Source organism: Polypterus senegalus, chromosome 15, assembly GCF_016835505.1.
Source record: "Polypterus senegalus isolate Bchr_013 chromosome 15, ASM1683550v1, whole genome shotgun sequence".
In the NCBI taxonomy this organism is placed as follows: domain Eukaryota; kingdom Metazoa; phylum Chordata; class Cladistia; order Polypteriformes; family Polypteridae; genus Polypterus; species Polypterus senegalus.
In genome coordinates this window covers 115,329,704-115,618,061 of record NC_053168.1, presented here as the reverse complement: position 1 = coordinate 115,618,061, position 288,358 = coordinate 115,329,704, and the positions used below count along the sequence as shown (strand labels likewise).

The 288,358-nt window shown below is 38.4% G+C and overlaps 12 protein-coding genes, 1 long non-coding RNA gene and 2 pseudogenes across 14 annotated transcripts in view; 8 read left to right on the top strand and 7 right to left on the bottom strand.

The window, feature by feature from the left end:
* Nucleotides 1–18,196, bottom strand: part of LOC120515522 — a 30,845-nt gene extending 12,649 nt beyond the window's left edge. Inside the window, exons 1-2 of the mRNA XM_039736582.1 lie at nt 17,712–18,196; nt 16,528–16,824 (exon numbers count right to left, since the gene is read on the bottom strand). Coding sequence (XP_039592516.1) covers nt 16,528–16,824; nt 17,712–18,120 — 706 coding nt within the window. The 5' untranslated portion in view covers nt 18,121–18,196. The remainder of the gene's footprint in view (nt 1–16,527; nt 16,825–17,711) is intronic.
* LOC120515831 (histone H4) lies at nt 3,429–3,805 on the top strand. Its single transcript, XM_039737156.1, has one exon. It carries the CDS (start codon nt 3,440–3,442, stop codon nt 3,749–3,751), a length of 312 nt encoding a protein of 103 aa, XP_039593090.1. The 5' UTR covers nt 3,429–3,439; the 3' UTR covers nt 3,752–3,805.
* LOC120515822 (histone H2A-like) lies at nt 5,195–5,751 on the top strand. Its single transcript, XM_039737149.1, has one exon. It carries the CDS (start codon nt 5,315–5,317, stop codon nt 5,699–5,701), a length of 387 nt encoding a protein of 128 aa, XP_039593083.1. The 5' UTR covers nt 5,195–5,314; the 3' UTR covers nt 5,702–5,751.
* On the top strand, nt 16,232–17,694 carry LOC120515814 (annotated as a pseudogene).
* A 4,171-nt stretch (nt 18,197–22,367) lies between the features above and the next one.
* LOC120515827 (histone H2B 5-like) lies at nt 22,368–22,791 on the bottom strand. Its single transcript, XM_039737153.1, has one exon. It carries the CDS (start codon nt 22,789–22,791, stop codon nt 22,414–22,416), a length of 378 nt encoding a protein of 125 aa, XP_039593087.1. The 3' UTR covers nt 22,368–22,413.
* A 1,373-nt stretch (nt 22,792–24,164) lies between these two features.
* On the top strand, nt 24,165–26,137 carry LOC120515807. The gene is made up of 2 exons (XM_039737126.1): nt 24,165–25,325; nt 25,528–26,137. The coding sequence occupies exons 1-2, from the start codon at nt 24,168–24,170 to the stop codon at nt 26,083–26,085; spliced, it is 1,716 nt and encodes a 571-aa protein (XP_039593060.1). The 5' UTR covers nt 24,165–24,167; the 3' UTR covers nt 26,086–26,137.
* Nucleotides 26,138–26,565: 428 nt separating this feature from the next.
* On the top strand, nt 26,566–120,041 carry LOC120515820 (histone H2A-like). Of its 2 annotated transcripts, none has more exons than XM_039737145.1 (3): nt 26,566–27,294; nt 111,461–111,550; nt 112,082–113,411. In XM_039737145.1, exons 1-2 carry the CDS (start codon nt 26,912–26,914, stop codon nt 111,507–111,509), a joined length of 432 nt encoding a protein of 143 aa, XP_039593079.1. In that variant the 5' UTR covers nt 26,566–26,911; the 3' UTR covers nt 111,510–111,550; nt 112,082–113,411. The 2 variants fall into 2 exon arrangements, with proteins under 2 accessions (XP_039593079.1, XP_039593080.1); XM_039737146.1 differs by lacking the exon at nt 111,461–111,550 and adding an exon at nt 118,496–120,041 and having other exon boundaries at nt 26,570–27,294; nt 112,082–112,279.
* On the bottom strand, nt 52,793–96,000 carry LOC120515832. Its single transcript, XR_005630709.1, has 7 exons — nt 95,607–96,000; nt 91,470–91,658; nt 88,689–88,754; nt 70,211–70,845; nt 69,151–69,252; nt 62,600–62,657; nt 52,793–55,723 (listed from the first exon to the last, which is right to left on the bottom strand). It is a non-coding gene; the product is annotated as an uncharacterized LOC120515832 (long non-coding RNA).
* Nucleotides 120,042–146,420: 26,379 nt separating the features above from the next.
* On the bottom strand, nt 146,421–146,894 carry LOC120515825 (annotated as a pseudogene).
* A 947-nt stretch (nt 146,895–147,841) lies between these two features.
* LOC120515816 (histone H2A-like) lies at nt 147,842–162,991 on the top strand. The gene is made up of 2 exons (XM_039737142.1): nt 147,842–148,303; nt 162,884–162,991. Exon 1 carries the CDS (start codon nt 147,895–147,897, stop codon nt 148,279–148,281), a length of 387 nt encoding a protein of 128 aa, XP_039593076.1. The 5' UTR covers nt 147,842–147,894; the 3' UTR covers nt 148,282–148,303; nt 162,884–162,991.
* On the top strand, nt 155,227–155,912 carry LOC120515812 (histone H1-like). The gene has a single exon (XM_039737136.1). It carries the CDS (start codon nt 155,258–155,260, stop codon nt 155,858–155,860), a length of 603 nt encoding a protein of 200 aa, XP_039593070.1. The 5' UTR covers nt 155,227–155,257; the 3' UTR covers nt 155,861–155,912.
* LOC120515821 (histone H3) lies at nt 156,720–157,240 on the bottom strand. The gene has a single exon (XM_039737148.1). It carries the CDS (start codon nt 157,176–157,178, stop codon nt 156,768–156,770), a length of 411 nt encoding a protein of 136 aa, XP_039593082.1. The 5' UTR covers nt 157,179–157,240; the 3' UTR covers nt 156,720–156,767.
* Nucleotides 160,971–161,441, bottom strand: LOC120515826 (histone H2B 5-like). Its single transcript, XM_039737152.1, has one exon. It carries the CDS (start codon nt 161,387–161,389, stop codon nt 161,012–161,014), a length of 378 nt encoding a protein of 125 aa, XP_039593086.1. The 5' UTR covers nt 161,390–161,441; the 3' UTR covers nt 160,971–161,011.
* Nucleotides 162,354–164,043, top strand: LOC120515815 (histone H2A-like). Its single transcript, XM_039737141.1, has 3 exons — nt 162,354–162,857; nt 163,517–163,595; nt 163,714–164,043. Exons 1-3 carry the CDS (start codon nt 162,475–162,477, stop codon nt 163,837–163,839), a joined length of 588 nt encoding a protein of 195 aa, XP_039593075.1. The 5' UTR covers nt 162,354–162,474; the 3' UTR covers nt 163,840–164,043.
* A 25,660-nt stretch (nt 164,044–189,703) lies between these two features.
* fam83hb (family with sequence similarity 83 member Hb) lies at nt 189,704–277,765 on the bottom strand. The gene is made up of 5 exons (XM_039737119.1): nt 277,609–277,765; nt 224,116–224,612; nt 206,430–206,594; nt 201,687–201,811; nt 189,704–199,174 (listed from the first exon to the last, which is right to left on the bottom strand). The coding sequence occupies exons 2-5, from the start codon at nt 224,566–224,568 to the stop codon at nt 195,943–195,945; spliced, it is 3,975 nt and encodes a 1,324-aa protein (XP_039593053.1). The 5' UTR covers nt 224,569–224,612; nt 277,609–277,765; the 3' UTR covers nt 189,704–195,942.
* Between the last annotated feature and the right edge of the window lie 10,593 nt (nt 277,766–288,358).

Genomic DNA, 288,358 nt, shown 5'->3' with positions numbered 1-288,358 from the left:
GACCACCTTACGGCCACAGCTCCAGTCAGCCGCCTCAACAATAGAGGCACGGAACATGGCCCATTCGGACTCAATGTCCCCCCACCTCCCTCGGGACGTGGTCGAAGTTCTGCCGAAGGTGGGAGTTGAAGCTACTTCTGACAGGGGACTCTGCCAGCCGTTCCCAGCAGACCCTCACAACACGTTTGGGCCTACCAGGTCTGACCGGCATCTTCCCCCACCATCGAAGCCAACTCACCACCAGGTGGTGATCAGTTGACAGCTCCGCCCCTCTCTTCACCCGAGTGTCCAAGACATATGGCCGCAAGTCCGGCGACACAACCACAAAGTTGATCATCGACCTGAGGCCTAGGGTGTCCTGGTGCCAAGTGCACATATGAACACCCTTATGCTTGAACATGGTGTTCGTTATGGACAATCCGTGGCGAGCACAGAAGTCCAATAACAAAACACCGCTCGGGTTCAGATCGGGGGGGCCATTCCTCCCAATCACGCCCTTCCAGGTCTCACTGTCATTGCCCACGTGAGCATTGAAGTCTCCCAGCAAAGAGGGAATCCCAGAAGGTATGCCCTCTAGCACCCCTCCAGAGACTCCAAAAGGGTGGATACTCCAAACTGCTGTTGGCGATACGCACAAACAACAGTCAGGACCCTTCCCCCCACCCGAAGGTTGAGGAATGCCACCCTCTTGTCCACCGGGGTAAACCCCAATGCACAGGCTCCAAGTCGGGGGGCAATAAGTATGCCCACACCTGCTCGGCGCTCACGGGGCAACTCCAGAGTGGTAGAGAGTCCAGCCCCTCTCAAGGAGATTGGTTCCAGAGTCCAAGCTGTGCGTCGAGGTGAGTCCGACTATATCTAGCCGGAACCTCTCAACCTCGCGCACTAGCTCAGGCTCATTCTCCTTCAGAGAGGTGACATTCCACGTCCCAAGAGCCAGTTTCTGTAGCCGAGGATCCCCGCCTCCGGCCACCACCCAACTCACACTGCACCCGACCTCCTTGGCCCCTCCCATAGGTGGTGAGCCCATGGGAAGAAGAGTCTTGGGGTTTAAAATCCAAATCCAAAGGAGTTTCATTGACACCCAGTGTCAACGTCACAGAAGCTTCTAGCAATTAGAACTGTGCCAATTGGAATACTGTGCTTAAACTTTATTTGATGCTGATCAGTAGACATGATCTCTCCAGTGCATTGCTAAATATTTATTAGTATGCAGCAAGTAGTTTACTGAATTATCTCTCTTAATTGTAATTTACTCAGTGGCGTAGCTCGAGTTCGTGCCACTCGGGGCGGGGTGGGGCGGTGCTTCAATTTGCCGCCCTCCAACATATCTGAATATGTTGTTAAACTATTTAAAAAGAAAATTAAAATGACGTATAGAGAAACATTTTATATACATTTATAAGCATCAACTAGATAAGAATATTGTATAGACGCACTGATAAGCCGTGTTCTAATTATTAGTTTAATATAATTACGCTACGAAAACCACAACCAAAGTAGGGTACAAGCGATAGGTGGGGATGTTTTCTGCGCAGAGCAAGAACGCATTCGGATTAATAAAGAAATTATAAATTGTAAATTAGTTGTTTATCTTCCTAGAAATTATTATCGGTGTAATGTTTATGTTTTTTTTTGTCATTGCCTCATACATTTCAACTGCTGTGTCTGATGCAGAAGGACAGTCTGAACATTAATTTTCAAGCATTTGTGGTTAAAAAATCAGAGAATTTGACTTTTTTTCATACATGAGTGATACTTTTCCGAACCCTGCTGCTTACACACAAATTGTACTAAGTCTTGTGGCCAATAATGCGCCCCCAAAAATGTGCCGCCCGGGGTGGACCGCCCCCTCCACCCCCCAGCTACGCCACTGAATTTACTCACACATACACATATTCTCAGCAAAAAAAGAAACGTTCCTTTTTCCAGGACTGTGTATTTCAACAATAATGTTTTAAAAATCCAAATAACTTTACAGATCTTCATTGTAAAGGGTTTAAACAATGTTTTCCATGCATGTTCAATTAACCATAATCAATTAATTAACATACACCTGTGGAATGGTCGTTAAGACCTTAACAGCTTACAGAAAGTAGGCATTTAAGGTCACAGTTCTAAAAACGCAGGACACTAAAGAGACTTGTCTACCGACTGTGAAAAACACCCAAAGAAAGATGCCCAGGGTCCCTGCTCATCTGCGTGAACGTGCATTAGGCATGCTGCAGGGAGGCATGAGGACTGCTGATGTGGCTAGGGCAATAAATTGCCATGTCCGCACTGTGAGACGCCTAAGACAGTGCTACAGGGAGACAGGAAGGACAGCTGATCATCCTCGCAGTGGAAGAGCCCGGATCTCAATCCCATTGAGCACGTCTGGGACCTGTTGGATCGCAGGGTGAGGGCTAGGGCCATTCCCCCCAGAAATGTCCAGGAACTTGCAGGTGCCTTGGTGGAAGAGTGGGGTAACATCTCGCACTTCTGGTCCAGTCCATGAGGAGGAGATGCACTGCAGTACTTCAAGCAGCTGGTGGCCACACCACATACTGACTGGTACTTTTGATTTTGAGCCTCCCTTCATTCAGGGACACATTGTGAAACATTTTTAGTTTATGTCTTATGGTGTTGACTCTTTTAGTGTTCATACAAATATTTACACATTAAGTTTACTGAAAGTAAAAACAGTTGAAAGTCAGAGGACGTTTCTTTTTTTGCTGAGTATATAAGCAGCTGGCATATTTTAAATTGTCACTCACTTACTCAAAAAGTGATGAGCAGCATATGTTCCATATCCATTTACATCTACAAATCAATGCAGGTAAAATATAAACTTTCATAGAACAGAAAAATTTTGCAAAATTGTATCTCAGGACATTAGTCCCAATAGTCTTTGACATCAGGCATTAGATAAACAATATATTATTGTCTCTGATTTTCATGATTTACCTAACCTTTCTAAAACTATGATCAGGACATTAAAAAATTAAGTAATGATAATAAAAGCGAGACTTGTTTGTATAATCAAAAAACCTTCATTTTCGTAATTTTAAAGGGCAAGAGGGTATTTTTGTCATTGAAAACAAACGGACATTACAAAAGTGCACAGTTTAAATCAATCCGAACGTACTGTTTACACGAACAGATGAAATTGTAAGGAAGGAGATGACGAAAAAACAGGTACTATTCAAAAAAGTGTGAATGAATAAATTATTTAGTAGCTTCCAGAAGGCCCGTTGATGTAAAAATACCCGTGACGGATTGGTTTCTTCGTACAAGGGACTTGAGCACGGAAGTTGATAAGCGAATTCAAAACTCGGTTTGCGAAAAGCCCGCGCAGACGTTTGCTTTGCTGTTTTCGAGCAGGTCGTCTTAGTGCTCTTATCAGGCGATGGACTGCTCATGAAAGAAACAGTTACTTAATTGTAAAAATAACTTGAGGATGTCTGGAAGAGGCAAAGGAGGGAAAGGACTCGGTAAGGGTGGTGCAAAGCGTCATCGTAAAGTGCTCCGTGACAACATCCAAGGCATTACAAAGCCTGCTATCCGTCGTCTAGCCCGACGTGGTGGTGTTAAGCGAATTTCTGGTTTGATCTATGAAGAGACTCGCGGTGTGCTTAAAGTGTTTCTGGAAAATGTTATCCGGGATGCCGTCACTTACACAGAGCACGCCAAGAGAAAGACTGTAACTGCCATGGATGTAGTGTATGCTTTGAAGAGACAGGGTCGCACTCTGTATGGTTTTGGAGGTTAAGCGACAATTGAGACGTTGTAAATTAAATACCACAAAGGCTCTTTTCAGAGCCGCCCACATTTTTACTGTGAGAGCTTTTCTTGCATTGTATTTTGAATACAAAACGGTACAAAGTGGCTTACAAAGGAACAATACGTGAATGCGTTGTGCTTTTGCACGAAACAAACCTTTAATGCGTCTTTGCAACCATCGGGCGGGGCAGAAAGGATGGCCGACATGTCTATTAAAGCAAACCTTTGAGTCCGCAATTGCCATGTATTAATACTTTATGCAACTGTTGAACTAGTGAGACTAAAACATGTACAGTGAGACCAGGGCCGCCTGTACGTTAGGGAAGAGATTAAAGAGTGATTAGGAGAGGCACTTAAGGACCCAATAATGCGAGGGGCAGGGCACAAATGTATATGGGGGAAAAAAGCCATCCACACACAGCACGTTAGGTAAACGGAGCTCTTTTTAGATGAGGCAAGTTGCTCTGAAAAGAGCCGTTGGTTTTGAAGTCATGCTTTTTATTTCGAGCTGGTATACTTGGTAACTGCCTTGGTGCCCTCGGACACGGCATGCTTTGCAAGCTCGCCCGGCAGTTTGAATTTCCCGGGAAGAAATGGTTGAGCGCTTGTTGTAGTGCGCAAGGCGAGAGGACTCATCGGTGATTCGCTCAAAGATATCATTTACGAATGAATTCATAATTCTCATCGCCTTAGAGGGGATGCCAGTGTCGGGGTGAACTTGTTTCAACACCTTGTACACGTAGATGAAGTAACTTTCCTTCCTGGACTTTCTACGCTTTTTCCCACCCTTCGCCTGGCTCTTAGAAACGGCTTTCTTGGAGCTCTTCGTCGGGGCAGGCACTGCTTTCGGCTCAGGTATTGTGACTCAAAATACGGGCAGTTTAATGGCGCAACTCCCTGGGTGTCTCTCTTTATGGCGAGACATGCAAATTGGACGCGCCACAGGGATACACGTAGACACCAATGACAGGCACGCAGCTGTTTCCCTCCTTTCAGGAACAACCGTTGCATTACCGAATAGGAGAAAATTCCGGCGTGCACTTTTGCATTATGTTTTCTGTTTCTGAAAGTGCATTTCATTGTCTTGTTTTTTCTGTAATACAATACGATGTCCTCAGACCGATGACCGCGCAGTTGCAATCAGTATCAGTTCGCAAAGAGACAATACAAAGTAACTTGCACATAATCGCAAGAGATATCATTCTCATAGTGTAGAGATATCGTATAAAAATGAAGAATTCGTAAGAGAAAAGGGAATTCAGGAAGAGAGGCACACTGTTTAAATGCACAGAAATGTTAATGCACACACAGACAGTCATAAACAAAAACAAGTACGATGTACATTTTTTCTGAGCTGTAGATTTGAATTTGAGGCGTTGTGCAGATGGGCGCTAAGTGCTTCGGATTCGCTGCTATCTGAGTGACGTAAAAACACAAACAAATCAACAGGCAGTTAGTTCAGCTCGTCGCGCCTAAAGGACGCCTATATAAACGCGCAACGCTAACGTCTTGGATCATTTTAAAGAAGAGAGCTGAAGATAATTTTTTTAATATGTCTGGAAGAGGAAAGACTGGTGGTAAGACACGTGCCAAGGCTAAGACTCGGTCTTCCCGAGCTGGTTTACAGTTCCCAGTTGGCCGTGTTCACAGGCTCTTGAGGAAAGGCAATTATGCCCAACGTGTTGGCGCTGGTGCTCCTGTTTACTTGGCTGCCGTGCTCGAGTACCTGACCGCTGAAATTCTCGAGTTGGCCGGAAATGCTGCCCGCGACAACAAGAAAACCAGAATCATTCCTCGCCACTTGCAATTAGCAGTGCGTAATGATGAAGAGCTCAATAAGTTGCTGGGTGGTGTGACCATCGCACAGGGTGGTGTGCTGCCTAACATTCAGGCTGTGCTTCTGCCGAAGAAGGCCGAGAAACCAGCTAAGAACAAGTAAGCTACGGCGATACGTTCATTAACACCAACGGCTCTTTTCAGAGCCACCAATCCTTTCACATTGGAGCCTTTATCCATTGAGATATTCCTCCCGATTTGAACGACTGCTTTTTCATAGGCTTAATATCTTGGTATTTTATCTAAAAGGTATGTTCCGTGAAACATTTTGTGCTTACGTTTCCTCTTTTTTTGTCGCAATTTCTCGGTAACATTTCCTCCATTTTTGTGTGTCCGTAACCTGGCTCGAAATAATGCTTGTCGATTAGCTGGCATACCAAGGTGTCAATAATACACTGCGCGCTGCTTATGTGCGCCTCACCTGGATAAACACTTAAAATGATTTAAGTATTAAAAATATAGGTGCTCAGAAAAATTGGTTGCGAATTAACGCTAACCCTTCATTGGACTCTGACATACAGTATATGAATATACACCAGATACCATATAATGATTATCTAAGGTGCAATGTTGCCACACAACATTGTTTTGGTCAGTTTATTTGGAAAAACTGATATCAAATATATCTTTGGGCAAGAATGAGATTTAAGTTGTTTTTTTAAATATGTATGTATGAAAGACAATTCTGCAGTCCTATCTTTCTTCATGCAGTCCTGGGGCAGCCATTGTAGGTGTAAATTTCTTGATTGTCTATGAAAACTGAGTTTATCTGGTACATAGCCATATTTCAAGCATGGTGCTTAAATAGATAGATAACAACCTCTCCCAGACACACATGAATTACATAAAAAGAAGACATCTTATAAGTTGTCTAAAGATAAAAGAGGAGTCACAATGATGCAATCAAAATATGGACTGTTACAGATAAGAAGAAGCCCCACTAGTGTTTCTTGACAAAATTCTTAATGATTTCCTGGTTGAAGGCATTTAATAATAGTGTGTTATAAAGAGGATGTGCAGAATTGTTCAAAATGGCCATTGCGTCTTTGTTCATACTCTTCTCTGTTACAGCCTCTAGCAGGTTGTTAGTGTGTCGCATTAACTGAATCAGCCTGCCTTATTAATCAGTATGTTGATTCAGTTGGCTTTTTTTTTTTTTTGCCCAGAACAGCATAGAATATCACAGTGGCAATTAATTCATCCATCCATGTATTTTCCTAACCTGCTTACTCATGGCAGCTTGAAGCCTTAGCTCAGCAGCCTTTGGGATCAAGACAGGAACATCTGGGGCCTCATGTATAATGCCGTGCATAGAATTTACACTAAAACATGGCGTACGGACAAAAGTGGACATAAAAAATCCAGGTGCATAAATCTGTGTTCACCAGCTTCCACGTTCTTCCGCTACATACTGTAAATCCCAGTCAGTGTGAAAAGTAAAGCATGTGCACGCGCCTGCTGCCACTCCCAAACTCCTCTCAGAATTATCCAACCCGCTGAATCCGAACACAGGGTCATGGGGGTCTGCTGGAGCCAATCCCAGCCAACACAGGGCACAAGGCAGGAGCTAATCCCGGGCAGGGTGCCAACCCACCGCAGGACACGCACAAACACACCAAGCACACACTAGGGCCAATTTAGAATCGCCAATCCACCTAATCTGCATGTCTTTGGACTGTGGGAGGAAACCCACGTAGACACGGGGAGAATATGCAAACTCCACGCAGGGAGGACCCGGGAAGCGAACCCAGGTCTCCTAACTGCGAGGCAGCAGCGCTACCACTGTGCCGCCCCTCTCAGAATTATGCCTCTTTGAATATGCAGATAAATATAAATAGCCCTTATGTTCAGAGTTCTGTGCAAAGGCTATGGCAAAATCATGGGGTGAAAATACAAAAATTTCAGCGAATACCAAGTGGAGGCAAGGAAATATGTATTATTTGTTGGTTTTAACACTGGTATAAACAACAAAAGGAAGTTGATCAAGTGACATAGAGTGTTGGAGAAACTTGAAAGCTCAAGCTCACAAAGTCTCATAGTACCCAAAATAAAAAAGAATTTGTCAGATATCAAAGTCGTCGTGAAAAGGCGAGTCGTAGAGCACTGTCTGAGTGTCATACGAAACCTTATTAGGGTACAAAAATAGGCACACAATGGGAAAAAAGCTCGAAATATCAACTTTATTCATATCATCATAAACTTCATCTTTAATTTACTACTTTCTCAAATACTATCGTAACTAAAGTAGCATGTTAAATGCTTTGTTTTATATGTGTTCTTCTATGTGCTCTATGTGTGTGAATCTAAATGGGCTTTCTCTTCCTTTGACAGTACACAGAATCCATTACATTTGTGATATTACTGATCTCTGAATAATTTAAATACTGGGATGTATACTTGATATCATTTTCATGATGCTTGTTTAATTATTCCATCCATCTATTCATCCAGGGTCACGCCAGTCCCAACAAGCATATAGCGCAAGGCAGGAACAATCTCTGAATGGGGCACCAGATCGTCACTAGTGCTGCGCCCTCTTGTCCTCACGTGTTTAATTATTAACAATATAGATTATTTAAATGATGTTAACATTTTATCTGTATAATGTAATAAACATATTTTGCTGCATTTCATCTTAAAAATTATATTGTCATCATATGTAAATACGCTCTTCATATAGTGGCTCAGGTTGTGCAATATTATAACTGTGATATATTGCCTAGTATTAGTTCATGCCAGTAGATGGTGCTGTTTGTTTCATCTATAATTCCAATAGGCTTTGTTTCTCTTGATTTATGTTCTTGTTGATTATTGTACGTTTGGCGCAATTTATAATATACAGAGTTCAGAAAAATAAAACGATTATTTTCCAGGATATTTATCAGAGTGGAACTCGCTTCAATACATACTAGTGGCGACATAGAGCGGATCTCAGTGAGTAATCTGGCGTGCTACTGCAAAAGAATCATAACTTAAATTTGGAGAAAAAAAAAATATATATATATATATATATATATATATATATATATATATATATATATATATATATGGACTGGCATTATTAGGCTACGTTGAGGAGTTTGACATTTCAAATTTGGCCTCATGGGATTTGTATGCAGAGAGACTGAACTTTTTTCTAGAAGCTAACAAAGTAACAGGCGCTGACCCGAAGAGTGCAGTGCTGCTAAGTGTGATTGGAAGTAAAACATCTGAAATTGTTAGGTCGCTTATCTCCCCTGCTAAACCCAGTGACAGGTCATATCAGGAAATTGTAACATTGTTAAAAAATCATTTTGCACCCACCCCTTCAGAAACAGTTCAGCGATTTCATTTTAACAGGAGGAACTAAAAACCAGATGAAAGTATCGCAGCTTACATTGCAGAACTTCAAAGGTTGTTTGAAAACTGCAATTTTGGTAACAGTTTGGATTCCTTGCTGAGAGACAGACTTGTATGCAGGGTCAGAGATGAGGCAGAGGCGGCTCTTAGCAATATCCAATTTAACCTTTTCCTTAGCTCAGGAAGAAGCACTTGCATATGAGGCTGCATCAGTACACTCAAAAGAAATACAGGAATCATCTATTAAATTGTGCACATCAGACACCCATCAGCTGCAAAATAAAAACCCAAAAGCAAAGTCTTATTACTTACACTCAGACATTTTGGACCCCGTTCAAGGAAATTGCAATAGTTGTGGGGGGAATCACAGACGTGACGTTTGTCATTTCAGAGAAGCTGTGTGTCATAAATGTAAGCGCCGTGGGCATCTACAGAGAGTATTTTGTCAGGGGGCTTATCCAATGAAAGGTAAGCCAGCAAGTATAAGTTCATCTCAAAAAGTAGAACAAAGAGGGAGCGCAGCTGCAGAGAGTTTTGAAGATGGACATGATACATGTCTATTCTGCAGAAATCATCAACAGTGTGGGAGCTTGTACAACCAGACACAAGACATATACTCTTGTCACATTACAAGGAGTGCCATGCAGGATGGAAGTGGACTCAGGATGTGAGTATTCCTTAATCTCAGAGGAGATCTACCACACATTATGACCAATGAATGCTCCTCCTATTGTACCCTGTGATATTCAACTTGTGGATTATAACAAACAAAATGTTACCGTGTTGGGTGCCTGCTCAGTCAAGGTACATTACAAGAAGGACAGGGGTTATTTATGCCTTATTATTGCTAAGGGACAAAAGGCCAGTCTACTTGGTGGAGAGTGGTTTAAACCCTTAGGTATTCAGTTAACAGGAATATACAACCTTGCCACAGACCCAATACACTCAATCCTGAAAGATTGTAGTTGTGTTTTTGAAGAGGGTTTGGGCAAATTTAAGGGTGCACCAGTTGTTTTTCAGTTGGACTCCAATGTAGCACCCACACATTTAAAACCAAGACCTGTTACTTTTGCTCTCTGCCCCAAAATAGAAATAGAGCTTGACCGTCTAGTGAAGCAGGGTGCACTAGGTTCAGTAACTCATCCCATTTGGGCCACTCCTATTGTTCCTGTATTAAAACCAAATGGTGAAGTTCAAATATGTGCTGACTACAAATCCACAATAAATAAAGCATTACAGGAGCACCCATACCAGACTCCATCCATCAATCAAATACTTACTACATTAGCAAAAGGAAGAGTTTTTGCAAAACTAGACCTGGCACAAGCATATCAACAATTGCCAATGGATGATGCAGCTACAGATTCACAGACCATAATTACTCACAAAGGTGCAATCAGAGTTACTCGCCTGCAGTATGGGGTTTGTATTGCTCCTGGGATTTTTCAGAAATTGATGGATGACCTCATTTCAGGCTTCCCGGGAGTAGTTCCTTATTTTGATGATATTTTAATTGGAGCAGAGACTATGCAAGCCTTAGTTAAAAAGTTGTATTTAGTACTACAACGATTTGCAGATGTAGGCTTTAGGCTAAAAAAAGACAAATGTGTGTTTGGTGTACCAAGTGTAGAGTTCCTAGGATTCAGAGTTGATGCTGAAGGAATTAATCCAACTACCACAAAAGTTAAAGCGATCCATGAGGCTCCATCACCAAGTACTAAACAGGAGCTGCAAGCATTTCTGGGACTGCTAAATTTTTATCATTCATTTCTGAAAGATAAGGCAACTGTGGCAGAGCCACTTCACAGCCTGATGGATACAAATGCCGTTTGGAAATGGTCCGACACCCATTAGAGAGCTTTCAATGAAGTAATAAAGTTGCTATCATCAGATAGTTTTTTATTGCATTATGACTTGGAGAAACCATTTACTCTCACCTGTGATGCTTCCTCCTATGGAGTAGGAGTTGTTCTGAGTCACACAGTAAGTGATGGTCGTGAAGCTCTAATTGCATATTACTCAAGGACTATGACCAATACAGAAAGAAATTATTCACAAATTGATAAAGAAGCACTGGTATCATTGTAGAAGTTAAAAAATTTCATAAGTACCTATATGGTAGGAGTTTTACAATCATCACAGATCACAAACCACTATTGGGGCTGTTTAAAGGAAATGGGCTTTCGCCACAAATAATTTCACCTCACATGCTCAGGTGGTCATTACTGTTAAATGCATATGACTATGAAGTTCAGTATCGCTCAGGAAAAGAAATTACTAATGCAGATGCATTAAGCCGTTTACCCCCCAGGATGAGTTCCAGGCATTCTTGTGGGGTAATCTCATAAATCATATCAAGACAGTTCCATCTCATCCATCGTCAAACGGCCAAGCTGAACGAATGGTGCAAACTACTAAAGACGCACTTTAAAGAATTGTGGTCAGAGACTGGCATCTTAGACTGTCAAAGTTCCTGCTGCAACAGCATGTAACTCCTTGTTCCAGTACAGGATACAGTCCAGCAGGACTATTGATGAACAGGAAACTTAAAACATGCTTAGATCGTCTCTACTCAGATCTAGCATCAGATTTGCAAGGAAAGAAGGAGTTGCAGTTTTGTAAACTTACACACAGTCCAACAAGGCAGTTTAAAGCAGGGGATAGTGTGTATGCAAGAAATTATACAACAGGGCCTCGGTGGACCCAAGCAATGGTAGTGAGAGCTATGGGGTCAGTATCTTACAAGGTTAAAACAGATGATGGCTGAATAATTATGAGACACATCGACCAATTTAGAGGGTGAGTAACTAACTCAATGCCTCAGGAGACTGAGAGCCACATGGAAAATTATGAGGAGCACAATAACACACAGCCAGCTACGCCCCAACAATCAGCTGATGATAATTCCATGACACCTGATCAGATTCAGGAGGAGCCCACTGAAGTTGCTCCAAATGAGGGTCTGTCAGATGTTGAACTGGATTGTACTAAAAGAATAACTCACCAGCCAGCCTGTCCAAAGGATTATGTTATCTAGGGGGGAGGAATGTGCTATATTGCCTAGTATTAGTTCATGCCAGTAAATGGTGCTGTTTGTTTCATGAATAATTCCAATAGACTTTGTTTCTCTTGATTTATGTTCTTGTTGATTATTGTACGTTTGGTGCAATTTATAATATACAGAGTTCAGAAAAATAAACCGATGATTTTCCAGGATATTTATCAGACTGGAACTCACTTCAATACATAATAATAACTGTATCGCAAGTTTACAGTGAGGTGATTGTACTAAGTACAAACAGTTCTACAAAGAGCACTTGATGGACTGATTGAGTGCGTATATAGTTCTTGGGATAAAACTGTTTCTGAACCGTGAGGTCCATACAGGAAAGGCTCTGAAGCGTTTGCCATTTGAGAGCAGTTCAATAGACTGTGTGCATGGCTGAGGCAGCGTCTGCTTGGTGCTGTATACCGATAATTCTCTTTCTGATCAGCTGCTGTAGAGCTGTGATTCCACACTCAGATACAGTGTGATAAACACTATGAGTGGCGCATTGAGAGAAACAACGCTAAAGCAGCTATGGTATTTGGAATAGTTTGGCCATTCTGTGGACCATTATGTTGTTACAGGTTAATTACAATCGGATGCCAAAAACTAATAAATAACATGCGGTTAATTTCAGTGTATTTGATAAAGCCTCATCAGGAATGTGGATCTAAAAAAGAAAGGGAAACCACACTTGAACAAAAGCACTGCTTTGATGCTGGGTGTCATCAGTTTGCAAAACCAATTGGAGAACTTGCATATGCCAAGCATTTAGTTGCCGTGAAAATGTGCATGGCTTTTCGGCAAGTTTAGGTTTTATACATCACGATGTGAGTGTGGAAACAGGCTTACACAACATTTTTGTGTGCACGCACCTTTTATACATGAGGCCCCTGGGCTGGTGCCATTCCAATACACAACAAATACACACACGCATTCGCTCATGAGGGCCAGTTTAACCCATTGTATCACTGTGTCCATTACAGAAATCAAGAATATGTAAAGGATGTCACTACCCACATTAAAAGAGTGCAGTCTACTTGACAAAGTGTGTCTACTCTGTCTTATCTCATATAGTTCCTCTCTGTTACTAGACCAGTCCGGCCTTTCACTGATCTGGACTCCCAGGTCCTTGTAGCGGTACACTGCCTCCACATCCACTGCTTGAATAGTAACCAGACTGCAGAGGCTCTTTACTGAAGCAATAACTGTTAACCAATTTCTTGGTTTTGCTGATGTTGCGTCGGAAACAATTCTCATTACACCAAGAGTGATGACAAGGCGTTACATTTATAGCCGAGGTGTATGGTGTACGACAGAGTGGCATTATCCAATTTGTCAGGCTGGAACTCGAGTCCTGGTTTAGCAAACTGCTACAAGAAACTCTTATATCTAGCTAAAACTCTCAGTTTGCCTGGATGGGCCTACCTTTGGAAAGCAGCATCTGCAGTATTTTCTGATCACAAGGTCAATACTGGACCATGTAACAGCCAATGACATCTCTCTCTGGGGAGCAAAATGGACTCAAGTTCTGAACAAAGGACCATAAATCAAGGATGAGTAACATTGATGGACAGAACTTTGCACCAGTGGTCAACCAAGGGGATAGACATACGTGCACCCAAGAAGATAATGGCAAAATCCCTATTCCTCCCAAAAAAAAAACCCCTAGTGCCACCCTAACTAACTGCTCTTCTCTGTGCGCTATAGCTTGACCTGGTCCTAGGGTGTGGCGGAAACTATGCTGAAATGAAATGGTGGAGAACTTGTTTATGTTGAGTTTGGATGAGGTTACCATTAGTCCAAACCTTCTGAGGGACAGCGAGGACAGGAGGGAGAGACAATCATGCATTCATCTTCTTATTGCGAGTCATTGACTTAGCAGGCATAAATTTGCTAGCATCCAAGGTCACTTTGTGTAAAACCCTCAAAGTAAACATGTCAGTAGTGCCCACAACCAGAAGGCACAACCAATGGTGAAGAAGGAGACCTCCTGAACAAAAAAAAGTAAGCACGCTGAAAATCCTTTCATGTGTCTGGAGAAAGCCGACCAGGAAAGGAACCAAGCAGTGCTCACCTCAAACCATACACTTTGATTCTGACAACTTATCAACAGCAATTTAATAGAAAAAACAAAGACAGCTAATGTACTATGGTATTGGTGTTAACTGTAACTAAAGATAATAATCCTGAGAAGAATAATTTCTGGCTATTATGAGTTTATTACCCTAAATCAAGAAGGAAAGGGTATGGTAGTACATCACACAAACACACTCATGCACAATCTGAGATAGAGAACTTGGTGTGGTGGGAATTGGTCTATGAGCCAGGGTAAATGCTAGCTGCTGGGAACAACTGGATGCCAATTTCTAGGAATAGAAACTTCATAACCAGCCAGAGGATGTATCCATCCTAACCTCATGAATGAAAAAATCAGAATTCATAAGTTGTTTGCCTTTTTCTATAAGAGAGGAAAGTTATGTCTAAGCCAAGAGATAGAACTCAAAAGTTATGTGCCTTTTTAAAAAGGAGAGAAAAATGTTAAACTAAGCTTTCATTATTTTACATTGTTTGTTCTTTGTTCATGTCTTTTGTCTAAATATCTTGAGGCATATATATATCTATACATTTGCATATATCCATCTTCTATTATCTCTGTGTTATAAATAAATTGAATTATTTTGCAGATTTCAACAAGCGTGCCTTGCAGATTTTCGCTACGGTTTGAATCATAACAAGGAAAGTGAAAGTGTTAAGACTTTTGATAATTTATTAACCTTGTTCATAAATTGTACAGATCTCTTCTGGTGTCCCAGATGGAATATGAAACAGAGGTCCTACACCCCATACCTGCATCAATTTGCCATCCTGGTGTGGGTTTCTTATTGATTATTAATCATAAAAACATCGTAGTCCAACAAACATAGGCTGGTCTTCCACATGTAAAATTGAAACAAATGTTATTTTCACATTATAGGTACTTCAGAATGTACAATGTAGAGTATTAAACATTCTTCAAATGAAAAACAACAATGTGATTATTCCCAAACTTCACATATACCCAGAACCTTTAGTCTAAATTAAGCCACACTGAAGTGCAGGACTGTGGGGTGGTACACTGCCACAATTTTAGGAAACTGAGTTCAAATTTTACTCTAACTGCTACCTGTCCAGATCTCACATAATTTCTTTTGTGTCTTAATGATATTTTTGATTCAGCTCTTCAGATGATCTTTTGAGTTGGTCAATCTATTACCCAAAATGGACCCAGGATAAGAGTAAAAGCATGGCTTGCAATTCAGTCGTTTCAGGTGAAGGTTCGATTCCTGCTTTACACTTGAAGCCACTGGATAAAGCTTCTATTATAATGTTCTCACGGGCTCTCAAATTGGACTAAAGATGTTCTGAAAACTGATGTACAGATAATAATTGGTAACTGGAATGTGTGACTGTTTTCATGCCATTGTTTTTACATGGTTATTTAATCTTAAAAGTATACACAGACAGAACTAAAAGGGATCTATCTATCTATCTGAAAAACTGAAAATTGAAACAAGGTTTAATATACAGTAAGTCACTGGGCATTTTGAGATTTATTCTATTGGTAAAGATGTATTTTGATGTGCAAAAATCAAACCTCCATTTAAAGCTTGTAACGTTAACAACTTGTTATTGGCAAGTTTCATTTCATGAAGCATAATAAAGTTTTACGCACAGGATTTCTGACTGAAAGTTGTTTACTTCACTAGTTTCTTTCAATCACATTTAAAGACGTTTGGTGTGTTAATCTGAACATGACGAGAGCACGGATTTTCTGTGTATTATTGCAAAAAAGATATAAACACTTCTCGGCATCAATTGCGGACCTCTCTATTATTAGTCCACCATGCTTCCAATGTAAAAGAAAAGTACAGTGACTGCGTATTTGTAGTGAAATTCGCGTTCGTCTTGTAACGAGTGACAGCCAGTCGTTTATGCGGTGCCATTCCCTTTCCTGGCCGTTCAGCGGCACATTCTCTCCCAGCGATGGCGAATGCCCTGCTAACAACATGTTTCCTTCGATATGTCCCGGGTTCGCGGTGTCGATTTTTCCCAGTTTTTCTTTTAAAAAAAGTGGATTTTGTGAACGCAGAAAACACACTTGTCAGTCCTCTTGGAATGTACAGTGGGCTGATTGAGTCGGCACGGTTCTCATCACTCTAATATGAGCGGCCGAGTCGCTGTAAGTGACTGAAACCTACACTGAAATCGAGGTGTGTGTAACTGATCAATATGGCAGAAACCGCTCCAGTAGTCCCCGCTGCCGCTCCGGCTAAGGCGCCAAAGAAGAAAACGACCTCGAAGCCTAAGAAGACCGGTCCAAGCGTTTCAGATTTGATTGTGGAGGCTGTGTCGGCTTCCAAGGAGCGTCACGGGCTCTCTTTAGCAGGGCTTAAGAAGGCTCTTATTGCTGGCGGCTACGATGTGGAGAAGAACAACGCTCGTGTTAAATTGGCTGTCAAAAGCCTTGTGAGTAAAGGATCTCTCTTACAGACAAAAGGTACCGGTGCCTCCGGATCTTTTAAAATCAACAAAACAGGCAGAGGCCAAGGACAAAGCCACGAAGAAAAAGGTGCCTCCGAAGAAGCCAGTAGCGAAAAAGCCCGCTGCCGCCAAGAAAGTGAAGAAGCCAGCAGCAAAGAAACCAGCAGCCAAGAAGGCGGCTAAGAAGCCTGACGTAGCCAAGAAAGCCACTAAAAGTCCCAAAAAAGTGAAGCCAGCTGCAAAGCCCAAAAAGGCAGCAAAGAGTCCAAAGAAGCCCAAGGTATCCAAGTCTAAAGTGGCCAAGACCGTGAAGAAGGCTGCACCCAAGAAGAAGTAATCCGTTTACGTGGATTGATAAATGTACATCCGAACGGCTCTTTTCAGAGCCCCCATATTGTCTAAAAGGGCATGTCTATATTTTGGCCTACTGGCCCAAGAGTGAGTGGTCGTGGTGGGTTGTGTCTGTTGAACCGATTGCCTTCTACCACTTGGGGTATCTTTTTAATTGATGTAGTGGCAATGGCAGTCAAAATACTTATTACAGTGCACGCAGTTCATTCCTTGGCTATTTGTTTGTTACAAAGCGATAGACGTAAACGTGGTTCTGTACAATCGATTCAAAGCCTACCAGGTCGGAACAAAGGCAAAACAACCCCACAAATATACGAACGTTTTTTTTTAGTACAGGGTTGGCCCATTGTGGGAAGTGAGATATTGTCGGTTTCAAAATGAGGACATTGTCTTCGAAGAGAGAATGTGGTGGCTATGCGAAAGTCTACCTTTTTTTGGGGTGATCTGGGACTAAGGTGCGGGCCCTTCGAATTCGGCCGGTCTAGCGAGCTAAGAAATGCATTTTCTGAACTACTACAGTGGTCTAAGGGAGAGCGAGCGTGTGATCGAATTCACTTAGATGTTTTTCGAATCGCTACTATGAAGACAGTCCCGGCAAAGTTTCTGCGTCAGAGAGCAAGCCTTTCGCCCTCTAGGTATTAGTTTAGTATTAATAGGGCTATTGCTACACAAACGTGGTTCTATAAAACCAATCCTCACTGGCAGGTTTTTAAAACACGTTCTACATTCAGTACAGGATGCACACAACAATGTGTTAACACGTTTGATTACACATAGGGAATTTATCTCTTCGAATAGAGCTTGTGGTGGCTCTGAAAAGAGCCTTTTGTTCCCCTCTCTCGTCTGCGTCCTTAGGCGCGTTCCCCTCGAATGCGGCGAGCCAGCTGGATATCTTTAGGCATTATTGTTACTCTCTTGGCGTGGATGGCACACAGGTTGGTGTCTTCGAACAGACCGACCAAATAAGCCTCACTGGCCTCCTGCAAAGCCATGACAGCCGAGCTCTGGAATCGGAGATCGGTCTTGAAATCCTGGGCGATTTCTCTGACCAGTCTCTGGAAAGGCAACTTGCGGATAAGCAGTTCAGTGGACTTCTGGTAGCGACGAATCTCTCGCAGAGCCACAGTGCCGGGCCTGTAACGGTGAGGCTTCTTTACCCCACCGGTAGCAGGAGCGCTCTTACGAGCAGCTTTAGTAGCAAGCTGCTTTCGGGGAGCTTTACCGCCCGTAGACTTGCGAGCGGTCTGCTTAGTTCTTGCCATTTTTCCGTTCTTACAACTGCAACTTCAATGAATACAATCAAAGAACTAAATGAGGAAACAGCTAGACGAGGCGCATTATATCAAGATATCCGTGCTTTCTGATTGGGTGACAGAAAAGGGGCCGGCACTGTTTTTAGCCTTGTCCTAAAAGTCTCCTGTCGATTGCTTATTTTCAAAGCTCGGCGCGAAATTTAAATGTTTCTCTGCTTTCGCGCCCTTAGCCTCTAACGGCTGCTGCCGTCAACTGTTTACAGAAAGACAGCGTGTTCAACGCCCTTTACACTCCTTTACAATTGTGTTGGTTTCCCCACAACCCCCAAATCAGTAAGGGCGACGGAGGTTTCCGTAAAATGTTTGTTACAGAATAAGGCACTTGGAAATCGCTGTAGAGAGATAAACAGAACACAACTGGATACGGCTGTTAGACGATCAGTGATTTCCTAGTTTGAATTTAGGAAAAGGCTACTGGAAGGAACGTGGAAACGACTGTGAAACGCATACGGCACATAACGTGTTTTGCCCTGTAATGCCATAGCCAAGAAAATATGACCTGATGGTCAGATCAATCGAGTGGACTGTTTACATCACAAGTTGTTTCCAAAGCTTTTACTCTCTGATGAATGCTTCATAACAAGCTAATGATTGCATTAAACAATTTAATTGAATGAGTGCTAGAAACCATTTCCAACGTAAATCTCTGTAAGGCGCAGGTGTCGGACTCCAGTCCTGAAGAGTCGCAGTGACTGCAGGATTTCATTCTAACCATCTTCTTAATTAGTGACCTGTTTTTGCTGCTAATTAACTTCTTTTGCTTTATTTAATTATCCTGACTCGGGCCCCCTAGTTGTCTCTTTTTGGTCTTAGTAAGGTTGATCTCTCAGGTCACCAAAACATCTTGACAGTGTTCTTAGAAAAGACAGAAAAATTAACAGCTTTGGAAGTGTCTGCTATGGCAGAATGAGAGCAGCAATGAGCCATGGAATTAAGCAATTGGTTTAATTAACAGCAAGAATTGGCTTCTCATTAAAGAACTGGTTGGAGTTAGAAATCCCAGTTTAGCTGGTTATCTGTTGGCTCATTTCACGTCTCATTTCTGTTTGGCTGTCATTTAATGAAGAAAGGAATAAATTCAGAGGACTGAATCCTTAAAAACAACGCTATTAAAATGAAGGGAAGGGGAGTTAATTAGCAGTGAAAACTGGTCACTGATTAGGAAAAGGGTCAGAATGAAAACCTGTAGCCACTGTGGCCCCCATGACTGGAGTTTGACTCCCCTGCTGTAAGGGGAAGAACATCTATCTATTTTTGTGACCCGTTTAGCCAGGGCAAGGTTTCAAGGCACCTGGAGCCAATCCCAGCAGTCCATCACCAGGCAACACACGTATGGGCAATATCACTTTTCTCAGGTTGTAGGCTCCTGTCTCTAGGTGATAGTTTAACTGCTATCCTTAGAGGAAGAGGAGGTCAAGGATGACAGGGCAATCAGTGAGAAGGTTAGTTGGAAGCCTGGAGTTGGAAGTTTCGACCATGATATTGTGTGATGGTAATGGATGTTGTGAACTGTCAGTTTACTGGGCAGTCTATGCCCTCTTCGTCACTTATAATCATAAACTGTATGCACAATTCAGTGATAAGCTTGTGGCAGAAGGAAGTCACCCACCCCATGTTTGCCGGCATTACTCTCTAAATCATGTGTAATATTACATGACTTGTAGTTGTCAGGTATGTCAAATTTCATGACCGTTTGCTTCTTTCCTCACCTGAGGATGTCAGATTACACTGCCACAAATTGTAGCACCTACCAAATTACCTGATTCTGTGATGACTCATCTCTGTTTCTGAGAGCCAATAACATACTGCCTGAAAGACTCAGTGCTTTGAAAAAAAGACCTACAAGTTAGGTTTGCAGTGGTGTGTGTCTGTAGTCCTTATTTTTTGGAGACTGAGGTTAGAGGATCAATTGAGCTTTAAACACCTGGGAAACAGAAGCCTGTGTTGATACCTTTAAATATTTTTTTTTTTATTGTATCTGCTGTTCATTAAATATTGATGTCCTTTCCCGGGGTTTCAACAATACTCACAAGAGCTATGTTTAACTTTATTATTTGACATAGTCCAGGGAGACAGCCAACTCTTGTATTGGGTAAGGGTCCATGTGATTGGTCTCTCGCTGTTCTTCCATTGAACTGACCTCCCGGGTGGGGTAAGAAACCTTGAACCATCCCTGCCAAGATGCCAGTCCATGAATGGTGTCCATGACACATCCCATATACACACTTTCATCTATTATGATGGCACAGAGCAAACTTGTGAAAACGAAGTGCCCTACCTCTTTGCTCATTTAAAATTTAGGAAAGGATTGCTTAGTGAAATGAAGTTCGTGTTGGCCATTTCCTCTGTGCTGACTAGAAAACCCACAGCAGATCTATTCAGCTGCAATTGACAACTATATGTCTGTCATTCGTCAGGTATATATTGCACTGTACATTTCTTCACCAGAAAATATTCTTCTTCAGATAATCAAAGCTACTATGAGCGAGTTCCTAATGCTGTCATTTATGACCTTGCATTAATTACCCTTAGGGTGAGATGGTCAGAATGGATTTTGTGTCTTCATGATTGTGCGGCCAACCAAACTGAAATGTTTCCGTCTTACTGCTTGTTTACTCTAATCTGACTACATATGTGAACATGGTGCCTGGTTTCACAATGTATGGTCCATGCATTAAAGTGTTAAAGGTGTGCCTGCTCTCTGATTTGTACTTGGTCAGGAGCACTTTGTAAAAAGAAATTGTGCTCACTTAACAAGCAAAATCAATTGTTTTCTAAGATTTCGGCCTCAAAGCTTATTCAAGAGTGATTTTTTTGTTTCTTTCTTTTCTTCTTTTTTCCCTATTGCAACTTCTTTTGTTCTCTTTTTAAGTAAAGACCATTTAGCAATCTGTTGTTAGTGGAACCAGAAACATTTTGTGCAGGATTAAGTGGGCAGGTATTTATGTCTACAGCCTTAGGAGCAAGGCAGGAAGAAATATTTTATTGATGGATGGATGTTTTGGCTTTTGTCTTTTTGACTGGAGGCTAAATTGTCTGAGGGCAGCAATGTGAACTGTGTCAAAATTGATATACAGTGGATAAAAAGATTTTTTTCTAATATGGCCAGGAGCAGGCAACCAAAAAAATAATACTCATTGTTGTAAAGAGGACATAGTAAATAGAAAATGTATTTGTTATAATTATGACAGAAAGATATCATAACCAAGGAAATCACTTTCATTGTTTGTATTGCCATGAATTCATCCAGACTTAGCACAACAAAAGCAAAACAAATTTTTATTGTGAATAAACCTGCAATTTGGTAATTTAAAAGGGCACGATGCCATTTTGGTCACTAAAAACAAATGGGTATTTAAATAGGTGCACACTTTAAACAAAACCGAACGCAGTGTTTGCCCAAATTGCTGGTAAGTGAATTCAAAACGAGGTTTGCGAAAAGTAGGTCGTCTAGAATTTATGTAAGGCGAGGAAGTTGCAATTCGACTATATTATAGTAGATGTCTGGACGGGGTAAAGGGCTTGGCAAGGGTGGCGCAAAGCGTCATCGTAAAGTGCTGCGAGATAATATCCAGGGCATTAACAAATCCGCGATCCGTCGTTTAGCTCGACGAGGTGGCGTGAAGAGAATCTCTGGTTTGATATATGAATAGACTCGTGGCGGGCTTAAAGTGTTCCTGGAGAATGTTATCCGAGATGCTGTCACTTACACAGAGCACGCTAGGAGAAAGACCGTAACTGCTATGGACGTAGTATGCGCATTGAAGAGACAGGGTCGTACTCTGTATGGTTTCGGAGGCTAAGAGTTTAAAAAACAAATCCTCAAAGGCTCTTTTTAGAGCCGCCCACATTTTCTACTTTAAAAGAGTTTCTTTGCATTTCCTGAAAGATGGTATAAAGCGGCTTGTATTTACGCCAGCGGTAAGGAGAGGTGTGCGAGTGTTACGCATAGATCTCCGACTACTCGTAATGCGCAAATCAAAATGTCTGCAGTTCTCTGGGCCAGTATGAAGACGTGTAGGTTCGAAGAGCCTGCCTAATTTAGACAACAGGGCAGTTTTAGAGCGTTGAGCTCATCTGTGAACTGGAGCGGGAGCTTCTGGTAGGGAATAGGAAAACCACAGAATGCAGGCAAAACACGTGAAAACATTTGGCAATAATGTCACATTAGGTGGAGCTCTTTTCTGAGTATGTGGGTGGCTCTGAAAAGAGCCGTTCGCTTTTAAATAAGTATTATGCCGCTTACTTCGAGCTGGTGTACTTTGTAACTGCCTTAGTACCCTCGGACACGGCGTGCTTAGCAAGTTCGCCCGGTAGCAGGAGTCTCACGGCAGTCTGGATTTCCCGGGAAGAAATGGTCGACCGCTTGTTGTAATGTGCTAAGCGAGAAGCCTCACCTGCGATTCGCTCAAAGATATCATTCACAAATGAATTCATTATTCCCATCGCCTTGGAAGAAATGCCAGTGTCAGGGTGAACTTGCTTCAGCACCTTGTACACGTAGATAGAATAACTTTCCTTCCTGGACTTTCTACGCTTCTTCCCACCTTTTACTTGGCTCTTAGAAACGGCTTTCTTGGAGCCCTTCTTCGGGGCAGGGGCTGTTTTCGGCTCAGGCATTATTACTCACACTACAGATCAGCAGTTGATTAGCACAACTCCTTGGGTTTCTCTCTTTATAGCGAGACATGCAAATTGAAAGCGCCACAGGGATACACGTAGCCACCAATGACAGGAACACAGCTGTTTCCCTCCTTTCAGGAGCAACCGTTGCATTACCGAATAGGAGGAAATTCGGGCGCACACTTTTGCATTAAGTTTTCTGTTTCCGAAAGTGCATTTCAATGTATTGTTTTGTTCTTTAACACGATGCAATGTCCCCTTACCAGTTAGACCGAAGACCGCGTGTGGTGGATGAAATTAGTATCAGCTCACAAAAAGAGACAACACAAAGAAACTTGCACATAATCGCAAGAGATATTCTCATAAATGAAGTAAAGACCTGGGCAACAGTATGAGAAGGCAGCGCCAGTCATTCGGAGCAACACATTAGTGAAATCACAATACTTCTACTTTGCCGGTTCGTATTGTATTTTGTAAAAGAGACGGGAGCTTTTTCTCAGGAGCTGAATTCGTATAGAGTCCTACAATGAGGTCAGAAAATCGCTCACGAGGGAGCTACAAAGGAGAATAGGGAGCAGTGTGTTCTCAATGAATTTATCTTTTTTACCCCACACATCGCTTTGAATAGGAAAGCTTTTTAACACTAGAACTCCCAGGTTTTCCTGACCCCCTCAGCCCTACCAGAGGTAGGCCAAATGGCCCCTTGGTTTGAAACTAAAAACTCAATCACCGACAATTGGCTCCCATTCATTTGTAAATGGGTGGCCCATTGGAATGTGTCACTTCCCTTCCCCCCAAGAACTGCAAACCACCCATCACCTGTGAGGCCTGGCACATTTGCATTTGCTTACTCAGAGTAAGACACACATTCACAATATATGGAAACACAAGTCAAAATTGAGTGAAAACAGAATGAAGAGTTGGTAATAGAATAAAATGAATAGAATGAAAACATTCAGTCTCCAATGTATATTTGTATAAAAATGTCATAAGATGAGTAAAGTTGTGGTCCATGGTTTTTGACATGCTCATACACATACAGAATAAAATGTAAAAAAAAGTGATCTGTCCCTCAGTTCCAGGTTCATCTCTTCATCATCTTTCTGCCTTTTGTCTCAGTGGCTACTTTCTCACACAGTCTGTCTGTCTGTATCAAAGTCTAAGTTTGCAGCATTTGCAGACCCAGTGACCATCGTTCCTGCATTTGGCAATGGAGTTCCTTGGCTAGTAGTATCACAATCTTCTTTTTTCCTTTCCACCCTGTACATGCAAATCTAGTGTTAACATCCTGTGGTATGTGGTATGGGTGACTGTGGGCGGGGCTGTGAACTGATGACAAGCTAAACTTGGGAATAAAAGGGATAGTTTACTACATGCATTCACAATCTTCTTCAAGAACCTACGGGTACGAACAAGCCACAAAGATGCCAAGAGGTTACACTCCTGCCGAGGCTTTGGTTCTGCTGCAGAACATGGACCCTTGTGACTCGGATGGCGGGGAAGTATCCATTCACTTGCAAGAGTGTTCAGACTCTGACATGTCTTCAGGTGATGAGATGTGTTCCGGGTTAGACAGTATAACTCCTCCAAAGAAGAAAGGTCGGCTGGAGACACAGACCACACAGAAAGGTTCCAAGTATGAGACAGCAAAAGATGGCACAGTGTGGGCTGAAGAAGAAGTGGGGAGGCCACTCCCTCATGGCCAACCAGAAACATATACATGTGATGGAGATCCAACAGAAGAAGTCAGAAGAACTGTCAAGAATCGCTTGCAGAGCTTCTTGTTTTTGGTGAATTGGGGCATCCTTCACACTATAAGAAAATGTACAGTTCAGCATGGCCGCAGGATGGAAGCAGATTGGGACATGTCTGTCTATGAACTGATGGCATTCATCTCCATCCTTCTCTGGAGAGGGGTGATCAGAATTCCATCACTGGCTGATGCATGGTCGGAAACATTGGGGATCTCGCACGTCAAGAGCACGATGGCCCGAAACCGCTTCCAGGACATCATGAGACATCTACGCTTTGATGACAAGGACACACGCACTCAGCGGTTAGCAACGGACAAGTTCGCAGCAGTTTCAAACGTTTGGCAGATGTTTGTTACTAACTGCATCAAGTCTTACAACCCGGGCCAGCACATCACTGTCGACGAGCAACTTTTTCCAACCAAGTCTCGCTGTCCTTTCCAGCAGTACATTGCCTCAAAACCTGACAAGTTTGGGATCAAGTTCTGGGTTGCATGTGACTTGAAATCAAAATACATGTGCAATGCTATCCCTTATCTTGGAAAGGACCACAGTCGTCCCTCTGGGGAGAGACTGTCCGAGAATGTGGTAATGAAGCTGATGGAGCCTTTCATGGACAAGGGAAGAACTGTTACCACTGACAATTACTTTACATCATTGTCACTCGCTGGACGACTGCTCAGCCGGAAAACTACTCTTGTTGGCACCATAAACAAGATTCGTCGCGAGCTTCCACAATCAGCAAAAGAATCTTCGGACCGCAACAAATTCACCACACAGGTATGTTGTCGTTATTTTTATCTATTTTTATATATATTTTATCTATTTTGATTAATAATTACTATATTTATATAAAGTGCTGTGTTATTTTTCCTTTTCTTTTTTGCACCTAGAGCAAGAGCTCCAATTTCATTGTGTTATTATACTGTATATAAAAGTGCAATGACAATAACGTTTTATCTTTTCTTATCTTACTTATCAGGTGTTTTCAACCACTGGCACCACACTCACAGTTTATGCGCCCAAGAGGAAGAAGACCGTCTGTATCCTCAGCACCATGCACAACATAGTTGAGATTGGGGATAACCGAAAGAGGAAGCCAAACACAGTCACTGATTACATGAAGTGCGGCGTGGACATTATGGACCAGAAGGTTCGACAGTACACCGTAAGCGCAGGAACACGGCGATGGCCAGTCGCCGTGTTTTACAACATGATCGACATGGCAGTGATGAATGCTCACGTGCTGTATCAGGCATGCACCGGAGTGAAGGAGAGAAGGGTGGACTTCATGGCGCAGCTTGCAACTGAGCTTGCTAAGCGGTTTATGCAAGAAAGGATGGTGGACAAGGAGCAGCTGCTTTTGCAACAACCTGCCACACCACACCCAGGGAAAAGGGCCAAGTGTCAGGTGACCGTCCAGTGCAAGAAAAATAATGCAACCTTGCGCTGTGTGGACTGCTACAAGTACACCTGTGGGAAATGCAAGAAGGAGACTGACTGGCAGTGCCAGATATGTGCCAACAGATCACATCAATGAACTGATAAAATACTGGTCACTCCCACACACACACACACACACACACACATACACAAATACCAGATGTTGCACATTTATGTAAATGTATATTTTTCTATTAGTGGTTGTAGTTTTTATTTTGTATTTTTTTGTTTAAGAAAATAAACGCTTTGAACTTTGGAATCTTTGAATCAATTTTTTCTAGACCAGTTGTACCCTTGGTATGGCCCCTTACATATTGCTCCTAGATGACTGTGATCCCTGATTGTATAGTCAGTAGCACCTTGTAAGTCGCTCTGGATAAGAGTGTCAAGTAATTGCCACATTTACAGAACAATGGCAACCGTTCACACGTGATTAAGGATATTAGGTAAAAACAACCGGGCCGAATGGCCCCTCTCTGGTAGAGCTAGGGGGATAGGGCCAAATGGCCCCTCTCTGGGAATTCTAGGGCCAATGTTTTTTTCAACATAGAATTTAAACGTCAAACTAGTTCGTGCAGTGCAATCATGCGTAAAATGAAGTACATTATAAGGGACATGAAATAAAGAAAGGGAATTCAGGAAGAGAGACAGAATGTACAAAAACGAACAAATTGCTGGTGTATCATGATCAAGAACAATAAGCACGCTCCACGCTGTACCCTTTCTCGAATCTGTAGATTTGAATTTAATGCATTGCAAGGTCGGACATGCTTCGGATTCGCTGCCAGCTGAGTGACGTAAAAGCACAAGCAAATCACCAGTCTGTTAATTCAGTCCGTCGCGCACAAAGGGCGCCTTTATAAAAATGCAACACCGGATCCTTGGGTCATTTTGTTACAGAGAGTTGTTTTGTATATCTGAAGATGTCTGGAAGGGGAAAGACCGGTGGTAAGACTCGTGCCAAAGCTAAGACTCGCTCTTCACGAGCTGGTTTGCAGTTCCCAGTCGGCCGTGTTCACAGGCTTTTGAGGAAAGGCAACTATGCCGAGCGTGTGGGCGCCGGTGCTCCCGTTTATTTAGCTGCTGTACTGGAGTACCTGACCGCTGAAATTCTTGAGTTGGCTGGGAATGCGGCCCGCGACAACAAGAAAACCAGAATTATTCCTCGCCATCTGCAGCTAGCAGTGCGTAACGACGAAGAGCTCAATAAGTTGCTGGGTGGCGTGACCATCGCCCAGGGTGGTGTGCTGCCTAACATTCAGGCCGTCCTTCTGCCCAAGAAGACTGAGAAGCCAGCTAAGAGCAAGTAAGCTACGGCGATACGTTTATCATCAACAACGGCTCTTTTTAGAGCCACCCATGTTTTTACACTGGAGCCTTTATCCATTGAGCTACACAATTCTACTATAAGGGCTGTTTTTCATAGGTTTTTAACAAGTATAAATGTGCCTTTTTATACATTGCGCGCTGCTTGTGTGCCTCTCGGGAATTGTGATGGTAAAAATAAAGCCACGTGAAGTTTTGAGGCTTTCTTTCTAATCGTGCCGAAAAAGATTCGAAGCTTTGAAGCCTCAGCCCATTATGAACAGCGACATCTGGTGAATGGTGATTAACGGAGGTCAAGGCAAGCTCAAGAGCGCAAGTGAAGCAGCACTCACTGTTTGTCTTATGTCACCAATGAAAGGTCAGAAAAGTCTGTGCTCATTTAATTCTAAGTTTCTTATCCATTTATGCTATTTATCTTTTAAAAACCATGTCCACTGTTAGTCGCCATCTGTCACCAAAACTCTCCAAATCTTTCCTCACAACCCAATATTTGTTGGACTGGAATCTATCTTCTCTCATGGAGGACCGAGGCAATGCCTCTCGCACTCCTTCATCTGTGTTTTTTTTTTTAATCTGTGAGATTCATGTTAACTTATCTCATAGCAATCAGTTTTGGCTGTTTGGTTAGGGGTTGTGCGAGTTCCTATTGCTGAATTTTAGGATGGTTTAGGTGTTTAGTCATCCAGTATTGCCCTTGGTCTTTTGTGTTTCTTGTATTGACATTTATCATATTGGAGAATCCCTTGAAGAGTTTTGTTTGGGTGAGTTTCTAGTTGGGTAAATAGTTTGATAGAATTCTTCTGAATGGACTGTTGAATCAACAGGGATTTGGTGTCTTGATGAATCAAGTCGTTGGATACATACCATGTTGCGTTGAGTGCCATTCTTAGAGCTTTGTTTTGGAGGCACTGAATCTGACGGATGAGTACATTGGAAGCGTATCCCCATACTGGTGCTGCGTACAGTAACTGAGCTCTGATGATGCTTCTGTACAGAAGTATTTTGTTTGTAGTGTTCAGGTTACTTTTTCTATTCATCAGTGGGTACAGTTGGCCGAGTGATCTTCTTGCTTTTGATATACTTTTAGTGATGTGGTTTCTCCAAGTTAGGCGGTTGTCTAATATAACTCCCAGGTATTTTGCCATGAAATGGGACGACCAAACATTGTTATTGTACCAGGTGGTGGTTTGTGCCTTCTGCTACAAAGGATTGCAGTGCTTTTTTTCCGGGTTGATGCTGATTCTCTATGTTTGAAACCATTGCTCCAGGGTTACGACTGCCTCTTGTAGTCTTTTTGTGACAACCCAGGTTTGGGTGGATTTGTAAAGTACTGCAGTATCATCTGCATATTGAGTCAGTGTTGTGCTACTTGTCTTTGGCATATCACTTACAAAGATGTTGAAGAGGATTGGTGAAAGTAGTGAGCCTTGAGGGACACCGGCAGTTATTTTCTTGAGTGATGACCTGATGCCATTTAACTTTATCTGGAATTTTCTTCCTTTAAGAAAAGAGGCTGTGAGGTGAACTATGTAATTTGGAATACCTGCTTTAATCATTTTGTAGAGAAGGCCTTTGTGCCACACTTTATCAAATGCTTTGGATACATCAAGGAAGATCACCCCGGTGGATCTATTAAGCCTTCAGTGATGTATTCCACTACTCTCAGGAGTTGATGAGTGGTCCAGTTCTGAAGCCAAGTTGTCCTTCATTGATTATTTGTAGCTGTTCTGTATATTTTTGAAGTCTTTTCAGTATTGCTTTCTCAATGGTTTTAGCAAGAGTACTAAGTAAACTGATTGGTCTGTAGTTCTGTGGGAAAGATCTGTTTGTTCCTGGCTTAGGCAAAACTATGACATCAGCAATTTTCCAGCATTCAGGGAAATGTCCTAGTCTCATTACCGTGTTGGTAATGTTGGTTATTGCGACGATTGCTTTGTGAGATAGTGCTCTGAGAGTAGCATTTGGGATGCCATCTGACCCCGGAGCCTTCTTAGTATTAAGATGGTCAGTGATGTTTCTGATTTCTGCTGGAGTAGCAAAATCAATGACTTCTGGTGGGTTTGTTGATAAAAAACTGGTTAGTTTCTTTATTTACTCTTTCAATGTGTTGGATATCTGCATTTTCAAAGTTTGGTGAGCACTGGAGTTCCTAGCTGTTGGCAATAACTTCTGCTTTGTCTTGGGTGGTATATACAAGTCCGTTTGGACCATGCAGGTAAGGTATAGGAGATTGTTTGTTGCGGAGTGCACAGGCGATTTTCCATTTGGTACCTGCTTGATGTTCCATTTCAGATAAGGTTTGTGACCATTTTTGATTCCTGATATCATTTAGTGCTTCTCTGATTTCATTTGTGAGTGTATTCATTTTTTGGCGGTCTTCTGGGTTACAATGTTTTTGCCACTTTCTTCGAATTCTATTCTTTTCTTTGATTTTCTCAAGTAGCCAGTTGGGAATAGAGGACAGATTATTATTGTTTGTATTATGGGCTTTGTATGAAGCATTTATCATTGCTTGCTTGATGCAATGAGTAAGGCCTTTTGCTGCATTTTCTAGCTGTTTTGGAGTGCTGATTGTTGGTAAAGGGCCCAAGGATGATTCAAGTTTTCTTGTGAAAGCAGGCCAGGGTATTCTTTCTTTTGTTATGTCATTGTGGTTTTTGGTGAAACTGTTTGATCCATGTAACTCCAGAAGTACAGGGTTGTGGTCAGAGCTCAGTTCTGCAATGGAGCTGATGAGTGGAGAGTGCGTTATATTTTGGAGGTTCGCAATATCTATTACATCAGGTCTGTAACCATTGGGGAGGAACAGCGTTGGTTCTTCTGGTCCTATCACTATTAGATGGTTTCTGTCAGTAAAATTGATGAGAGACCTCCCTCGTTTATTAGTAGTTTTGCTGTTCCAGGCTGGATGTTTTGCATTTAGGTAACCTGCTAAGATCGTTGGAGTATTTGATTGGGAAAGTAAATCCAGTTCTTGGACAGGTAGGTCGTTCTTGGGACTGTTGTATGCTGCAATTATTCTCAAAGGGCCATCTTTAGTATTTAGCATCATCGCGTTTGCTTCTAATGTGTTTAATTGTGGTGTGGGTGATTCAGAATGATCTATTCCTTTTTTGACAAGAATGGCTGTGCCTCCTCCTTTTCCTTTAATTCTGTCGCATCTGTATACAAAGTGTCTTCTTGTTCTGAATTCTGAACTTGGACGTAAATGGGTTTCACTTATTAGCATTACATCAATTAAATGCCGATCCAAAAATTCTTGAAGTTCTTCTTTTTTGTTTTGTACTCCATTGGCGTTCCAGATGGTTAATATTAAATTATTTGGTGTGTGTAGTAATTTAGGGGCCATCAGAGAAAATTTTTACAACAGAAGGAATTGAGGACAGGATTATATTTAGAATATCTGTGCCAGTTCTTGCTGCACATAATTTATTAATAAGGGACTTTGCAAAATTTAGTAATCTTCTGGCTTTGGGACTGGAAAAAAGATCTGTTAGGTTTAAGAGAGCAGAAACGTCATATTCCTCAGAGGGACCGGCAGGGGTAGCCCCAGGCCTGTTTATCTGAGAAGTGAAGTTCCTTTCTAAGAGCTTAGTGGATGCAATTCGCTCGGCCTTCTGCCCGTCTGTTTTGTTTACTTTATTGTGACGCGATCCGTTTGAAGTAGGAGGTGATGGATTTGCAGACTCTATTAGGCAGGTGTCTTTTCTTACAGCGTCAGCGTAGCTGATTCCTACGGAGACTGCTCTGGAAGGTACTGATGTGGGTTGTGGCTGCTTCTTAAGAGGATTGTACATACATCCCCTGTAGTTTGCTGGGTGATCCTGACGGCAGGTTGCCTTTTCTTCTCTTGGTTTGTTGCAATCACGTGACCAGTGGCTGTTGGCATAGCGCACACATCTGGGTTTATTATAACACATATTGGCAGCATAGTCAAATCTTTGGCAACGATGGCATTGACCAATCTTGGGTTTATTAATTACATTTTCCACTTTAACACGTAAGAAAATTAAATCACTAATTTGAAATATGCGCTTACCTTCTTCGTTTCTTGTTAAGTTTACGAGCATCAGTGGGCAGGGAAGACGCTGAGGGCCTGCCTTCATTCTGCACACTTTAATAACAGGGAAGCCTCTTTCTTTAAGAGCCGTTTCTATGTCTTCTTCACTTACAGATGTGGGTATACCACGTATGAATACTTTCAGTGTTTTTTCCGATTCCAACATCCAGGAGTGGAATTCAACGTTACTGTCTTTTAGTAAGTGAGAGAGCGCCCTGTAGTCATCAGCGGATTGTGGTTGAAGACGAATGCCGTCTTTAGTAGTAACTGCTTTAGAGACTGTAATGTTTCGTCTTTTCAGTTCGTTGTTGAATTGCAACCAGCTTTCCGAGGAACGGAGAATAATTGGCGTGACTTTGTTCATGCGGCGCTCAGTGCGGTCTTGTTGTGGCCTTTGCTAATTGTCGGCATGTGAGAGTGGGTTTGAATCTTCATACAAAGCTTCCATTTCCGATGTTAAATCGGTCAGTGTGCTGAAACGATTTCTGAGCGGAATATCTTGCTGAGGGGAATTTAGTAATGTCGGTTTTAGCTTCTTCCTATCGAGAAAGTGTTTGGAAGGAGAGATCTTGTGTTTTCCTTTCAAGGATGTTACAGGCAAGAAGGAATTTTCGGTCTCACTGCTGTTATCGTCTAAGTAGGCATTATCGTCCATTTCTGATTCGCCTTCAGAGCTGAGATCAGACAGGGTTTCGGGGCGACCGGAGTACACCTTTGGAAGGTGTGCCCTAAAGTCATTATTTGGTACGTGTTAAGACTTTGAGACGTCTTGTCTTCTCCGGGTGAAGAGTCAACGGCGTATGTGTCGTGAATCTTGGCGACACATTCGCTGATTTCTTCCTCGAAGTCTCCCATTCACCTGGGAACTGAGACTTTTGAAAAGGTGATAAGCACCAGGGTCGAAAGCAAGCTTGAAAATTCTGCTGAATCTTCCGCTTTCAAGTGTCAATTTTCGAATCGAATGACTTAGAATCAATTTGAATCGAACACCACTACTATGAATGATTGAGTCTTTTCTTGAATGAATGAATGAACCGGAATGTCACTACTTCCCGGCTTTCTGCTTTTAAAGGCAGTCATGCAAAATACACTTCTGTTTGAGTGAATCAGTCTCAATATTTGTTGAATGAGAATGATGCATTTTATATGCTTGTTAATTTAGCGCCAAAGCTGTCAAACCAATAGCTGTGAAACACTGATGGCGTTTGAAGCGTCCAAAGGACCATATGACAGTAGTGTTTTGACACTAGCTCCGACACAGTGATTTGACTCACTATGCTTCAAATTGACTGACACAAGCTTCCACACTTTGGTATCATTTTCCCATCTCTAGAGAGCAGCCACTTCACATGATTCAAAATCACCCAGGGAAGAATGCTTTTAATGTATGTTCTCAGAGGAATTTGATGTGTATTAACACTTACCTTTCCTCAAGCTCTGACATACAGTATATGAACATAAGATTGTTTTTGAAATATCTATGTATGAAACAACTCTCTAATCACACCCCTAACCCCCTTGCTAGGGACAGCCCATGGTGGTGAATGGCTGGCTGAAAGTTAACAGGAGCAGGAAAGATAGACACCTTTTACATGTTTGATGTGCAAGTAATTTTCTCTACATGTTTTCTTCTGCATAAAAGATGAAGTGCCAAAGTGAAAGTCCTTTTCTGCTCTCAATCATGGATTGCTGTCACCCTGGACATAAGGTTTGTTTTCTCATCAGAATTCAGGAAAGCAGAGCAAGAATATAGAGATCACTGGGCCTTCCAAGCCTAATATAAATTTGTTGTAGATTTCTTGATTTTCTATGAAAACTGAGTTTATCTTATATACAGCATATGAGGACGAGGAACCATCAGGTGACTCGTGGGATGGAATCTTTGTGTGAGCTCAACTATTGGAGGGGAGTGTGGTAATATCTCAGCTGTGGGATGCAATGACCTCCTTCTCCTACGCTGTGTACCTTGTCTCTTTGGTCAAGCGGTTTCTGGCTAAGGTACATCATGGGGTGATCAACACCACTGAAGATTTGGATTAATGTGGCACCTAGGCCATCGTCCATGAGATTAGTCAAAGGCAAAGCCCACACAGAGAAACAAGGCACAAACCTCCAATAGTACCCCACCAGACCTTGGAAGGCTTGCACATGCCTTTTTGTTTGCTGCTTGGGACAGTCACAAATGGCAGCAAATTTGGACCATTGCAGATTCACCTGCCCTACACCTGTCATATAGTATAGGAATTTAGTCTCAGTCATATCGGAGTGACATTTTTTGGGATTGATTCTGAGGCTAGGTGTTCCTCCCAGGTGCTGGAACAGATGACTGTGTCATCAAGGTAGACAGGACTGTAGGTTTCGTGGGGCAGTAGCAGTCAATCTACCAAATGTTGGAAGGTCACTGAGGCTCCATGCAGCCCAAAATGTTGGACTCAATACTGCAAATGACTGGTAGGGCTGCTAAATGCCATCTTTTCCTTTGTTGAATCTGGCAGTGGGATCTGTCACCAACCCTTTGTAATACTGAGAGTGGACAGGTGATCCTATGGAGTCAACCACCCTAGTAACAGTATACAAAGAACCTATAAAATGGTGGCACACATGAGAAAACAATATGATTAGAAAGGACAGGACAACTTTGCTATTATAACACAAAATCAATTTCAGAAATTAAATCAGTTAACCCCCTCCCCCAAAAAAAATCCAATGGGAAAAATATTTTGAATAAAGTCCAGAAGAATATGAAAAAAAACAATCATAATAATACCAGTTCTTTAAGACAGTTAACTAAGATTGCATGATCAACTGTGTCAAAAGATAAGCTCAGGTCTAGAAGGAAAACAATACAGTACAGTATTTCAATCTATCATTTCTTAATCTTACTTAATGTGTTTTTTTCTTAATTTTCTACGCATGGTAATTTAGTGGTCTTAACTTTCTTTTTATTATATCATTTCATTTTTTTTTGCTAAAATTTGGCAAATATTTCTGCTTTGTGTATCACCATATTTTAGAATGTTTTTGGCTTTGATAGCCATTTTGTGGGTAGCAATGTATTTCCATTGCCATCATGTGCTGCCAGGAAGTTGCACATTGTTTAATTTCCAGAATGTATGTAAGGAGACTGTGTAATTCTCCTGGTCTCCAAGTGAACCATACAACTGTTCTGTTCTACTTCAGCCAGGGTTCCATCCCTGGCTAAAGTTCCTATCTTTATATCATATCTTTGCTTCTTTTTGCTTCATTTGTTTGTATTAATCTTGTTTATGTTGGTTTATTTTTGATTATGTTCATATATCCATGCCTTGGTTATGTTCCATGTGTTTTGTGGGTGGTTCCCCAAGAGGTGAGGTCATTTACCAGTCACCACCAGGAACTGTTTGTCTCCCTATAAATCCAAAGGATCTCCAATAGTTGAGTGTTACAGTAAACCTTCGTTTATCGCGGTTAATTCGTTCCAGACTCTACCACGATAAATGAATTTACGCGAAGTAGGATTCTTTATTTATAAATCTAATATTTTCACAGTTAGAGCATAGAAAACCTGTTTACACCCTTCTAAATACGTTTTTTTAACATTATTAGAGCCCTGTAGACATGAAATAACACCCTTTAGTCAAAAGTTTAAACTGTGCTCCATGACAAGACAGAGATGATAGTTTTTTCTCACAATTAAAAGAATGTAAATATATCTTCCTCTTCGAAAGAGTGCGCGTCAGGAGCAGAGAATGTCAGAGAGAGAGAGAAAAGTAAACAATCAAAAATCAATAGGGCTGTTGGGCTTTTAAGTATGTGTAGCACTGCGATAAAGCGGCCGCAATGAAGGGATCAATGTGAAGGTAGTCTTTCAGCATTTTTTAGAGAATCGTCCGTATCTTCTAAGCAAACAGCCCCTTTGCTCACACCCCCTCTGTCAGGAGCAGAAAATGTCAGAGAGAGTGAGTGAGACAGAGAAAAGCAAACAATCAAAAATCAATACGGCTGTTAGAGCTTTTAAGTGTGCGAAGCACCGCGCGGGAAGCATATGGTATATCATTGAGGAGTTTTATTTAATCCGTAATACGTGCTCTGATTGGGTAGCTTCTCAGCCATCCGCCAATAGCATCCCTTGTATGAAATCAACTGGGCAAACAAACTGAGGAAGCATGTACCATAAATTAAAAGACCCATTGTCCGCAGAAATCCACGAACCAGCGAAAAATCTGTGATATATATTTAGATATGCTTACATTTAAAATCTGCAATGGAGTGAAGCTGCAAAAGTCGAAGCATGATATAGCGAGGGATCACTGTATAGTGATTTTTCTATGTCTTGTGCTTTTTGTGATCTGTCACATTTTCACACTGTATATCAACTTTTCTTGGTATTTCATTTTGGGATTTGTTTGCTTGGGTTGCCTTGTATTTCAGGTAAATCAGTTACGTCTTTTGAGCTTCACTGCAGGACACACCATTTTGTGTTTTTTTTTTTTAAGAGTTTCTGCTTGTCCTTTTATCTAGCTGGAGTTTGGAAGTATATCACCCTCTAGTGGGCAGTTTTGGATGTACATTTTTGAGCTTGCATACCATGAGGCTCCTAGTAATAACCTATTTGTGGTGATAGGGTTTAATGTTCTAAAAGTGTTTCCAGGGCAAAAGACTGTTCAGGTGTAAGTTTTTACATTAGTTTTTGGATTTACTGTACATATTAGGGTTAGTTCATTTTCGATTTTGTTTTGACATCTATTCCTCTGATTTATTTTTGACCTCTTCATATTCCTGAAGGACACCAAATATTTTTTAATTCTTTGTAACTTAATGACAAAAGTTAGAAAGGGACTTTTTAAACAGTTAATTCAAATTCAAAGATCTGATAAACTAATCAGATACAACTTTCTACAGTTTAAAAGACTAAATAAAAATGAATCAGGCAATCAAGTTCTAAATTATGCTTTATTATTTTGGTTGTATTGCATCAGTGTTAAAATAAGTCCTGTTAATAATAGGTGTGGCAGACTGCTGGGACCCATGCCCTGCTGGGACGCCCCTTTGTGACTAGATCTGGGGGAGCAGCCATAGGAGCCATGTTACCTCCCTCGGTACCTTTGTTGGCAGCCCCCCGGGTTGTGTCGAGGCCACTTTCATGGAACACAAGAGCACATCTTGGTTGGGCTCTGTGGCCTCTGTTACAGGTTTCTGGCCAAAAAAAAACAGACAAATTGTAATTTCCAATGATCAAACAACATCAAAACAGGAATACCTAAATGGAGAGGACATTTTAGACCTTAACATTGTCTGGAGGTTTTTGTTTAAAACATATACAGCATACACAATGTTAAAAACCTCACGCTGTTCAGTTTCATTCGAACTGGTGTGGTGCTGAGGTGTTACCCGTTGCACGGCTGCTCTCAGGTCCTAATTTGGAATATTCAGGTGGTTCGCTGTGTGGTGGCATTTGGCAACGCACTAGCAGTGCATGCTCCCAACTTCTTCCTCCTGATTAGGTCTGAAACCAAGCATAAAAAACTAAAAGTTTCTTGCAAGGCTCATTCTTGCACACACTCCACAATTAATCACATAAGGCAATTTTAAAACTGCCAATTAACATTGCATTGCTGTTCAGTGTCTTAACTTCTTCTGTTCTGCACATATACCCCAGGAGTGCTTGTAGCAGAAGAATACAGATCAATTCATCATCTGACCTGGTAAAGCTAATCTAAAGTGTGGTGTAGTCATCCAGTCCACAGGGGTCTTATAAATGTTTGCCTGTCACTAAAGGCACCATTTGCCTTTTTTCTGGGGCTAATAAAACTAACTGCTGAAATGAAGATGCTTATGTAACGTTTAGTACTGTCAGCAGGAAGTTTCCTTCTTTTAAGCATCCAAATTCACTAATTTTTCAAAGACATTGCATACACGCATTTTACACAGATATCAGATGATACAAATATACAAATGACAGTTCATTGAAGCAATAATAATATTAAAGTCCATTGTTTCAGTGATATGTTTCAACAAATAAAATGTGTTTTGTACAGTCCTTAACTGAGTTCATTTATATTAGATTAATTTCTGAGTGTAATTCTAGTTCCCAATACGCTGGTCTCCACTTAATAAGCACTTGAATCTGTGATGAAAGATAAAAAACAACAAAAAAAAAAAAAATCAAAATTATAATTATAATCATAACACAAACAAGCAAATAAATGAATAAAAACCAAAGCTGCATTTATCAAATAAAGCATAATATCATAAATGAATGAGTGTGTGATTTCAATAAGAAATTATACATTTTTACATTTGTAGACACAGAAGGGTGTTAAACTAGAGGTCTAGGGTCCATTGGGATGTAATTGATTACCCATAGCAGATAGAGTTCTTTATTGTAACAGGCTTCCCTATTAGCCTTTTCACAAAGCTCATCAGTTTCTTAACAGAGACCTCATTGTTTATTATTTAATCCTTCTTTGGCTTCAGGTTGCTCCAGAAAGCAGGATCGCAGTTTACAGCCTTGACACAGCATATGTAATTTTACACTATTCAATATCTCTGAATGAGATTGTTCCGATTTTCACTGGCATTGGTATGCACTTTGTAGGTGTGCCTATCAACAAGGTGAGGCATTTCAGTAATAAAATATATTGTATTATATAACCATATAACATTTATACTCAGAGTTATTGTTATTAAGTGTGTGAAAATTTTAATACTATACTCTTAGAACAGGACACCTTAAATTTCCCTTGGGATCAATAAAGTATCTATCTATCTGAAAAATTAAAACAATAAAATATTATACTATAAAGTATAAAAAATTAATAAAAAATACTTTATTATTCTTTAAAATAAATAGATGTTCAATCACAAAAGGAGAGTCCTTCCTTGCATCTAGAATATTCTATTAAGCCATATATAATTGTAAGTGGGGATTGATGTCTGCAGGACCAGCATCTGCTCTATGACTTATTGTGAAACTATGTGACAGCTCTTGATGACCCCAGTTTAAGGTTTGAAGTTGTATATTGAGTGGCCAACATGATGACACAAGGGTTAGATTTGTTGTCCCACATTGTTAGAACACTGAATTGTCTTCCATGATATTACCCCAATGAGGTTTCCCTCTCTGTGATCCCCACTCATCTTCTGCAAGTCTCTATTTATCCAATGCTCTAGGAGTATCCACCTGCCTACTTGAACTTTTCCAGGCTTAGGTGCAACACAAATGTTCCAAGGGGGTCATGGAATATAGAGCTTGGTGTACCTGTGTGACATTTTATTGTCAATCACCCATCCTGTCCCACCTGTCTTCAGGATAATATGTTAGCTGCTACAATACAGATTGCACCCATGACCAACTGTGTGTTGGTATTGTGATAATGCTTGGGATTCACATATATATGCACATCCACACTTGGGGCAAAGATCTTAATGTGAATGCTGATTTTCATGAATGCAGCATTGCTGTAATGTTACCTTATCTGTGATGGTGGAGAAATGTGTAAATAATGTAACCTGCAGGGGGCACTCCCTCTTCCCAAACCTGACACAAACAGACGCCAGGCACAAGTCCAACACCCATAAAGGCCTTAATCAGTGGGAAACACTTCCCAAATTGTTTCCCACCAATGCACAGTACAAAGGCACCAACCAGCAGAGCCAACAAAGCAGACAGCCCTCTTCTTCTCTTCTTTCTTTCTTTTTCTCTCTCTCTCTCTCTGGCGGCACCCACAGAACTCAACAGGGCCGGGCCGAACTCCAAGTCTCATGGAGCATTGTGGGATTTCAAACCATTGCTGCATCCCAGGGGGCTGCCATTTAGCACTCTGGAGGAGGTAATGCCTTGTGCAAACTCTCTCTCCCCTGGTATTTCCAGCATATGGACATCCCAGCCAGGAAAGGGTTCTGGCTGTCTTCCACAACAGGCATATTCCCTCATGCATTGTAAGGCTATTCAAAATTTGGTGCAAAATTCAAGAAATGGTTGGATGTGATAAACACAAATAATAACTATTACAAAGCTACTTTATCCCTGTGGTCAAAAAAATAGTATTACCAACACATAGCTTCTCCACATTAATAAATCAATCACATGACATACAACATTTATTACAAATATTATTTCATCTTTGTTAGTTCAATATCTTCTTGCAAGTTCATTGTAGTCCAGCATTTCCAAAACATTAAGCCTTTCTTGGGATGGTGTTTTGATCTCTGCCTGAATGCCATCTCCTGGCTGCACCTAGCGAGTTAGGAAAGTTCATAAGTTCTCCTAAATTTACATGAAGTTAGGAGTAGTTTCCTAAATTATGAAATCTGATAAAATGTTTTTGCTCCTACTTCTAAGAGTAGGACTAAATGTGACAACTGATATATACAAGCTTTATGTTTACAGTATATAAAGCTAATAAGTCATTTTGTCAGGCTCAATGGATGCTTTAGTGCACTCACCCTGCTAAGAATTGCACGTCCGTCTGCCATTTTTCTTTGGTTTAACCACTGCTCCTGACATAAACTCTGGTCCTAAGCAAGCCTGTTTAAAAAAACAGCTTCATAATTTACCACAGTGTTCTGGTCAGTAACTGACATGTTTTGGTCAAACATAAAGAGGACAAATTGTCCCCACATACAAGATGTGACTGCATATTATATGATTTTAATTTTTGTTGTCTCATTGGCATTGACACATAACAGTTTTCTTTTCAAACTGCACCCAGAGTTTAGTGGCATACAATGAAAGAAAACAAACCAGCATGAAAGTGTTTTCACATTATGCAAAACATAGAAGCTCCATCATTCCATTTTCAGGATACATCTTTCAATTAAAGGATTGTGGCAAGACTGAGACTATCTTGAGATCACTGCGTACAAAACCTGAATTCAATGCCAGTCCATAACAGGCTTCACTTAAACTGAGTCAATTTACAGATGTAGTTACTCTTGGATACAGATTGAAACTAGAGCTCAATAAAAAAAACTTTCAGATAGTAGGAAAATCGGCAGTCTTCTACAAGACTCTGGGCTTTCTGGAAAAGAATGTCTTAGAATAAAAGCATCAGCAGCTAAGCAAATCAATAAACAAGATAGTCTTAATATGAAAGATGCTCTTTGAAGTAGAGATTAATTGAATAATTGATTTGATCATCAGCTCTTGAAGAGATTTACAGTATTCGTGTTTTCTCTTTTCAGAATGATTCTGGTTTCTCTGGTCATTATGGCTGGGTTCCAGTGTCTGACTCAAACGTATATCTATGCAGGTAAAACAAGGAGAATTTTTTATATCATTCATGTTCATAATTGACATTTTATCCTCTAGCTAAAAGAATTCAAAGAGTGATGTTATTAAACTCCCGTACAAACCAGTCATCTGTATTTGTATAGTGCCTTTAATAGTAAGAGTCATAAAAAGTCACATAACAAAGCAATTAATAAGATTACAATAAACTAATGCATATTTTCAGGCCTCTCAAATTTGACAGTATTACAAAGCAATTAATGATTCAATAATTTTATATAGTGGGTAGTTTTGTAGAAATTTGTTATTTGTCATGGTTTATCATATACAGTACACTATATGGTTTAACTATTATGTAGAATGTTAGGATATTAATAACTCTGGTTACACTTTAATTACTACAAAAATGCATCAAATTCTTATTTACTCTTATGTAACAAAACCTTAATAAAAAGCTTCTTTTCGTGCAAATTATGGTCCTAATGCATCATTAAATTAAAATGTTACCATGAGCCTTTTGCTCTCCTATTATATTTTATAGATAGATAGATAGATAGGTTTCTGATTTCACAACTCAAGATTGTTAATTATTTCCTGAAAATGTCAAGAGAGAGATAGTTATTTTAATTGAATAAAATGAATAATTAGTGTTGCTTACAATTGTAGCCATGAGTAAATTATTCTTCAGAAAGGCCTTTGATTCAAGTATTGTCATAAACTATTCTCCTCTCAACAGATCAATAAATAGTTTATTGGTTAGCCTTTAAAGCAGAGTATGGAGTCTGAATTCTCCAACAGTGGGTAGCTTTTCTGAAGCACAAATCTGGGGACCCAAGTTCGATTCCCAGCCCAGTCTTTGTGTGGGGTTTGCATGTTCCTCACTGCAACTTCTTGTTTTTGCCTTCAGATTCGCTACTGTCTTCCCATATCCCACTACATTCTAAGATAATTGATGGCTCTAAACCAGTGGTTCTCAACCTGTGGGGTGGGCCCCCCTAGGGGGGCGCGAAGTAACAAAAAGGGGGGCGGGAAGATGTGAAAAAAAGAAAACAAGAATCAAAAATATGAAAAAAACATCTGTTGAAACCAAAACAAATTAACTTAAACTACATTGTGATACTAGAACAATAAATATAGAGTTAGATAAATGTCGATAAAAGTTAAGTAGGTATAATAAAATATGCATCTACATTTCAAAAAAATGTTAGGGGGGGGGCGCAATTAAAACTGTTATGAAAACTTGGGTCGCAAATACTTAAAGGTTGATAAACGCTGCTCTAAATTGACCCAGTACAAGAAGCATATCCCACGATAATCTTGTGCCCAGTACACAGTTTGTATTATCTAGCACCCAACACCTGTGGCAAAGGAGCAGCCCCATAAATAATAAAGATGATTCAGAAAAAGGATGCATGCATGGGCTTTTCATAGTAAGTGTTATGATAAGGTACTTTTACATAAGCAGTTAAAGTGAATATAATTAATGTTTCTTAACAGCACACTCTCCACTAATAGATAAAAAATGCTGATTACAATGATAAAAGAATGATTTTGTGATTTAATATTTTTTATCATGCTATCAGATTATCTGTGACATGCACTTTGCATGAAAGTTACCGACTAACCTTAAAGCTCCTTTCTTAATGGGCTGCCAACCCAGCTCTGTAACTGTTTTTCTTAACCTCTTCCTTGTATCATTGTCCATTCTGTACCCCACATATTCAAACCTAAAGACCTTTGTGACGTGCTGCTCGCTAACTGGGACTGTCCTTACCTCCTAACCTTTACGTCAACCCAGTTTTTCCACTAAGGGAGGGTCTCACAAGAGCATCTTCTTTGCCCTTATGGGACCACAGCTAGAGAAGTAATGGACAATCTAGCTTCTCAGCTATGCTAGTAATAACAAAATTATATTTGGTTTTCTCTTAAAATTTATATTTATTTGCATCATAACCAGTAGCATAAAATATAAGGAATACAAAGAATTATACAACAGGGGTGGGATCATGCAGTCTTCTTTCAGTCTCTGATGACAATTCCCAGATGGCTTCTTTACTTGAGGTGCAAATTATATATGTTTAATTCAAAATTGAAAGGAAAAAGATTTTTTGCAGTTCCTTAGAAAGTGTCCAGCAGTTGAACAGCAGCAGATAGAAAGATCTATTAAAGTGTTCATGTTATTCCTCCAAACAGCAACTTGCAAAAGTGTCAGAAAACTGTCAAATGATCTAAAAGAAAGCTCAATAGTTCCAACAAAAATAGCATTTTTTCCTTTGAAAATGAAGTCTACAACACAATATCTTCTGCAGAAAGTGAAGGGGTTTGAATACTTTCTGAATCTTGACTAACTATGGACAATACATGAGAGCTGCAAATACTGATTCTGAACATGAGAGTAAAAAATGATTAATTCATATATCAGTTATGTTTTTCACTCATTTTCAAACTTATTCAATTCAATCTATTCCTTATATGAGAAGTTTACTAAGTCTGTAAGAATGTATATCCAGTTCCTACCTCCATATCGGTCAGATACTGCATATGCAGTGAAGTGAATGTCAGCACAAAAAAGCATTTTTACATTAAGTCAACTTAGCTGCTACCAGCAATGAGCAGACCTCATAATTGTCAGTCAACAGGAAGTAGTAATCACACCACAACAAAAAATTCTAGAAGAACCAATAGTTTTACCAAAATAATACCTCCAATACTTTGGATCCACATTTACATTCCCCAGTCCTTTGTAATTTTTTTGGAATTAGTTAACACTTCTGTAATGTATGACTCTAAAATCATCATGCTTTATGCTTGGGTGGGGTATAGCTACTTATACAGTAGCAGGTGCCTGGAACTGGAGTCTGCCACAGCAGCACTGGACAGGAACCAAAACAAGATCGGGTCCCAAATCACCACTGAGTACCATGCCACCTATAAAAGCAACCAACCGGGTATAGAGTCACCAATCAACCAGAAACACTAATCTTGTGAATGGGATGGGGGGAACCTAAGCACCCAGAGAAAGCCCACATACATGTAAAGAAAATGCAGACTCCATACAGGTAGTAATAGCATCTCACTGTGATGCCAGCCCATTGTAGGGAATAACCAAAGAAATTTATACCAGGCTGTTTCTGTGGAATAAAAAGGAAGCATAAAGTAAGGATTTAGTGTTCTCCAACAGTGTCACTCTCAATGTCATGCTTCAATAGCCTTAAGGAAGATGCATATATTCAGTGTGGATTACAATGAAGAATAACAGTGGCAATCAAAGAAATGTAGAGTAGGAATAGTCACAGATTCTTCTAGCAACTTCTAGCAACTAGAGCTGCGCACATCACTATACTGTGCTAGGAGGGTATTTGATGGTAATCACTAGACATGACCTCTCCAGTACATTGTTAATTTTTTTTTCATCTCACTGTTACATTTTTTCATGACAAAGGGCTTTTTCTGTGTTTCTATACCACCCAATCAAGTATGTGCGGTTATTACTGTGCTGGCAACATCATTGATGAAAACTGTAACTCATGTTTGCATTTTGTCATCTCTTTTATCATTTCACTTCAACCCTTTACTTAATTCAGCTGATTACCCAGTGTCAGGTTCCTACCGATTGCTCTAGTTATGGCCCATATCATTGATGAATTCTGATGTCAAGCTGCTGGCAAAGTTACTTGCACATCAGCTGCAGGCAGTGAAAAACTTCCTAAACTGACTTATCCTGATCAAAACTTGCTTTATTCGCCATTAAGTAGAATGGGCTTTGGCCCAGCCATTATAAACATGGTTCAGACACTTTATTTGTCCTCCTCAACTATGTTCTTCCCTACCATGGTAATGCCCCTGCTGATCCTACCCATGTCTTTGATTTCTTTAATGTCTATGAAGCCCTGTCTGGTTCTAAGATTAAATGGTCTAAATCTGTTCTTTACCTGTCATCTCTCTACATTTCCCTCTTTCATTCCTCGGTCAGTGTCTTTCTGATACCTAAGATTGGACGTCTATGCCGGGGTCCCGGAGCTTCCAGCTGCAAAGTTTCACTGTGTTCTGAAGAGTATCAGAGAATCTGTTTCTTCTTGGTCCCACCTTCCTCTCTCATTCCAATCCATGCTGGCAATTATTAAAATGAATTTGCATCCTAAAATTAATGTTGGTAACTCTATGCTTCCTCTCTCTCTGGCACCTAAGTTCTGGCAATCTGTAAAGTCTCTGGTGTCTTCATTCCTTTGAAATCACATTTTGATCTGTGACAGGCCATATGGTGATGTCTCCCTTTCTTATTTCGGCCTGTACCACTTTGCTTTCACTTTAAGGCCAGTCTGGAGATGGGACTACCCTTCCTAACATCCTCCTTCCTGGATGCACATACTATAGAGACCAAATAAATTTCTCCCCATTGTGCAACTTCATTTCCAGTTCAGTCTAATAAAATAAAGTCCCTTTTCCCTACTATTAGCTCCATTGTTTCTTTTGCACTTCAGATGTAGAGAAATGTCGAAAAATTAATGGGTCTGCTGCCAAGATAACACCTCCCCACTCCTTTATTTCTTAATTATGCACTAAATATCAGAAGCTGTCCAATTTCCCTCATACCCTTGGTGTCAGTCTGGTACTGTATGTATATATACATATATATATATATATATATATATATATATATATATATATATATATATATATATATATGCTAGGAGATATATTTAATGAGACAGGGCTGGCCATATTCCCATCTCATCAATCCAGGCATCCTATTCCTTCCACTACATACATTTTCTATTTACAGCCTGTGTTCTGTGCTTAGTATATGTCGAGTTCCCCTCTCTACCCCTCTTCCAATGCATTCCATGTACATATTTGTTTCATCCCTTTCTCATAATTCCAAACCACTATCTGTTCCCTATTATCTTCTCTATAAAGCTTCCTTCAAAACTCTCCCAATCATGTCTAATTGGCCAATAGACGTTTCCCCATCCCCTGCGTTATGCTGGACTACTATGTTTCAAAATATTAAAACATGAAAATCCTAATCACCAGCACAGACAATTTAAATTTGTTCACAGACTGTACCCTACTCCCCCAAGATGCTATCTAATGGGTCTAGAATTATATCCCCTGTTTCACCTCTGTCCTCTTAAAGTCCCTGGCACTTTTCTCCACATGTTCTGGGAATGCCCTCCGGCTGCGGTTTTCTGGTGTTATGTAGCAGGATCAATCTTTTGTGATCTTTCTTTCCCAATTCCTTTGTTCCCTCAAGTTCTTCTCCTCCTAGACCTTTCTTCTCTTCTCTCACTCTCTCTTTTTCTCTCCCAGCAGAGGCTTTTAGTGTCTGTGAACCTTGCAGCTAAATAGCTTTTAGCCTTTTGCTGAAAATCTCCTGCCCTTGCTTCTCCTGCTACCTGAAACTCTTCATTTTACAGTCTTGTCTTTCTTGAACTTTCTGCATCTCAGATCAACAACTCTTATGGCTCTACTATCTGCAACTGGCTTCACACTGTTCAATTAGTAAAGAGCTGTTTGGTAGTTGCTCTGTGATGCAGCTTTTTCCTTTTGTTACTTGTTTTTTTATTTTCCCTCATTTTTTTGTTTATTTTGACTTGTGCTCATGTATTGTGTGTGCCAGTTTATCCCTCAACTCTTTTCCCCTTTTTTTGTGTTTCTGTTGTAGTTGTGTTTGTCCTTCTGTACTGTAGCTCAAAGTCAGTTATTTCTGTTTTTTTATTTTGCTGTATTCCTTTTCATGTTATGAATAAAAATTTGATCACACACACACAAAAAAAAAAACGTTTTGTGGCAGCCAAAGCAGAATGTCACCTAACATCTCAAGTATGTACAGTGTTTTCTTCTAATTTAATTTGGATAACATTTTTCATTGCCTTGCTGCCTTACAGCTTTTCTCTATGAGGACGTGTTTAGCCATGTTGAAGTTGTTACAAAACCATATAAAATCTAATTAGGTAAGTATCCACTAACAAAGAACATTTTGATATATAAATTTTTTAGGGGTAAAACACAAATGAAATTTCCCAAAATCTTAAAAATATATAAACTGATTTGGTGATGTTGTAGAAAAAACAAAATTAACCACCACATTTTTTAATTTGATGATATTTGTCATTAATAATGCACTAGCGAGTGGGACCTTCTAATGCACTGCGTCCCATGTTTTGCCAAAGTGCTGACAGCAATCTTATTGAGAATTGGGGTGTTGCTGTTTCTGCAAATGAAGGTCATCTGTAGATGTGAAGTAAAATAAGCAAAATTTGGCAAAGCTTGAAGAAGATGGGTTTCAGTGCTTGTCAGATGCTGTGGCTGTAAGTGTAGTCAATTTTACACAACTGATCCAGTAAGAACGGTATTTATTATACAGTATATTACCCCTCCACACCTTCATCTGATCTGCAACCTTGTGCAATTGATGGAGGACTACAATTCCCATCAGCCAGTACACTACTCCAGACACTTTCATTACCACTCACAAAGTTTAAATAAGAACATTGATAAAAGAACCATGTCATCAAAAGCAGCAACTGCTGTGTTTTTATTTTTTTAACCTCAGCCACTTTGTCACACTGGATTACAGTGTGCACCTTAGAGCAGTTTTTTTTCTCAGCCTTTATGGCCTTGTTTTACATTTTAATTTCCATTGACGACCCACAGACAGATTTGAAGAGAAGATGGTTACCCCCTTCATGAATTAAGAGCATCCATTGGTGAAATGAGTGAGATTAGAAATTGGAAACAATACCACATAGCATAGTCAATTGCTTTGACAGACTGGAGTTGTGTCCTGTGTGACCACAAATCTGAGATAAACTGATTATACTACATTTTTATTTTATCAGTGAATACCCTTTTCAGAAAAAGCCATCACTGTTGTCCACCTGCATGTTGTCATTAATTTCACAATATCAATCAGCATGAAGTGGTTTTTGAATTAAAAAAACAAAAACAAAAAGGAAATAGGTATAAAATACTGCAAATTAATCAATATAGCCAAGCCATGACTGAACAGAATGAAGCGTGATTTTTTTTCAAAAACTGGTTCAGATGCTGCTTTTCAGAATGTAATAAGAAGAGATCAGGATGCTGCTTTTGAGTGAGCAAGAGTAATTAGCAACTTTTTTTTTTTCATAGACATTTATTCAAACTCGCTGTATACTGAGACAGTAGTAACTTTAAGTATTTATGCTATGGTGAGTGAAAATGTGTTTTCAGACTATAGTGTATGTATATCTATCTATCCTGCCAACTATACTAAAATTAATGTCTATCTATTGCAAAAAGCCAGATTTCTGGGGACAAATAAAGTTCTATGTATCTATTGATTGGATAGTGCTCTTCTAATCTAACTATCACTTGATTGTATTGTGCCCTTCACATCTAACATTTATATAGTGCCTTTCACTATCTATCAGGTGAGAGCATGGACCAAACTTTCAGCCAAATAATATCTTCACGGTTGTAAATTTGTTTTGCCCTTCTCGGCCACCATAGAAATGCTACTGGGGCTCCTTTATACTTTTGGCAACACGCCTTCATAGTATCCCACTAGGACTGGGACTGCTCTTTTATTACTTTAACTCAACCAGAATTTTTCTTTCTTACTTTTAGTAATTCATGTGTATATTTGTCTGTTATAATATTTATGTATTTATTGAACCTCTGTAAAAATACAAATTTCCTCCTTGGGACCAATTAAGTTCTCATCTACTGAGCAGATGACACGCACTACAGGACTCTTAACTGCATGTCTTTTAGCAGCACTAACTACACCATGGCCTGGTATTTAGTGATCAAAGTGAAGCCACCAAACAAATGAATGGGAAAAAAAAACAAAAAAAAACCCATTTTTTTAACATATAAACCTCACTTATTTGACACAAGAGCATTAAACTGCTGGCTTCTATTACATGAAGTGGAATACATTTAACATAGTAGGTAAAACAAGAATGCAGCACAATGTCTTGTGAATTATGATTCCTGATGTTGATCTCTACCATAGTCACTTTTGAGGAAGTAGATAGCACTGGCCATTTCCTACCTCTTTGCTGCCGTGTGACAACTAATCTCGACTGGAAACAGTTCACTATTGAAGTGAAGAAAAAAAAAAAAAACCCTGGATGTTTGTCATTTTAATATGGGCGATGAGTGATCCTAAATTTCCCATAGTGTGTGCTTGGTGTATGTGTGTGTAACCTGCGGTGGGCAGGCGATCTGCTCAGGGTTTGTTCCTGCCTTGCATCCTGTTTTGGCTGGGATTGGCTGCAGCAGACCCCCGTGACCCTGTGTTAGGATATAGCAGGATGGACAAGGACTGACTGACTGACTGACTTCAGCCCCATTACTAAACTCAAAAGTTTAGGTTACACATACATTGTGTACATGTATTCAGGGCTGGCACATGAAATAATGATAAAAGCCCCCAAAAGATACGCATCCTTACAAGACATGATGCGTATCGTGAAACAGACTTCATAATACAAGACTCAAATGATACAGTACTTACTCGGAACAAAAAATGTGAATAGAATAATATATATTAGCCTACAATCAATGTAACACACCAAACACAAATGCAAAAGCTCACTCCTGCATTGACTTTAAATATATATTTGTTTTAAGTATTACATATGCGAAACTCAACATGAAATGAAATGTGTCTGTTCTACTCATGCTGCATACTTGTCTAAGCGCCTTGGTAGTTTCAAACTGTCCTGCAAGCTAAAAAACACCTGCCTTTGTAATGGAACAAACACACTGCAGACTTAAGAGACACTTAACTGAAATTGTACCCATAGACTGAAGCCTTAATACCAGTGTAGAAATTAACACTTACACCCCAACCCCAGGCACAACTCCCAGAATTCAATAAGACTTATATGTGTTTTCCAAAAATATGTTTACAGGTTCCTTCATAACACAGTACCATCACATGCACAATTCTCCTTATCCTCCTTCAGTCTTCACCAGGTGAAGCAGCCTTTTCCATACCAGATAATATTACCCTGAAGTACTTTGTCATGTCACGTTAGACAGAACCTTCTAAGACTGAAGAAGCCCTTTCTTGGCAGTTCCCTCTGGCAGCACTCAAGAAGCCCAGCAGGGATCCCTTTCCCTTTGAAACACATTCCCCTTTCTATGCAACAAAGCTTTTCTTTAATAGACACCCCACCCCACCTCGTACCTTTGCTCTGCCCTGTTCTCTGGAGTACAGCCAGCAACTTTCACCTGTTAGTGTGCCACCAGAGTCTGATGGCTCTATATCACAAGGTGACAAGGATGCTACTTGTGCTCCACCTTCTCGCTGCTACTGAATTCCTCCTCTGTAGCAGGATACCACTCGACTCCCTGACAGTAGTACACCCTACTTCTGGCACTACAAGCTTGAACCCTTTTCTACTTTGATCAAGTGACCCAACACATCACAGGGGACATCTCCCTACAAACACTCCTCACCTGGGGCCTCATGTATAACGCTGTGCGTAGAACTCACACTATAACATGGCATAAGCACAAAAGCGAAGATGTGCTAACACACAGAAAAACCCAGATGCATAAATCTGTGCGTTCGACAACTTCCACGTTCTTCCGCTACATAAATCGAGAGAAAGAGAGAGAGAGAAAAAAAAAGGCACACAGTGGGGGAAAAAAGCACAAAATGTCAACTTTAATCTCGAAATTTCCACTTTAATCACATAGTTTATTTTGTCATTAAAGTAGAACATCATAAACTTCATCTTAAAATTGTTTAATTTACTAGTTTCTCAAGTTGTTGCCCAGAGGGGACTTGGCGGTCTCTTGGTCTGGAATCCCTACAGATTTTTTTTTTTTTTCTCTCCAGCTTTTGGAGTTTTTTTTTTTTGTTTTTTCTGTCCACCCTGGCCATCGGACCTTACTTATTCTATGTTAATTAATTTTGACTTATGTTTATTTTTTATTGTGTCTTCTATTTTTCTATTCTTCATTTTGTAAAGCACTTTGAGCTACATTTTTATGTATGAAAATGTGCTATATAAATAAATGTTGATTGATTGATTGATTGAAATCCCATCGTAACTAAAGTAGCACGTTAAATGCTTTGTTTTGTATTTGATCTTCTATGTGCTCTGTGTGTGTGAATCACTATGTGCTTCCAGGCTTTCTCTTCCTCCAACAGGACACAGAATCCATTACATTCGTGATATTACAGCTCTCTGAATAATTAAAATACTGAGATGTATATGTGATATCATTTTCATGATGATAGGAGTTAAAGCATGTTATTAAACATGGGAACACGGTGGCGCAGTGATTGTTCATGTCTCACGCAAGATGCTTGCTGCGCCATGCACGACCTTTGATGAAATACTTTATTGCAGCAGTATTGTCTCTTTCAAATGTACTAACCTCCAATTCCTTCCCTGCCTTTTCTTTCTCCAAATACCCAATCGCCACACAATCAGCTCTGTAATAGACGTTAAGCCATCTGTAAGCGTAGAACGCCGATTCTTTAAAACTTTTAAGGAACATTGAAATATCTTTGTAGTACGTGTTTAATTATTCTATCCATCAATCTATCCAGTGTTGTGTCAGCACCTGCAAGAATACAGTGCGTGACAGGAACAATCCGTGAACAGACCGCAAGCGGCTCGTTAGCGCTGCAGCACCGTGTCCTCACGTTTAATTATTAACAATATAGATTATTTAAATGAAGTTAAAGTGTTATCTGTATAATAAACATAATTTGCTGCATTTCATCGTAAAAATGATATCGTCATCATATGTAAATATGTGCTTTATAAAGTGGCTCAGGTTGTGTTATATTATAACTGTATCGCAAGTTAACAGTGAGGTGATTGTACTTATAAGTACAAAGCGTTCCACAAGGAGCACTTGATGGACTGATTGAGTGCATTTTTAGTTCTTGGGATGAAACTGTTTCTGAACCGCGAGGAAAGGCTCTGAAGCATTTACCGTATGAGTGCAGTTCAATGGACAGTATGGCTGAGACAGCGTGTGCTTGATGCTGTATACCGATAATTCTCTTTCTGATCAGCTGCTGTACAGTTGTGATTCACACTCAGATACAGTGATATGAATACTCCGGGTGGTGCAGTGAGAGTAATATTGAAAAAGATGATCCGCTGTGGCAACCCCTAATGGGAACAGCTGAAAGAAGAAGTAGGTGCAGCGAGAGTAACAACGCTAAAGCAGTTATGGTATTTGGAATAGTTTGACCATTCTGTGGACCATTATATTGTTACAGGTTAATTACAATCAGATGCATTAAACTAATAAACAATATTTGGCTAATTTCAGTGTATTTATAAAGCCGCATAAGGGATCTAAAAAAGAAATGTTGTAGCGGTCAAGTGCCGCTAAGATTCACACCGTCAATCTGACAGTGATTTATTTATTTTAGTGGAGGATTACCAGGGACAACCCTAGCCTTGGAACGACACACATACACACACATACATACACTACAGAGACCAAATAAACCTTGCTGGGAACATTAAGCGATAAAGAATATAATGAAATTAAATTATCTAAATGAAAACAATAATACCACCCCTGATCCCTTTGGCGATATTACATTTAACATATAAACACAATGAACACACAGCAAAGTCCATAAAAAAACCAAACCGGGTCAAATGAGAAGTGACGAGATTGAGTCCAGCGATCTGTATGTAGAAAGGGAAGGGAAAACACAGTCCTACCGGTAGTTGCTGAAATGATGAAGACGGATGGATGGTTCAGGAGCGCTCCACTCTTCCAGGAAAGCTAATGAATCCAAACACAGTCCTCAGTATACAGGGAGACAGACGATCCAGACCCCAACAAACAAATACAATCCAGGACACAATGATGATATATGGCAGAATTAATGGCAGGCAGTCCAAAAGATAAATGCAACACACAAAGCACCAAAACTTTTTCCTTTTTTTCTTTGACACCTGCTTTCCTTTAAAACCCCTCTGGTCTCCTTTGACCCCAACAACCCATGCAAGGACTGCTGAGAGATGCAGTTCTAACTACTAGTAGCATTGCTACAAGGTAACCACACAGGAACAGTAGCACAGCTTTGACGCTGGGTGCCGCCAGTCTGCAAAACCAAGCGCAGAACTTGCGTACAACAGGGTATGAGGTACCGTGAAAATGTGTGTGGCTTTATGTCAAGTTTAGGTTTTGTACATCGCGATTTGAACGTGGAAACATTCTTACGCAACATTTTTGTGCGTACACACCGTTTATACATACCCTTGATGACTAGATCAGTAAGCAAGACCGCACAGCAGGTGTTCTCAATTTATTTATCCATAAAGATATCATGTCAAAGCAGAAGCAAATAATTGCAACAATTTACTTTATATGATGCATGTTCCAGCTGCACTTAAATGTTTGCTGCATCAGTCCATCATGATAAGTGATTTCCGTCTCTCTTTCCCCAATCTCGGGGGCCAACCCTACAGTGAAGTCCTTACACCTCGCTGGCAGCAGTTTGTCCCCGCTCTCTCAAGGGTCTTTGTCAAACCTACTTTCTGAACCTCTGCAGCTCTCTCTTCTGCCATTGCCTCTGTCTGTGTTCATTAACTCCCAGCTTCAACTTTTGTTTGGCATTTTTGTAAGACCACTCCTTCGGCAAGTGTTCAGAAGCAGTTGACAAGCACTTTTAATTTCCTTGAAATTAAGGGCTCCAGCTTGTGACCTTCTGGAGACGAGCTTGTGGTTAAGAATACAGACAGTTGTGTGTCATTCATGCATGTCCTTTGTTTTTTACCTGAACATGTCTTAGCTTTCCACACCTGTTTGATATACTGTAATTATACATATTACAAATTTAAGCATTATTGCAAGAAATGCAAAATTATTCTAAAAAAGAAATATACCATCATCACCACAGCTATCCACTGGGACTACAACTCCCACGCAGCCCTTCGGATGTGCACGCTAAAGTCCAAGCAGAGGAGTGCAGACACCCAGCATATTAGGGGAGCAAACGGCCCTGTAAGGCAGCCCCTATCTGTCCATCCATTAAGTAATCCCAAATGGGAAAGGGATCATCAACCATCCCAGTTGGGATGCCAAGCCATCCTTGCCTTCCATCACTCAATACATACTCATTACATGTGACAAATCAGGAACATTAATGCCAGTATCAGTCATTTACATGTAGGTATGACATGTGCCATTTTGATGCTCAAAACCTCACAGTGTGCAAATTGCAGTTCATAGATAAATGACAATTTAAATTGAAAATATTTCTTACAATTTTTAAAGGCAGTACTTAAAACATTTGATATGCCTGTAAATCTTAAGGGCGATATGTGTCTGATATTATTTGTATAGTCATTTTGTAACCCAAAAAAAAAAAAATACTATGAAAATGCCATTCTGCCTGAAGTGTCACCTCATACCACGTACCCACCCCGATTACTCTGAACATATGATTAATAAATTGGACAAAGAACAGCTGAAGACAAAGCTGAAGGTTATTCTAAACATTTTAATAATAAATTAATAAAGGAAAACCTAAAAATATATTGCACAACATCTGCTGTGTTTGTGCCCCACTGGCCCTTAATGTAGAAACACCACTGATCAAGAAAAATAAGGATACTAAACCAAAAGATCTTTCTACCGTAACAGTTTCTTAGAATTCAGGAGTTTCCCTTATTGTTCAGCTAGTTAAGTGCTATGGGCTGGAAGAAAATGAGCCCAAGAGTTTTCTGCAAGGAACAAATTAATCTGAATTTGTCAATAACAGTTGGCTCCAACTAACACTGAGAGGTCCGAGTCAATATGCCACCTAATCTGCAAGTCATTTCTCATCCCTGCTGTGCTAATATTGAATGTCTTCAGCAGGACTTTTCATCATAGCAACACAGACGTGTGGAGTTTTGACTTACTCTGCTTTACCTGCTTTTGCTGGGGTGTCATACATTCCCCAGAATTACCTTCACTGTGTTGCAATTACTTGTTATAGTAGTTTTGGATCCAAAAGAAGGAAGAATTTGAGACACTTTGCCTTGTCACTGGTAATTTTAGTGCCCTCACCAAGGTTTACTGAAAAAGATTTGACTATTGCCATTCTACAAGCAACCAATTGCCACATACCCATGTATCAGAGATCACCTTAGAGCTCTTCTATTGGTAATTACACTCCAAGCCAGGGGGTGGAACTGTCACTTAATGACTTTTTTTCTTCCAATGGATAACAAATGATTGACAGACATTCCAACTATGACATCACTTCTGCTGCCCCCTCCTGAAAACTGGATCTCCTGCCATTTTGGAGTCAGTCAGATCAAGACTCTCGTCTGAAGATGTCTCCGCTATTATTTTCTGAAAACACAACATCGTTCATTATACAACATTCACGTAGGTGCCCCAACTCTTTATGACTTCTTGTCTCTTCCATTTACACAATGAACCATCGTTCTTCCTGCTGCTCTCCCCATCCATGCATTAGCAATCTGAAGCAGGACAATGTCCTTGTAATGTGTTTTCAGTTTAACTGTATCGGGCACAATGGCAACATAGCAGCATCGATGTAGTTATTTCCAATTTTGGCCTCAGCTTATTTTGATCCCACACTGATGTTTAAAGATAGTCTGCTGTTTCTCAATGTTGGCCCTTTCTGAAGCCAAGTTGTATAATAAATATATAAAGATACTTAAAGATATCCTTTATGAAAAATTACTACATTTTAACAATTGTTTATTTTCAAAGTCATCCAGTAATCTATATTCAAATTCAATTAACCCTTTTTCTTCCATAGTGCCATTACAAATTTAGGCCATGGTATGTCTATAATACGCTTGTACTTTTGCACTTGTCATACTGGAATTCTGTTTATACAGAATAGAAGATACAAAAAAAAATCTCCCTTATCACATTAATCAAAGCCATGTGGCCAGGACCTTGACACTAATGTACCTCCCAGAGCGGTGCTGGAAGCATGATCTCCTGTGAGCTTTAATGAACTATCCCATTTAACGGTGCATTTACTGAGAGGGCTTGCGGAGTCCATGTTACGAGATGTCTCTGAACATTCAGTAGCTGATATTGCAGAGCTTGAAGAATAAGAAAAACTGTGAATGTAAAGAATTCACTTAGAAAAACAAGGTATACTCCTAGTCTGCTCACTGCCACCTGTGAAGGGAATCAGAAATTGTTTATGATTAATTCAGTCATGACATTTATTTTAAAATTAGTTTCTTCCAATGATATCTGCAAAATTTACAGTTTATTGATAATTTTGTGGAAAAATATGCCACTGCATGTAACCTTAAACACTGCCACTTCAAGTCTTTTTGCTTTAGGTATTTCACACCCTGTACTATAGTCATTAATCTCCATGAGCTTAACAGATTCTCAGCCATCTCCAGTTCAGAAACAGATATCTAGTATTGTAAGGAAAGGGCTTTTATGCTAAAATACTGCTTACCCATCTTTGGGGGATCAGGACCCAACCTGACTCGAACATAACTTTTTGAACTGGAAGTTTCAGATGTTTTGGATTCAAACTGGCAAAAATATTTTATAAAAGTGGGCTACAGCATTACCCAAGAGGAATTACATGTCACTAAACAGTGACCTTTTGTGACATAAAGTAGTGTCCTAAAACAATAAATTCACACCATTTGTACCACTGCATTCAACATTAATTTAAACACAATTGCTTAGGTTAGCATCATCTCAAAGAGCTTCAGTACATTTAAAATAGAACATTCCAGATGTACAGTGGAATGCATGTAAAAAGATCATTGACAGCATTAAGAACTGGTACATTTAAAATAGAATGTGTGGCAGTATTAGGTGTGATAAAATTAAGCAGTGATATAGGCAAAATTCATGAAGTGAATTAAGAGGAAAAATATTGACATGACAAGTTCAATATCAGAAGACAGGCTTTATAAAACTTTACTTAAATATTGCAAACATTAATACACACAGCAGTATCACAGATAACTTTTAAAATGCTCACTTGTTTGTTGACTTTAGAGCGTATATGACTCATATCCCTTAGAAACTTTACTGTAAAAGAACTTTCAGAAAATAAATGAATATAAAGATATATAAAAATAGGTTTTGGATGGTAATATTTCTTAAGAATTCATTTTTAACAGCCAGCAACAAAAATCAACAAATATTTGGAGTGAGAGAACTAGTTACGGAAGCTCTGAACTGCACAGTGAAAAAAAATTATGGGATAACCCTTATCACGACGACGCGTGAAAATATCTCGTACGTACAAGATACTTTCACGTACGTACGAGATGTTTTCACGTACGTATGCGATAAACTTAGATTAAAATATTACAAAAGTGTGCTTCGGGGCTTCCTAATTACGAACTTACCAAGGCTGTGGCACTTCAGTTTGACATCACTTCCAGCGCTTGTAGCGCGGTGATATAAAAAAGAAGACGCATGGGCTTTTATTTATTAAAGGAGTGTGGGATGGTTAGAGTTGGGTTTAACAGCAGCATGCAATACCTACGTCAGGTAATGCCCAGAATGTCAGTCACGAAATGCCCATTGCATACCCCATTATACTATGGTTAAGAGTAGGCTTGTGGGAGGGTAAGGGTTTAGTTTACAGGTATTCGTCTGCACACTCGTACGGAACACCTGAGGAGATATGGTGTTTTGTTTGTTCCTGGGAAACATTTGTGCGTACAACTTACTATCTCGTGCCCACCACTTACCACAGCCTGCGCATCAGGCACTTTTAAGGTCGCACCAGGCACTTTTAAGGTCGCACCTGCCAACACTGCTTGTGCGCCGCATTCTTTCAGATGAGCACCAAATGCCATTGCGCATTGCGTGCTACTGTACATCATTTTCTGGAAACGGGACATATCACTGAACAGTCTGATGTTTTCCTCATACAGTTACAGTCCACAGAAATGAATATTGGCAAGTTTATAAAATCAGGCTATGCATTCAAGCCCAGATCGTTAAATCCGCGAAGCAGCACCGCTAACCAATGCACTAATTTATAGTAAAAGGAAATTACATTAGCTAGCCATTTACTTTCTATCCCGCAGCTTGTTATTCGCACAAGTTACGAAAGGAATTCATATTTCACGTATTTACTGCATGTGAAGTTTACCCAGTTCAATGTGGGTTCACTAATTTAATTCTCTAGTAAACCTGGAACACTCGATCGCTTATCTGCAACAATGAACTGTGGGCTTTAACGTGCATCTAAAGAGTTAAATCCAAATCGGGCCACTTTAACTCCCGCCGTTCTCAGACAAGAAATGTACCCTTGCTAAAAAGTCAAACTTGATTATCCTAGTGAAATCCACTGGCCAACCTGGCACACTGGGTCACCCGTTGCATTGTGCAAAATGAACTGCGATCTTTAAAAGTACAGCAGAGATCTAAATCGTGTTTCTGCCGTTTTTATTGTCAAGTTTTTGACAGGATGGATCACTAAGTTAAATTGCTGGTAATACTTGCTTAGCCCAAATGTAGGTACACTTGGTATATTAATTGGCTAACTTATGATGCCATTGTGTTTATGGTAATGGGAAAAAATGAAGACACCTTCTTTCAGTTTTATTACAAATCAGAGGCACGGATACCATACCATACCATACCATTTCATTTGTTGAGCGCTTAAAAACACAGCATTACAACTGACCGAAGCGCTGTACAGTTAAAAAAGAAGCAGGGCTAAAAACAAAATATTAAAAACAAACATTAAGAGAGAATTAAAACAGAGATACTAAAAACAGGTCAGAGGACCCAATAAAATTGAAAAATAGGAAGAAGCAAGTGGAAATGAGACAGGTTAAGAATTAAAAGCCAATGTGAAGAAGTGCGTTTTTAGGCATGATTTAAATGTGGCGACTGAGGCGGCTTGCCTAACCACTAAGGGTAGGGAGTTCCAGAGCCTGGGTGCAGAGACGGAAAAAGCCCTTTCACCACGAGCTTTAAAATGTGCCTTGGGAACGGTTAGGAGCAGCTGATCTGTGGATCTAAGAACACAAAGAGGATTGTGACGATGGAGCAAGATACTCAAATAGGCAGGGGTTAGACCGTTAAGTGCCTTATAGGTTAAGAGGAGTATCTTAAAATCGATTCTGAATCTAATCGGCAGCCAGTGTAGGGTTTTTAAAATTGGTGTAATGTGTTGGCTTCTGCTACTTCCAGTTAGAAGCATGGCAGCCGCATTCTGAGCCAGTTGGAGTCTAGAAAGTGTGGCTTTACTGATACCATAAAGGCAGGAATTTGAGTAGTGGAGCCGGGACGTAATGAATACATGGATTACTGATTCCAGGAGGTGGTTAGACAGAATAGGCTGGTTATTTAACCTGATTGCCCCGTAAACAGCGGAGTCCGACTTGTTGCTGGTACGGGAATGTGTAAACTTTGCTAGAAAAAAAGGACTTGTATCCGCATTTGGGTGTCAAAATCTAACTGCAGTCTCTCTTGTTACAGAACTGTAAAATGAAAGTGAGCCAAACTGATTTAACAATTTAGAGTGTGACTTCAATATTACAATCAGTTTTGTGCCGTTTATATGAAGACAGATGTATGCTAAATTTACTAGTCAATTTGACTATACTCGGGTTGGTCTGGGCAAAATTCAACTGCATTTAACAAAAATATATCTAAATATGTATATATATATATATATATATATACACATAATATAAATTAAAGAGATCCAAATCGATTTCACTCTTTAGAGCGCATATTATATATCACAGTCAACTGAAAGAAAGTGTCTTCTTCGCATCACAGGGCAAGTTAGTCAATGAATTTCCTTACGTTTGGGCTAAGGAAGTATTACCTGCCATTTAACTTAGGGATCCATCTTGTCAAATACGTGACAATAAAAATCCGCCGCAACACGATTTAGATCTCTGCTGTACTCTTAAAGATCGCAGTTCGTTTTTGCACAATGCAACGGGTGACACGGTGTGCCAGGTTTGCCAGTGGAATGACGTACAAGTGGCACGCAACGGCATTTGGTGCTCATCTGAAAGTATGCGGCACACACACAATATTGGCAGGTGCGACTTTAAAGAACCTGGGGCCTCATGTATAAACGGTGCGTACGCACAGAAATGTTGCGTAAGAACTTTTCCATGTTCAAATTGCGATGTATAAAACCTACACTTGGCGTAAAGCCACGCACTTTTCCACGGTACCTCATGCCTTGTCGTACGCAAGTTCTCCGCTCGGTTTTGCAAACTGGCGGCACCCAGCGTCAAAGCAATGGTACTGTTCTTGTGTGATTACTCATTATTTTCATGACGCGGCTTTATAAATACACAGAAACTAACCGCATATTGTAATTAACTCGTAACAATATAATGGTCCAGGGAACAGCCATAGTATTCCAAATGACATAACTGCTTTCTTCTTCTTCTTCTTCTTAACTGCTTTCTTCTTCTTCTTGCTCCCCCCGTTAAGAGTTGCCACAGCGGATCATCTTTTTCCATATTTCTCTCGCTGCACCACTCGGAGTATTTATATCACTGTATCTGAGTGTGAATCACAGCAGCAGCTGATCGGAAAGAGAATTATCGGTATACGGCATTAAGCACACGCTGTCTCTGCCACGGCAAAACGTTTCAAAGCCTTTCCTGTACGGACCTCGCAGTTCAAAACAGTTTAATCCCAAGAACTTTAAATGCAGCCAATCAAGTGCTCCTTGTAGAACTGTTTGTACTTATAAGTACAATCACCCCACTGTAAACTTGCACTATAGTTATAATATCGCACAACCTGAGCCACTTTGTAAAGCGCGTATTTACATATGATGACGATATCATTTTTAAGGTGAAATGCAGCAAAATATGTTTGTTAAATTATACAGATAAAACTTTAACTTCATTTAAATAATCTATATTCTTCACTGGGAGTGTCTTTAAGGATAGAATAATTAAACATGTACTACGAAGATATTTCAATGTTCTTTAAACGTTTTGAAGAATCGGCGCTAAGCTTACAGATGGCTTAACGTCTATTACAGAGCTGATTGTATGGCGATCGGTTACTTGGGGAAAGAAAAGCACTGACTGCAGTGACGGCTACGCCAATATATATTGAATATAAAACAGAAAGATAAAATAACAACACAGCTAAAAACGCAGCGACAAATTTCGGCAAAAGTTAAATGCTTGTGTCATGAGCACGAGGCGGCTAGTGTCTGCAACATACGTGGCCATCCTCCGTGCATGACATTGGCGGCTAAGGATCCACCGATTCTTCCTCTGCCCAGTGCCACCACAAGCTTAGAGCCGCCCTGAGTACTGCTGCAATAAATTATTTCATCAAGTGAAACATGTTTAATAACGTGCTTTAACTCCTATCATCATGAAAATGACATCACGTATACATCTCAGTATTTTAGTTATTCAGAGAGCTGTAATATCACGAATGTAATGGACTCTGTGTCCAGTTGGAGGAAGAGAGCCGGTTTAAGAAGCAAGTAGTGATTCACACACATAGAGCACATAGAAAATCAAATACAAAACAAAGCATTTAACGTGCTACTTTAATTACAATGTGATTTTAGAAACTGGTTAATTAAACAATTTTAAGATGAATTTTATGATGTTCTACTTTAATGACAAAATAAACTACGTGATTAAAGTGGAAATGTCGAGATTGAAGTGGACATTTCGTGCTTTTTCCCCACCGTGTGGCTTTTTTCTCTGTACCCTAATAAGCTTTCATATGACACTCAGACAGTGGGCTTACAACTCGGCTTTCCACGCGACTTTGATATGTGACTTCTTTTTTATTTCCGGCACTGTGCGATTTTGTGGATGTGAGCTTTCATATTTCTCCAACACGCTATGCCACTCGATCAACTTCCTTTTGTTGATTATACCACGGCTTATTTTAACAAATAGTATGTTTTTCCTTTGCCTCCACTTGGTATTCGCTGAAATTCTTATGTTTCCCCCCGTGCTTTTCCCATTGTCTTTTCACAGAAGGCTGCGCTTAAGGGCGATTTATATTGATTTGCATATTCAAATAGGCGTAATTCTGGAAGGATTTGGGGCGTTACATAATGCGCGTGCACGAGCGTTAGTTTTCACGCTGATCGGGATTTATGTAGCGGAAGAACGTGGAAGTTGGAGTACGCACAGATTCCTGCATCTGGATTTTTCTGTGCGTAAGCACATTTCGGCTTTTGTGCTTACGCCATGTTATAGTACGAGTTCTACGCACGGCGTTATACATGAGGCCCCTGGTGCGCAGGCTATGGTAAGTTGTACGCACCAAATTGTTTCCCAGGAAGAAACAAAACACCATATCTCCTCAGGTGCTCCGTACGAGTGTGCAGACGAATACCTGTAAACTAAACCCTTACCCTCCCACAAGCCTACTCTTAACCATAGTGTAATGGGGTATGCGATGGGCATTTCGTCACCGACGTTCTGGGCATTACCTGACGTAGGTATTGCATGCTGCTGTTAAACCCAACTCTAACCATCCCACACTCCTTTAATAAATAAAAGCCCATCCGTCTTCTTTTTTATTTCACCACGCTACAAGCGCTGGAAGTGACGTCAAACTGAAGCGCCACAGCCTTGGTAAGGTTGTAATTAGGAAGCCCCGAAGCACACTTTGTAATATTTTAATCTAAGTTTATCTTGAAGTTTATCACGTACATATGTGAAAACATCTTGTACGTACGTGAAAACATCTTGTACGTACGTGAAAGTATCTTGTACGTACGAGATAAGGGTTATCCCATAATTTTTTTTTACTGTGCGGTTCAGAACTTCCGTAAACTAGTAGATAATGTAGCTAAGAAACTATAATTTTGTTCACAAAAATACTCATAGTCTGTCTGAAACAGCTAATGTGAAAGTGAACCAAAGAAGTGAAAAGGTCTAACCAGATAAACATTCAGAACAAAGTAATCAAAATTTAAGTGTGGAAATTTTTTTAAGTATTAAAAGGACTACTAATAATTTATAAGTACCACAAAATTGAATGAAAATGTCCGGTGTGTGTTTCTCATTTTTACATTCACATAAAATAACAAACCTTGAGTTGATCCAAATGCGCTAATGAAGGGATTTTAGGTGAAGGTTCTTCTAAGCCACTGATAAGGAAAAACAGAAAAAAATCAGTTTAAATAGAAAAATAAAATCACAATGTACATGATGCAACTCTTTTTAAATAAAATACTAATATACAAATCAAAGTTAAAAAATATTTAGCCTGCAGATTTCAGAGAAACCAAAAATTTTCACCCATATAAATAAACAATAAGTGTATTTGTTTGTCCCAAACATTTATACAACATAAGTACACAATATTTGGAAAGAAATTGTGAAATAAAACAGGACTGACATGTTGTCAAGATCTGCTTCTTGACTGGCGCCAATGTTGCTGGAGTAGGTTTCAACACCTGGCACCTGAATTAAGCAGATTTGAAAATGTGAATGACTGAACAGTTGTTTAGCCTAATAATACCTTAACTAATCCCAATCAAATTAAAACAAACAATAAAAGAGAGTTAAAACAAGTTAGTAGTCCCAAGACTGTGCAGAAACTTACTCTAAAATTAGCAGACTTTCTGATTCTGGTGTTCTTGGCGGTTTTTATTTAATACATTTAATTGATGCAGCATAAAAATAAACTAAAAGATATATAATGGATACATGTATGAGCATTGAGGATCAACAAAATATTGCTCAGCTGAACCTTTTCATTTTTATATTGCACTGCTTCTAAATATATTTGTATAACCAATGAATGCACATAACTATACTTATCACTTTATTGAAATAAGCAAACATTTTCTAATTCATTTTACATATCTATATATACAGTATAATTCACTAAGGCAAGACACCCATGGAAAGCATGCCGGAAGGGGCGTGGATTCACTAAGCCGCCGACAAGTAAGACACCTATGGCGCACAAAGGGAGGAGCCACGCCCACCAACTCCAAGACCATTGGATACGACGACAACTCGCAGAGCCACACCCACCAATTCAGACGCGACGACACAGAAAGAACGGCGTCATTTATATTCGTCTGTTGTAGAGGCCTCATGTACCTCCGAGCCACCTTGACTGTTCATAGAGGCATGTTTCTCATGGAGGTGAGTCGCCATATGCAGCGTGTAAAACGGTTTGCGAGGGGTATCCAATGGGATCCTTAAAACAATCCTTTACAACTAAGGTTAAAACACAATGAAGTAAGCAGTCTTTAAAAACCGAGTTTTCGGTTACGACGCACGACCGCATGCACCATAGCAAACTGTTTTACATGCTACATACAGCAATTTGCTTCCGCGACAAACATGCGTCTTCTTAGATGCTCCTGCACTTTGTATACACCCCCCTCCCACCTTGCTACTACCGTGGTCGGGTGTCTTGGTGGATTATATATAGAAAGGCAGCCAAAACCGCACAGAGCAATGAAAAGTCTACGTGAGTCACAGGTGCATCTGGACTGTGCAAAGACAACAACGACTCGAGTGACGAGTTGGAGGTGGGCACATGAGCAGGCAGTGCATACTGAACAAGAAATCAGCACACTAGCATGACGGAGGAAGCAGAATAGATGTCCTTCTCCTCTCCTCCCGTTCCACCCTCCATGCCTGAGCGCCGCACGGACGATTGTATGTTGGTTCGTTCCGTGCATTGTTACAATGTTGCTTTTCTTGCTGATTTATTACATTAACGATTTTTCAAATGTTAATTTTCTCCCTGTGCTTAAAAATCATTAAAAAACGCCTGATTATGTGGTGTATGGTACGCAGCAGGTTGGCTAGTGTTTTTAAATTTCTGCAAACTGCTGTATAAGTCAAGAATATAAAATTATGGAGCAAATAAGATATTTTAAAACAACTAGGGTGCTCTGCCCCCTGCTCGCTTCGCTCTCCAACCCCTGTGTCTGGTTAATCGGATATACAATTTTTAAAAGCAGTTTTTTCTCTTTGTAATTGTTTTAATTTCATTATTTGCACTTTTATTTTAAAGCTTTATTAAAAACAATATTTGGAATTACCTTTTCTTCAAGATCGCATTGAATTTTGATTCAATTGACAATGCAACGTATAACTGCTCGAGAGTGAATATTGTTTCTGTTTCTCTAATAAATAATCTGACTTTTTCTAATGTTTGTCCCTGTGATTTGTTAAGTGTCAAACCAAAAGCTATTCTCACGGGAAACTGTAAACATTTTAATACGAATGGCATATCAAGATCTCCTTTGGTGTCTAATGTTATTCGCGGAATATATACATTACCTTTCTTGTTGCCTGTTAAAATTTGCATCACTTTTCTGTGATCGTAAATATACACCTGACCGAACTGTGTTTTCTTTGAAATTAAGCTTGTCATTGCTTTAACTGTTGTGGGACCACAGATTCTCATAGCGTATGGCCCATTATTGTGTAAATCTACGTTTTGTGCATTGAATGATGCGAAGGCAAAAAGACTTTGTTTTCTGCTCTTTGCCTTTTATTTCTGACCTCGCTTTGTCCTGCTGTTTTTTCAATTACACCTGGCCCTGATGATTAATTTCCTTTTGTTTGCGCTAATGCGATCTTTACTATCTTTTTTTGAAACTGTAGTGACTGACGTAATACAAAAGTGTCACAAAAGTTTTACTTGAACAATCACTGACTTCGTAACCCCAAACAAAACTTTCTAGCACCCTGTCCAACCGGGTCTTGCCGACACTTACCGCATCAGTCAATACCCCGCTATCAGTCTTCCGTGCTGTACTCCGCCCTCCCTCATTCGGACCTAACAGTCACTTAAAATAAAAAAGGCTTCAACCTGGCTGGGATGCTACAATACTTTTGAATTTTACTGCTTTCATATTCTTTACCTTTCTCTGCATGTGTATCGTACCATCGTTTGTCTGAGCCTTTTGAATTCCACTGCTTTCATAATCTCTTATCTGCCTTTTTTTCTCTCCAATGGTTTTGGGTCTCTTTTTTCTGCTCTGCTCTTTCTTCTTTGCTTAGTCGTTGACGTTTCATCTTGAATGGATTGTCCTTATACGCTTTATATGTGCTGAGAGCACAGGATCTGTGTGTGCTACGTGCCTTTACATGACTGAGTGTTTTGCTGGCCGTGCTCTTATTTGATATTGTTTGCGTCTCCCGGGTCTTTTAAGTGTCTTCCGAGAAGATCACGTCTCGTCACCCTGCTTTTCCTTTCCAGGATTTTTTTTTTTAACAATAGAGAGATTTTGTTAAGTATGTCTGTGAATAAGATGCAGGCTAATCTCAAACTGCACTGCAGGGCAGAATTCTCTCTATGTACTGCTCAATATGTTATTAAAAAAGATTTTAAGGATTTTTTAAGGATTATGTAAACAAACTGGAACACTTGTTTTTAAAGTAATCAATTTAAAATTGTATCCTTCAGTTAAAGTAACTCTCAGTGATAAGAACCAAAAATTGACATTCAAATACACTATCAATGCTGATGGATTGAATGAATGTATAGTATTAAAACACCTATCGTTAAAGAAAATACACCATGTATGTTATATACCATATTGGAATTGGGATAAACTTTGGTAATTGCTGTTGGACATTATCTCCTGTGGAAAGGTTTTTCAAGATACCTTTTGTATGGTACTTCAACTGTCTTCACCAGCAGAGGGCATCTGGTCATTTAAATGACATAAATGCATCAGAATGAAATGATGTGATTTTGCAGAGCATGCATGAATATATGGAACATGTATTTTTGCTGAGTAAACTCCATTAAAAATAATCAGTTTAAGCAGAGAGTTGTTCCCGAAGCACAGATATGTAATATATGGATTAAAACGATCAGGTTCATGCATACTGAATATACAGTTACTCTGAGACTATAGTATGCAAAACTATGATATGCTGGTGATTCAACAATGGCTCCGGTACAATTACATGGAACCTTTTTCCCCTGCCCCCCTCCCAAACAGTCTGGTAAATTTTACAGTATCCAGCAATTTAATACCAAATTTACAACAAATATAACACTTTACAAATCTGCCTGTCATTTACCTACTATCTATACTTTAAAACAGCTGAAATGTTTATTCATGGGAGAATGTTAAAGGCTGAATGATAGAGCAGAAAAATAATAAAAATAAAAAGTAAAAACTTTGTATGATTTTTTTTTGTTTGTCTGCTTTTAGAAATTCTTAACTTGTGCATTATATCACCAAACAAGGGATGTAGTCGGGTTTGCGGGTGTGGGAAAGTATGTTAAAAATAGGTATTTACTAAACCTCTTTGGCAAATCCCTTCGAAAAAGAAAACATGTTTTCTATATAAACTGATGGAATAGATGCTGCAATATAAGCATCAGACATTTTATTGGGAAACTTTCATAAACATGCACGTATACTATGGATTAAAAATGCTTAGTAATGAAAATATACAGGAGAAATGAACTGAATTAAGAATTACACAAATGCAACTGTTTTCCGAAACACTGATTTGTTGTAGTATTTTGCTGTTGTTTCACTTTTTGATGCATTTCTAATATGTAGTATAATTGATAGATGAATTATATATGTCATTTTAGGAACTAATTGGTGATTTAAAGAAACAAGCTATTGTAATTTCTTTCCCACAGTTTTAGAAATGTGATCATTTATTGGAAGAGAACCGTCTGTGTCAGGGAGGGGGATAACTGTTTTGTGTTTCATGACTAAATTACTTGCATATCCTTTCTTTCTTGTTTGTCTAGAAGTGTGTTTGTGCATCATTTGAAAATGGAGAAAATGACAGGAACAAAAGTTAGCTAAGGTGAGCCAGACTGGCGGACATGAACAGGCCAGGACTGGAATTGGGGTTGGAGTGTACCCAAGCACATTCACCAATTCAACAACTGTGCCAAGAAACCACAGATTTCGTTAAATTAAGGCTAATACAGAGGCTTTGTCTATATCTGCTATTTTCCATCTTGAGAGGAGATCTCTCCACTTGTCATATTAATAGAGGGGCAAGGATGTTCCACTCTCTCACTCCAATCAAAGGCCATGTGGTAGCAAAGACCAAGCCAGACTAGAGGCCAACCAAAATAATAAGAGAAAGAAACCTGGTAGCCCATTATCAGGAATATGCATCTAAACTCCTGCCTATTTTAGTACTACAGTATATCTTATTGTCTGAGGTTATTGATATAGTGAAACATATGAGGGTTACAGCAGGGATTTGGGTCATTTTGTTCCGGTCTACATAATAAAGAGTATAATAAGGTCACCCTAGGGGCCCACCACAACAAAACAAGAACCAGGGTATTATTTATACTACAATTGGCCACTACTGCTTGAAATAACTAATTTATAATGTATTGGCTTTGTTTTCAGCAGCTAGACCTCCAGTGTTCTAATGGTAAACTCTTAGCTCATACTTAATTAATCAGGTATAAATGATAACTGGTTATTGCAGAAACCTGTAAAAGCTGTTTTGGCACAACAAAAATCTGTAATTTTGTCAATTACTGCAAGTATATTGTCTTCCCTTGGGCTGCAATGTATTAGCCATATTGCAAAACAATAACAGACTGTTGTTTCTCTTGAGAAAGCAATTTCATTTTGGCAATTTTTGAACCTAGAATTGAACTTTAGGAATTCCAGCACCTTGCAACCCAAAGGAAGAAAGAAACATGAACATATTTTAAACAGAAGCTGACCCATGTGATTACCAGCGTTAATTGTAATCTGAATTCTTTGGACTTCCCTTTTCTTGATCCTATGAGCCCTAGGTATCTACAACAACAACGCAACAAGCTAAACAAACCAAAGCTAGATATGTTCTGATTACAGTAAGTTTTCTATAATATTGCAAAAATACATTACCTGGATTTAGCTTTCAGGGATCACAAATTACACTAAACAGTTTCCACTTCCTAAAAAATACATGAGGAAAAACCTCACTGTTATATTAATAACAGTTGTGTCTCATCAAAGGCTTCAAAAACATCAGGCCCACAATGTGGTTTTCAAATTTAAGTCAAGTCAGTCAAGCCAAACTTTATTTACAGAGCACATTTAAGGCCACAGAAATGGTTTCCAAAGTGCTGTACATGAAAGTAAGAAAATAAAGTCAAATATTATTAAATAAAAAGTAAAAAAGGAAACTTAAAAAAGTAAATAAAAATCAATAAACAGATGACAAAAACATTTTTACACATAAAAATGCATCATGAGCGGCTAAAAGCCAAAGAGAAAAAATGTGTTTCTCAGTAAGGATTTAGAAATTGACCGTGTTAGAGCTGCTCTTATTTATGAAGCGGTAGGCTGTTTCAGAGCTGAGGAGCAGTCACCACAAAAGTGAATTCCCATTTTCTTTCGCCTTGATCGTGGCAAGGACAGCAGCAGCTGGTCAGACGATCTCAGGGATTGAGAAGGGGCATAAGAGACAAGGAGGTCAGACAGATAAGCTGGGTCAGACCATTTAAACATTTAAAAGTATGCAATAAAATTTTAAAATCAATTCTAAAACTGATGGGAAGCCAAAGAAGCGAAGCCAAAATTCACTTTACAAAGATAACTTTTTAAATTTATTCTAGCAATTTCCGTTTTAATATTTTTAACTTCATATTCTTGCAATATGTGTAATCATTACCTGTAATCAGTGAATAGTAGTCAGGGACGGTATAAGGTACAGATAATTGTTTAGGAATACTGGACCTATTTTTATTCTCAATTTGAAATTTTGAAGTACCTCCTAAAAAAAAACAGCAATAATCACTTTTGGAAACAATATTTACAGTGGACTGTTAAATTACGCATTTATGAAATGCAGGAGAAATATTACATTTACCAATAAAGGAGAAAAATTGAGAACTAAATAGTTGGTTACACCATGAATTTTTTTTTTAAACCAGATAAAAATGCACCATTTATAGTTAAACTCAATGTACTTAACTTTGAAATGGAAAGGGTAACTATTTTATAATGAAAAATAAGCTGTATAAGTATGTTATTTAATATCAATAAAACTTCAACTACTGGTATACTTTCAATACAATTACACCTATAATAATGATATAACAGTCCAAATAAAAGTGTTTTATGTAAATGCAGATTAAAATTCACATCCACTGGAACAGATTAATATGTTTTTACACCACAAAGTTTCAGGAAATAAAAATAGGAGTGAAGAATAAATTAGGTAAGCTTACTTGTATTTTCTATTAAATAAAATGAAAGAATGTACGTTAATACTTTCTTGTTTATTAAGATGCCAGAGAATGTTGGTAGCACATGTAACCAAGAATATTACTGTACATGTGACAACACTAACATTACTACAACAGTTTTAAAAATGTCGTAAACTACCTATGACTTGATGATTAATCCAATGTTGCTGAGAAAGCAGTGCTTTGAAGTAGATCCATTCACACATTATCAATATGGCTTGAGTGTTGTAGCTCAGAAGATTTAGAAGTTACACAAGCAAACCAATCCCCTTATCAAAACAAAAGTAGACTTATTTTGAAAACCAAAGCATAAATTGTGGAACAGTATCATTGATATTTAACTAAGGAAGTTCTGCACTTATTAGTTACGTTTAGAAGAGATGTGACATGTGATGCATTGACAATGATGTGATATGATCTTTCTAAAACGTTAAAACGTTATAGAGGACACAGTTAAAACAGAACTTTTATTATGGTACTTACTTCTTTCAGAATTCCATTCTGTTGTATGAAGAGATTTCCTGTGACCTTTGGCAATTCCAAAGCCATGGTTAGAATCTGTTCGACCACCACCAGCATTCCTGCGATAACAATCTAAGTCTGTTCGACCACTGTCTACATGCCAACGATGACGAGAGTTCATTCTATCATTGTCTGTATTTTGGTGACCATGGCTAAAATGTTTTCGACCACTTCTGACATTTCTGTGATCATGATCAGAATCCGTTTGACCAAAGTCTGCAGCATGCTGACCACGGTCTGAGTCTCTTTGTCCATGGTGGTCAAAATTTCTAGTATAGTGGTCTGAAACCCTGCTATCCTGGCCAAAATCCCTGCTGTTGCGATACTGGCCAGACTCCCTGCTGCTGTGATACCGGCCAGACTCCCTGCTGCTGCAATACCTGGCCAGACTCCCTGCTGCTGCGATACCTGGCCAGACTTCCTGCTGTCATAATCAGAATCCCTACTGTAACGGTCTGAATCCCTGTGATATTGGCTAGAACGCCTGCGATATCGGCCAGAACGCCTGCTGTCACTGGAGGAGCTTCTGTATGTTCTTGATGATACGCTGGAAGAATCTGACCATGATGCACTTTCTCTGGAATATTCAGACATACCTAAAAGATAGAAAAAAGACATTTTGTTCTTAAAGTAAAACACTAACAGCTACCAAAATTATGTCTTATATATCAATATGCATAGATAAACACTGTTCTTTCAACCACTCTTAAAACTTGTCATGTAAGGTGTTAGAATGAGTCAGTGGTGCCATGCTTGTACTATAAACATGATGGTGAAATCACCACCCATCACATTAAAACAATGCAGTGCACAATTGCACAGGCTAATCAAGTGAAATAAATTTAAATTTGCTTGAAATGTGATTAAACTTTTTTCTTTGTACACAAAGTCTTAAGTAGACTGTTGTGGGTTTATATTACATTCTCTACTTTAGGTATCTGTCTGCTAGTATCAGATAGTAGTTACCATATGTACACCAATTAACATCTTATTTACTGATAATGTAAGAATTTCAAATATGTGAGATTAATTGAGATCATTAAAAAAAAATTACAACTTTTATGTCAAACCTGTTTCACATATAATGATTACTATGAAAACATAGATAATTAATAAGGGAAGTGGTTCAATGTGGTTTAATTACACAACATGTTAGTAAACAGAATAAAAATGCCCTAAGAAAGGTACATTATAACTGCTACTTGTTATGAACAGACAAAAACACAAACAAACCTAACTTGGAAAAACAGCTAACCTTACAAATAAGTAAGAAGAACTATATGGCACTATTCAACCTTATATTAGCTGCAATCGGTTATAGATTTTGCAATAATAAACAAGATAACATAAAAATTGAAGACTAAGCAATCTGCTTTCAGATCAGGTACTTTTGAAGTGAATCACAAAATACCACTCTTTATGCATACCACCTCAGTAAATTTAAATGTTAATAATAATGAAGATTTCAAAAATGAAATCAAACAAGCTGTCTGTTATCTTTCTGGAGGATTATTTTTATTTTTTTAAACTTCTGTAACTTTTTTATTTTCTGTTTATTTTACTTTCATTGTTGCTGTTGAAGACATTGGTGCACAACCTGAGGCATCTAAGTTTCTGGACTATTATTAAAAAAACGTTTGTTTGTTAGTAAGCAAAAAAAAAATGTATGGAGTTAAAACTTTTCACATGTTCTTTAACTTTTGGTCTTGACATTTTAGTACTCTTTGATCTCCTGGTTTTGATTTTGTATCTCTCATCTCTAAATTCTTTTCTCTGATCTGCTTTTAGCCCTTGTAGCAGGACAGTGCCCTCTCAATCAGTTTAATTAAATTAACTTCATAGAAGTGACCTTCCATTAACATGCTCAGAGTACAGTCATGGCCAAAAGTTTTCAGAATGACACAAGTATTGGTTTTCACAAAGTTTGCTGCTTCAGTGTTTTCAGATCTTTTTGTCAGATGTTTCTATGGTATACTGAAGTATAATTACAAGCATTTCATAAATTTCAAAAGGCTTTTATTGACAGTTACATTAAGTTTATGCAAAGAATCAATATTTGCAGTGTTGGCCCTTCTTTGTCAAGACATCTGCAATTCTCCCTGGCAGGCTGTCAATCAACTTCTGGGCCAAATCTTGACTGATGGCAGCCCATTATTGCATAATTAATGCTTGGAGTTTGTCACAATTTATGGGTTTTTGTTTATTTACCCGCCTCTTGAGGATTGACCACATATTCTCAATGGGATTAAGGTCTGGGGAGTTTCCTGGCCATGAACCCCAAATTTCGATGTTTTGTTCCCTGAGCCACTTAGTTATCACTTTTGCCTTATGGCACAGTGCTCAATCATGCCGGGAAAGGCATTGTTCGTCACAAAACTGTTCTTGGATGTCTATGGAGAGCATAGGGGGTGCTGGGGAGAAGATTGGCAGTGGGAGCTTGAAAGGGAAGCCGGCTAAAAAGTTACATGGGTTCACCCGTCTGTTTTATCAGCTAAATCACCACTAGTGGATTATCGCTTTGTCCTAGATTATCGCACCTAAATGGATATATGGACTGTCCTATGCCTGCCTGTCATGTGAGTAGTGTGTCAGATTGGTCAACATGCTTCATTGGAGGGAACGCTCCCAAATTTCACCACCTCTCAAGGCATTAGGAATACCATTAGGAATGTTATTAGATTACTTACAGCAAGCTGTTCCATGGATTATCATTTTCTCCTTCATTCCACATCATCTGTTGCCACTGCATTTGGACAGTGTTATGGACTTTGTTGTATTTATCTTGTGTGTTGTTGTTTCCATATTAAGTTATGTTTGTGATCACCAATCAGAAGCTGGCAAGGAATTTATTTTTTGTTTCTTGTTTAGATTTTCAGCTTCTAGTTTTTGTTAAATAGATTTCAGCTTGGTTACTGTTTAAGCCCATTGTTTCTGTGTGTGAGTGGTGCGAATCAGGGCAAGCCTGGGTGTGTTCCTAGAGTTCCCACTTAAAAACACAAATAAATCACCATCCCTGCAGCTGTGTGAATTATAGCATCTTCATGAGTGCTACAACAGCATCTTAGACTCCCATTACAAAGGTATTAGAAAAAGCTTAAAATATGGAAAACTGCAGTCAATACTATTCCATTTATTTAAGTCTAGGTAATATTTGTGTAATCTGAAATTTTGGATACTACCTCTAAACTTTCCACATACTAAATGAATTATGATTTCAGTCCATATCAGCTGAAAGTTCTGAAGCAAATTTGTGAAAAAAATTTTAAAATTACTTACATGACTCAGGTGCCGAAGCGAGTGGCAGCCTTTCCAGTAGCTCTGTGTATGACTTTATCTTTAAAGTCTTTATCTTTCTACCTTTTTCTCTATTTTTTTTATTTCACTGTTAACTCCTACAACTTTATTTTATGTGGACTCGTTCCCTGGACACTTTTTACACACCGAGACTCGTCTATTCAAGTAGTCAACTTCAAGCGCTGAGAACAAATGCCCACGCCAGTGTGGTTCCCTACTTACCTGACGAGGTAAGAAGGCAGTATCAGGGCAGCAGAGTCGGTGCTAAGATAAAAGCCAAGCGTCTAGCAAGAAAGTGGTGCTACAAACCTTCGGTGCCTTCTGTGATCCTGGGAAATGTGAACTCACTACCAAATAAGATTGACAAACTGGCTGCACTGGTGAAAAATGTCAGGATCTACAGAGAATGCAGTTTGCTGTTTTTTAGTGAAACGTGGATAACAACTAACATCCCAGATGTTAACGTGGAGCTACCCGGGTTTAGCACAGTTAGAGCAGACAGAGGCGCAAATACCTGCTGGAGGCAGAAATGAGGAGGTCTCACACTCTATGTCAATACAAGATGGTGTAAATCTGGACATGTAAACGTTAAAATCTGCTACAGGGACATCGAACTGTTGGCCGTAAGTTTGCGTCCCTATTACTTGCCCAGAGAGTTTGGACATGTGATTATTGTTATTGTTTACATTCCCCCCTCGAGTGAACGCGAAGATAGCAAGTGACGTCATCCATTCTGCAGTTGCTAAATTACAAACGCAGCACCATGAGGCACTTGTGCTAATCGCTGGAGACTTTAACCATGTAACGCTGGACAAAACATTACCTGCCTTCTCCCAGTATGTGGATTTTAACACCCGGGGAAATAGGACTATTGATCTACTGTATGCAAACGTCAAAGAAGCATACAGCGCCACCCCGCTGCCTGCGCTTGGGAAAGCAGATCATAACCTGGTTCTGCTTCAGCCTCACTACAAACCAAGAGTGAGGGAGCTACCTACAACCATGCGCTCAAACAGGAAGTGGTCCCCTGAGGCAGAGCAGGCTCTGAGAAACTGCTTTGGAACTACGGACTGGGATATCCTGCAGGGATCACATAGTGAGAACATTGAAGAGGTTGTTGACTGCACTACGGATTACATCAACTTCTGTATGGACATTGTAGCTCCAGTAAGAACAGTATGTTGCTATGCTAATAACAAGCCATGGATTACAAGTGATATCAAGGGCCTTTTGAACTAGAAGAAAAGGGCTTTTAATGGCGGTAATCAGCTCAAGTGTGTGCAGAAGGAACAGTACAATAGAAAGCTGGAGCAGAAGTTGCAGAATAACAGCATGAAGGAAGTGTGGGATGGGATGAAGATCATCACTGGCTGCAACTCGAAGTGGGGTGCCACCATCGAAAGAGAGAGAGGAGAGAGCAAATAAGATGAACAACTTCTTCAATAGGTTTGACCACCCTAACCCACTCTCACCTCGGAGCACTGCACCCTCCAACCATCCTTCTGCTGATACCAGCATAGGAGAGACATCCCCACCCACAATTACAGCAGCGCAGGTGAGCAGAGAGCTGAGGAGACTTCATGCCAGGAAGCAGTGGGTCCAGATGGAGTATCGCCACGACTGCTGAAGGCCTGTGTGCTGGAGCTGGGGAGTCCTCTACAGCGCATCTTCAACCTGAGCGTGGAACAGGGGAGAGTCCCAAGGCTTTAGAAAACATATTGTATCACCCAGTCCCAAAGGTAACACGTCCTAGTGAGCTGAATGACTTCTGGCCTGTCGCTCTGACGTCACATGTGATGAACACCATGGAGCGGCTGCTGCTTCACCACCTGAGGCCACAGGTCTGCCGCGCTCTGGAACCTCTGCAGTTCGCATACCAGGAGACGGTGGGAGAGGTCGATGCCATCATCTATATACTACACCGATCCCTCTCCCACTTGGACAGAGGCAGTGGTGCTGTAAGAATTATGTTTTTGGACTTCTCTAGTGCCTTCAACACCATCCAACCTCTGCTCCTTAGGGACAAGCTGACAGAGATGGGAGTAGATTAATACCTGGTGCCATGGATCGTGGACTATCTTACAGGCAGACCTCAGTATGTGCGTCTTAGGAACTGCAGGTCTGACATTGTGGTCAGCAACACAGGAGCGCCGCAGGGGACTGTACTTTCTCCAGTCCTGTTCAGCCTATATACATCAGAATTCCAATGCAACTCGGAGTCCTGCCACATGCAAACGTTTGCTGACGACACTGCTATCGTGGACTGCATCAGGAGTGGGTAGGTGGAGGAGTATAGGAAACGGCGGCGTCACTGTAGCAGTCAAACATTCTTAGCCAATAATGCAATACTGCGACCGCGTTTGCCACGTTATGTTTTAACTACAGAGGCGGAGCTCCATTGCATGGTTCTAACTTGTATTGAGTCGAGGTATTGACGCGAACACCATACATATGGATAGTATCAAATTATATATAAGGATTACAGTACAATAAAACCAGGATAAATACTATAATAAAATTTAATTTAAATTCATCAGCTAAAATTATCAGACAGAATAAGCCAGCTCAAAAAGAGGTGTTTTAAGATGAGATTTAAAGGTAGGAAGAGAGTCAATATTATGAATGTCTTGTGGGAGACAGTTCCAGAGGTGAGGGGCCACTCGAAGAAAGCTCTAAACCCCATGGTAGTCAAGCGAGCAGGAGATATAATAATATTGATAGAAGAAGATGATCTAAGTATACGAGAAGGAATGGAGATGTGAAGAAGATCAGAAAGATAAGGAGGTGCCAGGTTATGAAGGGTCTTGTAAGTAATAAGCAGAATCTTAAAATCAATTCGATATTTAATAGGGAGCCAGTAAAGCTGTTGTATGACAGGAGTAATGACATTGACAGAATGACATTAATATACTTATAATATCGACGAAACTCCCAGTAATTTGTTTGCAAAAATTTCCGATACCAGTCAAGATACACCGCGCATAAGTCATTATTAGTTGTTGTCTGAGGTCTGATTTCTTCCAGGATGTCAGAAGATGCTACGGCAACATCTTTCTCTTTAGAAATGTCTTCTTCTATTAAGATGGAAAAATAAGTAAAAAAACTTAAATGTATACTAAAAAATTACTTCAACAGAATTCTTAAAATAACTTCATAATCTGCTTTAACATTTTTCTTTAAGGAACATAAAGAGTGTGAGAAATACTTAAACATTCCTGAAACACATGCCTAGACGCTACTTTTGTTACAACCAACAAGCATGGCTAAACAACGAACGGCCTCAAAGCTAGTGTTTCAAATATGAAGGACAAATGCAAGGGTGTCAGATAAACAAAAGTACAGATAATGAGTTAAATTTTATGACAAATAATGTAAACTATAGAATGTACCCAATATAATTATTGGATAAAAGGTGGCATTTAACACAATATATCAGTTGTAAACTGAGAGGTGTCAGGATTTCTTTTTTAAATGTTACAATATTTGCATCAATTTTGAAACTAGAATAATGAAATCATCCTGTCAGCATTTTTTTATGTGTGCCAATTGTTAGTTGCCCTGTTAACAATCACTAATAGAGGATGGCTGCTTAAAAAAAGAATATAATTATAAAAAAAGAGCAATGGTTCAAGAATTCTCCCAATGTGCTCTGCATATACTTTAACATGTTTTGTGTTACTTTCTGGGCAGAGAAATCTAAAACACACATTAGACACCTACCTGTAAAAGCTGTTTTTGGGGTGTGGGGGGTATAATATTGGTAATTTAAAAAAAATCACCTATCTAAGTGCTAAACTTGCATAATCTGTTTTGGAATTGCTGGTGCTAAAAGCCCATCCAGAAGGTATTGAGCATGAGGTAGGAGTCAGTCCTGCCTAGACAGGGCTCCAATCCATCACAGGTACACAAACTTAATTATGAGTGATTCTGAATTATCACTCAAGCTAATATGCATGTCTTTGGGATATAGGAGGAAAACAGCAGAACACAGATAAACACACAAAGTACAAACTCAGTGTTGTAAGTATTCAGGCCAGGTATGGCAGTCATTAAGGCAAACCAACTAGAAAGGGCAGACATGGCTGACACAGGTGAAATAGTGTGATGACATATAAACCTTACAATATGATACAAAATGTAACTTTGGGGTGATATACTCATGATGCATATTTGTCCATAATAATTTAAACAATGAGAGACCATGAGAGGAACTGCAGTGTTCTCAGGAAGTGAATGTGTGCAATTATGATTTGGACTGTTGTAAATAAAGCTTGATCTGTCCTCTGGCCAATTCTGACTACTTTTATAGCCACAGTTGCCTGCATCTATGGGTTAAAGTCTAGGCTTTGGTTGGGCCATTTAAGGACAGTCAGGAACTTTACCTAAAGCCACTTCATTGTCTTGGCTGTTTCCTGGGCTAACACATGCCTTTTAATCTAAAACAAATCACTGATTGCTGGGGAGCTGCTGTGATGCAAGTCCTTCCAACAGATTTTCAAAACTCAGCAGAGGACCTTAGAAGCTATTAAATTGATCACTGAGTTCTCAGTCACCCTCCTTACCATGGTCCTTCTTGTTCAGTTACTCAGTTTGGCTGGACAAACAATTCTAGAAAGAGTCCTGGTCCTAGCCCTGATAAAGATTTACTACAATTTTATCACAAAGGTCTACTGAGATATCCTTGGATTTCATAGCTTGTTCGATTTTGGTTTTTTTTTTTTTTGGTTGGCAAATGGACTGTGAATTGTGGGTCCTTACATAAACCAGACTGTGCCTTTCTAAACAATGTCCAATCAATGGAACTTGCCACAGGTGAACTTCAATAAAGTTCTAGACACATCTCAAGGATAATTAAAAGAAACAGGATACATCTAAACACAATTTGGAGTGCACGTGCAGGGATCTGAATACCTATATAAATGACAAATTTCACTTTTCGATTTTTAATCAATATTCAAACCTTTGTGAACAACATGCTTTCTCATAATGGGCTATTGAGTTTTGACTGATGGGCAGAAATGGCATTTAAAATGAAATCTACTACACAATAAAGTTTGTACAACATGAAGATGTCTAAATACTTTCTGAATTTGCTGTATTACAAAAAAGCTGAGATTGTGGGGCCTTCTCAAAACATAAAAAAAGAAACCTAAGGACTTGGAAGAACAGCAGTCACATACTTTTACAAAATGTCTGGCATTACAAATACATTTTTGGTAAAAGTCTGTTTATTACCTGTGGAAAAATCACTTTTGAATTGCCTAATGATATGAGCTCTTTTTATTAAGTGACTGAGTTAGTAGATAACAATGGAGCCTTAAGAATCTCCACATGGAGATGTAATAATTAGATTAATTTTGGTAAATACAACATGCATCAGAAGTATTGAGTATGTAAGCAACTTGTGATTTCAGCTGAATGATCAGAAATAAAAAAAAATTAACTTAATTTTTGTCTAAACACAATAACTTTGGACAGACAATTACACATTTACTAGTAGCTAAGTGGTTAACAATGTTGTTTCAAAGCTGCTGAGTCCTTGATTCAGATCCAGACCCATGTAACTTGGGTTTTCGTCTGTAATCCAAACATATACAGGCTGTGTTTCCTAGCAACTCTAAATTAGTCTTGCATGAGAGTGTGCTTTGGTCATTAATGGACCTCTGCCCAGGCCTGACACCTGCCTTATGTTCAAAGTTGCTTTAAAAAAAATATATATATATAAATAAATTGTAAATGGACATAATGTCTACAATTTTATTTTAATACTTGACTTGTATTAGGAAGATTTGATGCAAGTGTAGTACTCTCTGGCGCATTGCATGTGATAACAAAACACTGGGGGCCAATGGAGGAACACTGAAGGGAGTTAAACATCTATTTACACTGTCCACAATGTATTCTTATTATAAAATTCTATGAAAGGATGCAGTATGTGGGAAGATGGCTTAGGTATTTAGAACTGGACGACTTTAACTGTGACCTTGTTTGTTAAACATAACCGTGAAAACTGAGATATTTTCTACACCAAAAATTTTGCTGGCTCTCCTCCATTCTAAAATATAGCAAACCTCACTTTGTTATGATTTTTTATGTTAATTAGTATGTGTATACTAATTAAATTAAAACAACATTCTGTGTTTATTGATTAGTTTTAATGTTCATGTAATGTTTGGCAATTTATTGTTAGCACATTAAAGGTACAGTATACTGTAGTACTGTAAACTTTTATTCAACAAGGTCAGGCATTGAAAAACAAATCAAAAAATAAGCTGAACATTTGTTTGCTTTTTCTGTTAATTTGTTTAGTACACTAGGACCTAAGAATTGAAAAGCAGCATTCAGTTATATTTTATTAGAAGAATGTGTTTTGTACAGACATAGGTTCAATATTTGTCTGCTAGATTCTCAAGGAATTTATCAGATCATAAAAATGCTGTTAAATATGTGGAAATCTATTTCATACCCTATTAATTAGTCTTGATTTCCACATCAAATAGTTATTAAGTTTAAAACAAATGGGCTTAAATGAGCTGCCATGTGCAACCAATTTTCTGTAGCTCAGCTGTCATCTTCATTATTGATACAACATATGAGGTATCTTTTCAGATTGGGCAACAAGTGGTAGTGGGCCAAGGTCTGGAGTATGGTGTCAGTTTGAATCCACATTTTCATAAAGCAGCTTTTGCAACGCATATAGTATGAGCAACAGGAAAGTTATGAGACATATGAGAGATGTTCAACAGTTTGGCTCAATGAATTATTCTGATTGACTGCTGCAAACAGAAAAGCAAACCAGTGTAATATTGGCAGCTTATGTGGGCCTTCTGAGGCACATAATTAATATGAACTACACCCTCAACACTGCATAAAACATACGTATGTGAATTCTTTCTAGAGACAAATACATCCCCTGAGATCTCTGCAGGAACACTCTGGGAAACTCTTAAGGCCTTCTTAAGAGGACAGATTATCTCATATCTTTCCCACAGAAATAAATCCGAAGCGAAGAAAGTAGCAGAGATAAAAAGCGAAATTACTAAAATAGATGAAGAACATGCCAGACTACCAAGCGAGACTCTACATAAGAGGAGGCAGGCTCTACATTCAGAATTAAACCTCTTGACAACTAAAGAAACCGAACAACTAATTTACAAATCCAGACATCATTATTATGAACATGGAGAGAAAGCTAATAAGCTTTTAGTGCAACAAATTCACAAGCAAGAAGTGCAACGCAATCTCGGTAATTACTAACACGAATGGAGATAAAATCATCGAACACAAAAATATAATGTGCACTTTTAGAGACTACTATAAATCCCTATATACTACTGAGTTTAAAGAAGACAATATACAATCTAATGCATTTCTGGATAAATTACAGATACCACAAATTGACGCTATTAGTGTGGAGGAGCTCGATAAACCTCTGTCATTATCAGAATTACTGGATGCTATAAAGTCACTCCAAGGTGGAAAAGCAGCAGGCCCTGATGGCTACCCTGCAGAGTTTTACAAGAAATTCTCCGCTCAGCTAGCTCCCTCCTATTAGCAACATTTACAGAAGCCAGAGATAACCAATCTCTTCCACAAACCTTTCGCCAAGCACTAATCACTGTCTTTCCAAAACAAAATAAGGACTTATTACAATGTGCATCATACAGACCAATTTCACTTCTGAATAACGACGTTAAAATACTCTCTAAAATCATAGCTAGAAGGATGGAGAAAGTGCTCCCCTCAATAATATCACAAGACCAAACTGGATTTATTAGGGGCCGACACTTATCTTCAAATCTTCGACGCCTGTTTAATGTAATATACTCACCAACTAAATCAAACACCCCAGAAATATTATTATCATTGGATGCAGAAAAGCATTCGACATGATTGAATGGAAATACCTTTTACTATTTTGGAGAAGTTTGGGTTTGGCCCAACATTTGTGCATGGATTAAATTACTGTATACTAACCCAGAAGCTTCAGTTTGCATCAATAACATTTGCTCAGACTACTTTAAACTAGAACGTGGCACAAGACAAGGATGCCCTTTGTCACCACTGCTGTTTGCAATTGCCATTGAACCACTGGCAATACATTGTCGAAATACTGATCAGATAAAGGGGATTAGCAGAGAAGGACTGGAACAGAAAATCTCATTATATGCAGATGACATGGTACTGTATATATCGGACCCAGAAAATTCTGTGCCTGCAGTCTTAGCAGCACTCACAGAATTTCAAAAGCTCTCTGGTCTCAGAATTAATCTGAATAAAAGTGTACTCTTTCCGTGAATTCGCAAGCATATAATATTAGATTAGACACCCTTCCTTTTATCATTGCAGAACAGTTTAAATACCTCGGGGTAAACATCACAAGTAAACATAAAGCTCTTTATCAAAAAAATTTCGTGTCTGTATGGAAAAAATTAAACAAGACTTGCATAGATGGTCAACCCTTCATCTCACACTAGCTGGAAGAATTAACACTGTTAAGATGAATATTCTTCCTAAGCTCCTTTTTATTTCAAAACATACCAATATACATTAATAAATCGTTCTTTAAGCAATTAGATTCAACAATAACCTCATTTATTTGGAATTCTAAACATCCACGCATCAAAAGAGCGACCCTACAAAGACAAAAGGCAGAAGGCGGCATGGCTCTACCTAACTTCCAGTTTTATTACTGGGCAAATATACAGTCGATAAGAACCTGGACACAAATAGAAGAACATACACAGGCATGGACCGCAATAGAAGTAAAATCCTGCAGTACTTCTTTGTATTCCTTGCTTTGTGCTCCAATAAACACACGCTATCGGCAATACACTAATAACCCAATTGTGCTCCACTCACTTAGAATCTGGAACCAATGTAGAAAGCATTTTAAGACGGAGAAGCTTCTTTCTGTGGCACCCTGCAAAAGAACCACCTCTTTCAACCCTCACAAACATATGCAGTTTTAATATCTGGAAAAATTTGGAATTAACTTGCTTAGAGATCTTTATATAGACAACGCCTTTGCATCCTATGAACAATTACATTCCAAATTTAACATTCCAGCTACAAATTTCTTTCACTATCTTCAAATCAGGAACTTTGTTAAACAGAACCTTCCAGATTTTCCTCATCTTGCACCCTCATCCACGCTGGAAAAATTATTGCTCAATTTCAAGGAGTTAGACTCCATCTCTACAATATATAAAATCCTTTTACAATCCCTTCCTTTCAAAGATCCAAGAGGACACTGGGAAAATGACCTCTCAATTAATATATCAGAAAAGGAGTGGAAAGTAGCAATGCAGAGAATTCACTCAAGCTCCTTATGCGCAAAGCATACAATTATACAACTCAAAATTATATATCGAGCACATCTGTCTCGACTAAAACTCTCCAAAATGTTTCCAGGGCATGATCCAACCTGCGAACGTTGCAACCAAGCCCCAGCCTCACTAGGTCACATGTTCTGGGCCTGCTCCAAATTAACATTATTCTGGACAAAAATTTTAATTACCTCTCAGACAGTCTTGGACTCACAATCCCTCCTAACCCATTAACAGCTGTGTTTGGGGTTCTTCCAGAGGGTCTTAAAGTGGAGAAAGACAAACAAATTGTGATTGCATTCACTACACTGTTGGCACGCAGACTTATTCTGATAAACTGGAAGAACCCAGACTCTCCTCTTTAAGTCAGTGGGAAACTGATGTGTTATATTATTTAAAATTGGAAAAATCAAATACTCAGTTAGAGGATCTGTGCAGACTTTTTTCAAAACATGGCAGGATCTAATCAGTAATATTTTGAAATGATTTTATAAAGCACAGAGAATTTGTTGATTTAGGTATTTTTAAAAGCCTTAAATTTTACACCGTTTGGCTTGCTCTCTCTCTCAAGGGTGGGGATCGATCTGTTCTTAGCATAATTCTTTTTTTTTGTAAAAACTTGATTGCTATGTATTGATTGTAATAAAATTAATAAATAAATAAATAAATAAAAAAAAAAAAAAAAAAAAACATACGTATGTGATCTTGCTAGTAAAGGCCTTTGAATTTCTTTAGTGTTAAAGAACTATCCTACTTACCTGTACTTCAAACGTTGTTTGGGCTCTTGTGTTATAGTACCCAAGTTTCGTTCAAAGTTATGACATACTACTTATATTTCTACTAGCCTCAATTAATGAGCTCAAGATTCATTTTGGAATATTAGATGTCATTATGCATCATTTCAGGAATTACAGTTCTGCACACATAACTTTTACACAGTACAGAACTGTACTGTACACAAAGCCCGCTTATATTTATTTTTCCATTAATAACGGATTCAGGTAACTCATATTAAACCTCTTTAGCATACCATATGCAATGCACCATCACATTTTGATTGAAAATTACGATTTCTTCAACGGTGGCAATATTGTTTTTGTTGTCAATGCTGAAGCTAGCCAGGCTTGGCATTATTTCTGAGAGAAAGCCTAATATAATGGAAATCTACTGTTCACCTTTTAACTGTGGCATATGAAGGGGGCTTTTCCCAACACAGGTTGAGTAGGTAATAATAATGCATTTTATTTGTATGAGAATAAATCACCTACAGCACATTGTTCTTTAGCATTAAAACTTCAATGATAGTACAATATTTGAATGAATTTGTTTTTGTGGTTTCTATCTTGACTTGATTCTGAAACAAGCAACAATCACCATAAACCACACATACTAGAAATAAAATGCATATATTTTAGTATACAGGAGCAAAAACTTTGGCTCAGAACCTTTTTATCAACATACATATTTAGTTATAGATCCATACCAAAATGTTTTGAAAAACTGTTTTCCCATATGATTTATTGCACTATGCATCATTTTTAGTGAGTGTCTGTAAAAAAAAAAATCTAATAAATGAGTACAAGTAACACAAAATGTTGCAATTTAATAATAATAATAATTTATTACATTCATATAGCACTTTTCTCAGTACTCAAAGCGCTATCCACACATTCCAATGGAGGTTAGGTCTGCATCTTGTCCATTTCAAAACTGTACATTTATTTTCCTCCAACAGTTCTGCTATATATCAATTAATTGTCTTTCTACATGGATCTAGCTGCACACCAATTTAAGAATGGATGGATGGGCTGACTACTTCAAAAAATAATCTTAATGAAGAATAGAACTGCTGAATAATGTTAGGCAATTTTTATGGCACCTTAACAGAACCTGGTTAAAAAGGACCTAATATTACACTGACATTTCTCTCATTTCATTCTGTTTCTCTCCACCTAAATACATATGATGGTATATGGTATCACACATTACGATATATGTTTATTATTTTCAGTAATTAGGCACATTACATGTTTTTTTTAATCTAACCCAAAACTTTATGTTTTCTGTTTTTTGTCTTATTTTATCGTTTAATGCTTTGATCCTGGTTTCTAAAAGTATTATTTATTGAAATTTTCTATGCTTCTAGATACTGTACTTCTTAAAGTTTGTAACAACAAAAAAAAATTGACAATTGAGAGGAGTCTATCAAGCTTATTTACTTAGCAAACAGCTAAGCTATTTTGTAATATTCAAGATAGATAGTATTTTGTAATAAGCAAGATAAAATTTAGAGTGTAGAGGTGATTGAATCACTGGGGTCAAGTGACCATAATATAAAACAATTCTCAGTGTTTTGTAAGAGTGTGGATGCAAAGACTAAAATTGTTAAGTTTAACTGTGGTAAGGCAAATTTTGAGCAGATGCAGCAAAGTCTAAGGAGGATAGACTGGAATAAGCTTTTAAGTGTGGAGATAGTCAAGGAGCACTGGAACAGGTTTAAAAATGTTTTACATGTAATGCAGGACAGATACATACCTAAATTTGGAAATAATAGCAAATTTAAAAAAAACTCCACAATGGGTTAATGAAGAGTTAAAAAAGAAGCTGCAAAAGAAAAAACAGCTTTATAAGGCATATAAGACTAATAACTCCAAAGTGAATTGTTGGGCATATTAGAATATGAGGGCAACCATTAGGAAGGATATTAGGACGGCTAAAAGACAGTTGGAGAAGAATATAGCAGGTAAGGCAAAAGATGACCCTAAGAAATTCTTTTTTTAATATTTTAGTAGTAAAAGAACAATCAAGGAAGAGGCAAAGTGCATCAGAAATAGTAAAGAGGAATTAAAAGGTACAGAGAAAAAGTGGATGCTATAAACTTGCAATTTTCTGATGTTTTCACAAGTGAGGAAGTGGATAACCTCCCAGCGGTAAACAGGACTACTAAGGAAGTACTGAAGGATTGGAAAAGTGTAGAGGGAGAAGTACTGCTCAGATTACATAGGCTGAAATCAAACAAATCACCAAGACCAGATAATATTTACGCTCAAATTCTTAGAGAGGCTAGCGAAAACATATATTTTAGGGAGTCACTGTGCAGTGGGGAGAGTCTGAAGGACTGGAAAATGGCAAATATTTTCTCATTATATAAAAAGGGTGACTGGACAGATCCAAGCACATATAGGCCAGTAAGCTTAATATACATCACAGGAAAATTAATGGAAGGAATTTTTAAGGATAAGATTGAACAGCACATGGCAAGTACACAAGTTTTTTCTGAACAGTAAGCATGTGATCAGAAGAGGGAGGTCCTGTGTTACTAACATGCTGGAATTCTATGAGGAAGCATATATTATTCTTGACTTTCAGAAAGCATTTAAGAGTGGTGTTCCACAGGAGTCAAAGAGTTATGGTCGCTGCCATTTTTAATATACGTAAATGATTTTGATAGACATATAAGTAACAAGCCGGTTAAGTTTGCAGATGACACCAAGATAGGATTGTCTGATAATCTGGAATTGTCTCATAATCTGGAATTGGCTAAATCTTGTAAAGAAGGACTTGGACAGCACACATACTTAGGTATATTTGTGGCAGATGAAGTTTAATGTAAATAAATGTAAAGTATTACAGAAAGGAATTAAAAATGTTAGGTTTGAATACACAATGGGAGGTTTGAAAATTAAGCGTAATGAGAAAGATTTAAGATTCATAAAAGACTCTGCACTATCAACTTCCAGACAGTGTTTAGAAGCCATTCAGAACTCTAAGAGAATGTCAGGTTATATAGCCGTGTGTACAGTACAAGTCCAAGTAGGTTATACTCAAGCTTTATAATAAACTGCTGAGGCCTCAGCTAGAGTACTATGTGCAGTTTGGTCTCCATGCTACAAAAAGGACATAGCAGCAAAAGGTTCAGAGAAGAGCGACTAGGCTCATTCCAGGATTAAAGGGGATGAATTATGAAGAAAGATTAAAAGAGCTGAGCCTTTTCAGTTTAAGCAAAAGAAGATTAAGAGGTAACATGATTGATCAAGAACAAGGGGACACAGTTGGAAACTTGTTAAAGGTAAATTTCACATGAACATTAGGAAGCTTTTTTTTTTCTTTTTTTTTTAAACACAGCGAACCACAGCCACTTGAAATGGTAGACAGCAACACTTTAGGAACTTTCCAAACTAGACTTGAATTAAGTGGATAGGACAGACAAGCTTTGTTGGGATAAATGTCCTGTTCTCATCTAGATTGTTCTAATGTTCTAAAAAAGTGCAAGACTTATAAATATCTGTAAATAGCTCTTTATTTTCCGACTCCAGTTTTTTGCATATAACTATTTTTTTGGTGTGTGTTTCATTACAGAACTGTGCAATAATAATTTCTGCATGACACCAATTTTTGTTGATTATTATTTTTTACTTTAATCTGTTGTTTATGTAATAAAAGACAGTACTGGCTGAACCTATCCTAAGTATCTGTGCACTTTTCTCACTCATTACTGGTTGGCTTTTGGGTGTAAACTACCAAGAACCAAGAATCTAAGAATATGATAAAGGTCCAGAAGCACAGGGTTCCACTCCCCCTACCCCAAGGCTGCTCTTGGATTTTATTTCCACTTTGTAATCACATTCATTTATGCATGGGTGTTTGAAGCAAGGGAGATTAGAAACAGGAAACAAAAATTGCACAGGGTCAATCAGTGGAGAGGGTGGCAGGATGGGGAATAATGCTGTGAACAAGTAACAAGCTGTAATGGCTTTCTTTTTCTTTTCTCATTTGCTTGCGAACCAGTGACACAAGTGCCTTTATACAGTGACATTCGATCAAATGGGTGGGGTTCAGAATGGAGCAGCTTATATGAAACTTCTCAGAGGCACAGGTACAGCATAATAGTACTCACCGTATGCTAAGAAATGTTGCAGGTACTCCAAGTTGAAACTGTAGGACTACTACTTAGAGAACTAACATAGGCAGAATGTGCAGCAGATAGCGTCTGGGCATGGTAATGGAAACCATGATGCTTCCGCTGTAAAAATGTACACCATGATGCTTCAAAGTTATACTAAGCATTACTTACAAACAAAATATAGCATTGAGACCTCCAGAAAATGAGTCAAAATTGTGATCAGGCTCTTACTCAAGTTTTGCGTGTAAATGTGAGCTGTCACACAAACAATTTGTTCCTTACCTCTTACATACAGCTGTGATTCATATTACAAATAACCAGTCAAAGACAACTACACATCAATGAAAATGTGTGAACTTCACCTATCCAATAGTAATGAGCCTTTTACTGTACGTAGCTCAATGTAGGTAAAACTTTTGATTAAATCAGATTACCTCAGCTATGACATGCTGCTTGCTTCAGCATATACATGTGGAAATATTTTAATAATGAAAGACCATACAACATGGAAAATTATGACTTATTTGAAAGAAGTTATTCTTGGGTATGTAGAAATATCATTATTGCTTTTGACTGACTTATATAATTTTTTTTTTTTTGCAATGTACACAAACACATTAGAAATATGGAGGTATCCTGCCTGAGGGACACAGTGTGCATAAATGTCATGGATAGTCTGGTAAGCAAAGGCCAATTACTGCGTTAAACCAGTAACCATTAACCTTGAATCTTAAAAGCATGGCAAAACCACTGATAATGGCTGCTTTTTCACCTTTGTTATTAGGCTCATACCACAGTCAGAATGTTACACAGGGTGCAGTGGTAACACTGCCTTTTTCATTTGTCCACTTCAGTCCCCTTAGGAGCCAGAGCACTTAATAATATAAAGAAAAACAAAATACATTCTACTAACCTTTACGTTGAGATTTCAATTTGAAGACCTCTGTCAGTAACATATTTAACAAAGGCTGGTCTTTGTCTAGATCAAACAGAATAAAAAGAAGATTTTATATTATATATATTTGGAAAGGCACATACCTTTCTATATAAGGTCCAACAGTTGACAGTTCATGTTAGAGCACAAACCAAGCATTAAGTCAAAGGAATTGTCTGTAGACCTCCGAGACAGGATTGTCTCGAGGCACAGATCTGGGGAAGGTTACAGAAAAATTTCTGCTGCTCTGAAGGTCCCAATGAGCACAGTGGCCTCCATCATCCGTAAGTGGAAGAAGTTCAAAACCACCAGGACTCTTCCTAGAGCTGGCCGTCCATCTAAACTGAGCGATTGGGGGAGAAGGGCCTTAGTCAGGGAGGTGACCAAGAACCCCATGGTCACTCTGTCAGAGCTCCAGAGATCCTCTTTGGAGAGAGGAGAACCTTCCAGAAGGACAACCATCTCGGTTACGTCAGTCTGGTGCACTATGAACAGCTGTTGTTAAAAGTGACACCAAAGATAAGAATGCTCATGAAGAATTGGGTCTTTTGTTTTTTTCAATTTGTGTTTGATCAAGAAAATACTGCATAGACTAAAGATCTGAAACATCTGGTACTTCACCAGGCTTTGCAAGTCTGTAGTTTCTTTGTCAGGAAAAACTGGTAGTCCCATGCATCTGGAATACTGATTTGTCCACCCCTGCACTATAAATACCACCCCTAACCCTTCTTTCAATTTCCAGTGTAGGCCATAAATAGCAAAATACATGGAAAGCACAATGTAATCATGACACTTCATCTCTAAACTTTAATAGTTCTTTAATTTTTTAAAACTTAATTCAGCCAAAATATTAATAAAGGTTGGGAGTATGTGCTGATAAAGTGTGCATAAAAATATACTTTAATAGTATAAGCCTTCACAAACATTACCACAGACAAACCAAATTAGGTCAGGTGACATAACTGGCCTGTAACCTAGAGTTGACAAATTATACAATGATTAGTGCTTGAATACTTATAATATAAATAATGTGTTCTTGTATGCTTCATTATCATTATTATTAATATTTTTGCTTTTTCTTTTGTTCACAGTGCATTTGCTTATGCTTATGCCACATACACATAAAGTATGTGAATTTCCTCTTGGGATTAATAAAGTATCTATCTATCTACACTGAATCAGCTTCACTTGGAAATCAGACTTTTAAAAAACTGTTTTTTTTGTGTATGAAAAGTAACATATTAAAGAGAAAAGTGGAATCCAGATGATTCACATAACTGTAATACATATAGCAAACCAACACAAAATCACTAATGATTACTTTAGACTCCATCCCCCTGTTCTGCAATGTGACTTTCTGGTCTTTGGGTGCAAAAAATGTGAAGTAAGTGTCCACTTTACATATTTTATGTAAGCTGAGAAACGGCAGGTCTAGTCATGCTTCACAAATGGTGTTAACGATTGGACTAAATGTTGCATACTGTAATGATCTTTAAGTGCTTCCTGCTTATATTTTTATTTGGCAAACCCTTTAACATCAACTTTAAAAAAAAACAGCATGAGGAAGATCACGTGTGCAGCGCATAATTTGTGGAGCGAAGCAGGTAGTTAAGTGCTGCAGCAGATGTCCAGGGGTCAAAGAATAACATACAGGATTACATTAAACAGGATTCTTTCCACCTTTACAGATTCAACAAATATGTAACCTTAATACTTATTTTTCATTACAGCTTTTTGAAGGAATTGTGTCAAGCAAGCAGCCTCCAAAATACACCCATGTTCCTAAAATTAAAGCTGTTATAATAATAATACAGTAAAAGGAAAATCATAAATATGACACATTCCCCATTATGTTTAATAAGAAAGGAAACTAGCCTTTGTTTGCTACAATGAATGCTTAACAGTTTCCATTTAAAAAAGCAGCAAATCAGGCATTTCAGATTCAGGTGTGGAACGAACAGGATCAAAAGCAAAACAATACTTTTAGGGTGCCGAAGAAGTGCTTTAAAATCTGTTATTAGTACCTCCATTAACTAAAAAGCATATCAATGCAGTAGAAAAATCTGTCCATTTTATAAATGATGATACAAGCTAAATATTAAATATTTTAAAATCTCAGATTGTGGAAGTGATGCAGAAAACACAGCATAGCACGTCTGGAGTAACATGATGAAGAAATTAGTGCAAGGTAAAATAAAGGACTATTCCTTTACAATTTAATGTCAGTGTCTGCCTTTGAATAAAAAAAAATTCTAATATAGATTGCAATTATATTTGAAAAGTGGTGGTCTATCTGACAGCTCTACTGTACATAGAACGTTACTACCAAATCATTAAATGCAATAATTCAGAATAAAGTACCAAAAGAGTAGACTTCATCTGAGCAGAAAAAAAAATAATTGGAAAAAATTCAAACCTCCTACTTATTTATTTCATCTTTGACTATAACGAATCTTCTTACAAAAATACTTGACACATTTTGTTAAAATATGTTATAAAATTTTTCACATCGTCAAGTTTAAAATCAATCTATAAGAATTATTTACAAATAACACAGCTTGACAGCTATTAAAAATGTAGTATTTTGTAAAAGGAACAAAACAGAATTTTTGCTTATAAATAAAACTTTTAAAACATATTTTAGCTATAAACTGCCCCACAGGTCTGCGTCACTTATGTTTGTTTGGCAGAAAAACAGACGGATTTTACTGAAATGAGACTGATGATTAACAAACAGTGATACAATGCAACATTACATACCTTGCAAACCCACAAATCAGTGGGTTTACTTGCAATTGTGTTTTTCTTTTTTTTCTTTCTACCCATCTTGGGTTCAGTCGATGTCATTAAGTTTGACTCCTGGTTTTCAGTAAAAAGGAAACCCGAATTTTCACTAACATCATCAGATGTAAAATCAAAATTCATCTTTTCAGAATATACTTGCTCCACCTAAAAATAAAGAGTAAATAAAGGATGATATTATACAAAATAACTGAAAATTGAATCTTTCAATTGTGCGAGAATGGGGTTCTTGATAAAAACTTGCAAATTCGACAAAAAAAGAAAACTATGTAAGCCATAGCCAATTATCTATACATAAAATTTAAAAACACAACACTTTAAATATTTCTAACATTCCGGTAGATGTGCTCAAAGGAGCAGAACCCCGTGACCCTGTGTTCGGATTCAACGGGTTGGAAAATGGATGGATGGTTCAGTTAGTTCACAGATTACATCAGCCTACAATGCACAAAGGAAAACATGCTGCAAGAAACATAAACCAATAAAAATGAAGTATTTTACACATTAAAGAAAGCACATTATCTGTACAGTAGAATGAACAACTATTCATACATTAATGAGCACTGTACATGTATATTAATGTTAAGAACAGCAGATACTGTGTACTGAAAAAAAACCTACACTGTAACAAAATTATTTTCAGCAGTGCATTCTTTTTTTTTTTTTTTTAATAAACTAACAGTTGCTGTTTATGTCATTTAGTGTACTGTGTCTCAGGTAAGTGACTATATACAAGGACAGCCCTCACAACAAAAAATTTACGTGAATCCAGAGACAAATCCAATTGACAACTGAATTATTTGAAACATGGGCTTCAATATAACAGTCTGATGCAATAAAAGAACAGTCTGATGTGATTAACAGTGGATAAATATATTACCATTATATGGATATACTCTACACCAAGATCTGGTATACTGTATAACTGGAATGAACAATCATTTTATTGCCCTTTTAAAACGGGTAAAATGACAAAGAAGTCCGATCTAACAAAGTGTCAAAATGGAAACACATACTACAAATGTAATTTTGCAATTGGGACAGTAGAAGCGGGTTTCTTTGCACATCTTTTCTGATGCTTAGGCATGAGAGGGTAGAATGTCAGTGCTTGATCCACAAAATAGATGCTGCCCATTGTGTTATTGTGGGCTACCGCAGCACAAGGCTCAGCGACTTTCACATTTCCTCTAACACAAACATTGACAACTGCAGCACTGCAAACAGTGTGCTTAGAGAGCTATTGTATTTCTTGTCCGTCTTCTTGATCACAACCATTTTGCCTTTCTGCCACATAAATATTGTTCCTCCACTGCTGCTTTGCACAACTGAAGTCACCTTGAAAATCACAGCAGTTTGGTCATACAGTGCTGTATGCTTCAGTTTCATTATCCATGTCAACATCTGATTACCAATTCTCATTGTCATCACTATGACTTGATTCGATTAATGGTTCATTTTCAGTTTGTTCTAAAACTGACTTCACAGCTTTTCGTTTACACACCATTCTATGCTTAGGTTTAAGGCTTCACCAAAATCATCAATATTTATAAGTTACTACAGTGTGGCAAAACACACAGAAATAAATTTTTTTCACAATATATTATTTTATCTACAAAATGGTAACAGAACACTGTACCCAGAGTTATTAAGCTTAACGTTTGACATTGGAACATTACAGCTTAACCCAAGAGACACTGACACTTAACTGTATTTACATAGAATTCTAAGCCCAAAAGATGCTCGGAATTAATGCCAAGAAGGTAAAAAGACATTAAAAGCAGGTGCAAGTGACAATGAATAAGTGGCTCCTCTGTTAAGAAAGTGTCTGCATTTTAAAAATCCTCTTGTCTTTTTCACTTCAACTAAAATAAAGGTATCACTAAAAAAGAAGCTGGACACTTTTCTAATGCATAACTGTTGTACCTTACCAGTTTAACTAGTTTGACCATTTTATTTTTCCATGCATAACACTTAAAAGAGATACTGCTGTGAACAAACCAAAAACTGAACAAACTAGAGGGTCAGAGACCATGGCTAACACTCTCTGATCAGCAGCTGAGATAAAAACCATGGAACAATTTAAAAAAATCCCAGAGTGCCTAGAGAGGCTTGTTCTAAATTTGAGGCAGTTCACTGTATTACTAATAAGATGCCCAGTGTCATACTAATCACTCTTCAGGCCTAACTCAACATACACAAATATTTTTTCCAACCCAACACATATTGTTGTCAACCAGCTTAATCAAATTCTGAGTCACAAGGGGTTGGAACTTATTGCACCTGCAATTAATTCTGCAATGGGTTCTCATCCATGGTAGGGTATACTTATACACACACTGACACCGAAACTTTTTAGATTAACCAATTAACCTAGAACACATTTTATGGAATTTGAGACAAAAACACCTACTGACATGAAGAACATGCTAACTCCACACTGACAACAGCCTGACTGAGATGAGTGTGCCAACCAACACACCACTTTTATGCTGTCCCATTCGAGTACTACTTTTATTTGAGAATGTTAGGCAATGACTAACTTTAACACCACAAACGTACATATGTCCAGACAGACAGACAGACAGATAGATACTTTATTAATCCCAAGGGGAAATTCACATGTTCTAGGTATGCAGGTCAAATTTAAGTTGTGAATGTGTCCACAATTTAAAATTGAGCTGCTGTGTGCTTAACTCCGAGTTACACTACTTTATGTAAAACAAGCACCAGAAAGATTAGGTATATAGCAAAATCCCTACTGTACAATATACATATTGAAAAAATGTCAATCTACATGAAATCAACAGAGGCCTTCTGACTAACCATCTCCCATTTGCTTCATACTGTATGGAAATGTAATTGTACTGAAAGACTAGTATGCCAAATTGTAGCCTTGTGTGTTCTATAACTTATGATTTGAAAAGGGGGCATGACCCTAAGTTTATTTAACAAACAAGTGCTATTATAAACCTGACAATGTTTCATAAGTAATAACTTTGTGAATTTCCCCTTAATAAAGTATCTATCTAACCTTTAAACTGTTAAAGTTATATGCATTCATTTTTTCTTTAAATATTTTAACTTCCAAAATACTTGGTCCACAGGTGCATATATACCACGTTAGGGCTTGCTGAAAATTACCATGTAGTAAGAAGTCAAGCAAAATTACACCTTTAATGGGCTAACTAAAAGGATTGCAATATGCAAGTTTTCTAGGAAACTCTTGCCCCTTCATCAGGCAAGATGTGATCAAAATTACCAAAAAAATGGCTTTTGTGCTGTACAGCAGCTCTGGCTGTCTATATTTATAAATCAAACTATATCAGTTATTTACATTTTTTATAGGTATTACTCTTGTTATAGTTCTTCTTAAAATTTGGGCCAAACCTCCTTATTAAAACTCTATCTTTCAGAAAAGAATGCACATACGAACCTACAATTTTGCACACTAGTTATCGAGTACAAGGACATTACTTTAAGCAAGCATGAAGCAAATCGTGGCTTGTCAATCGGGATCACTTTCTAAAATCTGTTAATTTTGTTGCGGATTGACTCAAAACTCTTTCCATATACGCACTTTAAAGCATTGTATAAAATCTGTTAAGAGTTACTTTAACACTAGTGATTCTATTGTATTTTAAAACTTGTAATCTGCGTTTCACATCTAATCTCACGTGATCGGTTTTGTTTCTGAACCATGCCAGTATTGTAGATAGCAAGTCCACATAATAACTGCCCACAAAGGCTGAAATTTCTTTCCCTTTAATAAAGCTTTGTTTTTTATTTAATCGCTAACTTGATAAAAAACAGGACGTTCGCTCGAGAGGTAAAAAGCTTCCTTCTACACGCTATACGTTATGTGGAAGACGAAACTATGATTGAATTGTGATGCTATCAATATGTTTACATTGTTGCACCATTTACGAGACCAGCGTCTCTTTTAACAACCCGATTTCCCGTTTTTAAACATATTTTATTCTAATTATTCTGTCTTGTATTAAGCGTTATACTAGCCTTATTGTAGTCTTTCCGCTAATATTGAGTTCTAGTTCTGTTCAATTTTTATAATACTGTACTGTACGTGGAACAACAAACCTTTTACAATTTTCAGTACGGGGCGAGCGTAGGACTGAGTTCTACTTCCGGCTGTAGGAGCAGTAATGTGGCGCGCTGCATCTTGGGAGAACGTACAGTGCAAATGTGTTTTATAACCGAAGGTTGTATTGGCAGGGGGAGAGCGGGTGTAAACAGGCCCAAAAAGTTATTATTTTGTTTAATAACGAAATATGATTTATTTATTACATTAAATATTTATTGACTATATTTATGTATCAAGATTGCAAATACCATGCATTGCATCAAAGTTCATATTGCTAACTACATGTACTACATGTACAATGTTGCTGCTACTTGTTTATCTTGTCGTTGCACAATGTCCTGTCTTGTTTGTGTTTTAATTTTAAACTTTTTTAATTCTATTTTTATTATTTGCGCGTCATGTTGTTACACTGTGGACCCTGAACTTCGTAATTTCGTCTATCTGTATACTTGCATATGGTTGAGATGACAATAAAGTTCACTTTGACTTTGATATTCATAATATCTGATGTTTGTCTCTGCTGTCAATTAAAACATGATTAGTTTGGTTTGTAAGTCCCTGTTCAGGTGAACGCTAAGTAACTTCATGGATTTTTTTGTGGGGAAAATGTGTACTACTGTCATATTCTTAACTGATTGTAAAGTCCACTAATTGTTGTACCATTATTGCTGCTGCTGTCATGCGCACCGTACCTTCCTATTGTTGGTCTAAATGCCTGCATCATCATTATCAGTCGACTGCCCATTGCTTCTATCATTAGACGGAGTTCATGCGGGCAAGAACAAGTTTCCTCCATGGCTCCTGATCTTGTGCTTCTCATTCAATTTCAGATGATGACGTTTTAATATCGTGATTGATGATATTGGCAGTGTGCTACGTATATGTTGCTATTTGGTGACATATATGACAGATGGTTCATATAGGGTATAGTATCAAAAGCATGTTCTCGTTCATAGAAAGTACTGTATCTTTCTATTTTTCATTGGCAACTTCTATTGTCACAAGTAATGGCATGCTGTGTGTTGAGACTGGGCTCGGTGTCTGCTGTGTCTGAAGGTTTGGGGAGCTGTACACCCCCTGGTGGTGCACTATATATACATTTTTTTCCTGTTTCACAAATAATCTTTCTGAATCATTCTCATTAGGAATATGCTTAACCAGCTTTATATTCAACTCTTAAGCATACAAGGTTTGGTAGAGTAGCAATTAATTTTAATGAATGTGAAATAGAGGTCCTGCTCAGTGAAGAAAAATTAATATTTGGTGTCTTAAGCAATAATACAAGCAACAAAAGGAAATTGATGGAGTGACACAGCATGGTGGAGGCACTCAAAAGTTCAAGTTCAGAAAGTTGCACAGTGCCAGAAATAAAATAGTACATACAGGGTGGTCCAGATTTAATTATGCAATTATGAAAAGACGAACAAATCGTACCAGCTGTTCGACTGACAACCATCTCCCCGCCATTTTGGAATGCAGGGAAGATGCTGCCATTTATCGGCAACAAAAATAATTCTTTGTGAATTCTCTATGTAATAAACTTAAGTTATAGCGTAATGAAAATTACATAAATAGATCTGGACCACCCTATACAGTACTTCTGTCTTCGGATCAGCAAAGTAAAAACTTGCAGTAGTTTACACTAGAATGGCACAAGAAGAATTTTTACAAAATAATAGGTTCAGTTTATTTACTGATTTGATTTTTGACAGATAATTCTGAATGTTGGTTTCAGTGAAAGGCCCTTTCACACACAACCTTGCCTGTCTGCAGTAATCTTTTCAACAACTCCAAAAACAATAAGATTGCTCATACAAATCTGTAAAATATATTTGAACAGTAATATTACAAGAATAACGTGATTCTAACAGAAGAAAATGAAAACAGAAAAACAGGAGAATGGACTAGGAAAACTCAATCCAGGATCTAAGCTCAAAGAAAAATATTTTTCAGCACTCTCAAATTCTAAAAACAAATAGAAATGCACAAAGGTTAAAATAACAAGATGTGAATAAGGATTGTTTAGGAAAAACAGAACAGAACATAATCCTGTGCTATAGCACCACATTTTTAAATCTGATGTCACTGACTATTGTCATTTAAATAATACTTGATAGCCATTGTGTTTACCTGGTAAGGACCCATGGCTGTTGACCCAAGCAAATTTAAAAGGGTGAACTTAACTGTTAAGAATGGCAATTCACGACAGAGTCCATACTAGAACTTAGATCAGAGTGGGTGGGTGCATTAAGAAAGGCCAAAGGCAAGAGAACACAGGACCCTGATCAAGTCATGATATTGATAGCTTGCATTGCAATTCTGCTTTAAAAACTTAAAACTATTTCTCTGTTTTACAGTTTCAAATTGTTACAATTGTGCTCAAATGGAATTTCAAAACTTACAAAACACAATAAAATAACTATTTAATCAAATTAAATATATTTTGAAACTATTAAGGAATAAAATAACTCCAAAATTGCCGAAAAGTTTAGAAGAATGATGTTTTTTTGATATTCAGTATGCTCAAAATGGCAAACTGTTTTGAGACCCTCCCAAGCCAGCCCAGAAAAGACCTCACCTAAGACACCCTGAGCCCAATACTCTACTTGCCTGCATCAGTCATGTCAAGGCCCAAAAATGGAGAAATGTTTATTAATGCAAATAACTTTGAATGTCCCAAAATGTATAAAATATAAATCTATAAAACTGCTTCTTAAGGAGAAGGAAAACATAAAAACATTTGGCCTTGAAAATCAAATCCCCCAAAAAATCTTATTCAAAGAAGAATTTATTCATATAAACAATAGTAGAACAAAAAAGTGTCAAAAATAGCACAGGATAATATAACACCAGTAAGGGTTATACAATATAAAATATATACTGTATATATAATTCTTTTTGCGTTGAAACGGAAATTACGTATGATCACGCAAAATGGAAATTACGTATGACCACAAAACATATTATAATACAGGAACTAATAACTTCGTTTGTGGATGCCATTTTTGTATCATCTTTACAAATTGTTATTATTTGTGTGAGAGATATTTTACTGATATTGAAAAGAAATAAATACAAACACGCCGATCTATCCCATAGAAGTGCGTCCTGTGTTGCCCTTTTCCAGCCCTCCTATCTGGACTTCAGCGCTGAGCCGTCCGCCGCCAAGCGTGTTCTGACAGAGAAGTTTTATTTATTCGTCCATGTCACTGTTACGGAAACTGCCACATTGTAACTTTTTTTTAATTGCCAATAATTGATAGTAGAAGAGATGAGGAAAAACAGCTTTGCATCTTTCTACTTCTTAACTGCGCTGAGCTGTAAACAATGTGAAGACAAGAACTCCTTCAGCGGCGATGGGTCGTGAGAACAAAGTGGACCCTGAAAGGTGTGGAATGTCGGGCTCCTCCACCGGGTCGACAGCTTCGCAGTTTCGGGCAGCGTCCTCTCTTCTCGCACTGTTTGTAACACTTCAAGTGCCCCGTCGGCTCCTGGGAGAGTGGAAATCTTTGCAAATGAGAGTAATCCGCGCCATCGAAGCAAGACTTTCTTTGTAAATTGGCTACTTACTGTCACTTAAGGTGAGTTTGGGTCACTAAAACCCTGCAACATTAAAGGTTGCTTTTATGATGAATTCTTTTAACAACATGTAGGGTTTACATCTAAGAAGATGTACCGACCTCTTCATGTAAAGTATTGGACTTGGGAATTGTTTGGACCTTCTACCCGTTAAGCACGGATACGGCAGCGTCCACATTTCTCAGAATATTTTTTCTCTTAAATCACAGGTACATAGTGCAACGTTGTCAGGCAGAAATTTGGAGGATCACATACAAAATGTTATTTCTATACCACACCGGTCGTGTAGCGCCTTTCACAAGAGATCTCCTACCAAGAGATGATCCAAATACATTTAAGCTACTGTTAGTACTACTTGCCCGTTGTGTTATAGCACCTTTTAAATGTACTTTACCCTAAAGCACTCCAGTAGTGCTCAATGTATCTTTACTTCTTAAATGTTAATGTTTTACTGTTTAATAATTTATATAATACATTTTATTTTTTCCCTTGCACTCAGTGAGCGAAGCCACTGGGTAATCAGCTAGTATACAATAAAAAATACTATTGTATGTCTTTTTTGTAAAATTTTGAGTCAGCTATTTATGGCAATGTTTGTTTAATTAATTAGTTGCATTATTTGTTTTTAATTACGTATGTGTGTGTCTATGACAAAAGTTACATTTGTTGTGTTTTGTGGGTGGTTCTCCAAGAGGTGGGGCCACCTGCCCATCACTGCAAGGGGCTGCCCTATGGCCTAAAAAACCCTTGCGGTTTATTCAAATGTACTTGGGAGTGGTAAGTTTCTTGGTTTTGTGATTTTCTGGGCTTATTGTGAATTTACTGGCTTTTTCATCTCTGTGCTTGTATTTCAGCTATTCTATAGATTTGTGCTTTGGATTTTTTTTTTACCTTGGATTGCCTTTGTCCTTTTAGGCATTTCCCTTTTCCCTTTTATGCTCCATGGAGCACACTTTTTGTCCAGACCATTTTTGTAAAAATATATACTTTTTATTTTATAAAAAATATATTTTATTTTATTTTATTAATAGCTGAGCTTTGACAATAAATTGCCCCAGTGGGCATTTTTGGGATTATTTGGAATTTATGTGTCTTGAGACTCTCAAACTAATAACAAAATGAACTGCCAATATTTTAAAAAAAGTGAACTTCATGCAAAAAGAACTACTGTACATTTTCTGAAAAAATCCCTTGGCTCGGAATTGTGATTTCCTGAACACTGGCAAGTCTCCAATCGTTTATTTGCATAAATATAACCATTTAAGAGACTTAAAAGACAAACATTTCTCAGGATTTCTAGCAAGGATTACCACGGTAGAAGGTGATGCCAAGTTTTTGGATTTGGACGATGACGTTCTCAGGACCTAGACTAACATTTAGTACCTCTTGCAGGAAAATGCAATCAAGGGTCCCAACGGAAACTTCAGCTGGGGGATCAGTGCTGCCACTATGACATCAGCCGCTACAGCAAGACCTGCAAACTGTGCTATGTGTATGCCCCAAGTGGCACTAAAGCCCCTAAACATACAGTTGCATTTATGCAGTCTTGTGGTATGTTTCAGGCTGTTTGAAGTTGAAGATCAAAATATGCTCAGAGTTAAAATTAATAAGATGTCTCCAAACGTCTGCCAACATGTGAGGTGATGATAACATAATGCATCTGAAAGTTACTGAAGAAGCTCTGGAGGAAGCCGAAGACGTCTCAGAATAAGCCAATTATTTGGAGCCGCCACTTGCCACTGACCTCTCAGAAGGGAGTTTTCAATCTAAGTTGCCACCTGTGACCCCAAGAGGTGACACATCTGAGCTTCTGCCTTTAACTATAGGAGGGAGCACATCCGAGCTGCTGCCTGTGAACCCAGGAGGGGACACACCTGAGTTATTGCCAGTGTCTTCAGGAGAGAATGCCTTGAGCTGCAGTCAAAGACTTCAGAGACACAAGAGGTGCATATAAAAAATAAACACTCACCACCTTGCTTATATATTTTTATCCAGTTGTCCCTGCCAGGAGGTGCCCAGCTCTCCCTGCTGGGAGGTGGTCTGCCTTTCTCATCTGTCCTGTGTGGAATACCAGGAAGTTGTCTGCCTTTCTCATTTTTTCCATGGGGACTCGCCAGGAGTGGATCTGCCTTTGTTGTCTGCCTTATGGGGACCACCAGGAAGTGGTCTGCCATTCTCATTTGCTGACAGAGGTTCAGGTCTTCTCACCATGCATGTCAGACCTGGCTCAATTCTCCTCTTCTTTGTATTCCTACTGGGAACTTTTGTGCATTTTTGACTCAAATGAGGGGATTGGGATGTCTGGAAATCACGCTTTGAGGAGGGGAGTATGTTATATTATAACATGAGTAAACAGCTAAAATGGAGTAGCATACTCTGTGCAGGGTGAAACATCAGCACCTATACTGTTGTGCAAGAATGACTAGTCATTTTCCCTATAAACTTTCAGAGGGCACAGCAAAGACCCTAAGCTAAGGAAGACAGCCTCACATCACCCCACAGACAAAACATCACATAACAAAAACCAAGCTGTATTGTAAAACTGTTTATCTGTGCTAAGATAAATTAAAACTATAAAGTCGGTAAATGTCTGTAAATCTTATGTGCTATATATTGTACAGGTTTGTTTTGTGTCTTGTCTTCAATGTAATTATACTGTATATCAAGCTGTTATCTACTATATAATAAATTACTAATGTCTGTGTGTTCAGTCCCTCAGAGCAATCTCTTTGGTTGGCTTGGCTTTGGTGTGATTTGTCAGCTTAGACTGGGTCAGGCAACAAAAGAGAAAGTGCTTTTTGTGAGATGAAAGAGGAAAGGTACACCCTGAGAGAGTCGCCTTCAAAGATGGAAAGTGTAAAACCGCACAGGGCGCGAGAAAGGTGCCTTGAAAATAATGACAGAGTCTGTGAAGCAATTTTTACAGGAACACACTTGAGAGAGGGAGTACCAGTAAAGAGTGGTTCAGACACACACAAATACAGAGGAAGGTACATGTAGGGCAAAAGATAGCAAATAGTTTTAAATAATTCTATTACTTGTCTTTAACAGGTACTGTACCGTGGCTAGTATGTCTATAGTAATGTTGTTTATCAATAAATCCAATTATCCTGCTTCTTAAAACTAGTGTGCTTCAATTACCTTGGTATTGATCTGACAGTCGGAGACCCCTCCTACAGAGAAGTGTAAGGAAAATAAAGTGGAAGCTTTATCAAAGTATTTAAATATTTACTGCTATTGTCAAAGGTAAAACTTGTAAACTTGATTGATTAGTCAATTGTTTTTCTCACATCCATACACCATTTTCTATATTTATTTGGTGTCCCTAGAAGGAAGAACAGAAATCCACCATTTTTCTACATTAATATGGTGTCCCTGGGTTGGCATTTTACAATTTTGTTTTTAATTAATTACTGGTGCTGTCTAAGGAAAGCATTGATAATTAACTAATTGAGTAACATCAATGAATAAATTCTTCTCACACCATATATCATTATTCTACATATGCTATACTGGTGGCACTAACACCCCCTTGGTAGGCAAGTAGACAACCCTTCACATTCTTTCTTCATTTTTGTTACTATGTATTTGTTTACATCAATCTACCTATGTGTTTCTTTTTATTTTTGTACAAATGTGCTCCAACGTAAAGTGCCCACTGGCTCTAATGCCTCTCTTCTATTGTAAGCAATATTAACTTTGGAATGCAGCTCTTACCCAGGGAGTGAGGGCCTGAAATTAGAAATTAATCAGTTCATCTTGTGCTTTTGAAAGTTTCTGTGTGAGACCTTAGATTTTCCCATACAGGCCTCAGTATAAATGAGCGCTGCTCTGCAATTCTTTGGAGTTCTGCCCAGGCTTCAGTCCTACTGAGAAAGTATTCAGTACCATTGATTACACTGGTAATAGCAGAGTGAGCATAGAAAATGCATGCAAGTATAGATTATTTAATATTTAGGAATTTAGAACAAAATGTTGTGTTACCATTACTTTTGTTAACAAACATATATTTTGAGAAATGATTTCTTCATTAGATTGTTTTTTTTCTGTTTTCCAAACATTAGCTGTTAGATTAATTTTTGATTCTAAACAAACCTAGCATGTGTACAGTATATGAATACATGGACACCTTCAGCTTCCTGCCACCCTAAAAGTGGGTTAACCAAGTTCAGTAAAGGATGTATGGCTTAGACAGGACAGAAAAGTTGAAGGCAGAACAGGCAAATATAATTTAGGGCACAACCCCATTTTGTCCCACTACTAAACACAGCCTCCATCTGAACCTTGTGTGATATTCAAATGCTTACAGTAGGTGCGACATTTACTTTTTGTTTTGTTAATAAAATAGACATGACATGCAAATCTTCTAGAGGAGTAAACCCAGTAAGATTATTTCCAAGGGTTTAAAACACAATATTTGCAAATGATTGTATTTTCAATTGCACTGGCGTTTTGACAGAGAGGTTTATTGATGAAGGTACTCTCATGTCAATAAGTCTTGGTAAATCTCTATGTGACCCTAAGTCACTGAACCGACCACTATGCCATTGCACTTCAACTAGAATGCAACTTGGGATGGAGCTTGGTATAAAAACAAACTAATTAAAATGTCAAGATTGTATATTTGGTCAATAATCTCTTAAATTATTTTACATGTAGTGAGAAGTGAAGCAAAATTACACCTTTTATTAGCTAACTAAAAAGATTACAATATGCAAGCTTTCAAGGAGCCTGAGTTGCCCTGAAAGCTTGCTGTGAAAAGATCAGACTCAACACATTTTAAAAGGTTTGGGGCAGCCACCCATATATTATCAGTGGCTGCAATTGGTTTGGTTTTAGACAGAAGTGTCTCTGTTGTAGTCCAGACATGAACTACTGAGGGTTTGGCAAGATGACGGTTTTAAGTACTTAAATCAGAAGTGACGCAGGGGAACCAGAAGTGACCTTCTTCTGACATCCTCCTGAACACCAGAACCAGAAGTGACGTCATCCTGGGCAATAGAACTGGAAGTGATGTCTTCAATGTTGAGTCAGACAGATTTTCCTGCGGCTGGTCTGCAGAGACAACAAGAGAAGGTTTAGTGCACCCCTCCACCCCCTGGCCTGGCGCGGAATTACCTTCGCTTGGTCCATACAATGTCCTCCTACTCACACATGCATGACATTGTATATTCTAATCTTTTTGGTTAGACAATAAAAGGTGTCATTTTGCTTGACTTCTCACTGGGATGGATTCAGACCATTTTTCTCTTTTGCACAAAGTCATGCTGGGATATGCTGTAGTTCTCCACAGCCCTTGACTGACCCATGGATATATTAAGTGGGTTTATGTTATACTATCTTCACTTTAAAAGCCAACCTCAGGTTGCATGGTACGGAGTGCACATTGTACCGACTGCTGCTTCACATTTTAAGAGTTCTGGATACAAATCTCAGTGAATTAGCATTTTAGTGTGTTTTATTATTTTTTATGATTTTATTATTTTTGAATTATGTATCTTTGGTTTTTATGTATCAACTGCTGTATGGATCTAAATGTCCCCTTGACATTAGTAAAGTTTATCTAATCTAATCTCACCTTGAATTTCCCCTTGGGATTAATAAAGTATCTATCTATCTATCTATCTATCTATCTATCTATCTATCTATCTATCTATCTATCTATCTATCTATCTATCTATCTAATATAATAAATTATTTAAATGTAAAGAAAATTGTTTCATTTTGTTGTTTGAAGGGCCAGAGGTTTATGGTTATCCAGTATTTTTAAGTACATTTGTGTATATTTTGAAATTACTGAACTTTGAAAACCTCAACCCCATTTTAGGCATTTACAGAACTTAAATCCTGTCATTTGAGCTTGGGGATAGGCTACCTGGGAAGAGGCATGTTTCTGAAGCCCAGACCTAGTTGAGCACTGTTCTGGTTTTTATTTTGAGTTATGCTCCCCTTTAACTTATTTTGCTGTTACCAACACAATGAAAACAAGATCTAAGTTAATTTTTCATTACATTAGGATCTATCACTCTGACCATATAGTGACCATATCTGATACAAGTGTAAATGTAATTGTATTTTCTGTGCACAAACAACAACTATGGAAGGGAAAGCAGATTTTATATTGACATTGGATGTCTTTTTGGACACACTGCAGCCATTGGAAATGCATTTTAATGGTAAGTGTATATGAAATTTGACTAAATTACATCTGGATAAAATCCAAATTCCAAATGCCAGATGTAAAGGAGGCTAAAGTAATGCACTGACAGATAGTGACTCTTAGAATATTGACAGGTCTGTGTTACTCAATGAGCTCAGAATTACAGTATATGTCAAATAACTCCTCAACAAACATCTTCAAAATTGAAGATCTTTCACTTTCTTTAAGCTATAAAATATTTTCCAAAGACTGAAGTGATATACAGGATTTTACTAACAATACCAGTCACCATGATCTCAGTGGAACAAATTTTTATAAAATTAAATATTTAAAAAATATTTGCATACTTATATGACCCAAGAAAGACTATGAGAATTGTTGGCAGTGTCATCTGAAGAAAAGAAGGGTTGGAGGTGGGCAAACATACAATCCAATCCACTTCATGAATTTTTGTTAAAACCCAACCACCTTTTGCCTATCCAGCAGTGTGGAGTACTATCACAAACCCCTGAGTATTATGCTTTACTTAATTTTTATTAAGAAGAAAAATAAACCTTTTTAAACTGAGGGAAAATATACCAATAATTATTTGTTAAGGATCTCTTTGTATACCACCTTGTCAGTTGGGCACTCCAGTTGTAATATGACCAAGCTGTGCGCTGAGCTTACTCTTAAGCATGCAACATATAGTTGGCCATGTGAAAAGCAATCTTGCTTCAAATCAATGCCAACCTTTTGTAAGGTCCGTCCCTGAGACTTATTAATTGTCATTGCGGAGCAGAGCCTTACTGGAAATTGGAGGCATTTAAATTAAAATGGGAGATAAGAGGGTATAACGGGGATGCAAGGAATAAAAACTCTCTCCACTGAGCCACTGCCAGTAAAAATAGTTGCCTCAATTAGGTTCTTTTGCAGACACGTGACCTGAAGTCTCGTGCCGTTACAAAGTTTTGGTGGCTGTAAGTTTCTCAGTAACATTATTGGTGTCCCAACCTTCAAAATTAGATTATGCTCAGGAGTGCCTGGAGGATTCAGAGAGTGGAGAAATTCTAGCAACAGCGTGTCTATTAACTTGTGGATTTTTCTGCGAGTATTTCGTGGCAGCGTCACAAAGTTGTTTCCGTCTAGCTGTATCAGAAAATGTATTATGACGTCTGACACGCCTCCTTTTTACTGTTTTCTCATAGCTTGGATTTCTGCTGTCATAATTGGTTTCAGTTTCACGGTTTGTTTCAATTACGTTAGTTTTTGCAGGACTTATTGTGTTGAAGTGACATTCAGCATCTGTCAAACGTTGTAAGCATACAACCAGTTTGATCGATAACTTCGCATCCAGCTTTTGAAAGTTGAAACATTCGTAAACATCAAAGTGTCCACTACTCAAATTGTCACCTGTGAATCTAAGATGTTTAAGAGGCATTGGCGGTTCTCCAAAGGTGTAAAATATTTGCCCATTTCAGTACACTTGAAAGCGACAACCAAACAATTCAGCGGCAGCCATCAACTCACATGCAGAACCATAGGTGAAGGGCTTAAGAATTTCACTGTTATAGTGCTCCTGTGTATTATAATTCTCTCCTGTACCGTCATCATTCCACACCTTGAACCTGTCCCATTCATTCAATACATAAGACAGATGTTACTCCGGATATCAACAGTGAGCTTGATATGTCTGTGCAATATGTAACACTGAGAATGGAAAAGGCAGGCGCCATCTCCAGGCATGGAAACCACTCGGTAAGTGACAGTTCTTTGATTGATGGTGATCACCTCGATAGACATGTTAATGGGGTTACAGATGGAACGATAAAGAAAATGGGTACCTGAATAATGTAAACCAGTGTTTCCCAAACTCGGTCCTGGTGAAACCCTGTGGCTGCAGGTTTTTGTTCCAACCAGCTTCTGTTTTTAATTGCACTCCTGGGCTAATTAAGTGAACTAATATTTCCCAAGTTCTGTGTTTAGGGAACAATATCGAAATTAGAAAACAAAGTTTGCTAAAAACAAATATTAAAATGTACCAAGCAGTTATATAGGAATAATGTATTTTTTTTTCTTTTTAACACTATTTTCATCTTGATTTTCATTCTACTTTTCAAATTCTTCTAATTGTTTAATTAATGTATTATTTAGCTAAAGTACTTGCAGCTGTTGATTATTCAGGGTTGTTTGCCAGCGTGTCTGCTCTGCTTGTTTTAAATTGTCATTATTAAGATACAACAAAGGGGGAAAAACTGCACAGAGAAAGGGCAAAGTATAATGAAATCAACAAAAGAGAGTTTTCAGTGTTGTTGGCCAGTGTGTCTGCTCTGCTCGTTTAAGCATTTAAATCTATATAAGGCAGGCTGCCAACTACGTGGGAGGCGTGGGGATGGGGGACACAATGGGGCGACCGAGCTGCAGGCTATGTCTATGACGTATATATGTACATAAGTAGGATTCAGTTATGGCCGTTACGCATGGAATTTCGAAATGAAACCTGCTTAACTTTTGTAAGTAAGCTGTAAAGAATGAGCCTGCCAAATTTCAGCATTCTACCTACACGGGAAGGTGGAGAATTAGTGATGAGTGAAGGCTTTGCCTTTTATTAGTATAGACTAGCAAAATACCCGCGATTCGCAGTGGAGAAGTAGTGTGTTAAAGAAGTTATGAAAAAGAAAAGGAAACATTTTAAAAATAACGTAACATGATTGTCAATGTAATTGTTTTATGACTGAGTGTTGCTGTCATCAAGGATTTGATTATCATTATTTCTTTCAATCAGGTTCGTATTTGGAGGATGTGTTGTGTTCAAGTTACATTCCGTGTTTGTCAACCGTTGTAAAGATAACAGGTTTCATTCATCGAAATATTAGCTACCCAAATCGCTACTTGTGAATCTAAGATGTTTAACAGGCATTCCCAGTATTAAGTTGTGGATTTGCATGTAAAAATCTTTCACCCTACCTAGATGTAAACAGAGTAATCATGATTGTTCTGGTAGACGTGAAAACAAGCAAACACCCTTAGTAAATATTTTCTATTCTTGCTTAATCTAACACTTTGCCAAATCTTAAAAGGTCTGACATTGTTTTGATTCTGTGGTACAAAGTGAAAAGAAAGAAAGAACACACACATACACGCAAAAGGGCAGACCTAACCACAAATTTAGTTTGGGCCTACTGAGTAGGTCTCATCTTCCGGCTGCCTAGTCCCAAATGAAAAAAGACAGGCTACACAGGCACAAAATGGGTCTAAGGCCTTAAAAAGTAAAAGAATTTTAAAATATTCACAAACATCAAGAGGAGAGTTTGGAAGTCCTAAATACCTCCAGCCAAATGAAAACAAAGGTCCTTATATGTTTTAAATATTTCATCCATTCATTTTCCAACCCGCTGAATCCGAACACAGGGTCACTGGTTCCGCTGGAGCCAATCCCAGCCAACACAGGGCAGAAACCAATCCCAGGCAGGGTGACAGCCCAATGCAGGACACACACAAACACACCCAGCACACACTAGGGTCAATTTAGAATCGCCAATCCACCTAACCTGCATGTCTTTGGACTATGGGAGGAAACCCACGCAGACACGGGGAGAACATGCAAACTCCATGCAAGGAGGACACGGAAAGCGAACCCAGGTCTCCTAACTGGAAGGCAGCAGCGCTACCCACTGTGCCACCGTGCCGCCCTTTTAAATATTTATGGCAAAGAATTCAAAAAAGAGCACAAAAGACAAAGTAGTAACAAAAGAACAAGAACAAATCCGACAATCAACAAACCTTATAATCATAGCAGGGATTAAAACCAAGATTTCCAAACAGGAATAAAAAAAAAAACCTGGAATCAAAACAAACAATGCAAAAGCTGTTTTGAGAGCAGTACCATCTCTCTTTATTCTGCTGGGGAAAGTGACATCACTGGCTTCCTGCTAGGCTGTGCTCCTCCACTCAATGTAACCCCAAATCAGTCTCAGTAAAACAGTCACCATTCTCACATGCATGGCAATATCTTTAATTACAAACCATGTCCTGCATCTGTGAATGGTTATTTTGAATACAAGGCTACATTATGTGTCTTGAGTAGGGCAGCACATAGTAACTTGACCAATAACATTGATTAGTCTATGCACAGACTTATGAGATTTCCAGCTACAAGCTGACAAACTCTGCATTGTAATATTTTTATTATTAGGTGCTATTGACTGAGCTCAAGGCAAGACTTTCAACATCACTCTGTGCCTCACTACTGTCTATAACATTTGCAAGCTCACAGCATGAGGAAGTCTTCACTTTTTACCATCATTGATGGGGGTGGCAATGGGGAATTTCCATTTAAAATCTAGATGCTTCATTTAGTGTTACCACCCATTTTTTTGGCTGCCCTAAGCATCTACTTAGATAAATTATTAGACAAACCTCCCAGGAGACAATGCTAAAATATTTTTCATATTGAATTTTGGAAGTATATATGGAGATGTGTGCCTAAAATGTGTCTAAAACATCTTGGAACCTCTTAAAGAGGTTCAAATACTATTTTGTATTTCAAACAATAGCATTTTAGTTTAATTTCTGATTCTAAACAAACCCAAGCTGTGTATCTGAATACATAGCCGATTTAGTGAACTAGCATCCTATTTGATGCTGGTTCCTTCCTTACAGTTAGTACACCTTCAGCTTCTTGCCATCCTAAAACTGGATTAAGCAAGTACAGTAAATAATGCATGACTTACACAGGAAAGAAATGTTGAAGGCAGAGCAGACAAATAGAGTTTAAGACTCAAAAGGCACATACCTATTTTGTCTTAAGATCTATAGTATGTAAACAGCACAAAGGGTATTTTGAAGGCATGAAGTGAACAGAATGGGTAGTCTGTAAACCCTAAAAGATTATTTCCAAGTGTAAATGGCAGTCTAGTAAAGCTCATATTGCTGCTGCTAGGTGATCATACTCTTACAATATTTCGTCTGTAGCAATCATCAAAAAAGGGGCAAAACTGAGGATCGGTGAAGAACAAACTGGCAATGCTATCATGAGACTTAAAGTTGCAAGTTGAAGCTGTAGTTTCTTTAGTGACACTATAAATAAAAAGTCAGTGTAGATTTTACAGATATAATAGTTCTTTTTGTGGAATGCACTTTGTTGGTTTACTTCTAATAAGACTGAATCAAACACAGCGAAATGGCACTGGTACTGACTTAAAGGCACCCTAGTCTTGTACTGTTTACCACCATGGCCATAATCATCTTAATCGCACTACTGCCAACAGTAACAGGAACAACATATCAACCAGAAAGATGGGTTTATGTACTCCCAAGGAATCAATGGCAAAATTTTCAATTCATTCTTTATTACCCAGTAGAAACACTAGTTTTTTGGTCTCTGCTGTTCCCTGATTAAATGTTATTTACATAACAATACATCAAACTAAAACCTAACCCAACCACAAGAAAGCATTATAGCATAACATACAATAATAATATGTTCCTAAGACAATTCATGAAACTAAGCACTCCAATTGGATTATTGTAGTAAGTGTGCATGCAGCTAGTGTGGTATGAGATATTATTAGGATTTTTTCACAGCACACTTTTATCCCATCTGCCATTACTTTAAAATGGCTGTTAGGCATGAAGAGTGAATTTAAATATGAGACTTTCCAAAAAAAAAAACATTTTTTTGGCCCAAATTATTTTTAAGTGTAGGGTTGTACCAAAACATGTGAACTAGCGATATGGGTACTTCACTACGTCATTCACAAGTTGGATCTGGCCCTGGGTGTTTTTTAGACAATGTTGCACACATCATGCAGGCAAGAACAGGCAGATGAGACAAATAATGGAAAGTTTAGGAGAAAGATGTCATGGTAAACTTAGCATAATAAACAATCTGAGGTAAAACCCAAAAGTAGCACCAAACATAGTAACCGCAGCCCAAAATATAAGTTCCTGGTGTTATGGTGACCAACCCACACAATAACAGCATCTACATAAAAACTAGATGGTGATACGATTAAAACTGTCACTCATGCATGCCTGGGAGACAACTTCAGCGCATGTCGACTTGCAATTCCACCCGAAGTCTGGGCTTGGCCTAGACTCCTAAAGCTTCTCCTCTCCTGCCGTCTGCAGATCCAGAAAACAAAGAATGATGATGCCTGACTTCAATGCTGGTTTTTAGGCACCAGAACCCGCACTTTCACCTCATCGACCTTATAACAGGTACCATCACCATCTTTTCTGAGTCCGGTCAGAAACTTCCATCTGTAAAGAAATACTTTGCAAACTTTTTTTTTGTATGTGTGGGTGCAACAATATTCACAGACCATTTAGTGCCCCGACCCTTTGTCTTCGTGTTTTCAACACAAAAAATAACATGAAATAAAAGTAAACCCTTTCAAGTGCTAAATTATACAGTAAATAATATTTAAAAGAATTCCATTATGTTCATAAGCAATGGGGCTAGGTGATGTCACATGTTTGGATACTATATAAAATTGGAGTAATCAGATGTCCTCATTAGCAGCAATATGCCAGCAGTAAACTATCTTCAACAACAGCACACATGACCCCTAAAATATCCCAAAATAATAACATGGTGATATCACAAAAATAATTATAAAAAATATCAACTTATTTAGTGTCACACGCACGTGCATGGGGGACAGCTTAACACCTCAGATAATTGTAATTTCCCACGAGAACACCACAGAGTGATGATAGCTGATGACTTTTCTCTTCCCCTCTCTGCAGACTAGAAGACTGACAGCCATAACATATCTGATGTCACTTCCGTTATCTGCTTGCCTGGACCTGCCTCTTCCTGCCAGGAGCCCATAAAACCAGAAGCTCCACCATCTTGAGCAGTCTACTTTGAGACTCGCATGAATCGGATGTTTTCTTTTGCTTTTTAATGTGATTTGAATCCATGTTTTGTTTTCATTATACCAGGTTGGTGCCCCAAAGATTTCTGATCTTTTTGTCTCTTTCATTGCATTAGAAATAGATGTAATTCTGTCTAATAAGATGCATAAAACTTCTAATGATCAGAGAAAATTATTTGATCTCCAACTTGCAAAAAGTATTAGAAGCACACATTTCCATATTTTATTTAACTCCAGATGCCTGGGATGTTAACATCTCCTATACTGACTTCTCTGTTTCCAGGACTCTCACCTGCTGTCACCATTACTGCTGTTAATGTATTTTTACATTAGTGTGTTAATTATTTCAACAGCACCTAACAATAAATTTTCCATGAATTTACTTGCAAAATATAATGTCCATTAGCAGTTGTTGAATAACTTAACACAGTACTGAGAATTCAAGATGAAAAGAAACAAACCTGCCCTGTGATTTTTATAGTCATAATAGACATGATTTGATTACTATAAACTCAAGCACTCTGCCCATGGCTAAGATCACTATGTCAACATGTTCCTTATAACATTGTATTTGTACTGGCATTTTGCCAAAGTGGTTTAATTGTGAAGGAACTACCAGGTCAATAAGTATAGGTATTCCACTGTGTGACCTTAAGTCACTTTACCTGTCACTGTGCCATTGTACTTCACCTGGAATACAACTTGGGATAGGGCTTGGTGTAGAAACACCATACAGACTTCTTTTTAATTAGCTTACAGAAGTCATCATTATGTTTAATCACCAGATGCTTACTTTTTGCTCTGTAATAGATTGGTGCACAGTCCAGAGTATTTTTCTCCTTTGCACTCAGTCTTGCTAGGATATGCTGTAGTTCTCCATAGCCCTTGACTGACCCATGGATGTATTATGTGGATTTAAGTTATGCTATCTTTAAAACCCAACCTCCGGTTGCATGGTACTGAGGGTACATGATACGCACTGCTGCTTCAAATTTTAAGAGTTCAGGGTACAAATCTCAGTGAATTACTGCTTTGTTTCTTAGTATCATAGTATAGGATAGGGCACTGCTGCTCATGGGAAGTGACACCAAAGATACTGTAAGCCTTAGAGCTCAAATATGAAAGCATTCATTCTTCTTATTAGACTCTGCAGTACATACCTATAACATTGTAGATTGCCCAGCAGGGTGTTGGCAGCCACATGGCTTAGGTCACCAGAACTGTAGCTTTGTCTCACTTTCACTGTGATAATTTTCCTGTGTAAAATGGTAATGTTCCTATACCATGTTAATCAAAATGAAATATGCTTTGTTTTAGTGTTTTTTCAACCTAGCTGCATGTTCATATAAGTATGTTTCTGCTGTTGTATGCATCTGAATGTCCCATTGGGATTAATAATATTTATCTAAGCTAACCTAATATAATAAATTATTGAAATAGAAAAGAAAATTGTTTCATTCTGTTGTCTGAAGGGCCAAATGATTATGGTTATTGTCTATTCTTAAGTACATTTGTGAGTATTTTAAAATTAGTGAAAATCTGAACACCATTTTGGGCATGTGAAGACCAGAAATCATGTCAACTAAGCTTGGCGATAGGTTGCCTGGGATGAGGTATGCTTCTGAAGCCAAGACCTATTCTTTTTTTTTTTTTTTTTGAGGTCTGCTCCCTTTTTACTTATTTTGGTGTTAAATAAAAGCAAGATCACATTAGGATCTATCACTCTGACCACATTTCCAGGGTGTGAAAAACTTATAGTGACTACATTTGATACAAGTGTAAATGTAATTGTATTTTATATGCATATACAGTACAACAACAATGTAATTGAAAGCAGATTTTATAGTGACACTTGATCTCTCTCTGGACACACTGTAGGCATTGGAAATTCATTTTATGGCAAGTGTATATGAAATTTGGCTAAATTACATCTGAATAAAATCCAAATTCCAAATGCTTGTTAATGCCAGATGTAAAGGAGGCCAAAGTAATGCACTGATAGATAGGGACTCCTAGAATATTGACAAGTCTGTGTTACTCAATGAACCCAGAATTATGCGTCAATAACTCTTACCCAAACAGCCTTAAAATTGAAAATCTTTTACTTTATGAAAATTGTGGAATCTTTTCCAACAAACTGAAGTGATATACAAGATTTTACTAACAATACCAGTCACTCTGATCTCAGTGGAATACAGTTTTCTAAAATGAAATAGTTCAAAAATATTTGCGTACTTAAATGAACCAAGAATGACTATGGAAATTGTTGACAGTGTTATTTGAGGAGAAGAAGGGGGGTTGGAGTTGCTAAAACATAGAGTTCAACCCAATTGAAAAGTGTGCATTTAAATCCAACCCACTTTTTGCCTACCCAGTATTGTATTGAGTGTGGAGTACTATCACAAATTCCTGGGTATTATTCTTTATTCACAACTAAACTTAAAAACTTTAACCTTACCTAGATATCCATCCATATTCTAACCCGCTGAATCCGAACACAGGGTCACGGGGGTCTGCTGGAGCCAATCCCAGGAAACAATCCTGGGCAGGGTGCCAACCCACCACATGACACACACAAACACACCAAGGCCAATTTAGAATTGCCAATCCACCTAACCTGCATGTCTTTGGACCGTGGGAGGAAACCGGAGCACCCGGAGGAAACCCACACAGACACGTGGAGAACATGCAAACTCCACGCAGGGAGGTCCCGGGAAGCGAACCCAGGTCTCCTAACTGCGAGGCAGCAGCGCTACCACTGCGCCACCGTGCTGCCCTTACCTAGATATAAACAATGCAATCCTGATTATTCAGGAAGACATGAAAGCAAACAAACACCTTTAGTAAATGTTTGCTACTCTTGCTTAACCTAACACTTTGCCAAATCTTAAAAGGTCTGACATTGTTTTGATTCTGTCATACAAAATTGAAAAGAAAGAAAAAAAAGAACACACATATACACAGTTTGTGCCAACTCATACCCAAAAGGCAGGCTTTTTAGGCCGTAAAGGCACAAAATGTGTCTGAAGCCTTAAAAAGTAAAATAATTCCAAAATGTTCACAAATGTTCCATCCAAATTAATACAAAGTTTCTTAATTTTTTTTAAAATATTTAAGGCAAAGAATTTAAAAAAGAGCACAAAAGACAAAGTAGTAACAAAAGAACAAGAACAAATCTGAGAATCAACAAACCTTATAATCATAGCAGGGATTAAAACCAAGATTTCCAAACAGGAATAAAAACAAAACCTGGAATCAAAACAAACAATGCAAAAGCTGTTTTGAGAGCAGTACCATCTCTCTTTATTCTGCTGGGGTAAGTGACATCACTGGCTTCCTGCTAGGCTGTGCTCCTCCACTCAATGTAACCCCAAATCAGTCTCAGTAAAACAGTCACCATTCTCACATGCATGGCAATATCTTTAATTACAAACCATGTCCTGCATCTGTGAATGGTTATTTTGAATACAAGGCTACATTATGTGTCTTGAGTAGGGCAGCACATATAGTAACTTGACCAATAACATTGATTAGTCTATGCACAGACTTATGAGATTTCCAGCTACAAGCTGACAAACTCTGCATTGTAATATTTTTATTATTAGGTGCTATTGACTGAGCTCAAGGCAAGACTTTCAACATCACTCTGTGCCTCACTACTGTCTATAACATTTGCAAGCTCACAGCATGAGGAAGTCTTCACTTTTTACCATCATTGATGGGGGTGGCAATGGGGAATTTCCATTTAAAATCTAGATGCTTCATTTAGTGTTACCACCCATTTTTTTGGCTGCCCTAAGCATCTACTTAGATAAGTTATTAGACAAACCTCCCAGGAGACAATGCTAAAATATTTTTCATATTGAATTTTGGAAGTATATATGGAGATGTGTGCCTAAAATGTGTCTAAAATATCTTGAAACCTCTTAAAGACGTTCAAATACTATTTTGTATTTCATACAATAGCATTTTAGTTTAATTTTTGATTCTAAACAAACCCAAGCTGTGTATCTGAATACATAGCCGATTTAGTGAACTAGCATCCTATTTGATGCTGGTTCCTTCCTTACAGTTAGTACACCTTCAGCTTCTTGCCATCCTAAAACTGGATTAAGCAAGTACAGTAAATAATGCATGACTTACACAGGAAAGAAATGTTGCAGGCAGAGCAGACAAATAGAGTTTAAGACTCAAAAGGCACATACCCATTTTGTCTAACATCTAAACACAGCCTCCATCTGAACCCGGCGTAATATTCAAATGCTCAGGCCCTATATTTACTTTTTGTCTTGTTAATAACGCAGAGATGTTCATTAAAGAGGAAGTGTGGATCTTAAGATCTATAGTATGTAAACAGCACAAAGGGTATTTTGAAGGCATGAAGTGAACAGAATGGGTAGTCTGTAAACCCTAAAAGATTATTTCCAAGTGTAAATGGCAGTCTAGTAAAGCTCATATTGCTGCTGCTAGGTGATCATACTCTTACAATATTTCGTCTGTAGCAATCATCAAAAAAGGGGCAAAACTGAGGATCGGTGAAGAACAAACTGGCAATGCTGTCATGAGACTTAAAGTTGCAAGTTGAAGCTGTAGTTTCTTTAGTGACACTATAAATAAAAAGTCAGTGTAGATTTTACAGATATAATAGTTCTTTTTGTGGAATGCACTTGGTTGGTTTACTTCTAATAAGACTGAATCAAACACAGCGAAATGGCACTGGTACTGACTTAAAGGCATCCTAGTCTTGTACTGTTTACCACCATGGCCATAATCATCTTAATCGCACTACTGCCAACAGTAACAGGAACAACATATCAACCAGAAAGTTGGGTTTATGTACTCCCAAGGAATCAATGGCAACATTTTCACTCCATTCTTTATTACCCAGTAGAAACACTAGTTTTTTGGTCTCTGCTGTTCCCTGATTAAATGTTATTTACATAACAATACATCAAATTAAAACCTAACCCAACCACAAGAAAGCATTATAGCATAACATACAATAATAATATGTTCCTAAGACAATTCACGAAACTCAGCACTCCAATTGGATTTTTGTAGTAAGTGTGCATGCAGCTAGTGTGGTATGAGATATTATTAGGATTTTTTCACAGCACACTTTTATCCCATCTGCCATTACTTTAAAATGGCTGTTAGGCATGAAGAGTGAATTTAAATATGAGACTTTCCAAAAAAAAAAACATTTTTTTGGCCCAAATTATTTTTAAGTGTAGGGTTGTACCAAAACATGTGACCTAGTGATGTGGGTACTTCGCTACGTCATTCACAGGTTGGATCTGGCCCTGGGTGTTTTTTAGACAATGTTGCACACATCATGCAGGCAAGAACAGGCAGATGAGACAAATAATGGAAAGATCAGGAGAAAGATGTGATGGTAAATTTAGCATAATAAACAATCTGAGGTAAAACCCAAAAGTAGCACCAAACATAGTAACCGCAGCCCAAAATATGAGTTCCTGGTGTTATGGTGACCAACCCACACAATAACAGCATCTACATAAAAACTAGATGGTGATACGATTAAAACTGTCACTCATGCATGCCTGGGAGACAACTTCAGGGCTTGTCGACTTGCAATTCCACCAGAAGTCTGGGCTTGGCCAAGCCTCCTAAAGCTTCTCCTCTCCTGCCGTCTGCAGATCCAGAAAACAAAGAATGATGATGCCTGACTTCAATGCTGGTTTTTGGGCACCAGAACCCGCACTTTCACCTCGTCGACCTTATAACAGGTACCATCACCATCTTTTCTGAGTCCGTTCAGAAACTTCCATCTGTAAAGAAATACTTTGCAAACTTTTTTTTTTTGTATGTGTGGGTGCAACAATATTCACAGACCATTTAGTGCCCCAACCCTTTGTCTTCGTGTTTTCAACACAAAAAATAACATGAAATAATAGTAAACCCTTTCAAGTGCTAAATTATACAGTAAATAATATTTAAAAGAATTCCATTATGTTCATAAGCAATGGGGCTAGGTGATGTCACATGTTTGGATACTATATAAAATTGGAGTAATCAGATGTCCTCATTAGCAGCAATATCCCTGCAGTAAACTATCTTCAACAACAGCACACATGACCCCTAAAATATCCCAAAATAATAACATGGTGATATCACAAAAATAATTATAAAAAATATCAACTTATTTAGTGTCACACACACGTGCATGGGGGACAGCTTAACAACTCAGATAATTGTAATTTCCCACGAGAACACCACAAAGTGACGATAACTGATGCCTTTTCTCTTCCCCTCTCTGCAGACTAGAAGACTGACAGCCATAACATATCTGATGTCACTTCCGGTATCTGCTTGCCTGGATCTGCCTCTTCCTGCCAGGAGCCCATAAAACCAGAAGCTCCACCATCTTGAGCAGTCTACTTTGAGACTCGCATGAATCGGATGTTTTCTTTTGCTTTTTAATGTGATTTGAATCCATGTTTTGTTTTCATTATACCAGGTTGGTGCCCCAAAGATTTCTGATCTTTTTGTCTCTTTCATTGCATTAGAAATAGATATAATTCTGTCTAATAAGATGCATAACACTTCTAATGATCAGAGAAAATTATTTGATCTCCAACTTGCAAAAAGTATTAGAAGCACACATTTCCAGATTTTATTTAACTCCAGATGCCTGGGATGTTAACATCTCCTATAATGACTTCTCTGTTTCCAGGACTCTCACCTGCTGTCACCATTACTGCTGTTAATGCATTTTTACATTAGTGTGTTAATTATTTCAACAGCACCTAACAATTAATTTTCCATGAATTTACTTACAAAATATAATGTCCATTAGCAGTTGTTGAATAACTTAACACAAAGAAAGTACTGAGAATTCAAGATGAAAAGAAACAAACCTGCCCTGTGATTTTTATAGTCAGAATAGACATGATTTGATTACTATAAACTCAAGCACTCTGCCCATGGCTAAGATCACTATGTCAACATGTTCCTTATCACATTGTATTTGTACTGGCATTTTGCCAAAGTGGTTTAATTGTGAAGGAACTACCAGGACAATAAGTATAGGTATTCCACTGTGTGAACTTAAGTCACTTTACCTGCCACTGTGCTATTGTACTTCACCTGGAATACAACTTGGGATAGGGCTTGGTGTAGAAACACCATACAGACTTCTTTTTAATTAGCTTACAGAAGTCATCATTATGTTTAATCACCAGATGCTTACTTTTTGCTCTGTAATAGATTGGTGCACAGTCCAGAGTATTTTTCTCCTTTGCACCCAGTCTTGCTAGGATATGCTGTAGTTCTCCATAGCCCTTGACTGACCCATGGATGTATTATGTGGATTTAAGTTATGCTATCTTTAAAACCCAACCTCCGGTTGCATGGTACTGAGGGTACATGATACGCACTGCTGCTTCAAATTTTAAGAGTTCAGGGTACAAATCTCAGTGAATTACTGCTTTGTTTCTTAGTATCATAGTATAGGATAGGGCACTGCTGCTCATGGGAAGTGACACCAAAGATATTGTAAGCCTTAGAGCTCAAATATGAAAGCATTCATTCTTCTTATTAGACTCTGCAGTACATACCTATAACATTGTAGATTGCCCAGCAGGGTGTTGGCAGCCACATGGCTTAAGTCACCAGAACTGTAGCTTTGTCTCACTTTCACTGTGATAATTTTCCTGTGTAAAATGGTAATGCTCCTATACCATGTTAATCAAAATGAAATATGCTTTATTTTAGTGTTTTTTCAACCTAGCTGCATGTTCATATAAGTATGTTTCTGCTGTTGTATGCATCTGAATGTCCCATTGGGATTAATAATATTTATCTAATCTAACCTAATATAATAAATTATTGAAATAGAAACGAAAATTGTTTCTTTCTGTTGTCTGAAGGGCCAGATGATTATGGTTATTGTCTATTCTTAAGTACATTTGTGAGTATTTTAAAATTTGTGAAAATCTGAACATCATTTTGGGCATGTGCAGACCAGAAATCCTGTCAACTGAGCTTGGCGATAGGTTGCCTGGGATGAGGCATGCTTCTGAAGCCAAGACCTATTCTTTTTTTTTTTTTTTTTGATGTCTGCTCCCCTTTTACTTATTTTGGTGTTAAATAAAAGCAAGATCACATTAGGATCTATCACTCTGACCACATTTCCAGGGTGTGAAAAACTTATAATGACTACATCTGATACAAGTGTAAATGTAATTGTATTTTATATGCATATACAGTACAACAACAATGTAATTGAAAGCAGATTTTATAGTGACACTTGATCTCTCTCTGGACACACTGTAGGCATTGGAAATTCATTTTATGGCAAGTGTATATGAAATTTGGCTAAATTACATCTGAGTAAAATCCAAATTCCAAATGCTTGTTAATGCCAGATGTAAAGGAGGCCAAAGTAATGCACTGACAGATAGGGACTCCTAGAATATTGACAAGTCTGTGTTACTCAATGAACCCAGAATTATGCGTCAATAAATTTTACCCAAACAGCCTTAAAATTGAAAATCTTTCACTTTATGAAAATTGTGGAATCTTTTCCAACAGACTGAAGTGATATACAAGATTTTTCTAACAATACCAGTCACTCTGATCTTAGTGGAATAAAGTTTTCTAAAATGAAATAGTTCAAAAATATTTGCGTACTTAAATGAACCAAGAATGACTATGGAAATTGTTGACAGTGTTATTTGAGGAGAAGAAGGGGGGTTGGAGGTGCTAAAACATAGAGTTCAATCCAATTGAAAAGTGTGCATTTAAATTCAACCCACTTTTTGCCTACCCAGTATTGTTTTGAGTGTGGAGTACTATCACAAACTCCTGGGTATTATTCTTTATTTACATCTAAACTTAAAAACCTTTAACCTTTCCTAGATATAAACAATCTAATCATGATTATTCAGGAAGACATGAAAGCATACAAACACCTTTAGTAAATGTTTGCTATTCTTGCTTAACCTAACACTTTGCCAAATCTTAAAAGGTCTGACATTGTTTTGATTCTGTCATACAAAACTGAAAAGAAAGAAAGAATAGAACACACATATACACAGTTTGTGCCTACTCATACCCAAAAGGCAGGCTTTTTAGGCCGTAAAGGCACAAAATGTGTCTAAGGCCTTAAAAAGTAAAATAATTCCAAAATGTTCACAAATGTTCCATCTAAATGAAAACAAAGTTCCTTATTTTTTTTAAATATTTAATAAAAAGAGTTCAAAAAAGAGCTCAAAAGACAATCTTTATATATATTACACTACTGTGGCTGTCCGTTTTTCTGTCCAGGATTTTAAATCACCTGTACCTCGCAAACCATTTCACCTATTGACCTGATGTTTGGTATACATATACTACGTGACCTCTACTGTCCGCTTTCAGGTGATTATTTTTATTACTCTTTTTATTTAATTTTATTGTATTGTAGAATCAACTTTCGGCAGCAGGGTGGTCGTGCTGCGCATGCGTATGGCTAAATCATTCTTGAGGCAGATTGAACACTTACAGTAAGTGCCAGCTTAAGGGAAAAATTAAGAAAAATGGAACCCTCTTACAGATCCTTATTATTTCCAGTATTATGTTACTTTTTAGATAGATAGATAGATAGATAGATAGATAGATAGATAGATAGATAGATAGATAGATAGATAGATAGATAGATAGATAGATAGATAGAAATCCAGGAAACAACATAGCATGCTCTAGATATGGTAACAAAAGCCATGTACAGGAAATGCATTCATTTCCTTGAATGGCAGAAGCACTGGGACAAGTGTGTTGTATCTCAATGATAGTATTTTGAATGTGAATTAAAGGGAATTGCTGTAACTTTTTTTAATAATTCTGGGAAATTTTGGAATCCCTCTCTTATTAATGTTATCGGTTTCTTAAAATTTCTGTAAGCACTTAAACGAGTACAGTGCACCCCAAAAATTTGCGGAGGTTACGTTCCTAGAGCACCCGTGAATTGTGAAAAACTGCAACTTTGGGATGTGGTTAAAAAAAGGCCTTTTTAATGCCTATTTTTATAGTTTAAACCCTAAATGTATGCCCCCAGAGCACTTTAATTTCATTGCAAACTCAGCTCAATACATTCATAAATTACCCAAAAAATTATCCTTAATACATTACCTAAAAACAGAATGTAAAGGTAAATCCGTATACTGTACAGTACTGTACTGCTATGTCTTCCACGGTGCTAGAATGTAAAATACCGATGTTACCGCTATACGTACTGTAATTCATGCAAGCAAATTAATTACTTGCAGTAAAATGTACGGATATTCACCAATGATGAATGATATTGATGATTATGATGAAGTAACTGTGCAGTACGATGCAGAGGATTTAAAACTCTTCGGGTGGCGTCTCTTCTTCAGGCGCTTCAGGAGGAGTTGTATCTTTGTACGGGTCTTCTTCTGGTGGGGTTTTGTGCTGGCTTTTCTTTATAGGTTTCAGGAGCATTGTGATGGAAAGTTGCCACATTGTCTCCTGTAGCGAACTGCTGATACAATTTCCATGTTTTCTCACAGATGATGTTACCGTCCAAGGGGATGTTCTTCCTGCAGTCGGTGATCCACAACGCCAAGGCAGATTCCATCCTGACGATATTTTTATTCCTTACGGTCATTACCTTTTTGGCTCACAGAAACTTACAGATACAGTATTCCATATCGCTGCTTCGTTCTTCTTTATGTACCGAGCAGTACTTTCATTAATGCCATAGTGGCACGCTACTGCAGCATAACTTTTAAGTTCCCGGAGCAAATCCAGTAGTTCAACCTTCTCCTGGAGTGTTTTAAACTTCTTCAGGCACTTGGACTCAGTGCCAGAAGCCTTAGAAGGTGCAGGGCGATTCGGGGACATCGTGTGCGTTTAAGAATAACAAAATGAATACAATAACAAAATAGAAAACACAAGGGCACTCAGTTGAGATTGCATCACATGGCAACAATCAATCAGCAGCAAGGAGTAATGAATAATGGTCTCAGATTGGCTACTTTCACCATCCCAAACTGCGTTTTCCTCAGCGGTGGTAAATCCACTCAGCTGGAGACACGTCACAGGGCAGCAGTCAATCAGCAACAAGGAGAAATGAATAACGTTCTTGGATTGGCTACTTTCACCATCCCAAACCACGTTTCCCTCAGTGGTTGCTTCCTGTTCTCTCTTTTGCATAGTATTGCCATGAAAAAAGCAATAAAAATTTGTAGAGGATATGTGCGCTTTCCACTAACAATTATTAGTTAGGTTCTAAGGGAAAATCTGCGAAAGACTGAGTCTGCGAACCCTGAGCCGCGACTTTGCGGGGGTCTATTGTATATTAAATTTAACAATTTTTACATTTATTGCATTATGTTACAGAAAACGTGGAAAAATGTTCATATTCAAAGATGAAAATGGTAAAGGAATCTTCCTTCTCTATAGCCCTTTGAGGTGGCGTTCAAATATTAGTTAAAATTTGTAAAATGCTTAAGCAAAGAAAACGTTTGAATTATAGTAGGTAAAAAATATAGCTTGGCCTAATTAAGGTATAATTTTTTATCTCTCAATATACTTTTGAAATGGTGAAATTTCTTTTTGTAAAGTTTAATAAAATCTGTTATAATTAATAAATGATAAATAAAAAATAACTTTCTATCCTACTAGCTCAAGTAACAAATTTAGGCCAACATCTATCACCAGATACAATTCAGTAGAAAAAATAATTAGAGAAGAAATAAGCTAATAAAATTATAGTAAAGTAGTTGTCCTGTCCTTCGAGAGGCTTCTTTCTTACTCATAAACAAGCCTTTCAGGGAGCTCAAAATCCTTACTACTACATCTTGGTTCAGCTAGTTTACTTGTCATGATGACTCCCCGACCTTATGGCCCCTGGACCTGAATCTGACAAGACAGTTTGAGGATCCATATTTGTTCTTGGGAAATATCATTCATAGTGACTGCATCTGTTGGAAGTCATGTGGTTTGTCGTTGTCACTGCATGTGACATCATTTAAATAAACATGTAAAATAACAATACGCTAATACAAACATTCAAGCTTTGGATTAAAAATTCTGACAAAAAAACATTAGTTAAATAAGGAAGGAATACTAGGTAGCCAGAAACTTTGCACTCTCTTTTTGTGGTGGAGTGATATCTAGCATATAAGTTCTTGATAAATATTTTGAATTTCTTTATTTGTAAGCTAGACAAAGCAAATGGAATATCAGTGTTTCAAGAGGCAGGTGCTTTGATATTTTACCCAACTAACCCACCTAGTCTTTAGGATGACCACAGCATGTGAAAGTTATGGCGGAGTTGGGGAATGTACCAAACTAGCTTGGTCAGGATGACTATGTTTGGAGTTAGATCCTTTAAGTCATCTCCTGCATGAAGGCTATAAAATGCCTAAGCAAAGCAACTGGGGGATGAGTTGTACCTGAGCACTTTCATTGGTAACTGGCCAGGAAGACACAGGTAAATTAATTATTTTGGCTTGTGGTATGATTCCTTATAATTGGTTTTGAATCAGAGGCCATTCTATACTATAATGCCCCACTGATTTCTGTTTTGTGTTAAGAATGGTGTGGACACTAGAGGGCACTGTTGCCCTGTCCACCAACCCCCAAACCCGCTCCCCCACCCCCTCCAAAACCCAACACAACAGACACAGGGCACTAGTTAAAAGTACAAAGAGGTTATTTATTTTAGGAAACTCTTCCCCAAAGCATTTCCCACCACCACAACCATAAGTAAACAACAGGCATAACAAAGAATTATTCTTCTTTCTCTTTTATTTCTCCTCCGCTCATCCCAGCAAGTTTTGTTCACCTTCCACCCGATTCTGGATTGCCCCTGTGAGGTTGATCAAGTCCTCTTATATTGGCCAACCCGGAAGTGCTTATACTCATCTGCTCACATGGTCTGCAAGCACTTCCGGGTTAGGAGGAATCCTCATGCCATATGGCTCTTCCACTTCCACAGCACCCCCAGGCAGCACCCATGGTACCCAACAGGGCTGAGCTATAATACTCCAAGTCCCATAGTGCCCTGTGGGAATCCAGGGCACCTCTGCCATTCATCTATCGTTCTGGGGAAGGCAGTGACCTAAAGTAGCCACCTTCCACTATCCTTCTATCTCTTGGGCATCCCGGCCGTCTCTTACAATGGTATAAAGTGTCATCTTGCCTTTACCTCTCTCTCACACACAGCATCTGGCCATGAAGAGAAGACAATGATGATGACAACTCTGTTTCAGCAGCCATAGTGTGACAGGCATGTGGTCTGTTTCAGTAATCATTCAAAAGCTATGTGGCAGCAAAGCAAACTGGACAGAAGATAAGCCGAGGGCCACCAATGGACACAAAATGCACTGCTTCTTAGGTAATGGTATGGTTTGCCAACATTCATATTGTATGCTGTGTTGCAGGCGGCAGGGGGTGGAGCCCAGCCAGGACGCCCAGGAGGCCTGGAGGAGGGCTTGTACCTCCTCCAGACCACGAGGGAGCGACCGCCCTGGTTGTATTGGGGGCTACGGGTAGAGGGCTTGGAAGCCCAACCCTGTAGGGGCCCATGGCCACCGTCAGGTGGCGCCCCGGTGCCTGAAGAAACCTGGAGCCCAGCACTTCCGCCACACCAGGAAGTGCTAGGGGGAAGAAGACAGGGGACACCCGGGGGGGCTTCCGGGTATGCAGCCGGCACTTCCACCACACTGGGGCGTGTCTGCGGAGGAATGTCGGGAAGCAGCTGGAGCCCATCCGGGTTCCTATATAAGGGGCTGCCTTCCTTCATTCAGAAGTGGAAGTCGGGTGGAAGAAGGACGGAGCTGGAGAGAGGACTGGAAGTGGCCAGGAAAAAGACAGTTGGACTGTGAGGCCTGGACTTTGGGGTATCGGTGCTGGAGGCACTGGGTTGTGCACTAATTGGACTGTAAATATAGTGTAAATAAACGTGTGTTGGGTGCAACAAACGAGGTCCATCTGTCTGTGTCTGGGTCAAGGTTCACAGCTGTTACCCATATATTTTTGGGCATAATCTCAATAATACATTATTAAATATTGTGAGAACTAGGAGTGTTGTAGTAACCCAAACCCCAGACACAACTACATAGACACAAATCCCGGGTTCAAATCCAAGGTTTATTATATTACCTTAACAAGGCATTCTTTTTGGTATAATAACCTTAAGAGAAGCACAAGCACAATCCTTTTTCTCTTCTTTCTTTCTCCTCCACTCCTCTCAGATGAGCATTGTCTTTCTTCAACCTGTCTCAAACTTACCTAATGATGTGCCACCCATGGAATCCAAAAGAGCTTCTCCATGGTACTACAGTTCCCACCATACTGTGTAGGTGTCCATTTTGGTACTGATGCCCAGGGATACCGCCATCTAGGGCATGGAGTACTCAATGCTTGCTCTGTTATGTTGTCCTCCCAGCTGGGTTAGAGTCTTTTATCTGCCCCACTGAGATTCCTACATACTCTACAAATTGTTGGCTCCTCCAGGCAACTTTATGCCAAAGACAGGAAGTTTTCTACCTTTTCATTCTAATAGCCTCCCAGGCTGGTAATGGTTTGGGACACATTCTGGCAGGGATGCCAGCTCAGACGTGCCATCCATGACAATGTGTAATTTAACTACTGCCTGTTCCTTTACTCAGTCTAATTGCCTGAGGTTACAAATGTAGAAGGAAAGTGGGGAGGAAGTACTAAAGTGGTTAAGTATATGGGATTTAAGACTTCTTATTAAGGTCTATACAATAAAGAGTAAAAAGGGGGAAAAAGGGTTACCAGAGGACCCTACATAACAAAATACTGAAGTTGAAATTTAATTTATATGCTTGTTATTCCTATGTTTTTCCTAATGTTGCCCCCTTTATTTAGACTGTTCTTCTTCTCCTTTTTAGTTTTTGATCATTTTTGTAACTCAAGAGGAACAGCTTTTTCACTTTGGTCATATCACTGGCTGTGATATGACTTTTTAAGCCTTTGCTTTTCTGGAGTCATCCCTATATTTGCCCTTTTCTCTTAATCATGCACCATTTTTGGAGCAGACTCCTCTATAAGCTGTATAACACAGCAATTTTTTCACAGAAGCCTTATTGTTTACTATCATATCCTGCTACATTGTCCTCAGGGTTGTACAGAAAGTAAGATCATAGATAAGAAATGTTGCAATTTTCATATAGAATATCAAATATTTCATTTTTTCAGTACCTCTGGATGCAATTGTTTTCATTTTGAATGACATTGGAATGTGTTCATTAATAATTCTTATCTATCCGATTTCTCCTATCAGTTAAGTTTGACTTTTGAGTTCTAAGGTGTATTGTATTACATTTTCAAAAAGCAGTTTTATTCAGAGCCTGCACAATTTTTTCATTGTCTGGGAAAACAAACATTCTACTGTACTTCTAAAGTGCCAACTACTAAAACAAACACAAAATCTGATTTTGTTTAAAAATTTATAATAGCTTAATAATTCCAGGACAGTCATTCTTTGTTGCTAGAATATTCAGTTATGCTATTTCTCTTAATACTTAGGAATTGATATCTTTAGGATATCAGGACATGGCAGCTATAAATTTGGTGACTTCAGTTTAAAATATATAGATTGATATTGAGCAGCCAATGCATATATCTGACTTGTCAATGTGTTCAATAAATAAAGAGATTTCTGAACACACAGTGGTAAAATGTGCCATATCTCAGTGAACCATTCTGGGCACTCTGTTCTTCTGCTTTTACATGCTGCTACATAATCATAATGTTGTGATATTCAATTTTATAATTTATTTTAGGCCTGATGAAGCAAACATATTTGGCTTGTCTTAATGATGATGTGAGTCAAATCTTCTATTAAATACAGATACGAGTAAGAAGATGGTAGATGTTCCTAAGAAACAAAGATTTTAATCCATTCATTCATTTACACTGTTTTATGTACTTCTCTAAGGAAACACTCCCTCATTACAAAGCAAAAAATTAGTGTAGAATGTAGATGGTTTAACGAAACATTATCATATCAATTCTGTGTTTATATCTTTACACTGGCTCTATAGTATAGTATATTACATATAGAATACCGTATGGAAATTAATATTGTAGAAAAGAGGAAGGCCTAAAAGATGGTTTATGGATGTAGTGAGAGAGGACATGCAGATGAATGGATGTAAATGAGAAGCTGTAAAGCCAGTTTTAGACAATTAGACAATTTGGAAACTGAACCATTTGTCAAATAAAGCTATAGTGATGATGGTCTAAATGGATAGAGAAACTGATGCATAAGGTACTGTACGACTGAACTGCCATGATATTCTTGGTGAATTCAATCATTTGAAGGTTTGCAATGCTGTAAAAAGCTTTGTGGAAAAAAAAGTTAAAGTTATTGTGATCAAGTAGAAGTATAAGACAGGTGTTAGCCCCCAAAGCAAATTTCACAATGCAGTTAATATCAATGTTCATATTGGGGAAATATAGAAGTTACTTGGCCTTGCGTAGCCTACAATAACACAATGGGTGCATCGCTTGTGAGGTTCAGGCACTGCCATTTTACCCTCTCATGCACAACAACAAGAAAAAAATAATATAAGAAAAGAGTACAAAGAAATGTGCTTCTACTGTCCTAAATGCGACTTTGGGATATGTACTAAATCTGCTTCAGTACAGCAGTGAACACTAGGCGTACCTTTTCTACAGCATTAACTGTTTTAAAGTGTCTTTGTGACTATTTGTTCTGTAGGTAAGTGTTATATGAGTAAATTTCAGTTAAGCCAAGTCCATTCTTCAGGCTGTATGGATGTGTCCTGCTATGAAGTCGCAAAAGTTTTTAGATCAATGAGTAATGCATTTGGTCAAATATGAGAGCCATACGTGAAGAGGATAAAGTGCTGCCACATACAAACTGTAGTTACCTATGATATAATTTGAATTGCTGTTAATTATTATCTCATGGGATTGATGCATAACAGTTTTCTTATAAGACTTTACCATGAGTTCAGTAACAAATAATGAAAAAAAAAAATAAAATTAAGATTTTTTTTTTATTAAATAGTATTGTGGGGTTTGAATTCAGTTTTGTTAAGTTTGACTTCATTTTATGTAATGTTATCTTCTTTGTTACATAAGTTGGACTTGATCGTATGGAATGTTATTTTCTTCAAATAAAGTTCATATAAAAAATATATATTAAATATTTTTTCCTGGAACTTACACCACCATGAGAGTTGGAAATGTGCCACATATTCATTTCAATGAAAGAATGACATGTAGTACTTTATCTACAAAATCTCTTAACTCGGTTTAACCTTTTTGGGTCCCTCCCAGGTTCCTCCTCCTAAGCTGCTTTATAAGTCAAGTCACTTACAAATGCACCTCATATTCTTGTTTTCTTCCACAAGAGATCCTGTGTTGTCTGAGATATTCACCGCAGGCTTAAAAGTAAGTATGTTATGCATGCATTAGTTGTGGTTTCCAGCTTGTTTCTCCTCCATTCAAATAAAGTAAGTTTAGATAATCTGATACTTTATTTCACTGTAATGTAAAATGTGTCTAACAGGATGCTGAAGTTACTTTAAACAAATGTGGTTGTGTAGACACAGGATGTCAATAAAAAGATGGGGCCAATTCAAACCATACAGTACATATTCAGTACATATTAAACAAAATACTAAAATACAGTATTTAAATGAAGAGAAAAAAATTTAACTCTTTCAGTAGATTAATAGATTAATATCAGTGGCACACAAAAATGCAAAAATAAACCAATATTGTGCTTATTTCTGAGACTCAGCATGGGGTAACTGCACAAAACTTTCGACAGAACACTGAAATTTTTCATTTTGGAGATAATGAAAGAAACTCTCTATCCTTAAATCAGCGTTTCTCAACCTTTAAGTATTTGCGACCCGAGTTTTCGTAACAGTTTTAATCGCGCCCCCCCATGTTCTTTTGAAAGGAGCCCACTAATACCAATTGATATATCATAGATGCATATTTTATTATACCTACTTAACTTTTATCGACATTTACTTAACTCTAGATTTATTTTTTCTAGTATCAGAATGTAGTTTAAGTTAATTTGTTTTAGTTTCAATAGATGTATTTTTCAAATTTTTGATTCTTGTTTTCTTTTCATCACATCTTCACGTCCCCCTTTTTGTTACTTCGCACCCCCATAGGGGGGCCCACCCCACAGTTTGAGAACCACTGCTTAAATAATGACTTGAATCATTGATGAGAGGAAATCATTGCAGGTAAAGTAGACAGCGCACAACTCATTGGGCATTGTTCTGAAAGCTGCTGAACTCAGACTGGCACTCACATTGAGACCTACTCAAGTATGGAGAAAAATTGGTTACTTTCAATTTAATTTTCCTGTAAAAAAAAAAAAAGCATTCGACTCTGTATGTGAGATGTAAAATTTTGAAATACTTCTAATGTTTCATAGACACACACACACAAAAGAAGCATCTAAGACAAAGCTCAGCAATTAATTAATGGACAGATATTGTTGGGTTCCATTTATGATATTCAGTTTTTAATTACTTTGTTTTACTGTCTGTATGAAAAAAATATCTTTTTGTGCTCTCATTATGAAAATATGTATTTGTATTTACCTGTGAATATATCACAGCACTCTTCACCTGCACTCAGTGAAGAGTGCTTTACAAAAACAAGCAAAATTGAATTAAATATCCAACTTATATCATTATTTTGGTGCTCTTTTAACAGAGTTTCATTACTGAGGTTATGTGTTTTCTTTTTTCTCAATACTTGTAAAAAATGTCTAATTTTATAGCCAGTTACAGTAATAACTGTCGAGTTCCTTTGCATTGTGCTGATCTCAAAGCAGATACTTTATCCTTCCATTCTCAGATCATTCTCCTATTAGAGGCTAAACCAGTCCTGGTAGAATTCGGTTAAAGAATGAATCCAACCAGTATTCAAAGCCAGCTCATCACAGGCTACACTGTCATTTTCTGCTTATGTTACTCACGTTCAAAATATAAAGTTAAATCAGAACTCCTGAAGAAAAACCATGCAGACCGGAGGAAAATGTTAATAGAAACTGTGATCTGGCTGGGCATAAGCTTCTTAGAATAAAGAAGAAATCTATTGAATATCTGATTTCAACTTAAATTAAAAGAATTCATCACAAAGCTTTATTTTCTAGAAGTGCAGTAATATTTCATTTTCATTTGTTTATAATTTTTCTGATTATGTCTTCAGATGACCAAACTGGACACCTGGTTCTAAATATGATGGGCTCCTATTATACACATTACTCTGACTTATGTGTGTTTTCTGTTTTCAGAATGATTCTGGCTTCACTGGGTTTGCTAGCTGGACTTTTGCTGCTGAGTCAGGCTCAAATGAACTGTCCTGCAGGTACCAATAAAGAGGATGATTCTTTCTCCTAAAGTCTCTTCATATCATTCAGTTTATCCTGTAGCTGGTAGTCTGTATTTGTATTTGTATGCCTTACATATTGAATCATAAAATGTCGATTTACAAAGCAATTGATGAGATTTCAATTGATTAAAAGGTCTGTTTTTTAGCATCTTTCAGATTTTGATCTTTGCTGTTTTCAAAGTATTGTATATGAGTGATCTTATTGGTTTTTGCACAAATCTAAAATTAGAATATTAATTGGACTGACATTTCTCATAGTCAATTAATTTTAATGATCCAAATATATGACATACTTGCTTTTACTACATTTGTCATATTTTAGGGTTTATACTCATGAATTTTTAGTTTTCCTTAAAAAGAAAAAAAATTATACAAATTTAGTGTAAGGATATTTGTGTTCAGAAAAGTAGCAAAAGTGGACAATGAATGCAAATTCTTGTTTCCTTCATTTGGGAATGTATAGGACACTGTATTAAAAAGCAATTAATTTATACATTGTTTAATCTCCTCTTGAACATTCATAGATAGATAGATAGATAGATAGATAGTTTCTTTCCTACATACTGTATGTGAATGCGATGCTGTATTATCACCTTTCTGTGCCATTTTTATATGTAGTTTTTACCACATACAAAAACAGACAAGTTTGACTTGCATACAGTTTGATGAAATTGACACTAAAATTAATTTCAGTTGCAATTATGCCATAGTGAAATGAGAAACACAGTAAGGAGCTCTTTGGGGTTTTAAATAATTTTTTTGGGTGGAAAGCAAATCTCTCCCTAAAGCTACATTTGTATTACTGCTATTATCTGTGTTCTTTTCTGCAGTTTCATAAAGGAGTGATTAACAAACTATTTTTGTGGCATCACTGTAAAATATATGTAAACTTTTCCAGAAGTGTGTGGTTTCTGTGGGTCCTTCTTGGAGATTCCTTGCATGTAACAGTCCCCTCTTAGTGTTACTCTTCATGAAAGAGGGATGTAGGGGATCATTACTTCCATAATGTTCATGACACACCTAGCAAACGTCTTTAATCCATCTAACACCAGTAAAATCAACTCTAAAAATATGTCATGCTGTATATTTTGCATATGAAGACAGACTAAAACACATTACTGTGTTTTCCCCAAAGTAAATAATTTCACTGCAAGGAAAGTTACTGCCACCAAAACCCCCTACTCAAACCCCCACCATTACCTAACAATCTCCTTATTCTAGTTGAGCATATGCACACTAGAGATCCCCCTAGAGATCTTTATTTAAATATTAAATGATAGATATATATACAAGTAATGCATGAAAACACTTTCAGACAGGAAATAAATTACTTTTATTTCTTGTGTGAATGACATGAACTTTGCTGGTTGTGAAAGTCAATTTAATCCACTAACTTTTTTCCAAACTGAAGGGCTGAGTTTTGATGCAAATTCAATATATGAAAATTATTTCACTCATCAGTAAGAGTCGCCAATTAGTTTAACATCCATGACTTTAGGATGTGTTGTATAAAAATGGAAAGTAAACAGTATCATTGATAATGTGATGCCTTTAAAAGCGATAGGAAAGATGTGGATATTCAGTTTGGATTTCAATGACAAGAATAACAGAGGCTGTTTTACACATACTGACAAGTTACAAGGTCTGAGGTTCAATTCCAGATGAACGTGTTTGTCCCAGGGAGACTTTGTGATAGAAGGTTTGACCAACAAGATCTTTGTAAACTGGACTGCTGTGCTACTAGTTGACTTGGTGATCATCAGCACACGGCACCTCTTCAATGTATTGCTAAAGATTTTTCTTAAACAGTTGGATTTCTTGACAAAAAATTTATCCCACTTCTCCCTCTTTCTATTTCACTCTTTCTTCTAGTTCAGAATGTTGCTGTGAGTGGCACAGCCACTCAGTCAAGTATGTATTCCTTTTACTATGCCAGCAATGCCATTGACGGAAACCGTAACTCACAGTTTGCTCTTGGCTCTTGTGCCTGCACGGATGCTACCAGCAACCCCTGGTGGCGAGTGGACCTGCTGCAAACATATAAAGTAAGCATGGTGGTCATCACTAATCGAGGCGACTGCTGTCCTGAAAGGATCAATGGGGCAGAGATCCGCATTGGCAACTCTTTAGAAAATGATGGCAACAGCAATCCCAGGTAACCACAGAAGTGTAAGAGAGATGGGGTGAACTAAAAGAGGCAGGGTCCAGTGTTAAAGGGAAAAGTCAAAAACTTGCATTTCATTCCATCCATCTTATAGAAAAGTGGGTTTAGAGAATTCTCCAGCCAAAAATAATACTTTTTTTTAATGTTACTTATCCTGTGTTGTTTGTAGTGATTGCTAAGAAAAAATGTTTAGCTCATGTTTCCATCCAGAATGTAAATTAAAATGTTTCTGATAACTGTGATAGAACTTTGATGACCAACGCTGGAAAACAGTAAACTATACCAAAATATCCATGACAAAGTCTCATTTAACTTGTGTCACATAATCCAAATGCAATGTCACCCAACCATATACTCCTAACATCTCAAACACATGTATTTTTTCAAATTTATTTACTACTTTAATATTTTATATTCTGCGGTGGGCTAACGCCCTGCCCGGCGTTTGTCTCCTGCCTTGCGCCCTGTGTTGGCTGGGATTGGCTCCAGCAGACCCCCATGACCCTGTAGTTAGGATATAGCGGGTTGGATAATGGATGGATATTTTATATTTCATTATTTAAATTACTATCAGAAAATGCTCTAATATAGAATGTGCTCAGACGTTACCAATGATTTATTTATAATAGTTTATGATTTTTTTTTATTTTATGATTTATTTACAATATTTTAGAAAAAATAAATGTGTTTTTGACATTGTGAGCATACGACTAGATTGCTTCACATGTGGGTTTTGCATGTTTTGATACTGTCAGAAAAAATCTTGGCATCTTTACAGTGACACTTTACATAGTTTTCTTTTGTTTTTTGTTTGTGCAATAAAACACATTCCTACCTGGCACTTCTACCGGGAACGAAAAGGACCTGAAAGTATGCTGTGACACAACACTTTCTGAAGTTGCACTACTTGGAAAGAAAATGTTTCAGTTTTTAATTGTATTGTGAAAAGCAAAACAGTACTTTTCAATCAGCTGGAAACATGAAACAAGAAATGAAGTAGAAAGTAATATTTTTCTACATAAACAGTTCATAAAATTTACAACCACACATACATATTCAAGAGAATAGGAATGTTTGTTTGTTTGTACTGTCCATGGCTTAATGATTAGATTATTTTTCTCAAATACTAGATCCTAATGTACATTTATTCATTTGACACTTATTTAAACAGTCTGTAAATGTAGCCAGAGTAGCCACTCATGTTTAAAAGCCCTTACACTGCAAAACCACAAATATCACACCTGAAATTAATGTCAGATCAAGAATAAATTATAAAGATTTTATTTTGGTGCAGACTGACCACTTCATATTTTATGAACTGTGGGGCAGCATCAGCTCCATAATCAAGATGACACAAGGTTCATTGTTTGTTTAAATTAATAAATAAACTGTTTGTTTAAGAACAGGAAATGTTATGAGTTATTTTCTGATGAGGTTACGCTTACATTTTAAATTGTCACATGATAATGACTGAGCCTGGAGCAATAAACTTTTTATGCTTCTGTTTCAGATGTGCAACTATCACTTCCATTCCAGCTGGGATTTCAACAAGTTATAACTGCAATGGGATGGAGGGACGCTATGTCAACGTGGTCATCCCAGGAAAAACTCAGTACCTGACACTCTGTGAGGTGGAGGTGTTTGCTGTTCCAGTGCAAAACCCTTGCTATTAATAAATTTAAAATGTTATTTTTCACTGTGGATTGGAAAACTTCCAGTAATAAAATAAAATCATGATGTGCAACATATAGTTGGGTTTTTATTTTGTAATCATATTCCTAATTTATGATAAGATTAGGAAATGGCCAGGGATCAGTTTTTTAGTTAATGCTGTAATTCGCAGGTTCAGTCTGTGGTCGCAAATTTTAATCTCAACCAATTTATTTTTTGAATTTTATCCCCACCATAAAGAAGCAAGCAATAATTTCCCAGGTTCTAGTTTTAATTTTTTTATATGAATCCAGAAATTACAAACTGACTGACCTAAACTTTATTGAAGGAAGCAAGAATGGACATGTGTTAGATGAATGAGAATGTATTCTTTTTTGCTCTTTATTATAGAACATGGTGTTTTATCTAGTGGCTATAGAGCTTAATTTTGATCCCACAAAACCTTCTTCCTGTTGACTTCAGTCTCCTCTTCCGTCAAACTCCAGCTGAGGTGTCGTGTGTTTTTCTTCTCTTTACTACTCTCACATAAAACTATGACTGGTGAAGCACCTGGGCAACAGTTGTTGTCTGCAAAGCCCCTCTAGTCTGATTCAGTGTAGCTTTTAACAAGAGTTAGTTAGGCCTCCTCTTGGTCTTCATGCATTATCATTCATTTTTTTATGGACAGCCTGCTCAAGGCAAATTTACAGTTGTGCCATACTCTTTCTATTTCTTAATGACTGATTTAACTGGGCTCCAAGGATATTCAGTGACTTGGATATTTTCTTGCCACCATCTCCTAACTTCTACTTTTTAATCATCTTTTCATAGAGTTGTTTGGAGTGTTCTTTTATCATCATTGTGTAGGTTAGACTCAACGCAATTTGGAGGTGATCTCCATTGAGCTGATTCCGTGACTTCTAAAACGTCTGCAACAGTGAAGATTTAGGTGTGTTATATCAAAGGGGGTGAATGCTTACAAGATTATTTGCTGTTTTTTATGTGCAGTGAATTTATATCATTTCACAGAGATCTGCTTTCACTTTTTCTGTTAATCAGTGTCAGAAAAGCAAAATTAAATCCACTGTGATTTAATATTGTATAACAATAAAATATGAAAACTTCCAATACTTTTTAAAGGCACTATAAAAAGGAATAACATAGCACGCTATGACTTAATATGCTTTCATTTACAAAAGGAAAAGCCAAGCAACATAATACTTTGATTTAGGAGGTACTGCACTTTTGTTACTAACCACATCATTTTAAATAAACAGGCCAATTTTAAAAAGTTACTTTTTTTAATGTTATTTAAGGTTCATTCGTAGAATAACTTTTTTGCCTACTAGTTACTAAACCCAATTATTTAACCCAATTATTGATGCAGTATTACATTGTGTGAAGGACAGCCGGGTCCCATGCCCGGCAGGGACGCCCCTGCTGCTTATGTTCCGGGTGAGTTCCATGGGAAGTCCAATACCTCCCGCAGGATGCTTGGTAGCAGCCCCCCTGGCCGACGGTGATTTCCCAACCACCCGCAGGGCTCCATGGGAGATGGAGTCCTCCACAGCTTGGTTGGGGCCCGGGGTGGCTGCTAGGGGGGCTGTCTGCTTCCAACAGCCCGGCTGGACAAGGCTTCAGCCCCACCCGGAAGTGCAATCAGGACCAGGTGGTCAATCACCTGGAATGCTTCCGGATGGGCTATAAAAGGGCCCAGCCACCACCACTCGAGGAGCCAGAGTTGGGAGGAAGGAGACGAAGCTTGAGGAGGAGTGGTGGTAAAGGAAGAAAGATGGTAATGCTGTGTGGTGTAGTCGTGTTTTGGACTGTGTATTGCCTGTGGGTCACGGGGAAGACGTGCGCCCACGGGTGAAGAAAAAAAAAAATTTGGTTATTTTTATACGTGCCTCTGTGTCCATCTGTGTTGGGTCAGGCGCCTATATAGCGCCTTTGTTACAATTGCAATAGATAGATAGATGGACAGATAGATACTTGATTAATCCCCAAGGGGAAATTCACATACTCCAGCAGCATACTAATAAAAACAATATTAATTATAGAGCAATAAAAAAGTGGTGCAAGTTAAAAAATGCAAGTTGGAGAGTGGAGCAGGACAGTGAGAGCAGTCTGTTGCTGAAGCTGCTCCTCTATCTGGAGAGGATACTGTTCAGTGGATGCATTGCATTCTTCATGATTGATAGGTGCCTGCTCATATCCGTCGCTCTACCACAGATGTCAAACTGTCCAGCTCTGTGCCTACAATAGAGCCTGCCTTCCTCACCAGTTTGTCTAGGTGTGAGTGCCTCCCCAGCACCCCACCACGTAGAAGAGGGCACTCGCCACAACCATCTGATAGAATATCTGCAGCATCTTATTGCAGATGTTGAAGGATGCCAGCCTTTTAAGGAAGTATAGTCGTCTCTGTCCTCTCTTGTACAGAACATCAGTGTTGGCAGTCCAGTCCAATTTATCATCCAGCAGCACTCCCAGGTATTTATAGGTCTGCACTCTCTGCACACAGTCACCTATGATGATCACGGGGTCATATTAATAACATAAATAACATAAATCTAAGTAATCTATGCTTTTCTTTTTCATAATGTAAAATATTTCAGATAAAACAAAGTTTCGATGAAGAAAAAATACCTTTTTTATCTGCTGATTGAATGCACACACTTGAGTAAAGGTAAGAATTCATTATGTTAGCTAAAATGCGAAGACATATTTTTTTTTTTGCTTATTAATGATGAAAACAAGCCAGGTATTGTAAAAAAAAATAATAATAATTATGTCAAAATGCATGCCTCTAGTTTTTGCCTAGAGTTGCTGGGATAGATTCCTGGTTCCATGGTATTTGAAACATGGGTCAAAATCCTAATCTATTGTCTCTAAGGGGTTTGAGTTTTCCACCTGTGTCAGTGTTCAGGTACTTCAGTTTCCACCCCATATGTTAAAAATGTGCAGTCTTGGATGATTGACTCCAAGGTGTATACTGTAGGTGTGTGCTTTGCGATGTACTGGCTCTACTTTTTAACTTTTGGTAAATGCTGCCAAAACCCCAAAATGGATTACCTAAATAACTGGAGTGATATATGAGCTTACATTATCAATTACAAATATTCACCTGTCGATTTTGTTAACCTGCTTATCTCAGGGCTATACAAATGTGTTGCCCAAAATTACAGTTGACATGAGTAGTGGTCTATGTAAGCAAGTCTCACTTTCAACTGTGAAGAGAAGACTTTGAGCAGAAGGTTGGATAGGTTGAATGGTAGTAAGGAGGCCATTGCTAAAACTGCACAATAAGATAAAGAAGCTTGCCTGGGGTAAGAACCACAGCTAATCTCAATGTGCCCTGAAACTTAAGCATAGAACAGATAAACAATTGGGGATATGAACTCTGCACAGCTGTTATGATGTGCTTGAAGCTGTTGCCCAGTGAGATGCCCATCACACAAGTTGTTGATTCTCAGAAACTTGCCTTCTGATTCTGTTGTAACTTTGGGTCTGCCAGACCTATTCGGTTCCTCCAGTTTCCAAATTCCTTTTGATGTTTGAAATGGACACCTTGGCTTTCGTTGGAGTTTCTGTAAAGGAAAGACCTTCAGTTTTAAGGGGTATAGTGGCATGTCTGTCTTTCTTTATTAATTACCTTTCTCCTGCCATTTTGATAGCAAAATACAGTGCAATATTGTCCAAATAATGCTTCAGAGGCTGTACTAGCACAGTTTGTTCCACCACTGCTTTTATGCAGACAGAAGGTTTGTAAGTAATCAACAAAATTTGGGATACTGGCTTAATTAACTTCTGTTGCTGCAGAAAAGCTATAAATTCTTAACTCATTGGTTGTCTCCTGAAAAGACCTTTTTTGTGACTCTGAAAATAGCACTAATTATCAGTTTTGGGTAACCTAAACTTTTTTTAAACTCTGGCACATTACCGCTTACCTTTGTACAATTAGAGGTTATTAACTGGATTTGAACTGCTTAGATTTCAATAAAAACTGGGAAAATGAAAACATTAAACCACAAGCCACGGCAGGGCCCTGAAATGAGGAGATCATTGTTCTCAAATTTCACTAATAATTTACAAATATTCTCCATCTGACTGAAATTATCTGGTCATTACTATGTCCACCTTAAAGGTCCATTGTGTCTTTCAAACCATGTAAAATCAAATTGGTACATCAATCAATATGACAAAGCTCTGGCAGCCATTATTAAGTTATCTCTAAGAGAACTACCAGAGGAACAGCAAAAGAATTGCGAAGAAGAAGAAGAAGAATTGCGAAGAAGAAGAAGACTGTAATCATTCTTTATGGTTAACATAGAGACAAAGCTACTTTTTCTTTTGCTTTTTGTGTGCGCTTGCCAAAAGCATTGAAAACTTATAAGTATATAGTGACCTATTAAATGGATTAATCAATGATTGAAACTAGATAGTGGTGTTATGGCGCCACCTCCTGATGCAATTTAGGTTATTGAAGTAAAAAAACACACCACTCCATCGGGCTTCCTCCTGATGGCCATGATGCCCACTGACTATGCTATTACCAGATGGATGGCAGGTGAAGCTCTCTGAAATGACATGGAACTTCCCAATATTAGTGCTGCCTAGCAGTGCCCATAAATAGTCTCCAATGGGCAGGTCCCAGAGTTGGTTGTCCCTATTGTACCTAAATATAATTTGATGAGTTTTAGGTCACACTTATAGATAATCTAACCTAAGCACAGTTAAAATATCTGACTGTGCCACTCAGTTTTATTAAGAGTCTTGCTAACTTGTCAAATCCCTGTCAGCATCTGTCCCTAGTGGTGTGAGCATTCTTTTATATTTCTAGGTTCTTTGTGTTGCTATTACAACCTAGGCAAACCACGCTTCTCGTCTATCGGCTTTGCTCAGTCCTCTCGTGAGTCTTCCCTCTCTTGCTGGGAACACCATTGGCATCAATCTGGTGAAACTGTCTATTCCTCCCTAGAAGTAGGTGTCACTGTTTGTCTGCCTCACATCTTGTCAGCCAGGTGTCCATGTCTGCCAGTGAGTCCCTGCACTCAGTGCAAGTGATCTTGACAGCATTCTCGGTGGACCGTCTCTCGCTCTACACCATCTGCCCTCTCACACCTTCCTCTGGCCTTGTTCTGTCCCTTCTACTACCGCTTTCTCTATTTGCACCATTTTTTAACACCACCTACTGCCCACAAGTATATAACTCTTCAGTCTCTCCCTTGATCAACATGACGATCTATTAAGTAATGGTACATACCTATTTCCTTTGCATAACAATAGTACAAACACATTTTCATTGATTAAACAATAGCATTTTTGCCAGCTATCAAGAAGAACATATGCCACTGTATGCTGATTAGAAACCAAAGTCCCCATAACACATTCATTTTCAAAACCAAGTAAATACAAACATTTTCTATGAAAGCCGGCAATTATGTATCAGTTCAGTATTGTATGTTGATGAGATAAAAAAAATCGAAGCAGTCTGATCTTCAAAGCAGGTTACTCTTTTGTAATACAGGTACAGTAAATATCTACATCCTGTAGACAGCCATCAACAATAACCTGTATCAGAAATATTCAGGAAATTTGCCTTTTCACTTATGATCTCAGTTTAAAACAAAGGGGGCCTATTGCTTTATGATTTATTATTTGCATGTTTTTTGTGTAAAAGAAAAAGAAAACCATCCACTCTACAAAACATGTTCCCCTCTGACACCAGCACCAGATTTCTTCAAAGCAGTCCTTTGTTATTGTTGTTAATAAGACAGAAACCTGTCTTGTCAGTTAAAACAATGAGATTCATCACTGTTCCTGTCCATTTTCTGGACTTGTGCTGCACCCCTCCAAAAATGCATCACATTTCGAGAAGAAAGAGCAAAGCTTAGCCTCGAGAACAACACTTACAAGTTAGGCTTGTGGTGTGCATGTCATGAAAACTGTGTTTAATTTCATCCTTTGGCTTTATTTTATGACATTCTTTACATCTGTCACTAGTAGGGCACCACTAAGTCCAAAGTTCCAAATATACCAATACAATCACACGTCCCCAGTTCAAATAAAAGTTTGATTTCTTAAAAATACCTCTCACAGGCTTCTTTTAAAAGTTGCACAAGTGCAAACTACAAAAGATAATCTTCTTCTCCCTATTTGTCTTTCTTCTCTTTCCTCTCGCCCAGGTGAGTTTCAGTCTCATCCCTCTTACTGTGACAGCCTGAGGTGAGTTTTTAGAGCCCTATTATGCCAGACTCAGGAATACTTCCAGTGTTACAGCACCTCATGCTGGAAGCACTTCCAAATCAGATGGAAGTTCTTTCAACTAGAGATGGTGTGGAAAACAATTGTTTATAAAGTTAATTTGATAGACCAGTTAAAAAATATAGCTGTCTGTCCCTACAGCTCCTTCTGATGGCACCCATGGAAATAAATAGGGCTATCCAATGGGACTGCAGTTCCCAACCTGTCCCACTGGTATCCATGCAGGCACCATAGCACACAGAAAAGGCCAACTGTTGTATCGGGTAAGTAAATAGTCCATGTGAGTGATCTCTCCTTGTCCTTTAGTTAAGCTGACCTCCTTGCAGGGTAAGAAATCTTGAACCATCCCAGTTGGGACGCCACTCCATTCTTGGTGTCTATGACACATCCCATGTACACACTTTAATTTATTATGAGGGCACAAAGCAAACTTGTGAAAACTAAGTGCCCTACCTATTTACTTGTTTAAAACTAAGAGATTGCTTAGTGAAATGAACAACTATGGTTACAGAGACTTTAGAATATTGGCGACACGAACACCCACTGCTGGCTGCAAAGTTTGTGTTGGCCGTTTCTTCAGTGCGTACTAGGAAACCCGCAGCAGATCTTTCTTGCTGAAATTGATAATTACTTATGTCATTTGTCAGGTAAATATTTTACTGCATATTTCTTCACCACGAATTATTCTTCTTCAGAACACCAGGGCTACTATCAGTAAGTTCCTAACACTGCCATTAATGACCTTGAGTTAATTAATCTTTGAGTGAGATTTTCACCGGCATATCTATTACAGTTTCCTCCGTTGCCACCCAACCTCATCTGGATCAGAATGAATTTTGTGTCTTTATGATTGTGCAGCTAAACAACCTGAAATGGCTTTGTCTTACTGCTTATTTACTCGAATCTGACTACACGTGTGTACAAGGTGCAGGGTTTCACAATGTACGATTAACGCATTAAAGTTTTAAAGGTGTGCGTGCTGCTTGATCCTGTACTCGGACATGAGAACTATGTAAAAAGAAACTGTGCTTGCTTAACAAGCAAAATCGGTTGTTTTCTAAGTTTTCAGCTTCAAAGTTGTCCAAAAGTGATTTTTTTCTTCATTGATCACTATTGCAACATCCCTTGTATTATTTTTCACTAAAGCCCATTTAGCGATCTATTGTTACTGGAACCAGCAACATTTAGTCCAGGATCGAGTGAGCAGGTATTTATGTCTACAGCCTTGGGAGCAAGACAGGAACAATTATTTTATGGATGTCTTGGCTTTTGTCTCTTTGACTGGAGGTTAAGTTGTCTGAAGGCAGTAATATAAACTGTCACAAAAACTATACTGTATATAAAAAATATCTATCTATCCATTATCCAACCCACTACAACCTAACTACAGGGTCATGGGGGTCTGCTGGAGCCAATCCCAGCCAACACAGGGCGCAAGGAAGTAAACAAACCCCGGACAGGGCGCCAGCCCACCATAGTATATATAAAAATATTTTTTTTTTCTAATATGGCCAGGAGTCTGCAATCATAAAAATACACATTGTTGGGGAAAATATGTTTTCTGCAAAGAGAACAAAGTAAATAGAAAAGGTATTTGTTGTAATTATGACAGAAAAATATAATAACCAAGGAAATCATAGTCAGTGTCTGTATCTTCATGAAGACATTCAATCTCAGCATAATAAAAGCAAGACGTGTTAGTATTGTGAATAAACCTGCAATTTGATCATTTGAAACAAATGGACATTAAGAGATGCACAGTTTAAACCAATCCTAACGCACTATTTGCACAAATTGCTGAAATGGTAAAGAGATAACGAAAAAAAAGAGGAAGGGTTCGAAAAAGCGTGAGTGAATCCTTTCTTTAGCAGCTTCCAGAAAGCCAGTTGATAAAAGGTTCCTCGTGACTGATTGGCTGCTTTCTTCAAGGGAGTTGAGTGAAATCAAAACGCGGTTTTCCGAAAAGCCCGCTTAAGACATTTCCTCTTCTGCGTTCGAGCAGACGTCGTATTCATATCAGGAGAGAGAATGTTTCTTATCGGGAATAATCGTTTATTCATTTATACAGGATGTCTGGACGAGGTAAAGGTGTTAGAGAGATATCAATTATAAAGAGACACGGATCACATTTAAAGGTGCACCTCCCAGCATGCACGAGAATGTCTATTATGGGTTATCACGAGTGCCGCGATAGTCAATTCTGCATAGAGAAACATTTGTTTGTTATAAGAATCAGCAGTGTACCAAGTTAAGATAAGTATGCCTTGATGACCAGAGACCACACATACGAATACACCTATACCTATTTGAATACAGGTGTATATCTTCAAATAAATGAGTTCTATTTCAATATAAGCTGCTGTGTGGAATTATCTGCATCATTTGCCAGTGTCCTGATCGACACTCCGGAGTGAACACTATAAGTCCTGAACATACTAAAGATAAAGTGGTCCTTTGCTACAAAAGGAGCTTGGTAAAGGTGGCGCAAATCGTCATCGTAAGGTACTGCGAGATAATATCCAGGGTATTACCAAGCCTGCAATCCACCGTCTAGCTCGACGAAGTGGCGTGAAACGAATTTCTGGTTTGATATATGAAGAGATTCGCGATGTGTTAAGTGTTAAGGGATGCCGTCACTTATACAGAAAATGCAAAAAGAAACTGACTGCCATGGAGGTGGTATACGCATTGAAAAGACAAGGCCGTACTCTGTATGGCTTCGGAGGTTAGGCGACATTTAAGAAGCAAATTCCCTCAAAGGCTCTTTTCAGAGCCGGCCACGTTTTTTGCTTTGAGAGCTTTTCTTGCGTTTTCTGAAAGCAACATGTACAGTGGCTGGTTATGGTTTGCGACCGGGGGCTGGAAGCTGTATACGTATTACAATCAATCAATCAATCAACATTTATTTATATAGCACATATTCATACAAAAAAATGTAGCTCAAATTGCTTTACAAAATGAACAGAAAAATAGAAGACACACAAAAAAATAAACATAAGTCAACATTAATTAACATAGAATAAGTAAGGTCCGATGGCCAGGGTGGACAGAAAAAAAAAAAAACAACTCCAAAGGCTGGAGAAAAAAAAAATAAAATCTGTAGGGGTTCCAGACCACGAGACCGCCCAGTCCCCTCTGGGCAATCTACCGAACATAAATCAAACAGTCCTCTTTGTATTTAGGGTTCTCATGGAAGAACCTGATGATGATGGTCACGTAGACTTCTGGCTTTCAGTCCATCAATGTTGGTGCATCATGATGCTTTGAGTAGGTGGTGGTGGCGCAGGCCGCCACCACAAAGAAACCGGAAAAAGAAACAGAAGAGAGAGTTGGGGTCAGTACGGATTTTAGAGCCACTATGAATAGTTATTATGATGAATTGAACATACAGAGTATCAGTATTAAGTTAAAGTGAAGTTAGGAGAAAGCCATGTTAAAGTAATGTGTTTTCAGCAGTGTTTTAAAGTGATCTACTGTATTTGCCTGGCGAATTCCTATTGGCAGGCTATTCCAGATTTTAGGTGCATAACAGCAGAAGGCCGCCTCACCACTTCTTTTAAGTTTAGCTTTTGGAATTATAAGGAGAAACTCATTTGAAGATCTAAGGTTACGATTTGGAATATAACGTGTCAGGCATTCCGATATATAAGATGGAGCGAGATTTAAGGCTTTATAAACCATAAGCAGTATTTTAAAGTCAATCCTGAATGACACAGGCAACCAGTGTAGTGACATCAAAACTGGACAAATGTGTTCGGATTTTCTTTTCCCAGTTAGGATTCTAGCAGCTCCATTCTGCACTCGTTGCAAGTGATTTATGTCATTTTTGGGTAGTCCTGAGAGGAGTGTGTTAAAGTAATCTAGTCTACTGAAAACAAAAGCGTGAATTAATTTCTCAGCATCTTTCAATGATATAACACGAAGCAAATCTTTTTCGAGCATATTTAATAGGGGATGGCTTCTAGCAGAGTTAGTCAAATACCGAAGTGGCACGTAGAATTACAGCCATCAGGAAAACATTCCCGTTTTAGAGTTTTACTGGGATTGTAGTGAAGAATTAAGTTGGTTCAGGGATGGATATCCAAATTCTATTACTTTCTCCCAAACTTATACAAATGTGAAGGTATGGTCTAAATTAGCTATCCCAGTTTTTCAATGTTAAAGTTCTAGTAAAGTACCCGTTATCTACTGGATAAATTTCCTGATATTGAGGTTAAACCATAAAGCATTTACTCAAATTATATTAACATACATATTATACATGAACGATACTGTAATTCTATAACTCCAAAAAGCGTCTGTTAAACTATACATTAGCTCCCTCAAACGTCTACATTTAGAAACTGTACTAAAATATTTCAACAAATATACTTGACAAACCATTCCCCAGACTAACATTTAAATGAAGCTCCTGCTCAGACGCCACCGAATTAATCGAAGGTTCAAAAGTGTAGCGCTGTGATTGTCCAAGTTACAACTCAGCACAGGCCAATCACAATAAATCAAGGTGGAAAACTAAGATATACAACACAAATACAATATATTGCTTTTACAAAAGGGATAAAAGTACATACTTGCCCCTGTGCATTTTGAGAGTGTGGAGCATTGCTGTCTGAACTGGAGTAGCAACTTTGCATCTCCAGGAACCCAATACTAGCAATGTTTGATGCGACACCCGACATCAACGTAATAGCAACCGATTAGGTTAACGGAGCTCTTTTCAGATTAGGTAAATGGCTCTGAAAAGAGCCGTTGGTTTCGAGAAAGGTATTTTGTTACTTATTTCGAGCTGGTATACTTGGTAACTGCCTTGGTGCCCTCGGATACAGCGTGCTTGGCAAGCTCTCCCGGGTAACAAGAGTCTCACGGCAGTCTGGATTTCCCGGGAAGAAATGGTTGAGCGCTTGTTGTAGTGCGCTAAACGCGATGCCTCACCCGCGATACGTTCGAAGATATCATTTACAAACGAATTCATGATTCCCATCGCCTTAGAAGAGATGCCAGTATCGGGGTGAACTTGCTTCATCACCTTGTACACGTAGATGGAATAACTTTCCTTCCTGGACTTTCTGCGTTTCTTCCCACCCTTCACTTGATTCTTAGAAACGGCTTTCTTTGAGCCCTTCTTCGGGGCAGGCGCAGCTTTTGGCTCAGGCATTGCTATTCACAATAAAAACGAGAAACTGAAAGACACAACGCCTCGGGTTTCTCCTTTTATAGTGAGACATGCAAATGACAAGCGCTACTGGGTTACACGTACTCACCACCAATAGGCACACAGCTCTTTCCCTCCGTTGCGTCAATGAAAAGGACAAACTTCGGGCGCGCAATTTTGAATTGCGTTTCATGATCTTATTTTCTTTTTGGTTTTCTCTCTAACACGATGCAGTGTTCCTTACCTTCTTTCGAATAATGACCGCGTGTGGCGGATACAATACAGGGTATCAGTATCCGCTCACAAAAAGAGACAACACAAAGTAACTTACACATTAATCACAAGAGATACCATTCTCAGAAATGAAGTAAAGAAGTGAGCGGCAGCACGAGAAGGCAGTGCCAGTCCTTTAGAACAACACTTTCCTGTTTGAAAATCCAAGAATACGGAAGTTATTTACCGAAGTGACAAGCGGTCTACTTTGCCGGTTCGTATTGTACTTTGTAAAAGAGACGAGAGCTTTACCTCAGGAGCTGAATTCGTTTTGAGTCCTACAGTGAGAGGTCAGAAAATCGCTTATGTGGGAGCTACAAAGGAGAATAGGGAGTAGTGTGTTCTCAATGAATTTATCTTTTTTACCCCACATATGGCTTTGAATAGCAAAGCGCCAATGTTTTGCCAACGCAGAATTCAAATTTCATACTAGTCTGTACACGGCAATCATGAGTAAAATGAAGTACATTATAAGTAAGGGCAGTGAAATTAAGCAAGGGAATTCGGGAAGAGGGACAGAATGATTTAAAAAGAATAAATTGCTGATGTATACACGATCAAGAACAATAAGCACGCTGTAACCTTTCTCGAATCTGTAGATTTGAATTTGATGCGTTGTGAGATCGGGCACCACATGCCTCGGATTCGCTGCCAGCTGAGTGACGTAAAAACACAAGCAAATCAGCAGTCAGTCGCGCCCGAAGGACGCCTTTATAAAAGCGCAACGTCCGAACTCTTGGATCATTTTATTACAAAGAGCTGTTCTGTTTATTTGAGAATGTCTGGAAGAGGAAAGACTGGTGGTAAGACACGTGCCAAGGCTAAGACTCGTTCTTCTCGAGCTGGTTTGCAGTTCCCAGTCGGCCGTGTTCACAGGCTCTTGAGGAAAGGCAACTATGCCGAGCGTGTGGGTGCCGGTGCTCCCGTTTATTTAGCTGCTGTACTAGAGTACTTGACCGCTGAAATTCTCGAGTTGGCCGGGAATGCTGCCCGCGACAACAAGAAAACCAGAATTATTCCTCGTCACTTGCAGCTGGCAGTGCGTAATGACGAGGAGCTCAATAAATTACTGGGTGGCGTGACCATCGCTCAGGGTGGTGTGTTGCCTAACATTCAGGCCGTCCTTCTGCCCAAGAAGACAGAGAAACCAGCTAAGAGCAAGTAAGCTACGGCGATACGTTCATCAACAACGGCTCTTTTCAGAGCCACCCATTTTTTCTCACTCACTGTAAAAAAAATTTGTCCTTTCCAACTTAAAATTTTCTAGTGACTTGTTGCACTCAAAAAATTTAGTTCACCTAATTATAGTTGTGTAAATTGATTATTTTGATTTGTGTTGACATCCTTACCATGTTGGCTCAAATAACAATAATAAGTTGTGCCAGCTAAATATTTGGTACTCATCAGATCAGCTTGTTGTTCTAATTACATATTCTGTGTTGTATTAAATACTTTTCTTTAATTTAGTTAACTACTAAGCCAGTATCAAAAACTAAACCAACTGTAAATTGTATGCTCTACAAATTAAAACTAATACAGAATTTATTGAATAATGCAGGACAACAACAAAATAATTTAAAATGTTTTATTGACACATCACTGTAAATTATTAACATTAACTTTGCAGCTGCAATATTACTGTTCACTTAAGCTACACAGAAAGAATGCTTTATGTAAGAGCAGTAGAATGGTGATGGAATCCAGATTTAGAGACTTATTTAGAAAATGAATAAATCAAATAAGACAATAGGCTATTTAACAGTCAAATGCATTTAACTATTTTTTTTTAAAACAGTGATCAAAGACGTTTTTTTTTTCTCTTCAAAAGCAGGTCCCCAAACTAACAAAATTAATTGGAAGTGTCACAAAGAAAATCATATTACATTTGGAAATAGTCTGTTTTTTAGAGATTGCATTCTAGCAGTGTTGTAATTTCCAAGGTACTGGAACACTTTCTGGACCACTGCAAATGTGTATTTAAGGTCCTTGCGATACTTCATGTTAAAAGCATAAAGTGGGCCAAACAGGATTGTAAAGGCATTTGTAAAGTTTCCCAAGTTCTTCATAACCACCTCCTCTTCAAGGACAATTACAGCATTTACTGCACTGGACAGCAATCTTGGAGGGACGCCATTCCTGACCAACTCTAAAATTCCCATCATAATGTTCCTTGCAGAATTCTACAAAAGATATGAAATACAATTAGACACTTCATAAAATGACCATTGTCATGAGTATCACATACACTGTAACAAGATATCAAGTTCTGCGTATTAATGCAAGTTACACACCCCATAAAATGCTAAACTGATGCACCACAAAATGAGGTAATCAAATTACCAGGATGTTTTTGGAATTGAGGCCAGCTCTCTTAGGTAGAAGGGAAGACTCAGAAGAACAGAGTCTCTCCAGTGCGCTGTTAAGTCTGTGGTCTGTGAAAGAAAAGAAAGACAAAACCAAACCAACACACGATAAGGTCAATGAATGGAGGAAAAAGAGATTGCTTAGCTTATGATACACATATAATACTAATCTGAAGCTAAAAAGAAAAATCTAGATTACTCTGAAATTGATAAATTGGTAAAATTACTTTAGATATATTACCTACCTGTATATCCTGTTTTTCTAGTAGATTCTCCATTTCCTCTTGAGCTCTGTAACATCATAAGCAAGCCCACAGTACAACTGTCCAGTGATGTTAGGAGTGCTAACTTCATGATTAACGCAGGTTATGCATAGAAATTCGGTATAAACCTATGTGTAAGCAAGACAGCGAGAGAGGACTGAGTTAATAAACTGCAGAAACAAACCAACGGTGTTTAAGACATTAAAGTGACATGTGAAATATAATACTTACCTGTTCTTCAACAAAAACCCTGGCCATTGTTTAATTGTGGATAACGTTGGCTGATCCTGTTGCATGGAAAATTTACTATAGCAGCACAGTGTTGAGTTTTGTTGAGAATTAAACATCTAAAATAAAAACCATGACCAAAACAAAAAGTTATGTATTTAGAAGATTTTCAAACAGTAAATGTACATATAAAGACTCAAAACTAAAACCATAGTGGTGCTTACATTAATCTGATCACTGACAGAGAATGTTATAAACTAAAGTGAAAGTTCACCCTGGGCAGACACATCCAGTGTTAAATTTAAACTGGGTAATGCATCCAAACTGTAGTACTGCATAGATGTGTTACAATGTGCTGAGAATGTCATACATATTAAAAATGTATTAATCAATTAGAAAGCTATTCTTAATAAAGCAAATATAAATATTAATCAACTTCCATATAAAGTAATGTCAGATCTCCTAGCTATATAACAAAGTAAGGTAAACTCATTATTACCCAAAAATTCACTAAAAGAATAACAAAATGCATAATTTTAACTACTGCGGTGGGTTGGCACCCTGCCCAGGACTGGTTCCTGCCTTGTGCCCTGTGTTGGCTGGGATTGGCTCCAGCAGACCCCCGTGACCCTGTATTCGGATTCAGCGGGTTAGAAAATGGATGGATGGATGGATAATTTTAACTATAGTGTTTGTTAGTTGATTGCTTTATTATATGGAGAAAAAAATGAAATGAGAAAAGCTTCCAAGGCATGACTCAGTTGTCACAACATAAGCGTTATCAATACATAGGCAATTGCATTAATGCATGTGCGTATTTGTACTATACAAATTACATAACTGTTGTATCATCTATTTACACTTTTGCTATCTAACATACATGTCGTTTTCCGTGTCTTTTCGCTTTTTGATGTTGGTGGGTTTGTGTTTTCATGTGCTCTTCAGCATGGGTTTGCTGGTCATTTGCCTTATGCAGAAGTTGTGTTAAGCCAAGTGAAGTGTGTTTTGGTGTTAGGAGCTCTGCCACTACTTTGACATTCATGATGATAGGTCGGGGCAGATGAAATACTGGGCGCATATTTAATATGCACTAACTATGTTTTCCATTGCTGTTTTTTGAAACCACGCTGCCTGCCTCGCTTGTTCAAATTGAGGAATCAAAGGACACAGATCTGTATAAGCAGCCAGCGTAGGGTCACCACTTTTCCTACAAAATATTCCTCCATACCAAAGTGCTTACAAAGCACACGTGCGATCGGCAGGATACATTAAATACTAGTTTCACGTGGAGATTCCCGGCAAAAACAGAATTTCACATGTGAACACGCACTGCGCTCCTCCACGGTGACAGAATGTACTTTACAACAGAACTGGCGTGTTGTGCGTTCACTGCTGAATTTAACGTAGATGCCAAAATAACGCAGGAAACCACTGCTGTGCAAACGCACCTTTACACGTCCCTTATCTTACGCTAGTGAGTGATTAAAGACCTACACAATAGTTTCTGAAAAAAGCGGAAGTTTGGACAGGGGCTTGCAAAAAGCGTATGTCGGCTTACTAGAAAATGACAAATGTGGTTGAAAGCAGCAAATAGTTCGTTATAAATTGTATTGTATTGTAATTATAAAAGTGATAAATTTTTGCTGACGTACAGAGCTGTGTTAAAAAGAGCAAATAATATAAGTTTTACAGAAAACTAAACTGAAAACTAACTTACCTTGCTGACCAAGTTAACGTTCAAAGTATTAATTGTTAAAATAATAGTGAACAAAGTATGGATTTTGCATTACTGAACAAAATTACACATAAGTGTACAACTTCACTTACCTGTTAATGTAAGACCATTCATTTAACGTTGCTTTCGACAAATTAATGCAAAGAAATTGTGCCGTTCGTCGTTTGGAAAAATCCAGAATGTTTGAATTTACTCCTCGATTTGCGCATGCTCAGTAGATGAAAAGTACCAGGATTTTGCTCAGCCAACATGTATTTTTTTGTCAAACCTGCAAAGCTGACTAAGTACAGAAACATTATTTCACTTAATAAAATATTTTAAGTTTAATGGCAATTATTGCATATTCATCTATTCAACACATTTTTCTATTTTAGGACAACATTTTTTAACTCAATTGTTGCACCAACATTTTTTTCTTCATAACCACAAATTTTCCTTTCTTGGATTTTTTACAGTGCTGGAGCTCTTATCCATTGAGATATTCTATTTGAATCCGATAATTTGTTTTTTGATAGACTTAATATCCTCATCCTTAATTTGGTGGTTATTTTAAATGTTTCCAGCGTGTTACTTAAAGGTTTTCTAGTCGAATATGACCGCAGCCTTACTCGAAGTTGTGCTTGTCGATTCCTTGACATTGCTAAGGTGTCATTAACATACAAATACGACCTTTATACACTGCTTATGTGCACCTCTGAGGAATAACCACTTAATAATTCAACATCACCCAAGAAAGCGTACTATTAATGTTTGTGCTCAAATGAAATTTGATGTGGGTTAACCCCTTTCTCGGGTTTGGACATGTACAGTAAGTGAACAGACTCCATATTTGATATGATTAATGTGCAATGTTACCACACAACATTGATCAGTTTATTTAGAAAAACATCAAGGATATTAAATTATTTTTGAAATATGGATGTACGAGAACTTTCTCGAACCCTCTTGTCGCTTGTAATCATGCGGCAGCCATTGTACGTGTGAATTTCTTGATTGTCTATGAAAACTGAGTTTATCTGGTATATTCAATATTCCAATCATGGTAGATGCTTAAATAGATGGATAACAATCTCTCCCAGACATGCATAAGAATTACATAAAAAGAAAGTTGACTAAAGATAAGAGCAGTCTAAAATGAGGCATTATAAAGGTGGACTTGTCTGTAGGTTTAAAGAATCCACACTTGGCATATCTTGACACAATTCAGCTGAATGATTTGTTGGCGGAAAGCACTTAATTATAGTGTGTTACAGAGAGGATGTGCAGAATTGTTAAAAATTGTCATTTCTGTCTTCATACTCTCTTCTGTTACTGCCTCTAGCACATTAAAGGAGTGCAGTCTACTAGACAAAGTGTCTTTTCTCACATAGTTCCTCTCTGTTACTAGACCAGCCCAGCCTGTCACTGATCTGGATTCCCAAGTACTTATAGTAGTGCACCACCACAGGACATTTGGAATGCAACATCTGCAGTATTATCTGATCACATCGATAATGGACCACGTAACAGTCAGGGACATCTCTCTCTCTGGGGAGTAAACTGGACTCAAGTTCTGAACAAAGGACCATAAATCCAGGATGAGTGTTATTGATGGACAAAACTTTGAACCAGTGGTCAACCAAAAAGATAAGACTTACGTACACCCAAGAAGCCAATAACAAAAACCCTGGTGCCACCCTAACTGCTCTTCTCTCAGTGCGCTATAGCGTGACCTGGACCTAGGGTGTGGCCACAAAAGAGAATGAAACAATCCCTTTACTCCAGATGGCAACCATGCAGTACTGAGATGGCAGAGTACTTCTTTATGTTAAGTTTGGACTAGGTTACCATTAGTTCAACCCTGGGACAGATAATCCTTTGTCCAGGATCTTCATTAAAGGAATACAGATTTAGAGGTATACATCTTAGTCCAAGAAACACACACGGTACATTTCCAGATGTAAAAATGAAACATGCTATTTTCACATTGATTTGCTTTTCATCCTTTTTGAGGTACAGTACTTCAGAATGTACAATGTATAGTACTGTACATTCTTCAAATGAAAAACAATGATATGACCAAGTTTCACATAAATCCAGAAACTTTAGTTTATTTTAAACTCAACTCTACAGCTGAAGTGCAGGACTGTGGAGTGGTACAATTCTAGGAAACTAGGTTCAAAGTTTACTCTGATTGCTATCTGTCCACATCTCACATCATTTGTTTGGTGTCTTAATGATTTTTTGGGTCAACTCTTCAGATGATCTTTTGAGTTGGTCAATCTGTTACTCAAAATGGACCCAGCATGAGAGTGAGTATGGCTTGGAATTGAGTGTCTTCTGGTGAAGTTTTGATTCCTGCCTTATGCTTGAAGCCACTGGATAAAGCTTCTGTTCTAATGTTTTCACAGGCTCTCAAGTTGGACTAAAGATGTTCAGAAAACTGATGTACAGATAATAATTGGTGTCTAGTAGAACTGGAATATGTGACTGTTTTCATTCCTTGATTTTCAAATTTTGTTATCTCAACTTAAAGGTATACACAGACAGAACTAATTGGTATCTATCTATCTATCTATCTATCTATCTATAAAACAGAATATTTGAAACAAGGCTTGACATACAGTAAGTCATTGGGTATTTTGAGATATATGAATTCTATTAACATAATAAAGATAAACATATATTCTATTCTGTTCTATTAGAGTTAAGAGGCATTTTGTCATTTGCCAAAATCAAACCTCTAGTCGCTAGTTGTAACGTAGACAACTTCTTTTTGGCAACTTTTATTTCCTGAAGCGTAATAAAGTTTACGCACAGGATTTCTGACTGAAAGTTGTTTACTTCACTAGTTTCTTTCAATCACATTTAAATACGTTAGGTACTTAGGTATGTTTACAAGCCTTAAATTTTACGCCGTTTGGCTTGCTCTCTCTCTCTCTCTCTCTCTCAGGGGTGGGGATCGATCTTTTCTTAACTCAATTTTTCTTTTTGTAAAAACTTGATTGCTTTGTATGGATTGTAATAAAATTAATACAAATAAAAATAAATAAATACGTTAGGTACACAGTTCTACAGCGTGTGTGCTAAGTTGAACATGCCGAAAGCTTGAGTTTTCTGTGTATTATTGCAAAAAAGATATGAACACTTCTCAGCATCAATTGCTGACCTCTCTATTATTAGTCCACCATGCTTCCACTGTGAGAAAAGTACAGTGACTGCGTATTTGTAGCGAAATTCGCGCTCGTCTTGTAACGAGTGATAGCCAGTAGTTTACGCAGTGCCATTTTTTTTTCTGGCAGTTCAGCAGCACCTTCTCTTCCAGCAATGACGGATGCCCAATTAACAGCATATTTCATTCTATATGTCTCAAGTTGGCATAGTCGATTTTTCCAATCCTTTCTTTTAAAAAACGGGGATTTTGTGAAAGAAGAAAACACACTTGCCAGTCTTCTTGGAATGTACCTTGGTCTGGTTGAGTCTGCACGGTTCTCATCATTCTAATATGAGCGGCCGAGTCGCTGTAAGCGACTGAAACCTACAGAGAAATCGAGGTGTGTATATTTGTTCGATATGGCAGAAACTGCTCCAACAGCCCCAGCTGCCACTCCGGCCAAAGCGCAGAAGAAAATGACGAGCTCGAAGCCCAAGAAGACCGGCCCTAGCGTTTCAGATCTGATCGTGAAAGCTGTGTCAGCTTCCAAGGAGCGTCACGGGCTCTCTTTAGCTGCGCTCAAGAAGGCTCTTGTTGCTGGCGGCTACGATGTAGAGAAGAATAACGCCCGGGTGAAACTGGCTGTAAAAAACCTTGTGAGCAAAGGCTCTCTGGTGCAGACAAAAGGTACCGGTGCATCCGGATCTTTTAAAATTAACAAAAAGCAAGCAGAGGCCAAGGAGAAAGCCACGAAGAAAAAGGCAGTCCCAAAAAAGAAACCAGCGGCGAAAAAGCCCGCTGCCGCCAAGAAAGTCAAGAAGCCGGCAGCAAAGAAACCCGCAACGGCCAAGAAGGCAGCTAAAAAGCCTCCCGCAGCCAAGAAAGCCGCCAAGAGTCCCAAGAAAGTGAAGCCGGCTGCAAAACCCAAAAAGGCGACAAAGAGTCCAAAGAAGCCGAAGGCATCAAAGCCAAAAGCCCTAAAACCTAAGACTGTAAAGAAGGCTGCGCCCAAAAAGAAGTAATCTGTTTACTTGGATTGATAAAAGTACACACGAACGGCTCTTTTCAGAGCCCCCATTTTATCAGAAAGGGCATTTCTGTTTTGGTCTGCTGTACTGGCCCGAGTGAATGGTCGTGGCGGGTTGTGTCTGTTAAACCGATTGCTTTTTACCACTTGGACGTCTTGTGATTTGGCCTATTGGTCGCTGTAGTTAATGTGAAGATGCTTTAGTGTCGCGAGTTTCCAGTTGCTTACAGTACAAATAATTCGCTCTTTGGATATTCGTATACTTTTTACAATGTGATGGACGTTGAGGAGGTTCAGTACAACAGATTTAAACGCGGTCAGAGCGAGTATACACGCACGGTGTTGCAATTCTAATTTTTCTGTACAGGTCGGTCCATTGTAGGGAATGATTGTCGGGTTAAAAACTAGGAAAACCGCTACGAAAATATACTCTAATTGTATATACACCTATGTAAAATTTTACTTTGGGGTAAAGGACTTTAAGGCGCGTTCCCTTTGAATTCAGTCGACCAAGAGCGCTACCAAAGTTTGTTCGGACCCACTGCAATGGCTTAAGGTAAAGTGAGCACCTGGGCTTGTGTCCGATTGCATTCGGATACTTTGAATTACTAAAGAGACAACAGCAGTCCCGGGAGAGATTCGTCAGTGGGGTTAAGAGCCTTTCGCTCTTAAGATACTCGTTTACTAATCACAGTGCTATAGCTACACTAAGGCGGTTATATACAACAGGATTATTCATCACTTGCCATGTTTAACACTTTCTACATTAATCAGTACTAGGTTGGATGGATACATTGTGGGAAGTGAGATGTGGCATCAGCTACTATATGGAAATTCTCTTCGAGGAAAGTTTGTGGTGGCTCTGAAAAGAGCCTTTTTCTCCTATGCGTTTATCTGCGTCCTTAGGCGCGTTCCCCTCGAATACGGCGAGCCAGCTGGATATCTTTAGGCATTATTGTTACTCTCTTGGCGTGGATGGCACACAGGTTGGTGTCTTCGAACAGTCCGACCAAATAAGCCTCACTGGCCTCTTGCAGAGCCATGACAGCCGAGCTCTGGAATCGGAGATCGGTCTTGAAATCCTGGGCGATTTCTCTGACCAGTCTCTGGAAAGGCAACTTGCGGATAAGCAGTTCAGTGGACTTCTGGTAGCGACGAATCTCTCGTAGAGCTACCGTGCCGGGCCTGTAACGGTGAGGCTTCTTTACCCCACCGGTAGCAGGGGCGCTCTTACGAGCAGCTTTAGTAGCAAGCTGCTTTCGGGGAGCTTTACCGCCCGTAGATTTGCGAGCGGTCTGCTTAGTTCTTGCCATTTATCCGTCCTTACTACAGCAACTTCAATGTTTACAATCACACAATTGAGTGGAGAAATAGCCGTACGAGGCGGATTATATCAAGAGAACCGTGCTTTCTGATTGGGTGAGAAAGAAGGGGCCGGCACGGTTCTAGCCGCGGCCTAAGAGTCTCCCGTCGAATCGATTGCTTATTTTAAAAGCTCGGCGCGTAATTTTATTATTTTCTCTGCTTCCGCGTCCTCAGCCTCTAGCGGCTGCTGCCGCCAATTGTTTACAGAAAGTCAGCGTGTTCAACGACCTTTACATTCCTTCTGTGTTGGTTTTACCCCAAATCCTAATCAGTATGGGCGACTGGGGTTTCCACAAAATATTTGTTACAGAATAAGGCGCTTGGAAAGCGAAGTTGAAAGATAAACAGAATGCAACTGGATACGACTATTTATTAGACGATCAGTGATTTCCTAGTTTGAATTTAGGAAACAGCCACTGGAAGGAACGTGGAAACGACTAAGAAATGCACTCGGCATGTAACGTATTTTCCCTTGTAATGCCGTAGCCAAGAAAACACGACTTGATGGGCAAATCAATCGAGTGGATTGTTTACATCACAAGAAATGTTGTTTTTAAAGCTTTTACTCTCTTTCCTGAACACTTCATAACAACTAATGATTAAATTAAATGAGTGCTAGAAACCATTTCCAATGTAAATCTCTGTAAGGGGAAGGGCATCTATCCATTTTCGTGAACCTTTTAGCCAGGGCAGTGTTGCAGGGGAATCTGGAGCCAATCCCAACAGTCCATCACCATGCAACACACGTGGGCCAACCAATTCAGCAACACCAATTGCCTTAAACTGTTTGCACTATTTGTCTTTGGACTGTAGCAGCAGGCAGGAAACCCACATGCACACGGAGATAACATGCAAGTTCTATGCCGTGAACACCAGGGACAGGATGGTGATGTTCTGCTGAAGTTCTACTGCCTTATCAAGAATGACCCAACTGTTTAAGACCCACCTTAATATGTCAGAAATCCATTTTTGAGGAGTCATACACTCTGATATTGTTTTCATTAAAGAACTAAGAAACCTCGCTTTCACTCGATTAATCTACTTTTCACTTATGTCACAGGCCTGTGACATAAGCAGGCCTAAAGGGAAAAAAAAAAAAACTTGCACAAGGATTCCATTTTGATGGTCTCCTACTGCTCTACCCTCTTTTGGACTACCAAAAAAAGACTTTTCCCTCTCACAGTCCAAAGACATGCAGTTTAGGTGCATTGGCAATTCTAAACTGTCCCTAATGTGTGCTTGGTGTGTGTGCATGCCCTGCGGTGGGCTGGCCCCCTGCCTTGTGCCCTGTTTTGGCTGGGATTGGCTCCAGCAGACCCCCCGTGACCCTGTAGTTAGGATATAGCAGGTTGGATAATGGGTGTATAGATGTTCCTTTCTCGATTTTGCCTTTAGTACCTTTGTTCAGGCCAAAAGTAAGACTGTAGTATTATCGCCAACTTGCACTCAAAGATGTTAAATGGTGAAACTAGATACAGAAGCATAAAAACAACGAATAAATTAAAATGAATTAATGAGATGGTGTGTACACTCTTTCACAAATAAATTGCTTCTTTTAACACTAGAATTACCAAAGCCTACGAGAGATCTGCTTGTTCTTCAAGTATGAAGGGTATAAGACGTTATTTTTCACTTAATGTTAATGTTACTCTAAGAATATAAATATGAATAATCTTCCTGAAAAATCTGAAGATCTGCCAGTCTTCCACAGGTGGTCTTCCAAAGCTGTATTTTAAAGGTTACCAACGTTACCAACACTTTCGTTTCACCTCAAAGCACATAGCTTCTCTGTGTAGATGGAGCGATCACGTAATGTACAAGATATGCTACAAATATTACTCCATCTCTTTCAAATTGGTCTCTGATGAGTTCATTGTTGTCCATAACGTTCAACCTTTCTCAGAATATGAGTGTCGATGTCTGCCTGAACATAATCTTCTGGGTTAGGACAGGTTAGGAGCTCCCCTACATCCTGATAAAGTTTAAAGAGTAGATTACTAAATTCGGAAATCTGGTAAAATGCTTTTATTCCGAATCCTAAGAGTAGGACCACATCTATGCCACTAACCATGTTAGGACCGTTTTCTTACTTTGAGATGCTTGATAAATACAGGCACTGGACTTTAAGGCGGCCACTACAACACATTAAAACTGTTGTTTTGAAGCATTTCTCTGTTGCTTTGGCTTTATTCTCATTAAGGTAGGTGTAAATTATATATCCTTAACCAAAAAATGAAAGAAACAGTTTTGTTACCAGAAGTAGAATTTCTTGGAAAGTGTCCATCAGATAAACAGTAGTAGATTGAAAGCTTTGTTAAAGGATCCATGTTTTTTCCTTAAATAGCTAAGAAGCTTAGCACTTTTTTCATAAAAGTAGCAACAGAACAAAGAGAAAGTTCAGTTTTTACAAGTACCAAATCTAGTGAAAAAAATCTTGTGAAATAAAAAGCAGTCACTGTCCTAATCTCTTTTCATATAAAATGAGCACCTGGCTTACTTGTTTTGACCACCGTTAGCAGAGTGCGCCATGACACTTCAAGTAGTCAAAACTCAGAATTTTGCAGAATCATTATAATAACCTCAAGGTTATGTTCCAGTGAGAATCAAAGGTTGCACTTTCCAACTCTGCATATGAATCCTGCTTTTTGACAGAATACATGGCAAAAATGTTATGCCTTGAGGCCTATTACCTGATATGTCAGCTGCAAAGGCTAAAGCATCTTCCATACAACAATGCATAAAATAAATGTACACTGAGCATACTATGAACAATGTATTGCATACTGATCCTGAATATTAGGGAAAAATATAAGGATGAATTCATACATCAATCAGCCTTTTGAAACATTTATACAAATTTGAACCTTGACTAAATGTAAAGTTAATATGCCAACATCATTCTTGATAAAACAGAAGGGCAAAATATAACAGAAAATGCAAATGTGTGATTTTATTTGTTAATGTTAGTGTTCTAAGGGGATCAGTTTAAGTACATTCGTGAAGTGAGTGCCTGTTTTACATGTATTAAACAAACCAAATCTTTATGAAAATGTAAAAGTTTATATTTTTATTACATTTGTATACTGTATTCATTCTATGCAACCCAGATCCTCCCTGCATGGGGTTTGCATTTGTCCATGTGGCTGCATAAAAGTTTCCTTCCACAGTCCAAAGACATGGAAGCTGGGGGAACTGACAAAGCTAAATTGGCCAGTGTGTGTTTGGTGTGTTCACCCTGTCCAGGGTTTGCTCCTGCCTTGCACCCTAAGGCAGCTGGAACAGGCTCCAGCACCCACCCAGAGCTCTGGTCTGGAATTAAGTAGGTCAGAAAATGACAGGTTCTCTCCAGCAAACCAGTGACCCAGAGTATGGATATAGCAGGTTGGATAATGGATGGATGTTATCTTATACAATGTAATAAATGTGTTGTGACCATTATACGGTGTCATGGTATTAGTTAATTTAAATGCAGGCTGGCCCGTTAGTATTAGCCATTCTAATAAACTATAAATGGAAAAACCCACAACTCAGTATCAGAAATTTAACATATAAAATTGCAATAGTGTCGATTTCAAAAAAATACAGGGATAAGAGTCTGCTTGATGTAAACAGACCTGTGCATTTTAAACGGTGGAGCACATCGGTCTGTAGAATAGAGCGGGGGATACGCAGATGGACAAGCGAGTATACATCCACATCACCACAACCAATTTTTAATGGAACTCTTTTCCGATTATGTGGGTGGCCCTGAAAAGAGCCGTTGGTTTCGAACAGATGTTGCTTACTTCGAACTGGTATACTTGGTAACTGCTTTGGTGCCCTCAGACACAGCATGTTTAGCAAGTTCTCCAGGTAGAAGAAGTCTCACAGCAGTCTGGATCTCCCGGGAAGAAATGGTTGAGCGCTTGTTGTAGTGCGCTAGGCGAGAGGCCTCACCGGCGATACGTTCAAAGATATCATTCACAAATGAATTCATAATTCCCATCGCCTTAGATGAAATACCAGTGTCGGGATGAACTTGCTTCAGCACCTTGTAGACGTAGATAGAATAGCTTTCTTTCCTGGACTTTCTACGTTTCTTCCCACCCTTCGCTTGACTCTTAGAAACAGCTTTCTTTGAGCCCTTCTTCGGGGCAGGGGCTGCTTTCGGCTCAGGCATTGTTACTCACAATACAGATGAGAAGTTGAGTGACGCAACTCCTCGGGTTTCTCTCTTTATAGCGAGACATGCAAATTACAGGCGCTACGGGGTTACACGTTCCCACCAACGACAGGCGCGCAGCAGTTTCCCTCCTTTCAGGCACAACCGTTGCATTACTGAAATGGCCAAAATTCGGGCGCGCACTTTTGCATTGCGCTGTTTTCAAAAGTGCATTCAAGGTCTTGTGTTTTTTTTTGTTTTTCTCTCTAACACGATGCAGTGTCCCCTACCTACTTTAAAACAATGACCGCGCATGGTAGATACAATACAGGTTATCACTATCAGCTCACAAAAAGAGACAACACAAAGTAACTTGCACATAATCGCAAGAGATATTCACAGAAATAAAGGAAAGCAGTGGGCAGCAGTGTGAGAAGGCAGTGCCAATCATTTGGAACAACACTTTCTTGTTTGAAAATGCAAGAAAACAGAACTCGTTTACCAAGGTTACAAGCGCTCTACTTTGCCAGTTCGTATTGTACTTTAAAAAATAGACCAGAACTTTCTCCGCAAGGGAGCTGCATTCGTTTTGAATTCCACAATGAAAGGTCAGAAAATCGTCCACGTGGGGGCTACAAGGGAGAATAAGGCGGATTGTATGCTCAATTATCTTTTTACCCCACATATTGCTTTGAACAACGAAACCTTTTAAAAAGCTTATGTTTTCCAACACAATTCAAACGTCAAACTAGTTCGTGAAATGAAACCATGTTTAAAATGATGAATAATTAAGCGTAATAAAAGAGAGGAGCCTAGAACTCAGGAAGATAGGCATAATGTATTAAAATTATAACATTGCTTATGTATACACGATCAAAAATAAGTACGCTGTACCCTTTCTAGGAGGTGCATATTTGAATTTGAGGCGTGGTCCGGTCGTGCGCTATATGCTTCGGATTCGCTGCCAACTGAGTGACGTAAAAACAAAAGCAAATCAGCAGTCAGTTAGTTCAGTTCGTCGTGACCGAAGGACGCCTTTATAAAAGCGCAACATCGAATAGTTGGATCATTTTACTGGAGAGAACTGTTTATTGTATCTAAAGATGTCTGGAAGAGGAAAGACTGGTGGTAAGACACGTGCCAAGGCTAAAACCCGCTCTTCACGAGCTGGGCTGCAGTTCCCAGTCGGCCGTGTTCACAGGCTTTTGAGGAAAGGCAACTATGCTGAGCGTGTGGGCGCTGGTGCTCCCGTCTACTTGGCTGCTGTGCTCGAGTATCTGACCGCTGAAATTCTTGAGTTAGCTGGGAATGCTGCCCGCGACAACAAGAAAACCAGAATTATTCCCCGTCACCTGCAGCTGGCGGTGCGTAACGACGAGGAGCTCAATAAGTTGCTGGGTGGCGTGACCATCGCTCAGGGTGGTGTGTTGCCTAACATTCAGGCCGTCCTTCTTCCCAAGAAGACCGAGAAACCAGCTAAGAGCAAGTAAGCAAGGTGACGTTCATCAATACCAACGGCTCTTTTCAGAGCCACCCATCTTTTCACACTGGAGACTTTATCCATTGAGAGACACTGAATAGAACGACAGCTTTTAAAGAAATAAAAAAAAAATGGCGTTGTATCCTAATCTGTATTTTATTACGCGGATTTTTCGCTGTTACTTTAACGTTTCCAGTATGCTATTTGTAAACGTATCAGTAAGTGGGGTTTTCTTTTTGGAATCCGGGCGGGGGCTCAATTTGTAGGTCCTGCTGATTTTAGCTTTAAAGTACGAGTTGAGGAATAATTAGGGACACATTCTAGAGGTTACATTTCTGAAGCCATTTTTTGTGCTCATTTCATTCTTTTTCTTTTCAGTGTCCGTAATCTCCTTACGAGTATGACCGCAACCTGCCTTGAAATAATGCTTGTCGATATGCTGCTGACTAGGGGGGCTGGTATTAAATTTATCTTTGGTCAAAAAGGAGGTTTCAGTTTTTCAAAATATACTATACATGCTTGAAGGGGCCTGAGTTGCCTCGAAAACTTATTTTAATCTTTTTAGATTACCAATAAATGGTGTCATTTTGCTTAACTTCTCAGTCACTACTGTACATACCTCGTATAGAAAAGACGGATCACTCCCTTTCTATTGCTTTTTGCAGTGAGGGGCAACCATTGTGGGTGAATGGCTGGCTAAAGGTTAACAGGAGCCTGAAAAGTGGACACCTTTACATGTTTTTGGTATGGTGGTGATTTTTTTTTCTTTTGTATAAAAGGTGAAGAGCTAAAATGAAAGTCTTCTGCTGTCATCAATCATGGATTGCATTTACCCCGGTCATAAGCATTGTTTTCTCTGCAGGTCTTGGGCAAGTGGAGCAGGAGTATGGAGATGATGCCTTCTAAGCCTAAAAACGGATTTGTTGTAAATTTCTTGATTGTCTGTGAAAACAGTTTATCTGATAACATATACTTTATATCAGGCTGAGGAACCATTGGGTGACTCAGGGGTTGGGATCCTTGTGTGAGCTCAACCACTAGAGGTGGGGGGTGGTCCGTCCCCAAGGTAAACTCACGACCCAAGAAGTAATAGCTGCGTAATTGCCCAGTTGATGGTGAGGGCCTCTCTCCAATGCCATGTACCTTGTCTCCCAGTGCAACAGTTTTCAGCTAAGGTACATCATGGGGTGATTTTTTTGGGGGGTTGTATTACATCAGTTGTAAAATAAGCCCCGTTAACAGGCTAGGAATTAAAGGAATATTCCACTCAAAAATAATTTCTTATACTTTCCCTGTGTTTTTTTGTATTGATGGCTAATAAAAAATGTAATCATGTTTTCATGGAGAATGAAAACCAAAGATTTTGTCAGACAACAGACATCAATGGGGGTCAATAGTGAACAACAGCAATCAATATTAAAACATTGATGACAAAAAAAAGAAAATAACTGTGGCTACTCATGTCACAAAGTCCATTTGTCTGTTATCTTGTCATATACTCACAATTTCAAAAAATTTGCTTTTAAAATATATAAATACAGAAAATCAAGTTGGTGCACTGACAGGAAACACATTCAAACAGGACTGATCTTTTGAAGTGAAGAATGGGCTCTTGACCAATGAATGAGGGGAAGAAGCAGATCTTTCAGTGTTTTAAGATGGCATTGAGAGAAGGCGTTACCATGTGAAAGAGTTTCAATCTGATTTCAAATATAAATAGTATTTTTCTTAAATAATGTTAAACCTTCCGCACTGATCAGAAGTTGATTGAGTCATTGAATTCTTACTGTTTTCAGAATCACAAAACGACTGCAAACACAGCAAAGCCAAAAAAATAAAATAACAGTCTTGCAGACCCATATATGTAATATATAAGTCTGGGGATAGCCATGAGTAAATTTGTGTGGGAATAAAAAACCTCCCGCAAAATCTTCTCTTCTTAATGGGCTGTCTATCCACCCTTTCCAGAACTGAATAGGCTATGAAACATGGTGGGTATACGAGGTGAGACACAAGAATAACCAGATTGGTAAAAAAAAAAATATTTATTGGTGAATTACAGCATTCTAAACATTGTCACCGTCTAAATACTCCCCTTCCCAATCTCTACACCATTCCATACTTATCTTCCATTGATTGAAACAGTGCTGGAAATCTTTTTGCTTGAGGCTCTTCAACAGGCTTGCTGTTTCTGCCTTCACTTCATCTATTGAAGAAAAATGTGTTCCCTTCAGGTCACTTTTGATTTTCAGGAACAAGTAAAAATCACAGGGAGCTAAATCGGCCAAATAGGGAGGATAATCGAGGATAGGGGTGTATTTGTCAGTTATAAACTGCTTCACGGAAAAAGCAGTACAATCATGTCAAGCAATCTGATTTACTGTTTTGATGTTTTCATCTGTCCGAGACAAGCGTGGGAGACTTGTGCGTTGAACGTGTTCCAAATTTTCTTGTCTTTCCTTGAAACGTTTGTGCCACTAAAAAACTTGTGTGCGAGACAAACTGATATCACCGTACACTGTTTTTATCATTTTATAAGTTTCTGTGGCCGTTTTCTCCAATTTCGCGAGAAATTTGACTTGATTCTCTGTTCAATTTTTTCACCTGACATTATAGTGGCAACTTGTTTAGCAATTGTTGTGTAAATACTGACTGGGCTATTCACAGGATATACCTAGCCGGTTGGGGATATAGTTCTATTATTCATGTTCAGCTGATCTCCAGATGGTTTTTCAGGAAAGCCCCAAGCCCAATCAGGTTATTTTTGTGTCTCTCCTCATATATAGCTGAGAAACTGTAAGAGGAGGGATCTTGTGACCGGAACCAAAAATGATTTCATCGGCCTGCGACATCTGGTGATGCGTAAATTGTGTCATTAGGAGGTGGGTTCTTCTGCTGGTCTGTAGAGGGATAAGAGAAAGAAGCATCAGAGGACAGTGCCAACACCTGGTTTGGCGGAGAAACACTTACATTCGAGCCTGTAAACCGTCTCCCACGTGCACAGGTGTGACAGTGGGTACATAGAGAATAACCCATAAAGGTAAAGGAGACAGGTTCACATTTTATGTTCCACACATCTTTGTCTGTGAGAAGCTGGCACCTAAGATCCTAAACACTGCTGTTGAATTCAAACCACAGGACACTGTATTATACAATATGCAGTACTATGATTAATACTCTGGCAGCATTGATGTATTTCTGGTTCTTTATTGTTAAACTGCTTTTGGGGGATACCTCTCCTCAAAACTTTTTCTTACCTGTAAAGATTCTTTCATAATGTTTCATTCTATTTTACCCTTTTTTAAGTCTTAAGGCATGCAGCTATCATGTTTTCTATATCATGCTACTGTAACAGTTCTATTAGGGTGTCCTTTTCACCAGCTAAACATACTAATAGAATTATTCTTGGGTGGTAGTGTAAATAGACTAGCAAGCAGTTAACTCAATTTAATAATAAAATATTAGAAATATTAATAATATTAAATAAAGTTATATGTCAAAGCAAAAGCAAATCATGATGTTGTAACCCACCCCATATAACCTGATTTTTGAAAATGTTTCGTCTCCCAGCAATTTTGTTTTTGCATTGTTGTTCAGTGTCTTTAACATCTTCTGCGCTGAATATGTAACTCAGTTATGATTGTAGTAGAAGAATACAGATCAGTTCATCATCTGACCTGATAAAGCTAATCTAAAGTGTGGTGTGGTCACCCAGTCCTCTGGTGACTTAGAAATGTTTGCCAGTCACTTAAGGTACCATTTGCCTTTTTTTCTTGGGCAAATAAAACTAACTGCTGAAGTGAAGATGCTTATGTACAGTAATGTTTAGTACTGTCAGCAGGAAGTTTCTTTCTTTTAAGCATCCAAATTCACTCATTTTTCAAAGACATTGCATAAATAAAATTAACACAAATATCAGATGATACAAATATGCATATGACTGTTCATTGTAGCAAAAATATAGTAATATTAAAGTCATTACTTCAGTTATACTGCAGTGGGCTGGCGCCCTGCCTGGGATTTGTTCCTGCCTTGTGCCCTGTGTTGGCTGGGATTGGCTCCAGCAGACCCCGTGACCCTGTGTTAGGATATAGCGGGTTGGATAATGACTGACTGACTGACTTCAGTTATATGTTTCAGCAAATAAGATGCATTTTGTACAGTCTTTAACCAAGTTAATTTATATTAGCTAAATTTCTGAGCATAATTCTAGTCCCTCATACTCTGGTCTACACCTAACATGCACTAGAATCTGTGGTGAAAGGCAAAACACAGAAAATCTAAATTGTAATTTTAACACATATAAGCAAATACATAAATAAAAAACATAGCTGCACTTCTCTAATACAGCCTAATATCATAAAATAATGAGTGTGTGACTTCAATAAGAAAAGACACTTTAGTATTTTTACATGTGCAGACACGGAGGGGTCTTAAACTAGGGTCTATTGAGGATTAATTGAGTACCCAAAGCAGAGTGTGGCCTTTTTTAACAGGCATCCCTATGAGCCATTTCACAAACCTCATCACTTTCTTAACAGGGACCTCATTGTTTATCACCTGAGCCTGCTTTGTCTTCAGGGTGTTCCAGGAAGCAGGATCACAGATAAGAAACTTTACAGCCTCTTCATACAGCATATGTCATTTTTCACTTTTCGGTTCCTCTTAATAAGATTGTTCTCCTTTTCACTGACATTGGTATGTATCTTTTAGGTGTGCCTATCAACAAGATGTGGTTTTTCAGTGGTAAAATAGATTGTATTATATAGCAATATAACATTTGTACTTAGAGTCATTATTATTGTACAAGTGTGTTAGTTCAGGTCAAGTAAGTTCGGAGAGCATGTACTGGTACAGCACATTGCCGGACCCACCACACAATGAAATAGCTTGGGATCCTGGTTGGCAACCCCAAGGCAGACACACAGTCCAGTCCCACCCTCCAAAAATGACCATCTATCTGCCACGGCCAGGTGTTGCATGGGCGTCCCCCTGGCCTGGTCCAGCCGCTTGCCAGATTACCCTAGGGGAATTGGGCTCCCTCAAAATTCAGGTAATGTGCTTCATTCAGGACTCCATGAGCAACTACTTGTTCAACACAAAGTCAAACCAGTGGTACCCAAGGACACAGTACTGAAGGAGTCCAGTCTTCGACTGGGACGAACAGGAAGAACCAGGACTTTAGAGACTTGGACCTTTGTTCTGTTGCACAGATATTGGGAGTGCCACACAAACCCACCCCACCTCATGCTCTCCCAATCCATCTACTGATTTCATGGGAAGAGTCATGAGAAACACGAATGTCACTGCCTAGGATAGTAAACCTCTTGACAAGGTTGACACTCTCTCCTCAGACAAACACACTGTTGATGGCTGTGCCCAAGAGGTCATTTAAGGCCTGGATCTTGTTTTTCATCCAGGACACTCACAAGCACTCAGACGTCTCGCTCAGTCTCTTGAGAGGCCCGATCAGAGCCTTCATTGACTCTGCGACGATCACAGCATCATCAGCAAAGTCAAGATCAGTGAATCTTTCTTCACCAAAATAGATGCCCCACATCCACTGGACCCGACAACCCTGCCCATGCAAGCATTTAAGAGAGTATGAGCAAGCACACACTCCTGATGAACCCCAGTATCAACTGGGTAAAACACAGAGGTTCTACCTCCACTCTGCCAGCACTCACAGTACCAGTGTACAGACCAGCTATAATATCCATCAAACTTGGGGGGGATCCCGTGAAGTCTCAGGGTGTCCCACAGGGCAGCTCAATCAACTGTGTCGAGCACTTTACAAAAATCAGTGATATTCACATTTGTTCTCAATAGGAACCCTCAGTGCTAGGATGAGATAAATAATAGACTTCTTAGATGTAAAACCAGACTGCTCCAGTCACTGGTAAGAAAACAATTGACCACGGATCCTATTGAGGATGACTTCCTCCAGAGAGGAGAAGGGAGTCCTGTCTGATGTTTCAGACAGTGACTGGAGTGCCAATCCTGCCACCAACTCCCAAGTTTTCCCTGCAAGTTTGATGACTACTTGCTGGGCCTGATGCACTTTAACATCATACCCAGGACACATACCAGTGTGTAAGAATATAAATATTATAATCCTAGAGCAGGTCATCATGTCAGCTGCTTATCTGAAAAACAGAAAAAACAGTAAAATATAATTATAAAAAATAATAAAAAAGAAAAGAAAACAAAAATTATTATTAGAACATTAGAACACTCTGGACGAGAACAGGCCATTCAGCCCAACAAAGCTCGCCAGTCCTATCCACTTGTTTCCTCCAAGAAGACATCAAGTCAAGTTTTGAAAGTCCCTAACATCTTACTGTCTACCACACTACTTGGTAGCTTATTCCAAGTGTCTATCGTTCTTTGTGTACAGAAAAACTTCCTAATGTTTGTCCGAAATTTACCCTTAACAAGTTTCCAACTGTGTCCCTGTGTTATTGATGAACTCATTTTAAAATACAAGTCTCAATCCACTGTAGTAATTCCCTTCATAATTTTAAACACTTCAATCATGTCACCTCTTAATCTTCTTTTGCTTAAACTGTAAAGGCTCAGCTCTTTTAATCTTTCCTCATAATTCAACACCTATAGCCCTGGAATCAGCCTAGTCGCTCTTCTCTGGACCTTTTATAGTGCTGTTGTGTCCTTTTGTAGCCTGGAGACCAAAACTGCACACAGTACTCAAGATGAGGCCTCACCAGTGCATTATAAAGGTTGAACATAACCTCCTTGGACTTGTACTCCACACATCAAGGCGCTATATAACCTGACATTCTGTTAGCCTTCTTAATGGCTTCCGAACACTGTTGGGTAGCTTAGAGTCCACTATGACTCCTAAATCCTTCTCATAAGGTGTACAGTAATCCCTCCTCGATCGCGGGGGTTGCGTTCCAGAACCCCCCACGATAGATCAAAATCCGCGAAGTAGAAGCCATATGTTTGTATGGTTATTTTTATATATTCAAGCCCTTATAAACTCTCCCACACTGTTAACATTATTAGAGCCCTCTAGACATGAAATAACACCCTTTAGTCAAAAGTTTAAACTGTGCTCCATGACAAGACAGAGATGACAGTTCTTTCTCACAATTAAAAGAATACAAACATATCTTCTCTTCAAAGGAGCGCCATCAGGAGCAGAGAATGTCAGAGAGAGCGTGACAGAAAAGCAAACAATCAAAAAATCAATACGTGCTGTTGGGCTTTCAAGTATGCGCACCGCAATAAAGCAGCCCCAAAGAAGGGAGCAATGTGAAGGTAGTCTTTTAGCATTTTTTACAGGAGCATCTGTATCTTCTAGGCAAACTCCTCTGCTCACACCCCCTCCGTCAGGCGCAGAGAATGTCAGAGAGCGTGAGAGAGACCGAGAAATGCAAACAATCAAGCACCGCTCGGGAAGCACATCATATATCATTGAGGAGTTTTATTTAATATGTAATACATGCTCTGATTGGGTAGCTTCTAAGCCATCCGCCAATAGCGTCCCTTGTATGAAATCAACTGGGCAAACAAACTGAGGAAGCATGTACTTTAAATTAAAAGACCCATTGTCTGCAGAAATCCGCGAACCAGCGAAAAATCTGTGATATATATTTAGATATGCTTACATTTAAAATCTGCGATGGAGTGAAGCCGCGAAAGTCGAAGCGCAATATAGCGAGGGATCACTGTACTCTAGATTTTCCGACCACCCATTGTGTATTCAGACCTAATATTTTTACTTCCTATGCGTAATACTTTACATTTACTGACATTAAATTTCATCTGCTACAAATCTGCCCAAGCCTGTATGCTATCCAAGTCCTTCTGTAATGATGTAACGGATTCCAAATTATCTGCTAATCCACCTATCTTGGTATCATCTGCAAACTTAACCAGCTTGTTACTTATATTCCTATCTAAATCATTTATATATATTAAAAATAGCAGCGGCCCTAGCACTGACCCCTGTGGAACACCACTCTTAACATCGGCCAGTTCAATGAGGTTCCTCGCACCATCACCCTCTGCTTCCTGTGTCTGAGCCAATTCTGCACCCATCTAAAAACATCACCCTGAATTCCCACTTCTTTTAATTTGATGCCCAACCTCTCATGTGGCACCTTATCAAATGCTTTCTGAAAGTCCAGATAAATAATATCATATGCTCCACTTTGATCGTATCCTTTTGTTGCCTCCTCATAGAATTCCAACATGTTAGTAAAACACAACCTCCCTCTTCTGAACCCATGCTGACTGTTCAGAATAACTCCTGTCCTTGCCATGTGTTGCTCAATCTTATCCTTAATAATTCCTTCCATTAATTTTCTTGTGATGCATGTTAAGCTTACTGGCCTATAGTTGCTTGGATCTGCCCTGTCACCCTTTTTATGTAATGGGATGATATTTGCCATTTTCCAGTCCTTCGGAATCTCTCCAGTGCTCAGTGACTTCCTAAAAATATGTGTCAAGGGTTTATATATGTACTCACTAGCCTTCTTAAGAACACGAGGATAAATATTATCTGGGCCTGGTGATTTGTTTGATTTCATCTTATTTAATCTGAGCAGCACTTCTCCCTCTACAATTTCAAAATCCCTCAGTACCTCCTTAGTAGTCGCGTTTACCTCTGGGAGGTTATCCACTTGCTCACTTGTAAACACCTCAAAAAAAATGTAAGTTTAGGGCATCTGCTATTTCATTGTCTGTTTAATTCCCCTTTACTATTCCTAATTAACTTGACCTCCTCCTTAACTGTTCTTTTACTACTAAAATACTGAAAGAATCTCTTGGGGTCTTCTTTCGCCTTATCTGCTATCTTCCTCTCCAACTGTCTTTTAGCCTCTCTGATATCCTTCTTAATGGTTGTCCTCATGTTCTCATACGCGCTACGATTCACTTTACAGTCATTAGTCTTATATGCCTTATACAGCAGTTTTTTCCATTGCAACTTCTATTCAATTATAATTATCCTTTAAAATACATAGAAGTTCAATCACAAATGGGGAGTCCATCCTTGTTGATAGAATATTCTCTTATTAAGCCATTTATAATTCTAAGTGGGGATTGATGTCTGCAGGACCAGCATCTGCCCTGTGACTTACTGTGAAACTTTATGACACCTCGTGATGACCCCAGTTTAAGGTTTAAAGTTGTATATTGAATGGCCAACATGATGACACAGTGGTTATATTTGTTGTCCCACATTGTTAGAACCCTGAATTGTCTTCCATGATATTACTCCAGAGATATGTTCCTCTCTGTGATCCCACCTCATCTTTGCAAGGCTCCATTTATCCAATGCTCCAGGAGTATCCACCTGCCTTCTTGAACTTTCCCAGGCTTAGGTGTAACACAGATGTTCCAAGGGTGTCATGGAATATAGAGCTTGGTGTACCTGTGTGACATTTTATTGTCAATCACCCATCCTGTCCTGCCTGACTTCAGGATAATATGTTGGCTACTACAATACAGATTGCATCCATGAGTACCTGAGTGTTGGTATTGTGATACTACTTGTGATTCACATATGTATGCACATCCACAATTGGGGCAAAGATCTTTATGTGCATGCTGATTTTCATGAATGCAGCATTGCTTTAATGTTACCTTATGTGGAATGGTGAGGAAATGTGTAAATTTAACCTCATGCATTTTAAGGCCGTTCAAAGTTTGGTGCAAAATTCGAGAAATGATTGGTTGTGTTAAACAACCATTTTCCCTGTGGCCAAAAAAAGTAACATTGCCTCTCCACATAGATGGATCAATCACATGACATATTTGTAAGGAGTATTATTCCATCTTTATCAGATGGCAAAGGTTCATTTCTAAAACATTAAACCTTTCCTGGGATGGTGTTTTGATCTCTGCCTGAATGCCATCCTCTGGCTGCTCCTAGCGAGTTAGGAAAGTTCATGAGCTCTCATAAATCCTGCTGAAGTTAGGAGTTGTTTCCTAAATTAGGAAATCTGATAAAATTCTTTTTCTCCTACTCCTAAGATTAGGATCAAATGTGTGTCACTCAGATTTTTGAGCCAGTTAGGACCATTTTTGTAACCTGAAATATTTGATAAATATGGGTGTTATACCTCTCTCTCTCTCTCTCTTATATATATATATACTCCAACATCTGTCTGTCTGTATGTCTGTCTGCTCTTCACGAGAGAACTACTTAACGGATTTAGATCAGATTTTTTTCTATAATTTGCTTGAACATTCTGGTTGATTTTGCGACCTCTCTCATTGTGCTAAGTATCATAGTTTGCTTGCGGTACTGATTTATTTGCACAAATCCGAGAGACACACAGCGAGCTGAGGGGAGGGTGGCGGGGCCCTCCTCACTCACGCGCCAGCCTCAGTGCATATATTACATCCACTTAGCTAGCAAACAAGAGAACTGCTTAACGGATTTAGATCTTTTTTTTTTAGAATTTGCTTGAACATTCTGGTTGATTTTGCAACTTCTGTCATCGCACTAAGTATCATAGTTTGCTTGCATTAGCAATATATTCGTGCTAATCCGATACAGAGGCTCAAAGGAGAGGGGGAAGCGTGATGTCAGGAGTGGGAAGTTGGTCTATCTCTGCGATTTGGAGATGTGGAAGTAACACCCAAGGAAGACAGGAATAGTTCAATCAATTAGTCTTTATTCAGTTATAGATGAGTATGTGGATTCATGCTTTGCAAAGCAGAAGAGCAAAGTTTTTCGGTTTCATTCGGCTTTAATATTAATTTGTCTCCCTCCCCCTTACTTATGAAACAGCATCCAAGTATTGCACCATTTCGGCCAACCATTTCTTTTTTGTTTTATGTGTCACAAGGGGCCCCAAAGAAGAAAAGGTCATCTTTCCTGTGTCTAACGGATGCGTTCCTACATAAGTTACACAAGTTCAGCTTACTTCGCCTTATCTTATGACAGACGCCTGTATGAATAACCTGCCGTTATAATAAAACAGCTTTTAATCCTTAGTAGCTTGCAAGCAATTACATTTTTCTTTCACAGAGTGTACTTTGTCTCCGCTTAGCTAGCGATACCTTTTTGTTTATTAATTTTTAAAGTTTGTCCTGTTTCACTACAATGTGGGTGGAGCCGTGGGGAATGGCTAGTTTTATATAAATCTGATAAGTCATTTTGTCAGGCTTGATGGACGTGTGAGTGCACTCACCCTGCCAAGAACTGCCCTTCCAACTTAGGTTGTTTCTTTGGTGTAACCATTCCTGCTGACATAGACTCTGGCTCTAAAGAAGCCTGTTTAATAAACTGCTTCATAACTAATCAAAGCCAAATTATTCAGGTCAATTACTGAAATGTTTTCATAAAACATGAAGAGGACAAATTATCGCTTCATACAAGATGTGACTGTATTTGACATGATTTGAATTTTTGTTACCTCATAGGCACTGATCCATACCAGTTTTCTTTTCAGACTGTATCCAGAATTTGGTGGCATACAATTAAAGAACTAAAAATAAATCTGAAAAAGATAAATAGTTTTTCCAGCCATTTTTTTGTAGCCATTACATTTTCCAGCCAGCATGAATGCTGAAAAATTCCAAATAACCACACCTCAGAAAAATGTCAGTCAGTTAGTCATTTTCCAACCCGCTGAATCCGAACACAGGGTCATGGGGGTCCGCTGGAGCCAATCCCAGCCAACACAGGGCATAAGGCAGGAACCAATCCTGGGCAGGGTGCCAACCCACCACAGTATTTAGAAATCTCTTATCTCAATTTAGCCTTTTTTGGTTTCATCCAAGTGCCTCCTCTTTCTAAGCTGCCTTTAAACTGCACTTCATATCATCTTTTCTTCCATCAGAAGGACCTCTGCCAGCTGAGATATTTACACATATAGCAGGTGTTCAAGTAAGTATATTATGCATGCATGAGTTTTGTTTTCTGTCTGGTTTCTCATCCAGTCAAGTTTAAATGCCTGTCACTTTGTTTCACTGAAATGTAAAACACGTCAGACAGAATGCTGACATTTTTTTTATGCAACCGTGTTCAGCTACACACAGGGTGTCCATTAAAGAATGGAACCATTTCAAAATTTTAAGGCTCAATATGTATTAGACAAATCTTTACAATATTTGAATGTAGATGTGGAGGAAAACTGAAAAGACTTTTCAGTAAATTAATACATGTCGGTTTGCATGTCAATTGATAATACTAAATAATGAGGTACCCATTTCTTGGACAAGCAATGTAGTAATCACTCTGAAGTTCAGATTTAACAACACTGGACTGCTTTATTTTGGAAAACTATGTGACATGAACAATCAATGAGATAAAACCATTCCAGGTGTAGCAGACATCACACTATGGAATGGACATCCGTCTGAAGACTGCCAAGGCCAGAATGGCACTTAAATCAAGGCTAACTCAAGTACAGAGAAAATATTACAGTTTTCCAATGAACATCCTGATAAAACATCAGGCATTTTATTTTGTATTACTTAAGCTGTAAATTTTTTTAAAATTCTGTTCTTCTATAGTCACAAACACGCAATACATATTTGGTTCTTACCAATAATTTCTGGGTGCTTTAAGAGAGTTTCCTTACTGAAATGGATATTTTTCAGTTTGTTTGTTTTTTTTAATGAAAAAATTTAAATAAAAGGATGTACAAAGTAAATATGTAATTTCATAGCCAGTTACAATAAAAATTGTTACGTGTTTTTACATTATGCAGATCACAACGTAGATGCTGAATCCTTCTGTTTTCATGATGCATGTTTCAATTAGAGAATTGTGGCTAGACTGAGACTATTCAGATAGCACTGGGTACAAAACCTGAATTCAATGCCAGTCCATGCAGATACTCTTTGGTATAGAATGAAACTTAACCTCCAGAAGAAAAAACATGCAGATAGGTGGAAAATGTGCAGGCTCCACTGAGACTGTGGCCTTGCAGGGAATGAACTTCTTAGAATAAAAACATCAGATAGCCAAATCAATAAACATGACAACTTTAATATCAAAGGTGCACTTTAAAGTAGAGATAAATTAATTAATTGATTTCAGCTTTAGATCCTGAAGAGTTCATCACAGAATGTGTTACTTGTGATCTCTTCAGGAAAAGCTAATGACTATTTCATTAATTTAAGATTTTTCCAGTTATCTTGCCTCAGATGATCACAGTGGATGTCTGGTTCTAAATATGGTGGTCTGCTGCTGTACACACTGCTAAGGTTTGTGTTTTCTCTTTTCAGAATGATTCTGGTTTCTCTGGTCATAATGACTGGGCTCTTGAGTCCAACTCAAACGTACATCTTTACAGGTAAAACGGGTTCAGGTTTCTTTTTCCTGCTGTCCCTTTATTTCATTCATCTTTATAACAGACATTTTATCCTGTAGCTAGAATAATTCAATGGGTGGTGGTACTAAACTCTAATTCAAACCAGTCATTTGTATTTGTATAGTGCCTTCCCTAGTAAGAGTCATGAAAAGTCAGTTTACAAAACAATTAATAAGACTGTAATAGAGTAATGCCTGCTTTCAGGAGTCTCAGATTTGGCAGTATTACAAAGCAATTAATGATACAATAATTTTATATAGTGGGTAGTCTCAGAGAAGTTCATTATTTGTCATGGTTTATCATATTCACCACATGGTTTCACAATTATGTTAACTGTTAAGATATTAATAACTCTGGTAACACTTTAGTTACGGCAAACATACATCAATTACTCATTTATTCTTATGTAACAAGGCATTAACAAATACTTCTTTTAGTCTTAATTATGGTGTTACCATACATCTTTTGCTCTCTTTTTATATTTTATAGATAGATAGATAGATAGATAGATAGATAGATAGATAGATAGATAGATAGATAGATAGATAGATAGATAGATAGATAAGGCAGTATTTAATACAAGATAGATAGATAGATAGATAGATAGATAGATAGATAGATAGATAGATAGATAGATAGATAGAAAACTGTTGCCTGCATTCCTGCATGCTTTAAAGATAAATACATTCCTATCTCACTGAATATGATTTTCAAGGTTGGGACTCTGATTTCAGTCAAGACTGTTACTTTTTTTTCTGAAAATGTGAAGAGAGAGATAATTGTTTTAATTAGAATAAAATGCACAATTAGGTTTGCTTACCAATGTAACCATGTGTAAATTTTTCTTCAGAATAGCATTTGATCAAAGTATTGTCATAAGCTATTCTCATCTCAACAGATCAATAAATAGTTTATTGGTTAGCTTTCAAAGCAGAGTATAGAGTCTGAATTCTCCAACAGCAGCCTGGTGGCAGAGTGGTTAGGTTTTCTGCAGCGTAATTCTAGGGACCCAAGTTCCATTCTCAGCCCAGTCTTTGTGTGGGGTTTGCATGTTCCTTACTGCAACTTCATGTTTTTGCCTTCAGGTTCGCTACTGTCTTCCCATATCCCAAATACATTCTACATTAATTGATGACTCTAAACTGACCCAGCAAGGGTAGCATGTTCCACAATAATCTTGTGCCCAGTACACAGTTTGCTTTATCTAGCATCCAACACATCTGGGATAGGAGCAGCCCCATAAATAATAAAAATAATTCAGAAAATTGATACATGCATGGGTGTTTCATAGTGAGAGCCTTTACATAAGCAATTAAAGTGAATATAATTAATTTTTCCAACAGCATATATAAATGCTGAATACAAAGATAAAAGAATGAATTTGTGATATAACATTTTTGATCATGCTATCAGATTATCTGTGACATGCACCTAACATGAAAGTTACCAACTAACCTCTTAAAGCTTCTTCCTTAATGGGCTGCCAAACCAGCTCTGTAACTGTTATTCTTAACTCCTTATGACGTGCTGCTCGCTAACTGGGACTGCCTTTACCTCCAAACCTTTACTTCAACTCAGTTTTTCCACTAAAGTAGGGCTTCACAAGAGCATTCTCTGTACCCTTATGGGACCACAGCTAGAGAAGAAATGGACAATTGAGCTTCTCAGCTATGCTAATAATAAAATGAAATTTAGTTTTCCCTGAAAATGTATATTTATTTGCATCATAACCAATAGCAGCAAACATAAGGAATACAAAGAATTATACAATATGGGTGGGTTTATGCAGTTTTCAGTCAATCCCTGATGATAATTTCCAGATGGCTTCTTTACTTGAGGTGCAAATTATATATGCTTAGTTAAAAACTGAAAGGTAAAAGAGTTCTTGCAAATAACAGAGCTCCTTGGAAAGTGTCCAGCAGTTGAACAGCAGCAGAGAGAAAGCTTTATTAAAGTGTTCATGTTATTCTTCCAAACAGCAACCAAGCTGAGCTCTTTGCAAAAGTGTCAGAAAACCCATCTAAGAGAATGTTCAATGGTTGCAACAAAAATGGGGATAAAGGCAATTGCTTCCTTTTAAAATTAAATCTACAACACAATTTCTTGTGGAGAAAGTGAAGGGATCTGAATATGAATCCACTGTATGTAGACTAGGGTGGCATGATGGTGCAGTGGGTAGCACTGCTGCCTTGGAGATAGGAGACCCGGGTTCACTTCTCGGGTCCTCCCTGCTTGGAGTTTGCATGTTCTCCCTGTGTCTATGTGGGTTTCCTCCCACAGTCCAAAGACATGCAGGTTAGGTGTATTGGCGATTCTAAATTGTCCCGTGTGTGTGCGCGTGCCCTGCGGTGGGCTGGTGTCCTGTGTTGGCTGGGATTGGCTCCAGCAGACCCCCGTGATCTTGTAGTTAGGATATAGCGGGTTGGAAAATGGATGGATGGATGGATGTAGACTAACTATGGACAATACATAAGAGCTGCAAATGCTAATCCTGAAAAGAAGGGTGAAAAAAGATTAGTTCATACATTAGTTATCTTTTTCAACCATTTTAAAAGTCATTTAATCCAATCTATTCCTTATATGAGAAGTTTACTATGTCTGTAAGAAAGTATGTCCAGTACCTACATATCAGTCGGATACTGCATACATTCTGTGTGGTAGCTAACTACTGCTGGGTGTGCAATACTCTTATCTCATCTTGCATCATGCCTCAATGTATCTATTCATGTATAGCAGTTTCTGTAAGAGTGACTGCAGTATACATATGTGTGCAATGAAGTAAACGTTACAACAGAAAATTCTCAACTTGGCTGCTACCAGCAATGAGCAGACCTCATAATTGTCAGTCAGCAGTCAATACTAATAATCACACCACAACAACACATTCTAGAAGAAGCAATAGTTTTTTGCAAAATAACACCTCCACTACTTTGGGTCCACATTCACATCTCCCTGTCCTGGGTAATTTGTTTTGGAATTAGTTAACTCCTCTGTAACGTATGACTCTAAAATCAGCATGCTTTATGCTTGCGTGGGGTACGGTTACTTATACAGTAGCAGGGGCCTGGAACTGGAGTTTGCCACAGGAGCACTGGGAGAAAGACAGGAACCAAAACAAGATCGGGTCCCAAGTCATCACTGAGTACCATGCCAAATATAAAAGCAACCACACTGTTATAGAGTCTCCTATCAACTAGACACACTAGTCTTGTGAATGCCGGGGGAACACCTGCGTACTCAGAGAAAGCCCACATACATGTGAAGAACATGCAGACTCCATACAGGTAGTAACAACTTCACACTGAGAAGCCAGTCTATTGCAAGGGAATCACCACAGAAATTCATACCAGGCTGGGTGTGGGAAACTAAAGTAAGGACTTAGTGTTCTCCAACAGTGTCACTGTCAATATCATGCTTCAATAGCCTTAAAGAAGATGCATATATTCAGTTTGGATTACAATGAAGAATAACAGTGGAAATATCACAGAGATGCAGAGTGGGAGTTTTGGGGTCTGACTTGTCAGCCCAAAAGAGTGTCACTGACACTGGTAGACTTTGTCACAGAATCTTCTAGCAACTAGAACCATGCATATCAGCCTGCTGTAGTACAAGTTTATTTGATGCTGATCAGTAGACATTACCATTTCAATGTATTGTTAAATCATTTTTCCCCTTGCAGTTACTGTACATTTTTTGACAAAGAGCTTTTCCCGATCTCTCCCTCTCTTTTAGGTGAAAATGTTGCTGTGCGCGGCACAGCCACCCAGTCAAGCTTGTACCCTTATTACTTTGCTAACAACGCCATCGATGGAAACCGTAACTCAAACTTTCATCATGGCTCCTGCTCCTGTACAGCAGCTACCCACAACCCATGGTGGCGAGTGGACCTGCTACAAAAATACAAAATCAACAAGGTGGTCATCACTAACCGAGGCGACTGCTGTCCTGAAAGGATCAATGGGGCAGAGATCCGCATTGGCAACTTTTTAGATAATGAGGGTAACAACAATCCCAGGTAACCATATAATAAGAGTAAGAGTGATGGGATGAGGTGAAGAATTTGGGATCCTGGGGCATGCAGAAAAGTGAATATTAAATTTATATAAAAAAAAAAAAAAACATCTCAACAAAGGTAAAATAGCTAATTATGTGATTTTTTGACATCTTGTAAGCATAAAGAAAGTGGGTGCAGCCGTTTACATATAAATCACCAGAAAGAGCAGGATGGTAATGTCACTGGTCTAGTTTTGAGCTGGTGGAAGAATTTAAAATCCTGAGAATCAGTATGGTGGCGTATGCCATTCCATGCATAGCTAGGGTTACCGGATTAGAAAATTAGAAATACGGGACACTCTTAAAATCTCTCTCTATATTACTATACATATAAATTTATACATGCCCCCTGAACACCCAGATCAATATATTATATAAAAGTAGAGACATAAGTTAAAAACATAAAGCAAGGATTTTAATGCGTTATGAGGAAAACAAAAGTAAAATCATTTGAAAATTATTTAATACAAGCTAAAAAAAATTCTGTAAAAGTGAAATCATTTGAAAATATTTATTTAATACAGACAACAGAGAAATATTACTAATATTTATTTATTATTATTTAAAACAGGCATTTACAAAAAAAGTGGGCCGTGGCAAGTAGTAACAACACAGCAGCGCGGCTGAAGAGCAAAACGGTGAGAGTGTAGCTGTCGTCAGTCAACCATAGCAACTGAATAAGTTGCAAACTGGCAGCAAACACGTGTTTCCTCGATACATTTGGGTTATTTCATCAAGAGAGTCTGAGAAAAGAAAGTATAATTACTTATAAGGTTACAACTAAGTACCGTAAGAAGGTAGTAAAAATATATTTTTATTACGAAATTTGAAAATGAACTAAATATGGGACATTTGGGTGTCACTGAAAGGTACAGGACAGGGGACAAAATTATCAAATATGGGACATGTCCTGTATATAAGGAACGTCTGGCAATCCTATGCATAGCCAGTCTGTTATCTAGTAGTTAGCATAGTTTATCCCACTACAATGATTCTTCGGATTTGAGTTCTTCCACCAGCCCACAATTTTCCAGTGATTTATATGAAAACGACTACATTATTTCATGGCACATTTTTTCCAAAACTAACACAAAAGAGTAAGTTTTTCTTTTACAAGATGGGAAAATGTGTGTTACCATTTAAATATATGTATCCCTGTGATTAGTTTGTAACATTTATTGGTTTCTTATACTCGTTTGTGATACAGCATGAAGCACATTGTTTATTTAGTTGTCTCATTTAATGATAAATTGCTCACGTGCCCACACAAATGGCTGCAATATGCCTACCTATTTAAAAGTGTTAATAACCGAGGACTGGGAAGGATCAGTTAACCCACTGTACCCTAGGAAAAAGACCTGGACATTGAGCCACAAACTCCCAGAGCACGCTTAATATGTGAACAGAAGTTAATAAAAGCACAGATCTCCACACAAAGCACAAAATTAAGCCCTCAGGCGGACACATGCTCTCCAGCTTGCCTGAAAGAGTGCGACTAACAAGCTGTGCTGCTGCCCCTCACTTTGTCTTGGCTTCGGCTACACTCAATTTTGGGTGTTACACTCATAAATGATAAATAAAAGATGTTCCATATGCATTTGTATCCTTCAAAACAATTCGCAGAATTTCTATATCTTTGGTTAAACAGAATAACTCACAAAAGGTCATCTCAGGATATTAGCCCTCACATCTAGTTTTTGCCAATAATTTGTGATATCATGCAATTAAATAAAAAAAAAACTTGCCTCCGACTTCTTCATAGCTTTCTAGACACATAATTTGGACATTGAATTAAAACGATGTGTAAAGCCGATGTCATATTACATGACTTCTAGTCAGATTTGCCAACGACAGACACTTGTTGTTAGACCATGTCAGTTTAAATGACATGTAATATTTAACGATCGCATGCTGACCGTCCAGCACAGTTGTGTTTGTCCTTTTTTCAGACGCACTAATTGCGTACTGCCTGCTGGAGCTGGCACTCTAAAAGGGATCAACATTTTCTTTGTCCTTCTGGCTTACAGCTTTGTCTAAAAGTACGTCTTTTTGTCTCATCATGGGTTGCGTGTAGCCATGATGAATTTTCAAAGGACAGTTTGCCCTCCTTATTTATATTCAGGTCAGCAATCCCCAAATCCCTAAATACAATCACACCAAGAGTCCTGAGTTCATATAATAGAAGGGTTTTATTAAACACACCTCTACAAAGTATCAAAACACACAAATATACAGGTTTCTCTTTCCACAATATCTCCCTTCTTCTTCTTAGCACCGCACTGGCCTCCTCCAGTTGAGTGTTATTCTACATCCTCCCAGCTCCAACTAGCCTGAACAAGGGAGTGCTGACCCAGGGGTACTTCCAGTGCCAGAGCTACAGCCCGATGGAAGTACATCTGGGTCATACGAAAGTCCCATTTATTAGGGAGTTTATCTTGCTGCAGCACCCCCTTGCGGCACCCATGGTCCCCAGCAGAGCTGTGTTACTGGACTACATCTCCCAGCATTCCCTGGTTGGTTCCCAAATAGGCACCGATACGGAGGGCTGCTGCCATCTAGTGTTCTAGGGGAATTATACACACCCTGCAGCGATCATTACTGGGCCTGGCTCCTTCCTTTCTCCTGGTTGGGATGCCCATCTGGGTAAGGAACTATCCCCTTCTCAGGACGGGATGCCCGTCCAACCCCTGTGGCATTTACACAGTATATATGTAATATATAAATATATACACATACAAACACTTATACACGGTGCCTATAAAAAGTATTCACCCCCTTGGAAGTTTTCACATTTTTCTGTTCTACAATACTGAATTTTAGTGGATTTTACTTTTCTGACACTGATCTTTAATGTCAAAGTGAAAACAGAACTCTGTAAGCGGTCAAAACAATTCCAAATATTGTATATATGTATATATGCTAGTCAAGGAGTGTTAACCAAGTTAACAATATAGAGCTCAATGGCCTTTGCTTGCACTTAGCTATGAGTAGCTGCCCAAATATCTAAGTTAAAGGTTCCAGTTCAATTACAGTTTAGGGAAACGTCTCTAAGCTTAGGAAAAAGCAGCCAAAGCACTTGACTGTCGGCAGTCACAAAATGGCAATTTGTCTGTTCTACACAATGAGAAACTTCATCTTAAAGGTGAGACTAAATTGAGACACATGAATGTGACTGGATTAGGAGTAAGGAACTGTTTATGTTTCTGTTTCAGATGTGGGATAGTCACCTCTATTTCAGCTGGAGCTTCAACCAGTTTCTACTGCAATGGGATGGAGGGACGCTATGTCAACGTGGTCATCCCTGGACAGACACAGTACCTTACACTCTGTGAGGTGGAGGTGTATGGTATCCCATCGCAAAACTAAGGCTCAACAAGAGCTTAACATACTGATCTCACTGCAGATTAGCAAATAAAAATCTCTGAAATAAAACCAGAATTTACAGCATCTATGGTAGTTGGCATCTGTTTTTTGGGAAACTGTCAAGTGGTTGGTGTTTTTCTTTCATTTCTTTAAATATACTTTTTATCAGATGAAGGAATTTTAGCCAAGTAGAACAAATAAGAAAGAATAAAGGGAGTGGAGGACTACCAACTGGAGTCAGTAAATGTGCTAGAAGAAGAGTCAACAGATAACAGCATGGGATTTTTTTCAAAGAGATAAGGATTTCTTAGTTGAAGTCTTAGGATTTTACAAAGCCTTCTTTGTGTAAATCCTAACATTGCCTGTTCAGGTTACACTTTTCCTGTTATTTACAACACAATAAATGTCAATAAGTAGTCAGTGTGCCTAATTTAATATCGGCTGGGCCTGACCTGATGACATCAAGGTACTGCACTTTAATCCAATTCACATGACACTGGCACTCCACCTGCATGTGCTGCCACTTACTGATCTAAGATGACCAAGGTGAAAAAAAAAGTCAAATATTCTTTTGAGAATTTTGAGCTTGCAATGGTCATAGATATTTGCCAGTTCTGGATGGGAGGCTGCTCTGATTCACCCAAACATAAAGAGAACGTTCACACTCCTCAAAGAAAGTACCCCAAACTCCACAATGTTGGCATTCCTACCCACAATTGAGCCACGTGCTGCAAGGCGGTCATACAATGTAATGTATCCAAACCCACAAGTACTTGGTGAGAACATTAAGATAGCCAGCTTTACTAGGACCACAGCTCAATTCAGTGTTGGGTGGCAATAAAATTTAACTTTACAATGCAAATAGGCACAATAAGGAGAACATACAAACTCCATACTGAAGACAGTCTGTACCCAATTGTACTCTGTTGCTTCCATTATTTGAAGCAGTGCCAGTAAGGCACCTTACCATTCATGAATGACAGCAATAATTAGAGAGGTTTTTTTAAGTGATCAAGGCAACATAATTAATTTTTTGTAGGAAATAAATGTTTAAGACCACTTCTGGTTATCTTCAAAGAGCCTTTGCACACAAACTCTAGGACGTATTTGGTTATGAGGGAACAAGTAAGCTCAGATTGTGGTTAGTTTAAGCCAGGGGTCTCCAACACGTCGCTCACAAGCTACCGGTAGCTCGCCAAAGGGTTAATGAATCCTACATAAATTTGAAAACTTGATTAGTCAAATTAGGGGTGGGCGATCTTTCTAAAAAATCACATCACGATTCACAATCTCAATTGCAATCTATCTTTTCAATGTGGCATATACTTGAGAGAATTAAGTAACAATTTACTTTAAATACCAAACAAACTTGAATTCAATTGTTCTCTCGTTCGATAGCTAAGCGGAGTTAAGGAACACGCCTGAAGCTGGCGAATGAGTGAGGAAGGCCCCCTCCCCCCGGGCCTACTGTGTGTTTCTCGGATTCGCGCAAATAAATCGATACCACAAGCGAAAAGTGATACATAAGTGCGATGAGAGAAGTCGCAAAATCAACTGGAATGTTGAAGCTAATTCTAGAAAAAAACTCGATCTAAATCCTTTAAGTAGTTCTCTTGTGAAAAGCGGAAAGACATACAGACATTGGATTTCATATATTATATATTATTAAACCTTCAAAATAATGTGAAGTTAAAGTCTCAACAGCATTCTCAACATTTCTGGAGCTTACTAGAGCCAGATAACTATCAGAATCTTCACCAAGCAGCTCTGCAAATGTCTGCTTTGTTTGGGTCTCCATACCTCTGTGAGTCTGACATGAATGTCATGAAATCGAAGTTCAGAACCAGACCGACAGACGAACATTGAAATGACACCAGAAGAGTGAACCTGAGGGGCTCCACTTCACTAAATACCTCAGTGCCAGTCATCTGACTAACTAAAAAACACATCACACATGCAACTGGACCTGTGAATAAAGTGACAGTGACATGTGACAAAATGACAAATGAATAAGCCATACAGTGGTGTGAAAAACTATTTGCCCCCTTCCTGATTTCTTATTCTTTTGCATGTTTGTCACACAAAATGTTTCTGATTATCAAACACATTTAACCATTAGTCAAATATAACACAAGTAAACACAAAATGCAGTTTTTAAATGATGGTTTTTATTATTTAGGGAGAAAAAAAAATCCAAACCTACATGGCCCTGTGTGAAAAGTAATTGCCCCTTGTTAAAAATAACCTAACTGTGGTGTATCACACCTGAGTTCAATTTCCGTAGCCACCCCCAGGCCTGATTACTGCCACACCTGTTTCAATCAAGAAATCACTTAAATAGGAGCTGCCTGACACAGAGAAGTAGACCAAAAGCACCTCAAAAGCTAGACATCATGCCAAGATCCAAAGAAATTCAGGAACAAATGAGAACAGAAGTAATTGAGATCTATCAGTCTGGTAAAGGTTATAAAGCCATTTCTAAAGCTTTGGGACTCCAGCGAACCACAGTGAGAGCCATTATCCACAAATGGCAAAAACATGGAACAGTGGTGAACCTTCCCAGGAGTGGCCGGCCGGCCGACCAAAATTACCCCAAGAGCGCAGAGACGACTCATCTGAGAGGTCACAAAAGACCCCAGGACAACATCTAAAGAACTGCAGGCCTCACTTGCCTCAATTAAGGTCAGTGTTCATGACTCCACCATAAGAAAGAGACTGGGCAAAACGGCCTGCATGGCAGATTTCCAAGACGCAAACCACTGTTAAGCAAAAAGAACATTAGGGCTCGTCTCAATTTTGCTAAGAAACATCTCAATAATTGCCAAGACTTTTGGGAAAATACCTTGTGGACTGATGAGACAAAAGTTGAACTTTTTGAAAGACAAATGTCCCGTTACATCTGGCGTAAAAGGGACACAGCATTTCAGAAAAAGAACATCATACCAACAGTAAAATATGGTGGTGGTAGTGTGATGGTCTGGGGTGGTTTTGCTGCTTCAGGACCTGGAAGGCTTGCTGTGATAGATGGAACCATGAATTCTACTGTCTACCAAAAAATCCTGAAGGAGAATGTCCGCCATCTGTTCGTCAACTCAAGCTGAAGCGATCTTGGGTGCTGCAACAGGACAATGACCCAAAACACACCAGCAAATCCACCTCTGAATGGCTGAAGAAAAACAAAATGAAGACTTTGGAGTGGCCTAGTCAAAGTCCTGACCTGAATCCAATTGAGATGCTATGGCATGACCTTTAAAAAGGCGGTTCATGCTAGAAAATCCTCAAATAAAGCTGAATTACAACAATTCTGCAAAGATGAGTTGGCCAAAATTCCTCCAGAGCGCTGTAAAAGACTCATTGCAAGTTATCGCAAACGCTTGATTGCAGTTATTGCTGCTAAGGGTGGCCCAACCAGTTATTAGGTTCAGGGGGCAATTACTTTTTCACACAGGGACATGTAGGTTTGGATTTTTTTTCTCCTTAAATAATAAAAACCATCATTTAAAAACTGCATTTTGTGTTTACTTGTGTTATATTTGACTAATGGTTAAATGTGTTTGATGATCAGAAACATTTTGTGTGACAAACATGCAAAAGAATAAGAAATCAGGAAGGGGGCAAATAGTTTTTCACACCACTGTATCTGTGTATTTGGAATTGCATTGTTTTGTTTTGACGGCATTCATGTTTTAATTCAATAGTGTGAGATACACTAGGAAATGCATAAAAACATACAAAATGCACTTGCAGGTGAACTAAATATTTTTTGTGATGTTTTAATGTAAAAAGTAGCCTCTGATACTCTTCGTAATCGCAAAGGCTTTGTGAGCCCCACTCACCACACTCAAGCCTCTCACTGGTGTTTCCTTATCTTTTCATTCCAAAAACTTAAATTTCTGTCAGAAACCTGATGCCCACTTGAAAGATCTTCTATCATTAAATCTTTGTTTAGTGGATAATCCTACATACAGTGTCTATAGAAACATTCACCCCTGGAAGGTTTTCAAATTTTATACAACATTGAATCGCAGTTGATTTAATTTGGCCTTTTTGATACTGATCTACAGAAAATGACTCTTTATTGTCAAAGTGAATATAAATCTCTGCAAAGTGATCTAAAATAATTACAAACACACAACGCAAAATAATTGATTGCAGACATTTTCACTCCCTTTAAGTCTTTCTTCAGTGGATATGCCTTTGGCAGCCATGACAGGCTTGAGTTTGCGTGCACAGGCCTTATTGGCTTTGTACATCGGGACACAGCATTTTTTTTCTTCATTCTTCTTTGCAAAAATACTCAGGCTCTGTCAGGTTGCATGAAGATTGTGATGGAACAGCCTTTGTCAAGTCCAGCCACAAATTCCTAACTCGATTGACATCTGGACTGGGAGTAAGCCACTCCAGAATATTAATGTTGCTGTTTTTAAGCCATTCCTGTGTATCTTTGGCTGCATGAATGGAGTTGCCTTGCTGGACAATCAATCTTCACACAAGGTGTAGTTTTTTGAGACTACAAGTTTTCCACCAGGATTTTCTTGCATTTTGCTTCATTCACAGCTTGGAACAGAGAAGCACCTCCACAGCATTATGGTGCCACAGTGGGAATGGGGTATTTTTGATACAACATTTTATCCAAAGGTCAAAAAGCTTTATTGTGGTCACGTCAAACCATAGAACCTTCTTCCTGTTGACCTACAGTTCTTCCATTTTGCCATTCTCCCATAAAGCCCCGTTTGGTAAGGTATTCAATGTGCCCATAGTTCTTTGTGTGAAGAAACACTTTTTAACTTTTGTGTGAAGTTTATGCTTATGAAATTTTCTCACTACTCAAAGCGCTAAAACACAGGGTGGACCCGGTACACAAACCAATGTTCTCCTTACTGTGCCAATTCCTTTAATAACTTTGAAAACTTCAATCAACCGCCGCCAACCCCAATCTCTGTTTCCCTAAACGAAAAGATTCAGCTCTTTCAGTCTCTCTTTATGGTTCACACCCGTCAGTCATAAAATCTGCTTAGCTGCTCTTCTCTGGACCTTCTCTAGCAGTGCTGTGTCTTTTTTTGTAATATGGAGCCCAAAACTGTACACAGTACTCTGGGTGAAGCTTCACTAGTGTGTTTTACAATTTAAGCATAACCTCCAATGACTTGTACCCCCACACATTATATACAACCTAACATCTGCATAGCCTTCTTGATCACATCTGGACAGTCTGGCTGTTGATAGTGATGGGTCCACTATGAGTTCAAGGTCCATCTCATAACATGTACTTTCAAGTTTTAGACCTCCCATTGTCTCTTCAAATCTCACATCTAACAAAAACATACCATCATATGTCTGACCTCTTTATTTCTGAGATAAAGTGTGCAACACCGTCAACACTTAACGGCTGCTTGGTGTCCCTGCTCTGAAGAAATGCTCAGTATGTCACTCCACTTCCCATTAGTTATTGACCCCAAGACAGCATAGCTAGGACATGCATTGAGGATGTTGGAGACACGAGAAATGACTTGTTCAGCTGAGTTTAACAGAGAATTCTGTTTAGCCATCAGCTGATCTGGCTGCTACTCGTATTTTGGGACTGAGCTGATTACTGCACATGGTGCATCTGCACAAGCTTCTATGGATGTGTGCCAGCAATTATATTCCTTGACCAAACTTGGTTTGCGCCACCATTTGTCTCTATTGAGTAATTTGGTTAGGATGTCACTGTCCCTTCCTAAGATGCAAAATTCAGGGAGCTGAAATTAAACAGCAAGCTTGTTAGCCAGCTGACTTAAATAGATAAGCGGTGTTCAAGACGGAGTTTACTGTGCACAATTGAACATCTCTGTCAGCTTCACTGCACGTGCACTGCCGGTTATGCCCCGTAAGGGGATGTCAGGTGAAGCTCACTGTAATGACACATTATTAGTGCCCATGTTCTTGAATGGAGAGTTGTTATTAGACCCTGCCTTAAATACAACTGCCCCCTACTGGCTCATTTCATTCCAAATAGAACCACACAGGTGTTGTACCACTGAAATGTGACCCACGTTTGGCACTTTTGCTGATGGTCAACACCTCCTTCTTGGTCTTCTTCCTTGTGTAATTTTTCAGGTCTGGACCCGAGACAAGCCCTACAAAAGACTTCAGATAAAGACTTTCATGAATACTTTTATTCTAAAAAAAAAATGTATATACAGCAAATATCTCTGATGTCCCAAATTTACATTAGACTTACACGGGTTTTACCATTTAGCACAACATTTGCATCACTTATTCCTTTATTTTCCAAGAAATGAAATTTAGTAGAAACATAACACACATCTTCTCATTGGATATCCATCACACACTCGTACAGTGCAGAATGTTTTTTTTTTTTATTAAGTGGCATGGGAGAGTTGCAGGACAGCACACTTGTCATTATGTCCACCATTAATTTGGCAGAAGCACAAAAAGTCTGAAGGCAGGTGGAATAATCAAACAATGGAGAACTGGGAAGCAGAGATGAGTTATTAATTAACTGAATTCCTGAAGGTTTACATTGGACAATGAGCTACATTCTAAAAGGGAACTTATCAGATTTCTTGTCAAAAATAGATGACCTATCTGTGGTGAAAGCCAGCAATAAATTGCTGGTTTTTCTAATACCTTCCAGAACACAAGAGTTTTATAAATACATTTTAAAAAGAACACAGCATGCTTGTTTTCAAACACTGGATAGAGATTTTCCAGTTTTCTCAGATATGTTGTTTTTTTGTATTTGCCTGGAGAACACAACTCAACAAGAACTTCAGTGGATCAATAAAATGTTCTTCAATTCACTCAGACGTGATTGATCACCTCGATGGCCAGCATCATAATAATGAAACAACTGCTGGCAGTGGAGTTCACCACATTATTGATACTGGGGGTGTTAATGTTCTGCTATTGCTGACTGGATGAGGTGATGACACCTCATCTATTGCACACATTAAGTCCAGGTATTCAGCAGCAAAGCACAGACTCAGCTGGTGTGTAAAGTGCTCCTAGTGTTCACCATGAAAGGTTCTCTATAAAATAACCATAAAGGGTTACAGCCTGCCAGTTCATTAGAAAGAAGCCCAAGAAGCAAAGTTGTGGAAGACTGCCCCTTATACTATACATGTTTGTTCATGTAGTGTACAGATTTTGCAAACTTTTTTTCACACCACCACTTTCTTTGCTGATTGCAATAAAATAAAAACAAAGCAGAACACAAATGATACTGTAATATTGGGTGGGAGCTCCTCAGTGATAAAAGCTAAAAACTGCAAACCAAGATTAAAGAAACAACTAGTCAGCCAAGGCACTAGTTTATGCTAATACTACTGTGTGGTTAAGATGGGCTCTGCTCTTACTCCTTAAAAACAGTAGTATGAAAGAACTGTACATCAAACACTGCCCTCTGCTGGCAAGTGAATGCATACATGAAAAAGAGCTTCGGTACTTTATTCTCAAAGCTGCACTTTATTTCCTTTTGCTGGTTTATTGAGTAACATCAGCTTTAAGTTCCTTTGAGTTGGAAAAAAAACATGAAAAATGGGCAACTTTAGAGTAGATTTATAGACTGTTATGTTAAGGCAAATGGGGGTCTCAACCAGCAATTAGTAATCTAGTGTCCCATTTTTTTACCATTTATTATTAATGTAGGACAAGAATGATTTGCTCGGCCCAACAAGCCCAAGTTGCTCCTGTGGTGGCAGACTTCACAAGATCAAATCATAACAGCAAACACTATGCATGACATTAATCAAATAATTGAAAATCTTACTTACAGCAAATAATATCATTCATTCTGCTTCATCAAACTGTAAACATTGCAATATCTTAACAATGAGAATTAAATGTATACTCCTTATCATTGCACAATGTCAAACATACACTGAGAAGGCCTGAACTTTACATTGATTGCCCATAAAACAGATTATTGGACCTTACAGCATTTCAGAATCCTCACTGCAAACTGTCCCTCATTATGCATAATGCATTGTCAGAGAATCTTTGTTAAAAGTGGCTGTTGATTTTCAATTTGATTTTTCAGATTATTTAAGTAATATTTCCAAACAGTACCCCATATTGAGCATTGTTATTTATACAAGGGAATGAGTCTCAGCGTTACATCACGGAGGCCAAACACAGACTTTATGAGATTTTGCTTACCTGGAGCCTACTTAGTATGAAATAGTTTGGGGCAGTACATGTCAAAGGGACGAGATAATGGCCAAGTGAGTATAAACATAGTTACCCTGTTCATTTTTTCCACTGACCATACAACCAACCAGGCACTTGGCTGAAACAGTAGACAAAGCAGAAATGTAACACTGCTCACATACATAGGAAAACATTATTTCCATGATGAAACGAAAACAATTTAAGGCAGACATTTTGGCTGGATTCAACTGACACACATGAACACTACACAGCCAAAAACTGGAGTCTCTTACCTTCTTTTCAGAATTGAATCAATGTTTTACCTTATATCCCTTGCAGATACAACCATATGCCGCCCTTCACTTACTACATACATACATACATAAATACAAGTTCAATACCTCTTTATCCAATGTAGGATCGGACTTGTATGGGCACAGTCTACCGCAGCAATACCAGGTGCAAGAAAGGGTGCTGGTCAATTGCAAGGCCCAGTAAGTAGAAGTTCAAATAAGGTTTACATAGCCAGTAACACGATGGTATCATGTTTGGTCTAATTTTATTTCAAATGTGACTTTGGTTCAACCACGACCCTATTAAAATATGAAAAAAAAAATCAGGATTTGTGAGCAAAACTTGAAAAATGATAACTATAGTGGAAAAATCGGCAAAAAAAAATTGGGAAAATATCATTTTGGTTGTTGAACCTTCTTTTGGCACAGATTTTGGGGGTGAGACTCTCCTAAAGTGGCACCCAGTACCACCATACTCTGGCTTATAAGGTTAGGATGGGGAAAAAATCATATTTTATGCCAAATAATATAACACAGAGACATTCAGTACCCAACAACTGGAAACCTGATGTATGTGTCATTACGACTCAAAGGCCAAAGCTACTGTATGATAAACGTTCAACACCTGTAACATCAGGTTTTCAATTTTTTAGTAAACCTTCACCTATTTTTCTTTTTTTGAATACAGTGAATGTGATTTTTGTTTTTTACATCTAAGAGTGAAACATGCCCATCTCCTCTTAAGAAGTGGTGGATGGTTGGTGTACAATAAATAATGACATCAGGGTGGACTTTTAAACAATTGTTTCAAGTGACTTGCTTTTAGATTTTACAAATTATATTAAGAAAAGCATCTCTGTAGTGACAGAGCATTATTTTGAAAAACCAACAGTAAGGTGAAACTGTTTTCTAGTATGCCTGTTCTACTTGAAGAATGCCAGTTACAACCAGCATAAATTAAGAATTAGCGACCTCTATATACAAATTAATCATAATCAGCAAGAAAAAAAAAAAAAAAAAAGTGTCCTAGCCTAGTGCTACGACTGAAACTCTTGAGTTAGTAGAAGAGTCAATGACTAAGTCATGGCTAGCCAGGTCTGGGCAGGGTAGCATAGTAATAAAGAAGCTCACTCCATCATTCCATGCAGAGACCACAACAGTTCAGGAAACCGATCATCTTACTACGGAGAGCCACCTGGCCATCTAGGCACATTGGGTAAATAGACTCCTAGTAAGGATAGCTGGTGTCCATCATGGTTTATTGATTTGATTTGTCACACTCATTTTTCTCTGCATCTGTTTTAGGCACATTACAGAGATTAGGTTTGAGCATGTTAATTTATAATGCATGAATAAAAATGTAAAGCTTCTCTCCAGTTTACTTTGGTGCTCTGTCTTGTCACCTGGGGTTATAGATACACAGTATGAGAAAGGGGCAAACATTTAGCCACAGTAGCAGTCAGCCCTGACAGTGACCATAAATGGAGATAAACACAGCTGCATCTTTCTGACAGGCTGGCGAGTGTAAACATACAAGGGCTATAGTGGCAATTTGGTACACTCTGTTCAGGTCTATGCAATAAAGAGGCTGCAAAATGAGGATGCACGATAAAACACATAACAATGGCTTCTTTAACATACAATTATAAACTTCAATAAAGATACAAAGCATGACTTCCGGACCTTGATAAGAACAAGAACTCCCTAAGTGATATTTTAAGCTTTGTTTCAAACTCACCCACACATAATCCATCCATCAAGTACTTTTACAACTCTTATTTTTAGGGAAAGACCTAGCCCATTGCAGGGCACCTACACACCTTCACCCACACCCGGCAAATACAGACTTGCTCAGTAACAGTTAATAGGCAGCAATGAACATTATGTGTGTGCATCTATCTGTTATTAGGCTACAGATGTACAGTACTTCAGCATGATGACAATAGGAGACCCTACAAAAAGATTCTTTAACTTACAACTTTCTTAAGGGTTTCGACAGTAATGAATTTCTAAAGTCTTTGTGTGCCGTAAACATGGACACATTCTATAAACACTGACTTACAGATTAACAAAATCACTTAAATACGATACAAATGTTTAATTCATCAGTTTCATCGTCTATGTAAGCCTCTGCCACAGTCCATACACATCATCAGTCTCTGTGGCTGTTTCCTTTACATTGAGGTATTCAATTTTTTGCTGCTGCAGATCATGTTGGAAGCAGACACTTGATATCCATTTTGGTTTACCTTAGCAGGAGCATTAAAATTCTGATGAATTTTAAGTAAACATAAAATGATTTTGAGATGAATAATCTCAACATGTGGCTAATCCAAATGTCTACTCTTCTCCTTAAAAGCCACAGCAATTCCGATAGTTTAATACAGAAAGAGGAAAGTGATGCTGACCACATGATGCAAATTACAATTAATGTAGAGTTGTTAATCTGAGTTGATGTTTGGCAGAATATGACACTGAAAAGTGGAGATGCTGGACATTACCCATAGCAGATAATCTATAGTTTATTTGCATGGGTCAAGCACCCTCAGAAGTTGTTTACGTGGAGAAGTTCAATAAGTCCAAGTTATTTTTTCACAAACATGTTACATATACACATTTACAATGCAAAATGATGTTCTAAATTTGTACAAATTGAAAAACAATAACTTGCCCACAGAGGCACTTTACAATGGAAGGTTTAGGGCACAGAGGAAAAGCTTAAAGACTTATTAAATACGTCCATTTTTCAAGCCAAGACTGTTGTCGAGCATTGATCCATGCCTTCTGTGTTTCTGACACATGCTTGTGACAACTAAAAGGATCTGAAAATAATTGTTATTGCATGTTCCTAATAATATTTTTCTCGTGGTAAGGATACAACCACACGCCATGAAAAGTACTGTGATTTAGTCTTTTGAGAGGAAACCACCTCCCAGGGGGAGTGAAAGGTTATCACGCATGAAGACTAAGTGCTGAGCTATCACACACAGCTTGTCTTCTTTTGAAATGGCTAAATCTCATAATAATGACTTTTTTCAAAAGTGACATGAATACAATATTTCACAATGTGTATGTAATCGCAAGATGCAGGTCAATACTCAACAACTGTCCTGACTTAATAAAACTGACATATTTGGTATGTTTTTAAGCTTTTCCCCATGCCTTATAGACTACAATATATAGTGCCAGTGTGAATAAGATATTTTAATTTATAGAAAGCAATTAACTTTCTATATACAGCATGTTTGTGAAGAAATAACTTTGACTTGAAAAATACCAGATTTATCCTTTAGACCGGTTTTATCATACACACCAAACAAACAAAAGCACTAAGTGAGCTTGTTAGAGCTGAAGGTCCAGAATATATCAAAAGAAGCCATCTGTCCATACTAAGATCTGTATACACACAATCTGATTCACAGCTGCTGGAAATCATTAGTATTAAAAACCTCACAGAAAACCCCACCCCAAAATTTATGTCCAAAAAGATAGTCCCTGATGTCATGTCATTTTTTAAATAAAAATGATCTTGACACAGTACAGTACAAGATCAAACGTTCAGACCAGTGCCAGCAACTAACCCAGCATTAGAAACATCTAAAATCTCATGCATTTAGTAAAAATTGGCCCATAAACATCTTGAGCTTCTTTGGCAAGCAAAGCACTCCCTAAAGCCCAAAAATTCAGGCAAATAACCTTTAAACTGTGAAACACTGCATCTTAAACAAGAACAGTTAGGTATAAGTCCTCCTTAAAAATAAAACAAAAAAAAATGAAAGAGCAAAAGTCCAGGTTCTCAGCCCAGTTCATCTCTCCAATAACGGAAAGAAGTCCAAATATAATAATGGATTAAAAATGACAAAAAAAATAAACAATACATTTAGACACAGTACAAGTATGAAAGTTTTGGCAATGTGAATACAAGCAGCATTATTTTTTGCTTTTAAAAATTCCGAATCTAGATGTCAGTTTCCCAGACTTTTTCTCCTTGGTGTCATCATCTGTGCTTTCTGAATCTGACACCTGACCTGAATCTTTGTTCTTGTAAAAGACCTCAAAACGGCTGTACACTTTCTTCTCCTTGCGCATATTCTCCATTTTTTTAATTAGCTTATCCCGTTCTTCGGGGTTGGTTTGTGGCCGCTGGAATCTGCTCCTTACTGGAATTGTATTAGTCTTTGAGGTGGGCTGCACCTGGTTCTCTGTATCTGGCTTCTCCACCCCTTGGCCATCCAATGTCTCTTCCGTGTCATTTGGAACATGCTTAACTATTTCAGCCCGATTCTTTTGACTGTTGGCAGAGATCTGCTCCAAAATGACTTTAGTGTCATCTCGAAGATTGCTGCTGTAGATCACGTTGGAAGCAGACGCTTGATATCTGTTTTGGTTTACCTTAGCAGAAGCATTCTGAGTTGACTTGCGTGTCTTATCTTCCTTATTTTCTGCCACTTCTATATTCTCTACCTTAGAAGGTTTAGTAGCACCGTGTCCGTCACTCTGCTTTAAAGGTCCATTATCCTCAAAGACAGGTTCCTCTGTCACTGAAACATTAATCGGGGGCACAGGTTTCTCTTCAGTCAGCTTTTTTTCTCCCTTTTGTCCTAAAAACTCTTTTAGTTTCTGGGAACCCTTCTTTAGAAAATCCATTGCCTTTACATCCTGCTTTAAATCCCCTCCATCTGTAGCAATTGAAGAGGTGCTGGATCTGTTTGACTTCTCAGCAGGTACCTCTAGTGGCAGTGATGACATGCTCTGACTGCATGTCTTTTTGAACTCCCTCTTCATGGAGTCAGTGGCATCGGTGATGGTTATAGTCTGGGGTGATATTTGGAGGATGGGAACAGGAGCGGCTGGAAGATCCTTACTAATCTGATCCACAACTGGCTTCTTTTCCTGCTCAGCAAGAGGTGTCCTATTGGCCTCCTTGCCAACTGATTCTTGCTCCTTGACCTGCGTTTCACTTTTTTTAAGAGAGGATTCTGGCTGCTTGCTCTTAGCTGCTTCAGCCTGTTTTGCAGCCTCAGCCTTTCGTTGTGCTGCTAATTCTTTGAAATATAAAAGCCGATCATTAGGATCATTCATGTTGAGCTGTTCAGTGCTTCTTCCCAGTACACTGTTAAATTCCCCAAAATGTGGCACATTTGGTTTCAGATTTGGTAAAGATTTCTGGTTCTCTTCTTTTTGAGAAGGTTTGAAACTGGATTGGCTTGGCAGCTGGAGTTCAATTGGCTCTTTAAGCATGGGCTTCCTCTTTAAAAGAGACTCTGAATCAGAGGCTGATGGCTGGTTGGGATCCTGGTCCTCTTTATTAAGTGCCGAGATCTGTTCTGTTCGGTTAAGTACCTGAGCATCTTTTGAGGAATCTTCTGACTGGGATGCTTTGGAGTTTATCTTGCTTTGGTCAGTTAACCTGAACTCAAAAGGCTCCCGGGAAAAGGATCTCCTCTTTAAAAGAAGCTCTGCAATATTAAGAGTGGATTTGGAGAGATGACTATGCTCCTTGGATTCAGTGGACTGCTGCTCTTGCTGTGTGACTTCAGTGGAATCGCTTACAGCTTTCTCAGACTGCTGGTCTTTTGAAGCAACTTTACTTTGATCAGTCAATTTGAACTCAAATGGCTCTCTTGTGATTAATTTCTTCCTCTCTAAAATCTCCTCAGCTGCGAGGCTGATTTTGACTGGTGCATTTTCCTCAATTAATTCTCCAGTGGGTTGATCTTTCTGAGCAAGTCCTGAGGAGTTTTTCATCAAAGAACTGCTATGTTGCTCCAGCTTGGAAGAACTAAAAATCAGAGAAGACCTCAGCCGAGAATTTCGCTGCAAGTAAGGATTCAACCTAGATCTCATCGACTCGTGTTTAGTAAGACTAATGTCCCTTGATTCCTTAGTTTCAGCATCCTCTCCAACATCCTTCCCCGCTACTTCTGTGTCTTCAGCTGCAGCATCCATTACTGTCCTAAAGCTAGACCTGAAAAGAAACTGTGGTTCAGTTCTTTTGAAAGCAGGTACCTTTGGAGTTTCTTTGATAGCAAACCGGGGCAGGGATGCCTCAGGAGCAAATGAAGCCTCCTCCTGGGGCTCATCAAAGGTCTCTGAATCAAGAGGGTGCTGTAGACCCTCATCTCCACCTTCCTGATATGTATTGAGGTATGAGGAGATGCGCCATGTTCTTAGACCTTGTTTAATGTTAGGGTCTTGTCCCTCTCTTTCTAGACTGGATTCATGGAATAACTGCTTCTGGTCTGGTGGGTGCTTCTGAGTGGGAGATGACTGGCAAATGTAGGTGTGTCCAGTGTTTTGCCTCTTCTGTGTGGAATGACCTAGCCGCCCATCTCCTGGAACTAGGCGACCAGACCCATGCTTTACCTCCTTAGATGAATTAGAAGGGACATAATCCAACATTTGTTGATAACCACCAATGTGCTGGGGTGCCAGACCAGGAACATCCTGAGTAAACCTAGAGTCATCAGAATAATCTTCCATTTCTTGGTATTCCATGTGGTTGCTCCTCCCTCTGTCATAAATGTTGTGACCTGATCCTGGTCCTCCGTACTTCTTAGGTTGAAATGATCTGTCCATCTGATAAATCGGTTCCCTTAAATAATGACTAGATTGGTTTTCCATTGGGTCCACATTTTTCATCATCCTTTGTCTTATGATTTGCTTACCATGTAGATAGTTGTCATTTGTTCCTTCCGCATAGCTGTGTCGTTTGAAGGCATCCATGTCCATTTGCCGTGATGCCATGAGCAAGTGCCTCGGTGTTTGAAAAACTCTCTCTGCTTCTAACTGCGGACCAAAGTTTCTCCCATACATATTTTTTGGTGCACCTTCCACAGCGTGTCGGAATGGATCCTCTCTTCTAAAGTTCTCCCTCTCCATGTCCATCCTTTCCCCATACGAACAAGAAGAGTGCTGGGAAATAACAGAGCCCTCTGTAGGAAAGTATAACAAAGGCTTTTTAATCGGAGGAGGTCTGATGTGACCATATGGCTGGATGTTAAAGTCACTATCCTCTGGCTGCATCATAAGTGCTTTTTCAAAAACCAGAGGTTGGGACTGTGCAAACAATATGCGAAACTCCTCATCAAAAGAAGCCACCAGCTCCCCAAGAAACAGATGAGCTATGCAACGGTGAATCTTCTCAAATGACCACATGAAGCTGGAAAAAAAAAAAATTAAATGAGACAGTCATTTCAAGACACCAGCAATCAAATAGAGCATTTTAGAACTAGATACCAGGTGGTATCATGAAACATATAAAGCAAATATCACAAGTCAATGGGTCAAAATAAAACCTGCCCAAGCAGCATCAGGCATATGAATGGGTTGGCACTCCATCACTGCGCACACTTACTTGCACTCACATAAACCAAATCAAGCCAATTTACAGTGACCAGTTTACCAAATCTACTTGTATTTAAGAGAAGATTTTGGGATAAAATATAAATAAAGGATAAATCTGTTACACCTTGAATTATGTTCCTCATATGCACTCTTGGTTAAATAAATTTGGACATCTGCTTACCTGTCCACAGGGTATAACAAGCCCCAACCACGCCATGTCTTTTCACCACATACTAATGTGACTGTTTCTAACTGTAAATGATTGTGGGTGGGCTCTTCCCTTGTCTTTTCCCTTCTTCATTCCTGTTCTGTACTTGATATCCCCTCACAATGTTATATTATATGCAATATATATTGTAAATTTAATCCATATTCTGATATATACAGTACACAGTGTTGCCACCAGTGGGTCACAGGTTGCCGTTATTGGTTCGTGAGCGGGTTGCCTAAGTGATTAGCAGCACTACGGGATGTATTTCCCTTTTTCTAAGTGAGCTTATTTCAAATAGGGGAAGTCCCCAATCACATTCTTTTTATCAAGGGGGCGGTTTGCAATTGCTGGCAGTAGGTCAACAATAAACTTAAGGCAAAACTGGGTTATGGAGCCTTAAACCTTGAGAAACACTGGTTTAAGGAAGGCAGTGCGGGCTGAGTACATAATAATTAGCCACATTATGCAACTCCTAACAAAAGATTCAGAAAACATAGGACTACAAGAGTCACAAAACATATAAGACTCTATGAAATAATAAACAAAAGATTTATTATTGCATCTGGTTTTGGTAAGTTCTAGAATATTATTACCTATTTCCTATATCCCTCAGCTGTAAGTATGAATCACTTTAACTCGGTTAGCCGTAAATTGGCCCATGACTACACACAGACACACACACAGAACAAGAGAGCGGGACATAAACTATATGTTCAAAAGAGTGCAGACATCTAACCATCACACATATCATTCCCAAACCGTGGGAATTTACATGGAGTTGGCCTCCTTTGCAGCTTTTGTAGTCTCCACTTTTCTAGGAAGTCTTATCACAAGATTCTGAAGTGCATCTGTGGAAGTATGTGCAGATTCAGGTGAAAGAGCTTTTGTGAGGTGCGGCACTGATGTTGGATCAGAAGACCTGGCTCACAACTGGTTTTCCAATTTATCCCAAAGGTGTTCAATAAGGTTGAGGTCTGAGCATTGTGCAGGCCAGTTATATTCCTCAAACTATGTCTTTAGGGGCCAGACTTTGTGCACAGAGGCCTAATCAAGGCATCAACTTCACAAAATTGAGGCCACAAAGATGGAAGTGCACATCTGTCTAAAATGTATTTTTATGCTCTAGTATTAATAGTACCCTTCACTGGAACCAAAGGGCTTAGCTACATTTAAAAAACAGCCCCAAACCATTATTCCTCTACCACCAAACTTTACAGCAGGCACTATGCAGTGCAGAAGATAGCATTCTCCAGGCATCCAGCAAACCCAGATTTATCCATCCAACTGCCAGATAGTAACACATGATTCACCACTCCAGAGAGCAATGGCATCAAGCTTTATACCACTTTAGTGGACCCTTGGCAGTGTGCATAGTAATCTTAGGCTTGTGTGTAGCTGCTTAGCTATGGAAATCTGTTTCATGAAATTCCTGATACGCAGTTATTGCTTATGCTGCCACCAAAGGAAGTTTGGAATTCTGTTTTGAGGAGCGCAACACAGGATATGGGATTTCTATGTGCTTTGCACTTCAGCACTCTGAGGTCCATGCTTTGTGAAATCATGTGGTAGCAGAGGAAAAATGTCTTGAACCGACTTGTGGCAAAGGTGGCATGCTATAATGGTGTCATATTTAAAGTCACTAATCTCTTCAGTATTACCCATTCTACTGCTAATATTAATCAATGGAGATCGCATGGCTATATGCTTGATTTTATGTACACATTAACAATGGGTGCAGCAGAAACACACACAGACACACACACACTCACATTTTCTGCCAATAGTTTGTAAACATGTACTCTGAAATGGTTATTAATTATATAATATGAAAGTAGATTTTTCCTATTATGCTGCTGTAATGTTTCTGGCATCCCAAATCACAAGTATTACAAATCAACATCATAACCTCTGTATTCAGTTTGATTTATATTCATCCATGATAACAAAACAATAAATATTATCTTTAGGTAAATTTTGTTATATTTAATAATAAAAGAATGAATGTAGTTTACAGAGATCATATGACAGTTTGGTATTCTCCAACTCGATACAGCACTATTTATTATTTTTTTTTTTTTTAAAGAACTACAGTTTTGATATGAAGAGTGCACCCTACCTGTAGTTGCCACTTAGCACAGCCCTGCAGTCGACCAGCAAGAACCTCTCCATCAGTTGACCTTTGAAAGACTTCCCTGTGCGGCAAAAGTAGGTGATGCCTGACACAGTTCTTATACGCATAAACTGTAAAAGACAAACAATTCACATTACAAATGTTTCTGAAAACCATTTGATAAAAAAAAAGTTCTTCCCGATTTAGTTAAATTGAGAAGTGCTGAATGGAATGGTTTAAGTCCCAGATTTTTTTTTATCTTCTACTCTCTGGATTATAACCTAATAGAACTATCCCTTCAAAACTTTTCAATTTACTTTTCATTTAAACATTTATTGTTAATGTGATGCTTGCACTTTTCATTCTAAAACACATCTTTGTGTTAATGTATTGGTGTCAAAATCTATTTACACTGGAATAAAATTTTGGATTTACTGAGGCCGTCAACAATTATTAAAGATATTATTAGTAATACACACTTTGGAGTCATAATTACAGTTCAAATTCAAGTGTACATTCCTTTGTAAACAGTTCAATGAAGATACTTACCTGCATTATAAGCTATACACACACATACATATAAATCCATTCTCCAGTGTCCTTCGTATTTGAAAAATAATCTCAAAATGTGTAATTAACAGAGAAACGGAATAAGTATATTTATGTTACAATATTAGGATATACGTTCAGCATAACACTTGTTATAATCAAATTACTGACAGTGCCCTCCAGAACTATTATCCCTCTTTGTAAACACAAGAAAACAGATGCTATGAAATAATGTCTACTGTTCATTGACTTTACCTTACACTTGAATTATAAGACAAATTTAACCTTTAACAGAGGTAAAATTATTCAAAGGGGAAAAACAAAAAACTTGTAAAACTGAAAACACTCCTAATATTGGTCAGGTGTCTAGAATTGCTCCTCAAGTAAAAGATTACTATATTCATCATAACTAATTCAATGTTTTTCACTCACCTTTTCATGGAGTTACTTTAGGCCACCATACCCACTCACCACAAGAAAAAAGACATTTATATTATACTACAATCAATTGAAACTCCTGACAGATGATCTCCTATTTAGCGAATTACATGACTTCTAAAACCAAATAGGTGCACCAGTGATGATTTAGATGTGTCATATTAAAGGGGTGAATACTTATACACTAAATTACTTTTTTTGTTTTATATCTGTAATTCATTTAGATCACTTTGCTAAGATCTGTTTTCACTTTGAAATTGAAGAGTCTTTTTCTGTTGATCAGTGTCAAAAAAACTCTAATTAAATCCACCATTTTCCAATACTAAATAATAATAAAATGTGAAAACATCAAAGGGATGAATACTTTTTTTTTTTTATAGGCACTGTAACATTCTCAACAGCTCCGTATGGAATGTAGGAACCAGCACTGGACTGGTCACCAATCCACTGTAGGGGCCACTCAACCACATACTCACACTCACGCGGAGCCAGTTTGAAATCACAAATACAGCTAACTTGCATCTGTATGGAGACAAGGGAAGAAAACTGGAGCACCCCGAGAAAAACCCATACAGACACAGGGAAAAACACACACACTACATTCAGATAATGTCTGGGCATGGTGTTCAAACTGAAGATGCTGGAGTTTGAAGAAAAAATGCTTCACAGACAAAATTACACAAGGCAACAAAAATTGTTTTTGGTAACCATCAGAGACCATAACATACTTTTCTAAATTGGTTTTTCAAATGAATTTCAGATCCACTTTCAGTCTTTTCCAGTCAAGTCAACTTTTTGAGTTATGAGTAACATTAGTTTACAGTGTACTTGTCTGCAGTTTTTACTAAAACATAAGCACCAATGAAGTAAATGTTTCAATATCTTCGGTGCAAAGTCAAATAGGCACATACTGTTGTACAGATATACTGAACGGTGTCAGTCCGGTACCACTGTTTCTTCAAAAACGCTTAGAGCAGGATTTTCTTGTGTACACTGTGTCTGGATTATTGCAGTAAAGCATCCAGCAGTAGTCGTCCATCATAACCTCATTCCAGAAACCATGGTAGTGACTCTCCATTAACTGAATGTCTGGGTGAAAACATTTTCCTTGTTCATCACTCTCCATACCAAGATTTTCTGGAAAGAACTCTAGATGTGAGTGCAAAAAGTGCATTTTTAATGACATGTGACAGCCCAGTGTCTGGTATGAATCAAGCAAATTCTGAACTCCTTCCTTGTATACACAAGTCTTAGTTTTCACAGAGCCACCTGAATGCGTTCCAAGCTTCTAGCTCAGCTGCTGAGAGAGATTGTTTAAAACCATCATCCTGCAAAGCGGAATTGACATGTGGACTTATAAATATCTCTTTCTATATACGAGTATGACAAATGAAGCCCAAGATTTATTCAGGTTACCATGTGAACAGCCAAAGTACAATTTGTATATCTTCTTAAGATCTGTGGTAATTGGGCAACATTGTGTTTTCGTCGTGAATAAACTACACACATAACAGAAGCTGTCTGGATGATTAATACAATTTCTAGGAATGATAACAACTGAAATCAATCTCAGTTAAAGTTGTCTGTAACATAAAGATATGGGCAATTACTGTTAAATCTTGCAATATGCTTAGTTTAACTATAAACATATCATGCAATATATAATTAGCTTCATCACAATAACTAAACATGCCAGAGAAAAACTAAATACAGACTATAAATCAGCACGAAAATCACTACAAAACCCACATAAAATTATCTCTGATGAAAATGACCTGTTGACCTCTGTTATTAACATGTTTAGCAATTATTATGAAAGGTTACACCACTGCACAAGAGAGTTTAGCAATGTCAGAATATTTTGAAAAAAATCAAATTATAATAATCTGTAAGATACCCACTGGATAAACAAACCTTTTAAGGGTAAACTGCTTCTTAAAATTAATCTACTAAACAATACAAAGATGATAAGGTAAAATAACAGAAATGAATGCACCATTGTGTTTATGAACAGTTATGTTCAATACCCATTTTTTGGAATTTATTTGCATGCTTGGTCTGCAAGTAATGAAGTGTTAAAAAGATCAGTTACAAGCATTGACCACCAGGGGATATCATGGTCCCACTAAAGTAGGTCGTATTTTCATCTACTCTGCAAAAATAATGTAGAATAACAACAAATACATGAAATAAACTATTTTATCAAAATTAAAAGTAAAAAGGTACTGCAAGAGGAGTGGAACATTCTGCAGTGTTAGTAAATATAAGAAAGGGCCCTAAGCATCCTACTCATAAGAAAAAATAAAAGAAATGCATAGAGATAATTTGGAGTTAATAGTGGGGAAAAATAAGATAATACATAAATCCAGGAAGGATTAGTGGAAAAAATAATAAGATAATACTTTCTAAAGGTAACACAAATTTAATTTAAACATATGTTTTGTTTAGAGATGAAATAATGTAGGAGCAAATACACAAATTATGAAGCTCTTTTAAACATACCAGACTGTCCTATTACTACAATTGAGCATTCTGAACAGAAATTTGCATTGAGGGCATCATGGTGCAAAGACTAAAGCCTTCTGCACATGGGTGGTACTTGCTTACCACTGGTGAATTAAAATACTGTAGTTTGGAAATCAAGCACATCTTTGTGTTACTCAAGTGCTTGATTAATATTAATATTTTTGTATTTGATAGTTTTTTAAAGCTCCTGCAAAACATTTGCATACCTGGAAATCTAATTTTCACAAACAAACAGTAATGTTCATATATTTTAACTTTTTTTTAGTCATGAACTACAATTTTTGGTCAATTTGCTATTATCTTTGAGAACTGCTTGGCCAAATACAATTTGACATTAATTTCTGATACTTCTCCCCAGGGAACATACTCATACTAACTACATGCCTAAACCAGAACCTCTTAACCCAGAGACACATACATTCTACTAGGATTTCCTGATTCCTATAGTGAGCAGACATTGGCACGCAAAACCTCCTCTTATCCCAATGCATAGGTGTTCTCATATTTTATTACCTTTGCCATGTGGAGTATGCCCTACTTTGCCTTTCCTTTACCCAGGAATTACTGTCTTGAGGACCTCTTATATATATTACTTCTGTATAAAATTCCTAAAGCTCAGATTTAGGTATTCCTTTATCATATTTATTTCAAACAAAAAAGAATATCAACCATACATGTCCATGGTGAATAAATCAATACAAGGTAAACAAAAAAAATCCAAGCAGTTGACCTAATTCACCATTATGTTTCATGAAGAAAAGTAATGAAAAATCCAATGTAAGAGTATTTGTATGTACAAAATTATGCTCAATTGTTGACTTCATTCTGTTATTTTTCAGGTTGTGTCCTAGTTTGTTCATAAAACCTTGTTGTTCCAATTGTCAATCCTCATTTCCCTTTCAGGACAATACAAAGTGGAATCTTCCTACAGTCACAAAGATGACAGAGGAGTTTCGAAACAAACTTTCTCAGGGGTGGGGTTGATTTGTTTTGAAACTTTGTTTTTTTGGTTTTTTTTTTTGTAAAACTTGAGTTATTTGTATGGAATGTAGTTTGATTTTAATAAATTCAATAAAATTAAAAAAAGAAAAATGAAGAAAAACTTTCATGTAAAAGGTATAGTGGTGCAGTAAATACAGTACTATAAATCCTTTTAAGCACATAAAAATTGAGAGCATGTGAGGTTGTGATGTGGCTCATTGAGTTACTTGGCATGAACAGAGAAGAATTACTTACATGGACAAAGTCAAGGTTGACTTTACACTGGAACACCATCCTCACAAAATGGTAGGAGTTTATTTCATCCAGCAAGATGTAGACAGGTACACGGCGTGAAGCAGCTTCCAGCAGATCAGCAAACAGGTCAACATCAGTAAATATGTCCATTACCACAGCAATCACCTGTAAGAGTAAGCAGAAATCAGTGAGGTAAAAAAACAAAGAAAACATTAGATATAATGGACTTAAGCTTCTAACTGAAAGAATAAAATTTACAAATAAGGAAGTGTTCAGTTTCCTTGACAGTCTATAGCCTCTTTTTTTCCAAGTGTTAAAGCATAATGTCCTGAAGGTCTTCATGACTGTTTGAAGGGCTACATTACCTGTTAACTCTTTTCTCTAATAAAAGAAAATGCCTGTGTAGGAGTTTGCGGTATATAGTCTACGATAATACCTTAACTGTTGTTTTAATGATGTGCAAGCTGAAATTATCAAGTATGTCAGTCACTTTGCAAAAAACAATCAAAAATACACCTGGAGAGTCCACGCATTCACTTTCTTATGTATAATACCTGACATTTACATACATTAAATTTAACCTGTCACAAATCTGCCTAGGTCTCTATGCTGTTCACGTCCCTCTGAAATAATTCAGTTGATTCCAAATTATGTGCACTTCTACCTAGTTTAGTATTATATTCAAATTTACCAGCTTTTTTTTTAATGTAATTTTTGTTATCTTGATTGGTCATGTATTAAAAAGTGCAGCAGTCCTTATACTGATCTCTGAAGGACACCACTTTTAACATTACTTAATCAGCCGCATTTCTTTGTTCCCAACGTTTAATCCAGTTCTGTACTCAATTAAAAATAGTGCCCTGAATTCGAGCTTTCTTAGTTTCATTACTAACCTCTCACATGGTACCTTATCAAAAGCATTCTTAAAATCAATATCATATGCACCTCTCTGGTCATATGCTTCTGTTGCTTACTCTCAGTATTCTAAAAAAATCTGTGAAATTTGATCTACCCCATCTGAAACCATGCTGACAATTCACAACTATACCTTGATATGCAATGCTTGATTTTCTTATTAATAATTGTTTCCATTAATTTAAATAAAATGCATGTTTATTAATTTACTTGCCTACAGTTACTTGGATCGGACCAATCTCCTTTTTAATTAATGAGCAATACGTGCTAACTTCCAGTCCTTAGGAATTTCCCCATTGTAGAGAGATTTTCAAAAAATGTGCATCAAACGTTTATACACTCACCTAAAGGATTATTAGGAACACCTGTTCAATTTCTCATTAATGCAATTATCTAATCAACCAATCACATGGCAGTTGCTTCAATGCATTTAGGGGTGTGGTCCTGGTCAAGACAATCTCCTGAACTCCAAAATGAATATTTGAATGGGAAAGAAAGGTGATTTAAGCAATTTCCCCCCCCACTGTGTCCCTATTTTCATACGACTCTCAGATGGTGGGCTACAACTCGTCTTTTCATGGCGACTTTGATATCTGACAACTTCTTTTTTATTTCGGGCACTGTGCAGCTTTGTGAACTTGAGCTTTCGAGTTTCTCCGACACTCTATGTCACTCGATCAACTTCCTTTTGTTGTTTATACCACTGTTTAAATCAACAAATAGTACATTTTTCCTATTTCTACTATTTTCCCCCGTGCTTTTGACATTGCCTTTTCACAGAATGCTAAGCTTAAGGGCTGTTTATATTGATTTGCATATTCAAAGAGGTGTAATTCTGGTAGGAAATCGGGAGTGGCAGCAGGCGTGTGTACGTGCATTACTTTTCACGCTGACAGGGATTTATGGAGCGGAAGAACGCGGAAGTTGGCGTTAGCACAGATTTATGCATCTGGATTTTTTTGTGCATACAAACATTTCTGCTTTTGTCTGTGCACTCTGTTTTAGTGTGAATTCTAAGCACGGCATTATGCATGAGGCCCCTGGTCTTTTCCAATATTTTCAACGGCAAGCTATAGTCTTGTTCTAATGTTCTTTTTAGACAGCAAAGGCTTTTCCCTGCCACACCTTGCATACAAGTCAAATTTCTCAAATCACTTTCTGACTGTAGTTGCATGCTTCTTGACATAAACTTTTGCAAGAGGTACTTGTAGATCTTGTAATGAAATTTTGGGGTTCTTGGAGACTTCTTTTAGTATTAAATGGTTAGCTCATGGACTGAAACTGCTGGGGTAGCAAGTCTTGAATGGATGAATTTTCTTAAAGGAGAATGATTGATTTCAAATAATTTGGTGATCTTTCTAAATCTCTTGGTAGACTCGTCTGCATTCACAACCTTCTTTCTGAGGGTCTCACAGAGTTCTTTACATAATGGCATGATGTCATCACAGACTTCAATAGCAAATTGAACACCAGACACTAGATGTTTCCACTTGCATGCTTTCTTTAAAGGTTCTAATCATTGGCATATAATCTGAAACCCAGATTCTAACTTTATAGATGTGAAGTGGTGACAAATCTACATTTTTAAAAATGTAGATTATAGGAATAAAGACACCATGTGGATTTTATGTGTCCTTTGTTTAAGTATATTACCTTTACCTGTAAGCACTGTTTGCATGAAGATCTATTGCTCACCTGTTAGAATATGCTGTAAAAATCAATCATTTCAATGGGGTGTACTTACTTTTTCACATGCATGTAGTTTATAGGGGAGCACTATTAAAGATAAAATTAACTTGCAGAAATCAGATAGTTTGGTTAATTGCTAAGAATTACCCTCCGTCCCAAAAGTTTGTGAAATCCAAACTAAAATTCTTCATAAAATCTACCCTGTTAATTAGAAGTCAATGTGTGTGTGTGTGTGTGTGTGTGCATGTATGTATGTATGTATGTTCCAGCATAATTTCCGAACGGCTGGAGTGATTATCATGAAACTTGGTACATATGTTTCTCATTGGTTGACTAAAAGTACTGTAGGGTGAAATCAACCCTAACCCACCCCCTTCCTTGATCTTGCAGTCTTGTAGGCATGTTATCATCCAGATAACACTCGGAACCACCACCAGAGGGCGAACTGGAGGCAACAACAAGCATTCTTTATGTTTGAGCAGCACTTGCTTTTGAAATTAAATAATAGTTGGCCGGGTTGGCATCCCAACTATTTTTGGGACTCATTCTGTCTTTGTGACTCGAGCCACCATATATATATCTTATATAAAAAGCAGACTGTAACAATCTTGCAGTCTTGTATGCATGTTACCATCCAGTTGACACTCGGAATGCTTCTAGTGTGCTCTGTAAAAGCAACGGACAATTTTATCATGAAAAATACGTAGTATTATTTGTTTGTCATTTAATGTTTGTTTTTGATAACTATATTTTCATCTTGCATTATTCTTATTGTAGCAATGTTGTAGTCATAATGGAATTAAATCAACCTAATAATAATATTAATTTAATTTACTTTTTTTACATCATCAAAAATTCTGCATATAAAAACTTATAACTACACCACAAAACAAAAATTAATCAGTCAAAAAAACCTTAAAAAAGGCTTTGCTTTACTCATTATTTTTACACTACTTTGAACATATTCTGCAATTATATTTTGATTAAAATAGGCTATTATATTTTATATAACTACGCAATTTTATTTTTATCTACCATAAACATCCTATATTTATTTTGTGGATTCAGAGGCTCTCTTTGTGATTTTTGTTTATTCATTAATGAACTAAATGTCATTTGTTTCGCAACAACATAGCTAACGTGTTAGTGTTACAATTTTTTTGTAAAAAAGAAATAGGAATTTTTTTTTAAAATGTTCATAATCAAAAAACTAATTTAACTTATGAAAAGTTAAAGTATAAACCAAATATAGCTATGAGATTTAACTTATAATATTTATTTATACAGGTAAAATATTTAACGTTTAATTGATTGTAAAATGATTTAAACTGGAAGAGACTAATTGGAGATTCAGTGTTGTATGTCTGTTATCATCCACTTGACTCTCAGAAGTATTGAACAATCATTGAAAATTGCTGGAATCAATTTGGACACAGCTTGTTTCTCACATGAACAACTTTATGTGGCATGTTCAAGGGTACGAAGATCTAAGAACCTTTATATATTGGCTAAAGGTGGAAAAACTAAAAACATTGTATATAACAAGGCACTTCAGGAAACAGCACAAGCACATTAGTAAGTCTTCATTGTTTGTTAATTTTTATTTTTAAAGATGTGTTTTTTTAATTATATTTTTCTCAAACAATGAAAAAAATGCATTTAGCTTGTTTAAGTAATCCTGGGCAATTTCTTCTGGGCATCATAGATGCATTACAAACAGTAATGCACATATGTACACATTTATTTTTTCAAGTTCTCCTTACATTTGTATGCTGCAGCATCCATGCAACAGAATCATAAGCAGTTCACACAACAAAGAATAAGGAACACATGTGTTTTGAATCTCACCAAAACAGACCAGAGGCTTTTCTTTATGATGTCTTGTGTTATATGTACTAAAACAGAATGGAAAAAGGAAAAAGGGCCAGGTTGAGGCTCCCTTCACCAAAGCTATTACCGCTTCGCACAGTGCCGGCTGCATCGTGTAACAGAGGCTTTAGGACTCATAAACAGATGTCTCAGAATTTAAGTAGCATGACAATACTTTAAAAAAAGATTTTAAAAAATAAATAAAGGGCAGAGATTGCTGCTGGACTCACCACAGTTGTTAACCCTTCACACAGTGGCAGTACAGCACTGGCTATGCCAGGCAGCAAGGTGTTGGCTGTCAAAAGAAGGGACAGGTATGACTGTGCTGGAAAATTGTAACCTGATCAGTAACGTAGCCATGCCCAGCAATTTTTAGTGCAGTGACAAGATCAGTAACTGTAGTTAGCAAGTCTGATATGTCCACAACAAAACGTTACTGTAATTTGATACTGGCTTTAGACTGTAGCTATATAAAGTCACCACACAAATAAGGTTTACTTGTTTGTTGATACTTAAAGTTGGTGTATAAAGATTTAGTACTTTATACAGCCTTCAGTTTATTGTATGCAATGCCTATTAGTTACTAAGGTAGGCATTTGGCTGTAATAGGCATAACTGCCAGTCTACTGTAATGACCAACTGTAGAACGCTTCGCAATCTATTTATCCTGTCTGAAAATAACGGAACTGTGCACCTACATATGCCACTGACTTATGAATTGTAAAATTACTGTTAACATATGTAAGGGCAGCATGACACTATTGGTTCTTCCTTTTTAATCTTCTCACACAATATATACACTCACTGGCCACATTATTAGATACATGTTGCTAGCACCGGGTTGGACCCCTTTTTACCTTCAGAACTGCCGTAATTCTTTGTGGCATATATTCAACAAGGTGCTGGAAACATTCATCAGGGATATTGGTCCATACTGACATGACTGCATCACGCACTTGGTGCAGATTTGTCAAATGCACATCCATGATGCAAATCTCCCATTCCACCACATCCCAATGGTGCTCTATTGGATTGAGATTTGGTGACTGTGGAAGCCGTTTGAGTACAATGAACTCACTGTCATGTTCAAGAAACCAGTTTGAGATGATATGAGCTTTCTGATATGGTGCATTATTCTGCTGGAAGTAGCCATCAAAAGATGGGTACACTGCGGTAATAAAGGGACGGATATGGCCAGCAACAATACTCTGGTAGGCTGGGACATTTAAACAATGCTCAGATGGTACTAAGGAGGCAAAGTGTGGAAAGAAAATATCCTTTACAACATTACACCATTACAACCATTACACCAAGGCAGGATGGAGCCATGCTTTCATGTTGCTCATGTCAAATTCTCATCCTACCGTCCAAATGTTGCAGCAGAAATCAAGACTCACCAGACCAGGCAATATTTTTCCAATCTTCTCTTGTCCAATTTTGGTAAGCCTATGCAAATTGTCTCAGTTGCCTGTTCATAGACGACAAGAGTCGGACCACGTGTGGTCTCCTGCTGCTGTAGCCCATCTGATTGGCTCGAGGGTCATCCGGCTCATAAGATCCTCATTGTTGGGGACCCAAGTGGCTGGACTAAGCAAAGGGGTCGCCCACGTAATACCTGGCTGCAGCAGATGGAAGATCATTTCCAGAGGGTAGGACTGGACCGCGTGTCACCTGGGGGGTTGCAAACCGGGATCCCGAGTTGTTTCGCTGTGTAGTGGGTGCAGCAATGCACTGTACTACTGCATGCTCCCCAACTTGACTTTGGACCATGCTTTGAAAACCCTAGAAATGGTTGTGCATGGAAATTCCAGAAGATCAGCAGTTTTTGAAATACTCAGACCAGCCCTCCTGGTAACAATAACCATGCCAAGTTCAAAGTCACTTAAATCACCTGTCCTCCCCATTCTGATGCTTGATTTGAACTTGAGCAGATCGTCTTGACAATGTCTACATGCCTAAACGCATTGAGTTGCTGCCATGTGATTGGGCAATTAGTATTTTAACCTAATAAAACCAATTAGTATTTTAACCTAATAAAATGACCAGTAAATGTAAATGTACTGCATATGATATTATATTAAGATTAAGAGAAGTTTCTAGAATTGCTAGTCTGTTTACAAGGCTCCCTGGATTTCTTAAAGAAATACAGTTTTCTTTGCATAGCTGCTGATTGAATCACAATTCAATGAGCTCCAATGTAGTGAACAGCACAATAGGGACTTACAGAGGACAGCAAGCCCAAATTAAATTATAAAATGAAAACTCTTACCATAACATTTCTAACCTATTCCACTCAATTCAGAGTCACCTGGCACCACTGAGCACAAGGCAAGGAACAGCCCTGGATAGTAAGCTAATCCATTATGAAGTAGAGACAAGACTGCCGATAGAACCCAGGTGGGGTTGCCTTAGGCTCTTGGAAGAGTAGGCTGCACAGGTCTTTAAAAAAGGACACACAGTTTTTTTCATGCAAGAACAACAAGTATGTCTAGTACATTTCAGAGCTGGGTTCCATTAGGTATGAAAAGTGCTTCAGGATCTTTGAGTGAATTCCTGCTACCTTAATCGTTGCTGTATCTTATTTTCTACAGGCTGTAGCTTGCAAAATCTGACTCCACATGTAAGGCGTGTGCAACTGCTTTTAACAATTGGAAGACAGCCTGCAGACAATCAACCGGTTTTGTGAGTAAGCAACCAGCTTTTACAAACTTTTGTATGCCCCCTAGTGGATGGGGAAAAAGGTGCAATTCTGTATGCAGTTACAATATTCAGTACCAGTACCTTGACTTTCACCACTACTAAGTCACACTGCAGCCATAGACCTTAAAGGATAAAATTAATTATATGCATTATAGTATAAATCCTCTCAACACAAGCAAAAGCTTTTTTTTTTACAAAAACAGCACATTTCTTAAAAGAATACATAAAGCTAGTTAAAACAGACAAGCTATAATTCATTATTCTTAAATATGCAAAATAAAGTTTGTAATAAAGACCACAAAATATCCATCCATTTTCTGGCATCTGTTTTTCCATTACAGAAGAAACCAACCCGCTACACATGTCAATTTAGAAACAGCAGTCAATCAAAGTGTCCATTTTTAGGATATAAAAAGAAAAATACGTGAAGACTGGCAGACTATACATCTTCATGCAGATGGTGACCTGTGCAAGAAGCTGAACATAGATTCATGAAGCTGTTATGCAGTGGCGTTATCCAGTCTGGAACAAAATATCAATAACTGTTAATGATGTAGTTGTCACTAAAAATTTATTATGCTTGAATATTGTAATATTTTTAATTAGCCAATAAAATGTGTCATTTTGCTTGGCTTTTCTTAAGCATTTCATAAATTTTTCTAAGCACTCCTTATGCATTTTCGGATATTCTAAATATCAAGGAACAGTCTGGTATGATTAGTTATTTTGGTCAAATTAAGCTGTTAGAAATATATTTTAGTGTTTTTGTTTACTGGGCTACCATTTTGGGGGACTCATTATCAGGATGCATTTCCCAATTGCTTGGCAGCGTGGTAGGTTGAACAACGTGACAATACAGGTACAATGCTTTACAAGCGATTGCCATGGATCCTATTGCATCCATGACTGTTGATAATTCACTTTGTGTGTGTTACCCAGAGAATTTTGGTCTTATAAAAATTCCTAGTAAATAGAAACTTGAATTATACCTACTTTCTCCAATACAGGACAGCAGAATGCCAATCGAACTTGTTTAATCCAATTCACTGTGGTGGGGATGGGGGGAGGGGGGGGGTCTGAGCCCATCTCAAAAGCACTGTGTAAACAATTGGAACCAATGCTGGATGTGCAGTCAGTCCTTTGTACGGCAAACTCATGCACACACATTTAGTGGATTAATTTAGAACAAAGTTCAATAACATTGACTGAACATTTTCACTTTGTAATGCCGTAAACTAGCACACCTATTTCCATGCACACCCTGCTGGTACATGATTTGGCCACACCTCTCATCTCCTTAATTATTGGCCCATTATGTAATTGGTGTAGTAACATAATGTATTCAGCATATAATTTGTTTTAGCTGATATTAAATCAAGGAACTCACTCCTCTGTCCCTCCTGTGCCTCTAGCACCTTCCACCTATGTTTATAGTTTAATTGGAGAGCGAAGATTTAGAAGTAGAAGCAACAGCAGCTGGTGGCAAGGTTTAAGATTGGAATGAACCTTGAAATTCTAGCAGGTGAAGACAGGAAATCAAAGTTAGAACCTTAAGAAAATGTCAAACACCACATTTGTAGAGAAAAAGAGAGTGTATGAATGAGCAAACAAGTGTGAAGCAAGCTTGAGCTGGTAAAATGAAACAATATAATTGTGTAATCCAGCTACATTAAAGCACAAAAAGGGGAGAAAGCTTCATTAAAGGCCAGACCTGCTCTTAATTCAAGTCTTTGGTCTAAAAATAGACATACTAACCCCTACTCAAAAGATAGGTTTCCACCTGCAGAGGCCCACAGGCTATTAAAAATTCAGAAATAATCACATGGCCAAAAAAACTGAGAAGAGAAACATTGCAAAAAAAAAAAAAAACACAAAGAAATTCTGTATAATCCAAGGACGCATTAGTCAAAAAAGATAAGAAAATCAGGACAGGAAAAAACAGAACAGGTTTGGACCAAAGGTAAACCAAAAGCGAACAAATCCGGACAAAATCCAAAGACAGCACTTTAACACTACAATCCCTGAAGCCTATGAAAAACTTGTAATCCTGGGCCACCTTAAATTTCTTTGTACCTCTCCTCATCAGCATGTTTTGTTTTACAAATTTGTCGATCGGCACAAGCAGCAAGCAGCCTGCTATCTCATTCCCTCCAACCCACACCCCCAAAGCGGAGCTGAAGTCGGTTGAAAACATCTCCCAGCTCAAGTCTCTTTATAGTGGTGTGAGGTGCCTGGAGTTGTATAGGGTAAATAATATATCGTTATTTGGAATACTAGGGGTTTTCGCTCGCCAACCCCCGGTTTTGTTCCTGTGGAAAAACAATTAAAGTGTTTTTTTTCCATGGAAATTGTTACATATGCATTATGTTGACTATGTCAAATGTTTGTCCTTGTGATTTGTTAATTGTCACTGCAAAATTTATTCTGACAGGAGTTTTAATACGAATGGCATATCAAGATTTCCTTTTTGCCTGAACACCGTTTCAAACTCAATCAATAAAAATAAGAATTTCTGATAAAACAATCTAGGCATTTTTGTCAAGAAGCTGCGGACCTCTGGCCACTGTGGATTGCACCTCATTGTAATAAAGAAATCTGGCCGACCGATAGTTCTGGATATTGCCATTGCATCATGATATAACTGCTGCAATGCGCTTGGACTACCTTGATATGATGGTAATATTAATGCTTTACCTATTTTGAATTTGTCTGAACTATTGATATTTGAATTTTGAACGTGATCAATGAGACCTTGCATATGTTCCATTCTAAGTTTAGCTTGATTCGATTTAATAAAGAAGAGACGATTAGGTGCAACTTTTACATACGCATTAATAATATAATGTAATGTTGCGACGGACGTTGAGATGATAGAAGTGGGATACATACATGGGAACATATCACTAATCTTGACCCGAAATATTGTGTGGGTGTTATTCATTTTTCTGAATGCGTTTGTTTCATATTGTATGACCATCCTGTTTCGCCATCTGAGAAAAGCAAAGGAAAGAGTAAAGGGTCAGTATGTGGTGATGTATTTGACATACATGACGAATCATGCTTTTCCTTTGGATATACACGAATGTCTACTCTGTGTTTGATATCTCCATCTTTCGAAAGTATTATCGCTCACAATTCGTCTCATGTGGGATTATTATAAATGCGACTGTGATCTTTTGGATTAATATAGATATCCATTGTTTTGCTGATAACTTTTGTTTAAAGTCCAATACTTTTGTACGTATGGATTTGTATCCATTATTGTCTGTATAAGTTCCAGCACGTTGGTGTGACATTGAGGGTTTGGCTCCACGCTCCCTTCGCTATTCGGGAGCCAATCAACCCAACACCGTCGGTAATGTCATCGATCAGCTAAACTGTGAGACAACATTTGAGCAAGTGGATGGTAAAAAGTGCAAAAGTGCTTTTATTCACAACAGTCAACAAAACAATCAAAGTGTTCAATAAGTAAAGTGCAGTGCTTCTCAAAGTTCAATAAATAAATAAATAATCCATTAAGAAAATGGAGGTTAAATCCACTAAAAAAACAATCCTTTAAAAACGAGGTTAAAACGTTCATCAGGTAGCAGTCTTTAAAAACAAATGACAAACCCGATGCTTCTTTCCTGTTAGCGTTAGCGTCTCACCTGCTTCTCCCATATGGGCCCTGCAACAGGCGAGATGCTTTCAATGCAGCCGACTTTCTGCCTACTCCTGCTGCTACTGTCAGTCGCCTTTCCGATCCTTGGCTCCGGTCGGCTCCCCCTGAAAGTGACTTGGGAATCCCATAACGGCCAAGGCTCTCACGTTGGGGACACCACGTCCCAAGTCCCAACTCCTGACTCCCGCTACCTTCCGCGGAGAGTACTGCACCTTCTGGTCACTCCCGCCCTGCAAAACAAACTCTGCGGGAGCGACCACAACTTCTCCCAGGTGTTGGCCAAACACCCAGGCTGCCTTCAGCTGCCTGCGAGCGTTCACTTGCTCGCGCGCTCGCTCACTTCCTGCTGCACCGATTTGCTCTCTCTCTCTCTCTCTCTCCTTACTGCTTCCTGCTGCCAACCTCTGTTTCCTTCTCTTTCTCTGATCTTTCCTTTTTTCCCTCCGACTCGCGCTTCTTTTTATATAGAGAGGGGCCATAGCAGCTGCAGCACATTAGCCACGGGAACAATCATGGATGTGGGCAGTTCCTCACCTGTGCACTCGGTGAGAAACGCCCACACCGTAGATCGCCCCGCGGCTTGCTACAACCACTACGCCCCCTTACGAAGCCGCCTCGAGTGCGGTGATTATTTATTTAAATGGCCTTTACTGAGAGCACTGCAGACCTGCTATACCACAGTTGGATCATGTAACTCTTTTGAGTCTATGTTGCATCGCTTCTCGGTGATCATATACACCTGACCAAATTGTGTTTTTTTCAAAATTAAATTTGTAGCTGTAATTGTTGATGGCAACACGAATTAAACGATGTACAAGTCTTTGACTTAAACTTTAAAGCCTTACAGTATCTACATACTTCCCACATATCACCTATGTGCATATATTCTATCTCATTTTGCTGTTCCATTATTTCACCTAAAAATAATTTCCATTTGTTTGTGCGAATGCGATCTGTACTCTGTTTTGTGACACCTTCAAATTGTAGTACTCATATTTTTTAAGTTGCTCTGCATGTGCAGCGTGCCAAGGTTTTTTGGAGCCTTTAGAATTACACTGCTTTCATAATCTTTAACCTGCTCTGCATGTGTATGGTGTTTGAACATCTTTATGAAGTTCTACTGTATCGTTTACTACCTGTCGTTTATTTCTGACCCCGTTCAGACCTGCATGGTTTTCAATTCCACTTGTTTATTGATTATTACATTCCTTGCCTAGGTCACCGTCTCACGGGAACCTGCTTCCAATAGATATCAGTATGACGTGATATGACATGACTTGACCGTGTCATCTTTAACTTATCAATTGTTATAGAGCTGCTCTTTCTTCAAGGCTTTTTAGATGACCATGATCTTGTTTGAAAATGGTTGTAAGTAGGGCGTGACTTGCCATGGATGTCAGTATAACGTGACTTGACCATGTCATGGGAAGTGAAAGTGTCTCTGCCTATGTGAAGTGTCTCACTGTCTTTCAGAATATCACGTCTCATCGTAAGATTTTCTTTTATAATAGAAAGACATACATTTCATGTGTGTTCGATGTCTACAAAGATCTGTGTAAGTGTAGGATGACATAAAATGTGAGGCAAGAAATGCTGAATACATACCTAAAACAGAAACTTTTTCCATGTTATACTAATAAAGACGTTAAGTGTATAATGTGTGAAGACTTTAGTTCAAATATCAAATAAACATTTGTGCTTTTATTTAAGAACATAACCAAAGTAAAAAAAAAAAAAAAATCATTCTATTTACATGTTGCTGTCAATGAGTTAAAAACGCAAGCTCAAATGTCAATCAACAGAAAGCTGATATGCATTCTTGGATAGTGCAGAGGTAAGAACTGCTGCCTTATAACCAAAAAGTTCCGGGTTTGAGTCCTGGCACACCACATTTTGAGTAGTGAGCTACTATTATTATTACTATAATATAATAAAAACATACATTTGATTTGAATCTGTAGCCCCCAGTGTAAATTTTGGCTACTTGTAAAAGCGCTTTTTTTAGTTATTCAGTGTTATTCTGTCAGTGACGTTCACGTGATACAATGAACTTGCCTCTCCCTCCCTGAGTTGATGGCATTTATCTCCATTCTTTTTACAAGAGCAACGATGATCACAGTTGCTGCTGTGGTTTATGCATGCTCGCAAGTTGCACATGCATGAGAAGGGAGCATCCAGGCATCTCTGATAAGATAACGAGTCTCAACCTGGTGCCTAGCCATCCACGGTCACTAACAGCCTCTGTCTTTTCCCCTGGCGCTCAAATGATGAATCCCACTGACATCAACCTCACCCCAGCTCTGAAGCTTCTGCCACTTCTACTCCACTGGCTATTTAAAATCGGAAGATTCCGGAAGTCGGCGTTCAAGCCCAGACCAGATTCTCAATAGCATGGCGCTACACAAATTTAAAAAGGGAGAAAAATACCTAAAGAACATGGCATCATAGCATAAGGACATTCATGATCATTCCCAACATTTTCAGGACTTGTCTTTTAGTTTATGTTGCTGCATTAAACGGAGTACTGGTTGGTCCCCAACCCTTTGCCTTGTACCTCTTACTCCCTCTTACATTAAAACAATAACTAAAAGACTAAGTAAACAAAAATAAAATTGAGCTGGAGCAATAGCCATAGTGGTACCCAAACAATCATAAGGTAAAAAACAAAGACAATATTAGTCTGAAGGCTTAGGAACTACAGTGGAAAGAAGGAGTACTGGCCAACTGAAAAGGCTTAGAATGCAAGGAACAAAAAATTAGTAAGACAGACAATTTCTGAATACAACATGCACTACCGTTTTTCTATATAACACTATTACTGTGAAATTTTGATTTACTTGTGGCCTACGTGCTGTCCTTGAGGAGAATGGAAGTTTATTTTTTGCTGCTGTTCCAGTTTCCTTCCACATCCCCAAAACTGTGAAGACTATGCTGATCTATGTTCTTGTATTAACCTAGGACAGTGCTTCCCAATTCATTTTACCCTCGCACCCCCTATGACTGACGAAGCCGATTTCACACCCCCTTGGTTTGAGAAGAAGTATGAAAAATTATGAGGTTAACGCAGAAAAACAGATCACCAATTGAAGCTTTATGAATAATGGATACTTTATTCTCCATTAATAATTGTTTTGGTAAAGCCATACTCAGTGTTATCCTCCTTCCATTTTCAAATTTTTTCGCGACTAGCCATGATTAAATGAACGGTAAAAAAGTAAGAGCGAAGCAACAGTGACTTATTGAGGCAAGCAGGCGAGAGCACAATAGCACGTGGGCTCGATGTAGTGCGCGTCAAGTCGATCTAAAATGCGCGGTCAGATTCGAAAAAAATATATCTTTTCAAGTTCTATTTGGATATAAGTAGGTTCTATTTAGTCGACAGAAATATCTTTGGTAGGAATGTAAGTTGAATTTAGTCTTTAAATTTCAATGGTGAGGAAAAATGTATGCAATGATGACAAAATTTAACTTACATTCCTACCAAAGATATTTCTGTCGACTAAATAAAACTTACTTATATTTAAAATTTAAATAGAACTTGAACAGATACGATAGTTCATAATACCCACGCAGCACTTAGTGCACGTAAGAGCGGAAGTCATCTGTTTTAACAAGCAGTGCATTGCACTGATATGAAATAGCCTGCCCATTTAATTATTTAGGAATGGATAGATAAATTAAGATTTTGTACAAATAATGTTTTTCATTTTTCTTCCTCGATGGATTCTGGCACCCCCAGCAACAGTTGCTCGCACCCCCAATCGGGAAGCACTGACCTAGTATGAGTGACTGTGCTCTGTAATGGACTGTCATCTCAACTAAGGATATTTTGTTCATGGAGTCTGGAGCTGGTAGATCTGGCTTCAAGCAGCTTCACAAAAATTACTGGATGAATACATTTTTGCAGTTTTTACTTTAACCGAAAATCAAAAGGCTTCTATTGTAATTTACAGCCAAAAAATTATCTGCATGTTTTTTAAAGTTACAAAACTGAACTTTTTTCATTGGTTAAAGCACTTCATAAAATAAATGGAAGAACTGGTGGAAAACTGCTGAAGACCTGTAGTTTGGCATGAAACAGTGAAAGAAGACTTTTTCAAAGTATGCTTGAATATATGGCCACCAGTGCAGAGATTTTTAACCTGTAGCATTAATGACATGAGAAACTCTGCGACCACACCTCCAGCAACCATAGGTGAGCCTCAGCAGGAACTAGCAACCAACTAGAACCCATTTACAAAACAAGATTATACTATTCAACATAGTATAATTTTTTTTTTTTTTTTACTATCTCCTTCTGTCTTGTTGGAAGAAATAAATACTCTTTTCACAGTCCTAGTGTTTCAATACCCCTAAACAGACAAATACTTTACTAAGAAGAGTTCAGGGGAACGCCCAAAAGCTACTAAAAACTACTGATCATAACACTGGGATTTTAAAAGACTTGAGCAGAATCAATGTACTGTTAAACAGGAAAACTACATAGACAATTTACTACGCATTGTATGAGAAAGGACACATACATGGAATCAGTCAAAGGCACCATAATAGGGTGTAGTTATTGAAAATGCTGCTGGTATCATATGCCTACAGTCTGGTTAATCAGTCCATCTGTGGCATCCCACAGAGTTCCTTGACTGCACATTTCTGCCAATTATTCTACAATTGTGCATGTAATCTGGTTGATTCTTTTTTTCCAAGCCACCATGGCATATTCTCAAGAGGCAATGAGTATGTTTACATGCACACACAAAACTGGGATAATTTGAATATCCAGGTTAAGGCAGAAACCTGGTTTCTTAAAAACCCATGTTTACATGCATGAGTCCAACTATGCATTTCTTCTTTGGCAAAATGCTCAAATGTCATTAAGCTGCAAAAAAAATGATTCAAACATACACATTGGCCACGAGGAACCTGAAAACAAGCACTGAGCCTGTGTCTCTCAGACCGTGTGTGGAATGTTACTATTAAAAGTTATTTAGTTAAATTACTCATCACTTACACAAAAGGCAAATAAATATTGTATACAGATAATAATTCTTTTGTATAAAAAACTGTACATATATGAACCTTCATGAAAATGACAAGAAACATAGCCAAATGAGACCAATTTTCTTGCGTTTTATAAATACATTAGCCAGGATACCAGTCAAAGACAGGTAATAGAATAATTAAAAAATATTTGCTATCTCTAATCCTATGTGTACTTTCAGCGTTTTTCCTCTGTATTTGCATGTGTCTGAATCTCTCTTAACTGGCGCACCCTTTCTCGAGCACGTTCCTGTAAATCCTGCTTTTCTCAGACTACTGTACATTATTATTTTCAAGATACCTTTTTCAACTCCTGTCCAGTTTTATGCATTCTGTCTTTGAAGGAGACTTTCATAGCATGCTTCTTTACTGCTCCTCATGCATCTTATACTTGCGCTTCTCTTTTCGTTGCCAAACTGATCAATCAGATTGCTCCAAGGGACTGGACGCACTAGTGTTTTATTATATAGTAGATTTAGCCCTTCATGTACTGTTAAGTGAAATACATTCATCCCCTTTTTGAATTCCTGCCCTGGAGCCACCAATGATTTGCAGTAACACCTGTCACTGTGCTATCTGATCACAGTGTTTCATAGCAAATAACTAGTTTAAAACTAAACTGAAATATTATTTATATTTTTCTGTTACAGGATTGCCCTCAGCACACTGTTTGGCTTGTGCAATTGAGCCCTGCTTCTTGACCATCCCCCTTTGCTGCTGGAATAATAATAATGCAGGCGCCTTTTACTGTAACAGAATACATATTGTGATGGGTTACTCGTTACTTTAAAAAGTAATGGAACTACTTACTTAGCACATGTTACTTTTAACATGTAACCCTACTGTTCCAGTGCTGCTAAGCTTAGCACTGTACATTCAGCTCAACAACATACATTTATCGATTTCTGACATATTGGACACATTATTTTAGCCAGGAGAAAGAATAAAGCGATCACCTCAGCATTTGCCTTAGGATATTGATCTTTGTGGACACTTCCACTATCGTCTACCCATGGCTGCTGGAAGTATCAGTGAAGCTAACAAAGTACAACAGAAATGCACAGAGAACAAACTCCTCAACATGTTTTTCGATACTGAAGGACATGTTCACAAAGAGTTTGTTCCCTGTGAACAAACCGCTAATCAGCAACATTGCATTGAACTGCAGAGGCATCTATGGGAAAGCATAAGGAAGACATCTGGAGAAGTGGAGCACGCAAAACTGAATTTTGTACTATGATAATTCACCTGCACGCACCATAAGTAGACCCAAAACATTGTGGTTGTTGCTTCACCCAAAATTCACTCACTGTTGCTTCTTCTTGTTCCCAAAATTAAAATTGAGATTGAATTGAATAAGATGTGCTCATGTGGAAGATAGCCGGGGGAAAAAAAAAAAAAAAATCACAGGAGAGACTAGACAGGTGTATGAAATATTTGTAGGAAAGGAAGAAGCACTGCTACCAGTGCATTGCATCTCAAGAAGAATATTTTGAAGATGGCTAAAAGGGAACTGCTGTAAGTTTTAAAATAAAGCAGTTTTTATCTTTTTTAACAGTTACAGGAATTTTTGGTTTCCCTTTTGTATGCATTACTATAAATAACTCAGAATGGACCACAGACAGTTCTTGGACAGTGCTGAAACATGTCTAATAAAATGCATGCATTCTGTTTATATCTTTAAGAAGGTGAGAGCTTTTTTAGGTGTACTACTTTCACAGTTACAAACCTGGTTGGCAAAAGTAGATCACCACTTGGGTGAAGTGCTAGTCAGAAAGGGAGTTCTCAGAATATGAAAAAGTAACATGTAACCCTTACCTGTCTAGCATTTTTAATAAGTCGCCGAGCCTGCTCCTTGATCGAAGGCATGTCTGGATCTGATGGGTTGACGAGGGTCGTTACTTCAGTGGGTCCTGTGAATCCCACCACGTGCGGCCAGCCCAGGTCGAGTCCTGGGACTTCAACATCAGACTCCATGGGCCAGTAAGTCCCTGATGAACTATCATGGTCAGTATAAACTCCTTCTGCATATGAAGGCTCTTGCTGGATTGTTATTTTTGGCACCTGCAGTGTCTTCTGGATGTGAACAATCTCAGGCTGGGCCAAGAAGTTGACAATAGCATGGCCCTGCAAAAATTCATAAAATGTCTCTAAGTTGCCCTCTGTCAGCACATCGATTGCCAGTCGATACTCTTCACGATAGTGTGGGTCCAGATAGTTGGGATCCAGAGGGTTGTCCCCTTGTGAGGAGCTTTGAGACCGACGAGCCATATTGTCAAAGGAGCAGCAAAACAGGAGAGGGAAAGGAAGGGAACCTGCCAATCAGAAAACAGGAAAAAACAAGAATTAGACTTTACAGGGAATTCAAGAACTCATCCACCCTAGAAATCTGATTAAATAATCAACTTTTTCCTTTCAACCTATACTAAAGGTTTCTCAGCATTTCACAGACTTCCTATTTTGTCTCCTTACAATTAAGTTACAGGTCACAAAATAAAATAAACCATTATAGCACGTTACTTGATTTATAGTTCATTCTCCCATTGATTATTTTGTAAAACCAATTGTGAAGGTCCTCTGTAGAAAAGGCATGAAATTCTATTAAAATAATTGAAAACCAGCAAAAAAAAAAGCAGGCTAACAATATATGAAGGTCAAAAATCAACTGCCGTTTGAACGTGTAAGACTTAGTGGGTCTGCCATGAGCATACACTGTCTGCCAGCACATTAATAAATAATTAGCAATGGGTGTTCAATGTTTTGCAACAATGGGGTCCATAGTCACTGCTCAATAATTCAGTTTAGTGATAATCTGGCACACATGGCAACAAGCAAAGCTATAATCATGTAGAAGTACAAAAGCAAGGTGGAACACGAGATAACATGAAACACAGAGAGTGTTTATATATACAATGCATTCAAAACGTGTCCAGACCCCTTTACCTTTCACATTTTGTGCTAAAATTGTTTAAATCCATTTTTCCTTCATCAAGCTACACTTAATATCAAGAATGACAAAGCAAAACAGAATTTGGAAATTTACTAAGCATTAAAAACTGAAATATCACATTGACACTAGACCTTTTGCAACTGCACTTGAAATCTAGCTTAAATGCTTCCAGTTCTATTGATTACCAAGGAGATGTTTCGACACCCAAGTTCACCTGTGGTGAATTCATTTAATTAGAGATGATTGGGAAATACACACACCTGTCTATCAAATAACGATACTACAAAAAATGTCTGCATCGTTGAAGGTTCCCAGGAGAATCATGGACTCCATAATTCATTAAGTAAAGTTAGGAATAGCCACAACTCTTCCTAAATCTGGCCAAACTAAGCAATCAGAGGTGAAGGGCCACAGTAGGAGAGGTGGCCAAAAACCAGATGGTCACTCTAACTGAGCTTCAGAGAACCTGTGTGCATATGGGATAAAGTTCCAGATTGACAAGCATAAGGCAGGACCTTGAAGACTAGTCTGGGCTGAGAAAAAGCTGAATGTAAAAAGGCATAGTACTTTTGATACACCATTTGCATTTTCTATGTAACTAACTAACTAAATGTTTTTCTATATACTTTTAGGGTATTTTTATCGGGGGGGGTATGGGTGGGGTTAAGGATTTTAACCTAGGACTGGGTTCAAATCCTGCTACTGACACGGTGTGACCATGAGCAAGTCATTCCACATGCCTGTGCTCCAAATGGAAAAATAAAATAAATGTAACCAGTTGTATCTCAAATTCTGTAAATTGCCTTGGATTACATACATATATACACACACATACACATACATATATATATATATACATACACAGTGGTGTGAAAAACTATTTGCCCCCTTACTGATTTCTTATTCTTTTGCATGTTTGTCACACAAAATGTTTCTGATCATCAAACACATTTAACAATTAGTCAAATATAACACAAGTAAACACAAAATGCAGTTTTTAAATGATGGTTTTTATTATTTAGGAGATAAAAAAATCCAAACCTACATGACCCTGTGTGAAAAAGTAATTGCCCCCTGAACCTAATAACTGGTTGGGCCACCCTTAGCAGCAATAACTGCAATCAAGCGTTTGCGATAACTTGCAATGAGTCTTTTACAGCACTCTGGAGGAATTTTGGCCTACTCATCTTTGCAGAATTGTTGTAATTCAGCTTTATTTGAGGGTTTTCTAGCATGAACCGCCTTTTTAAGGTCATGCCATAGCATCTCAATTGGATTCAGGTCAGGACTTTGACTAGGCCACTCCAAAGTCTTCATTTTGTTTTCTTCAGCCATTCAGAGGTGGATTTGCTGGTGTGTTTTGGGTCATTGTCCTGTTGCAGCACCCAAGATCGCTTCAGCTAGAGTTGACGAACAGATGGCCGGACATTCTCCTTCAGGATTTTTGGTAGACAGTAGAATTCATGGTTCCATCTATCACAGCAAGCCTTCCAGGTCCTGAAGCAGCAAAACAACCCCAGACCATCACACTACCACCACCATATTTTACTGTTGGTATGATGTTCTTTTTCTGAAATGCTGTGTTCCTTTTACGCCAGATGTAACGGACATTTGCCTTCCAAAAAATTCAACTTTTGTCTCATCAGTCCACAAGGTATTTTCCCAAAAGTCTTGGCAATCATTGAGATGTTTCTTAGCAAAATTGAGACGAGCCCTAATGTTCTTTTGCTTAACAGTGGTTTGCGTCTTGGAAATCTGCCATGCAGACCGTTTTTGCCCAGTCTCTTTCTTATGGTGGAGTCATGAACACTGACCTTAATTGAGGCAAGTGAGGCCTGCAGTTCTTTAGACGTTGTCCTGGGGTCTTTTGTGACCTCTCAGATGAGTCGTCTCTGCGCTCTTGGGGTAATTTTGGTCAGCCGGCCACTCCTGGGAAGGTTCACCACTGTTCCATGTTTTTGCCATTTGTGGATAATGGCTCTCACTGTGGTTCGCTGGAGTCCCAAAGCTTTAGAAATGGCTTTATAACCTTTACCAGACTGATAGATCTCAATTACTTCTGTTCTCATTTGTTCCTGAATTTCTTTGGATCTTGGCATGATGTCTAGCTTTTGAGGTGCTTTTGGTCTACTTCTCTGTGTCAGGCAGCTCCTATTTAAGTCATTTCTTGATTAAAACAGGTGTGGCAGTAATCAGGCCTGGGGGTGGCTACGGAAATTGAACTCAGGTGTGATACACCACAGTTAGGTTATTTTTAACAAGGGGCAATTACTTTTTCACACAGGGCCATGTAGGTCTGGATTTTTTTTTCTCCCTAAATAATAAAAACCATCATTTAAAAACTGCATTTTGTATTTACTTGTGTTATATTTGACTAATGGTTAAATGTGTTTGATGATCAGAAACATTTTGTGTGACAAACATGCAAAAGAATAAGAAATCAGGAAGGGGGCAAATAGTTTTTCACACTACTGTGTATATATTTTATTTTACATATATATCTTAATTAAGCTTTGTTTTAGATAGGTACAGTACTTTACAGAAAAAATTAAACATTACAACAGCTTATAATTATGAGAAGCATTTTCTTTCTGTCTGTGCCATATATAGTATTGATGCATATTTGTGTAAATATTTTATTAAAGTATGCATTTTAAGGAAATTTGATTAATTTTAGTATTTTTCTAAGGTCACTGAATAATACCCTACAGAATTTCATGTTGTTAATAAAAAAATAACAGTTAAGACCTGTAATCTATAATGTAATCATAAAAATACACTTTAAAATAGGACACAAAAGGCATCTGGTTATGCTGGAGTTTAGTGTAATAAGTTTTATAAAGGAATGAAGAGAAAAAAAGCTGAATCAATATCGGAATTGTCCGATCAAGCAACAAGAAATCGGTGATCGGTATTGGCCTTAAAAACCCTCACATCGGAACATCCCTACTTCTATTATTATATCTCTTTCCTCAAGCAGGGTAAAGATCCCACACTGTATTCCAGCTATCATCCATTATCACTAATGAATTCAGACGCCAAGTTATTAGCAAAAGTTTTGGTTCTCCAGGTCAAATTCATAATTCCAAAACTGATTCAGTCTGACCAGACTGGCTTTGTGGCATCTCGCTATGCAATTGACATGTGCCAGCTTTTGTATATTTTAAGTGTGGCTCCTTCGCTCTCAGCCACAACAGCACTCTTCTTACTTGATGCAGAAAAGACCTTTGATAGGATGAATTGGAAGATTTTGTGGAAAGTTATAAGCTAAATGGGGTTTAATACTATATTTATTAACATGATTAAATCACTATATGCTTGTCCTGTGGGTTCAGTTTTAATGATCTGTCATGTTCCTGTCAGGTGTTATGGGGTACTAGGCAGGGTTGTCCATTATTTATCTCCTCACTGGAGCCTCTCGCTATCATTCTCCATGCACTGGACACCTTTTTTTGCCCACCTTGATAATATAGTCCATAAGTTATCTTTATATGCTGGATGACATTCTTCTGTTTCCAGGAAATGCTCCTTCCAACATCCCCCACGTTATTATTTTGTAGATACAAACCATTATCGGGCTATAAAATTAACTGGAACAAATCTGAAAACTGAAAAGAATCATGATCTCCCGACTCAAATCCTGGGCTGGTGTATCTGGCTTAGCCCTCGACTGGTTCAGGTCATATTTCTGCAACAGGACTCTCAGAGTCATGCTAGACGATTTTTCATCTGAATCAGTCCCACTCCCATGTGGGGTCCCCCAGGGTTCCATTTTAGGGCCACTACTTTTTCAATCTACATCCTGCCTTTAGGTGCAATTTTTAGAAAACATGCAATTTCATATCACCTATATGCTGACGACTGCCAAATTTATTTCTCCCTCAAGCCAACTGACTCCACCAAACCTCTCCTCGACTGCCTATCTGACATTAAGGACTGGCTGGCTGTAAACTTCCTTCACCTGAACGATTCAAAAACCGAGGTCATTGTTTTTAGTCCCGACTGCAAACAGGCTCCACCCCTTGGCCTCGTTTCTCTTCCCATTCCAGTAACTTCGTCTGTCTCCAATCTTGGAATCAAAATGGATACGTTCCTGAAAATGGATGCTCAAGTCAACAGCACAGTAAAATCCTGCTTTTTCCATCTAAGGCGAATCGCCAAACTCAAGCCTATTCTTTCTAACCACCTCCTGGAATCAGTAATTCATGCATTCATTACGTCCCGGCTTGACTACTCTAATTCCTGCCTTTTTGGTATCAGTAAAGCCACGCTTTCTAGACTCCAACTGGCTCAAAATGCGGCTGCAAGGCTTCTAACTGGAAGTAGCAGAATCCAACACATTTCACCAATTTTGAAAACCCTACACTGGCTGCCGGTTAGATTCAGAATCGATTTTAAGATTCTCCTCCTAACCTATAAGGCATTAAATGGTCTAGCCCCCGCCTATTTGAGTGTCTTGCTCCATTGTCACAATCCCCCTCGTGTTCTTAGATCCACAGATCAGCTGCTCCTAACCGTTCCCAAGGCACGTTTTAAAGCTCGTGGTGAAAGGGCTTTCTCCGTCTGTGCACCCAGGCTCTGGAACTCCCTGCCCTTAGTGGTTAGGCAAGCCGCTTCAGTCGCCACATTCAAATCTCGCCTAAAAACGCACTTCTTCACATTGGCTTTTAATTCTTAACCGGTTTCATTTTCCACTTGCCTTTTGCTATTTTCTCTATTTTATTTGGTCCCTTGACCTGTTTTTAGTATCTCTGTTTTAATTCTCTCCTAATGTTTATTTTTAATATTTTGCTTTTAGTCCTGCTTGTTGTAACTGTACAGCGCTTTGGTCAGTTGTAATGCTGTGTTTTTAAGCGCTCAACAAATAAATATGGCATGGTATGGTAAATCTGCAATCCTCCTTATAAACTGTGCTTGTCAGTGTCTTTCTTTTCCTTCCCTTCGAAACAGTTATTCCCATTGTTAACTTTTTCAAATATCTAGGAATCACCATTATATCCTCCATTACTGACACTGTGCATTCAAATTTCCACACCTTTTTCAATGAGATTAATGCTCTCTTGGTATAACCTATCTCTCTCCTTTCAGACCTATTTGGCAATCATTAAAGTGAAAATTACTTCTTTCCTAATTTTGTGAGTTCAATGCTCCCTCTTACCCCACTTTCTTTCCTTTTATGCCAGGTCAAATCAGACATCAACTCTTTTTTTATGTAGCGGTAAAAGCCAGATTGGATGGAGGCATTTCTCTTCCTGATTTTTAATTATTTCATTGGTCATATGTCCTGTGTCTAATCTCACTGTGCTTAAACCCTCCACTTTCCCATCTGTCCCGACTACTCATAGAAACAAATCTTGTGTCCCACTCATACTTTGCAGCAGGAGTCATTTATTAAGTTTAAAAAAAAGGGAGTAAAAGATTATAATCCTCTTATAAATTATGTACTGAGTGTTTGGTACAAGTTAGAAAACCACCTTGGCTCCGCACTGGCACTCCCTCACACCATTTTTCTGCAATAGTACTCTAAACATGGGTGGGCAACCTATCTCCTATCCGATTTGGCTTCAGGAGGTATCAATCTGCAATTTCTTTGATGGAACCGGGTTTTGAAGGACAAATATACTATACCATCCTCCTCATTCTTTTTCTGTTTGCAGATTAAGTTTGTTCTCAGGACTTATGGAACAAGTTCTTCTGCACCGGTTCCCAATTATCCATTATTCAACTATTTTTTCTTGCCCTTGTTCTCCATTAAACACATTTTTGTACGTCCACCTTTGTGATGCCAAAACGCTGCCTATTCCAGTCACTTAGAAATGGATCACCAATCTGTCTCTGTTATGCTGGAACACAAATTTTCAAAAAAATTAAAAATTCTTCTGGAAATTCTAACCATCAACACGTTCAACCAAAAAAAATGTCCACAGAGTTTACCATTACTCTAGAAGGTTTTTCCTGATGGGTTTAACTTCAGATCCACTCAGCCACCAATGTTCCCTTAATGCATAAGGCACCTTTCTCTACATGTTCTGGGAATGTCCTACTTTTGCTGTTCTTTGGGCCTCAGTTGCTTCTGAGCTCCCTTCTGTTTTATCTATATCTTTATCTTAATATCCTGTTACTCTATTTTTGTTAGATTTCTCTACTTCTCTTTCTTTGTGTTCATCACCAGTGCATTATTTCACTAGCTGCAATAGCAGCCAAAGGTCTAATAGCTTCCCAATCGAACAATCCTGAACCTGTCTCTTTCTCTGTCTGGAAGTCGTCTTTTAACAATCTTGTTCTATTATGGATGAATGGAGTACCTGCACGTACTATTAGTAAATGGGAAAACACCATCTCCTTAATCAAGTTGTAGTTGACAGCGAACCCTTGAAACAATCTGGTATAATTTCAGTAGTTTCAGTGACCCATGTGTGTTATCAATTCTAACTTTACTCAACCCTTTTTATATAGCTCTGGGGTGGGGTGGGTGTTCTCTTACTAGTTTATCTATGAAAATGTCCTTAAAACAATCTGTTACTGTCCTGTAATTTTTCTGAATTCAAATAAAAAAAAAAAACTGATCACAAAAATTGCATTGCATTCATCATTCCAACAGATGGCACATCTCAAGCATTTGTAGTAATAACATACATTACCATAAATGTTTGTGATATACCGTCTTTTGAAAATGACATACAATACATATGTAGAGCACAACACATTCAAGTTTTACATTTATTAAGTATTGCAAGCTTGCCCCTTTTTTCTGTCAGCCAATAATTAATCACCTGATGGAGTCTTTGCCCATGAGAAATTGTTACAGGTACAGCGAGTTCAGCTGTAGGCTCAGTGCTTTTTTCTTTTTTAAATTCTGCCATGGTACATAAAACATGTGACATCAGACAGATAAGCCATTTTTCTGTTTTCAAGCTTGAAAACACCCATGTTTCTTATTCCTCATAGCTACATTACTTGCATTGCTGCTTCTGGGTAAGAACTTGTTGGCTGTCAGCTCTCACATGGACACACAGCACACCCCCTACGACTTAAGACAAAACCAATTTGATTTTGTCAGGTCAAGTCGCAGACTAGTTAGACTGAATTGCTGAATATGTCACTCTACACAACTGGCAATCACAGGAACACAAGGTAAGAGAATAATGTTGTGTAATGTAACATGGTCAACTAGCACATTTTCTGTACTAATAATCCTGAAAGGCAAACAAAGATGAAATGACTTTGGTATGAGTGACAGCATGTTATGTAAAAAATGAATTTATCCACCCCAGCCCACAATGGTATATGAAGACGTTATTCAAGGCAGCAAATGAACCCTGCTAAATGAAACTCATCTTGCTGAGCTAAATTGAAACACCACTTTCTCTAATGTTATGCCATCTTTAGATCTTCACTAACATGGAATACAAACTGCTTTACAAAACATAACCTAGCTTCATGTTTTGGAACTACCTCACTGTCACTCTCTATTGGCTTGCTGTTTCGAATTTTCCCTTGTCAATGGTTTCTGTTCAGATTGCTCATGTTCTCATTTCCTGGACCTTTCCACCCCCTCTCTCAGCCCAACCTCCTCCTCCTCCTACTCTCAGCCCAAACTAGCAAAGGTTGTTCTCTCTGGGGTTGATTCTTGGAGAGCTTCTTTCTATTGACTAACTCTTCTTGAACTCACAGCACTGATAATTAATCAAGCATCTGGTTCCAACATCAGGGAGTGGCTTTCAGTCATCAGCCTTGTGGGTGAATCTCTACATGGTGGCTAGAGATGATGGGAACTACATTTTTTGTTTATTTTGTTTTCTTGCGACAATGGCTTATCTTATTATCTCAGTATCTTGCAATTTCATGCAATATGTTTCTTTCTGTATTTTACTTATTGTTTGATAAAAATTTGTTCACAAAAAAACAACAACATAACTTACATTCTTCGGTCTGCTTTATACAAACTCCCTGCAAGGTTGTGGATGGGAAGATAGAGATTTGGGCAGATCTGTAGTAAGATACAAAACAGCAATGGACACAGCGCCAATATACTGCAAGCTTCACAAAACACAATCTTTAGCTTTCAATCTTAAAGAAACTTTCACAATGTGAAACACAGCACAAATATGCTTCTTATACTGTATATCACCTTTCATGACGAAGATAAAGAGAAAGCACCTTAATATATATTTTGCAATGATTGAATAAATTACAAAAGAATTGTAATTCTTTTATTTATTTATTTATTTATTTAATTTATTTTATAAGTGAAGATCACTGCATGATCAATTAAACTATGTTGAAGCAAACTGTAGAAAAAGTAATGAACCTTCATATTTTAGAGGATTAAATCAAAATAATTTTAGCCATAATTGACTTCTAGGTTTCAAAAAAATAAAAAAAACAGTATGTTTTTAGTTAAACTTAACTGACTAATATGAACTACCAAATATCTGAAAAGAAAAAAATGCTCCAATGACACAGCGATTTCAACAAAGTCAGGTCTCATGTAACCAGCAGCTGGCTGCCAGGAATGAGTGGGAGTGTCTCCATGATATTCCACATTTAAAAAAAAAAAAAATCAGCTGCTTGAATGAATGCCCAGCTAAAGCAGAGTTCATTGTCAAGGACCAACAACACACTGTGCAGCAAGACATCTCGGTACACAGTGGTAATGTAGAATACAGAGAACACTGCACCACAGATAAGACCGCAGCAAGAGACAACAGGCCCCGGCAGGCTTTGGCCATTTTTCTCTTTGCACCTGGTCACAGAACCAACTTTAACTTTCTTTTTGATTTTGAACTGATTAAGATACACAGCTAAAGGAGGAATGCACAGATTTGGCACAAGGTGCCGCCAGCTAAACTGGGCATGTTGCACAATGTCTTTGACTGAAGTACACAAAAAGCCAGCAGGCACATTTTCTTATTGCTACATATCACAGGGCACAGTTGATTCAGTTTGTTCAGTTCCCGGGATAGAAGGCTACATTTACGGTCCCATTTGATTTAATCACTCCTCTGGAGTAGCTTGCAAAAGAGCTCATTATGGTGCTAAATGTGAAAAGCACTATATAAAACTGATCTGATTGGTAGATTCACATTTTTGGCAGGAATGAAAGTAGTTACGTTCCTTATGCAAGTTTCAGCATTCTCAACACATTGGAGGCTCCTCCAGAGGTCATAGGGCAGGCGTATGGAATTCAGTTCTGGAGGGCCAAGCTTTTAGTGCAGGCAGTTATTTAATAGGTCTGATTTGTTACCAGAATCTGTTTGCCCATTTCTGCCCTAACAGGGCAAATTTGGAGTCACGCCACATTGTCTGTTTAGCTTTCAGGGTGTCAACTTTGAGTGACAAGGTAATCCATCTCTCAGGCAAGCTTCTGATGAACTCCCTGCATAACCACATCTTAAATGGGGGTTTTATTGAGTCCTAGTGGAGCCTTTCACACATTAACAAACTGTTACACTGGCTCATACATAAAAGCTAACTGAAAAAGTAAGAAGATGATAATAAAAAAGAATGGCAGTATGTTAAAACAAACCTGAAAGATAGCATTTGTTCCTTACTATTAGACAAAATTGTCAGGTACAAGGTTTAGGAGCTTGAATTACAGCTTCAATGACATTGTACTCTTATTTTTGTAAAAACGGAACGCATAGTATACACACCATTGACTGTGGCCCAAGAACCTTTTACATTTTTAGATTTAACTTTTTAAATTACTGTATTTAGTCTGTATAAGGCCTAGCATTTCTTATCTTATCTGTCTCCTTGTAAGTGGAATTTGAACATTCTATGTGCGTTTTTTTTTTTTTGTTTTTTTTGTTATGTTTTGTTTTTTTTTTTTGCTGGAAACTATATCCCAAAGACATGCAGGTAAAATTAAATCAAGACTCTAAATTAGCATTGTGAGTGAGAGTGGAATGGACCAACTCTCTGTCCAAGGTTCATTTCTACTGCATGTTCACTGCTGACAGGATATGCAATTGGCTCGCTGCAAACCTAAAATAATAAGGCTCACTTTGACTATTAATTTATGCTTCTCTTTCTTTATAAATGTTTAATTTCATATGTACCATGGTACAAGCAGGATCAAGCACTGGGCAAGATGGAAATCCATTACAGAGCACACTCACCCATACCCTCTGTCACTGCCTCTATAATTTAATCGAGTTTCCAAAAGGCATGAATTGTTTGATCTTCCACAGTATGAAAGTAAAAGAGTATCTAGGAATTAAATTTGGCTATTTGAGGAGCACTAGGACCAAGCATGAAACTTTCTGTCTGCTTTTCCCCATAGTGCTCTTTGGCTTATTTCACAGTTTCAGACAAAGACTGAGGGCAAGTAAATGTCTGAGGTGGTGCCTTTCAAAATCCTACTGACCATTTCTATGTAATAAAGCACTCCCAGAAAGGAACTTCAGCTTAATAAATTGCTTTGATGTAGAGAGAGAGAGAGAGAGAGAGAGAGAAGTATTGCATAAACATTAGTAGGAACAGTCTATATTAAATTGCCAGGGACCTTGACTTCATTCTGTTTCTTGTCTTAATTTTTTTTTTTGTCAAAAATATTTTTGCAAGAAGCCTAAAGTAAAATAATAATAAAAATAAAATAGAAACGTATATGACAACACAGTAAGTATAATTAATATTGTCTTAGTGTAAAACTTTGTAACAATCTGTAAGACACAATATCTGAAGAAGATATTTAGGAAAAGTTTTCTATTTTTTTACCTCATGAAATGTTTCTATAAAATGTCATTACAGACAACATTTCTTGTAAATATTCTGAGTTTGGCAACAGTTTGCCTTGTTCAGGACCATCTGCAACCTTGACAACAACATCTGGAAAACTTCTAACTCTTGATAATGCAACATATAACTGACCGTGGCTGAATACTGGTTCTGGCAAGTAAATGCCAACTTTTTGTAAGGTTTGCTCTTCTGAGTTGTTCTCTTTTAGCGTTTTTCTGACGCTCATTTTCTTTTTCTTCAATCAATCTATTTGCTCGTATTTTTCTTTGTCTTTAAGCCTTTCTTTAGTTGATGTTTACTTGTTGAGCTGACCGTTTTTCCAGGAGATGTTGCTTATAGGATTTGATTGTTTGTGTCTTTTGTCCTACTTGACGTGTCCTTTATTTTTTGGGTGGCATGTTGTTAGTAGATATGTCCGTAATATTTTTTTGTTTTATTACTTTATTTTACTCTGTAGCACTTTGAGATCATTCATATAAAGTGCAGTATAAATAAAATGTATTATTATTATAATTATTATTATTATGAATATTTTCTCTTACAGTAATACTGGCTTGTATGTGGCTATAATATGCGTCAGTGTATCGTGTGCCTTTAATTTTCTCTTGCAGTAATACTGGTTTATATTTCCGTAAAATGCCTGTAATTTTCTCTGACAGTAATTCTGGCTTTGATGTCCATAATATGACTTTAATTTTCTGTCACAACAGTGGGCAATCAGCAGAGTGTCCCCAAGCAACTGATGTAATGTGTGGCGTGCAGTTGATTATTGTGACTGTGTCGTCTCCCCAGCAAGTACTGTGTAGTTTCCCAGCAAGTATTTTAATCTGTGCTGGCGTGTAGCTGATTATTGTATGTATGGCATCTCCCCAGCAATGGATTTTATGTGTGCGGTGGCGACTACCTAATCAGCACTCTCCCCAGCAATTATGTCTTTTATTTGCTTATCATGCGGTGCCGCGGTTAGGCCATTCACTGTGTGCGCATAGGTTGGACACGGTGCGATGTGCGTTGTGGCCCCGCGCTTGCGCACTTCACCAGAAGACACACACACACGGACACCTGGACGCACACAGGGCTTTTATTAAAAAGGATATATATATTTTGTGGCGGGCAGCCGGGAGATGGAGTTCTCCACAACCCTGTGGGGATCAGGGGTGGCCACTAGGGGGTGCTGCATGGATCCTGGAGCCAACATGGACACCTCTACAGCCCCGCCCATAAGTGCAATTAGCAATAAGTGATCAAAGACCTGAAGCACTTCCAGGTGGGCTATAAAAAGGGCCAGCATTCACCACTCAGTAGCCAGAATCGGGAGGACAAGGACAAAGATGCCTGGGAGGAGTGGTGGTGCCAAGGTGGAGGATTGTGTGTTGTGGGTTTAGTGCTTTAGGACACATACATACATACATACATATACACACATATATATATATATCGCGTCTAACACTGAAACATATACTGTAATTATAAAATTAATACATAAATCATTAAGTAAATACACACTGAATCATAAATTTAATGTAGAATGAACACAAAGGAATTTTAAAACAATTAATGGCATAGTTTATATTCAAACAATGACCTTAATCCTGAAATTTTAACAAAATACTACTTGAGCAAGTACAACCCGAATTTGAATGGCTTCCTAAAAGGTAAGTTGAAAAGAAGGCAATAACAAAACAAGGCCAATGTATTAATTATCATATTGGCATAGCATATAGAACAAAGACATGTCAAATTAAAAAGGAAATCATCCAAATAACTGTTCACTTTGAATGCACTGCTGAAGACTCATTTTATTGTCACTCCCCTTCGGACAGTTTAGCAAATGTATAGATTTAATGCTTCTTTGGTTGGCTGGTAGAATTATGGGGTGTCTTGGGATTTTTTGGGTTACACAAAGTGTGTAACCATAGGAAAACGGTTGGAAAACACAGCTCTACTTACACCTTTGCAAAAAAAAGTTCTACATAGCTTTTATCTCTATGGGGTGGCCATCCCTAAACCTTTTTATGTCTGCTGCTTATTTTTTACCATAGTATGTATAAATCAAGAAAATTAACTGCAGTTCTGCATACTGACATGTGGTGTATCGTTGTGAATCACATAACACAAAATGTTAAATCTTTATATGAAAATCATAATTTTTATATGTTTAAAAGGTAGTGTACACACTTAACTTATTTGTACTGTTTCGTAATCTTAAAAAAAACATGAAAATGCCACCCTGACCAAAGCACTGCAAGAGGCGTTTGCTTTTTTGCTGGCCCAGGAGGCGACAATACCGTTTAATGTGTTAAACAGACCACATTAAATCATAAAAATTAACATGTTAACTTTCCCAAGCCTTATTTTCACAAAATCAATTAATTCATATTGGCAATTAAACACTACTTAAATGTAAATATACAAGCCTTATAGATTTTAATCATATTAAATCATTAACTGTACAGCTTTTTTGCTGATAAAATATCCATTTACTATATTTATATAGGTGTTTTTTTTTTCTTCAGTGTTTTAGCTAAACATTTGTAATTCTTAAGGTGTAAATTACAAATATGGATTATCATTTTAATTATGTAGTACTTATTTCTTATCAAAAAACAAATAATAATTGCAGTACAAATGTTTAAAAAAGCTGCAAATGTATAAAAAGTTTGTAAGTCCTTCATCAAGAAAACAAAACTAACATGCTTAACAGGTTTATAAGTAAAAGACACATTTTGTTGTTAAGCTAGCAAGCTATCGCTTACTAAGCAGCAAATGTAAGCCGCCAAACTTAAACAGTGTACATTTAAATTTAAAGAACAAAACAAAAAGGTCTGAATTCATTGAAATAGCTTTTCTTGCTGTTTGTCTAATTGCATGTGACGACCCCTCGGATTCAGTTTATTGCTCCATTTTCTTTAACATGAAGGCTATGCTCCCTTGTAAAACAAGCCTCAGCTTGCTGCTCTTTGTTTACGCTGTAGGAAGTTTGCTGCAAAAAAAAAAACTAAAAATTGTTTTTTAGAGAAAATCTGCTGATTTACATTGCCAGCTGAATGATCCGAGCATCCCTAATGTAAGTAAGTATGCACACAGGAAGGTGCAGATGGATGCGCAGCCTGGCCGTACGGCTCCTGTTCCCTTTCCCAGTCAGGGAGAGGAAATAATGGATTGACCAAGGAGATACCGCCTACAAAGAACAGTGCATTCCCTAGTTTCAAAGGTGGCAGTACTCCTATTGCTGGCTACAGTTTGAATCCTGCAGGGTTGCATATGACTCTTAGCTTGGGAGGGCAGCCCTGTTGTAATCCTTGAGTGCTACCAGAGGGCAGTGAAGGGAAATGACTCCCTTGTTTTATCTCGGTTTGGAATGACCTGGCAGTGCTTCCTGTGTACATTGTTGTGGCACCAGAAGTACTCCAAAATACAGCATAAAAAGGAGGCATCTCTTCTCACTCTGGAAGTTGGAGTTTGAAAGAGGTGAATAAAGTGCTGGAGGAAGTGGAAGAAAGAAAAGAGATGATAGTATTTGTTGACATAGAAATAAGACTGCACAAGGTATTTGGTGAAAATAAAAAGGTCTGAGGTTTGGGGCACTGGGATGCCCCCATAGGTCACACTACCTGTCTTTCTGCATGCCTACCTACATATCTATGTTATTACATAAGTCCTCCTCTGTCAAATCTTAAACATCCATCTTATTCAAATCAATTTGAATATTTTATTAAAAACATGGCTTAATACTTGCTTGGGCATGAAAACAACACTAGTAACGGGAGAAATGGTTTTAGACTTGTATTTTAGAGCAGAACTTAGTATTCTTCACACTGATTTTTTTTAATTTTTATTTTTTAAACTATTTTTATTGCCTTTCCCTTAGATTTTTTACCATGTTGTGTTAAGAATGTTTTCCATTCAATAAACCATGGTGAATTCTTGATTCTTTCCTCACTGCAAAACAAGATACAAAGTAGACCATTAACTAAAAGCTTAGATGCATTCAGAATCATGGAATATGTTGACTTGTGCATAGTTTTTGCCCTAACTGAATCCTTTTAGGGAGGCATGGTGGCGCAGTGGGTAGCGCTGCTGCCTCGCTGTTAAGAGACCTGGGTTCACTTCCCGGGTCTTGTCTGTGTGGAGTTTGCATGTTCTCCCCATGTCTGCATGGGTTTCCTCCGGGTGCTCCGGTTTCCTCCCACAGTCCAAACACATGCAGGTTAGGTGCATTAGCAATCCTAAATTGTTCCTCTGTGTGTGTGTGTGTGTCCTGCGGTGGGCTGGCGCCCTGCCTGGGATTGGTTCCGGCCTTGCGCCCTGTGTTGGCTGGAATTGGCTCCAGCAGACCCCCGTGACCCTGTGTTTGGTTTCAGTGGGTTGGAAAATGGATGGATGAATCCTTTTGATTTGTGTCCTGTAATAGTTTTTATAATTAACCAGTAACGGTGCACTGCACAATAACATACAATGAATACATTTGACTTGAGCATTCATAGTTTTCATATTCTTTGTCTGTATATTTAGCATTCGTCTGCTCAAAGTTTGATGTGCTTGCTGCTTCCTGAACAGCTCTTCTTTTCTCCACCCTAGCAGCCTGCTTGTTCTCTTCTTTCGCCGGCATCTTTTCATGTTAAAACTGATTAAGTCAGTGTTTGTGTTGCAATTGCTTAGTACGTTTTTTTAATTTTTCACTTAAGCTGGCACTTAAGTCTTCAATCTGCCTCAAGAATGATTTAAGATATGAAGAGGTAGGGGAAGTGATGGCGAAGGTGGTAGGGACAAGAACGCCGCCCATACACATGGACCGCATGGCCGCCCTGCTGGTTGATTCTACAATAAAGTAAAATAAAAATAAAAAGAGGAATAACTTTGGAGGACAATCATCACCCTGAAAGCAGTTAGCAGACGTCTCATAGTATATATGTACCAAATTTCAGGTCAATAGATCAAACGGTTTGTGAGCTACTGGTGATTTAAAATACTGGACAGACAAATGAACAGCCACAGTAATGTATTATATATTAAGATAAAACCTAATAATAATAAAAAAAAAAAATCAATGTATGTATACACAATGCAAAGACTACCCTAACAGGGTATAGTCATAGATGACATCAAGATGGCATAGGACAGAGCACTTCCCAAAAATGAAGACAGAAATAGAACGAGAGCAATACATAGTGATCATCGGAAGCCATTTCTACACGCTAAGGTGAGAAGACAGAAATTTTAGGGGACAGTAGGTCATCAAGGTATTGTCCAAGAAGTAAAATCTCTGAGAGCACCAAACTGAGAAAGAAGTCATTCTGAACCAAAATAAATGTCTTCAGAATGCTAGAATGAACAATACCAAATTGGACAGGATAAATGGCGCTTTTCCACTGCATAGTACGGCACGACACGGTTCAGTTCAGCTCACTTTTGAGGGGTTTTCCACTGGGAACAGTACCTGGTACCTGGTCCTTTTTTTATGGCGCTTTTCCACTGCATAGTACGGCACGACACGGTTCAGTTCAGCTCACTTTTGGGGCGTTTTCCACTGGGAACAGTACCTGGTACCTGGTCCTTTTTTTAGTACCACCTCAGCCGAGGTTCCAAGCGCGCCGAACCGTTACCAAAACGTGACGTGTAAACTCTGCTGGTCACTGATTGGCTGGAGAAAATCGTCATTACTGCGTCACTGGCTATTCTTTTCTTTAAAGGTACACACACACGGAAGTTTGTGTCCCGTCTCTCCATCGCTGGACGCAGTTTGTTGCATAAGTGGATGAATGAATGTTTCTTCAGACATTCGAAAGTTCTCCAGCCACTGAGTGTTTGTAAAACCGGGAACAATCACATCCCACCACTCTGAAGCACGGTTAAATGTCCAAACAGATGGTCTGTTGCGGCGACTTTTTTGCAAAATGTGGATGATCTGTAATATACAGAATCAGCATTTTAATGTTACACTCGCAGTTAAGTTCATTTTAAGCTTTGCAACAGTGATAAAAGTTAGCTAGTGATGTGCTTTTTTTAGATGCTTACCCTTGCGCGTCGTCGAGCTAAAGTGTTGTCGTTGTCTGCGTGTTGTTGTAAAAGTTCCACGGTGTCACGGCAGTAGAGGCGGCGCAACTATAATGACACGTGAATAATCCCGCCCACTCTAAAGCGGTACTAAACTGCAGTCGAAACGCGAACTGAGCCGAACCAAGGTGAGCTGTACTGAACCGTGCTGTGCCGTACTATGCAGTGGAAAAGCGCCTAAAGACAGGTAACCTACAACAGGACATGATGGTTGACACTTCTTCAAAGACAGAGGGGTGGTGTGGGAAGGTTAGCATAACACGTCTCAGCCAGCAGGTGACATCAGAGATATCTGCAGACAGCTCAGATGCCACTATGGAATAGTGGAAAAAAAAAAAAACTACCGGTATATGAGAACACACCCCTAATACTGTGATAAAGAATGCAGGTGCAATCGTGGTACAGACTCCTGGTACCATACACTATCCTGAAAATATTGTAACATATAAAGAGAAATGCACTTAAGGGAATGGCTAGACATGATTGCAAGTGTGAATGTGTGGCCACTCTGTCTCACCATAATACAGGTATGTAGTGGTGAAATAAAAGAAATTCAGGTGGAATGTACAGGGGGACACACCTCTCTCTTCTTCTGACTAACTGTTGTTCCAAAAGCCTTTATCATTAGCTTTCTCTCTCATTTATTAGACACTGATATGTGGCAACACAGATTCCATATACATACAAATAAGAACAAGCCTGAGGTTTTCCAGGTGCCTATTGCTCAACAAAAACGTGTTGATTCTAAAGTCCAGCTAAAATGACAAATACATTTCTGTGCTGCCTCTAGCAATTCTGATGATTCACATTTATCTGTAAATTTAATTTAAAACTATTCCTGTAGGATAAAACTGAGTTCTTAATTCCTGCTCCAAATTAGTATTTAAATTCTGAAGTCTCTGGGTGTTTTCAAATACATCATCTATAGCCAATAGGCACATCGTAGACGTCAAAGAGAGGCAAAAGGGTTTAGGATTACAGGATTCTGTTTGTAATCAGTAAGGGTGAGAACCCGAATATAGCACTATTGTGTGTGTGTGTGTGTGTATACATATACACACACACACACACAGTACAGTCCCACTTAACTGGCCTAGCATTAACCGGCCGACGAATTAACCAGCCTGTTAAAATAAAATAAAATAAATAATTTTTAATCCTGAGTTGTTCTTTATACAGTTGTGCTTGAAAGTTTGTGAACCCTTTAGAATTTTCTATATTTCTGCATAAATATAGCCTAAACCATCATCATCAGATTTTCACTCAAATCCTAAAAGTAGATAAAGAGAAACCAGTTAAACAAATGAGACAAAAAATATTATACTTGGTCATTTATTTATTGAGGAAAATGAACGAATATTAAATATTTGTAAGTGGCAAAAGTATGTGAACCTCTAGGATTAGCAGTTAGTTTGAAGGTGAAATTTGAGTCAGGTGTTTTCAATCAATGGGATGACAATCAGGTGTGAGTGGGCACCCTGTGTTATTTAAAGAACAGGATCTACCAAAGTCTACTCTTCACAACAAGTTTGTGGAAGTGTATCATGGCACGAACAAAGGAGATTTCTGAGAACCTCAGAAAAAGAGTTGTTGATGCTCATTAGGCAGGAAAAGGTTACAAAACCTTCTCTAAAGAGTTTGCACTCTACCAGTCCACAGTCAGACAGATTGTGTACAAATGGAGGCAATTCAAGACCACTGTTACCTTCCCCAGGAGTGGTCAACCAACAAAGATCACTCCAAGAACAAGGCGTGTAATAGTCGGCAAGGTCACAAAGGACCCCAGGGTAACTTCTAAGCAACTGAAGGCCTCTCTCACATTCGCTAATGTTCATGAGTCCACTATCAGGAGAACACTGAACAACAATGGTATGCATGGCAGGGTTGCAAGGAGAAAGCCACTGCTCTCCAAAAAAAAAACATTGCTTCTCGTCTGCAGTTTGCTAAAGATCACGTGGACAAACCAGAAGGCTATTGGAAGAATGTTTTGTGGATGGATGAGACCAAAATAGAACTTTTTGGTTTAAATGAAAAACGTTATGTTTGGAGAAAGGAAAACACTGCATTCCAGCATAAGAACCTTATCCCATCTGTGAAACATGGTGGTGGTATTATCATTGTTTGGAACAATGAATTCTTAATTATATCAGAGAATTCTAAAGGAAAATGTCAGAACATTTGTCCATGAACTGAATCTCAACAGAAGCTGGGTCATGCAGCAAGACAACGACCCTAAACACACAAGTCATTCTACCAAAGAATGGTTAAAGAAGAATAAAGTTAATATTTTGGAATGGCCAAGTCAAAGTCCTGACCTTAATCTAATCCAAATGTTGTGGAAGGACCTGAAGCGAGCAGTTAATGTGAGGAAACCCACCAACATCCCAGAGTTGAAGCTGTTCTGTACGGAGGAATGGGCTAAAATTCCTCCAAGCCAGTGTGCAGGAATGATCAAAAGTTACCGGAAACGTTTAGTTGCAGTTATTGCTGCAAAGGGGGGTCACACCAGATACTGAAAGCAAAGGTTCACATAATTTTGCCTCTCACAAATATGCAATATTCGATCATTTTCCTTAATAAATAAATGACCAAGTATATTTTTGTCTCATTTGTTTAACTAGTTTCTCTTTATCTACTTTTAGGACTTGAGTGAAAAGCTGATGATGTTTTAGGTCAAATTTGTGCAGAAATATAGAAATTTCTAAAGGGTTCACAAACTTTCAAGCACAACTGTATGTATGCACCTCCTTCTTTTCTGGAAGGTGAGAGGCATTTTAAAACCAGAAAACAACAAAACAGTGCTCAAATTAAATAAAGTGTAGTGTATCAAAAGTCTTCTTAAAATAAATAATGCATTAAAACGAGTGAATCAGTGGAGGTCAAAATCCATTAATACAAAAACAAGTCCTTTAAAAACAATGCAGACGAGGTTAAAACAATGGCTGGAAGCAGTCTCTTAAAATCCAAAGCACAGTGCCTTCTTCTTTCTATTTGGCGGCTCCCCTGCTTCTCCCATCAGGCTTCGCAACAGGGGAGTCGCCCTACCTGCAGGTGCAGCTGCCTTACACACTGGTCCGGTAGCCCTCTGATCCCTGGCTACGTCAGGCTCCATCCGGACTGAGATTTGGGTTTTTTCCTCAGCGGCCAGGGCGCTCACGCTGGGGCTAAACCAGCCCAAAGCCTCCATGACTGGCACTTCCATTCAACGGCCCGTCGTCTTCAATACCGGTCACCCCAGCTCTGTTAGTGCTGAACCGATCGGCCACACATACCACACCCCATCGCTAAGCCGCGAGTGTGGTGATTATTTATTTAAAAAGTGCCCTTTTTGACTTGAGCTGTGGACCTGCTACACCACATTGTCCAGTCGTTGTACGAGAAAAAAAAACCTGTGTGCGAAATCGTGGATGAAGCCTTGTGGATATGGTTTCTTCAGAAATATCGAAAAGGTACAATACATACCTCATAAATATTTTTCTACATAAAAATCCATCGGATTAACCGGTCAAGACGGCAACTGGCCATGGGTCCAGTCCCGAGGGATTGTACTGTATATATATACTAGCAAAATACCCGCGCTTCGCAGCGGAGAAGTAGTGTGTTAAAGAAGCAATGAAAAGAAAAGGAAACATTTTGAAAATAACGTAACCTGATTGTCAATGTAATTGTTTTGTCACTGTTGTGAGTGATGAGTGTTGTTGTCATATATATATATATATATATATATATATATATATATATATATATATATATATATATATATATCTATACATATACACATATATACATACATATATCTACATATATACACACACATATATACACACACATACATACATACACACACATATATACACACAAATACATACATACACACACATATATACACACAAATACATATATATATATATACATACATACACACACATATATAAACATATATATACATATACATACATATCTACATATATACACACACAGCTATTTCAGATCAGTGCAATACGCTGTTTGTTAAAACGGTTGACTCCGCTCTTACGTGCAATAACAAATCAAATCATTCAGTTGTCTTTGCTCATATGTCATTTTAGAGCTGGACGCCTGGCATCTTTTTTTGGCCACAAGTTCGTTTCTGTTTGGTGTGAGGTTCTGTGTTGTGGAGATTCTCAGGATGGATTGCAGGTGCTCATCAGTGAGGCGAATCCTGTGTGCTGTTTTGTTAGTCTTTATCACTGAGAAGAGCTTCTCACACAGATATGTGCTACCAAACATGCACAAGGTTCGAGCCGCATGTAGATGGACTTTTTTTGTTCTTCAAAGTCACCAAAGCGGCGTGCAAACTCAGTGCGCAATAACTCTAGCTTCGCAATAACTTGCAGCATCATAAGGTAGACTTGATTAACGCGGTAAGTGTTCGGCAAGGCAGATGAAGCGCAGCATTATGGGATCTGTAGTTTATTGTGTTACCAGCGCTTCATATACCCGGGCCATTAATAACAATAATACAGTATATAAAATGATCTCGGGCGGATATAATTACACGGCGGGCCGGATGTGGCCCCGGGCCCTTGAGTTTGACACATATGGACTAAATAGAACTTGAAAAGATATATTTTTTCAAATGTGATCGCAATTCAGATAGAGTTGACGCGCACTACAGCCTGCATGCCTCAAAGAGTCATCCTCCCCTCGCTCTTACTTTTTTACCGTTCATCTAATGAATACACTGAGTATGGCTTTACCAAAACAATCATTGATGGCGAATAAAGTATCCATTATTCGAGTATGTAGATCGGTATATATATATATACATATATATATATATATATATATATATATATATACATATATATACATATATATATACCAGCGTATCGCAGAGAAGTAGTGTGTTAAAAAGGTAGAAAAGAAAAGGGAACATTTTAAAAATAACGTAACATGACTGTCAATATACAGTATTTGTTTTGTGAGTGTTACTGAGTGTTGCTGTCATCAAGGATTTGATTATCATTATTTCTTTCAATCAGGTTCGTATTTGTAGGATGTGTTGTGTTCAAGTTACATTCCGTGTTTGTCAATCGTTGTAAAGATGACAGGTTTCATTCATCGATTCGTTTCTTACTGCATCAATAAACAGCTCGTCTTCTTCTTTATCTGAGACCTGACACACTGCATGCACGGGTTTTTTACACTGTCTTCCTTTAGCGGGACATTGACTTTTTCCACCGTGTGCTTTGTTTCCGCAGTAGCTGGATTTATGAATATGCTTATCAGACGCTTCATATTTTTTGCTGCCTTTTCAATTGTGTAATTCGTTTTTGTTCCGCTCTTTGGAACTGTTGCTTTTATCTGTGCACTGCGTCAGTTCACGTGAGCCACTCGATGTACATGCATCGAAGGTTCCCAGCTGTGCTGGTGCCATCTCGTGCTATGTCCATGGCTGTATTTAATGTTACCTTAGTTCTGGCACTTAAAACTTTCTCTCGCAGTTTCGCTGAGTTTGTGTCAAACACCACCCTGACCATCTCATCTTCCTCTCCATAAGCACAGTCCTTCACCCGTGAATATTTACCCGTGGCAGTTTGCTATTGGATTGCCGCTGACGGACGGCCTTATATGGGTGGGCACTAAATTACAAACGCCAGCGGCAGCCTGTCTATGAACTTAATTTAAAGTGTAAGTTTACATCGTGCTTTGTTTCCGAAGTAGCAGAACTCATCAATATGGTTGTATATGTCACTCGCTCGCTTCTTATTGTTTCGCTGCCTTCTCAATTATATAATGCATGTTTTCTTAAGCGCTTTTTTGAGGTCTTCCTGGTTTTCTATGTACTGCGTGATTACGTGGGAGGCGTGATGATGTCACACGAAACTCCGCCCCCACGGCGTTGAAGCTCATCTCCATTACAGTAAATGGAGAAAACAGCTTCCAGTTATGACCATTACGCGTAGAATTTCGATATAAAACCTGCCCAACTTTTGTAAGGAAGCTGTAAGGAATGAACCTGCCAAATTTCAGCCTTCCACCCACACGGGAAGTTGGAGAATTAGTGATGAGTGAGTGAGTGAGTGAGTGAGGGCTTTGCCTTTTACTAGTATATATATATATATATATATATATAAATAACACATATATATATACAGTATATATACACATATACACACATATATATATATATATATATATATATATATATATATATATATATATATATATATATATATATATATATATATATATACATATATACACATATATATATATACATACATATATATATATATATATATATATATATATATATATATATATATATATATATATATATATATATATATATATATATATATATATATATATATATATATATATATATATACATATATATACATATATATATATATATATATATATATATATATATATATATATATATATATATATATATATATATATATATATATATATATATATATATATATATATATATATATATATATATATATACATATATATATATATATATATATATATATATATATATATATATATACATATATATATATATATATATATATATACATATATATATATATATATATATACACATATATATATATATATATATACACATACACACATACATATACAGGGAGGTCCAGATCTAATTATGCAGATCGTCTGGATGACTTTGATTTATGCGGGGACGATTCCAGTTCGGCGTGAAGGCAATTCTTCATGTCGTCAATTCGCACACTTCTCAATGGTCCGGGATTTTTTGGGGTGATTTTCTACGTAATAAACTTAATAACATATAGCATAATGAGATCTGGAGTCTATATATATATATATATATATATATATATATATATATATATATTTAAATATACACATACACACACACACACACAGTGCTGTGCAAAAGTTTTAGGCAGGTGTGAAAAAATGCTGTAAACAAAGAATGCTTTCAGAAATATACATAATGATTGTTTATTTTTATCAATTTACAAAATGCAAAGTGAGCGACCAAAAGAAAAATTTAAATTAAATCAATATTTGGCGTTATTATCTTTTGCCTTCAAACCAGCATCAATTCTTAGATACACTTGCACAAAGTCAGGGATTGTGTAGGATTATAGTCAGGTGTATGATCAACCAATTATACCAAAGAGGTGCTAATGATCATCAATGTCACACGTAGGTTGAAACACAGTCATTAACTGAAACAGAAACAGCTGTGTAGGAGGCTTAAAACTGGGTGAGGAACAGCCAAACTCTGCTACCAAGGTGAGGTTGTGGAAGACAGTTTCATGTCATGTCAAGATTGAGCACAGCAACAAGACACAAGGTAGTTGTACTGCATCAGCAAGGTCTCTCCCAGACAAAGATTTCAAAGCAGACTGGGGTTTCAAGATGTGGTGTTCAAGCTCTTTTGAAGAAGCACAAAGAAACGGGCAACGTTGAGAATCGTAGACGCAGTGGTCGGCCAAGGAAACTTAGTGCAGCAGATGAAAGACACATCAAGCTCATTACCCTTCGAAATTGGAAGATGTCCAGCAGTGCCATTAGCTCAGAACTGGCAGAAACCAGTGGGACCCAGGTACACCCATCTACTGTCCGGAGCAGTCTGGCCAGAAGTGGTCTTCATGGAAGAGTTGTAGCCAAAAAACCATACCTCCGACATGGAAACAAGGCCAAGCGACTCAAGTATGCACGAAAACATAGGAACTGGGGTGCAGAAAAATGGCAGCAGGTGCTCTGGACTGATGAGTCAAAATTTGAAATATTTGGCTGTAGCAGAAGGCAGTTTGTTCGTCAAAGGGCTGGAGAGCGGTACATTAATGAGTGTCTGCAGGCAACAGTGAAGCATGGTGGAGGTTCCTTGAACTCAATGCTGAGAAATACAAGCAGATACTTATCCATCATGCAATACCATCAGGGAGGCGTATGACTGGCCCCAAATGTATTCTGCAGCAGGACAACGATCCTAAACATACAGCCAAAGTCATTAAGAACTATCTTCAGCGTAAAGAGGAACAAGAAGTCCTGGGAGTGATGGTATGGCCCCCACGGAACCCTGATCTCAACATCATCGAGTGTGTCTGGGATTACATGAAGAGACAGAAGGATGTGAGGAAGCCTACATCCACAGAAGATCTGTGGTTAGCTCCCCAAGATGTTTGGAACAACCTTCCAGCCGAGTTCCTTTAAAAACTTTGTGCAAGTGTACCTAGAAGAATTGATGCTGGTTTGAAGGCAAAGGGTGGTCACACCAAATATTGATTTAGATTTCTCTTTTGTTCATTCATTGCATTTTGTTGATTGATTAAAATAAATGATTGACACTTCCATTTTTGAAAGCATTCTTTGTTTAAAGCATTTTTTCACACCTGCCTAAAACTTTTGCACAGTACTGTATATTATATATATATATATATATATATATATATATATATATGTGTATACACACACACAGCTCAAAAAAAATTAAGGGGACACTTAAATCACACATCAGATCTTGGTGAACAAAATACTCCGTTTTAAAATCTTTACTGAGTAATACTGTGTAATTGGTTGAGAACACAATAATTTAACAACAGCCAATAGAAACCAAAACTGCCAACACCTTGAGGTTCCTGATTCAGCATCAAAGTCAATAACTGAAATCACAGACTGATCCATCCTGCGTGAATTTCATTACAGTAGTACATAATGTGACTCATTAGTGTGTATTGCCCCCACATACCTATATGCACTCCTAACAATGTCTGGGCATGCTCCCAATGAGATGGTGGATAATGTCCTGGGTGGAGGGGTCTCCTCCCAGACCTGGATCAAGGCATCAGTAAGTTCCTACAGTCTGTGATGCTACTATAGGACATAAGGCCATCATGCCACCCTCAAGGAGTCTGTTTTGACAGTATGGTCAGAAACATGCACACCAGTAGACACCTAGAGTCCAGGGCTCTGGCAGTGGCACTCCTGTTCCTCCTGTCACAAAGGAGCAGATACCAGTCCTGCTGCTTAGTTGATGCCCTTCTACAATCCTGTCCAACTTTCATTGACTAATAGCCCATCTCCTGGTATCTCCTCACACACAGCAAACATTCTTGCAATGGCACATATGGATGTGAAATCCTAGAGGAGTTGGAATACCTGTGCAACCTGAATTGGCTGTAGGTACTATCTCATGATACCATGTTACTGATAAGAATCAGTCAGGAACACACAAACACACACATATACACACACATATAGTACAGAAAAAACAAATCCTTTTAAATGTGCCAAGAGTTAATAGTTTTCAATATGAGAAGTACAGTATTTAAACATAGATACAGTGCCTATAAAAAGTACTCACCCCTTTGGAAGTTTTCACATTTTATTAAATGTACTAAAATTGAATCCTAGTGGATTTAATATGGCTTTTTTGACATCAACTACATAAAAAGACCCCTTAATGTCAAAGTAAAAACAAATCCAAATCTGAACACAAAAAGTGAAACAACCTTTAAAAATAGAATAATCACCCTCATCTGCCTCAAAGTGTTACTTCTAATTTACCATGGCACTATACAATGGAGATGTTCTACTTGTTGTTCAGTCACACAAGTAAGGATTTCATTGTACCTTGTACACATGACATTACTACAACTACACATACTAGTACTGCTACCAGTGAAATGATAGTTTACTACATTTCACAAAACTCTCACTTTAACAAAGTATTTTTGCTTTGAGTGATGTGAAAACGTGTGGTTACTTTTTTAATATATTAATTGGCAGATACCCATTATAGATAAATATATAGACCGCAGTAGCGTACTGAATACTGCCTGAAATTCACTGATGCCTATTTATTTTTAGCTTTTGGATTGTTGTCATTATCTGAGTTTGAACCTATGTCTGCACCCATCATGACTGACTTTGCATCTGTTTATAGAAAAAACAAAAGACTTACATTTTACACACAAACTGACAGATACCTCGCTCTGTACTATTAATGGGAAGCCTTGCAGAGACCGCAGGTAACATCTAACTTTTAATTTCCCCTTAATGTAAGTCTGCTACCATTGCACAAAATGGCTTGAAAAGATGAAAGCTTTTATGTTGTGCTTTTTACTAATTCAGAGGTATAATAAGGTAATCCCTTTTTGTCACTGTTAGTACTTTGAAGCTTTCCTGTTGTAACTTTTATGAGGATCTTTTCAGCCAGACCTTCTTTTTGAAATAAAAAATACCCTTAAGGAGAGTAATGGACAAACAAACAGACATATGGCAACAAAGCATATTATATTATGTACGTTGATATATAGTGATAAAATAAACAGGGAAGTTTCGTATTTCCTAAAGGTTTGCAAAACTGACACTAAACTTTTTAGCTGGTGATTACGCAATTGTGAAACACGAAACTTACTAAAATGTTTTTTTCAGGCGTGTTAAAGGTAGAAGTAGAATAGAAAAAATCACCTGCACACAAGTAAAATGATTCTATTTACAGTAAACTTTTCCTTCACCACTAAAAAGCACAGTGTTGAAGCTTCTTTCTGTGGCACCCCTGCAAAAGAACCACCTCTTTCAACCCTCACAAACATATGCAGTTTTTAATATCTGGAAAAAATTTGGAATTAACTTGCTTAGAGATCTTTATATAGACAACGTCTTTGCATCCTATGAACAATTACATTCCAAATTTAACATTCCAGCTACAAATTTCTTTCACTATTTTCAAATCAGGAACTTTGTTAAACAGAAACTTCCAGATTTTCCTCATCTTGCACCCTCATCCACGCTGGAAAGATTATTGCTCAATTTCAAGGAGTTAGACTCCATCTCTGCAATATATAAAATCCTTTTACAATCCCTCCCTTTCAAAGATCCAAAAGGACACTGGGAAAAAGATCTCTCAATTAATATATCAGAAAAGGAGTGGAAAGTAGCAATGCAGAGAATTCACTCGAGCTCCATATGCGCAAAGCATAAAATTATACAACTCAAAATTATATATCGAGCACATCTGTCTCGACTAAAACTCTCCAAAATGTTTCCAGGGCATGATCCAACCTGCGAACGTTGCAACCAAGCCCCAGCCTCACTAGGTCACATGTTCTGGGCCTGCTCCAAATTAACATTATTCTGGACAAAAATTTTTAATTACCTCTCAGACAGTCTTGGACTCACAATCCCTCCTAACCCATTAACAGCTGTGTTTGGGGTTCTTCCAGAGGGGCTTAAAGTGGAGAAGGACAAACAAATTGTGATTGCATTTACTACACTGTTGGCACGCAGACTTATTCTGATAAACTGGAAGAACCCAAACTCTCCTCTTTTAAGTCAGTGGGAAACTGATGTGTTATATTATTTAAAATTGGAAAAAATCAAATACTCAGTTAGAGGATCTGTGCAGACTTTTTTCAAAACATGGCAGGATCTAATTAGTAATATTTTGAAATGATTTTATAAAGCACAGAGAATTTGTTGATTTAGGTATTTTTAAAAGCCTTAAATTTTACACCGTTTGGCTAGCTCTCTCTCTCAAGGGTGGGGATCGATCTGTTCTTAGCATAATTCTTTTTTTTTTTTTTGTAAAAACTTGATTGCTATGTATTGATTGTAATAAAATTAATAAATAAAAAAAAAAAAAAAAAAGCACAGTGTTGTTTTTTTAAATATGTGACACACTGCATATTCTGCACAGACACATGGCAAAATGTACCAAATTTGTAGAGTTGTTTGAAAAAGTAGCTGCGAATATGCACCTGACTTTATACTGGTAAAAAAAGTGTCTAATACTCAGTTCAAAATATTAGTTGGCGCTGCTTTGGGCATTCCAAGTCACAGTACCTAAACTAATACAGCCGTTGCAGCTTACCGTATATCAAACTGGCTCATTCGCCTTGTGATCATCTTCCTCTATACACCATATAAATCTGCAATCTGTCGTACTTTTAAACCGCATAACAGAAGGTGTTCTATTGACTCAGCTGGAATGTCAAAGGATGGACGTCCAGAGCAGGGAACTGCGTCACCTGAACTGGAGTGTAGTCGAGTCCGTTCCACCTGTTCTTCGATAATTTCAAAAATAGTTTCATCTATATCGGAGTCTAAAAGGGCCGCCAACACTGTAATTTCTTCAGATAAATCTTCAATTCTCTCTCTGAAATACGTAATATCTTCGGCAGAATCCATTTCATTGGCAGTAGTAAGCATTTTTCTAATTAATTCTTGTGCTATTGATTCACCAATCAGTAACTAGAGGGTGTGTTAGAGCCCACCCTCTCAACTTTGACAAGTGAAAGTGACAGTTTTGTTTCAAGTCGTATTTCATAATGGTTTGGAGGAATGTTACAGACAAAATGAAATAAATAAATAAGCAACAAAAAACATATTTCGTGACACATTTATTTATTTATGCTCACATTTCACAGTACTTTTATTTATTTGCACATTTATTTATTTATTTTATTTTGTCCAAAATATTCCTCCTTAGAGAGCTACTGGTCTTTAAATACAGATAAAACAGAGATGTTAATTGTTGGAGGGAATAACACTGATCGCAACAATATTCTGTCATCATTTAACTCAGTTGGAATCCCCATTAATTTTACTGAATCAGCCCGTAATCTAGGAGTTATCTTTGACTCTAGCATATCATGTAAGCGCATATTACAAAGTTGCCCAAATCATGTTTCTTCCATCTTAAAAAATGTTGGGAAATTAAGGTGCTTCTAAATAAACAGGATTCTGAGAAATTAATTCATGCATTTATTTCTAGTAGGATTGACTACTGCAATGTGGTATTCACTGGATGTTCAAATTGTTCTTTATACAGCCTCCAGTTAATCCAAAATGCTGCTGCAAGAATTATTACAAGAACAAGAAAATATGAACAAATAACTCCAGTTCTTAAATCCTTTCACTGGGTCCAAGTTAAGCTTAGGGCAAATTTCGAAATCCTCCTTTTAACATATAAAGCATTAAATAGCCAAGGTCTGGCTTACTTGTCTGAACTTATCATGACTTACAAACCAGAGCGCACATTAAGATCTCAAGATGCCGGTCTGCTTATGACTCCAAGAATTAATAAAATAACAGTGGGAGGTCGAGCTTTTAGTTACAGGGCCCTTAAACTGTGGAATGGTCTGCCTGCTACTATAAGAGGTGCCCCTTCGGTCTCAGCTTTTAAATCCCCGCTGAAGACTCACTACTTCAGTTTAGCATATCCTGACTAGAGCTGCTGATTAACTGTACATACTGCATCTCTGTTAGTTATTAGCACTGAAACATAAGTAACATGATAGTTACTAGTTACACTTGGTGCCACGGCCCACCTGCCAAGTTGTTTTGCCTGCCTAAGGTAAAGTCATCCCTGATGGAGGATCGCACGAATCATGGGAAAGACGGGTCCTTTCATCAGATTAGCGCTATTTCAGCCGTGGAATGGCCAAATGGGGGAGGCAGCTTGATGAATGGGGTCTCCAGGACTCTGAACAAATCCAAATCATATTATATGATATCATCTACTGTTAAATTCTACTCCGTACTTGTAAATTTTTTATTTTTATACTGTATTGAGGATTTGTTCTGTTCTGTGTATTATACTGTATTGTATTGACCTCCTTCTTTTTGACACCCACTACACTCCCAACCTTCCTGGAAAGATCTTTGAACTGCCTTTCCCAAGGTTTCTTCCATTTTTTTTCCCTACAGGGTTTTTTTTGGGAGTTTTTTCTTGTCTTCTTAGAAAGTCAAGGCTGGGGGGGCTGTCAACAGGCAGGGCCTGTTAAAGCCCATTGCGGCAGTTCTTGTGTGATTTTGGGCTGTACAAAAAATAAATTGTATTGTAATTATTATTAATTATTATTGGATGGTAGTCAGGTTGACCCTCTACTGTTGGTTGAACACTAAAAGATTTGTCTGATACTAATGAAATATACAATGAATAAGCTATGATAAATGTTGCATCTATGATATCTGTATTTTAAGCAGGTGATTTGCATCATTCAGAGATACACAAAAAAAAATACAGCACCTTGGATTTCTAACCAGTATCATGCAGAACTTCCAGGTTTCATGAAATATAGTACATGCACCTAGATGCTGTGGACAATGCTAAATTGACAATTTTATCGGGCAGATTAATGTAATTAAAGAAAGTTTACACAATGAACCACAGACCAGTGGCGCATCTCTATTTACCATGCCATTTTGAGGGCAAAGGAGAAAACAGGAGCATAGTGATTTAGAAGGTCACTGATGTAGGCCGGTGCAAGGCCATTTAAAGCTTTGTAGGTTATTAATAGAATTTTAAATTCAATCCTGTAAGACAAAGGGAGCCAGTGAAGGTGAAGCAGGATGGGTGTGATGTGCTCGCTGTTGTTGGTTCGTGTCAGGACCCTTGCAGCAGAGTTTTGAATCAACTGGAGCTGTGATATAAGATTAGAAGGGGCACCGGGCAACAGCGAATTACAATAATCAATGCGGGATGTGATAAAAGCATGGACAGGTTTCTCAGCATTAGAAAAGGAGAGGAATGAGCAAACATGGGATATGTTATGGAGGTGAAAGTAAGAAAGTTTCTTAATGTGGTTTATGTGGGCAGAATACGAAAGGGAGGCATCAAAAATGACACAAAGATTCCTTGCATCAGAAGGTGGTCTGATGAGATCACTGTCAAGAGTGACTGAAAGGGAGCTCATTTTCTTAAGTAGCGCTTTAGTGCCAATTTGCAGGAGTTCCATCCAGGTTTTAATTTCACTGAGGCAAGTTGTGAGCTGAGAAAACTCTGATGAAGTTGCACTTTTGACATTGAGATAGAATGAAGGAAGTTTTCTCTCACAACTGCATGCTCTGTTCAGCTATGGGGGACAACCATCCATGCCAAATTAAATATTTTGAATATTAAATGACCATCCTATGTGCCAAATAAAATGTGAATTAAAATACATAGCAGATAAGAACTGGAAATTATGCTAAGGATTGTAAAGAGTGGATCCAGTGGCAACCAAACAGGCAAAACTTGGGGAATAAATGGATAATTAGGGCTATCACCAACCACTCCCCCCACATGGCTCCGGCTTGCACAAGATTATACAACTGACTGAGACAAATGTATAACTGTGGAACTGCTCTTCTCTGACTGGAAGTACAAGCACGGCTGCTTGACAAAGGAATTCAAATCATGTACATGTCAGTAACTAAATAACATAGGCTTGCAAGAATCAGGGATTGCTTATCTTTAAAAAATGCCTGGCATTTCTAAAAGTATATCTCCCTTAAAAAAAACATCTGGTATATGGGTCGCTCAATAAACAGGACCAGGCCCAATTCCATTATCTATTTTTCCAAGCCTATCATCTCAAAATAAACCAAACCTAAAAGAGTAGAGAAAGAGGAACTTAGCATTAGGATCATCAAAAGCAACACATTATCTGCCCAGAGTATAACTGAGGATTTTGAACCCAATCATCCATAACTATCAACCTTATGACCCAACCAAGCAGACCTGTGAGGGCAGGCAGTTGAACACAATTCATTCAGATGGCACCAAGAATATGCTGCAGTTCCTGCTTTGCACATTTGGATTCCTCAGAATAGGTACAGGAGTGATCCCTACTGGGTAGTACAATCTATTAACCAAGGATTTAGACTGAAAATCATGAGGTCTCAAGTTCAAATCCTAACCCAGACACTTGCATGTCCCTTAAAAGACAATCTGTATGAATAATTATTTATATCTACATTTTCTAGAAATGTATTTTGCGAGAGACAGAACAGTGTGTAACAGATCCCAGATAGAGCAGAAGAGGAAGAATCATAAATGGGTGGCAGAGTGTAATGAAGATCACTTGATATTACATTTTCCAAAAATAAAATTAGCCCAGATGACCATTCAGTAAACACACAACCATCTGACTGTAAAAATGTCAAGATAGGAAATCTACTACACTATAACACACATGAACATACTGTATTGGGTGGATCCAGAACTAGTACCATACAAGTGACATTGACTGATATGTGTAATCTCACAAAACGTGCCAGACTAGTTTTTAAATTGAATGTGATGCTGCTAGTATAGGCTTCATCTCACCTGTGTTGGAATAAGTGGTTTCAGAAAAAATGAATTAATAAAAATTCTACAGATTCACTCGAAAGAGGCCCCGAATATTCTGTTGTAACTCTCGTTAGGATGAAGCAATCAGAACCAAAAAAATACTCTTTATACCTTGACTTATGGGTAATCAGTTGCATTACATGCGGTGCTGGAAGTGGTTTCCATTTTCTGCCAGACACATTTTGATGTGGTGCTCCATGTTCCTGAAAGTATCAGCAACCATCTTGGGGAGAATAGCAGCAATTTCACTCTGGAAGTTTTCCTTCAAATCTTCCACAATGCAAGGCTTGTTCTGATAGGCTTTTTCTTTGAGCATACCCCAAAGGAAGAAGTCTGGTGGTGTCAGATCTGGAGACAGTGGTGGCCAAAGCCCCTTTGAAATTGCCCTGTTGCTGAAGGAGGACTCAATTTCTGCCATGCTCCTTGTCGATGTATGACACATTGCTCCATCTGGCTGGAAGTAATCTTCTGTTAACTCATAATTATTCACTTGATTCTGACATTGCATAAACAAATTGGTGACCCAATAGGTTCGCACTAAGACAACGTGCTGCTCAATACTGTACACCACCATCCTGATAAAAAGTTGAGTAACTGAATGAAGGGGTACGGGCTATATGCATCAATATGTTGAAAAAGGTTAAACGTCGCAATGGTTGTCCGGCACCTACCTCATCGCTCCGACGCAGGGGCATCCCGGCTTGTTCGAAGCTCCATATACTGAGAAGCACATTGTTTCATTCAGATTGCTTCATCCTAGCGAGAGTTATTAAAGAATATTCGGGGCCTCTTTCCAGTGAATCTTCCTGTACCATGCATGCGAAAAGCTTTGAAAACTTATACATTAAGAAATAAACTTTAGGTAAAAAAAACTTTACTAGAAGGTAATCACAATCACAATGATACTTTATACAGTGTCTTCAACTAATTAATTCTTAGCTCACTATGTCACCCTGATGCGGCAGCCTAACCCATATGCATTCAAATTTTAGGACTACAGAATTTATACCTGTACATTATGATATACATACTTACAAAGCATTTTCAAAAGATGTTCCCTATAAAACCATTTATATAAAATAAAAAAAACACACAGATTCACAATTTACCCTGCACAACTCAACTATCATTCATAAGCTGAACCTACATGAGAGCACAACAGTTCTGTTGTACTAGAAAACTACTTCTTGGTGGTTGGCATGAAAGGTGCTAAAACCAACAATGTCATCAAGATACTAAGTAGCTACAGAAACTGACTAGATGTTATTCTTTATAAGTTGTGGTAAGCTTTAGTTTTTGGTGGGAACAGCATGCCATTAGAGGTCTTCCTTGGCTCTGAATTATTAAGATCAGTGTTATGCCTTAGGCCTCTACTTGTTTTTCAAAGTATCTTTTACTTTCTTACACTATTTTCTCATGGCTTTGTTTCTGCTTTTTCCTATATTTATAATTTTGCCTCATCCCTTATGCTCACAGAGAGCAACAGGTGACACTTCAGCACCACACTAGAATAGTGTGAGGTTTTTTTTTTCGTTGACTGGAGTGCCAATCCTACAAATAACCCCCAGGTTTTCCGTGTCAGCGCTCCCTTATGTTCAATTTTGTGTCTTGGCTACAGAAATTAAACTAATTAGCAATTAGCTCTTAACACAACATTCAGAAGGAACATATTGATGCATAAATCTATTTCCTGTTAGATGTCCAGTAATGGATTGTGTTTATTTCAATTATCTATTTCCACTTCTAATAATCAATTTTTGCCATTTAAGTAGTATTGGTAAAAATAACTACGTAACAAAAGCATCAAAGGCAATAAAAGTTTCTTGGAATGCTAACATTTTCAACTACATCAACATTGTTAACATTATTTTACATTAACTTGCGCCATTTCAACAGATGTCTGTATATTTTAATATAGACAGAACAAAAAAATGAAAATTATCTGTAATTTTATAGCTTTGATCTTTGATTAAACAGTGACCGTTTATCTTCTCATTGTTTTGAAAAGTTTTTTATGTATGGAAATTATCCGGTTCCTGCCATGAAATGCTTGCACATACAGCACAAAAGATTACATTGTGCATACATTAAGTTACACATACTAACTAGGAGTAGGTGCCGTTGCATAATCAAGTTACATGGAGGTGGGAAACTGTGCTGTTTTCCATCAGCGTAGTCTCACACGTTATGGGGGCATTAGCCCTTTCAAAGGTCGATTCCCATGTCATTATAACACCAAAGTTGCTCCAGCTAAAAACACACAGCACTGATCTTAAGGCAGCGCCCAAAACCTAATTGGATTAGTCAGCTACAAACTTGAGTGAATAGAATAGAATACAAAAACTTTTGGTCCTTCATCTGTGTTGACTGCTTGGGTCCATTTTCTTCATTACGTTGCATCAGTGCAAAAGCTGTTGAAACTCAGGCAAAGATGGTTTTATTGGGAATTTGAACGCAGAGGAACAGGACAGCTTTCATAATTTTATCATTATTTAGAAGAACAGAAAGATTTTGGTCATTAACTATGCCTCCTAGAACAAAAAATGTGAAAGTGTTAAAAGGGCTCATTAGGGCTCCCAAGTGCCCAAGTCACTTCCTTTTCTTCTGTTTTGTGGTGTTGGTTTACAATATTCTGACTATTTTGCTTTGATTTTTCTGTTTTTTTGTTTTATTGTTCTACTGTGCATTTGGGGTAGGGGGTGGGGGGGATTATGGATTCCTAACTTTTTATAATAGATTTTTTTTTTTTGCATTTACTATATTGAATTCCTGAATTTAGTCTGCTGTTTTCTTTATATATATTCAAAACTTTTAAGTGTGTATTTATTACTTTGGATACTGTTTTTTATAAACTTATTATTCAATTTTCTTTTTGATTTCTTTGTTTTGCAATGGAATTTACATATTTGGATTTTTGTCTTATTTGACTTTATTTAATAATAAATGTTTGGTCCCATTTACAAAATTAAAATAAATTATTAAGATTTGCTTTTGAAGCCAGGGTTTGTGACAGTTTCCCTCTCCATGTTAGCACTGTTTATGGTCAAATCATAAAATGAATGTCTCTTGATCAGCTTTACTAAAGCACAGGCAATATAAACAAGTCATGTCATGTCCAATGACTGGGCGCCTTAACTTTATTATATAGGACCAACTACAATACACCTCGCAAAAAGGTTAAACACAACAAATGTTTCAGTGGAGGTGCAAACCCTGCTAGCTGAAAAGCCTTAGCACCAATTAGGCTTGGTTTTTACCCATTCTCGCCTCATATAGCACCTTTCAGTACGGATATATTCTCATGGAGATGGGCATTACATAATAAATTGGGCAGGTCTTTGGGACTGGTGGCATGAAAGAAGGACAAGTGAACGAGCAAGCTGATGATCACTTACATAAATAAAGCACAGATTTTTTTAAATTGTATCCATTTACCAAAGAATGGAAAGACAAATGTGAATTGTGCTTTGAATGGCAAGACAAATGTGAATTGTGATTTATCCCATTTGTCTGATCCTGTTTATCTACATTTTTTTGCAGTAAGTGAACTGCTTAAGTGACTTTAACAAATAATGTTTGTGATTGGAATGAACTTAAAGCTTAGAGGACTGATATCTCAAAACACCCCACTTCAATGTTGTGTGCAGGGCAAGAGAGAAACACCCAGCCATTAAACGCTTTAGTAACCAAATAGAGTATGAAAGATTGGCTTTATTATACGTGAATGATGTCCATAAACTATCAGGAAGCTGCTTCTTCCTGGACAATGTCAAACATTAAGATAAAGCAGATGTTGCAGGTTATCAAGATATGCTGTGGTTTTGCATTGACCATTGACACAACTTGCATGTCCTTCTAATAAAACTAGTAGCATATCAATTAATTGAAAGCAATTAACAATACAAACTTATTTAGAATGTTGCTATGACAGAGTTATCAGTGTTGTTCTCAAAACGACTCAATCTCAAGTGTCTTTTTTAGAATATGGTGTCCAGGTACTTTTTTTTTTTTTTTTTTGAAAGCCTGGCCCCAAGGAAAGAATGGTAATTCATAAATGCTCCAGCCTAAGGCACATTACTGTATCTGACACCTAAACACTTCTTCATTGTTTTTTTTTTTATATAAAGATACCCTGGCTAAATACTGCACACATTTTTACACTTGTTATGATCTGGCAGTTTAACTTTTGGTGGGATATTCTGAAGCATTCTGGGGAAAGTTTGCATGTATACTGGGGTCTTTTTTTTAACTGAAGGATTTAAATTTTAGCAATTTTTTTCTTATATAGTTCTTGAAAAATATTAATATTTTTAGTTATTCTGTGACATCATTTCATTTTGTGATGGGCACTGTAATTTTAGAAGAATCACATTGATGGTTACTTTGGTGATACTACACTACACCTGTCATATAAAGGAGCATTTCCAGATCATCTGTGTTTGGATATTGTTTTGCGATTCTGTAGTGCTTCATTTCTTGTTCAAAAAATCTGCTTCTGGCTTTGGTGTCTTTGATTCTTGGTTGGTGTTTTGATTATACTGAAAGATCAATTAGACTCTCTGGTAAATGAACTTGGCTCCAGTTTTCAGTAGATTTCATCTCCTGGTCCTTTCTCATCTACAAATGTTCTGTCTCATTTATGGGTCTGTATGGTACTGTGTCTATTCGACAATTCATCTCATACAAAAAAAATATTGCAATTGGTAATTTTGGAAGACACTGTATTTAAAATTAAATACCAAAAATAAGAAAGTACTGTAGTTGCATTCAAATCTTATGTATTTAATGTATAAGGAAATTGGTTATTATTGTAGATTGTAATGTAATTATTTGGCTCTCACTTTTGTTTGATTAATGATATCTATAGCAAATATTTTATTAGACAGTTTGGATATTCTTTTTACAATTCCAAGTTAGCCCAATCTGAGTAACTGTAGTAGTGTGCAACAGCATTTTATTTCATGACTTGGCAACTCATAAGACATCCTGCACAGAGAGCCTCTCATTTAAAAGAATTTTGAAAAGAAAAAAAAAACATAACTTTCTCAAAACTGCTTAATGCAACCTGCAGTAATGGAGTATATGAGAATAAGTTGTTTCAAATATAGATGAAGGATTAAAACACCTAAATGCATAATTAAAGATCTTGACTTGTGCATCAATGGCTGCATAGACTCATATATTCTAACTGATCCACATAAGCTTCTATTTTTACTTTCTCCCTCTATCCTGCATAGATGGTAACCACTTCTGGACCAATAATTACACAACAAGTTGTGCTGGCATGGATTTGTCCAATCCCAACTCAGGAGAAAAGTCACACGAATCACACCTTTTCAGACTATGGGCTTGGAAACTAGGAACTTGTACTTGCCAGTAAATGGCTCCAGGCTCAGAACCTACTGATGTCTCACTTTTTGACTTTGAGCAAGTTGATGTGCCTGCCCAGGCTTGAGAATGTATGGATGTGCATTTCTTAAAGTGTCGCTCTGATAGAAACATACCCAAGACAGTTTGTATTATGAATGATACTTTATTTAAAAAAGGCTGCCTACATTTTTTAAGGAAAGGCTGCCTTCAAAATCTATGAATACATCACAGCAGGTTTTATCATAGGTACATATAAAGCACTTTGGGGTGGTGTACACAGTGAAAGATGTTACGTAAATTACCAAATAGTTGATTTTTTTTTATTTTGTACTGACAACATTTACATTGTATTATTTCGTTTTACTAAAAACTGCGCATTGATAATACTAATTTTAATCAATGTCTTTCATACAGCATCCCTTCACAGAAGTGATATAAATAGCAGATAGAAATACAATGCAAAGGAGTGCTTGATAACAAGATAAAATGCACAATCATGCAAAGCAAAGAAAAAACGTTTAACACCCTGAAACCCACTTAATCAAATTCAAGAGCCTATTTTGCTACATTTTCCAGCAGCATAAGGAACAAGGTAAGAGCCAGGTGACTGCAGGGCTACACATACACCGTCACACTCTCAAACACACAGAGCTAATTCATCTCACATGTACACCAGTGGGAATGTGGGAATAAACATTGAGAGCCCAGACTATCACCTGCACAGACGTGTTCAAGTACAAAATCTACATGGACAACAACCAGGTACATGGTGTGAACCTAGGACACTAGAACCACCCGGAGGCAGCCATGGCTAACCATTACACACAACAATTGTTCCCACTAAAGATAACTAAAAGGGCAAATTCAGACACTGACAAGAGCCTGTAAACATCCTGGTATCAAGGCAGAATACAAACCACCTGAAAGAAAAGACAGACCATACGAGCTAACAGACAGCAACATCTGGCATGAAAAGCAACTGATAAATGAAAACAGACTTAATTTATTCATATAATCATATAGTTTATAACAATTTATGTTACATATTTTTGCAGATTATCCCAAAACAATTCAAACCTGTGTTTTTTTTTCCTGATGGCAATGGTTATAATCTAAGATAGATAGGACTGAACAAAGACTGGTTCTTCGAAGTGTACTGCTAAATAATTTAGCAAACACCTTAGTTTAATCATCTGGTCATATGTATACTGTCAAAACATACTGTAAAGATCTGGACAAAAATCAGCACAAAGCAGGGTGCCTCAGAAGCCAAGTCCTGACAAGACTCATGTAAATAGGGCTGCTCAGAGCACCGCAAAAGGGGTGTGGAAACAAAGGAGCTGTATCAGCCTGCCCTCAATGCAAAGCAGCAACTGAGATGCCAAGGGTCGAGGGACTGTAATATTTTTCAGTAATTTGAAATAGGAGGCTGAAAGTGCAAGTTGTTAAAAAAAGAAGGAGCAAAGTGACAGTGTCTTCTATGGCCATAACCACTGGAGGATTGTAAATAGCTACTGATCGCTTTATTGTTTCTTTCCATGTTTTTGCTGGTAGAAATAAACCTGTTTGATTTCTGCAACACAAACTGTTGGTGCAGTTTTGTTCTTTGCCTACATTTCTTTACAAATTGGTCCATTCTGAACAATACAAGGAAAAGAAAAACAGTGCCAACAGTCAGCGCAGATTTTTTCAGCACAAATGACATAAACATATTTTAAAAATTCTAAAATTGTGTACAAATGTTCATAATTCAGTACCTGTTTTGATTATGCTTGTTTTTATCAGACAAGAACAAAACCAAATAGTAAACTGTGTTGTGTAGTATAGTACACTTCCACTAACATTAAACTCATATTATATCCAAACCCGTTAAGTGTACAGTCCTGTCTTATTGTGACACAAAAACTAAACTCCATAGTAGCTCTTTAACCGTACCATAATTACTAAAATTAAAACTGAAACTAATATGTATAAAAATAAAACAGAAATGTCTTTGTAAAATAAAAACTAAACTAAAAATAAAAATACACGAAGGAAAACTAAAACTAAACTGAATTTTCAAGTAAGGTCAGAAAAAATATAGAAATAAAAACTAACATAAAAAGGCATAACTATAATAACCGTGGTCAAGACGACTTGCCAAAAATTTGTTAACCAGAGAACCAAGAAATTAAAGTCTTTTGAATCCCTAAATTATAATGAGCTATATGTAATTAGGATGGAGGTAGGGCATTTGCAGTGACCTTCTACTCCATTGTTACAATGATTTCAGGAGCCATGTAATTCTGCATTGTTTACTGGGAAACAAAGAAATTGAACTAGATATAAGAAAACAAATATGAGAGTAAATGATATATTATTTTAATAATAACAAAGAGATGTCAAAACAAGAAACTAGCACTTTACTCAAAATCACCACAATTTAATAACCAACAAAAGTTGAAAAAAAAACTATGCTATTGCAACATCAAGGGTGAAATGGTGAAACAAAGAATGAATACATGAATGACAAAATGCCAATTAGGGTTAAACAGAATCACAAAAGGTGGTAGGCCAAGCATGATGGCTAGAGCTTGGCAGAGAGAAATACAAAGTGAAAGAGTGCATATTTTGTAGATGGGCAAGAAGGAAAGCCATTGCAAAAACAGACAGGGCCAGGTAAGCCCTTGAATGACTTGATGCCGACCTCTTCCTGATGTCACAATATTTTTCTGTCATTCATGTTGTATTTGAATAGTCGTATGGCATTTTTCTGGCTTGTGTCCAACCTTAGAATTATGGCAAAACAAAGGACGCCCTGTCAGATGACAACCAGACATTTTTCTCTAAAGCCAAGTTCTAGACAATGTGACCTAACAAAGCTGTAAAAGAAGCAACACAGATAAGCAATGGATTGCAGTACCACGACAGCAAAGCATTATGAAAAAAAGAAGGTAGGTGCAAGTTAGGGGGCCCCATATTGAACATTCAGTGCAGACAGTAAAACTGCCTCTACTGCCTGCATGTTTACACTGTAAATATGACTTTTTTAGCCTGGAACTGCAAGTATTCTAGAAATAGAAGACTACAGTTAAATGCTTGGAGTCAAACAGAAGAAAACAAGGAAGAAACACGGAACTGGGAAAATTCAAATAAAAACTTAGTTACAGCAGAGATGAACAACCAGCAAGCACCATGTGATTTTGTGTCTGAACCTGACACATACAACTATACAACTGTGCTGGTTATCTGAATGACCAGAGGTGAATTAAAATATGTGAATTACAAGTTTTTAACATTTATGAGTCATGGATGGATAGATGGATGCATGCATATATTTTTGTTTAAGAACCATGTCAATAAGAATAGCAAAAAATGTAAATTCAAGTATTATGCTATCACAAAGTTTCTAATGCCTGAGAACCATTTACCTTCAGAGACTCATTCTTTTCTAATCATCATGTACCAGGAACAAGAGCTGGGCTACAGAATTCTACCATGGTAGGTTAATTTCTGAAAATTAGCTAATGGCTGCATCTAAAAGATGCACGGTATATCAGAAACTGTATTATTATCGGCCGATGTTCATTAAAAATGACAACATCGAAATCGATCAGATGTATACATTTAAACCAATGCTACCAAACAATATAACTCGGGCTTATCAACATTGTCAGTTCACTAAAAAATTAAATGTTGGTTTCATTGTTCGGTGAGGCACACATTAAGCTGCAGAAAAACATGCATGCAAGCACAGCTCCTTGCGCTCATTAAAAAAAAATAAAATAAAATAAAAAAGGGGGGGTTCCTAGTTTTGTTGACAGGAGCACAACACGCGTTGTTTACTCATTGGGCAGATACTGTTAGTAAAGCAACATGTCATGTTCTGTGAAAAATGAAGACAACATAGTTGCTATCTGCTCTGCCTGCAAAAATGAGATAATGCGAGGGGACTTTAAATTTGTGATATTGAAAGATTTAATTCTAATTACCCATCTGAAGAACCACCGTAACAAATTATACACGGAATTTTAGCAACTAATGCTACCGAAACGAAAGTTAAATCAGACGCTTGCGGTAGATTCATACAGCAAACCCTTCAGCACGTGAAGACATTTCCTCAAGACAGCACAAGAGCTAAATGTATAACTGCTAACCAACCTTTTTCCCTAGATGAGGACGAGGGATTTCGCCAACTACTACATCATTCAGAACCTCGGTACATTCTTCCAAACCGGGGATACTTTGAAGAGGTCTCACTGCCTGCATTATATGATGTGATTGCTACACATATCAACAAGCTTTTAAGAAACAATGTCACCAGCATTAGCTTCACTACAGATACAGTATGTGGAGCTCAGACATCAGCCCCATGAGTCTAATGGCACACTGGATTGACGAAAATGTTGAGGCAAAAAAAGAGTTCTCATTATGCAACTTTCATTGCACAAGTTTTTGATTCCATGTTAACGAAGTGGAACATTTCAAAAAGTAATGTGCACGTTGTGCTTCGTGACAATGCTCGCAATATGGTAAATGCTATGGAAGAAAGTGGCATTAAAGTTTAAACAGCAAGGCTCACACTTTGTAGCTTGCTGTAAATGAAGGCTTATTGAGTCAGAGAAGCATCTTCTGACTGTTTTGCTATTGAGATGCGAATAGTTACTCATTTTAAGCATGCAGCTGAGAGAAATACAAACAGACCTTGGTGTCCCAGCAAAAATGCTTCAGCAGGATGTGCCCATATAAGCGCGCACTCATTTATAATTAAGGTTGTGATTCCGTCTGTTGAAGCGCTTAAAAGTCGGCTTAGTAAGTGTGACAAGACAAATTCTGGAGTTCAGAAAACTGCGAAAATCACACTTTTGGAGACTGTCACAAAACGCTTCAGTGGTGTATTCTCTGAACCACTATACTATCAATCTACTGTCTTTGATCCACAACACAAAGATCAATTTTGTGAACGAGATACCAAAAAACAAGCGAAAGAAGCACTTGAGAAACAATTGGTCGAGAAGCCAGCTGGTGAAGGAAATACAAAGAGCATCAGCGAACCACAAGAGAAAAAGATTTATACTCGTAGAGATGTTGCTGCTTCATTGCTGGAGATGTAAATTATGCTTTTATCATCTGGTGTGAACCTAAAGCTACCCAACTTTACACCTGAAAAAATCAATTCATTCTGCCTGGATCTAAGTCATAGAAACTACCATGAGCTGCCTAACTGGTAGAAGATGGTAACAGTTTTAGGCACGACTAACAGAGGATGATTACTGAAGTAGACACAATGCAGTCGCTACTAAACACTGCCTTGCTCTGCACAGAGGACAACCACATATTGCATACTATCTAATCTTTCAGCATTTGCCCTGTAGCACAAACTGTCCAACTCTCAGCAACAAAAAAGGACTATTAGAAAAGCAAAACAAAAACTGCATACTGCTTGGATCTCAGCAGCTTGAAATCACTATAACTTGCCCAACTCTCAGAAGGAGGTACTCACTACAGTTTCCTTTACTTTTAACACACACACAGCCCAGCTTTGAGCAAAAATGATGAGACAGATTTTAAATGTTACACTATAGTACTATATAAAATGTATTGTGTGCACCTCTAGGTCTTTCAACAATAAAGATATATTATCTTTGGTCAATTGTGTCTAATAAGCTTGACTAGGATGAAGGTGAGAATGCATTAAACAGGCTGTGGACAATAAAGGAGTTTTTGCAGCACCTCTTAAAACACCACAATGGAATGAGCCAGTGGCTAAAGCTGTTCCAGTAACAACATCTCATGAACAGTACGAGTAGCATTAGCCATGATGACATCTAATTTGTCCATCACTCTCTCCTACTATCACCAGTGAGTCTAAGGCAGCTTAATAAATACAGCTGACCTTTGTGAACAGTTCATTCAGGTGTAAGGCTGAGCTGGTGTTACTCTACCAGCAGACAACAGCATAGAACAGTACACTGGCCACAAAGGACTGGTAGAAAATCCCCAGCAGCTTGTCACAAATGCTGAAAAATCTACTGAGAAAGAACAGGCTGCCTGTGCTGTTCATTTACAACCTTCTGCTGTTCAAATCCGCTCCATCTGTCTAGTGGCACAGAGGCCTTTGATGAAAGTGAAAGAAGAAAGTGACAAAGCCATTTTCTCTCTCAAAATCAAGAACACTAAGATTACAGCATGTCAATCAGCCCTGACAATTCTTTGCTAATAGATGAGGAGGAAGTGGAAGCAGCAACATATTCCACTTCCTTGGCTCTAAGATTTCTCTAAATTAAAACTATAGCCAAGAAATTAAATCACACTTTTTTTCTGGGAAGAACAGCTAAGGCAAATTTAGACAATACACTAAAGAGCATCACATTGTCTACAAAGGTCTGTAATCTAAAAGCCAAGGTGTTTCCAGTAGTGAACATATGGCTATGAGAGTTGGTCTAAAGCAAAATGCAAAAGAATCAATGCCTTTAAACTTTAGTGAGAAAACTTCTGAGAGTTCCGTTGACAGAAAGAAGATTCAGCACATTAGTACTTGAAGAAATTAAATCTGATTTCTCATTGGATTGTCAATAGAAAAGCTTAAAGACTTTGACCATATAATGAGAAGACAAGCCCATCATATTCAGGAAAACAGAAGGAAGATTTAGAAAAGGATGACAGAGACTAAGCCATATAATCTTGAATGAACTCAGAGAAGCAGTTTCAGATGGAAAGGCCTGGCACACTAAAGTCCATCAGTCACTAAGAGTTGGACTCAACTAAATGACTAAACAACAGTAGCACAAACTTTTCAATTCTGAACAGACAACAGTCATTCTAAGCAGGGCACCATTTCTGAATAATCAGCCTCTTGCACTCAATTCGCATTCTGAAGCAGACAACTAATAAAATTCCTGAACTCTTATCATCATGTTGACACTGATGTGTCTGTTCTATAGCAGCAGACAGCCTTAGTTGGCTGCCCACACCTCAAAAGAGACCAATCACACAAAGCTGTCTGTCTGGCTGTTACTAGTGGGTAAAAATCAAAAGCTGCCCAGCTACAGTATATGCAGTATTCATTTTTTCAAAACTGCACTGATTTCAAAATTATTACAGCAGAACTCTAAGCACCCCATAGATTACTATTTTATGTTATTGTGTTTAACCTCCAAAGCTTAAGCTCTTGCTTGAGGGGGAACATGTAACATCATTGTAGAAATGTGGACCTTGACATGTGCTAATAACCACCTATTAACAAGGATGGCTATACTACTTCTCCCTGTTTGCTGTTTCATACTCTACTTAAGACAGTAAAACACTATTAGTTATAATGAATTATTTTTGTATTGAATCTTGTACACATAAAACTGACTAACTTAGTTCTGTCTTTTTAGCTACAACAAACCTGTATTCTGCGAGTTACATATGCTATATAATTATAGCACTTAGAAAAGTATAATTTAAACACATGATCTCAGTTATTCCAAACATCATTTACTATCACTGCTAAGCATCAGTTCAACAGATGAGAATACTTCAACAACATATAATTGCCTGACAAAGGTTTACCAATCATAATAAAACAAAAAATTACATTTTTAAAATTCAAACACTACAAGACAGGAAATGAACATCCCAAAAGCAAAAAGCAACCAACATAACTAAACAAATCCTGTCGGTGCATCTACCTGAGGCTAATTTGAATTTTCTCTGAGGGACTGAGTCATGTCTTGAAATGTTAATGCCACACCAGTGAGGTCATATTTGAAAGTGTGAATAAACCTGACACTTCCTAAGATATTTTGAGCTGCAGGGCTGCATTGTGACTATGTAATGGTGTTTCTAGTACACCTCTGCAATGGAAACAATGTGATCATCCCATCTGTCCGCTATACAAATCCTCCTAATCCTAAACACAGTCTGTCTCAACACAAAGACAGACTACTCCATGGGCGAAACGAATGATTCGTTTTATTGTTCCAACTAAAAAGAAGGGTGAAATTTAAAAATGGAAGGCTCTATTGACTATCAGACCCAGGACCTTAGTATAACATGGACATCTAAAATTTGAAATAATGAAAGAACACAAATTTCCTACCACTATTCAGCAATATACATGGCCAACATAACAGGACTGTGGAAATATACTGACTTACTTATACCTGCTGACCTATGTTTACTCAACTCCCATTCACATACATAGTTATTCGCTAGCTGTCAGTTGCCTCACTTTAGATTGTCTCTCTATTTCCTGTGCTAAACATGCATCATTGCTGCCTCTGCAATACTTTACAACTGTGACCACAGGAGTGTTTTGTTTCAATTATCTATAAAAATAAAATCCTAAGCCATACGGAAGTTCCTTTGTTTGCTAATTGCACAAAAACGTCAAAACAGCTTTTCACGAAGATTTTGCATTTGGCTTACCATTGGCCCAACTTAAAATATAGGCTATATGTCATATCAAGAGGAGGGATTATAATGGGAGAACAACTCAAAAGCTAGTGCCAATGCGGAGACTACAATTCCCATCAGGCAGAAGGAGCACGCTGTGGCTGAGTTGAGGATATCTTCATCAGCACGCAGTTTCAAGTACTTACCAAAGCAGAATCTCATCTAAGACCACAGGTATGTACAACACTTTCTTCTTAGTTGTTTTGGCATTGTCTCACAAAATTACAGCTTTTGTCTAAAAGTATGTCTTTTTGGGTTGTGTTTAACCACAAAAAATTTCTAAAAGGCAGTTAGTTGCTAGGGACGACACATGAGGATCAGCAACCAAGCTGGACTTGACATGGGAACTTTTCCTGGCAGGAATGCCAATAATATAGAATGAATGGGGAGAGCAATATATCCAGGTTATTGTCTCCCCCCAATATGCTAGGTGACTGCATCCCTGGGTCTCGATACCTATTCGGACACCAGCAGGGAATGCTGGGAATTGTACTGCAACCCCACTGGGGTTCAGTTAAGCTGGGGGGTGCTGCAGGGAGTTACACTCCGTATTCTTTGGGACTTCTGTATGACCTGGAAGTACTCCCAGGTCCTAAATAAAAGAGACCAAACTGCCTTTTCCAGGCGAGTCACAGCCGGCAGTGGAAACAGGCAACACTCGCCTTGGAGGAGCAGCATTGCAGAGAAGAGTGAAAGAAGAAGAAATAACCTGTCGTTTGTACAAAAGGTATTTTGTAATAAACCCCCTTTGTTTGAACCCAGGACTGTTTTGTGTGTTTTTGTTTGTGGCTCAGTGATGCCCCCTAGCTTTTATACAGGTTTTCCTCCATTCACCAAGTACTTCAGCTACTATTTAATATAATTTGGTAACACAGGCTAAAAAAGTCAACTAGAACTGGATTTTATTGCATGGGATGCACATAAACTGTCATTTTTATACGTAGCTATTTCTGAGATTAGTTTTAAAATTGAAAATAAGAAGACTGTGTTAACAGTCACATTTAAAAATGTATACTCTTGAGTTAAGCAATATGGCCCAGAGTGTAAGATTTGAAGTTGATTTTGAGTGTTGATTTGAAACTACAGATTTGATAGAGATCAATTGCCTAAACTGTTTGCATATGGTCTATTGAAGAAATGTAAAATGTTTTAGAGGAATGTGCCATGTGACAGGCACTATACGGATAACTTGGCATGAATACCTCTAATCATGCAGAACAGGAACAAGCTGGCAAATGCATAATGTAGTATGAATTAACAAACTTAACTTGTAAATCCATTAAGAGGAACACTAATGGTAAACTAATTGTATAACTTTTCTTTGTCTAAATGCAGATGGTCATCTCTGCTCAGATTTTTTTTAAGACACTGTTTGGAGAACTCCACCAATGTTATTACTGTACTAGATACCATTTTGTTGTTGAGCTTTAAATGGTGAGATTCTCAGAGGCTTTGAACTGCTTTCTTTATGTTCTCCTCCTGCAATTTCCAGAAAGCTATACTGCACCGAATACTTTTCTTCTAGCTGTGAACTCCTCCATTTTGACTTTTTGTTATTCACTATACTCAATGTTGCAGAATAATGTTTTGCAGATTAGTAACTGTGTTACATTTTCCTGTACTTTGAACTCTGCAATTTTTGAAGTAAAATTACACGGTTGACATGATTTCAGGCTATACAATGAATAAAACCAACAGACAAGGTAAATACTGCACAAACATTTTTAAAGAGGGAGGCTCAACAAGGTAATACCAGAGGAAATGACGTGTTGGACCCTGGGGCCACATTCCTGTGACTGAATATAAACCAAGTGCAAAAGGCACTACTGTACACATTGCTAATCAGGGCTGACAAGGTAAAAAATATACAGTGTAGCAAATTCTGTACAGTGTTGGCCAGCAGTCTGATAATTAGAGCTGCCTAGACACGTAAAGACCAATTTGACTTATACAGAAGCAATGCATTAAGCATGCCAGCCCAAAAAAAAAAAATATTGTGAAATGTTGTATCAATGGCTCTATAGCTTATACAGTACCTTACACAGACAGCACCATCTTACAAGTCTACATAGCAGTAGAGCGCATCATCACAAATCACTAAAGACAGTTTGCACCTTATGATATGATACCTTCTAGAGAAGTAATGAAGATTTTGTAAAACTGACACTATAGCTCTTGACCTCAAATTGCATCCTTGTCATATAGATAAAAGTGCTGCTAATGAAATTTACCAATTGTCTATGAGCAGTTAAATTTGCTTAATTCAATTCAGATTTATGAGAGCCGTAGCTTGTGTCGGCAGCACCATGACCAAGATAGAAACCAACTTTTGTTCTATGCAACAACTATCTAAGGTGCATCACCAAACAATGTTTACTATTACAATACAAGAGAAATTCAAACAATTCATTACATCACAAATAACAAATTTAACCAGAAGAGCAGAACCTGAGCAGGATTCTACACTGAAAAGAAAGATTGTAGAAAAAATTAAAAAAAAAAAAAAAGAAAAGGTTGAATTTCAGCCACATTCTATACTGAAACAAAACCCCAAGGCCCTTTACAAGTACAGAGATATTTTAATGAACTGCTCAGGGTCATGCAGTCACACAGAAACCAGCCCCTTGTGCTACGAAGCTCAATGCATTACCCCCCCACACTTCTTTAAAAATCAATAAAGCTTCATAGATATTATTTAATGGTGACTGGATATTACAAAGTGAATCATCACTACACAACTGTGTGAAGGTCATTTTTACGTTCATCTATTTCAGAGATGGTAGTTAAGCACATCTAGCACTTTCGGCAGCACACAGTGTTTTGTAGTTTATTTGTTGATTTAGTCTATAACACAATGAATGCAATGTTATTTGATGTTTATAACAAAATAAAGCATGGTTTTGAGTTGTACAATTTTCAAAACATAACCAATTTATTTTCTTTACATAAGGAAACAACATTTAAAAAGTGCCAGATTACTGGCCAACAAATGCATAACCGAAGCAAACATTTAGTATGCACTGAAAAAACTGACAAAATATAGTCAGTTTCTATTTTCATTTTTAAATTCACTTATTTTAAATAATTATAATTTAAATGGTCAGTTTGTATTGACTGGCCTTCTCAGTATTGCACATATGATCCTCTCAGGGAGGTTGTATCTCATCCGGTGGGCTAAGTTCTCCCTGGATTCCCTGTATTTTGGATCATGATGTGCAATACTCGCCTGCTCTTGTAAACTGATCTGGGTGGAAAGAAAAATGGCTTTTCAGAAAACCTATAGTAGATCTTGAAAGTATTCAGAGTCCTTCACCTTCTGTGCACTTCACCGTGTAGCACATTTAATTTAAAATGGATACATCTTTACAAATCAATCCATACTCAATAACACTGAGTGACAAAGCAAAAACGTTTTCAGAAAGGTCTGCAAATTCATTTATAAAAAAAATCAAAAACTGATATCTCTCATTCACACAAGTATTCAAAAGAATAATGTAGTATGAAGCCCTTTTAACAGAAATTACAGCTTTGACTCTTCTTGTGTAAATCTCTACAAGCTTTGCACACCTGGACTTGGGCAGTTAATCCCATACTTCTGAGCAGATCGTCTTAAGCTCCTTTCGAATATATGAGAAGCATTGGTAAACTGCAATCTTCAGGTCTCATGCCAGATGTTCTGTTTGGTTTATGTCTGGCTTTGGCTGGGCCACTCAGAGACAGTAAAATCCCTGACCAAGGTCCTTTTCATTCGACTGCTCAGTTTGGCCATTCGGCCAACTCTAAGAAGAGTCTTGGTGGTTCCAAACTTCTTCTATGTCACAATTACTGTGGCCACTGTGCTCCTGGGAGTACTCAAAGCTTTTAAAATTATTTTAAACCCTTGTCCCGATCTATCCCTCAGCAGAAGTTAACCATGGAGATCTACAGAGAGATCCTTGGACTTGCTTGGTTTTTGTCCTGACATTCAGTGTGAATTGTGGGTCTCTGTAAATGATGTTCAATCAATTCAGTTTGCCAGAGGTGGATTAAAATCAAGTTCTACACATCACAATGACAATTAAAAATCAAACAGGACACACCTGACCTGAATATGGAGTGCTACAGAAAAGGATCTGAATACTTATAGAAATGAGGAACTTCAGTTTTTGTTTTTAATAAATCTGCTAACCTTTTTGAAAACATGCTTTCACTTTGTCATCATGGGTTATTGGGTGCAGATTGATTTGCAATTTTTACTCTTCAATGTATTTTAAATTAAATCTAGAACACAACATGTTTAGTAAGTGAAGCAGTCTGAATATTTTCTTAATCCACTTGTACATACATTAAAAAATAAGGAAAACTTTTCAATTCTTGCAACAGTGTGACTTGTAGTTATTATGGGACCCTTATCCGGTAAATAAAGAAGATTTAAAATTTAGGATTTCCTGCCTTGCCTGCAGACCCCCGTGACCCTGTAGTTAGGATATAGCAGGTTGGATAATGGATAGAATTTGCAGGTTTAGTCTCTTTTGGACTGATGTAATGTACTTCTAAAATATATATTAAAAGTTGCATGATTTATACTAATCTTTATCCTCCATCCACAGCATTTAATTTTTTTAACCTGCTTGTCCAGTTTAGGGTCACAGGAACCTGGAGCCTATCCTAATAGCAAAAACACACATCACAAGTTCCTTGATGTAGTGGTATTCTAATTTATTTTTTGTTAAAACATTTGTAAAATTCTACTTTTTAAAAACATGCATACACAAAGTATAGAAATGGCGATAAGAGTGACAAATGACAAATTTGCCACTTGACAAATTAAAAGGCCTCAAAGTTTTTAAAATGATATACATTATTACAGTGACATCTATTTCATTCAGTAACTTAAATTAATGAGAACATAGTCTATTTCTTCCCATATTTGAACAGGTGGCGCACTAACATTTTAGAATCAGATCATGGACTGAGAGTAACACAACTCATCAAAGGTTTCATTAGACACATGATGGTATATACTTAAGCCATACTGCCTAGACATTAGGCAGTGTCTAATTATTAGACATACCCTGCTAATTCTGCATGCCTAAAGGAAAATCTCCCTATTTTGGTTTGTCTTATTCATAATTTTCTGGTTATATCCTTGTTCTTAGATGTACTGGCACCACATTTACTGTACAGAAGTGTCAGGCAGAAAAGTCTCGAGCCGTACTGGCATGTCTACTGCGTACAGGACAATCAAATTAGCCCTTCTCCGGTTATCTCGTGGGGCAAACCTGGAAACGTCAGAGTCAAGTAAGTAGTGGAAGAAGCACTTTTTAGATTTATTTAAAAAACAAAAACTTCACAAGACACCTGACTACTGAACCAACGCAGACATCTCAAGAGTTGGGATATTCTAAGCCTAGAGAAGTCGGCAGTGAAAAAACGAGAGAAGTAGGAGTACAGGTCAGGGAGCACACAGTACAACCCCTCCCAGCCAATGCGCCCTCGGGCTCGGCTACAGAGCGCTTCTCTATCACCGCATTTCTCCGTGACGCCGAAGCTGAAACTTTTAGCGCAACAACTGCAGAAACTTAGCGGAACCTCGGCGTCTTTAACACACACACACCAGTTCAGCAACCTGCAACTATCAGCCTGGTGAGCTTGTATAGCCGTACGGCTTTCTTACCTGTCAGCACCAGGACGTGCACCCTGGGCCGCTCTTTTCGCGTCTCGCCCTCCTTTCTGTCTCTTTGCCTGTTGATTCGACGTCTGTCTGTGATCGCATTCCTGATCCAGCTGCTAACTCCACCCAGGCCCTCTGTAAGGGTAGGAGGTAAAATACGGAAAGAAATAAAAACATATCCTGCGAGTAGTCCTGGGAACAAAAGATGAGATAACAGGGGGGCGTATCACCGTACCCATAATGCCTGCGAACCGCCACACCCACTCCTGCGCCGCCCCGCTCTGTGCCTGCTTTACCTGTCCCTGTGCTGTCACCGCCTCACACCCGTAGGCGTTTTACCTACCTTTAGACCGTATGTAACACCTACCCTGCTCTATACCTGTCTAGTCTTTGGCCGTCTCACCTGTCCCACATGACACTTGACCTTTATGTTCTTGGACTGTCGCTGCCTAATACTCCATGCTGTCTCACCACCTACAGTGACTTCTTTACACAGCCACATATGCCAAGCTGTCATACCTTCTCTGTTTAATTTCAGCTTCTACCTGCTCCTCAGCTCTCACCTCCTCACATCTTGGGATTTTATCTGTGTCAAGGCCTGCCACAAGTTTTGCTGCTCAGTACCAGACTTACATCTTCTGTCACTGCCATTGACACCATGTTGCCTCACCTGCCCAGTTCAGTGACTGACCCATTCCTGCATTGCCACCAGTACAGAGCACAAGCTATCACATCTTTCCTGTGTGGTCAACCATTTTACCTGTCTTTTTTACTGTTGCTGCTTCAGATCATCTCACCACATAATGGTGTTTGAACTACCTGTTTTCTAGGGTAGCACTGTCACAAGCGCCATGGTATGTCACCTTCCCCATGCAGTGACTGACTTACTTGGTGCTGTTACTACCATGTACCTCGGGGCGTCACACCTGCCTTGCTCAATACCTTTCTAGCCTTTCGCTTCCATGGGCCCAAGGCCATTTACTGATGTTAGCCCTGTTGGCATGTCTGCACTGCTTAGTGCCTGCCCTATTCTTTCCGGTGCCTGGCAGTTTCACATGCTCCCCACAGTGCCGATTGGCCCGTTTATGAGTTGTCACCACCACAAGTCCCTGAATGTCTCACCTGCCCCACATGGCACTTGACCTACTTGTCCAGGGGCTGTCACTGCCTCGGACTCCATGATGTCTCACATACACCCTGCAGCAATTGCCTTACCTCTTCTGTCACTGCTAAAGATCCCAGGCTGTCTTACCTTCTCTGATTCTAGTCTTATCTGGTCCTTCACTCTCACTGCCTCAAGCCTTTCAATCTCATCTAGGACAAGGCCTGCTACAAGCATCGCTGCTCTGTAGTAAAACGTGCCTGCCACTGTGCTGTCTCTGCCACTAAATGACACCATTCTTCTTCACCTGCCCCATGCAGTGACTGAATCACCTGGACCTTTGTTTTTCACCACTCTCACATCCTTCCTGTCTGGTCAAAGACTTACCTGTTTTTTTTTCTTTTTCTTTTGCTGTTTCTGGTGTATACCCAAGCTTATCAAACCTGCTACACGCCTATGACAAGGTGTAAAGTGCAGTGCCTGGCTTACCTGTCCCTGAGCTGTCAATTTCACAGACCCTGGTTGTTTCAGAAGCCCCACATGGTGCTTGACCTACTTGTCTCTGGACTGTCACTACCACAGGAATCATGTGCAGTCACCAACTTCCCTGTACCTGTGTTGCTCATTGCTGTGGACAACAGGCTGTCAAAACGTCTAGTCTAGTTCCAGACTTACCTGTCTTTTTGCTGTTGGTACCTAAGACCCCCAAATCAGGGGGGTCGCTGCCTCTATACCTGCTTTTAGCTGCATTGCTAGTTCCCTGCCTGTCCCTGTGTTGTAACAACCATACAGTTCTGGCTGTCTCACATGTCCTACATGATTACTTGACCTACCTGTCCCTTGGCGGTCTGTTATCACATTTGCTACACGCAGTGGATGACATACCTGTGCTTTTGCTGTCACTACCCTCAGTCCCCAAATTGTCTCACATGACTCTAGACCAGGAGTCCTCAATCACAGTCCTGGAGGGCTGCAGTGGCTGCAAGTTTTTATTCCAACTAGTTTTCAAATTAGAAAGCAGTCCATGATAATAATGACACTTGGTATTGAACTATATAGCTTGTTAATGCTTGCATTAAGTCAGTCAGTCATTGTCCAACCAGCTATATCCTAACACAGGGGTCTGCTGGAGCCAATCCCAGCCAGCACAGGGCTCAAGGCAGGAACAAACCCCAGGCAGGGCGCCAGCCCACCGCAGTGCACACACACACACCCACGCACCAAGCACATACTAGGGACAATTTTAGGATCGCCAATGCACCTAACCTGCATGTCACTGGACTGTGGGAGGAAACCGGAGCATCAGGAGGAAACCCACGCAAACATTGGGAGAACATGCAAACTCCACGCAGGTAGGACCCGGGAAGCAAACCCAGGTCTCCTTTCTGCAAGGCAGCAGCGCTACCCCTGCGCTACCTGCTTGCATTCATTCAAGAGCAATTTTAATTGCACTGTAGAGTTTCCTTCTGTGAGGACATCATCCATGTGTTTTGTGGACCAGAATAGATTTAATTACTTAATGGTCCTTCCAGTTCCCCTCTCATTCATTTCTAAACATTTGTTATCACAGATATTTCATGGTAAGCACGTTATCTGGAGAGCTGCTGGTTTATTGGGTATCTGCATCTCATTATTAACTAATGTCTGATTAAGAAAACAGGCAGCAATTAAAAGTTAGATGCAGCTGCTAAAATCTAAAATAGGCAATTATGAGTTCTGAATGGCAACAGGCAAGAGGACTAAAATTAAGCCCAATAAATGTATTGCTTTAGTAGTACATAAAAGGGTTCTAATTAAGAAATTGGTTAAAGTGAAAACCTGCAGCCACTGCGGCCCTCCAGGACAGTAACTGAGGATCTCTGATCTACAAAGTAACGTAAATCTGTCTTTGATGAATGAAGGCACTAACAAGGCATAGAGTTAAACACCAACTTTCATTATCAGGAAGAACTGAGTTCTAATTAAGACACTGGCTGGAATGAAAGCCCACAACCACTGCGGCCCTCCAGGACTGTGATTGAGGACCCCACTGCTCTAGACCTTCTATGAACTGTTGTGCTGCACCCTGTGCACTCACTTCCACATGCAACTGGAAATTGTGTAGAATACAAAGTAAGTGAGCAGGTAGGCATGTGTGCCCTTTGAGGAACTGGTGCATTAATTTGCACCTGATGCTGAGTTCAGCACCTGTGACTTTACAATTTACAATTAGATTAAGCCAGCTGGAAAATGAATGGGTGGATTTTACATATGTGATTCTTGTTATAGGTACTATAGGTGGGCTGCACTGCTGCCACAAATCCTCCCACTATGTCCACTGTCAGTGTGGCACCTGCATATTCTTGCAGTGGATTTCTCCAGTGCAGTTTTCTGCCAAGACAATACGGCTTACTCAAACACAGTAGCAAAACCAGTAATAAACTGTGTTATATAATAATTGTCTGTTTTTCCCCAAAAGTAACCATAAAACAACCAGTGCATAGTTTGGTGCATTTTTGTACTTGCAATTATGAAAGGGTAAGTGAGTGACTCACACAGTAGGTTTGTGCTGACTATTACACCTGTAACCCTGTGATCTTGCATGGCACCTGTCCACACAGAATGCCTTGGAATATCTTTACAAAGATAATACTGTATATACAACTGTGGTTAAAGATCTGGAACACTAATAAGTTGACTGACAAAGTTAAATAATTAAAATTATGACTTTATTTTATATATGTGTTAAAGACCATTCCATGTTAATTTACAAGTACAGTAGATTTGTTTCTATATTTCTGTTATCGCAGCACTGGCCAGTTAATTGATTCAGTTTCATCAACACAGACAGTGGGTGAAGGGGACAACTAACAGTCTGGGTCCAAAGAAAAGAAAGAAAGATCAATTCAGTTATTGTCCAGCTGTCAGAATGTAGTACCTACATCACCCTCTAGAGGGCAAAATAGCTCAGTTGTGAAGTCGGAATCTTCTTCTTTCAGTTGCTCCCATTAGGGGTTGCCACAGCGGATCATTTTCTTCCATATCTTTTTGTCCTCTGCATCTTGTTCTGTTACACACACAGTTCCACTCTCTTTCCTCCTCTCCTCCATCCTCCGGACACATCTCCCCCCTCTTCTTCTTCTTCTTCTTCGGCCAACAGTAGCCCAATTTCCGCCAGCACCCTGTTGGCAGTCATTGCTAACCCGGGGCTTGCCTGATCTGGTATGGAAATTTGTATTGTTGTCCACATATTGATTTGGCAAAATTTTACACCAGATGCCCTTCCTGATGTAACCTTCCCCATTTATCCGGGCTTGGGACCGGCATGAAGAAACACACTGGTTTGTGCATCCCCTGTGGCTGGGTTTTGTGAAGTCTGAATCATTTAAGAAAATTGGGTAAGCTTGATATTTAAAAAATTAGACATTGAAAATGGTACTTAATAATTTCAAAATGTAAAAAGGTGGGAAAGAACATATGACATCAACAATCATCTAGCTAAGGGGTCGCCAACTCCAGCGGAGGACCACCGTGGCTGCAGGTTTTCATTCTAACTCTTTTTTAATAAGTGACCTGTTTTTGCTGCTAATTAACTTCTTTTGAACTAATTTTAATTGAGTTCTTCTTGAAGACTCTGACCCCTTAATTGTTTCTTTTTTCCTTAATTAGCAGCCAAACAATAATAAGATACAAAATAAATCAAAACAACTGGTGTCCAAAGTACAATATCTGAAAGTAAAGAAAGATGAAGGTCTCAGGAATGTCGATCTGCTCATGTCCCCAAAACATCTGAACAGCGCTCTTAGAAAGAGAAAATCAGCAATTTTGGAAATGTCTGCTAATGCACCAGGCGAGCAGCAACAAGCCACAGAATTAAAGAAATGGTTTAATTAACGACAAGAATTGGCACCTCACTAAGCTTGGAGTGAAATTGATTGGAGTTTGAGGCTCTGACTTAGTTGGTCTTCTTTATTGTCATTGTGTAACACAATGAAATTACTTTTTGTGACAGCCCCAAGGTGCATTTAAAGAAAAGTCAAATAACTCCAAATATGTCGTATACAGTGTTAAGTGATCAAGTAACCAGAGCAAATTATTATTGCTCAACGTATAGCAGCATAAATTGTTACTGCACCTGTTAATGATATTACATTAGTATATTGCACGTTACCAATATAGCTTATTGCACATGTTCAATTTAAAATGATCTCAGACTGAGGAGATTCAGAGTTCAGAAAGTTTATGGCAGATGGGGAAAAAGCTATTTTTTAGTCTGTTTTTGCGTACATAGATTGACCTAAAGCATCTTCCTGATGGAAGGAGCTCAAACAAAGAATTTCCAGGATTAGTTTTGTCCTTGAGAATGTTCTTGACCCTTCTCACACAGCAAGTCTTATACAAGAGTTCGAGTGATGGCAGTTCAGTCCCAATAATGGCCTCTGCTGTTTTTACGACCCGCTGCAGGGCTTCTTTAGCAGCCTTGGTGCAGCTGTAGTACCAGGCCATCATGCAGTTAAGTTAAGATGCTCTCTATAGCGCATCTATAGAAATTAACCAGCAGCTTCTAGGGGAGGTTAGCTCTCCTTAACTTTCTGAGAAACTAGAGGCGTTGTTGTGCTTTGCCTATTATAGCCAAGTTGTTGTCAGATTGGTCTTTTTAGTGGTCCTAAAGTCCAGAATAACTTCTTTGGTCTTTTTGGTAGTTAAGACCAGGTTGTTGGTGTTGCACCAGGCTGTCAGATTCTGAACCTCTTCTCTATATGCAGCTTCATTGTTGTCTGTTACAAGCCCAATGACAGTCGTATCATCTGCAGATTTAACAATAATGTTTGATTGGTGGATGGGTTGACAGTCCTGGGGGAAGAGTGCATAGACTTAGTACACATCCTTGCGGCACACCAGTGCTCAGGGTAAGGGTGGATATGTGTTTGCCCATCCTGACAGACTGGGGAAGGTTAGTGAGAAAATCCAGTAACCAGTTGCATATGGACGGAGCAAGTCCTAGTGCAAAGAGTTTTTTGATCAGCTGGTTAGGTATGATGGTATTAAATGCAGAGCTGTAGTCAGTTAAGTGCATTCTAAGATAGGTGTTGGGATTTTCCAGATGTGAGAGGGCAGCATGTAGAGCCACACAGATGGCGTCCTCAGTTGATCTGTTTGACCAATAGGCAAACTGGTGTTGGTCTAGATCAGCTAGGATGGAGACTTTGATGTGGGTGATTGCGATGACAGGGGTGAGAGCAACTGGTCGATAGTCATTAAGACAGGTTATCCTTGGTGTTTTGTGAACAGGTACAATGGTTGTGGATTTCAGGCACAAGGGGACTACAGCTGAGGAGAGAGAGAGGTTGAATATGTGTGTAAATACCTCCGCTAATTGGTCAGTGTAGGCCTGGAGCACACGTCCTTGCACATTATCAGGACCTGCTGCCTTCCTTGTATTGATGTTTTGAGTGCCTGCCATACATCATGTACATGTACAACCACAGGCTGTGAGTCTCCAGTCAGCTTGGAGCTGACTGTAGGCTGGTTATTGTCCTTGTCAAACCGTGCAAAGAAACTGTTAAGTTCCTCTGCTAGGTTGGCATTGTTATTGGCCAGTGTGTATTGTACGTTATGTTTCTTATTGTAATCCATGATTAATCGGATGCCTTGCCACATCTGCTGTGAGTCTGAGTTACTATCAAAGTCCTCCTCAATCCGTTGTTTGTACATTAGTTTGGCAGACTTGATGCCCTTCTTGAGGTTAGATCTGGCAGCTCTATAGGCCGAGGTGTCTCCTAATTTAAAGGCTTTGTCCCTTTCCTTGAGCAGCTGTTTGGCTTCACTATTCATCCACGGTTTCTCATTTGGGTAGACCTTAATCCTTTTGTTGACAGTGACATTGTCCACACAGTAATTAATATATGACAGCACAGATGAAGTATTTGTCTCTAAGTCTGTCTTATGAAAAATTATATTCCAGGCTGTTTTTCCAGAGGAATGATGAAGAAATTCAGAGGAACAAATCTTAAAAAATCAATTCAGTTAAAATGAATTCAAAAGAAGTTAATTAGCAGCACAAACGGGGTACTCATTAAAAAAAAAAGGGTTAGAATGAAAACCTGCAGCCATGGTGGTCCTCTAGGACCGACTTGGCAACACCTGATCTAGCCCATGCATCTAATATCCTAAAACATTTAATGTAGTCATCAATATTTCTATGCCTTCTGTAGATAGATAGATAGATAGATACTTTATTAATCCCAAGGCGAAATGTAAATTAGTGTTATTCAAGTGGCACACTGATATGACATTTACCGGTAATGCTACTGCCTAGCATGTCACAGGCTGTAATCAGGAAGTCGGAAATCTAAAAGTCAAAATTAGGATTTGAAAACAAATTCATATATCAAAGAACATGGTGCAAGGATGAAGAAGCAAAGCCAAATTCAAAGACATAAATCATAGTCAGAAAACATAAAGTCGTTTTAAAACACCAGACAGGTGACCACCAATTAGCTAACTGTGCAAATTCTTAAAACTATTAACTGCACCAGTCATGATTCAGGTGTGTCTTATTAAAGCGGCAGAGTACTTTTGTGTTTTATATTTTTAATTAGTTCAGATCATTTTGCAGAGAACTGTTTCCACTTTGACATTAAAGAGTTTTTTTTTCTATTGATCAATGTTAAGAAAGACAATTTTAATATATGGTGTAATAACAAAATGTGAGAACGTCCAAAGGGCTAAATATTTTTTGCAGGCACTGTATCTCATTGTATCCCACATTGAGTGTGAAACATTGAAGGACTTTGAAGGTTATATGCACATCATTGTGTAATTTGATTTTTGTTTGAAGATGATCTGAGCAAATAGCACTGCAAAGTTGAGCCATTCAAAGTCACACACTTCATTCCTGTCTTGTGCTCATGCCCACGAAGTAAGATGCTCATACAGAACAAGATTTGTAGGTAACTTGCGGAGCATAACTGTTTACCTCTTCCATTAATGATGGGCCTTACACAGTACAGTGCAAATAGACCCGGGTATTTGTACAGCTGGTCATTTTAAATTTAAGGTACTAATTGTTGGCAGGGGAAGTTTAATTTGTGTACAGAAAGAGAATTTATTTTAAGCAAACACAAACTGAATTGCCTAGCCAACCAGCTGAGCAGAAAAGTGCAAGGGCAGACAAAGTGAATGCAGCTACGGGCCCGGGTGTACGTTCACAACAGGGTGATGTCAAACAATGGAGGAGCACTTTGAGATAATGATCTGAACTCAGTGACAAGACACCCAGATGGGCTGTAATGAATATAAATAAATCAAAACCAAGGTCATCTGATGGTTCTTTAATATGGCTGTCAGTTTATTGCCATACAATTAGAGACCTGACAAAACAACCCATCTTAATTTTTATAAAGCATCTTTATATAGTGAACACCACCTAAAGGTGCTTTATAAGTGTAGTGATAAAAAGAATCGTTTGCGTGTATTTTTGACATTTGGAATACAGGTAATTTAAGGGACTCACTTAGGGTGGTGAGGTGTGAACCAGCAGTAATGAGATTTAAGGATTTTACTCTTTAGCTGCCAAGACCACAATGTTAGTGAGTGAAACCAGTGAGAATATCTTAAAAGATGTCAGGAAAAGGAAGATCAAACTTATATCAATTGACTTTATCAATGAAGTAAAGACAGGTAATGTGAATGGTATAATCTATTCTTGCATCTTGGCTTGAGCATTGTCCCGGAAGCATCTGCGCCTACACTTGGTGAGGAGCACTATGCAAGATAACAAAGTAGTTTGTTCTATTGTAATTTATTTCTGAGGTGGCAATGATATAGTGACCATCTAGCTCAGTGAAGAGGAGTACTTCTGTTTTGTGTGTTGTATTTACCCCATTTGTAACACCCATTACACATCCAGCCTTTCTGGAAGGAGATCTCTCTCTGAATGGCTTTTCCCAAGATTTCTTCATTTTTTTCTTTAAAGTTCTTTGAGGCATTCCTAGTGTGATTTTGGGCTATACAATAAATAAATTGTTGTTGTTGTAATGAAGGTGAGTGGTAGAGACTGGTAAAGAATTGACACAAATATCCGGAAGGAAAAAGACTAATCATATAACATGATGGAATAAAATGGGGGTGGAAAACCTGAACAGCATCACAAAGTCCAAAGATTTTACACTAACAATATAGACCTAGTAGTTAAAGCTGGGCACTTCCCAGTAGCTACATCTAGCTGGAAATTTCAGACCAGTAAGGAAATGAAATAGAAAATATTAATGATACAGTGGACAGTTACTGAGCACACCTGCTTTTCAAAATGGATAATTCAGTCCGTTGTAAATGAATGTCAAGTGTATTCCGAAGTCATCTAAAATTGTACCAAAGTTTAAATTTTCATCTTGTGTGAATAGAGGGCTAATGAAAGATAAAAAAAGAGCAATGGTTTCAGGAAAGTCAAGGCACTCTCAAATGTGTAGCAGTTTATTTTGTTGGTTCATTTATTTATTATTGTTCATTAATTGCTAACATCACTACTAACTACAGTAATAATCACACTAGTCAGCAAAAAATTTGCTCCCTGAATATTTTAGTGGGAATCTTATGGTTTGTGGCCTGCTGATCACAAAAATAACTGTTACTTTTTCTGATGACATATTGTTTTCTCATAGGAAACTTTTACTATTCAAAGTTTGATCTTTGATGGCTCATGAGACTTAAAACAGATTTTCCTTTATGTTTAAGAGTCAAGTTGTCACAGATGTTTCTTCTACAATTCCTTAGAAGAAATAGCTTTAGACAAAAAATATAAACTGTTTAAAATAATTAAAGGAACACTTTTTAATCAGAGTATAGCATCAAGTCAATGAAATGTCTGGGCTATTGATCTGGTCAGTTAAGTAACAGAGGGGGTTGTTAATCATTTTCTGCTGCTTTGGTGTTAATGAAATTAAAAACAGGAGCACTAGAAGGGGCAACAATGAGATGACACCCAAAACAGGAATGGTTTAACAGGTGGAGGCCACTGGCATTTTCCCCTCCTCATATTTTCTGACTGTTTTGTCACTAGTTTTGCATTTGGCTACGGTCAGTGTCACTACTGGTAGCATGAAGCGATACCTGGACCCTACAGAGGTGGCACAGGTAGTCCAACTTCTCCAGGATGGCACATCAATACGTGCCATTGCCAGAAGGTTTGCTGTGTCTCTCAGCACAGTCTCAAGGGCATGAAGGAGATTCCAGGAGACAGGCAGTTACTCTAGGAGAGCTGGACAGGGCCATAGAAGGTCCTTAACCCATCAGCAGAACCGGTATCTGCTCCTTTGGGCAAGGAGGAACAGCATGAGCACTGCCAGAGCCCTACAAAATGACCTCCAGAAGGCCACTGGTGTGATTGTGTCTGACCAAATAATCAGAAACAGACTTCATGAGGGTGGTCCGAGGGCCCAACATCCTCTACTGGCACTTATGCTCACTGCCAAGCACTGTGAAGCTCGATTGTCATTTGTAATAGATTACTAGAATTGGCAGGTCTACCACTGGTGCCCTGTGGTGTTCACAGGTGAGAACAGATTCACCCTGACCACATGTGACAGATGTGAAAGGGTCTGGAGAAGCTGTGGAGAGCGTTATGCTGCCTGTAACATCGTTCAGCATGACTGGTTTGGTGATGGGTCAGTG

Coding starts and splice junctions, on each gene's coding strand:
- LOC120515831 (XM_039737156.1), top strand. CDS start 3,440: ATGTCTGGAAGAGGCAAAGGAGGGAAAGGACTCGGTAAGGGTGGTGCA.
- LOC120515822 (XM_039737149.1), top strand. CDS start 5,315: ATGTCTGGAAGAGGAAAGACTGGTGGTAAGACACGTGCCAAGGCTAAG.
- LOC120515827 (XM_039737153.1), bottom strand. CDS start 22,791: ATGCCTGAGCCGAAAACAGCCCCTGCCCCGAAGAAGGGCTCCAAGAAA.
- LOC120515807 (XM_039737126.1), top strand. CDS start 24,168: ATGCATTCACAATCTTCTTCAAGAACCTACGGGTACGAACAAGCCACA. Junction 25,326..25,527: donor GCAACAAATTCACCACACAG/GTATGTTGTCGT, acceptor CTTACTTATCAG/GTGTTTTCAACCACTGGCAC.
- LOC120515820 (XM_039737145.1), top strand. CDS start 26,912: ATGTCTGGAAGGGGAAAGACCGGTGGTAAGACTCGTGCCAAAGCTAAG. Junction 27,295..111,460: donor GAGAAGCCAGCTAAGAGCAA/GTAAGCTACGGC, acceptor TGCCGTCTGCAG/ATCCAGAAAACAAAGAATGA.
- LOC120515816 (XM_039737142.1), top strand. CDS start 147,895: ATGTCTGGAAGAGGAAAGACTGGTGGTAAGACACGTGCCAAGGCTAAG.
- LOC120515812 (XM_039737136.1), top strand. CDS start 155,258: ATGGCAGAAACTGCTCCAACAGCCCCAGCTGCCACTCCGGCCAAAGCG.
- LOC120515821 (XM_039737148.1), bottom strand. CDS start 157,178: ATGGCAAGAACTAAGCAGACCGCTCGCAAATCTACGGGCGGTAAAGCT.
- LOC120515826 (XM_039737152.1), bottom strand. CDS start 161,389: ATGCCTGAGCCGAAAGCAGCCCCTGCCCCGAAGAAGGGCTCAAAGAAA.
- LOC120515815 (XM_039737141.1), top strand. CDS start 162,475: ATGTCTGGAAGAGGAAAGACTGGTGGTAAGACACGTGCCAAGGCTAAA. Junction 162,858..163,516: donor GAGAAACCAGCTAAGAGCAA/GTAAGCAAGGTG, acceptor TGCTTTTTGCAG/TGAGGGGCAACCATTGTGGG. Junction 163,596..163,713: donor GACACCTTTACATGTTTTTG/GTATGGTGGTGA, acceptor TTTTCTCTGCAG/GTCTTGGGCAAGTGGAGCAG.
- fam83hb (XM_039737119.1), bottom strand. CDS start 224,568: ATGGCTCGTCGGTCTCAAAGCTCCTCACAAGGGGACAACCCTCTGGAT. Junction 206,595..224,115: donor TTATTAAAAATGCTAGACAG/GTAAGGGTTACA, acceptor TTACTCTTACAG/GTGATTGCTGTGGTAATGGA. Junction 199,175..201,686: donor GTGCTAAGTGGCAACTACAG/GTAGGGTGCACT, acceptor TTTTTTTTCCAG/CTTCATGTGGTCATTTGAGA.